The sequence below is a fragment of the Emydura macquarii genome, unplaced genomic scaffold (genome assembly GCF_026122565.2).
Source record: "Emydura macquarii macquarii isolate MOO-44397 ecotype Brisbane River unplaced genomic scaffold, CSIRO-AGI_Emac_v2 contig_2207, whole genome shotgun sequence".
Taxonomy (NCBI): Eukaryota; Metazoa; Chordata; order Testudines; family Chelidae; genus Emydura; species Emydura macquarii.
In genome coordinates, this window is record NW_027132344.1 from 2,625,710 (window position 1) to 2,842,004 (window position 216,295).

Consider the following 216,295-nt stretch of genomic DNA (forward strand, 5'->3'; position numbering starts at 1 on the left):
ACACACAGGGTCTCTGGGTTGGGGCCCAGAGTAGTGGGTGAGCCTGGGTCCTCTCCACACTCCTGATTGCCATAAGACTGGTGGTGGGACTGCAGTGGCCACCATGGGAAGTGGCCTAGTACAGACTGCAGAATCCCCCAGAAGGGGGGAGAGCACAGACTGTGATGTGAGTGGAAGGCCGAGTCACGAGAAGGAGGGTCAAGTGGAGACAGGACTGAGCACGAGACACTGCAGAAAGAAGCATTTGCCTGGCCTGAGAGCTGATTCCCAATAGCCAGCAGAAGGCGGTGAGGCAGACCCTGTGTAGACACTCACTACAGCAATGGGAGGGGGTTCTCCCATCACTGAAGTTAATCCACCTCCCCGAGAGGTGGTAGCTAGGTTGACAGAAGAATTCTTCTGTCAAGCTAGCTATCTACTCCAGAGGTAGGTTGGCATAGCTACATCTCTCAGGGGAGACACAATTCTTCTGTCTGCTATCTACTCCAGAGGTAGGTTGGCATAGCTACATCTCTCAGGGGAGACACAACTATGCCAATGTAAATCTTTAGTATCAACCAGCCCTCTGCCTTTTGTGGGATGTAAAAACTGCACTATTCAAAGCCCTGAGCTATAATTTTTTTTATCTTAAGTGTGACATCAGAGCCATAATGCACAGGAGACAAAATCCTATCAAGTTATATATTCACTCCACTATAATCTTAACAAATTGACATTGAGCTATATCATTCTGAAGATGAATTAGCACAATAAGGAGCAGTGGTTCAAACAATCCTAACTTCTGCTGATTTTTAAAATCACTTAAATTTGACACAGGTCACAGGAGAAGCAAAACTAGAATATCCACTAAGAGTCTATTTTACCAAGTACTATTCTTTACCTATCTAATGTCAATGCAATGGAACTCTTTATTCCACAAGAAAAGCTAAGATCTCACAAATTATAACATAAAAGTGAGAGTAGCTGTTGTATAGATAATCCCTGAAAGTTTTTTTTTCTGGTCTCAAAAATTAATTCCACAGTCTAGTAGCAAAAGTATACCTACAGTATTCTATTGAAGATTTGCAATCTTCTGTTGCTAGTGATAGTTGACTTAGGTGAGAGCTTAAGTGAGGCATTCAAAACGTTTAGCACCGCCCTAGATAAAAATCAAATACTTGTAAGAAAGTTTTAGTTGCTTAAAATGTTAAAGTTTGACAAACTCTTAAATAGCATTTTATGACTATGTAATAGTCCACTGTTTCATGGGGAGGGACATGGGGAGGAGTGTTTGTAGAATCTTATATAACAGAGGTAGTTATTTAATTGAAGTACTTTACCATACTTGATTTATCAGCAATATGTAAATTAATGCATAATAATAATACCTAGCTCTTATAAAGTGTTTTTCATCAGTAGATCTCAAACATGTTTTACAAAGGAGGTCAGTATCATTATCCACATTTTAAAGATGGGGAAACTGAGGCACAGAGAAGTGATATGACCAAGATCATACAAGTCAGTGGCAGAACAGAGAATAGAACCCAGGTCATTTGAGTCCCAATCCACTGGTTGGTCTACTAAATACCCATGTACATGAAAAATAATGTGCTCAATTACTAAGTTACAGTTCAGCTCACGTATAAGCAGCCTTTCCATTGTCTAATGTATCTAACAATTCAGATAATTGTGACTTCCATTCCTGAGAAAAATGCATTACCTTTGCTGTTGTAGATAGAATCACTCCCAATATATTAAATAATTGCCACAAAGTCTATTATGGCGGCAACAGTATACCACAAAGTGTATTTTCATATACACACGCACGTGCTCCCGCATGCGCACAGTTTGCACCTCTCCAATACCCATTGAATGAATTCGTTCAATGAATTCATTGAATTGAATGGGAGTCTTTCCATTAAATCCATTGGCTTTTGGACTGAGGATAACACTTAATTTCCTATCTATATGTAGCTGTGGATATCTTCAGTCATGTGTATTGTCAGATTTTGCCTAAGTGACTATCATTGTTCTCACTTACCAAGATAGGGAAATTGAGACACAGAAGTTAAGTGACTTGTCTGGGAGGCACTGTCATCAGTAGACTAGCTGGAAGTCTGAGTCAAAAAATTTAGATTCTCATGTTTTCCTCAATTGAAAAATGCACAAACCTCCTGCCCTTCACAGGAGTTTTGTGGCCCTCTCCCCAAAAAAAGTGCTTGACTTCATTGAACTTTTTTTTTTAATGAATAACTTTTGGTTAAAAAAAAAAAAAAAAAAAAAAACATGAATCCAGCTCTAGTATAGACTCTGTGACTAGTCCTCTGGGGGATCACTGTGCAGTGCAACAGTGGTATTACCTACAAGGTTTTATTTAGGGAATATACTTTGGGAAGCAAATCCAAGAGGATAACTGAGTTAATCTCATTACTGCTATACTGTAAGATTACTGTGTATTTTCTATATCATGACTGACTAGAGGCCAAGTTTCACTAAGATTAATTTAGCTTGACTTGCCGGAGCCAGATCTTGATGAAATAAATTGGGACGAATTTGGATTTATGCCCAAATCAAGTATTAAGTGCTACAGTCATTGAGAAAATGCATTGTGCATATGTAGAAGTGGTAACAAGATTTTGCTGCAGAGAGTTCTATTATATCATTCCTGATTTATAGTAGAATACAAACTGGGCAAAGATCTGATTTTTTTTTAACCCCCATCTTTTGCCCATACATAGAGCTGGACAAAGTTTTTTTAGATGAATAATTTATTTCCTGAAAAACGCAGCTTTGGGTCAACTGAAACTATTTGTACATTTGACATGAATTTGCTGAATAGTTTTAGCCAAAGTAGGGGTTAGATTCACAAGGTGACTGGTGCCAGCCCCAAAACTAGAGAAGGAGGTAGTGCCTGTGCCTACAGCATTCATGTGGGCTGTGGGAGACTGTGCTCAAATCTCCTCTGCCTGATTTGGAGCAGTGATTTGAATTTGACTTTCCCACATCACAGGGGTAGAGGAGTACCTACCCACCAGGCTTCTAGGTATTCTGGGGTGGGTCTCTCACTCTCCTGTTGAAGCTGCTCCATTTTGTATGAACACTTATTCATTGGGCCACAGAGCGTAAGACAGTCATTGGAGAAGGGATTCAAACCCAGATGTCCCACCTCCCAGGTGCTGTCCCTAAAATACTTTGACATTCTAGCCCAGTGTTTAACAGCTTCAACAGAACAGACTGAGAGAGACTTGCTCCAGAACATTTGCCCAGTGGTCATCACTATCTCCCTAAAACAGAACAGGGAACACTCCCTTACTCTTCTTTAGATGTTTGTTATATTATCAACTATTACCACAGAAACAGAGTCCTGAAGTCAGAAGTTGGCAGGTAAATAAAGGAGGAGCTGTTTCTTTCAACTGTGTTAAAATGTAAATGTATTTGTATTTTTTTTTTAATCTGAATTTTCTGCCAATGAGTTAGGGGTTTAAATAATTTTGAGAGAGTTTTTTTTCTCCCCTCAACTTTGCAATCTTTCTCTTCAGTAATTTACTGTCTCAAAGATACCACTATCTGTCCTCTTGTTCTCTAGTTTGTATCTCCATAGCCATAATGAAAGAAGTCCACAGATTAAAGATCAAATTTTTGTTTGTTTTTCTGTTCCCATACCTTCTGTTAGGGTGTGATTCACCAATCAGCCCCTATGATTCTGAGTTAGCCTCAGGTGATGTGTGATTAAATATTTGCCACACGCAGAGACTGAATAAGCCTAAATTTTGAAATCCTAGGAACCAGTCATTGTGATGGTCTGGGTTGGATTTAAAGTATAATACAATTGACATTGTCTGTTTAATAAGAACAAAGTTACTAATTGCTTAGAATGGAGAGAAATAAAATGGAGAAGCAAAACAATACTGGAGAGTGCTGCTAAGCAACTGTCAACAGATTTTGGCGGATAGAAATTGTTTGAAAAATAGGTAAGCAATGAGATGGCAAAATCTGTGGGTGACACAATCATTTAGGGTTTTCAGGGCAGGATAAAACTGAGGAGCTGCAATAATAAACTAACAAAGGTAAGTGAATGATCAATGCCATGGTAAACGAAATTCAGTGTTGTCAAATGGAAGGCAGTGCATGCTGGAAGGAAGAATATGAACTATTTATTCATTCTAAATTTAACTGAAAACTCAAGAAAAAGACTTGGATGTCATTGTGGAAATTTTAGTGAGGACTTCTGCTCAGTGTGAAGCAGTGAGTGGTTCAAAAAAAAGCACACAATGTTAAGATGGGTAAGAAATAGGATGGGAAAATAATACTTATCATACTATCATGCCATTATATAAATGTTACACACACCTCAGAATACCAGCATCATCCTCCATAACACGTGATAAAGCCAAAATTAAATGGGTTCAGCTATGGCAATGAAAATACTTAGAGGCATGAAAAAACTTCCATATGAAGAGAAAGTGGTAAGATAGGGACCATTTATTATAGAGGAGATGAGAAAGACAGGACATGATAAAGGTATACAATATAATGAATAGTGCAGAAAAGGTAGATCACTCTTTCACACAAGAGCAATGGGACATACAATGAAAATGAGAGACAACCAATTTAAAATGTGTGAAAGGTAGTATTTTCACACAATATACAATTACCCAGTGGAATTCATTGCCACAAGAGACAATTGAGGCCAAGAATTTACTGAATTAAAAAAGGAATGGAAATGCATATGGATAACCAGAATATGCAGTATTCCAATAGTAAGGATTTTTTTAAAATGGAAGTTACATAAACTTTCATGCTTAAAGCCATAAGCCAACCTCTTATTGATGGAAAACAAGAAGAAACCTAAAGGCAGGTTATCCCACACTTACCTATTGCTGGGTTTCACTCTCAGACAGAGGATCCTGGGCTAGATACATGACTGGTCTGATGTGGAACGGCAATTTCTATGTTGCTATATGGGTAAGGATGTGAATGAAACTTGAAGAGTGTGGCCAGAAAGAGGGGAGAGAGAAAATGGCAGTAGAATGTAAATGGGAGCCAGCTTCATAGCAAGTTTCAGCTCCTGAGTAGCGAAATTCCATCAGAAGGACAATAACCCATGAAGAAACTACTGAAGAAAGGCAGAGGGCAGCTTTGAGCACAGAGATTTTCAGGGAAGAGTTCAAGGTGATTCCCAGATTGCCACAAACTGTTGAAAGTATTCACAATGCATTTGAAAAAGAAGAGCCATGTGTCAGCTACCAAGCTGTGAAGACACCAAAGTGATAGGGGTTGTCTGAGTACAAAGTGGAGATGGAGTCATGGCCCGCATGCATGGGATGGAGAGACTCCTTATTCCATCTCAATCCTCTCCCCCTTCACACCTGTATAAAGGCTATATATATATATAAAGGCTGTATATAGCCCATGGTAGCTACTTAAAGCTGGTCTGTATTTTTTACCGTATTAATCGACATTTTTCCAAAAAATTTACAAATGTAATCAAAAGTTTAAAAATGGATTAGCCCATGCCACTTATTTGTATGATCTTACATTTCTGACATACACTATTTCTTTTGACTACTTCTATATTAAGATTTTCAGTGTGTCAGGAATAACATGAATGACCAAACGGACATTTTACCATTAACTGCACTAAATCCAACAAAGTCAGTATTAATTTTATGCATTTGCTAATTACTTTTCAAAAGGTTAGAGGTCTTCTGTCCTCTTCCATCTTGAAGAATAGCACAATTTCAGTTCCTTTGTTATCACAGAGTCCTATAAATATCCTTTATGTACCTGGAATGCAACTGCTATTCAAACTATTTCCATATTTCTCCTCCATATATTGTTCACACCAAGCATGTAGTGCTTTTCTCTGTCCTGAATTTATGATGCATTATACTTTTGTTAGCCATGAAGGTTACAGTTAGCCATGTGTTAACTTTGCTTAGTATTTTCCAGTAGTTGAGGGTGGTATTTTTGTAATAATCAATCAATTTTTCCTATATGGCCTTTTTTAAAGTTCTGGATGAAATGCTAGTTATCTTGATCAATCTAGCTATACACTCTTACTTGTCTTTCTGGTTTTGAGTAGCAAATAGAAATTGTCTTTGAATCAAATGCTCATCTTCAAGTAGATTTCCATTGTCTCGGAGATCTATTCCCTTGTTCATTATTTGTTACAATTTCTTTAGGCAGCCCTTCTTTTGCAAAGAACCAGATCGTGCCCCCTTGATCCATGCACAAAGTGGACCTTCTGTATATGTGTAGTCCCCCTTCCATAAAGAAGGTGGCTCAGCTGCTTCTGCGCATGGTCTCTCCTCCCTCCAGCCCCCATTTTCAGTGTGATACAGTGCCAGGGTTGAGGGAGGAAGTGGAGACAGGGTAGCATGGAGGAAGCCTGGGCAGGATACAGAGTGGTAAAGAAGGAATGTACATTACTCCCCTTTAGTCACTTGAAAATTATTCAGAATAATGAACCGAGTGGCCAACCATTAACCCGGCTCTCTTTAAGCAGAAAATAAAAAAGGGACGGCGAAGCCACGACACTGGAAACCAGAAGGCAAATATGAAGAAGACAAATCATAATGCACCAATTTGAGAAGAATGCTCATTGGTGATGGTGAAAGGAAGAATTTTAATTTTTTAATGACCATTACATTATTTAATGACAAAATATTTAAATTTAGTCCCTGCATTTCAAATAAATAAAAAGATCCTATTTCAAATAGGAAACTGAAAAATTGAGCCATCTTCTATACAACATCTCATTATCTTAATATCATATTATACTTTAGGGGTTTATCCTGGATCTGTTGAAGTTCATAGCAAACTCTTGTTGACTGCAATGGGATCATAAAGTGACTCTATTTTCAAAATCAAAAGCCAGGACAGTTTTGTGAGAACAATTTTTTTTGGAGTTGTGAAATAGTCATAGAAAAAACAAAAATGGGCTGCTTTTGTGTGTGTGTGTGCGTGCTTTCACTACTGCCACTTCTGACTCAGTCACATATGCAGATTCCTTATAATTAAGGCTCCCCCCTCTTCCCCCAGTAATTTAATGTTTTGAATGGTTATATTACAAAACACTAAAGTGTCACTGATTCATTCTAAGCAAAAGGAGATCTTTACATTGCCATTATTGTAAATGGGCCTTGTATAAATGAGAATCAGGCCCATAGTCCATTCATGGGAGTAGGACTGGGCCCTTGTATCAATCATCTATGAAAACTGCAAATACATATCAGTAATGCATACAGGGACTGAGCCACAAAAATACTTCAAAGTCAAAGGTGTCACTCAGCTCAACCCCCACACAACCGTTGGACAAATGCAAAGGAACAAGCTTTCTTACATGATCATTGCCTACTCAGATTTCTCTGCTGAACCAGGCAAGAAATAAGGCAAATTCAAAACTAAAAATGAAACAAGACAAGTTGGATATCTTTAGCTCAAGAGCTTTCTGTTGTTTGCCTGGCACCCTGCCTGCTCTTTGAGCTTGGCTGTGCTCTTTAGATTTGCCATGAAAAGTTTGAAGTGAAAGTTCAAACTCTTATCTCTCTGTACTGGTAAGAAACTGAAATCCCAGGATCCCAGAGAGCTGCTGAAACAAAATAAAATAGAGGATGAGAAATTGCAGAGTCAGGGAGTGGACAAATAAGGTCAGCCATGTGTTGGACTGGTCTATATTAGGGAGAGGGAGAGCACAAAAGGAAAAGCTAAAGGGAAGTGCTAGGTATTTACACTCAGCAACGATGCTGTTTTCAGAAGCATAAAAGGGCTGAACAGTCACTTAAGGAAATTAGAAGAACCCTCTTTACACAGAAAGTAATTAGTATGGAACCCATTAGAAAAAGCAACAGGCTGCAACCACTTTGGGAAATCCTAAAGAGTTGTAAACTGGCAAAGACAGTGGAACTATGCCGATCTGCTTTCCCTGAGGATGTGGCGCTCAGAGTCTGCTGGTGTGCTCTGATGATTGCTTATTACTCTAGTCAAGAATAGTCTCACTGCTACCTTGTGATGCTCCATCTGCTTGTTGTAGCCACCTATGTCTCTCATCATATGTGCACTGTTAGTTCTTTGGGGCAGGGATAGTCTTTTCATTATGTGTGCACAGTGCCTAGCATAATGGGAGCTTGATCCCTGATTACAGGGCCCTTAGGCATTACATACAAGTAATAATTGACACACAGCTAGCTTAGGCAATAACAGTGCTTTCGATGCAAGACCAAAAAGTTGTATAGATAAGCACCTTTTTTACAAGGTCCAGTCAGCTTTTAGAGAGAATTATACTGCAGAGTTCAATTCTAGAACCAGGATTTTATCTGCAGTTTATCTGGCTGCAACCTGCAAATATGTCTCAAACTTTCTCTTGCCATTTGCCACTGTCTGCAGGGCTGTGAATGTAAAGAATATATGAAAGTTGCTAAGGCGTGAGTCCAGAAAAATACAAAGAACCTTCTTGTGGTGTGTTGGGTGTTAAGATGATATTTAAAAACAGAATAAACTATCCATAATATTGTCTGAATAAACTATCCATAATATTGTAACAAGTTTATGGCCATATATATATATATCTGCTACTTGCCACTATTCTTCATATCATGGCCACTTGGAACATCTTGATGCTAACAGGGACAGAATTCAGATTTTCCTGTTCAAAAGCAAAGGCCCTCTATTACTTGAGCAGATGGAAAATTTCTTTTCACTGTTGGCAATATAGGACCTATGGCATGCAGCTCTTCTGGAGCTGTTCTTGTATGCAGTACAGGACAGTGGTGCATGAGCAAACACTAGCCAGTTCATTACAATTTTCTTAAAATAAGCAGACTTCGTTTTCCACTTCAAAAAAATTATCAACATTGGAAAATTAAAAGTATGAAAGATCAAAATATTAGCAAGGCCTCTCTCTACCCATCCTCCACTTCTGTGCATGTAAAATTGCATGATCATATACTTGTTCACACACTTTACAAATGCTAATAGCTGACATTCCCAGAATTTCTCCTGCAGTTTCTGGGCAGCACACACTGGCAGGATGGCTACAGAAGTACAGAATGGTTCCTCTGCTGTACCATCCAGCAGGGTGGAGAGTGGGTCCTCGGGAACCTCAACCTCCAATTCAGGGGACACCACATGGGGCAGGAGTCCCTGCCTCGTGAAGACAGGTGGGTTAAGTTCCTTCTGTTCAGAAGTCTCTTCCTCCTTCCCTCTGAGATAACAACCTTCGCCTGTTGCCATCTAATGTAGTTGGCCCTGGTCTAAATACAGTTTTTGTACCAGTATAAACAATTTCAGTTAAGTGAGGTGATTTTTTAAAAATATATTTATACCATCTAGTAATACTAGCACAACCTTTGATATGGATGGAGTTATACAAGTAGAAAGGTGCCTTTATACTGGTATAGCTTATTCCCCTTCCCATATAGGAAGAAGCTATGTGCTTGATATGAGCACCTTCATACCTCTGTACTGAGTCCACACTAGGGGAGTTGTGCCACTTTGACTATACCAGCATAGTCAAAGCAGCACAACTTTTCTTTGCAGAGAATGCATTAGTCCTAAAGGTCAGGTGGTAGCAATCTGTGCTGCAGTGCCAGAGATTCAGGTTTCAAACCTTGCTGATTATGTGTGATGGGGAAATTGTTACAGTTGCACATAGTAGAATTTTTTTTAACCTTCTGTCCTTTTAAAAAAAAATTAGGAAATTACATACAACCCCACCCCCCAACTCTTTGACCAGGGACCACCATTTTCTTCTGTGTTCGTGTAGCACCTAGCACAATGGGCTCTTAGTCCATGACTGGAGCTCCTCAATATGTGTTATCTCAGTATAAATAATTATATGTTAAAGTTGTTTTGTTTGTGAAAAGTCAGGAAATACAAGATTTATGGTTTCCATGAAACCTTAGATCTGCCCTTTGTGTGAATGCATTACGATGCAGGTTTTAATCTGCAGGATCCCTTCATCTTTCAGTGCCTCAATTGGATGCATAAGGGGGCCAAATTAAAGTTGCACAGGCAACCGTAAATCTGGTATTTCCTAATTTGTAAGCGCTTGACTGGATGTGCTGGATGGGGTTCTGTGGGGTTTCCAGTGGCCACTTGGTTAAACTTCTGTAAGCAAACTGAAGTGATGGCTGAGATGAAGTTTCTGCTGCTGATGGATTGTATCCGCTCTTGGGATAGAGCTAAATCAGGCGAGAGATTGTTTCTATCTCTGAAACTCAAATACTTAAGATGAGCAATTTTATTTTTTGCCCCTGGAATAATTGCACCGTGTGTCAGGTATTTTAAAACATTTTTCTCATGGAGGATACCTTTGTTCAAAGTCTTTAACTTCCTTCCCACATTTCAAATTACAGAAATTGGACACTGTATTGTACTATCAATAAACTATGTATAGTATTTAGAAACAAGGTGTAAACATTGCCAGCAATAAGTGCAGATTAATGTGTTTCTTTATCACATTGATGTCTCCTTCCAGTTATAAGATAGTGTCTTGTTTTTGTTTTTAATTAATTTTAATAGGAAAACAAATGAATGGTTTCCCCATTCCTTCCCCTCAACACACAGGCCTGAAATAAGGGTTTAAACTCCAGCTAAGGTGAAAGCATGTTGTGAGAGCACCTTGTTGAAATACTGGCAGTACATCAGTGCTTTCCTCTGATATAATGCTGTTATAATTACAGAATGACTTTCATCCAGCTGCATCCTAAAATGCTTCTATTAACTGATTTTTGTGAACTTAGGCTATATCATCCTGCCTTCCCATTTACACAAGTGCAAACAGATTCAGGCTGGTTTACATGGAAGGAAGGCAGTAGTGTCAAAATGTCATCAATCCTCCAGTCTTTCCACCAAGTCAGTACTTGACCCTTTATGCACACACCACCTGGTTGGAGCTCTTGCTTTGGCGTGAGAGGGATTGGCCAGCTGGAAGGTTGGTGAAGTCAGCTATCAGTGCTCAATGCAACATCATTCCCCAGACATTCCAAAGAACTTGAATTGGAAATTGCAACTGGAACTTAATAGTGAATTTTCTTGTATTAAGTTCTCCTCTTTTAGAGGAAAAGGGTAAGTGCAGTCTGGGAGTCAGTGATAGTGTGTTTGTTTAAAAAGCTTGGCTACCTCATGAGAGGGTGGCCTTGTCAGCATTTGACAGGGATTGATCCTTTTTCTACATAAAAGCCCTAAAATTCATGGGATTTCCCCACAAAGCCTGAGACAACTAAATATTTACCTAGACCTGCTTCCTCCCCCGTGAGGGGTTGATGTTTTGTGAACTCTATGCAGTTCACCCCACAGCGTTTCTTGAATAACTTCTTCCACTCCTTCATCCCTCTGTCTACTGCAAGATTTCCCATAGAAAGGGACAATTTAATCATATTATTCATGACTGAATTACAGGCAGCTTAGCTACACAAACTGGGGCCTAATATGTGAAGACAAGATCTTTGGCACGCTTCCAAAAATTTGCTAATTCTTTTCCTGAGAATTTCAGTCACTTAAGTTGACCCAGTCTTGCAATGTACTGTATGTGCTTTTGGCCTTGAGCCATATACCTAGGATCTATTTCTCATGCCACAGAAGATACTAATTAACTATATATTTTCATACACTAAATAACATGCTAGTAAATCTAAACCGAGGGGCCCAATGGTACAAACCTTATTCGTGGGAGTAGTCCCACTGACTTCAGTGGACCTACTAGTGTGAGTGAGTGCTTTCCAAAGTGAGTAAGGGTTGCACAATCAGACCACGAACTTATTACTATAAAAAATAGAATAGAGCAATTGCAACTCTGTACTGCTTCAGGCCAGGTAGGGATGGGCACCAGAAATAAAAGGAAGGAGATTCTTTCCTGTGTTTTCAATTACTCCCCTATGGGCCGCCAGGTAATGTGGAGACGGAAGGTGGCTGAGTCGAATGCAGAGGAGAAAAGAGCCAGACGTGGTGGGAGGAGCCAAGGGGCTGAGTTGACTAGATTGGGACAAGGATGCATGTGGGCGGAGGGGGGAGGGATGGGACGGGGACTGAAGACTGGGAGTGTAGCGAGAGAAATGGGAGTTGGGGGAGGGGAAGACGGAGAGGAAGGGGAACCAATGAAGAGGGGGGAATAATGTGGGGAGGGGAAGAGAAATAGATCAGTTGAGGAGCAGGGGTGGAATTAAGACTTATTAGGCAAGGAGAGTGGGGACAACCACCTGGGGGTGGAGAGACTTTGGAATGGTTGGGAAAAGGGGGAAGATAGGTTGGAGGGGATAGGGCAAAAGGGATCAATAATTGCAGGGAAGAAGCAGAAGAGTCTGTGCCCACTAGAGAACACTATCTTCTCTGAAATCTCTGCTCCACCCTTCTGCCACAATCTACTTTTTCACCTTACAAGACTTCCTTTTTTCAAGCCTTTTGCTTTACTCTATCTGTAATCAAAATACTAAACCACTCTATAATCACAACAGGGGTTGTTATATTTTGCTTGAGTGCTTAATAGTACTTGGATTTGTGCCTTGTAGCTAATAACATGCCTAAGCAAGCTGCTATTGGACAGTAACTTAATCCCTGTCATGCTTAATCACTACATTAAAAGATTTAAGGACTAATGTTAAAGGTCATTCTGCAAAGATATCATGGAACCTTAAATGATAAGGCTGGAAAAAAGCCAATAGGTCATCCAGTCTGGACCCCTTTCAAGTCCAGGAAAATGTAAGTTAGAAAGGTGTGGAGGAAATACCTCTCCTACATAATCATTCCCAGCTCAGGCTTCGCTACTGAAGCTCTCAGGACAAATTTAAATGTTTATATATGAGCTACATCATTTCCAGGATCTAAGATGGTATTTTCAAAAAAGCTCAGTATTGGCCAAATTATTTTCCCACTGACACCAATGGGAGTATTGTTAGACCAACACTAAATGCTTTTAAAAATCCCATCCTAATCTCTTCTTGACTATCTGCAGTGATGATGACTCCGCTACCTCTTTTAGTAGTCTGTTCCACTGCACAATTGCTCTGATTATGTGAATTTTTTTTCCTAATTCTTCAGCTAAATTATCCTTCCTTAACTTCATAGCATTGTCTACTCCATTACTCTTCTGAGAATCTGAATAATACCCTTCTTTGGTCACTTATATCACCTTTGAGAAAGTATAGACCAATCAGCCACTGTGATGTGTCATAAAAGGATGGGCAATCAAAGTTTCTCAAAGGAAGATAGCCTGTGCTTGACAAATAAAGGAGAAAAAATTAAGTGGCGTGTCATAGGTAAAATCCACTAAACTGACTCTTTTTATCCAAATAAAGTGTAGACGGCATGAAGAGCCCATCTTACATTCCATGATGAATTTGACTCAAAGGTGTATAATCAGCTGGAAAGGAAGGTAGAAAGCCACAGGGAAAGATCACAGCAGATGGAAGACCCAAGGCATCCATTGTATGGTCACACAGGAGTAACCAAACTCCTTAAATGGCCAAAGAGTTTTATAATCAGTGTTGTGCCTTTGGATACGACAGCTTGCAAGGCAAGACTGAGGTTATGGAATGAAAGACTATGTGCAGTTGGATGCCCTGAAATAGACCTGGAACCTCAGGAGGACCTTCCCAGAGGAGCCGATACAAACTGGTCAACATGGCGACGCCTGAACTGCCTGTGCACGCAAACTGGCTGATCAAAGACTAACGTGATCAAACAGGGATACTCTAATGACACAAATACATCTGAGTGCAGTGAAGTGCAGACCACAGAGCACCTGCTCATTTGCCGACTCTTTGGGGAGACGTTTTGAAGGAGGACCTCGCTGCAGTGACAGAAAGAGTCATCACTTGCACACAGTTCTGGAAAGACATCTAGTTTGTGATAAAGACACGAGACAAAAAATTGAATCCTTGGTTGTTTCTGGATGTTGAGACAGCAGAGGTAGCCAAGATTGTTTTTATCATGTACATTTGGTGAGAGGGTTGTGGGCTTTTCTTTGAGATGTAGACTTTGCTATAGTTATCCATGGTTTACTGCAGTGTACTTAACTTGGGGGCAAAGATCACAGCTAGTGCAGAATGCAGCTGCCCACTTACTTGGGATGTCTCTCACAGGGACCACATTATAATGATGCTCCACAGATTTCACTAGCTTCTAATTCATTTCCCAGGTGCAAATCAAAAGTGTGTTTTTGATCTGTCAAGCCCTGTAAGATTTGGATCCTATGTATCTTAGTGAACATCACTTTCTTCATGTTTTAACCTAGCAGTTCATCGTCTGAGGCATTCTAAATAATGGTTTTCAATTTAATATATATGATGTCTCAGGGGTGGGCCTTCAACTCAAACTCACTCCTTTGGCCTGATAAAGCAAAATTTGTTCAACTTCAGGATATGTTACAAGGCTTATCTAATTAGCTAGACTTTTTCCATGAGGCTGCCTAGGGAAATTGAGTTTTCTGTGTGGTGGTTCGTTCATTCATATGGTTGTTTTGTGGGACTTTTTGTTCATGTTTTTATTAGTTAATATTGGTTTGACTGCTGTTCAGTGTTGATATTTATGTTGTTCATTGTAAATGCACCTGGCAGCTGTTTGGTGCATCATCTAAAAGGACAAATAAACAAATACATATTGACATTAGACCCACTGACCTAATGTCCACGTGGAAGTCCAAATTTCAACTGAATTTGAGACTGCTCCCATTCAGTAGGGAAAAAATGTAACTTTATTAGACATTATGATGAAACACTGCCCTAGATACAAACTCTCCTTCATTATATTAAACCAATACAAGAAACCAATGGAATTCTTATTTAGCATGTGTTCATTTAATAGCAGATGTGTAATCAAAACTTTCTATTCCTCAGATATAAAATGAACAAATTTTGAATAATATGGAGGCTGGTTAAAGTAAAATCATATTGCTGCCCCTTCTTCTGGCAAGAGTGTCAGCCCTCTTTCAAGCAGTAGCAGGTTTCCAGGGCCTTACAGGTTGGTTTCCCAGTGGATGAGAAACCAGTAATGTGAAATCTGAATATAATGTATGTTTTAACTTGTTTTATTTACATGGATACACCAGTCCTGAAATGAGATGGTCAAACTGCCTGCAGGGCAATCCATTCTTCCAGGAATCTCAGCCCAATGCCTGGTCTTCAGTGAGCAACTTTTCTGCAAGAATTAACTTAACCAGAGTCCAAAACAGAGAGTAATTTCTCCCGCTACTTGAACAGCTCCCTCTTTCTTGATGCTGCATAACTCAACAGCTACCTTCCATGTCTTCCCAAGAGTCAAAATTTGCTCATACACTAAGTAAGAGAAACTGAAAGACTGAATATCTCTACATTTCAAATGGGGGTGTGATTCTCAGCTTGAGGAGACATACTTGCTCTAGCTCTCATCGAGTTAGTGTGCTAAAAATAGAAAGTAGCTGTGGCAGCATGAGCTGCAGGACTGACTACATACCCTGAGTACATACCCCTCTGAGACCCTAGACATGTATTTGGGGTGGCTAACTCATCCTGCTACTTGTGTCACTATGGCTATATTCTATTTTTAGCATGCTAGCTCAATGAGAACTAGTGTAAGTATGTTTCCTGGAGCTGGGAATCACACCCCCAGCTCGAAGCATAGATAGAAATATCTGAAGATGCCTGCCATAACAATATGTAGGTCACCTAAGGTGCTTACCTAGGTTACAGCATAGGATTAGACTACAAAGCCTTCCTTATTCATCAAACTTAAATTTGAAACAACTCTATGTAAATGACTAGTGAATTATTCTAGTGGCCCACTAAACCATAGTACATTAATAACCTGCTGGGTCACCTCCTAGACCATGACATGTTTTTAATTAAATATTAGCAGCCATTGTTGTATTAAATGTTTATTACTAGGGTAAAGATGGCCTCTGTCATGTACATGCACTCTTCTAGGGCACTTGGGCTTGAAAATATTAGCCTATCTTTTAAATGTTATGGTTCATCCTGTTTGTTTTTCATGTATCGAAATGCATACAGAATTTAAAAATAAAAAACAAGGTAAAGATTAAAAAAACTTCTTTGCAACTTACTCAGTGAAAGAAATGAAAATTTCAAAATGAGATAATACATAAATCAACTCAAGCTCTCCTTACTCAGTAGGACTGCTTTCCTAAGAAGGAAAATTTGGCTCAGGACGTTGCTTCATATACAGACTTATCACTTAAATTAACTCATTTCAAAAAATTCTAAAGTTCTTATGGCCTACGTATATAGTCTATTGTTAAATTGGCATGTTATGTAGCACTTGCCATGCTAACTACATTTTTTCACTGAACAGCACAATGAATGGCAATGTAGAACATACATGAATTGTCACTGGGCATCACTTACTGAAATGGTCTGTTCACTTTTCCCTCGGTATAAATAACACATGACTTCTGTGAAAAAGAAACAAAGGTTATTTGCTTTGTAGGGTTTTTTTTAATGACCAATGTTAATGATCTTTTGTTTCTTTTATGAAAATTCTAGATGAAGAATTGTTCTATTGTCCATTACTATCCACATAAACATGAGTATTGCCAAAGTGGGACTAAGGGTCAGATCAACAGCTGGGGTAAATCAGCATACTACAGAACTGGCCCTGAGTGTTTTAAAACAATATTAAAATTAATTTAAAATGACTTTCATTGCATTGAGACATTCAGTCCAGGATTTCACAAACTGACCATAAATTCTGCTAATGAGTAGTCTTTCTGAAGAATAATTTAGACATGGTAGATACAGTATTCTGGGTAAATATTTCCTATCTAATAATTAACCCATGTGGCTCACTTATAACCACTGTATCTATCAAAGTATTGTTGCCAACATTAAAAAGTAAATACTATTAAATATTACCCCAATACCTTGATTCCAGTTTTCACAAGTGAATACAGGCATTTGTTATGTCAAGCAAATCTTAACTGAGGATTCTACATAATTATAATTACAGTTTGGGGAAATTGCGAGCCTTGGTAGAGAAGTCAAACCACAGCGTTTTAATTCCATGGTAAAGATTTTTGTGTACACATCTCCTTCGAGTTCAGTAAGGAAAAAGCTACGTTTTGTTTGCTTGGGGGCAGGAGGCGAGGGAGAAGGAAGCAGATGATTGCTGCTTCCAAGAAGGAAGGGGGAAAGGTGTTTGTTTTTTTCCAATTTCATGTTGGAGTATATAACCTTATCAGTGTAAACTGAATTAATCAAAATATTGAGAATCAGGGAACATTTCATTGAGCAAAATAACATATTGAACTTAGAAACACTAATTTAGATATTTTTGTTAATGAATGAACTGTACAAAAGTAAATGTTGACCTGAAACAATGTATTGTCTCGTTCCTCACTTATGCCAGTAGAGAATCTTCAGCATCTTCCACTTGTTTTGTTTTACTTTCAAGTGAGACAAGGTAGTTTATACTACGGAGTAGCAAACATCATTCTAAAATAGACCTGCATGCTGTCAAGTGGATTGATTAATAAAAATACATTTTTCTTGACCTTGACCCTAACAAGAAGCTCAATCAATGTTTACTTTTCACCTCCCTTCTTGTCATTACAAGCAGCAGCTTTTGGGTTCATAAACATTCTTGTGTAGATTTACCAGTGCTTTGGCTGAGCTGTTTCATTTTTGCAGTATTTAACTGTCCTCTTGCAAAAAAAAAAAAAAATGCTAACTGAAAATTAAATCCAGCACTAAACTTCCATACAAAAATTGAAAATAAATGGCTGACCTCTGGCAATACAATATAGCTCAATAAGATGTTCCTCCAATGCTGGTAACGTATGCATTGATTTTCAACATCTGTTTTAAAACAGTGAAGCTTCCCCAGATGAGGTGCTTGTTAAACCCCCTGCCACTTGTGCAGAAGCACTAGACTATTTACCTGCTGTCTCTCTTAGCAGAAGCAAGATCAACTCAACCTTTCAGGGTTACGATATAATCCCAAGGGCACAGAATCACTTCTGGTCTGAGTTGTATCAGTGCAAACATGGCAATAAAGTGCTTCATATTTCTGTCTGCAATTGCTAGGCTCTTGGGGAACTGCACATTTACTGGTCAAAATTGACTATAAGTCCCAGTTAAGTTTTACCATATTTATTTGGGTCTGATTCTCATTTACACTCAGATCACTTTACACTGCTCTGACACCCATTTTACATCTACTTCAAAGCTCCTTTATACTTCTAAAGCCATGTAAAGTGGTCTTATTGTTCATGAGGTTCAGTCCCCATTTATTTCTAAATATCTGCAATGTAGGGTAGTAAAGAAGTTGGTCTGTAGGTTTGCTGGTCCTCTGGTCTTTAGCTACCAACAGCACATAAACAAAGCTAAATCAGTATTGATTTCACATTGATTTATAAAAGCAGGCAGGAATGCATGAGATCTCTGAGGAAACAGAGATTGATTCTACGCATCTTTTGTTTCTACAGAAAACGTGCATGAGTTCATTTCAGAACTGGACAACACGCTGAACCGAGGTGCATTTCCTAACTTTAGGAAAATGTGTGCCACAGCACACTAGGCAATGGAAGGACAGTGAAAAGGGGGTTAGAACTGTCTGCAGCACTGGCATTCTATGCTAATGCATATCCACATGGCACACAGCGTGAAAGAAGGCTGACTGATAGTGGAGCATTTAAAATTCATCTGTAAAGATGTCCAAAGAAAAACTTCTGGCTGGCCAGCCATGAGGCTTAAACCTTGTCTACAGGGAGGGATTTCTGAAGATGCCACCAATAAAAAGGAAGTACAGCAACATCTGTGCACTGCTTTCTCAAGGAGTCCTGCTGAGATGAGGTTACTGTTGACTGGCCGAGGCTTGATGTTAGAAAGTGGTGAGTGTTAGCTACTTTCTCATCCATTCCTCCCAAATGTGGTGGTATTATTTGAATTACAGTAGACCCTAGAGGCCATAGCCAAGATCAGGGCCCCTTTGTGCTGGGCATTGTACAGAAGCATAGTAAGGTAAAATCTCATCTCAAGAACCCACTTCAACAGGACAGACAAAGGAAATAATGTTGTGTCCATTTTACAAATGAGGAACTGAGGCACCGAGATGTGAAGCAACCTGCACAAGATCAAACAAAATCTGTAGTAAACCTGTGAATTGAATCCAAATCTCCTGAATCCCAGTGCAGTGCCTTAACCAAAAGACCACTTGGGTGCAGGAGGGCGGGGGAGAAGAATAGAGTTTCTTAGGATTTGTCTACACTACAAAATTAAGTCAACCTAAGTTAGGACAATGTACACCTACTGCAGTAATTACTGAGGTTTTTCACATCCACACTAGCTCTTTCTGCGGTGCTGTACATCCTCCAGGAGTGCTTCCACTGACTGAAGTGGGGCAGTGTAGGACACTGACAGCTGGAGTCCCCCCACTCTGGGGCTGACAGTCCAGAGCGCTGCTGTTGGGGCTGACAGCCTGGAGCTGTGGTGCCACCTCCTGGTAAGGGATTGAGGGCGGGGGAGAGAGCCCAAGTCTGGCCACAGTCCTGGTGAGGGATTGGGAAGGGGAGCAAGGAGCGGATGGTGGCCGGGAGGCAACAGCTCAGGCTCCAGGCTGTCAATCCCATTGGCTGTTAGCTCAGCCGACTGGATACAGTTCCAGGGCACTGACAACCAAAGCTTTCAGCCAGGCATGGGGCTCACAACTGACCCCTCTCTCAGTGCTGACAGCCCAAGTTGTCAGCCAGGTGCTAAGTTGTGAGCCCCATACCTGCCTGACAGCACCAGGGCAAGAGGGACCCCAGCTGTGAGCCCAGCGCTTGGGCTGTCAGTGCCCAGCAGGGAGATGGAGGGATTTCAGCTGTCAGCCCCACTCTGGGCTGACAGCCAACAGCCAATGTAAGTAATGCAGTGTCTATATGGAATCTACATGAGTCACCCTAGCTACATGGACATAAGCCCACACCTGTCGATGAAGTGGAGTTATTATGTCGTTATAGTGGGCCATTTACTTGGCAGAAGCAGCATTCTAGTGTAGACACTGACATAATTAGGTCAATTTTAAGCAGCCTTATGTTGACCTAACTCTGTAGTATAGATCAAGCCCCAGAGTTGAGACACCTGCAAGAAATGCATACACGAGACATTCCCTTCAGTGAGACCAATTCTCCAAGGTGGAACGAAAACACAATTAGCTCTGCTACTAGGGTAAAGTTAGTGACACTTTCTCTTGACAGCACTGTTCGCTGCTGTGTCATAAGTTTTCCCCTTTGCAGAAAGATGTTAAGCTAATTGGAGGTTTATGTGACAGAAGCAAATATGCACCTCAGTTATAGAGTCAGTACATTTTCTAGCAGATGCGTGTATCTGTCTTGTATGTTCCTAGGCTGTATGTTCCCCTGATTTACATTTTAGCAAGTTGGTGGAGCTCAGTCTTTCTATTTGGTATACTATCATACCATCTTAAAGGTAAAATACAAAATTGGTTCCCCATATTACAGCTTCATATTGTTATACTGATAAAATAAACAGCAGGATTTTATTCAGAGGGACAAGGCAGTACGACATGTTTATTGTGAATACAAAAATTGTAAAAAGCAATTGCCCACACACACACACACACACACACAAAGTTCTACAAAGATGGAATATAGTTACCAGCCTCAGTTGCTCGTGTTAGTCCACTGGCCAGGTGGGTAAGCACAAGGGAGAAAGCAGGGGTCTGTCGGCGCACACAGATGCTCCTGCAGGATGATTGCAGAACCAAACCCAAAGTTTTTAATTTTGGTTTTGTTTTTTTTTTATAGCAGTAAGGTCTTATGCCACTTGATGGGTTTTGTTTTGTTATGCTGCATTTGCATTTTGGCGTGATTAATTATCCATGTTTTGCAAGCATGACCATTGCTATTTTTTATAGTTTATTTTGTTTTTGTTTTTTAAGGTGGATTTTAGGGTTATGAGGGTGGGCAGTTTTTGGTCATTTGGGTAAAAGTTGTTATTTTTACTTTTTCAAATATTTGAAGCTGGCACCTTTTTTTGTTACTTTTTGGTTTTACATATATACATTATTTATTTATTTATTTACATTTTAATATTTTAATATTTACTTAAAAATTGTAACTGGAAGACATAAGTGTCTTTTAGAAACAACTTTTTTTTATTTAAAACATTTACTACTATTACAAAACATTCTTATTTAATATTGAATATTTTTGTTTTAGAACATTTGCTGATGTTACTTTAAGCAGTGATCTTAAAACATGTGCACTTCAACAATAACAACAGTTTCACAGAATGATCTTTGGTAACTTTACAAACAGAATAATCAATGACCAAATGTTAGTTTCGGACTAACAGGTGGTGGTTTTAAAAGAACCTTATCAATAGTGAACAGATTAGAGCTTCATATGAGCAGCACAATCAAAGGGATGTCTGATCTGATTGAACGTAGGAGTCAGTGCAAAGCTGAAATATTACAGATGCTACTCTGAAAAAACAAAGTTAGTTACAGCAGAAAATTGATAGGACGTTAATTGTTTCAATTGGCATTAACCAGCTATTGAAAAAAGCTGAACCTTGTGGCAAAATATGCTTCATTGGACATGAAAGCATATATGGACCATCTGCAAACAATGGGCTTCACCTCAGACTCTAAGCAGCTTTGAAAAGTTAGTTGCACATTTCCTTATATTATGGCTTCTTGCTTGGCCCAAATCAATACCTCTGAGGTGGAGGATCCACCTTTTCCAAATACCATTTAAGCATTTATCCAAAGTGGAACAGCTTCAGCAGAAGACATTGAGAAAGCCCCACAACAGAATATCCTATAACTTACTGGTAAACTCATGCTTGTGAGAGGTGGGGAGACTCCTATTCAAATCCTTTGTATCCATCAAGCAGAGGAGGGAGTTGAACCTGGAACTCCCACATTGCACATAACTGTGCTAATCACTAAGCTAAAAGTTATAAGTATCACCTCCTACATCGCTTTTGTGTGGAATGAGACAGACACATAACTTCTCACAAGAAATGTTTTAGGTGCCTAAACCTTCTGACTACAGGAGAAGGTTTCCTATCTGTGGATCACTAGCAGTTAGGTGCCTGCCTGGATTTAGGCCCCATTGCTGTGTATACTTCTGGGCTTAGATTGGAGCCCAAGCACTTGGACCCTCTCACCCTGCAGGGTCCGAGAGCCCAGGCTCCAGTTGGAGCCTGGTAGTCTACACAGCAATGAAACAGCCCCGCAGCCTGAGTTGGGTGGCATGGTCCAGCTGCAGATTTTTCTTTGCTGTGTAGACCAATGGTTCTCAAACTTTTTAAATGGAACCCTCTGTGGACTATTGTCTAACAATCGTGTCCCGCCTTCCCCTGAATCATGCCCGCCTTTCCCCCTTCTGAAACGGGGAGGCCTTTCAGAAAAAAACAGGGGGGCGCTTCCTGTGCTGTAAACCCTGTTTTTTTCCTGAGAGGGGAGGGTTCAGAGGAAGGGGGGAGGAGGGGGCGCAATTGTTAGGGGCACTGTAGACCCTAACAATCGCCCCCCCCCTTCTCCCGAACCCTCCCTTTCAGGAAAAAAACAGGGGGGAAGCGGGGAGCATGGCAGCAACACTGCAGGGAGCAGCAGCACAGGAAGTGGGGAGCAGCTGCAACAACAGCACAAGGGCAGCAGCAGCAGGGGAGCGTGCCCAGCAGCCGCTGCTGCAGAAGGTGGGCCAGGGCAGCTGCTTCTGTGGAGCTGGACCTGCTCTGTCCCCTGCTCCACGCCCCCCAATGATTCATCTCGTGCCCCTCCAGGGTGGCCCGCCCCCCACTTTGAGAACCACTAGTGTAGACATACCATTAGGTTCATCCAGAGCAGGGATTCTCAACCTTTTTCTTTCTGAGGCTCCCCAAACATGCTATAAAAACTCCAGGGCCCAGCATGGGGCTTGGGGGAGAGACTCAGGGCTCCTGACTTCACCCACTGGGTGGCGGGGGGGAGAGGGGCACCTTGGGGCTTTAGCTCTGTGGGCCGAGACTTGGGGCTTTAGTCACAGGGTGGGGAGACACAAGGTTCTGGACTTCAGCTACCAGGATGGGAGGGACTTGGGGCTTCAGCTAGAGGATGGGGGAGTTTGGAGCTTCAGTCCTCTGGCTCCAGCTTCAGCCCAGTGGGGGGGTGCAGAAACTCAGGGCTTCAGCCCCGTGGCTCTGCTTCCAACTTCAGCCCCAAAGAGGTGCTGGGGCTCAGGGTGCTGAGCTTAAGCCACGGGGTCCCACAGCACCCCTGAAATGGCCTCACGGCCCTCCAGGGGCATGCAGATGCCTGGTTGACAACCACTGACCCAGAGCATGGGATTGCATCTCTGAGCATCTTGGTTAGTAGTTATTTATGGACCTATTCTCCATTAATTTATCTAATTCTTTTTTTAACCCAGTTATGCTTTTGAGCTTCACAATATCCCCTGGCAATGACTTCCACAGGTTGACTGTGCATTGTGTGAAGTACTTCTTCTGTTTGTTTTAAATTTGCTTCCTATTAATTTAATTGGGTGACCCCTGGTTCTTGTGTTATGTGAAGGACTAAATAACACTCCCTATTCACTTTCTTCACACCATTCATGACTTTATAGACCTCTATCATATCCCCCCTTAAACATGTTTTCTAAATTGAATGAGCCCAGTCTTTTCAATCTCTTATCACGGGGTTGCTATTCACTACCCCTAGTCATTTTTGTTGCTCTTCTTTGTACCTTTTCCAATTCTAATATTTCTTTTTTGAGATGGGGCGACCAGAACTGCACGCAGAATTCAAAGTGTTAGTGTACTGTGGATTTATATAGTGGCATCATGATATTTTCTGGCTTATTATCTATCCCTTTCCTCATGGTTCTTAACACTGTTAGCTTTTTTAACTGCCAGTGCACATTGAGCAAATGTTTTCAGAGAACTACATATATTTCAATACATCTTAAAATAAGAGACAGGAGATCACCCTAATGGTCAAATCAATGAAATCACGAATGGTCACTTAAAATGAGGTGTGGGTCACCCTAGTCTGGTACTACAGGGTTTAGAGGATGTAACAGATGTGGCCCATTGCTCCCCCCCATGGTGGTTTGTTTCAGTGAACTGGCACTTTGTTCAAACTCCTGGGTCTCTGCTATTTCCCTAGCTTATCCACAATCCCCCCTGCACTCCTGTATTCAAGCCCACCACAGAACCTGGAATGCAGGGGACATAGAGGCCCCTTTGCATGAACTTTTCCACTCATTTTCGACTGCTGCAGAAGAAACTTGATATTTCTGCTGTGTTTGGTCCCTTACTTTTGCCGGATTTGACTTCACAAAGCAGGAGTCCTGCAGACAAGTCTCCTTCACTTGACTCATCCCTAAAGCACTCTTCTCCGGAGCACTAAATGATTCAGGGGGCTGGTGGAAAAAAATAGGTTGTGATCACCCCCCTGAAGGTAGACGTGTGGGGGGTGGGAATCAGGTAATTAACGCCCAATGACTAGGCAACCTTAATCCACCTGGTCTTAACTTTTGAGGGCCAGACCTTGCAACCCTATTACTGCTCCTGAATGGAGGGGCGTGTGACCACCACAGACGTTTCAAAAGCCCATGATTTTTTTTTTTTTACCCCACTCTTAATTGTGGGGGTCATGCCATGCCATGCAGTGCCATGCAGTGCAGTGCAGTGCAGCCCAGCCCCCGTCTCCCTTCCCCTCCCAAGGCTGTTGCTGGCTGGTGGGGCCGCCTATGGGTGGAGCTGCTCCTCCCATCCCCGCTCGCTAGGGGGCGACTGTGACTGTGGCGCCACACACAGGGCCGCAGCCGGGAACTTGCCCGACCCCAACATGGCCGCCGGCGCGCGCGCGCGCTCCCGTCCAACAACCGCTGCCGCCCGCGAGACTCTCGGCTTCCTCCTCCCCCGCCCGCCGGGGAAGGAACTCGCTCTCGCTCTATGGTGGTTCCGGGCGGAAGAAGGTAGCGCGCCCTGCTCTCGAGCGCGGTGCGTGCCGGGATACCCTGCTATGCCCGCGAGTCCTCCGAGGCTGCGCCGCGCCGATATCCGTGTTTCTCCCAAGATGGTGGCGCTGGGCTCGGGCTGAGAGAGAGGCGCAGAGCGGGCCCTGCCCATCTCCCCGACCGCACCGCACCGCCGGCCGCCCGCCCAGCCCGGACCGGACCTGAGCGCTCCGCCGGCCTCGCCCGCCTCCGCCGCCGCTCTTCGGACCCCGCCGAGGCCGCAGCCCCGTCTCCCCTCGCCCCGCCGCGCCGCGCAGACCGGCCCGGCACAGCCCAGCCCAGCCAACAGCGCCGCTTCGTGAGAGCCCCGCATGAGCCCGAGCGGCAGCCGCAGCAGCGGGAGCGTCAGGGCCGCGCCGCGCCGGGGAGCAGGCCGCAGCGCACAGGTCCGTACGCGGGGCTGGCGGGGAGGAGGGGCGGCCCGGGGACGGGCCCGGGCTGGGGCTCGGGCTCGGCTCCTTCGGGCGCGCACCGCCCGCGTGTCCCGGGACGGTTTCGGTTTCGCCGCTGGGGTTCGCGGGAAGGGCCCCAGTGTCGGGGCGGGGAGCGCGAGGACGGGGGGCTGCCCAGGTGCCGGGAGATGGGGGTCAGCGGTGACCTCGAGACGGGGGTCGGTGGTGGTGGGAGGCTCCTTTCTGTGGGGCGGGGGTGGGGAATATAGAGGGGCCGGGTACGTGGTGTGAGCGGTCTCCGCCTACACCTAGACCTACCGATCTCCTTAGCGTGGGGCTACCTCTGACAGCAGGCGTGGAGAGGAAGCATGACCCAGTGGTTTGGGCATTCGCTGTTGAGATATCAAGGCCCCGCTCTGTCACCAACTTCCTGTGCGATCCTAGGCATGTCAGTTAGCCTCTCTGGGTAGGTCTGTGCCGCATTTTGGAGTGCACAGGAGCAAGTCCAGAGCAGGGCACGCTCTGGTGGTGCTTTAAAAGTAGCTTGGGGGAGACAGCACTTTGAAGTTGTGGTGTTGGCCAGAGCTCAGCCTCTGAAAACCTGGCCTCCACCCCCAGCCATAATTTCAAAGCAGTGTCTACACAGCTACTTTCAAAGCACTAGCAAGAGCTGCGCTAACTCGAGTCTGTGGACCCAGGCCAGGAGGTTTGTTCCTGTGGGCTCCAAAACACTGTAGACATGCTTTTTGTACCTCAGCTCTTTATAGTGAGGATAATAGTATTTCCTTACCTCCCAGGGTGTTGTGAGGTTACAAATATTAAAGATTAGGCTGTGTTCACACACTACTTTGATGGGGGCCATATAAATGTGGCAGGCTATTCAAGGGAGTAAACTGACATGCTTGCATAATACGTCATCCTGGTTGAAGAGTTGGACTTCCTGAGCTGTAAGCAAGCCGCTTTTAAGTTCATTTTGTTTAGTTAATGTTGATTGCAGGATTTTATTGGTTTTTGCATAGGTGCTGGAACTAGGGGCTGCACGCCCCTGACTCAAAGTGATTTCCATTATATACAGGGTTTACGGTTTGGTTCAATAGCGTTCAGCACCCCCACTATAAAAATTGTTCCAGCATCCCTGGGTTTTTGTGCCACTGTTTAGCATCAAAAAACAAAACAAAAAATACATTGACTGGATAGCACTCTTTGGACTCTTTCTGATGATGTCCCAACTTATACCATGAGTAGTACTGAGTTGAAAAAGTATGAATGCTCTGGAGTCGTACCAGTGGTTGAGGTAAATTCTGGAGCTGTGGAATTTTTTTATTAAATTGGTTAGTTGTAAGAATATGTAAACTATAGACACTTACAAACTTGTCTTGTTAGGGTGATCACAGCCAAGGAAAGCTTTCCTACCCTTTCTGTGCAATATCCATACTGGCTCTGGGTTCTAAGTGTCTTTGGGCTGGAAATGTGTTCTAGGCACCACTCTTGTGATCTGATACTTGCAAGAAGTACTCCTGGGAGAATTCTGAACCAACAAATAAATTCTGTGCACAATATTTTTAAAATCTGCGTATTTTATTTGTCAAAATAACACAATGTAATCATGCCAGTTTAAATTATTTTTGTAACATTTTTTCAAAATATCTGTGACTAAGTATGTCTCCCAAAAGATTCAGGAAATGTTTTTGACAAATAGATTCTTACTCGGAAGATTGATACAGAACTTTGAGTAATTCATTTAAACTAAAATACAGAAACATATTTCCCACACCCTTCAGAAGCAGTGCAAAGGCTTGGGTTGGGGGAAGTGATTGGTAATGGAGGAGCTGAGGGAGAGAGAAGTAATTGCTGCGAAGCATCCTGGAAGTGAACCTGGAGGGTTGTTGGGTGTGGGTAGGAAAAGTATGGAACAGTTGATTTTTTGGGGTGTGGGGTGTGGTGGGGGGAGGAGGGATTGTTAGGAAGTTGTGGAGCCTTACCCATGCAGATCTTGGCTGATCCCTAGCCTCTCTCATTCAGTCAGGCACATCTACCCCTGTCCCCATGTGTTCCTGCACCCCTTCTCCACTCCTTTTCCTCTTGTCCCTATGTGGTCTTGCACCCCTACTCCATTCAGCTCCTGTCTCAGTCTGTCCCCCCACTAGCCTTTTTGAATCTGTCTGTGACCCCAGCAGCCGCATGTGCCCCGTGATATCTGTTCCCCCCATATCCCGTGCCTCCTCACCTGGCTCCATAGGCAGAGTGCTGTGAGGAAAACAGCCTCTTCTCTTCCCTGTCTGCAGAAGGTTGCTCTCACCCAAGAGCAGCTGCTGTCTCTTCTGGTGCCCCAGCAGCCCCTGGTGGGCAAAAGGTGTAACTGTAGTGCCTCTCCAGCAGAATGTATTTTCTGCGAGAAAATTCTGTGGAGGGGGACACGAATTCTGTGTGCACTCGGTGCACTCCACCAGGAGTAAAGAAGACCCTTCTGTGTGGAGCTCCATAAACTTCAGTGGTACTCCATACAGATGGAAGGACCTGCAAGGATCAGTTTGCCAGATCCTAGCCTTATTTGGTACAGGACATCAAACCTACTGAATCTATGCCAAAAAGTGAGTTTTTATGGCAGAGACTTTTGTTTTTTTATTTTATTTTAATGAGAAGAGCCTAGCACGTTTTGCGTACTACCAGAATAAATAATTTAATACCTCACATGCACAGAAAACAAAAAAGCTGGGAAACAGATTTAAAGATACAGATTCTATCACTTTATTAATATTATGAAAGTTAGCGTTTAGTAGTGTGTATGAACTATAACCATATTCAACTAGTACATTAAATCTCTAAAATGTATATTATAAAATTAATTTGAGTAACTTTCCTATATAACATCCATCATATTGACTTGTCTAAATATATAGATTTTGATTATTCTAAGTTCTGGTCATTTTTAGCTGCACATCTCGGTGAGAACAACTGTAATTTTGTGTCAACTATTCCAATACAAACCAGTCTTAGAACAAGAGTTATCACAGTGTTAGGTAATATATTACTCTATTTATCACACTGGAATTTAAAAGAAGATCTTTGTTCTGTCTACTTCTCTGTTTTCCATTACTTCAGTATACGTACCTCCCAAGGATTTAAAAATAAAACTAAAAACATCACTCTTTCTTCATTTCTAGACTGTAAGAGAGAGTTTGATTTGCTTATAATTTATTTTTGGTTTTGATTTCAGTGTGTGCATGCCTCTGCATGTGAGAGAAGAAGCTATTAAAGGAAAGTTGGTTGAAGGAAATTAATTTTGCATTTAGCTCTGAAAGTGGTGAGGTCCATGGTCATTATTACTTTTTTGTGAGAGTTCCATAGGATAGCTCCAGCTCCTGTGGAAATTCCAGCTTCATACTTCTCTTCCCTTTAAAAATGCACACAAGTTTATGTTTAGAACTCATTCTGCTTATTGCTGCAGTTGCTAAGAGGCAAATGTCAGGGATGTTCCTGATTGGCAGTTTTTTGTGTATTTTAGCTAACTAATTAAAGAAAAGCATAGGTAGGTAGCATTAAATTGGCCTTTCTAAAATCATATTTAAGGTTTGTCAAATATAAATTGACACAAATTGTCACATTACTTAACTTGTTCTATTATAACGACTATTTTCAGAAGGCTTAGGAGTTGTCTGTTTTATATTATGTTGGGCTGAAACTTATTATAGAACTTGCTGGCCAAGATAGATGTTTCTTAAGTTAATTAAAACTACACTATCAGCAGGCAAAGTTTAAAAAAAAAAAAAAAAAAAAGTAGCATTTTGGTTAATTTCAGAAGCTATTCTGTAGAATCCTTACTTTAAAAAACAATGTTCACTTTAAAAAATTAGAAAGCCTGATCATAGTGCTATTGTAAAACCACCATAACTACCACCAGTTCAGCTCCCCAGTAGTGGTACTAGCATAGATAAGCTGTTGGAGTTTTAACCACTATGTCAACTAAATCAATGCATCTTCATTGCTTTTTCAACTCATAGAGCCCCTGAAAAGTTGTGCGTCTTGCATATGGCTCAATTTTTCCAAGTTCAGATTTTGTTATAATAAAGGAGAGAGAGAGATCATTTCACCATAATGGCAAAAATTTATTACCTGTTATGTCCCACAGTGATACTTTTTATGTCTACAACAGGCTTTCTGGGATGTGTAAAGAATTTAATCACTTAATTTATATTTATTTATAACCTGAATGCCCCACTTCTCCAATATTCTACTTAGTTGAGATACTTGATATGCAGTTCTGTATAGTTTAAAGTCATTGATTTTATTTTAATAATTTAAATGTTGATTTGCAATGCATCATGACATTGTTGGTGGGATATTTTAATTCTGTATGCTTGTTTCAGCAGCTTCAATAATCCTTTGGACATGACACTTAATGCTTTTTGATCAACTTCAGTTCTGTATTAAACTTCTACACTAGTGAGATGTGATGTTTTGAATGCATAAAAATCAAGAAATCTAGTTGATGAGCAACTACATCTCTTCTGCGTTGCAAATATATTTTCTTCTCTGTTTACCTATTTGTAAAATAGGTGTAATATTAGAGTATTCGGAGATCTGATTAATTTATGTACTTTATTTTGACATTCTGCTATTTGGGGTAGTGTAAGTATATAAACAAACTATTCGTGTAAATGCATGCACAAACTGTAGCTGCATTTCTGTTCCTCCCAGTGAAAAATGAGGATGCTCAGCACCTCATGGGAATGGGTCTATAATAAATAAGTGAGGTTCATAACGAGTTAACATGTAAATTCTCATGTAGGAATAAGTCCTTCCTACCAGCTGGTGATGATAGAACTGGGTCCATTTATAGTTTCCTCCTAGTAGGTGATTCATGTAAGTAGACAGGCAACAATTTCTGCATAGGCCCCATGGAGCCCACAGAAAAAGTACTTGTGCTTTTTTGGTGCGCGATAATCCATGGACCGTATTTTCTGCTTTTGGCCTACATATAATGAATCTGACTGCCTATGCACTAAGGGCCTGATTTTCAGAGGTGCTGGGCACCTGCATTTCCCATTGATGTTAATTGGACTTGCTGATGCGCAACAGTTCTGAAATTTTCTCCTTTAGTCTCTTGATTTCCTTCCCACCACCTCTCTACAGGCCCTCTATACTCAAAGGTAAATGGAAAGAGGTTCCATTGATCCTCTTTTCTCTTCTAGTATTTCATAGAGTAGGGATTGGGGATCCTCCACAAACACTTAGGAACAGGAGAGTGAAGGAGACGATATGGTGATACTCAAACTGGTTACTTTCCTATGAATAGGTGCTCTAGAATTTTAAAAACAGAGGGCGCAAGTGAAGCATCTCTGTAGGGTGTTGAGTGTGGGGAAATTTAAATGTCTGATTTTCCTTAATAGGGTCATAGCTATGAAATAGGGCCACATTTCTTTGCAGGAATGCTCCTGCATATAGTAGCTTGATCTCCTGAGGTGTTTGGGGAGATCTGCCAATGCCTTACAGTATGTCTACACTGCCAGCTACAGGTATTTTACTGCGATTTGCACTTGCAGGGCTCAGGCTTCAAGGCTGTAAAATTGCATTATAGATGTTCAGGATTGGGCTGGAACCTGGAAACTGAAGCTTCAATCTGATTCTAAACTGCAATTTTATAGGCCCGCAGCCTAAGCCCTGCGATCTCCAGCAGCTGCCATGGACCAGCTGCAGGTGTTTTATTACAGTGTAGAGATACCCTTAATGTTTAATGTCTCTTCTTATGCAGCAAGGGCTACTTCCTTTTGCTGTCATGGATGAGATGTTTCCCAGAAATTGCAAGCAGAACTACCTCCTGATTATTCACAAGGAAAAAAAAAAGAAGCATTAGACAAGGCCAGTACAATCTAACCTTAATAGGAATTCTCTTAAAAGGAAAAAAAATTAAATAAATCAATGAGATCCTGGAGAGACAGGAATTTTGGGCTCACAAAGCTTGAGGAGGGCATCAAAGATAGTAAACAGGTGTCTGGTGTTATGTAGGTGAGGGACTAAATGAAGTAGAAATAACTGCACTTTTTTAGGAAGATGACAATACTGAACAAGGGGAGGACAGTTTTTAAATGGAGGAAGCTTGCTTGCATGTTCCTGAAACTCTGAGGGGCATGGAAGCAGGAGTGAAGGAAGCAAATGTGAGAAATGACCAGGGTTGACAGTTTAGCAGTGATCAGGATAGAGAGTACTTGGTTATTAAGAAGTCAGGGAGAGAGCAATATGTAGGTATGCTCATGTGTAAATTAATAGCTCCATAGATGCAAGTGTAGTAACTGATATTAGCAGGTAGGGAGAGGGAGACTTCCATATGAAGATGAGTAAGAACTATGTGGGGGACAGATTGTGGAGCAGGAAATAAAGGATAGAATGGCTTATTGATTAAACTATGATATAAATGAAATATTAGTGTAAGAGAATAGTTTCATTAGAAAGAAGAAAAAAAATTTCAAGGGATAGACTTACAGGAAGTAGTGATGTGCTTCTCTTTGAGGCTTCCCTAAGACTACTCCCAAACTAACTATAAAAAGCATTTCATGTCAACTGGAGGAAAGGACCAGTTGATTCAATATAAATGTCTCCTTTTTAACGATGAATATGTGGAAATGAGGAGGGAAATGGCTGCTGTTTAGCTTTTTGTTTTTGAGTTGAGACTGCTTCCCCTTATCACTTTTACAAATCCCCTGGTTGGAGTGCACTACGGTTGGTGTCGTCTGCTTTTTGGGCCTTGTCTACACTAGGCTGTTTTGTCGACCAAAGTCAGCTTTTTTCCAACAAAACAGTGCTGGTGTACACACTGCAATCAACTGTCCCCACCCTCCCTGTTCTGACAAAACTGCCTTGTTTTTTCAACAAAATAAAGCCACCTCAATGAGAGGCATAGAGCTTTTTTTGCACAACTTAAATCAACAAAGCATCAGTCTAGACACTGGGATTGGTTATGTTGTGGTAAATGGCCTCTGGAAATGTCCCACAATACCCAGCCTGACCACTCTGGCCATCAGTTTGACCTCCACTACTCTGCAGCCACTTACCACCTCTCTTTAAAGTCCTGGGAATTATTGAAATTCCACTTCCTGCTTGGTTGTTGTGGAGAGCTCGCATCTTCTTTCCAGCTGACCATGGCAGCACCACGCATCAAATGCTCTCCCACTTAGAGCACACCCGAGCTCCTGAATCTCATCAGCATTTGGGGAGAGTTGGCAATTCAGTCCCAGCTCCGCTCCAGCGAAGGAATTTTGATATCTACATCCACATTTCTTGTGTCATGGTGGAGAAGGGCTATGAATGGAACACGCTGCAGTGCCAAGTGAAAATCAGAGAGCTGCGGCAGGGCTACCAAAAGACCAGAGAGGCAAACAGTCGCTCTGGTACAGGGCCAAAAAGCTGCCTTTTCTATAAAGAGCTGGAAGCCATCCTCAGCGGTGACCTCACCTCCACCCCCAAGACACCCTTGGGTGTATCTGTGTGCCCCGGGACAGCGGACACGGGACTCGACCCCAGTGAAGAAGTTGTTGATGAGGAGGTGGAGTTGGATGAGGAACCGGAGCTGGGGACCGGGTCATTTGGTGACATTGGGAGTCAGGATCTCTTTGCGACTCCAGAGGATTCCAGCCCTGCTCCTTTGGTGTGCAGAATGCAAGAGAGGGGAGCTTTGGTAAGTGTTTTTTGGAGCTGATATTGCTTGTTTATAGGAGACACAGGTGTCCTTTGCTTTTTTAAATGATAGAGGTAGTTGAAGGGATAGAAATGCACAAGAATAGCTGTGTTTCCATGTGCTTTCCATTCCCTTGTACTGCTAGTCAGTGTGGCTGAGAAACTTGTTAATGTACTCTGAGATTTCACGGGTATCCTCTGGTGAGATCTCTAGAAACTTTTGGCGAGTACCTCCAGGATCCTCTACCTCAGATTTCTCGGCAGAGTGGCTTTGTTTCTTCCCCCTTTGTAGGACTCTTTCTCGTGCCAATTGGCAATCACTCATGCAGGGACCAAAGCAGCGCACAAGCGAGAAGCATAGGGACCTAGTTTGAAGCTGCTTGCATGGAGGAGATGCACCCTAGCATCCCTGTTTACTCTCAGGAGCAAGATACCGGCTTTTGTGATCCCTGCCTATGGAAAATAGTGGCACAATTTGAAATTTTGTCCCCATGTACCTGCATTTATGCCCCAAGCAACCATCCATCCAGAACCTCTTCCCCAGTGTGTTGGCCTCCTGGCAAAATTCACCATGCCTAGGCTGATCATGGAACTGTGCTCTTCCTATGGGACAGTAGGGCATCCACAGTAATGCTTCTGTTCATTGTTTATTGTGCTTCTACAGATGTGTCCTTCACAGCAAAACCTTCCACACCTGGGGAGTGACTCCAGCTGATAAGGAAGCAACGGGGAAATGTTCCAAGAACTCCTCCAGTCCTCTGAGGCAGCAAAAAGGGCATGGAGACAATCTGTGTCCAAAAGTCAGAAAATTGATAGCCAGGAAAGGAAGGAAAAGCCTCACCAAGTGCTAGCAGGTCATGAGCACATGATCAAGGCAATGGAGAAGCAGACAGAGCTGCTAAAGACATTCGTAACACTGCAAACAGATTTCATGCGTGCTCGCCCTTCCCTTGCAGCCACTGCAGAATTGCTTTCCATGCACTCCCCAAATTCCCCGCACGCATTCCTACCAAACCCCTGGCCCATCTCGTTACCCCTTTCACTCCACCCCTTCAGACAGCTACGAGAGCGACAGCTGGACTTACACCCCACTGTCATGGCTCACATTGCCCCTCACTGCTTCCTCCCCTCCAGCCTAGTCTTTTGTTTGTGTTGTCAGCTTTTTTCGTTTAATAAAGACAAGCTGTGAGAACAATAAGCACTCTTTATTTCTGAGTTGCATAGCTCATACACAGCTCAAGTTGGATAGCAGTCATGGCATGGCACAACGCTGCTCACAAAAACACCTTATTGGTTCTCATTCTCAAAATGGGCCCTCAGTGTCTCCCCGATCCAAATGCACCCTCCCCCCTCTGCCCCCTAATACTCCTAACATCTGGCTGTTCATATTCAGATGCAAGGCAATCCACCTCTGTGGTGCACCCATGGGCAAAGTTTTCACCCTTAGCTTCACATAAATTATGGAGCATACAGCAGGCAGTGATAACCACGGAAATATTGTCCTCATTTTGGTCTAGCCTGCCATAAAGGCATCTCCAGTGAGCCTTTAATCTGCCAAATGCACATTCAATGGCCATTCGGCACCTGCTTAGCCTGTTATTGAAGCGCTCCTTGTTGCTATCCAGGTTCCCTGTATAAGGCTTCATGAGCCATGGCATTAATGCATAGGCTGGGTCTCCCAAGATCACTGTGGGCATTTCAACATCCCCCACTGGAATCTTTTGGTGTGGAAAGCATGTAGCTTCCTGTACAGGCCAGTGTCCTTTCTATTGATATACTCTGTTGCAAGATGGTTTGGGGAAAAAATTGGGATATGCCTGCCATCTATTGCCCCACCATGGTTATGGAAGTCCATTGCTGCAAAGCCATGTGCTATTTCATGAACATTTGCCAGAGTCACAGTCCTTTGTAGCAGAATGTGGTTAATGGCCTTGTACACTTGCGAGAACACAAGTCCAACGGTGGACTTCTCGACTCTAAACTGATTAGTGACTGACCAGTAGCAGTCTGGAGTTACCAGCTTCCACACGGCGATCAATACGCACTTCTTCACTGAGAGGGCAGCTCTCATTTGTTTGTCCTTGTGCTTCAGGGTAGGAGCAAGTTTTGCATACAGTTTCATGAAGGTGACTTTGCACATTCAAAAGACCTGCGGTTGCTGCTTGTCATCCCAGACCTGCATATCGATGTGATTCCACCCCTCAGTGCTTGTTTCACGTGCCCAAAAGCGGCGGTGCACCATGTGCATATGCTCTGTGAATGCAAACAGTAATCCAGTGCTGGCTGTTTGCATGGCAGAAGGCAGGTCAGGTGCCTCAGATTCCTATTCCGTTTGGGAGCTCATGATATACTATGCGACCAGCCGCAATGCGTTCAGAACACTGACAGCAACAGTGGAGAGCAGTGCAGGATCCATCCTTTCAGATAGAACCATTGAAGAAAATGCCACAAAATGATGGGACAGAAATCAGTTCATCATGGGATGTTGAGCCCACACCCATGATGCACTGTGATCCTCTCCACTTTCTCACAATTCCTAGTGGCAGAAGGTGGTGAGTTGCACAGTGGGATAGCTGCCCACGGAGCACTGCTCTCACTGTTGATGCTAGAGCACCGAGTATGGACGCACTTTGGTGACACAATGTTGTGTGGATGGGTGCAAGGACTAATTACAGCACTTTTTGATTACTGACGTAACTTGCATCGACAATATTTTCTAGTGTAAGCAAGGCCTTTGTTTTTTGTGTCACCTCCTTCCACTTTTTTCCTCCCTTTTTGCAGAATGGTTGAGAATTCAAAGGAGGAGCTTTAACTGCTTAGCTGGGTGCAACTATATTGGTGACATCTTCAGATCCTCATTTCAGTGACTGAGGCAAGAGTGACCCACCCACTTCTTTGAAGCACTCTGCTCTTTTGTTGGTTGGGAGGGAGAATGTGTTTTAAGAAAAACTTCTGATACACATCTGAACAGAAGATTTGGATTTTCCTTTGTGGTGAAAAAGGCTTTATAGTCTTGATGTGTGCATTCGCTGTCTCATAACTACATGGATTGTAAGGCCTGGTTTGCACTTAAATTTTAAGTTGACCTACAGTGCTCAGGGATGTAAAAAATCCACATCCCGCATGCCATATCTGTGCCTGTCTTACTCTCAGTGAAGATCAGTGGTTCTCAAACTTTTTGTATTGATGACCTTTTCACACAGCAAGACTCTGAGTGCGACCTGCGCCCACTTGGGGAAACTGATCTGCATGCACAGAGGGGCTAGTATGGCTGCTCGCTCCCTCCTCAAACGCTGCTCTTCCACACACCAGTAAGAGGAATGTTGGTGGGGGGGTGAGCAGTATCTGTTTGTCACCGCTCACCCCACTCCCCCATATTCCTCCACCAGGAGGAAGCATGGAGATTCACAGCCCCGTGCCGGGTCAGGGCTCTCAGCTCTGCAGTTGGCGGTACTCCGAGCTCACAGCGGCACGCCTTGCTGGGGTTGGGGCTCACAGCTTGCGACCCCCACATAACCACATCACAACACCCAATTTGAGAACCAATAGTGTAGGTGCAGCTAGCTTGACAGAATGCTTTGATCAGCCTAGCTACTGTCACTTGAGGAGCTGGCGTTCTTATAATGATGGAAAAATCCGTTCCATTGCTGTAGGCACTTCAGTGTTATGCCAGCATAGCTATAGTGCTGTAGCTATGTCACTACAGACCCTGTAGTGTAGACATGGCCTTAGACTTTTCAGCCAAACGTATTGCAGCTTTCACTTGTCAATTTAAAAGTATTATGTTCATATACATTATCTAAAGGAGTTTTGCTTATTTTGTTTAGCAATCTGAGCCTTCTCTACATTATAGCTTCCATCATTGCTTCCAACGGTGGAACTGCACCAGAGTTGAATTACACCTGTGGACACAGGTTTGTACATATCTACTTCCTTGTTCCCCAGGAGAGAAATTACTACTTTTCCTTCATGTTATGGTTGTCAATATGCTAAAGGATATAAGTCAAGGCTTTTAGTACAAAATAACATCATAATCTATGTCCTAAGTACTTGCTAGATTTGATTGCCATCATTCCATATCTCCGCCTGAGAGTTAGTCGTCCAGGTGGGTCTACTCTTGATCCCTGTGGGAATGAATATGCCAGGGATAAGATTATTTTTCGGTCACAAATCTTCTGACTTGGAACTCTTTGCTAAAGGCTGAACTCAAATTTTAGGGCGTAAGATAGTTCTATTTCTTGGCCTATTCTTGAACATTTTGGGAAATCATTCCTTGACTTTTGTATCTGCTACCTCTTTTCCACCACCACTTCCTTGGTGCAGTAGCAGAAATCTTCTGCTAATGTGGTGGTTCACTTAAGAAGTTATAAAGTTTTGCCAGCCTCCTGAATTCTGTTTGGCAATATATTTGGACTGCTGTGGAAACTTGCAATGTCAATTTGCTACTGGCCAGATGGGAATCAGTTTGGAGTCTGGAAGTCAATCAAGGGGGTCAGTTTTGATGCAAGCATGCAGAGCCATTAATTGCCTCCTGCTACGCAGGACTGTGATTCTGGGCAATGTGCAGCACATAGTTTGGATGGATTTGCAACAATTGTGTTCCTGAACTGCAGTGGTGTGATAGATGGCGCACACATCCCTGTTTTGGCATCAGACCATCTTTCCACTGAGTACATCAACAAAAAGGGCTAATTTTCTATGGTTATGCAATCTGTGTTGGATCATTGGGGATGCTTCACCGACAGCAATGGTGGCTGGTCAGAGAAGATACATGACACTCACATATTTAAGAACATAGGACTGTTCAGAAAGCTACAGGCAGGGACTTTCTTTCCCAATCAGCATACTACCACTGGGAATGTTGAAATGGCAGTAGTGATCCTGCCCATACTCATGAAGCCCATACACCTGCAGAATAACAGTTGAATGTGTATTTGGTCATCTGAAGGGTCACTGGCATTGTTTACTCACAAGGCTGGACCTCAATGAGAAAAATATCCAAATTATAAGAGCTGCCGGCTGTGTCCTGCATAATAATGTGAATCGAAGGGGTGGAGGTGGAGTGGCGGTCTGCTGCATTTGAACAGACAGATACAAGGAATATTAGAAAAGCTCATCATGGAGCTATACAGCTCAGGGAGGTTTTGAAAGACCATTTTAACAGTGAGCCAGAGTAGTGTGTGGTGGTATGGTGTGCTCCACCAACCCTGCTCTTTTGTGGCCTCACAAGAATTGCGTGGTTACTGTTGTACACATAGGAATACAACATTCAATGCACCCATTAATTTCATTTTGCACGATCCTATGAGTTGTGTGTCACTGTTGTTACAAACTGCCTTTCGACCAGAGCAATTCAGTCAAGTTTGAGAGAGACCAGGTGGATTGTAACCATTTATTGAAAACTACAATAGAATCTAAATATGTGCTCCTGGGCTACAGTACAGCAAATAAGTAAACAATTTCACTCCCTGATGGGTGGTCCAGCAAGGCGTACCTGCTGCAGGCAGAAGAACCTTTTTCTCTGTTTAGACTCTGTCACCACTCCACCACACAGAGAAGCTCTTAATATTGCCCTGTATATCCTAAGTTACGCATGCACCTTATGATGGTTACATGCACATACACAGTATGTCCAGACATGCCCAACCATGGCTCTCCTTACGGCTGGAAAATGTGAAACACATGCTAAAAAGATAAACACTAAAACAAGAAGGGTAAAGTTGCATCATCCCAGGGACACAGGAGCATCTAAATGGGGGCTTTTCAGTTCCCTAACAATTCCCATCTCTTGGCTCACTGTCAGATTTCATCGGGGGAGGCCAAGCTAATATAAAGTCGTACCCACATTTTAGTGAGTATCCTGATACCCCTTCTTCCTTACTGCCCAATTAACTCCATTTCCATATTGAGTTGTAATTGCAAAGCAAATAACACACTCCCACCATCAAGATAACAGTAATGTTTTGAATTACAACCGTTACATCAACTGGATGCATCAGCATCATTACCTTGTGTATTTTGAAACATTCTGGTGAGTTCGTTGGCCTTCATTTGAATAGATCCTGCAGATTCAACAGGCACCTGTTGTTTTAATGGTTTAGGAGGGAAAAGAAGCAATTTTAGAAGCAAAAGTAGTATTAACCTTAAGGCTAGAGAGAGTCTCTAATGGATGAACTTCTAAAATAAGGGATATAACACATTTCCATGGACTTACCTTTCACTTAGAGATATAAATGTTAGTTATTATTCCAGCAAATATAAAATTAAATCAGCATTCCCCATAGTACATGCCTCCATAAGTACTCCAACCTCCATCATACCAGCTTTCAATTGTTACAGTAGATTCGACTGAATCGGCAGAATGGATTTTCCATGCACAAAAAGACCATCTGTTACTATATGGGATAGCTATTCTACATCATAAAACAAGTTTAGAACCATTTTCCAATAGTGTGCACTATAATAAGATATTTTATAAAATGCACTATTTTCTCCCAATATGATTTTGAAGGGTAAGGTAAGATTTCTGCCAGTCATAGCTCTGTATGGACCACGGTCACTCCACCACTAAGGGATCTCAATAACTCCCAATGGGTGTCCCATGTGAATCCACTGCTGCTGGACCCCGATAATGTCGGTGGTTTCAAATAGATCTCTTAGCCATTCCTTCATAATGCCACATAGTATAAACCAAGATTGCCGTCAAACATAGGGTGTTAGTGATAAGCATCAGTTCCCTGCATGAACAAAAACAAAGGGCTTCTCGCCCTGCTTAAATCAATGACAGTCTCTAATTTCTATGTTTTACCAAAGGGTTTTAATTGTTCCCGGTGGTAACACTTTAATAGTCTCCTTTTTGAGGTAAACATACCTGATAGACAGAGGAACTTAGGTTGTCCGTAATAACATAGGATCTCATCAAATGGGGAGAGAAGGCATGTTCCCTTTCCTTAGACATTTTACCATTATTTGACTCTACTTCAAGTTCTAGTCTTTTGTTATAGAGAAATCTTCTTAGCAGTTTGTCTACTTACTCCTAACTGCTGAGCTGCTCTTCTGCTTACTTTAGCAAGTCTAGTTTTCAATTGCTCCAGAAATTTATAGGCAGATACTTCTTGCTTGCCACTCTTCTGGAACAGGACTGTACCAGATCTCTGGCAACTGCATCTGTCTACATGTCAGTAATTCAAATGGGCTATATCCAGTAGAGGCATTAATTAGTAGCTGTTAGAAGAGCCATCAGAATTTGTGTTAATTTAATATCCCAATCCCTTCCACTTTCAGTGACAATTTTTCTGAATACCTCTTTAATTGTGTGGTTCGGCTGCTCCGCATTCACACTATCCTGAAGATGGTAGGGGATGTGGAATCTCTGCTTGATTCCATATAACTTTCATACTAATTGGGTTAGGTTTTCTTTGAGATAGGATCCCTGGTCAAATTTGAGAATAATAGAAATTCCCTACCTAGGCACTACATGTTCAGTGAGACATTTAGCAGCATTTAAAGCAGTGTTAGTTTTTACAGGGAAAGCTTCAGTCCATTTTGTAAAAGTATCCACTGTTACCAAGAGGTATTTATTTCCTCTAGGAACGGTAGATAAGGGCCCATTATAATCAATTTGAACCCTAAACCATGGACCATATATCCTCTGCCTTTGTAAGGGAATCTTGCTTCTCCCCTGATCTGCAGTGACAATAGCACACTGTAGGCCATTTCTGACATACTGATCAATGTCACATTTTACAGAGGGCCACCAAGCTGTTTACAATAGATGTTCAGCTGGATGAGAAATGTCCTGATGTCCCCCTGGATCGTGTGCAAGATACATGATCTCGTTTTGTAAGTGTTTGGACACTACCCACACCCACCGGCCTTGTGGCTTTCTTATGAGTAGGCCACCCCCTTCACGTAATACTCCCTCAATTTTTTTTAAAGAAAGGTTTCAAAGTTAGACCTTTGTTCTACATTTTGGTGAGACTGTCTGTTTTCTGACTTTTTTTGTTTTGAATTCTTGCTACAACATTTTGTTTTGGAGGTTGCCAGCAGGGTACTTTTAATGCTCCATGTTTAACTTCAGAATCAGCCCGATTGTTCCACTCTGTTGTGGGTCCTTTCTTTTGATGAGCTTTAAATTTGCCAGTTAATGTTTTACCTCTTCTCCTTTTTAAAAGGGTAATTATGTACAGATATAATTCAGCATGTGTTACAGGTTTATCATCTGAACTACACATAGCATTTTCCTTCCATTCTGGAAGCCGGTCAACTAGAGCTATGCAAACCCATTGAGAATCAGAATACAAGTACAAATCTTTTTCTAAGGAAACTTTTTCCAAGGCACAGCACACTGTATGTAGCCAGTTGAGCTTACTGAGCTGAATCTATATTAATTTTCTTGCAGTTACTTTTTGATCGACAGGATCTACAAGTGCAAAAGCCAGTGTAGGTTTTTCCATCTATGTCAGGAGTGGGGAACGTCCGGCCTGCGGCGGGCCGTATACAGTCCGCGAAATGATTTAGTCCGGCCCATGGCGGGTCGTATAAGGCCCGCGAAATCATTTGGTCTGGTCCTGGCGGCGGGGGGAGTTCGGCGGCGGTGCAGTTTCACGGCGGCGGCAGCTTCACGGCGGCGGCAGCGGGGCTCCGTGGGGAGGGGCAGTGCCCGCCGCCAAATTCCCCCCCGCCGCCGGGACCAGACCAAATGATTTCACTGCGCCGGATTCACGGGCACTGCGCCCCCCCACGGAACCCCGCTGCCGAAACCCGGCCACCGTTTACCCCTTTTCGGTGGCGGGGACCGCCTCCCTTCCACGGAACCCCGCCGCCACCGTGAAACCGCGCCGCCGCCGAATTCCCCCCCGCCGCCAGGGCCACCATCAGGCCCTTCACAGAAAAACGGTTCCCCACCCCTGATCTATGTGATACAATGAACCATCTATAAGCCAGACCTGAATAAATTTTTGTTCAGGAAAAGGTTTTCATCCTGTTTTGGAGCCTCAGAGGTATTTCTTTCAATTGGTCAGTTGAGGAATTGCCACTCCATAGGAGTTCCCACATACCAATAAACCTAAAACTGTTTTAGATGGTCCAGACAAGATCTTTGCAGATCTCAATTCATTAAAGGTAATGTCCTGCGAGCCAGCTGGGAATTTGATACCTACCCATCTTCAATTTTCCAAGAGAAAAAGATACGTTAGAGGGTCCGAGGTGTCCTAAGGACTATGGTGTTTAACCTTGTCAGAAATTCAGAATGCTGAATGGCCTAATACACTGCTAGAACTTGTTTTTTGCTTGCAGAAAATTTTTCTTCCACTCAGCTAGAAGGCAGGGAAGCATAGGTGATATGCTTACCCTTGCCTAACTGAAGTTGCATTAACACAGTAGAAAGAGCTGTAGTTGAAGCACCTACTTGTAAAATAAAAAGGGTTTTGTGGGTTAGGATGTACCAGTGAAGTATCTGGGCAATTTTTTATTTTAAGTCCTGCACTGCTTGATTGAGTTCAGACTTCCATTCCCAAATTTCTCCCTTGAGAAGTCTATACAGCAAATCCTGGAATAAATTCCCTATTGAATCCTGCTAATTTCAGAAAGGATCTCAACTCATGTTCAGATGTTGGTATTGGGAAGTCTAAGATACCTTGGATTCGCTTTATTCCTGGCTATCTGAGCCTTCTTCCTATTTAATTTTACTCCTGTCTCACTCAGAAGTTTAAACAACCAAGTTAGACTTTTCTATGTTCTTCCTTAGTTTCTGTGGCAACTAATATATCATCACTATACATATACCAATAACTGATTAGTTTCTAAAAGAGGATCCAGAACCTTTGTCATGGCTGCATGAAATAATATAGGAGAGTCATTAAGTCCCTGAGGAAGTCAGGTTCATGTAAACTGTTAACTTTTTATGCATGAAAGCAAACTTATATTGGTATTCTGGGGCCACAAGGAGAGACCAGAAACCATTAGATAAATCAAAAACAGAAAACCACTTCTTTCCATCAGTTACTTGTTCTAATAGATTCTGATAGGATGCCACCGCTCAGGCCACTGTAGGAGTATATTGATTCAGTGCTTAATAATCAATGATTAGTCTCCACGAACTGTCCGGTTTACAGACTAGCCAAACAGGAGAATTATTTTTAATTGTGAGAATTAGTATTCCCTGGTCCACTAAGGACTTAATAATTTGAGTAAGTGCATCTTCTGCCTCCTGAAGGTATTTATACTGCTTTTATGCTTTTTCCTCAAATACCACTTCTCCACTGAGCTTTCTAGGTCTTGTTTATAAGTAGCTCAACGATTTAAGGAATTGGCTTATTAATTGGTCCCATTGAGGATTCTGCTTGAGGCACCAGGATAGATTCAGTGATGGCTCTCACATAGTAAGTGCCTACCATTCGTTCCCTTGAATCAGGATTAGTTTCTACTCCCTTTCTAATCCACAAAGTTTGTTTCCCATAATCAGTAATAGGATGGGTTGTCTGGAGAGCGTCGCTCGAAAGAATCCCTACATCAGCTTCCAAATTTTGTTTGCCAAATTTTGCTTCAGTCTGCAACCCAGATATTTATTATTGGAGTTTTCCCTTTAAAAGATACTGAACAGGGTTGACCGGTGTATCCAGCCAATTCATGTGTCTCCTGGGTTTTAAGGATTCCACCTGCACTTGGTTCTACAGGTAAGATACTGTATGATGCCCTGGTATCCTCTAACATTTTGTATTGCCTATCCCCTATCATGATTTTAACATTGGGGTGCCCAGAGGGATCCATGATAAGGGAGCCTCCCTGGTTTGTGAGGCAGGCTGCCCTATTGTGAAAAGGGAACACTAGGCTCCAGTCCTGGCTGACCCCCAAGGTTATAACTGTGTTTGCAGGTACAGATTTAGAAAAAGGCTTTAAGGGGCTATATGCTCACATTTAGAAAATCTCATTATTAGTTTCCAGTATGGAACTCCTTCCTTGATGTCTCCATATTTTTATAACGGTTTCTTAACTCAGAATAAGAAGGTCCCTGTTGATCTTTTCCTTTGTCCCTTTTTATCTCTCTGTTGAGGCCCTTTTCCTCTCCTTCCTTTCTCTCTTCAATGGTCATAACAGAACCTGTTTTTTCTTTTATTTTTAAGTCCTGCCTACTGGAGCTATTGTACCATGCTCCGTATGCACACTTGTCAGCATTCAGGATTTCTCCATGGGAATTGTTTGCATACACCACTAAGGCAGGAGTTCTCAAACTTTTTTTTGATGGGACCCCCTTTGAAAATATTTCAGGCAGTGACGACCCGCGCATGTCACGCCACCCTTACTTCTGCACTGCTAATGGGGGTGGGACTGCTTGCTGTTCTCCGACCCCCCCAGCTCTGAAGGGCTCTGGCTGTCAGCCATACACAAGGTTGACAGCCACAGCCCCAGCATGTGTGTGGGGGCTGACAGCTTGTGAGCCCCCCCTTCCTCCCCAATAACCTCACGACCCCATGAGCAGTCCCGACCCCCAGTTTGAGAACCCCTGCACTAAGCCAATCCTATTCCTAAAACCAAGGTGGACATTAACATTAATATTTGTTTGTAGACTAATTATCACAGTTGGCACTCGGGAAGATTAAATCAGAACCTCCCGAAAGCAAGCTTCAAAAGCCTGAGGGGTCTCATTCTCTCTTTGTTTTGTATGCATGATGTTAGGGTATAATTTATTTTTCCCCTAAGAGTGTGACATTCTTTAGCTTCTCTTAATTGTGGTTCCTCATCTACACACTTACCTATAATCTCGGTGGGAATATCTGATTTGAGTTTGGGTGTCAATGAAGCAGCAACCACTGGACAAAAATCTTGATTTGTCCATTAATTTACTTGAGCTGCTCTTTCTCAGTTTGGAAGCCAGCTCCAGATGCTTTCTTCTGTTAAAGGTTCCATGGACTGAGCAATGGCTTGAATTCATTCAGGCAAAAGTGAAGTAGTCTCATTTATCACTTCTTCTCGGTCACCATTTTGAGCCCCACCTCAGTGGGTCTTCGCCTGACATGATGGCTTCTAGTGACAGACCATAGGATTAGGGTGGATTCTCTCTGATCTGGATCATCATACCATAAAGCATACTCATCATCATCACATGAGAGCAAGAAATCTCCCTTGTCACTCTCTTCCTTCTCCGAGGAGGGTGAGGACTAGGTTGCATGGGAACCTATAATGGCAGCCATCTTACCCCATCTTACTTACAACTGGACTTGTAATTTAGCAGTGGTTTGATTGCAGTGGCCATGGGAGGCTGCCCTTTTCCATCCTGGTTCTCATGCATTACAGCTCGAATGAAGGTCAGATTGTACATCTTCCAATTCTTTCTCTAATTCCCCTACTTTTTGCCCAGGTTGTTGGCATTTCTTGGACTGTGCCACATTTTCATTAGTGGCTGTCCCCAGTGTCACTGAGGAGCTCAAAATGCAGGCTTGAGCAGCTTGCAGATTGCTCTCAAGGAGCTGACTGGTATGCTTTTCAATTGGACTTGTGAGTTTTTCCAGGCTTTCTGGACCTGACTCAGCTTTTTGTGGGTTTCAGTGTTGGCCTTCTAGCATCCTTGAATTAGGGCCTTTTTCATAATGTCCTTTTTAGATTTTGTTGCCATCAACTTTCCACATCGCTCTTGGAGTACATCCCAAGTCTTTCATGAAAGCATTCTCAGGACCAGTAAGGTCCCTTGTGGGAGGTGATATAACTGAGTATCTCTTCCTTTCCCATCCTCTCTTCTGTAGAGGCTTTATCCCCACTCCAATCTATCTTCAAGACACAAAGGTAGCTGCTCATCTGGGGTGCAAGGGTGCAATCCCTGACCCCAAGTGTTGTTGTTTTCAAATCTGGCAAGATCCACTAGTCCTCATATGGGGCACCAATTGTTATGAACTACCCTTCCCCCAGAGTAATTCAGTCAAGTTCCAGAGAGACCAGATAGATTTTAACCATTTACTGAAAACGACAATAGAATCTAAATATGTGATCCTAGGCTACCATACAATAAGTAAGTAAACAATCTCATTCCCTGCTGGGTGACCCGGTACGGCATACCGGCTGTGGGCAGATGAACCTTTCTCTCTGTTTAGTCTGTCACTGCTCCACCACATGCCACGCAGAAAACTCTTGATATCCCCCTAAATATTGCTAAATTACTCGTGGCTTGTGGTGATTACATGTAGACACACAGCATACCCAGATATGTCCAACCATGGCTCCTCCTACTTCTGGAAAGTGTGAAACACATGCTAAAAAGATAAACATTAAAAAAGAAGGGTAAAGTGCCTCACCCCAGAGATACAGGAGTGTCTAAAGTAGAGCCCTGCGCAGGACTTTTTTAAAATTCTGCTCCTGCCCCGCCCTGCATTCTTGCATTGTTTCTTACGTTTTTATCCTGCCCCCACCCTCACAAACCTTAGATACCCCAAATCCCAAAAGAGACAGATTTCCCCATGCTAATAAAAAAAAACCAGTTAATGTATATGTAAACGGAATTCAGACAATTTTTACCACGAAAAGAATAAAACAAATCTTGCTTAAACCATGTTAAAAAATAACTTTAACTCCTGTTATAATAGACACAAAATCTTTCTATCCCTCATTTAAATTTAAGTATTAAAACCTTTATTTAAAAAAAAATTTTTGCTTTACATTGCTCAAATTCTGTTTGATAGACTGATGAGAGATTTAGTGCTTCTCAAGCTGTTCCCCACCCTCCCAACCCAGTCCTACCTGCAACAAAGAATATTTGTTCAGCTGCTATTATGGGAGGGGTCCTGCAGGATCCGCGGGATCCCAGTCCTGCTGTAGGGCTCTAGTCTAAGAGTGCAGTCTGTATGGGGGTTGTCCAGTGCCCAAACACTCTGCAGTAACAGGTGATTGGAACAAATAATTAAAAAACTTAAGAAAACAGAACTTATGAAGGGGAAAGAATGTTCATGTCCATTCCAACTGTGGCTTTCACAGGTCAGTGTATGTGAAGCTGTGATTGTCTTTAATGTCCCCGAGGGTAGAGTGTTAGCAGTAGTGCAGCGACCCCAGTGCCACGTGGAATGTTGAGGGAGGGGGCATAGGGAGGTCCCGATACTGAGTTCTCAATGTGCCAAAAAGGGAGGTGAGCCCAGGATTGTTAAACCTGCAGATCCACCAGTCTGCAGCATCTGTATTTTGCTGCCTAAGAAGTTCCATTATGTCCTAGTGCATCTCCCTCTCCTTTTCCTGCTGGGACTTCTGGGCCTTTCTCATCTCTGCTCTTTCCTTCTCCAGATTGTCTACAGTGTTTATCCTCCAAGTCTTGTGCTCACAGTCCAGTGCAGCATTGGCTTGCATGATCTCATGGAATGTGTCATCCTGAGTTCTTTCTCCTCCTTTCTCTGGCTTAGACGTTCTGTGGGTGTGGAGGGGGAGACCTCAAAGGCTGCAATGGCAGCAGCTGAAGATAAAACACACAGAGGTACCGTTATCAATGCATTCACTACAGAAAGTGAAACTTCAGATGCTGAGCTCACTCCCCTTGCTCCCTTAAAGTTTTAAGCACTGCCTTTTCACTTCTGCTTGGGGTTGCTTGTGCACAATGCTAATCACAGCACCAGCTATGGTGAGTATGGCCTGCCAGCGGTTGGAGAAATGAGGGAATTGCTTGGTTGTGAGATTCTAGTAGTGTAGGGCAATGGCACTGAATACTGGCAGTTTTCCACAGGTGGTGGTGATTTTAGCTGATATCTCTCTTTTGAGAGACACAAAGGCAGAGAGAGCGAAGCTGCCCGGGACTGTATGCTGATAGCCTGTGTTCTGCAATGGTGTCTGCTGAAGTTATCGCTGAGTGGCATGGAAAGTGTCCTACTGTGGAGGAAGAAATAAGGCAGCCCTCCATAGAAACCTCCAGCAGAGGATTTCAGAGTACCTCCAGGAAAGTTTCATCAAGATCTCTCAGGAGGATTCAAGGGACATCCCTGTGTGCAGAAACAAACTGCTCTACATGGTCCCCCCTACCAAACTCTAGGGGACAATGAAAAGCAGATATAACTCTCTCTCTTGATTGTTCCACTATCTTTTCTAGCTCAAGTAAATTAATGAAAAGTCAAAAGATATGTCCTGCTACTTTGGAGGGGAGGCATTTCTGTAATTAAAAAGTTATCTACACAGTTACCTGAGATTCCTTGCCCTGCGTTGGGCTCGCCTGTGCTCTACTGGCTGGACTGCGGTTGTGTCAAAAACAGGCCCTGGCTCGCTGCTCAGCTGGATTCCCTGGTTGCTTGTTCCCCATACTATTACTTCTCGCTTTTCACGGCAGGGAGGTATCTATGGTGCTTGGGGAGGGGTCATCTCCGCTGATATGGCATGCAGCTCTTTGTAAAAGTGGCAGGTCTGAGGCTTGACACCGGATCAATTGTTGACCTCCTTGGACTTCTGACATGCTTGCTGCAGCTCCTTGGCTTTCCTGCAGCACTGCTGCTGCTAACTGTTGCACCCCTTCTCCTGTATCCCATGAGCAGTCTGCACTTACATGTCGACATTTCTATGGCTGGTCTGGAGCTGTGTCCACACAGGCCCAGAAGATCCAATATCTCCTGTGTACTCCAGGCAGGACCACATCTGGAGCATGTGGCCAGCATGCTAACTGGTCAGCTGTACTCAATAATGGAGAGCTGCTAGGTGTGCTCGCCGAGCCAGGCAATCTGGAAAACGAATTTCAAAAATTTGTGGGGCTTTAAAGGAGAGGGGAGGGCTTCTGGTCTCCGTGATCAAAGGGCAGTAGAATTGACAATGGCAATCAGAGCGGTCAGTGTGGGATATTGCAGGACAGTTGTTGGAGGACAGTTAGAATCAACATAAGTAACGCAGTGTCTACAAACACTGCATTGATCTAAGTATGTTGACTTAAGTACACTGGTCATGGCTTGGGGAGGTGGTGTTATTGTGTTGGCATAACGGGGCACTTATAGTGGTGGGAGACCAATTTAAGTGTAGACACATGCACAACTAGGTTAACATAAGCTGTCTTGCATCGACCTAACTTGTATGAACTAGGCCTGAGTATACTTTCCAGACCTGAAGAAGAGATCTGAGTAAGTTTGAAAGCTTGTCTCTGTTTCCAACAGAAGTTGATCCAATAAAAAGATATTACTTCACCCACCTTGTCTCTAAGATTATTTCATAGCAGTTTCAGTGTCCAAAGTCCTGGTGCCTATATACACTATACATCTTCTTAAACTGAAGTTTATAACTAAACATTTGTTAGTCTATTGCAAATCAGATGTCATTTTACCAAAAAGTTGCTACATTTATGATGAGGCAAGGTTGAGAGCCCAATTTAAGATTGTAAACATGAAATATTCCACTTACGTAGTTCTGATGTCCTTGTCCTTTTTTTAGAAAAGAACAAAAGTGATTTTTTGTTGTTAGACTACAATGCTGCTTCTTCCAGGTATTTCTTTTTGGAAGTTGACCAGCATTAGGATCATTTTTATTTTAATGTTTGTATTTTTAAACTTTTTAGTGTTTTTATGCATGATTCTTATGTGAACGTCTGTAATACTGAGCAAAATGTCTACAATTTCCTTTGAAGTAACTGGAAGGCTTTTTTCTTTAACCTCTCAGTGCTGGTTGCAGTAGCACTCGATGGTGACACTAATGCATTACGCAGGAAATGTAGAAGGTGGATGAGTGTATGTCCTGTGTTAGGCCTTGTCTACACTAGAAAAATACATTGACATAAATATATGTCGACTTTCAGCCACCACTATAATTACAGCTGATGTAATTTGTAAAAATGTATGGTGGATGATGTACACACGGCTCTCCTTGGGTCAATGGAGTGCATCCTCACGAAGAACACTTCCACCAACCGAAGGGGCAATGTAGGAAGCTGAGAGACCCATCTCTCAGCTCCCTGCTGGGAGCCCACAGGCTTCAGGGCTCCCTGGAGGCTGCCCCCCACACTCTCTGGGGGCAGCTGCCCTGGTCCTGTCTCGCAGCCGGGAGCCGGACAGCAGCCGCATGTGTCCCAGCATGCAGCTGCGAGCTGGGCTCCAGCTAGGCTCGAGCCGCCTGGCCCTGGCATGCAGCCAGGAGCCAGGCTGCAGCCCACAAGGTCCTGGCTCACAGCTGGGAGTTGAGTGGCAGCCACCCGCATCATGGGAGGCGTCCAGCAGCCACCCACTTCCTGACATGAAGCTAGGAGCTGGGCGGCAGCCACTTGCATTCTGTCCGGTCCCGATTTGCAGCCAGGAGCCAGGCTCCAGCTGCCCTCGGCTTGCGGGGCTTCTCACCCTGCTCTGCTTTCTTGTCAATTTTACGTGCTCTAGCAGAGCGGTTAAATTGCTAAGTATGACAGCCCCTCCACCGCTCTAAGGGAACACGTGTTTACGTTGACACTGCGTTGCCCTAGCTCTGCTGACAAAAGCTCTACACCTCTCGTCAAGGTGGTTTTATTTTGTCGAAAAAACAGGCAGATTTGTCGGCACGGAGTTGACTGTAGTTTGCACACCAGCACTGTGACAAAACTCTCTAGTGTAGACCAGACCTTAGGTAGGCAGGAATGTGCCAGTCAGAATGAAGTGCTGATTTGATGCTTGGGCATCAGTTTCATTTTTTAAAAATACTTAATTGAAACTCCATGCTGTACAGCTGTTTTCTTCTCAATTAAATGGACAGACCAATTCTTTTGTCATTTTCCATTATGATAGTCTTTACAAAGTCATTTTGTTTCTTTTTATAGTAAGAGTGTGACACAGAAGTGCTGGTAAAAGACTAATCTTTGTTTTTTGGTTCCAGTCATGTGACATGGGTCAAGGTTACAGAAGTCTAGGCTTCTGTCACTTAGCAGGGGTGTCCATTGAATCCAGGGCTACACTTACCTCTTCTCCCTTCCCCCTTACTCTGATATTTTTAAAAATAAAATGGGGCAAGTAATCACAGTCTTAAATTGCCAGTTAATAAAACACAGATAGAGCTGTCTAAAGTGGAGGTCATGTGGATGTCATGAACCACTTTCTGCTTCTTGTTGGACAATAACTATGACCTGTACAGCTCAGTTGTTTCCTGATCATATGGCTTCTTCTTAAAGTTCTTCTACAGTGGCCTGTTCAGCTGTTGAGGGGGATCCCGTCTGCTACCCGGTGGTAGTGGGTGTTGAAAGACAGCAGCGTATACTGCAAGTCAGGAGAACTGGATTCTGTTCCAGACTCTGCCACTGTCTGTCTGAGTGACCTTAGGCAAATTGCCTTTGTCCCCATTTCCACCACTTGGTCTTGTCCTGTTAGATTGTAAATTCCTAGGGGCAGGAACTGTTTTGTGCAGTGCCTATCATGGTGGGGCCTCAGTCATAATTAGGCTCTGTAGGAGTTACCCTCCTACTTCTAATTATAATCATAAACATGACAGTGACTGAGTGAATTTATGGCGCTTCTCTTAGCACATGCTGCATTGTTAGCAGGTTTCTGGATGTTCTCAAACAGAGCAGTATAGCCTTCCTTAGTTTCATCATGTGTATTAAATTGGTATGCATGGTATGGCTTTGCAGAATGCTGTTTATCTTTTCAGGTTGCCAGCCATTTTGTTTGATACCTGATATTCCTCTGTTGGTCACAGAAAATCTTTAATAACTTATCTAGTAGCTTGTAATCCTCTTCATGCTACTACTGAAATATACTGTAGCTCTTCAATGCCTCTGGACCTGCCCCTTTTAGCGTGTGGAGAAGTTTGCTTTTTCACATTCTCTGCAACATCCCCTGCTTCCAGGAAAATGGTAAATGTTGCAACCATCTCCATTTGTTCCTTTTCAGATGGAGAGATTCATGTGGTTTCATATGATCCATTTTTTTAAAAAATCTGACATGAAATAATGTGACATATTGCTGCTAGTAAGAGACTAATCTTAATTTCCTAGTCACAGTCACATATCATGGATATTGGAGTGGTTGTCAGCGTTCAGTAAAGCAGTAGCTTTGTTTTATGTGCTACACACAAGCTACATGGTTGAATCAAGTTCAAAGACAAATTTTCATGTGGTTTGCATAGCTTAAAGAGATCACAGTTCCACTTGTGAGAACATAATCTCTTACTGGAATAGATGTAATGGCACCAAAGAATATAGAGTATATATATATATTACTAGAAAGAAGTCCTCTTTATTAAGTGAATCTGTGTGCTAACAATATTAAGAACTATTTAAAGTTATTGCAGTTGCTCATTGCTGCTTGTATGGAAAAAATGTGGTCTTGAAAAATCTGCCATATGGTGTGAGACTAAATAAAAGTAATCTATTTAGTGAGGGTAATTAGGGATGCTTTACCTAGGGAAGTGATGGATTTTCCATCTCTTGACATCTTTAAATGAAAATTAGATGTTTTTTTGAATGATGTGCTCTAGATCAATCTGAAGTTATGGATTTGAAGCAGGAATTGCATGGTGAAATTCTATAGCCTGTGTTGGAGATCAGACTAGATGATCATAATGGTTCCTTCTCGTCTTAAAATCTATGAAAAAACTATAATTTCATTTTTGAAGTACCCAATGGTGGTATTCCATGCTAAATTAGTGATCTTACCATTTTTATCTATTGAACCATAGTAACACAGCTTTAAGACTCAGCATTAACTCCTAAGTACATTTCTTTGTCACCTATTCCCCCAAACATAAATTTCTAAATGAGTGGTTTAATTGCCACAAAAATGAGAGAATAAAATAGTGTACTAAGGCAGATTTTTTTGTCAGTTTTATGCCTGAGTCCATTGTTAATTACAACTCCTTAAAATGAATTTATTATAGCAATGCCTTCAAACCTGAAATATTAAATCATAAAATCATAGAAGATTAGGGTTGGAAGGCACCTCAGGAGATCATCTAGTCTGACCCCCTGCTCAAAGCAGGACCAACCCCAACTAAATCATCCCAGCCAAGGATGTCAGCACTTTAAAAACTTCTAAGGATGGAGATTCCACCACCTCTCTAGGTAACCCGTTCCAGTGCTTCACCACCCTCTTAGTGAAAATGTTTTTCCTAATACCCAGCCTAGACCTCCCCCACTGCAACTTGAGACCATTGCTCCTTGTTCTGTTATCTTCCACTACTGAGAAAAGCCTAGCTCCATCCTCCGTGGAACCCCCCCTTCAGGTAGTTGAAGGCTGCTATCAAATCCCCCCAGCCCCTCTCTTCTCTTCTGCAGACTGAACAATCCTAGTTCCCTCAGCCTCTCCTCATAATTCTTGTGCCCCAGCCCCTAATCATTTTCATTGCACTCTACTGGACACTCTCCACTTTGTCTACATTCTTTCCGTAGTGAGGGGCACAAAACTGGATACAGTACTCCAGATGTGGCCTCACCAGTGCCAAATAGAGAGGAATGATCACTTCCCTCGATCTGCAGGCAGTACTCCTACTAATGCAGGCCAGTATGCAATTAGCCTTCTTGGCAACAAGGGCACACTGTTGCTTCATATCCATATTCTGTCCACTGTAACGCCCTGTCCTTTTTTGCAGAACTGCTGCTTAGCCAATCCATCCCCAGTCTGAAGCAGTGCATGGGATTCTTCCGTCCTAAGTGCAGGACTCTGCACTTGTCCTTGTTGAACCTCATCAGATTTCTTTTGGCCCAATCCTCCAATTTATCTCAGTCACTCTGTATCCTGTCCCTACCCTCTAACCTATCTATAACTCCCACCATCTTAGTGTCATCCACGAACTTGCTGAGGGTGCAGTCCACCCCCCATTATCCAGATTATTAATGAATGTACAGCAATAACAAAAAATGTGATTTTTCTTCTTTACTGCTGCTTTATGATGTGTAAAGGCAGCCTTAAATCTTTTTCAGTCTCAGTCTCTCCAAAGTCTTTGCCAAGATCCTCCATCAAAGAGTGGGAAATGGATATTTATTATATTAGATTATGTTGGTTTCTTAGGAAAGTCTTTTTACATCATTAAAGAGAGTAGAAAAAGGCATTGTTTTTGTTTTGGCTTTTCGCAGTTTCCCTTAACACTCCATATGTGTTTCTAAAAATTGTATTGTTAATTATACTGAAAGTGTATCTTTTTGTGCACAAAAATGTTTTGTGTTGGAGAATGTTCATCCATTAATTACTAGTTTTTCAAGGCTACTTTTTGTTCCAAGTTGGTATTTAACTTGTTCGTCAGTGCAAAATCTAAAATGTGATGTTTTGTATTATAGGTCCAAAAACAGTGGAAATCTGTTTTATAATTTGCAAGGACAAACTTCTGAAGCTGTGGAAAAATATGGTATGTCTGCTGTATTTTCATGTATTACTTATGCAACTTGTCGTCAAACTCTCTCTTGAGTTTAGTTGTTACCTTAACAAAACTTGTTTGTAAAAATGAGAAGTTATAACAAAAACTCCAATTAAGGGAAATACTGAGGTGTATTCCTTTATTTTCAAACATTTAAGTTGTAATATCTGTTCACTTATTTATGATACAGTTTTTTTGACCGTTGGAGTCACTTGACATTCATGGATTCAATAAATGAAACACAAAATAAAGGAGCATTGATGAGCACCCTTTAAAGTTGTTTCACAAACCTAACATCCAGTTGCTACTATATATCTGTATCTTTGTGGATTGAATTGGAATTGAGACAACTTTTGATTTTTATGTAACTGCTGAACACATTTGCAGTGCTGGTTGCAAAATTTCTAGAAGTTTGATATTTCAGTTGCAAATTTGAAAGTACAAAATAAAAGGAGATGTACAACAGCATTCAACGCAAAAGCTGATGATAACGTTCAGAGTACAAATTGAAACATCAGAAAATGCAGAAATTAAGGTTCCAATAGCACTGTTAATGTAGTCATATTGCACGCAGTGTCTATTTTGTTTATACTTTTAACAGGGTAACCTGTAATTGAAAATATTACATATGTGCAGTATAGCAAAATTAATGTTGCTATTAGAACCCTAATTTTTTTAAATATCTTTACTCTAATTTGCAACCTTTAAACTTAATGGGGGAAAGATATGGGTGAGAGAAGAAAAACTATAAAGTGTTCAAAGCAATTTCGCAACTAGCTAGGTTTTCAGTTGCACCACAGTGTAGATACAAAAAAAAGTACCTGCAGTACCATGAAGTTCTAAAATTTCCAAGTGCAGTAACCACTAATTGACTGAAAACCTTTTTGAACTGCACATGCCCAAAAGCAATTTTTTAATTCTTGTTACATTTTTTTCTAGTTTACTGAGTGACTGTCCATTAATAACGACTAACAGTATGGAATGGGAATGCTAAAGTTTTAATTTCAACCACTTTTGAATAGTGTACAAAATGATTTTTGAAACGGTTTAAATGTGAGGAAGAGGTGTTTCTAATTCAAGAACTGCTGAATGCATCTGCGGGGGGTGCAGGGTTTTTTTTAAAAGCAACCCCCAAAAAAACATTCGGTTGAGATCAAGTATTGAAAGGATCAGCCCACAAAGAAAGTTTTTTGAAGAGATATGAGCAATGTAAAACTATTGAGGGGGGTGAGATTTATAATGAAAGTTGAGTTGCAACTTTAATTATAGACTTTGCTTTCATGAAAGCTGTAACTCTTTGCAAGAGCTGTAATGTTTCCTTTCCATAATACAGCTGTTCCTGGGAAACTTTAGAAATTGGTCCTCTGCTCTGTCAAGCAGGTAACAGCTAGTGACTGCTCAGTCATTTTTGCACCCACAGCACCTCTGAGACCACCCACTTGCTTCTTGTTCTCCAAAAATTTGCTCTTCAATTGCAAAAAGTTTTGTGGATGGTGACAGCTCCTGTTGAAATCTAGGCCACTATTTTTATGCTGACTTTTCTCCTGATGGCCACTCTGTTCTAAATGATGTAACTATTTGTCATGGTTGAGTTTTTTTAAGTATGGTCCCTGAAAGTGTACTAGACAATTTAGGCACTTCATAAAATAAATTGGGCAAGGAACGTGCCCTTAAGAACTTGCAATCTAAATTTAAATGTGGGAAACAGCAAGAAGGATGGTGATTACAGTAACATAATCAAATGGTTATTCGATTTTAGAATCTGCACATCATAGTAGTTCCATTAAGTAAGGGGGGTGTGATTGAGTAAGAGAGAGTGCAATCACATCCTGTAAGTGACATGGAGGAAGTTTGTTTTTAGGAATGATCGGGATGGTGAGGGTTGGTGAATAGAAATTGGGACGGTAGACTGCATAAGAGCAGCATGGAAGAAGAGAGGAGTGGGAGAGGAAACTCCTGAGGGATCACGTATATAGAGAAGAGGTTTGAAAGAACAAAAGGTCAAATGTGGAGGCTGAAGTGAAACTGTATTATCTTCATTGCAAGGACAGGAACTTTAAATTTGATACATAGGGCAAGAGGCCATTGGAAGAAATTAAAAAGGAGTGATATGGTCTGAACAACTAATATGCAAGGTAATTTCAATAGCAGCTGTGGGTGTCAGGGACTCGAGGGAGTTTACAGTAATGGAGGTGATTAAGAGGTAGACAAGTTATTTTGCCATTGCAATAGACAAAAAGGAATGGATACTCTTATATGAAGAGGAGAAAGATGGAGCAAGATTTGTTTATGACCTAAGTGAGAGATGGAGGAGTTAAGAATGATTCCCAGATTTTGTCACTATATGATGGAGACCTATGATGAGTGGTCTTTTGTGAATTAACAATTAAACTCTAGTAGAATAATCTAATTCATTTCCCTCCTACTTGGGCCAGCCACTATTCCAATCAGCTTTACAAAAAAAGAAGATTTTTTTGACTCACGGCTCTCCAGAAGTTTGTTTTTTTGACAGTTCTCTGTTAAGGCAATTGGTTCATCTTGTCCGTGTTTTGAGCTTGATAACAAATATACAGCATTTCTTCCTCGTGGGCCTCTGTCATGTTTGGAGGAAATAGTAAAAAATACTCCAGAAAGGAAAGTCTTTCTAACAGACAGAATCGTCAGACTATCATTTCTCATCAGGGTTTTAAAGAAGCAGTTTTCATCAGCAAGTCTTATAAACTGTAGTTTGTCAGCCCTTATTCCTTAGGCCCTCTCCTAACTGAAACCACTTCAGATCATATTCTAGTAGATATTGCAGTATAGAGAAACTGGAAGCAAAACTCCAAGTCCCTTTTCTGGAGAAAGTCTTGGTGGCTGAACCGACAGTGCACAAAAGCAAGCACCATTTTCCAGAAACTAACAAGCTGCAAACAGAATCCTCAAAGCATGTATAGGGACCCTCTCCGAATAAACTCTTAACTATAGAAGGTGAAGAGTCTGTACAGAAAAGTATTAGGGCTCGTAGCTGTTCAGCTAGCTCTATGATTGGTAGCTCGTGTGTGTCCCTACAAACATATTCTATTCAGAATGGACCCCATGCCAAAAGTGGTCTATATGTACTACTATGGAGAAGCTTTTCAGGGAATCTGTTCTCTTCAGATGAGCAGAATGAAATGCACTGTGTAACACACATTGCCCTCTGTCAGGCACCAAAATACTTGGCCCAAATAGTTAAGTTGAAGGGAAAGGCATCTAAATCCATAAATCTTCATCAGGATAACTGAGGAATGGAGCTCACAGTGCATTCATCTTCAAGAATGTTTTTGTCATCTTGGCCTCCATGTCCCTTTAAAAGGAAGGAAAAAAGCCCAAATATTGTGAAGATGGTTAGTATTGCTAGACCATCTGAATGTTGCAGGGAGAAAAACCTCCCCTTTCCTTTCCTTTCCTTTAACCCCAATCAGTTTTTTTCAAATAAATCATTACTCCATTCCTGTTCCAGATACCTCAGACTTGTAGCATGGCACACAGTTTGTTATCCAAAATAAAGATATTTGATATAGCCAAATTAGGTTCCATTCTTCATCTAGAGGTATTCCAATTAGGCTAAGAAAAGGGGCTAGAATTCAGTTCATGGATTTATTTTTAATTTCTAAATGAATCCTTACAAACCTGCTTCACTACACCTATGCAAAATTGAATAAAAACCACACAATTCCTGTTGCTTTCCTGAGAGGCAAAAAGGAAAATAAGTTGCTCCCATTTAGAACTCCTCCTCTTCTCTAAAGCAAATTGAGAAGATAGTCGGATCTTGTGCCATTCTCTAAAGGTCATCATGCCCTAAATGAATACTGTAAGCTTTTCATCCTTGCATCACCACCTCTTGCTTGGTTCGCAGATATTTCATTCTATGGACCATTAATGATCCATGGACAATCGTTTTAGAACCATTACTGTAAGGATTCATGTCTCTGCCATTGTTGGTCTTAGGGAAATGTGGCAATGTATTCTATGGAGTTTTAAACCTAATGCTAACTTCCTGGAAATGGTTATTTGCATTTAGATCCCCCCATTTAGGTTAGATTCTACTGTTAGGTCCCCAGCTACTTTGAGCCTAAATTTGGTTTTGAAAAGGTTATTTTTTTACCATTCCTTCCTCACGTGGATCCCTTCAAAGCTATTGCATCTGTTATCTAGATTGTTTTAGATTTCTCTTCTTTTTGGCTATTAGATTTGCAAGATGAACAGGGATAATAACCCTTTCTATAGTTCCAGCCTAGACTTTTTTTTCCTCTTTCCACTCACCTTTCCCTTTTCCCTTTCATCCAACGCTAGATGAGGGAAGGAAGTGTCATTTTGCTATTTTGACGTTGGTACTAGTAATATTTGGTCTTCGCTCTTTTCATGTGTAGATCTCAAACTGCATTGTTATAAAGGTAGTAAGTATCATTATTGCATTTTACAGATGGAGAATTTGAAGCCCAGTAGTGAAATGACTTGTCCTAGTGAGTCAGTGGCAGAGCTGGGAAACTTCAGAAAGTTTGAAGCCTTTAAGGATCATCACAAGCTGTGATGTACTTCGGCAAAGAGAATTAGTGGGTGTTTCTAATGTGTGTCAAAGAAAGGTCCTTTCTACAAAGGTCCTTGTGACCTGTTCAACTGAAAAGGGGCAGGCTTCGCTGGGTGACATATCAAGCCTTCATGTGCACTCCCTGATTATTCACCAAATAATGGTGTGATTTGGCCATTAGCAGATGTGGTGGTCAGCTGCAGAATGTTCAGTCCTTTTCTCCATAAATAGGCTATTAATCTTTGTTCATTTGTGTGTATGAAGATAGTGCTAGTTGGAATCCTAAGGTCTGTACAGGTCAGAAAGAGAGCTTGTTGAAGTGAAAGAGAAACTTCCTAGCTATGGCACTGTGCTGGACTTGTGTGGCCGCTGGCTGTTAACTGATCACTATTTTTAAAAGAAACTAAAATCAAATTTAATTTTTTTCACTCAGTAAGTGCATCAGTAGCGTATACAAGTGTTTAAACAAAAGGCAGAGCTTGTCTTAAATGAATCCTTCTGCAATAGGAGATCAACTTTAGATAAATTTCTGATTTGTGATTGCTTTTTGTGAGCTGACTCCATCACAGGATAGAGGATCCACGTCTTTTTCTATTTTATACTCCTACCCAATCCGATCCTGCTAGAAGCGTGGGAGTGGGGTGGAAGAGGAGAGAATGGGGTGATTTTAAGTGTTGAGGATTATTTTTTTTACCCATTAATTTTAGTTTGGGGGTGGATAATAGAAATAGGTAAGAGACTAACTGGTTCCTTTTCAGACATGGAAGTAATCAGCTGGGGTGGTCCCAGGGCGCTTTGGGCACGAGTATTGCTGAGTTATCATTGGCTGCCACCTGCCTGACAGTGTAGAGGACCAACCCTACAATTTATGCCAGTGGAGCCAGATCACAGGAAACGATTGACAGGTAAAATATTTTTTTTTAAATGGAAAGAGAAGACTAAAAAAATTGTAATGTTAATGGGGCTGACACTCTAAAGAGATGTCCAAAGACTGTAAAGTTTATTGCTCCTGTCAAATATCTGACCATTTTCATGCATGGACTTTGTTCATTCTGCTTATTTTTGGAAGACAAACAGCAAAAAAATAAGCTACACGGAAGTTGCTTGAAACCTCACAATCTTTCTAGAATCAGATTAAAATTGAGTTACAGTAAAGAAACATATCAAATAGGTATTATAGCCCTGCACGGATACAAAAATTTGTATCAGCATCCAATCTCCATCTGCGATAATTAACTTGATCCAGCCTGCGAGCCACACTCCACCTTTTATATGTATCTGCACTCACATTAGCACCTCTCTCACTGTTACAGCCCTATGCGGATACAAAAATCCAGTCCGTGATCCGCAAAGATGGTAAACAAAACAACCGCAGATGCAGATATCTGCAGATATTCATGTATTTGCAGGGCTCTAATTATAGTGAGAACTGAACTGTAATTCATGTTTATATGATGTTTCCAAACGTTCGTGTGTTGCTTCATTTCAATATAATAATCTTCTATTGGTCAGGGAGGTTTATGTGTTTGTTTTTACTGCATTAACAAATTTCAGGGTTAGTATTAAAGTTAACTTATGTGGACCAGTTCCATCTGTTATAGTGAATTAAGGTAGAAATCATAGCTGGTCTTGAATGGCCCTATAATTCTTTTTGACATCATAGTCTTAAGTTTAAAAGCTAAAACTATTTATTTTACCATCTGTAATTATTTCACCTCTTCCTGTTATGTTTACTCAGTGTACTGGGTGAAAGTATTAACTTTTAAGGACTTTTAACTTTTTATTTATTTAGAGCTGTTAAGCCTTTGCTTAGTCCAACTTAACGACTGGTGTGACAACCTGTTTTTAATCAGTAACTCAAAACTGTGATCACCCCGATGTCACCGAATGGCCACAACTTGTAAAAGGTAAACATAAAAACATTTAATGTTATTTTTGTGAATTAATTAAATATTTTCATTAATGTAATACTTAATTTAAAGAATAGTTGATTCATATGACTTGAAGGTAATTGTATAAATGTAATACAAGTAGCCTTTGAAATGACAGTATGAAGATTAGTTGAGATCTAACATTTGATCTACACCTTTTGTTGTGTTGATAAGAAAGTACATGTAATTCTCCCCATGCTCCCTTAAATATCTGCATCCTAGCACTCATGTCCACCCTCCAGCAACAAACCATTGTATGCCAAAGATCTAAGAAAAGCATCGGTAAGAAGCAGATCACAATTTCAAGCCTCCAACTACTGTTATAACAGCATAAAAAAATTTTAATGATGAAAAGTAACTTTACAGCAGCTTATTAAAATATGCATTTAATTAGTGAATGTTTGCTAAAAACATTTGTCCAGGAAACTTGATGATACTGAAATTCAGTAGACTTGCATACCTTTACTTTTCTCTCCTAGGGAGTTACAGTGGAGGTAAAAGGAGTGGCTTGCAGAATGGAGAAGTTGCTCCCAGTGTTGTTGGAAGTGAGCCATCATTTGAATTTGCTAGCTCATGCTGCAGTATTCAGATTAGTTGGTGTCTTGTGATCACAGTTTCTGCAATCTAATTTAAGGTTGAAAGTTGTAAGAGCATTTGCTCTGAGGTCTTATTAAAACTGTTATTGTAAAGTAACTTAAAACTTATGTTCAGATTTTTAAACAAATGGTGTTGAAAGAAAATGTTTCAGCATGTTATATATAATGTATTCTTAGTAGTTTAAATATAATGTAATTGTCATCAGTATTTTACATATTTAGAAAAATAGCACTATATTTGTTTTTAAATTCTGTTTGATATTAAAGAATAAGTAGCTGCTCATCAAACTAATGAAACTTCCTGTTCTGTAATAAGATTGATTTCCCACACTGTTTTAATTAGTGTTATAAGTGTAACTTGAATTTTTTTTAACTTGACATGATTCTTACATCCTTTATTTTTTAAAAGTATGTCCTGTCCTTTTTAATCTCTGATATTTAATGAGAAAAATTAATAATTCACTAAATCATATTGTAAACAGGGCCACTGGAAACCTAGGAAAAATAATTACAGGGATTTTGCACTATTATCTACAGAAACATTTTTGTCGGTGATCACATACTTGTTCCAAAGTTGCTTGATTTTTCCTTAAACGTAAGGTCTCTATTACTTTAAGAAAAACAACAACAACAAGCAAACAAAAAAAATGATCAGCCTATAGGACAGGCTTGGAGTTGAGTTCCTGTTATCTAGTGATGTCACCTTTCTGGAAGACTAGATGGGATGAATATAGATTATAGGGATATATTGGATATACTCTGCAGCAATTTGGTGCCAAAGACTTGTACCTGCTACCTTTTATTTTATTTTATTTTATTTTTGTTGTTTGCCTGCTGTCTCCGCTTCCTTCTGTTTCCCTTCTTTTGAATATGTTGCTGCATTACGTTAAATGTTGGGAACTGCTGATATTCGTCAATTCCCTAATGCCAGCAGCTATTTTTTATTTCTGCTTTTAGGATGACATTCAGAAAAGATCTTCAGGCTCTTTTCCAGAAAGCCGCTGGAAGTTCAGTGTTACAAAGGCAGCCTGCTTGTTTGTTGGGAGTAGGAGACTGTATTCGTCTCATTGTTGAGCACCCCTGTTGGAAGCAGTCATTTTGCTATTACTCTTTTTAAATGAATAGAGGGAAATTGACCCCCCTACAGCAAGGAAAATTGAAGAATAGCAGACTTAAAATGTTAAAAATCATGTGATGACAAATGATTAAAGGGAGGAGATATTAAAAGATACAGGAAAGCAAAAGTGCACATTGTCCATTCTTTCCAGTGGCTCTGAATATTAAAATTCCTGCTTCAGCATAATTATACATTAATAGTATGATTACCTGGTCAGAGTATATTGAGGACTATGTTTTAATATTAGTTTAAAAAAAATCTGAAGTTTAAAAAAAAAAGGTTCAGGATATTTCAGTATTTCTGCACCATCTATCACTGGAACCACTCAAGTGATACAATGTTTTTTAAAAAATATACAAAATAATTAAGTTTCTTTTAAGTGTCTCCCATACAGTTTGGGCAGGGATCATCTTTTCATTGAGTGTCTAGCACAGTGGGCCCCTCATTCCTGAGTGGGGCCTCTTAGGCACAACTGGGATACAAATAATAAGTAATAGGTTGATGAAATAAATAGTGTCCAGAAATCCACCACGATCTACTGTAAAGTATAAATTAAACCTAGTAAGTAAATAAGACTGCCAGGGAGTGAGGGCCTTCAGCTGAGAACTGTCATTAACCTGAAAAGGTCTCCAGGACCAACACAGCAAGAGAGTATCTCAGTTGAAATGATGGAACGTAAGTGAAGAAGCCGCCTCGCAGGTAGGCAGGTTCTCAGAAATTCTGTGCTTCCAAGAGTTCGTTTTCAATTACATGTGGAAAGAATATAGGTAGCCATTCTATTAGAAAACTTTGGGGGGTGGGGATGTCAACAGGTATGTGGACAAGGGTGATCCAGAGGATATAGTGTACTTAGATTTTTCAGAAAGCCTTTGACTAAGTCCCTCGTCAAAGGCTCTTAAATAAAGTAACCTGTGATGGGATAAGAGGGAATGTCCTCTCCTGGATCAATGATAGGAAACAAAGGGTGGAATAAATGGTCAGTTTTCAGAATGGAGAGAAGTAAATAGTGGTGTCCCTAAGGGGTGTGGACTGGCACCAGTACTGTTCAACATATGCATAAATGATCTGGAAAAAGGGGTAAACAGTGAGGTGGCAAAATTTGCAGATGATACAAAACTACTCAAGATAGTTAAGTCCAAAGCAGACTGTGAAGAGTTACAAAGGGATCTCACAAAACTGGGTGACTGGGCAACAAAATGGGAGATGAAATTCAGTGTTGATAAATGCAAAGTAATGCACATTGGAAAATATAATCCCAACTATACATATAAAATGATGGGATCTAAGTTAACTGTTACCACTCAAGAAAGAGATCTTGGAGTTGTTTGGAAGAACTATCCACAACATCTACTCAATGTGCAGTGGCAGTCAAAAAAGCTAACAGAATGTTGGGAATCACTAGGAAAGGGATAGATTAATAAGACAAAATATCATATTGCCACTTTATAAATCAATGGTATGCCCACATCTTGAATACTGCATGCAGATCTGGTCACCTCATCTTAAAAAAGATATATTGGAATTGGAAAAGGTACAGAAAAGGGCATAAAAATGATTAGGGGTATGTATCAGCTTCTGTATGAGGTGAGATTAATAGGACTGGGACTTTTCGGCTTGGAAAGAGATGACTAAGGGGGGATATGATAGAGGTCTATAAAATCTTGACTGGTGTGAAGAAAGTAAATAAGGAAGTGTTAACCTAGGGGTTACAAAATGAAATTAATAGGCTGTAGGTTTAAAACAAAAAAAGGAAGTATTTCTTCACACAACACACAGTCAACCTGTGGAACTCCTTTACCAGAGGATGTTGTGAAGGCCAAGACTATAACAGGGTTCAGAACTAGATAAATTCCTGGAGGATAGGTCCCTTAATGGCTGTTAGCCAGGATGGGAAGGGGTGCAAAACCATGCTCTGTAGTGTCCCTAGCCTTTGTTTGCCAGAAGCTGGGACTGGGCAATGGGATGGATCACTTGTTGATTACCTGTTCTGTTCCTTCCCTCTGAAGCACCTGGCATTGACTGCTGTCGGAAGACAGGATACTGGACTAAATGGACCATTGGTCTGACCTGCTATGGCTGTTCTTATGTGGTGATAAAGTAATATCTGTGTACCTTACTATTACAGAACTTGCTATGAAGATTTGGTCCATAGTTGACATACTGTGAAATCTGGAAGGGGAAAATCAGCAACAAAAATCTATTAGACTTTCCTGTCATATGAACCTAGAGACTCATTCCTGTCTTAATCTTATTCTCAGCCTTTGGTCATTACGTATTTATTGGCTATAAGCCACGTTTCCCCAGCATTTAAACAACCTAATAAAAATGAATAAGCGAGTTGTATTTCAGTAGCTTGTTTGTACTGTTTTAACAGGAATATAAACATTATAGACCTAGCAATATAGATAACATTTCATTTTCTGATTTTCCTATCCAGCATGTTTTAATCACTTAGAATAAAAAATGATGCTTAACGTTTCATTTTTGCATCTTGCAGATCACCAGGAGAACCTCACTCTGAAAACATTGAAACTAGCCGAATGTAAGTATTAAATAAGTAGTAAATAGATGGGTTTTGTGTATTATGTTTAAAACTGTTCTGAGCTAAATACAACAGCATCTTTTTGAAAAAATAAATAAACCTTTAAGTGTTCTTTTAAAAACAAACAAATAAGAATATCATTTGGCTTTCTGCTTGCAAGACCTGTGCCGTATTGTTGTAGCTGTGTTGGTCCCAGGATATGAGAGAGACAAGGTGGGTGAGGTATTATCTTTTATTGGACCAACTTCTGTTTGTAAGAGAGACAAGTTTACGAGCTAAACAGAGCTCTTCTTCACACCTCTGTGTAGCTCAAAAGCTTGTCTCTCTCACCAACAGAAGTCGGTCCAATAAAAGATAAAGCCTCACCCACCTTATCTCCGCAAGACCTATGTCTAATTAGTATTTTGCTCTGAAAAGAGTAATATTTGGTCCTCAGTCAAGAAACGTATTTATCACTGAAATAAAAACAATTTTTTGTTTTTAGAAGTTTCAGTTAGTATTAACCAGCAGATGGTAGCATAATACAATATCTGAAATTTACTGCTCTTTATTTAGACCTAATAGCATGTCAGATTATACCTCTGAAAAAGAGCTCTGTGCAGCTCAAAAGTTTCTCCTTCACAAATAGAAATTGGTCCAATAAAAGATATTACCTCATCCACCTTGTCTTTTTAAATTATATTCCTAGTTTTTTTAACAATTCATTGCACACAACTGAAAACTAGTTGATTAGTCATATTCTTAGCCGAATAGAAAACATCAAGTTTTGCTTGTTGTGGGAAATGGGTTGTGAGAACTAGAGAGAACAATGCCTGACCTGCTATGGAAAATTATATCATGTAGTTTGTGCTAGCTTTCCATATTGATTATTACAACTTGAAAGTTAGCTAATTTCCAAAGCAGTGTTATAATAATTAGATGTGCTTCCTGTTTGTAAGAGCGGAGTAGAAATCAGGGCTGCTAACTCATCGGCCCAGAGTGTGATTATTCCAGGTTAAGAAGAAGCAAGCTCAAGTTAATCAGAAATGCTCATTCATAATTTAAAATGAGAAAGAAATTTTAAAAAAGTCTGTAAAACTATTGAAAGGGAAATAGTTAAATTCTTCTTCGAGTGCTTGTTTCCAAGTAGGTGTGCAAGCACCATGTTTACAGTTTGCCGGAAAGTTTTCCCTCAGAAGTACCCGCAGGGTCATCTCTGGTGCCCCCTATGGCCATCTATATAGGAGCCTGCCAACCCTCCACCTCCTCAGTTCCTTCTTACCACCTGTGATGGTTGCTGGAACTTTGCTGCTGTTGCCTAGCAAGTGCTTCCCTCATGTCTTGTTATTTAAGTACCTGTAAATAGTTCATCTAGGTAGTTGTAGTTAATTAATATAGTTAAGTATCCCGCTTATTGGGTTATTAGTCTCCCCTTCCCTCTGGGGACGGGGTATGCCTGGCTTTAAGCCCTGTGGGTCCTGCTTGAAGCCTATGCCAACAGACAACCCACACTTGGCCTGTCTGAGTTGCCTCGGGGAGTCTTATTTAAAAGAGAAGTGCAAGATCTGCAGAGGTTTCAAGCCCAGGACCCAAAAGGAACGCAGCCTATGCTTAAAGTTCTTTCTAATGGAGGCCACCCTTCGACCTGCAGAGTAGAGAGCAGGCTCATCGGCATCAGTGAGGAGTGCCCCAGTCTCCATGAAGGAGCCGGTGGCAAGAAAGGAAACAACACCGAAGGAGCCTTGGCACCAGCAGGCATCCCCTGGCACCAAGGGAGCCTCAGCACCCACAGCCTTCCCTAGCACCGAAGGGCTTGGCATGGTCTGAGAAGAGGCACTGCTCCCACTTCCCCAGGGCCGCAGAAGAGGAGCAAGGACAGAGGGCGCTCTCCGACGCGCAAGTCCAAGCCTGCGGAGGCTACCAGGGTGCGACCCATGCCGGGACACCTGAGCCCCCAGCCTTTGATTTCAGTACCGTTGACTCTGAGCCAGAGAAGAGCCTCGTCAAGCCCGATACTGGTGGACTCCCTGCACCACTTCCCTCCACTCCAGAGACATTTGAGGCAGCCAGAGAGCTTATCTAGGAGACTGCTCCTACACACCATCTAGCCGCCCTTGGGATCAGGATCTGGCACCAAAGAGACCTGTGGTGCTGTCCCAGGGCAAACCGGCCATGATGGCTTGGTTAAGGTCCCCCCAGCGCCGCCCTACACCACTCCCTCATGGTTGCTGAGAAACGAGTAGCTCTGATCTGAGTCCAAGGCAGAGTCATACGCCTCATGGAGGAGCCAGCTCCGCAGCAGACAGCGCAGGCGGGCGATGCAGTCGTTTGCAGTACCGTGGGTCCTGCAGAGATGCCATATCAGTGGCTCTTTTGGACACATTAGGCGTACCACCAGTCCCAAGGCTCCCTCTTGGTGAGATCCCACTTGATGGCTTTGAGGACAAGTGACCGGCCCTCCCACTCAGTGGCAAGTGCCTTGCGCGGTGCTGTGGAAAGCTCGGACCCCAGCACCGGTGCCGACATCGTTCACGATCCCAGCACCAAGGATGAAAAGCTAGTACAGAACCTATCAGGAGTACAGGATCCAGGGGTCAGAATATCATTGTCACCTTGTCATCGGATGAGGTGGTGGCCTGGGTCCTGCCTGTGCCAGTTCCAGATGACAGCAGGGCACACCAGGAACTGCTCTGCAGGGTCACGAAGAACATGGGCTTGCAGGTGGAGGAGATTGCTGAGAGAGCGGATCCTATGGTGGATATTCTAACACCTGAAGGTCTTTCTAGAGTAGCACTCTATGAAAACCATTAAAGACAATACCGTGGCTTTGTGGCAGAAACCCGCCTCTTTGGCCCCAACAGCCAAAAGAGTTGAGAGGAAATACTTTGTTCCCTCAAAGGGACATGAGTTTTTTCTATACATACCCACCCCTTGGGTCGCTTGTGGTGGCAGCGGCTAATGAAAGGGAACGTCTGGGACAGCAGGGTCCTACCCCTAAAGCAAAGGAGGCTAAGAAGTTGGACCTCTTCGGGAGGAAAGTATATTCTATCGGAGAGCTCCAGCTTTGGATAGCGAAGATCAGCGCTGCGGCCAGTAGGACAGTGTCATCCGGGGTGGCGATGAGATGGAGCTCTTGGTGTAAACCACCAAACAGGACCTCTCATTCGAGGGTCCAGCCCTGTTTTCCTCTGACTGATGATAAACTGCAGTCTGAAGGATTCACAAGTCACTCTGAAGTCCTTAGAGCTCCGCGCCAGTGCCGCAGAGGAGACCTTTTAGGCCACAACCCTTGCCCCATTTCTGCCAGAGCTCATCCAGACAGGACACAAACCGCCGAAGGGGTAGAAACAATAGCAGATGGAGGCCCCAAACCCTCCCCCGACAAGACCTCTGGCCATACAAGACAGTCCTCAGGGAACAAGCAGAACTTTTGAGGATGCGCCTGAGGACGGCGTAACATTCAGTTCCCTGGATCCACCCCTATTGTTTTCACACCATTTATCCCATTTTCACAGTGCATGGTCCCAAATCACCTTGGACCAGTGGGTCCTTCGCACTGTGAAACTGGGATACTTTCTCCAGTTTTTTTCACGCTGGCTCTCCCATCCTCCTTCCCCTTTCCTGTTCTTCTTCAGGGACCCTTCTCACGAGCAACTCCTTCAAAAGGAGGTGCAGGCGCTCCTAAAAGTCAGAGTACAGGAAGAAGTTCCTCGGGATCTCAGAGGAAAGGCGTTTTACTCCTGATATTTCCTAATCCCAAAATCCAAGGGAGGGCTCCACCTGTCCTTGACCTCTGAAACCTCAACAAGTACATGAAGAAGTTGAGATTTTGTATGGTTACCCTGGCCTCGATTATCCCGTCTCTGGATCCGGGCGATTGGTACGCCGCCCTCAACTTGAAGGATGCATATTTCCACATGGCCATCTTTCCGGGCCACAGGAAATTCCTTCATTTTATTGTACCTTCATTTTATTATACCTGGAGGCTTCATACCTGCCAGGGACCCAGAACTCGCTGGCAGACAACCTCAGCAGGTCTTTTCTCATGTACAAATGGTCCATCCGTCCAGAGGTGGGGAATTCCCCAGCTAGACTTGTTGTTTGCCACAAGGTCCAACAGGAAGTGCCTTCCATTTTGTTCCTTTCAGAAGCACAGCCCGGAGTCAATAGCGGATGCCTTTCTCATCCCGGGGACCGTCAGCTGTTCTACGCTTTCCCACCTACTCTGCTCATTCTCAGGGTTCTGCAAAAGATCAAACAGGACAGGGCATCAGTGATCCTGATAGCCTCAGCCTGGCCTCAGCAGCACTGGTACACCTTGCTGCTCAACCTCTCCATAGACAATCCAGTCACCCTTCCACTGCGACCAGACCTCATCACACAGGATCATGGGACACTTCTCCATCCCAACCTTAGATCCCTTCACCTCACAGCCTGGAAGCTCCATGGTTAAATCCTCTGGAGCTGGTGTGCTCGGAGCCAGCGAGGGAGGTGCTCTTAGGCAGCCCTTGTGGAGGGCTTCCTATTGCCTATCTGGCTAAATGGAAAAGGTTCTCAGCTTGGGTCGCCCAAAAGAGCATCCAAGCTCAGTCGGACCCAATCTGTACGATCCTTGATTACTTGTTGCATCTAAAACAGCTGGGCCTAGCGCAGACATCAAATAAGGTACACCTGGCGCTGATCTCAGCCTTCCATCCAGGGGTTTTTGCTAACGCAATGATATCGCGGTTTCTGAAGTGCCTAGATAGACTGCATCCTCCTACTCACCAACCGGTCCCTCCGTGGGATCTCAATCTTGTTCTCTCTCAATTGATGGGACCCCCATTCAAGCCTCTTGCATTATGCTCCTTGTTATATTTATCCTGGAAAATGCCGTTTCTATAGCCATCGCTTCGACCAGGAGGGTCTCCGAACTCAGGGTACTCACGTCGGAGCCACCGTAAACCATGTTCTTTAAGGATAAAGCTCATCTCCATCCCCACCCAGCGTTTCTGTCAAAGGTGGTGTCCCAGTTTCACGTAAACCAGGATATCTTCCTTCCAGTCTTCTACCCAAAGCCGCATGTCAGGAACGTGGACTACATTCCCTGGACATCAGAGGGGCATTGGCCTTCTATATAAAGAGATCCAGATTGTTCAGAAAGACCACTCAGCTCTTCGTGGCACTGGCGGAAAGGATGAAGGGTCTTCCAGTCTCTTCCCAGAGAATTTCTTCATGGATTACCTCGTGCATCAGAACCTGCTATGACTTGGTGAAAGTGCCGGCTCCTAAGCTTATGGCCCATTTGACGAGAGCCCAGGCCTTGTCGGCAGCCTATCTGGCCCAAGTTCCAATTCAGGACATCTGCAGAGCAGCCACGTGGTCCACCATCTATACTTTTGCTGCTCATTATGTGATCACTCGACAAGCCAGAGATGACACATTCGGCAGAGCAGTGCTCCAGTTTGTAGTTCTCTGAGCTCACCTCCTTGGTCTGGCTGAGGAATCACCTACTTGGAATCGACATGAGCAAGCACTCAAAGAAAGGCACTTACTTACTTTCAACTGTTGTTCTTCGAGATGTGGTGTTCATGTCTATGCCAAGACCTACCCCTACCACCTACCTCTCTGTTGGAGTCAACCGGCAAGAAGGAACTGAAGAGGCAGAGGGTCGGCAGACCCCTATGTAGAGCACCGAAGCAGTGTGACTCCAAGGGGCACCAGAGCCGATTTTGCAGGTACTTCTGAGGGAAAACTTTCTGGTGAACCATGCAAGCAGTGCGCTCACACCTACTTGGAATGGACATGAGCAACACATCTCAAAGAACACCAGTTCCAGGTAAGTAATCAACTTTTATTTTGGACTTCCCTTTTCTGCAGGTCAGCAAGGCACTTCTCAGCAGAGTCTATTTAAGTTCTCTTACAGTTGGGAAGAAAAACTCCAGAATTCAAAAAAAAAAACCCACAAATATTGTAGATATAAGGGCCTAGCTAACATATGAAGAAAGATGGTACAAAGTTATTTAGTAGAGGAAGGATGCTCAGGGATTAGGTTAATAGTCTGAGAGTTAAGTTTGAGTTCAATTCCTTCTTTGCCACAGATTTCCTGTATGACCTTAGACAGTCTCTCTGCCTCATATTCTCAGGATAAATGCATTAAAGACTGCAAGATGCTCAGCTGCTGTAAAATACCTAACATGCATAGGGAGGGAAATGAGTCAAAATTGTTTTCCTTTTAACAGTTTGACATCCCCATTTTCTTTGTTTTTCTGAAATTTTTCCTTGTAGAAGTTGGAGCTGAAAGGAATGAGTATCTCAGGCTGCCATGTTTGTTTTACACACAGACTGAAAATTTTTAGTTACATGTGCTAATAGACTGATCAGAATCACTCTGGTTATTCAGATCGCTACATTTTGGTTAAAAATGACTGTTAGCCAGTCAGGTTACAAGGATCTGGGTATTTTTGAGCAATAACTGTACAATGATTTATGAATTTACAATTGCAAAACTGAAGAACCTGGAACTGCATAACTAAGAAACTATATGGTTATGCATTCTGCAGCCTGCCATCCGCTGTTGCCCTTAACACACAAAATGATACATTTTGTTTTAGTTATGCAGTTCCCGGCTCTCTGATTCTGGATGTCTGATCTGCATAATCGTTGTACAGTTAGAACAATAACTAAAGTATTCAGTCCATGTATTCTAACTAGTAAATTCTGTCAGCCAATTAGAATGCAGGGCTTTTCATAATCACTTTACTGTTTTGCTAATTGCACTGTGAATATGGAGATTGATTTACTTTAGTTGACTATAATTTCTCTACTCAGCTTCTGAACTCTGTTAAAGCTGTGTACCAGCATCACAGATGGCCAAATGCTTTTAATTCACTTCAGCTAAACCAGGAAAACTTAGGTTTCCTTTAATTTATATTTTCCCCTCTTCATGTAACTGCCAATCAGCAAGAAGGGACTTTTTTTTAAGAAACATTTTTCAGTCTTCTCCTCCCTTGCATTTCCTCTTCCCCTCTCTACAGTGCAGCAAGGTTCTTGTCCCCATAATAACTTTCATTTCTCCAGACATTTCGGTTTCATTGGATTCCCACTTCTAGCTCCGTACTTCCAATGTGCAACCTAATTGGCTCATAGTTGTCAAGTTTTTAAGGCACTCAGATGTGCTTTTCACAGACCTCATTCAAGTGCCTAGTTGGTCCCTGCTATCTAAGATGAGTTGCTTCACCTTTTCTGTCCCACCCCATATACATGCAATATCCCTTTCTAATTTCCTTCTTGATTATTCTCACTTTTAAAGCCTATTCCAGCTTAATTTGTGGGTGGGGATTTCATTGATGCAACAAGCTCTAATTGTCTTCCTCAATACCTCCAGGCTTTTGTCCCAGTTTTCTCACTACATCGGATCTCCACTGATGTCTCTCTCAACCTTTCAAGGCAGGTGCCCTGGTGTGTTGATGAGACATTTGGTTTCTTTGTCCACCTCTGTCCCTTCTTATTCTTTCCAGTGTCAAGACTTTGAAACCTTAGGGATTTTGAGTCCTTCTGTTTCCATCACTACAGGTTTTCTTCTGGTTGTGTTTAGTGTATAGTCATCTCTTTGATGCAGCATTGGTTGCTTTTCTATCTTATTATCACTTTTGAAAGACTGGAGGAAGGAAGACCTCCAGCAGCTTCCAAAAATATGCCCAAATATATGTCCCGTACAGATAGACATGAGTGTAACTTGTCTGGTCAAGGACTGGACGGGCTTGCATCATGTCATCTGCTTTCAAATGTCACCCTGTGCCTGGAGAGAATGGCCAATAGCCAACCTAGTCTCTTCGAAAAATACAAGTAAATCCAACACATGGTTAACTCTCATGGCCTCTGAATCAAACACCCATATTTAGTGCAAAGAATCTGCACCAGTTCCTTCATTGGAGGTCTAAAGAGAGAGAATATCTACAGCAGTACTTCCACACCAGAGTCCTGCACAATCCTATATTTCACTGTCACCAGGCTTCACCAAAAATTTCACACAGCACCCAGGCAATACATGCATTCAGAGGAATGAGTGCATTAAGGCAGCCACTGATTCCTTTGAAATGTCATGCCCTCTCCATCAGGAAAGCACCATGCAGCTTCCCAACTGGAAGCCATTATAGCTCTTGATATCTGGTAGCAATTTCAGTAACCATCCACTCTCTGTGCTACAGTCTGAGACGCTTGACCATCATGTCAAGACTCTCTTCAGCACAAAGCTGTTGCAGCAGCCAGTGTAAAATGTGTTGCTGCACAGGTTATTTGCAAAGCCACCACCTTTATGAAACACTGTTGCCTAAAGTTGGCCTCTGAACAGGAATCTATTATTGGATAATCTATGTTACTGCTACCCCTTCCTCACATAGATATTTTTTATTTGGAAATAGTTCTTTACTCATCTTCTGGGACTGCCTCCGGCATTTAGCCTTCAGTTTTTCATTGTTGAAAGGTATATTATGTCCCTATTTTAAAACTTTTGTTTCTATTTTCACATTTCCACATTAGTCCTTGTTTTAGTTTGGAGACAGTCCTTGAGCCTTTGGGTTTCCAAGAGTGGGAATTTAGTGGGATGAATATGTTTTGGAGAAAACAAATTACTTATCAGCAGTTTTTGTTCTTTGAAGATTTTTTGCATAATTCAATATCTTGCTGTGAAGTTGCAAGAATAAATTTAAGTCGGAAAACTTCAAGTTTAAAATACAGATGTACAAATATAAACATGAATATACTTGGCACACTGCATGAAAAACACACATGAATATAAAAGCAAATTTACAGTATATCATTGGTTTACCACTCAGCAGTCCTGCTCTGTATGCTCTGAAGGGTTATGTCATTTATTATACATCCATTTTTTTCTGTGTGCGCTTCTAGTTGTCCTTTGTTTGGGAGTTTCTGCCTCCCACTTTCAAAAGGATCTGACTTTAGGACTTTTAAAACCTGACACATTATCCCTTCTGTATGTACACCAGTCTGTTGCAAGTGTACCCAACTGCTGGGTCCCACATGCATCTTAAGGCAAAGTCTAATCACTGTTTCTAGCTCCGGATCTGATGTGTATACTTCTGGGTCTTTTGTCAGAGTCCTTTCTTGGTGTGTAAGACTCTGCTGTGCAGCCACCCCAGACCTTGAGACCTGTGCTTAATACCTCCCTAGCACCCAGTTGCTTTCCCAGAGCTCTGTGTAGGCTGTGGACACCTGGGCTTCTACTTTAATTCCTTTGGAAACAATATAGCAGGAAAGCAAGGAACTTCGACTTAGCAAAGGTATTTCTTTACCACAGAAACTTAATTCTTAAAAGCACTCAAATTACAGATCTCTGAAAACATCAAAATGTATCAAGACAAGCCTCCCCAGGTCTGATCTTGCCCTTTTGTGAGACAGAGGTAGGTCACTGTTCAGGCTGAACAGAGTCCCTCCTGCCCTCACTTTAGTAAATCCTTCTTACAGGTGGTGATAGTTGCCTCCCCCTACTCTTAAATAATCTCTCTATTGCCATTTACTCCACTGGAACTCTCCAGCCCTCTGCCTCACTCATGTATGCACTGGGTGTGGACCCCTCTATAGAAACAACATTGTTCCATGGGAGTTGGCCAGCAGTTTAGAAACCATCAAATCCAGTAGCTTGATAGCTTTTTGGTGACAGTCCTTCAGTGAAGTGGCAAACAACTCTCCTGGGCAGGGCTGCTGTCTGGAATGCAATTTCATAGGCTTGCCTTGGGCAAGTATAGAATACAGGTTCAATGCATAAACAAAATAAACTTTATAATTTAATATGAACATATCCCACTTAGTCACAAGAACATTCAGGGGTAACTTAGGCAGTTGGCTGAGGTTTTCAAAAAGAGCACATGCAGGCATTTTGGAGGCATGCAACATCTATGTAGTTTCCCATGTGGCCCAGTGCTGTAAACTGATCAGGGCATGATAATTCAATACAATATATAGTTTTAGAAAATAAGATTTACAGATAAGTCAATCTTATATTTGTCTACATTATTTGTTTACATTTTGGAGAATTCTAACCCCCCACCAACCCAATTCAGTTTTGAAACACCACATGAAAAAAGTTTCTGCATTTATACGGGGGACAAGACTTTTTAACCTAGGAAAAAATCATGGAGGTTGAGGGATAGAGGGGATATAATACTTAATATTTTATATATTTGGTATCAAGGCAATATACAGACAAACTAATCCTCACACCCCTGTGACGTTAATGAGCAAATATCCCACTTTTCATGAGGAGGCAAAGTTGATGTGACTTGACCAAGGCCACACAGCTAGTGACAGAGTCAGAGTTAGAGTTCAGGACGTTCCCAGTTATCTGTCTTGTGCTCATTCCTGTGGTCTTCACTAACTGAAGAGGGTGAGGAGGAGGAAAATAGTATAGTAACTTGGGGGTGCTTCATTTTAACTGAGTAATGAACTGAATCTTAGACTAATAAAAACCTCAGCCTCAGAGGCGCCTATTCAACCCAGTATACAAGTTATTACTTCCTAAACAAGAAGCACCCTCAAGTTAGTTTATTAAAGCTACATTCTCCTTCATGGCCTTTTCAGAAGTGACTGATTTTTAAAAAGTCTGTGCTGTAGTATCACAAGGTGATACAGTATGTTTATATATCCTACAATCCATACCTCTTTACTCATGATCAATACAATCATTGTCTAGAAACTAAATTTATCCTATAATTTTTCACCTTATATGCCATTGTGTGTAAAATGCAAGAATTTGTAGGATTCAGTATTTCTGAAACTGCCGAGGAAAAGCTATGGATAACTGATGCACAAATGTACTTTGGGATAAATGGTGGCTTAGCTATATGGGAGTGTTTAAGTAATACAAATGTGGAATTTGCTTCTACTTCCATTCTAGTTCTCTCATCATTATGGCAGCCAGTTGGAGTAGGTAGACTGGAGACCAATGGACGAAGGACAGTTGCTGTGCTCCCAAATAGGCCTGCGCCCTTGAACCATGTTGTTTTGTTGCTTTCACAATATTTTCAGTGTCCTAGAATAAGGCCTGAGGGGGACCACCATGTCATGTAATCTCACCACCTGTATATCACAGGCTGCCAACACCACCCAAAACCCACACACTAACCCAACAACCAAAATTAGACAGAAGTATTACAGCCCGCAGGAAACTAAACTGCTGTGTGCCACAGTGAATAGGCTGGACCAAAGAGCATCAATACCCCTGTAGTGTCACAGCATTAAGAAAGATATACATAGAGGATCCAGGCAAGTGACATGCAACCCAAATAGCAGAGGGAAGTTGAAAATCCCCAGGGTCACTGCCAATCTGAGCTGGGGGGGCAATGCCTTCCCAACCTCATATTATGACAATCAGTTATTCTCTGAGCATGTAAGCAGAACTAGCTAGCTAAGCACCTGAGAGAATGCTCAGTGCCATCTCAGAAGACCAGCCCACCCATTGATTTTCCAACTCCAGCTGTGGCCATTCCTGATGCTTCAAAGGAAGGAGACCTCCCCAAAAAAAACATCGGGGGAGGGGAGGGATCTCTTTGTGACTGGTTGATGCCCTGAGACATAAGATTTAGTAACATATACATAAACCCAAAGGTACCCCTGTGCAGCCGAGCCCTTACCCCTATCGTCACAAGGAACCCTCTTATATAGTCCCATCCATAAATTTGTCCAACTCTCTTAAAACTAATTAAGTATTTGCTCCCACAACTCCTATTCAGAGGCTGTTCCAGAACCTCACTCCTATGATAGTTAGAAACCTCTGACATCCAGCCTGAATTTGTTCATGGCCAGTTTATATCCATTTATTCTTGTGCCAACATTGTCATTTGGCTTAAATAGCTTTTCACCCTCCCTTGTGTTTAGCCCTCTGATATATTTAAAGAGAACAACCATATCCCCCTCTTTGTTTTTGTTTTGCTAAACTAAACAAGCTATGCTCTTTGTCTCTTCTCATAAGATAGGCCCTTCCAACTTTGCATTATTAGAAAATTTTGTTAGCATACTCCTAGTCTTTGTGCCAAGGTCATTAATAAAATATTGAATAAAATTGGACCCAGGTAAACAAGTGGAGTCCATCAGTTGAGAAGTGTCTTTTTTTCTGTGAATTCCTTCCACTGGTCAATCGTTCTAAAACCTTCCTGAGAGCACCAGTCCTTGAGTCATCGATTCATCTTCATTCTCTTGTCACTTCTTCACCCTCCTTCTGTAGGGGACTGTAAATATTCCACTGAAGATCATCTGAGCTTCCATTTCTTTAAGCATTTTACCAAGCCTAGCGTAATTATTTTTCATCCAATCCACTGGGAATCTAGCAATGTCATTCATCCCAACATGCAGCTCAGTCAGTGGATTTTTTTCCACACTCCCATCAGAATCCTCTTCAATTTCATGTCCTTATCTTGTATCCTTGCTCCTGGCAGATAGTTAACACTTCTGTTCTCTATTAGGTCTAGTGACAGGTCTGTCAATTCTTCTTAGTATGGAGTCTCTGGCCACATATACCTGTCTCTTCCTGATGTTGGTATGAATCTCTTGTTCTTTCACAGTCCCCTGTACATCCTCCTTATTTTTCCTTGGGCTCCAATCCCTAGCTACCTCCATTCTCTACTGCAGGGTCTTGCTTCTTTTCTTCCTCACCATCCTATCTGCCTGTTTCTTCTCCTTGTTCAACTCTGTTTCACCTTCACTAGCTGGTCTTTTTTTCTGCCGTGTCCTCATGCTCACGTTCTTCAGTGGATCACCCTCCTCCTCTGGCAGTCCACCCTCCAAGTCCTTTCATGGACACTTGATGAACAAATCTTGAGTTGTTTGTGCCACCTCTTCTTCTGGATTAAATAATCAAATCCCCATCTGAATTCTGTCATCATCTGCAGCTGCATCTCCGATCCTTAAATATTCTCTTCCATGAGCTCGATCAGTTCATGCATGAGTTGCTTCCATCAAATGTACATACCTCATCTTCCACATATGACCAACTTCTATGTCTCCTCTCCTTCCTGGGGCACTTCTAGTGCTGACTCAGTAGCCATCATTGTCTTCACTTTGTAGTCCCTACTTCTAGAGAAAAAGAGGACAAAAATCCCCTTAAATGCCTGCCTTCAAACTCTCACAGAAATTTTGCTGTTAGCTGTTCATGTTTCAACTATAGTTGTTTCCAGAAGTGCATTATAAAAATACTGCAGCTGTATCAGTGATTTAAAGCTTTTGTCTTTCAAGATCTTCTATTTACCCTTTATTATAAGAAAAATTAATAAAACAGTAATTCATGAATTAAAATATCAACATTTTAAATAATTTTTCTTCTGTTTCTTGCATAGAAAATGGGCACTATTTTCCTTTTACTTCCATAATTTCCATGTGATGTCTGTTGACATAGTTTAATTATTTGGATTAAATTAATCCAGATTTTTTCATTATGGGCTTGTTAAAGAAAGGAACTAGATGATGATAATGCTGTCTTGGTACTAGTGAATTCTTTAGTATAGGAGATTGTAAATTTCAGTGAGCATTAGTGTATATGTTTTCCTAAAGGCTTTAATATTATGAAGCTGCTCCCTGTAGGAAGAGTTAAGCATGCACATGATGTGTAAACCTTTTTTTAAAAAGCAAACACCATACTTTATACTGCTATTGTACGAAGTTACAACAAAATCTTGTAATTTGCCTTATTAAAAAATGAGTGGTTATGTCAATTGAACACTTAAAGGTTGTTTTTTATGCACCAGTTTATAACCTAGACTAACACCAGATAACAGAACTTTGGAATTTTACTTGTGGATTTCTTATTTAAAACAAAGCAGTAGACAGAGATGTGGTTTTAAATTTCTTCTAAAGCTGGTAAAAAGTTTACACTTCTCTCATTTGGCTGTGAATGTTGTCTTGGTTATGTTTGTGTTGCACTTACATGTTTAGCTTATACACCATTTCTGTGCAAATGTTGAGTTATTTGAGAAATGCAGATTCAAGTGCTATCATGTATTTAAACTATATACTTTTTTATTATGTGGAAACTGTTCTTGAATTGTTCAATTAAACAAATAATCCCACATAATCAGTTCTACGGTTTGCATATGAGCCTTACATATGCTATATGCTATAATCTTGCAATCCAAATTATACTACTGAACGGACATTTAGAAATTTATGAGGCCAGTTCCTAGTAAAAATTGAAACTTCTCTGAAGTTCTCTGAACTGTTGGTTATTTGTAATTGAATTATGGTGTATTTATAAGGGGATGTCTGCAAACATTCTCCATTTTGCAAAAACAGTCAGTGTACGTTTCGTTTATTTAAAATAAAAACCAAGATTTCAAATGTTTGTGTAGTATCTAAAAGCCATATTGTGTGTGTGATTTTGGGGAAATTTACACACATTTCTGGAAGAAGCTAGACTTGTCAAGAGGACTACTGCTATGGAATATTCTGTTTCATTCAAACAGTGTATCGGTGTAGATATTAGTGTATAATACTTTTAAACTGAGGGAGAGTGTCTCTAGGATTTCTACTGTCCTGCTTGACTTGGGGCTTGTCTATAGGGGGAAATGTACTGACATTATTATACCACTATAATTGTACTGGTATAATTCCTCATGTGGATACTTATTCTGGAATAAGAGTGCCTCTTTTCCTGTTTAACTTATGTCACTTCCATAAAGTTATTGCACTAATTTAACTATACAGGTTTAAATACAGAAAAATCGTTAAAATAGAAATAGAAAAATAGAAGCATGTTTAAATTGGTACAAAAACAGTATAGATCAGTCCTTACTGTCAACATTAACAGTTTCATTGCTAGTCTATCTCCAGATAGGTATTTATGTTGTCTTTCCATCATTATCTGATTGTATATCATTAATGAATTTATACTTGCAATGACCTTGTGAGATATGCAAGTATTAAAGACTAAAATCCTGTGTATACTGCATGTTCTTCTTTGAATAATGGTCCCTATGTGTATTCCACATATGAGTGCACATGTGCGCACCATATGCCTAAATCCAGAAGTGTTTCTTAGCGGTGTCCATTGACCCACACATGCATGGTGCGTCCCCATATGCTCCCAGCCAATGGTATAATGTGTAGTACGGGTTAATGCCTCTCCAGTTCCCTCTTACCTCCGCATGGCCTGAGTCTGAACCCCTGTTCATTCACACTCTTAGTTTTGTTAAGATATTGACCACTCCTCATTTAGTGTATGTAGTTTTAGATAGTTGTGTATAGTTGTATTTTGTCATTTTACGATAGATAAGTTAATGTAGTTCTTCCTCTGTTTAGGGAGCGGCGTTGTCCTCCCTCCACCCTGCCTCACCCCCCATCCCCCGCATTCTCCCCCATAGCTATGCCCTGGGTTCTGAAATTTAAAAACTGTCTCCTACCCGTGCTTATTCTCTGTGAGTGATGAGCAGTCCAGAGGTGCCAAATCATGGCTTGCTGCTCAATCTGCAAGTCCTTCCTGCCCCGAACCCAGGAAACTCACGAACTTAGCCTCCGTAAGAACATGATGGAGGAAGCCATAAGACCAAGGGCGCACTCAGATCTGGTACCAGCAGAACTTCCAGTACAGCATCCATCACTGGCGATGAGAGCTCCTATGTGTATCTCTGATGCTTCGGATCCATCGGTACCAAAGAGAAAGGACAAGTTCTGATAAGAGAGTAAAAACATTCTCACTGGCATAAAAGCAGATCCTTGTTGCAGACTGCTCCTAAGTGCAGCATTTCCTCCCCAAGCAGGGTAGGGCCAGATGTCGCGTGTGGATCTGACCGGACTAGTGCCCAAGCTTTCTCATGTGGTGGGTAAGGCCAGGCACAAACCGGATCCAATGGTACCAATGACTGCCCCAATACCCAGGCATCCAGAATTCTCAATGGCGTGTGCGCTGCCCATCCTGTCAGTACCCCTGTGCCTCCCGGATAGACCGAGCCTGCAGATACCACCTGGGCCCTCTGGCATTTCCAGAGGCATGCCACAGACTCCTGGATGCTGTGAGCCTGTCAACGGAAAGCTGATCCTTCCGTATGCACAGACACCCACCCACCAACGTCATCCCCACTCCAGCAAATGAACCTCTGCTACTGCTGCTGGAGAAGCCCCTCCCATTGTTGCATCGCAGCCCTTTGGTACTGACAGTCCCTCCGTTACCAGAACAAACTTTGGAGTCTGAGGAGTTCTCGGAGCCTGAACCCTTGTTTTCTCCGATATCCCACCGAAGTCTGGGCTTGTGGCCCACACTGCCTTACCAGCAGAGGCCTGGTACTGTTACCCTGGGGGCCCACCACTCATTTTGGCCATACTGGGCACCCTAGAATCCCTATCGCGGATGCCAAGTACCATCACAGGCATCTTATCAACAGTCTCCCATTTGTCCAGCAGCACCACCAATCTACGAGGAAGAGGCAGATATCAACCAGTCCCCACTGCTGCTTCATCATCACCGGGCAAGGTGCTTATTCCTCTGCCACACTCAGCCAGATGACCATCGCCAGTTGCAAAACTTGCTCCAGAGGGTAGTGGCATACTTGGGGGTTCCATTGGAAGAGGTCCAGGACCTACAACGTCAGCTCCTGGACATTCTCCAACCCCAGGGCCCCTCTCGGGTGGCTCTTCCCATTAATGAAGGTGTGTATACCCGGGGACCCATACACAGACAACAGACAGCTATTCCGCCCATGACCAGACACTCCTTACCTGGCCTACTACCAATGCCAGCAGGAGGCACCACATAGGCAGCACCACTCACAATGCCACACTTCCCTGTCTCCACCAGAGCTACCTCTTCGACCCATTCCCAGCAGCAGCCAAAACCTCAGTTTTGAGATGCAGGTCAAGACCCATGAAACTTCCCCACCTGCCACCTGTGGCACCCCATATCATCTTTGGGGGCAATCTTGCCCTGTTCGCCCACAAATGGGGCAAGATCACCATGGACAGTTGGGTATTGGAGATTCTGTCATGGATACTCCATAGAATTCCTCCCCCCACCCTGGATTTCCTGCTGGGACCCATCCTATCCATGTGTTCTCCATCAAGAAGCACTACTCCTCAAGGGGACTATAGAGCCTGTCCCACCTCAATACAAAGACAGAAGCTTCTACTCCCCCTTCCTCAACAACTGCCTCCTCATGGTGCTGTCACGCCAGGAAGTAACCTCCCTGATCAAAACTCTGCACGCATTATTTCCATTGCTAGGTATTTGTGTCAACAAGGAAAAGTTGGTATTGATACCTACACATATGATGCACTTTATCGGAGTGCATCTCGACACCATAGCAGCGAGAACCTTCCTCCTAGCAGATTGCTTTGCAACATTGATGTCCATCCTCAGGACCTGCGTCACAGACCCCACACCATGGTTGTCCATGCTCCCTCTCTCTCTGTCTCTCCTTAGCCATATGGCTGCCTGCACCTGGGTGACTGCACACGTCTCCACATGCGTTGCCTCCAGGTGTATGTCCTCTCTGTCTACTGTCCCAGCACAGACCATATGAAGACCAGAGTTGTTATTCCCTGGACTATGCTAGCCTCCCTCACGTGGTGGGCCGATCCTTCCAAGGTCATGATTGGCACCCCTTCGCCCCTCCAACACCACAGGTCACCATCACAACAGATACCTTCCTCTGCTATGCCTCTTCCTCCCATTTTTCTCCTGCCACAAGTACTATGCAAGATTCGCCAGGGACAGAGATACTGGTAGCCCCATTCTCGTTCACAGACCTCCTCAGGCTCTCCACCTGCACACTGCTTCGCCTTCACACACTACCAGATCTACTTATACAAGATCAGGGGAGAATATGCCATCCCAATCTGGCCACTGTTCACCTCACAGCCTGGTATTGGATGGCGATTGAGGATAGTCTGGGCATGCTCAACCTTGGTGTGGCGTATCTTTTTCTCAGAGCAGGAGAGACTCCACTGGGCCATGGTACAAAGCAAAATGGAGATGCTTCACGACATGGGGTCACTGTCACTCACTGAACTTGGTATCTATACTAGTTGTCCTAAACTACCTTCTTGGCCTAGCTCTGAACTCTATATGGGTGCACCCCCAGCAGGAATCAGTGTCCTTCTCCCCCCCCACCGTGGACAACACCTTGGTGTTCACACAACCCACCACTGTCTGCTTCATGAAGGGTTTACTCAACACTTTTCCACCGGTATTTTCCGCCTTCATGAAGCCACCTCTGAACTGTTGGCAACATGCTTCCTCACCCACTTCTTGATGAAAGTGACATTTCTGGTAGCCAGGCGGATCAGTGAGCTAGCAGCCATGATGGCAGATCCTCCCTACACTGTATTTCACAGGGACAAGGTGTCCCTTTGGCTCCACCATAAATTCCTCCCAAAGGTAGTGCCGGAATTCTGCCTAAACCAGTGCATCCACATACCTGTTTTCTGTCCCTAACTGCATTCCTTCCCCCCGACAGGGTCCTGTACCCCCTCAGTGTCTGCCATGCACTGGCTTTCTATTTTGACAGGACTCGATCCTTTCAAACATTGCCGAACCTAGTTGTGGCCATTGCTGAAAGATCCAAGACTCAAGCCCTCTCATCCCAACGAATCTCCAAATGGGTGTCTGGGTGCATCCATGAATGCTACAAACAATCCGGCAGATCTCCGCCTGATAGAGTCACAGCTCACTCTATGCGAGCGCAAGCTGCCTTGTTGGCCTCACTGGTGGATGTGTCGGGGCAAGACAACTGTCGTGCAATCACCTGACGCTACGTCCACATGTTGACAACCCCCTATGCCATCACATAAGTGGCAGCTGCAGACACAGCAGTGTGCCAGGCTGTACTACAGACTGCACTTCCGTTGACATCCTCGCACCGATCTCCGCACTGATCACTGCTTGCGAGTTACCCATGTGTGGAATACACATAGGGACCATCACTCGAAGAAAAGGAGGAGGTTACTTACCTGTAACTGGAGATTCTTCATGGCTTTTCATGCGTCTCTGGACCCTGTTCAGTTGTTGAGCCCGGACGGTCGGAGGGGTTGAGTCCCCTCCCGAAGAACCTGAGGGTGAGGTGGGGTGAATAATTGGTGCCGGAGAGATGGCGACAGCCGTGCTGAAAGTATCTCTCCGTAGAGTCCGAGTTCTCTTCCACCCTCCCGTTAGGGCTCGGCATTAAGCTGGCAGGGACCCCTCATTTGAGGAAAGCCTCTGATTGGCAAGTCCAACCGCAACCTCCTCGTGGTGAGAGTCGGTAACTGGCGGAGTCCAGGCTGATCGCGGAGGACGAACCCCCCCTGCTGTGGGGGGGGGTGGGTGGGGAGGGCAGCCCCAACACCTAACTGCCCCCCTGGTAAGGGTTAGCCTCCCCCAGGTACGGGTTAGTCCCCCCTGGTAACGGGTTAGCTTCCCCCTGGAAAGGGTAGCCTCCCCCTGGTAAGGGTAAGCCTCCCCTGTGAAGGGTAGTATCTTTTAAATCTATGGAGAAAACAGAAATTTTATTTCATACCGGATTGGCGCTGGACCGGGTTAAAAACGCCCCCGCTACTAGTTTCGACGCCCCGGCTAGTAGTGTTAAATTGATTAGGGGTATTATTCATAGAGCCGGACTGATGCTATCTCCTTATGCTATAGATAGAGTAAAAGATGGAATAGCTGGTTTTATGGATGATTTTAATCTCCGAGTTGGAGAGAAGAGTGTTGTTCGGGAGGAACAAGAGGATTTTAGTGAGAGCCAAGTTTTAGATTTTAATCTTTTACCGATGGCTTTTATGAATGTTTTATATAGTGACCTTAAGATAATCGATTCTAAATCTAGCTTTTATGACAAATATTTAGATTCTTTTGATGATCCATATTTGATAGAATTTAATAATCTTAATAATAATAATACGGATATGTTGGCTCTTTTTAGCGATAAACAGTGAACCCGAACATTCATTTCGTGTATCCTGTGGATTTTAGATATATTTTAGATATAGATATATTTATTCTCCATATTTTAAATTTTATCAATGGGCTTTAGTTTTCATACTATTGACCTGTTGACTATGTTTAACTGTCCTTTCATGTAATTTAATTTAATTTTAAAATTAATTGAATAATAAATATTACTTATAGGTTAGATCTTGATTTTAGATTATCTTAGCTACTGAATACTAGATTGGATGGCGGACTGGCCGCATAGTAACCAGGAAAGGGCAGGTATTTACACCTGTACAAGTATGTGGCCCCATTTGTATTTCATTACCCACTTTCCATTCCCTCTGCTTCGGACTGGATTCTAAACAGCAAGAGGGAGACTGGAGAGGCAACGACCCGCACTGCCTATTATACTCTTGACTGGGAACCCGAGTGGACACACCATGCACATCTAGACTCAGGAGCATGTGTGCACGCATGTGTGGAATACAGATGGAGACCACAGGTCTTGAAGAACCTCCAGTTACAGATAACCTCCTCTTTAGTTGCACCAGTTTAGTTACCCTGGTGCACAGAATTGCAATTGTCAGACACAACCTGCATCTTTGCACTCTGTCTGTATTAGAAGTTTGCACTAATGTAACTATATTAGTGCAGTTATGCCTACTGAAGGCAGTTGAGTGAATTGAAGTCAATAACAGCTGCTGGGTGCCCAGAACTCTTGAAGATCTGGCTCACGTACCAGAGAGCATCACTTTAGGCACAAATTCATTAAAATCTTGGCCTAGCGGACTTGCCCAAGGTCACCCTGGAAGTGTGGTAGGAGAGCCAGTAGTTGAACCTAGGTCTCTTGAGTCCCAGCCCAGTGCCTTAACCACAAAGCTATCCTTCCTCCTTCATCATTTTAATCTTCTGATCTCACAGCTGCAAATTGCCTCTCATGCTCCACAGGTGCCAAAAGCCCCAATTGTCAAAATCTCCTGCTTCCCCATAACACATTCTATATATTGAGTTATGTATTTTAATACTAAATTTTGCAGCACATTGAAAATGATAAATTTGGGGGCAGCATAAAATATTAAATAACAGATTAAGTAAATATTTCTGGAGATACTGTAGTGATTATGTGATTCATCTCAATAGGGAGTTCAGTAAAAACTTCGCCTGTTAATTTAACCGAAACTGTTGGAGAATCTGCAGTCATTTGCGCCGTAGTGCCACAGAATTTAGGTCTAGCTTGCCATAGGGTGTACAAGGCTTTGGGTATGTGACAAACAAAACAAAAATATTTCTGAATGAGGAAAGTTAGCCTAGTAGACATTGAGCAAACCTCTGGGTGTTTATAAGCCTGTAAAGAGGAGCAATCAGCAGTTGGACAAGAGAACCTGGCATCTGGAGTGACTTTTGGACTCTGTTATAGTTGAGTTAGAAAGACACGGAATAATCTGTGGGTTTTCTTTAGTTGAGCATTTGTAACTAAAGTTCTTTTGTCCCTTTTTAAAAATAGCACATTTCACCCCAGTTGATCTTTATGCAGAAATGCATGCCTGTTTTGTTTTGATGGAATCAATTTTTACATTGATTCTGAAGTCTGACATTAAAATTGTCTAGATGATATTCTGCAGAAATATTTATATAGGACAGTTTGAAACTGCTAATATTAATGCATGAGGCATTATATTCTGTGTTTATGCTTGTCTCTTTTTCATCATGATGAATATAGAACCAAAGGATAGATGTCCCTTAGAGCAGTGGTTTTCAACCTTTTTTAATTTGCGGATCCCTAAAAAATTTCAAATAGAAGTGCAGACACCTTTGGCTGTCTGAATCATAGTCTGCGGACTCACAGGGATCCATGGACCACAGGTTGAAAACCTGGCCTTTATTTTGTCTACCAATATAGCAGTCATCTCAAATATGATGTGATAAAAATAGTATAATTTGCCATACTAAAATAGCTCCAAGTATTAGTGCATCTTGTGATCACTGAAAGGTGACTTACTGTATCTACGTTTCATAAGGATACAAGTGGAAGGGCTTACTTGTGGTTTTGAAGCAGTCCTAGTTTGCTTTATAAAGCATAGTGGCCTCTACAGCACATAAATGATCAACCTTGAATATGCCCACACCTTGAATACTGCGTGCAGTTCTGGTTACCCCATCTCAAAAAAGATATATTAGAATTAGAAAAGATACAGGAAAAGGCAAAAAAAATTATTAGGGGTACAAAACAGCTGCCATATGAAGAGTGGTACTGGACTGCTTCTTCTTTGAGTAGTGTCCCTATGCTGTAGGTGTATCTGCGCCCTTGCACCTCTTATCGGAGATTTTTGGTAGCAATGTCCCTTCAGCCCGCACATGCACTCTCTCTCCCTTGTGGTCTGACTTGGCACTATCTAGCACTTTACAGGCAACCCCCCGTCCCCAATTCCTTCTTGACCATCTTTGGCCTTAAACGGAGAGAGCAGTTGTCCCTTCCTTATCTGTGTCACTAGCATAAGTAGTGGTTATTTCTGTTTCTTTTGTTCTCCTTAATAGTTAGTGTTTCCTTTATACCCTGTTGGGATAAAAAGAAAGAAAGCAAAAGAACTTTAGTTTACATTTCCTGCCCTGTCTGAGGTTATTTACATCCAGGGACATTTAGAAGACTCTCTAGGTTCTTTACAGTTAGAAGGAAAGAAGAAGAGGTGAGAAGAACTTATTCCTGCATCCCTCACTGCTACAGGGTGATCGCCACCCCCGACATGCCCAGCTCCCTCTGTTTCAAGAAGTGCCTCTCCTGCAAGGTCCTGTGAGGGACAGACACTCTCACTGTGTCCGGTTGAGAAAGTCCCATACACCTCAGAAATGCTCCCTCTGCCAGCAGCTAAAGTTGTGGTCTGGCAGGAACTGGGAGCTGAAGTTACAACTCCTCCTTTATGGAGAGGGCACTTAAGCCTCCAGGTGACACCAGTGCCGACCCCAGATCATCCCCGGAGTTTATAACTTCAAAGAGGGTAGAGTCACGGGGAGGAACCAGCAGCCTCCTACTGTAAAGGATCAAAAAAAAAAAAAAGGGGGCTCCAAGCCCCCAACCGAGTCATAGGGGTTCCCCAGTGTGGCCATCTCACCGATGGCTCAAAACGCAATACCCAGAGCAGAGTCTCAGCTATGAGCTGTGCCGCACGACACCCCTTAGAGAAGCCAGGGCCTCAGGCAGGCTCTGCAGCAACAGTGCCACTCCCTAAGGAGAGAGACAATTACCATGTCATTTCTAAAAGAGTGGCACCAAGAAAATCGTTGGTAACGGGTCTGACAAAGCTCCTAGCTAGGGAGTGCTCTGCCTCTTCTCAACCATCAGTACCGACAACGTACCATGGACACTCCTCTGTGGTAGCAAGTGAGCCCATGGTACCACATGAGTTTCAGTATCCTGGAGACCTGATAGTTGGTAAAGAACTGCAGTCCCCATTAATCTGTACGGGACCCTGGTACCAAGCACTTCCCGGCACCCAGAATCACTCTCAGCACTGGGCCATGTACCACCAAGATCCTGGTCAGCGCCATTCTTAACCGATGATGAGTCTGACAGTGAACAGGAGCATATCATTTCCCTGGCCTCTCATCGTGGCCTGCTTCACAATACTAGGCCCTCCTCAATTCCATCGAGCTGACCCATGGTCATGGTAGGGGGCCCCCTTGGACTTCCCCACTACCCATTCCCCCCATGGGTGTATTGGGATCCTTGGGTGACATACACATCACAGCTATCCGGTGTCTCTCAGAGAAAGTCCACCAGACAGTCTTCTACAGCCTGGCTTTCCAGAGCCCCTGAGCCGAGAGAGGAGAATAGGCTTTTGTAGAATAGGAAGAAGGGCTCAAAGGGGAAAGCTGCTCCTCCAGCAAACTTCTCCTTGTCTCAGATCAGGCTGTAATGCACCTCTCCCCCTCCATGCAGGGATAGGTGCATCAGTGACTCTTAATCTAGATGGTCAGGGACCCAACTCCATGCTCTTGGGCTCCCTAAACATCTAGCTGCCAGAAGCTGGACCTGGATGATAGAAGGTGGATCACTCAATAGTTGCCCTGTTCTGTTCTTTCCTTCTGAAGCATTTGGTATTGACCACTGTCAGAAGACAGGATACTAGGCTACACGGACTATTGCTGTGACCCGTATGGCCGTTCTTATGTCCTTAACTAATCCTTTCCTTTACATTTAAATATATTGGATGCTAACCTACACTTTAGTCTGAATAGGCTGGATCTAGATGCTCAGAATAAGGAGGATTTATATTGGTGCATATAACACCCAAAGGAGTACTAGATACTTTACAAAAAACAAAAATTATGCCAGAAATCTTGCAGTCTAAATTTAGACCTGATTAAATAAGTGAGGATAATAGTGCAGAGGAATGGGTTAAGGAAGGCTAAGTGTTAAAGCAATAATATTGTGTGGCTGTTTGTGGACATCAGGTTTTATGTAAAAAAATTGTCATCTTGTATGTATTGTGGAAAAAATAGTCTTAAAGAGAGGTATGAGAGATGAAAGGAGTAGTGGTTTGGATTGAGTTGGGAAGATGTTCCGTGAGCGGAGGTGGTAAAAGTAATGCATTGCAGTGATTGCAAGAAAAACAAACAAATGAGGTATTGAGACAGGGCCCACACTTTCCTTAGTAAGATAAAAGTAGCTTGAATATTTGGTTTTTAAAAAACAACATACACTATGAAGAATAAAGATCGGTTCTAATTTCATGTATATATCCACTTCCAAGCACCAAAATCCCATATTTTTAACTTTCTAAGTCTCCCAAATAAAATTATCTAAATCAAAGAGCCATTTTTACAGTTTTATCTTTAAGCTTTGCAAAAGTGTGTGTGTTTGTTTTGTTTTTTATTTCATAATGAGATGCAAAAAAATGTAAACAAATAAGTGACAGGCTTTCCAGTGTTGTTGGGGTTTTTTGTTTTGTTTTGGGGTTTTTTTATTGGTATTAAATATTTTTTATTCTCTCCTTCTGGCTTATCTATCACCTTCAGTAGTTGATTTGATTTTGCTAGCACTCCCTATTTTTTCTTGCTCATTTAGACACTGTGTGATGTACGTAGGATGTCTTGTATATTCTTTGTTGTGAGTTCAAATTAAGTATTCAGAAAATCAAGTAGACAGATTGCAAATACACTTGTTATAAAATGAAATATTTGAAAATTCAGCCTTCCTTAATTTGTACAGTGCTTGTTAAGCCCTGAGTTCAGCTGTTATGTTTTCCCTGTGAAAGTTGAAGAAAACATCCTAAAGAATTTGAAATAAAATGTTTCTTATTCAGTTTTAAGAACTTGTCCTCAGATGTTGCATGGGGAAAGAGAATTCTGAATCCAGGACTTGATATATAAATTTAAAATGTTCAGGTATTTGTTTTAAAATAGCTTGTAACCTGAATCTAAACATAGTTTTTCATTTTCACATGGGTAATGTTTTATTCAAATCTTCATGTTATACAAGTGTAAAAACTGTAGGAAAGGATTGTAATGTCTTACAAAACTATTAGGAGTAAGTGAAATTAAATGGTACGGTATAAAATAAACCTGTTAATTCACACTTTGATGAAGTGCATGCACACCGTGGAGGCAGATACTCAAGTTTGTAGTTCAGCGTAGAGCAAGGAAGTTATCCTGCTGTCCTGGGAGTACAGTCAGTGCTGATGACAACATATTTCCTCTGTTAGCCTTGAATCTGGATGTATCTGTATCTTTCATTGCCCAGTTACAGATTTTTGTTACTGACAGTGATGGGCTCAGATGAGTTTCCTCTTTGCTGCTTGCCATTTTGAAAAGAAACCAGGGAGAAGGAGGCAGCTGTATCTTTGAAGCTGTACATGGCACTAGGTTAGTATCTAGTTTAGAAAGTACAGCACCAAATATAATTACCAAAAAAAAAAAAGAGAGAGAGAGAGAAGGGAAGATCTGGTAAAAGGCTATTCAGGAGTTCAAATGCCTTATTAGAGCAAGTGGAAATAGTTATTTAGGCTTCAGCTCTTCTTTTATGGTACTTTCAGCGGTGTAATTACCCTGAGTATTAAGTAAATAAACACAGGACAGAGTTCCATTTTTGCTCCTGGATTCCTGTAGAAATGGAAATGTCATTTTTAAACTATTTGTGTCTCACTGGTTTCAATGGGAGTAGAGGATGCTCAGCACTTAACAGGATTGGGTCCTAAATTAATGAAGGGGTGCTTCTCAGCTTGGACAAACTTAATGTCATTCAAATATTTTCATAAAATAAAACATAAATTTACAGGATATTCAGATTGTGTGACAGTGTCATGCAAGTGTTTATTTAAAGTGTTGATTATGTCAACCAAGTGAAATGTTGCCTGTAACATGACAGAACTAATTCTAGATTTGGAATGTTGAAATACTTAGATTCAGTTAATTTATACCTAGGTTTTAACTGAATGACCTAGTTTCCCCCAGCATAATTTTCATAGTAAACATAAATATTACATCTGAACGTAGAACTGAAAACTCTTAGTGCTGGAGAAACATTATAAAAGCCTGCTTCTCCTTCCGTTTACATATGACCCACAACAAAGGCCTGATCTATACTGCCAGCGGATTTCAGTGGCAGTCGACTTCTACTTACCGTGCCGTTCCCACTGCGCCAATGGGAAATGCCCTCCGGTCGATGCAGCATTACTCTTCTTGCAGGGGTGGGTTAATGGCGTTGACTTCCTGGATCGATTGAGCAGGGTCTCCACTGCCGCTCAGTCAATCCCGCGGAATCGATCCTGCATTACCAACAATGCCACCAGTAGTGTAGACATACCCTCAATTGTGCGTTAAATATACTTTCTTTTGTCAGAATGAGAATCCTGCATTTCCAAAATCTCCTAATGCGTATCCTTTGATTCAGAAGTGTTTTATTTCAGTGTTTTACTAATCTCTGCTTTGACGATAATTTGAATGAGCTTTGTTTATGAAAGCCATACTAATCCTTCTGCTTATTGTTTGAATGTTTGGTACAGGAAGCGAGCAGCTGCAAAGCATCTAATAGAACGCTACTACCACCAGTTAACTGAGGGCTGTGGAAATGAAGCCTGCACGAATGAATTTTGTGCTTCCTGTCCAACTTTTCACCGTATGGATAACAATGCAGCAGCCATTAAGGCCCTCGAGCTTTATAAGATTAATGCAAAACTCTGTGATCCTCATCCCTCCAAGAAAGGAACGAGCTCAGCTTACCTAGAGAACAATTCCAAAGGTGCTCATAACAACTCCTGTACTGACAGAAAAATGAACAAGAAGGAAATGCAAGGCCCAAGAGATGACTTTAAAGGTAAGGCATTCTAGAATCTTTAGAAAATAAAAATTCCTTACAACAGTGTTTGTGGAAGCTTGTAGATTTGTCTTTCTCATGTCCAGTATATAGATCTAAAATTACAACTCTAGGCAACATATGTAAACAGTCATACAAGACTCTAGGGTGGAGGTAGATACTGTAATAAAAACTAGTGATGGAATTGTTGGATAGCAAATAGTGGTTATGAACATCTGACTACTGTTATATTGGATACTGGTAGCCTGTGTGGAGGAAAGGAAAGAGAACTGTACTCAAGTATTGGGGGATGTGGTGGATGGAGTAGGCTAGATATTGCGGGAAATTGGATGGAGAGTTCTGGAGACAAAGATGGGGAAGCAGAAGAAGGAGAAAGCAAAGAATTCAAGCACTCTGAATAAAATGTTGGAAAGGGAACCTGAGGCTCTCGGTGGAAGGGAGTTGCAGGTTTGGTGTTGAGGGGAAAGAAGCTAGGTCATATTTTAAGTAACTGCTGCTACATAACCTCAGTATTCTGTATTTGGGCTGCATTTTAGAATAAGATTTGTACAAATACTACAAAAGGGCTGGATTCATGTCCAGAATTAATGCCAAACTGGGTATTTGTCACATCCCTGCTAAAATATATGTCTGGATTAGGTTATTATGGAAACATTTTTCCTTTTGTCTTTAAAATTTCAAAAGTTTGTATTGTCACATGTAATACTGTTAGGGTACTGCTCAGTCACGTGACTTCTCAATTTAATAGATTCTCAAGATTGCACCATTCTTTGCTGGCCCCTGAATTCTGTGTTTGGGAACAGACAGGTAAAGGTGGCAAGGATCAGGGAAAGGGTCAGCTGGGTTTTATGGGTTTCAGGCTTGGGTGAGGTAGAGCCAGTCAAAACTGAGTCTAGAATTTGGGTTTGGACTGTTACCTCCCTTTGGCACTAGGATGAGGAGGATTTATGGCCAGACTTCAGAAAAACAGCCAGTCCTTACAGTGTAGTGCTGTGCTAAGCCTCTTTATGTTCCACACACACATAAATCATTAATTTACAGATAAGGTTGCTACAATAAACACAGAAATTTGCTGGCTTACTGTCAGAAAGAAAAAGAAAAAAAACTAAGGATGTACAACAGGGGTGGGGAACCCTTTTTATGTCAAGGGCCTGATGGTGGCCCTGGCGGCGAGGGAGAATTCGGTGGCGGGGGAGAATTCGGCGGCGGCGCGGTTCCGTCAGGGGCGGGGGACAGTGCCCGCCGCCGAAGTACCCCCCGCTGCCGAAAAGGGACAAACGGCGGCAGGGTTTTCGGCGGCAGGGTTTCGGCTGCGGGCACTGCCCTCCCCCCACCTCGGAACCCCGCCGCCGCTGTGAAACCGCGCCGCCGCCGAATTCCCCCCCGCCGCCAGGTCCAGAACAAATGATTTCGCGGGCCTTATGCGGCCCGCCGCGGGCCGGACGTTCCCCACCCCTGATGTACAATGTTAATGGCTTGGTTGTTAACAGAAAAAAATACCTGTCCTGTGGAAAGATCTTGTTAAGACCTACATCTATAAAAGCTAAAACATGCTCAAACAAATTCATTTGTAAGTTAGAGTTCTGAAAAAAACATAACACCCCATAACTGTCACTTTATACTCTTTTGAACACTTAAACACAGTTGAACCTATTTACTTCTAGTTTTCCAGAAAATTGTATCTGTACTCCGAGTGACATGTAATTTTGGTTATGACTTTCATCTTTGGTTATGACTTTACTTTCATCTCTAGCAATGACTGAAATCCCACATTAACTGAAAAACCGAAAGCCTTTTAATTGTGGAGCTGCCCATTACATTTCCAAAATTAGAGTAACTAAGGTATTGTTGTAACTGGTTGTGCAGACATGCAAGTTGGAATTCACTAACAATTAACAAAAAGGAAGGTATAATCTTTTTAGCAAAGGCTAAAGAGATGTATAGAACCTATAGTGAACCATCCTGTTTGGTTGTTTGTGTTACAATAACACCTTGATTGGCGTGCTAGGCACCATGTACAAGAACATAGTAAGAGATGGACCTGGCCTTCAATTACTTAAAATCTATGCAAACAAGACCGGGTGGGGGGAAAGGATCCAACATCTAAACAGAGTGATTGTCACAAGTGCCATGTTCTGCATTTTGTGGGGATGGGGGCATTCTGTCTAATCTATTTCTTTAATCTTTAACAGGGTGTTTTTAGGTTTTCTCCTTTTTCACAGCTATGTGCATAGATTCTAGACAATGGTTTCCTTGGAACTCTGGAGGCAGACCAATCCTGTGAGTCACTGCTTCAGGCTAGACCCCATCCACAGCAGAACCCGCCAGTATTGACCTGTCTCCATAGCTGCTTGGACAGACTGGCCTTCCTCTGAAGAGCATTAAGTGCCTAGAGGAAAAAACTTCTGAAGTCCGTTTGAGGCTCCCAGCTAGCTTTGGAGCCAAAATTTACCTCTGAGGAATTTGAAATCCTGAAATACTGCAGTGGTCCTTCTGCAGCTGCAGTTGGTGGGGAAACCGCACTCAAACTTTAGAATGCCGAAGGAAAAGGGTAAGCGGCCTGCTATTGCATTCAATTCTGAACAGCACTTTTGAAGTGGCTAAATCCTAAAGCTCAACAGTTTCACCAAAACAAAGTTAAACAAGCACCTGGGTTTGCCTTAGCTGTCTGTGCTACTTAACTGTAAACCAAACAGTGAACTTTACCCTAACTCAGGCCAGTCTCAAAAAGGAGCAACATCAGTGCATAGAAGAAAGTGCAGGTCCTTTGTTTCATTTGCTCTTAAGGAGAGAGAGCATTTTCTTTGGTCAAATCACTTCAGGAAGGGAGTCATGTCAGCCTCTATCTCTTCAGTCAGCCCAAGAGAAAGGAGCAACCCCCCTAGGAGTTAGCAGTGTTCAGAGAGTAACAAAGGGAAGAGTTGTGGCAACAACTGCTAGAGCTTCTGCTGCCTTGTAGCCAAAAAGTCTCTGTGGAGATACTTCATGCTGCTGCTGCTGACCATGGCCTTAGCACCAGGCTTTTTCTACTCATGGACAACTCTTTGCAAGAACAGAACATCTAGCACAGACGGCAGAGTAGGAACAAACAGCTTTTAACCAGGCAAAAGATTGGCAATGAGGTAGCCCAAAGTTCCATGTTAGGGCTGTTGTTTTTTAATATATATCTTCAAGATCTGGAAAATAGGGTGAATGGTGAGGTGACGAGATTTGTAGATGGCTCTCAATTGTGGAGGTTAAAGGAGACAAATTTCAGAAGGATGTAACTAGGCTAGATGAATGGGTAACATGGTAGCAAATAAGTCACTGTTGAAAATGCAGTGTAATGTACTTTGGAAGCAATAACTTGAACTATTCCTATATTGCTGGGTCCTAAAAAGTGTGGCCACACAGGAAAAATATCTGGGTGGTGGTGGTAACAGTTCAGTGAAAATCTCAATGCAATGTTTAACGGCACTCCAAAAAGCAAAAAACATGAGGCTGTATGCACTAGAAAATATTTCTGAAACTAATATAATGCCACTATATAAATCAATGGTACGCTCACATCTGGAATGTTGTATTCAGTTCTGATCACTCTCTCAAAAAATATGGCAGAAATAGATGTCCAGAGATGGGTAACAAATAGTTAGAGGACTGAAAAAGCTTCCATATGAAGAGAGATTGAAACGATTGTTTTGTTTAAAGAGACTCCTAAGAAGAGGGGATATGATAGAGGCAAAATAACGAATGGTACAAAAGTGATGAATCTGGTGATCCTGTTTACCCTTTTCAGAAAACAAGAACATTTAGTGAAAACGAAAGACAACACACTTAATGATAGAAGGAAATATTATGCACAACACATAATTAATTTATGGAACTCATTGCTACAAGACATAGAGACCAAAAGATAAATACTTTTTTTAGAAGTGTTATCTGTTTTTATGGGTAACATAAATGATCCACAGTTGCATTAGAGAAGGCAAAGGTGAAAACATTTAGAAGGGATATACAACCTCATGCTTCTGGGCATAGGTCTGTCACTAACTGAAAGGAAGGAGGTAGAAAGAAACTTCCCTGCGGTCATTTTACTCTATAATTGTTCATTATGGGAATTCTTGTATCTGGTTCTGATAACTATCAGAGACAGGATATTGGACTGATCCAGTATGGTAATTCCTATGTTACTGGTATTGTTACCAGTATATAAACAGAAATCAATTGGACTGTGCTTATAATGTATGGAACTATATAAACTTGTGTTAAGTGTCTGGAATGCAAGCTGTTTTGGTCAAAAACATGATACATTAAATGTGTTTTATTATGTTTTTATGATGTTGACATAGAAGAATGATGCATATATTTTTTGGGGAGTGGGGGAGATTTGAAATGCAGTATATTTCAACAATAATCGGTGCCGTAAAATGGACAATTTATTATACAGCTAATAACCTCTTTACTCCAGTGCCAGTGAATTTATTGCTTCATAAATCTGGTTTTATGAGGCTTATTGTGGCATAGAACGGAAAATGTTTGAGATAGTTGACTATCACTTTCTTTTTATGTCACAATTTGATTCCTATACATATGCTACAACAAACCTAAACTATACTTGTTGTAGTTAATAGAATTACTTTCTCGTACATTCAGTACTACAGCTTAGTATTTTAACAATAAAACTTTTAGGGAGGGGAGAAATGTCTTGGCTTTTTTTCCAAATGGACAAGAAGTTAAAGATCTGAGTCCTTCCTCTGTTTTCAGGAACATAGTTTCTATAGGAACTTCCACAGATTTAGGAAAGTCGGAGTTTGGTTTTTCTGCACAGCCACACGCTGTATCCATCATATTTTGCCAGTTTTCTCAAGTCTCCAGGTCTGCAACATCTTTCTTAGAAATTTAATTTTCCATTTTTCATTCTCTATTTTACATAGCATAACATGAGCTTAATCTTTTGCTTTGTCACATGCACTGTAGAAGGAATTATTTTGTAAACTGAAGGATGTACAGGGTTTGTTGGTCTTTCACTTGCACCATTTCATCTGCAGTTTTAATGTAAGTGATTATTTTTGGCTTCCTGAGATGCATAGGTATGTTAAAAGATTGGTAACTATTATCTTATGAAGTAATTTAAAAATCAGTATAGTTTAAAAGACTGTAGATCAATAATTAAATGATGCATTTATTATAGTCCATAAAGTTAGCTGCAATAGTGTGTGTGTTTTCAGTGAATTACGGTTCCATTGTGTAGTGATAAATTTTAATGAAAGCAGTATGGATACTACTGTGAAGCATATTTTCAGTTTGTCCTGAACAAATCTTCTTTACAGAAGAATCCTAATAATTCAGCTAACTTATGAGGCTGTTAAACAGCAACTACTAAAGTTAGACATTTTTAAATCAGCAGGTCTGGCTAACTTGCATCCAAAAGTTTTAAAAGAGGTGGCTGAGGAACTTTCTGAACCGGTAATGTTGATTTTCAGTAAGTCTTGGAACACTGGGGAAGTTCCAGAAAACTGAGAGAAAGCTAATTGTTGTGTCAATATTGTAAAAGAGTAAACTGGATCACCCAGGTAATTATAGGCCCATCAGTCTGACACAGAACCATGGCAAGATAATGGAGTGGCTAATATGGGAATCAATTAATAAAGAATTAAAGGAGGGTAATGTAATTAATGCCAATTAACATGGGTTTATAGAAAATAGATCCTGTCAGAATAGTTTACCTCTTTTTGATGAGATTACAAGTTTGAATGATAAAGGTTGACGTAATGTACTTAGACTACTGTAAGGTGTTGACTTGTTACCGCATAACATTTTGATTTAAAAAAAAAAAAAAAGAATACGAAATTAACACGGCACACACAAAATGGATTAAAAACTTGCAAAGTGATAGGATGTTCTCAAAATGTAATTATAAATGGAATCATCATCAAGCAGATGGGTTTCTAATAGGGTCCCACAGGGCTTGGTTCTTGTCCCCATGCTATTTAATTTTTTATCAGTGATCTGGAAGAGACCATAAAATCATCACTGATAAGCCTTGCAGGTGATTTAAGGTTGTAGGAGTGGTAAATGATAAAAGGACAGGTCACTGATACAGGGCCATTTGGTAACCTGGGCATAAGCAGACAATGTGTTTTAATACTGCTAAATGTAAAGGTATTAGATCTAAGAACAAAAATGTAGGCTATACTTAGAAAAAGGGGCACTCCATCCTGGGAAGTTGTATGTCTACACTAGAAACAGAAGTTGACCTATGTTAGGTCGACTTACAGCCATTGCAGTGATGGGGCGGTGGTGCACATCCACACTAGGAGCGCTTCCACTGACCTAAGAGAGGCAAGGTGGGGAGCTGAGAGCCTGGTCTCTCAGCTCTGCTGGCAGCTCCCTGTCGGAAGCCCAGCTGCCCTGATGGGCTCCTTCCCATTCTCTGCTGGGAGCAGGTGGAAGCCACTCCCAGGGAGCAGGGTCCAGCTGTCCCAGCTTCTCCCACCCCTGCCAGGAACCAGGTAGCCTTGTCAATTTGTCTTGCCGCCCAGCTTACCAGAGGGCAGCTGGACTCTAGTTTCCTGGCTTTCTTCTATGAAATTGACAAGACAGCCAATAGCCGATGTAAGGGAGGCAGCGTCTTTGCGTCTCCCTAACTACACCTACATAAGCCCTACACCTCTTGTGGAGTTGGAGTTATAGGGCACTTACATTTGGCAGGAGGAAAGCTGTAGTGTAGACACTGACATAATTAAGTTGACGTAAGCTGCCTTATGTTGACCTAACTGTGTAGTGTAGACCAATGTTTCCCAACCCATGTCATGTGGGCCATAAGTGGCCTGCGAGGTCTTTCAGAGCGGCCTGCCACTCCGCTCCTGCTGTCTGCAGAAGGGAGCCACTGCCTAAAGACCTAGGCGGAGCATGTTGCTGTGGGGCTACAAGACCGGTGCAGGTTCCTTGTGCAGCCGAGGGGATGGGAGATCAGCGCTCCCCTCCCCTTGGCTGTAGCAGGGAACACGGCAAAGTGCATCACCTAGATCCCTAAGTGCTGGGTCTCATGTCCCCCTGGCTGCAGCAGGGAAACCGCACGCGTCCTTTAGCTTTCCATCTGACTGTAGCTGGGGAGGGGAGCTTCTGGCTGAACCTGGTGGCCCTTCAGGGTTGTAAAAATGATATCTGTGGCCCTCAAGCCAAAAATGTTGGGAACCACTGGCGTAGACCATTCCTGAAAAAGATTTGGGGGTCATGGTGGCTAATCAGCTGAACGTGAATTCCCAGTGCAGTACTGTGGCCAAAAGGCTAATGTAATCATTGCATAAACAGGAATCTTGAGAAGGAGTGGAGAGGTTATGCTACCTCTGTATTTGTCATTGGTGCAACTGCTGCTGGAATACAGTGTCCAGTTCTGGCATCCACAATTCAAGAATGATGTTAATAAATCGGAGATGGATCCTGTAAACATTTAGGCATGGTAGTAACTTTATGCACATAGGTAATTCCACTGAACTCATTGAGATTGGTGTATGTAAAGTAATTTATAAGTAACTTCCAAACAACTTAAAGTAACTGTTTGTAAGATCAGGGCCTCAGAAGGTTTTCTTAAGAAGTGGAGAGCAAAGCAGCAACAGTAAAGAGAAAAATGGATGAATTTAAAGAAATGTTTCACCAAAATAAGACTGACAGTTTGGTACCCATTGGAACTACCTTTCTAAAAACCAACTTGAGTTTTTAGAATTCTTAAGGATATTCTTAAGGATGCCTACTAGAATTTGTTCAAGTAAAAAAATGGTCCGGCACATACAGAAGCAACCCCTTTGATTCATGACCAGTTATATGTCATTCACATTGCAGCATGAATTTCTGAGATTGAAATTGATTTACATTGATTTTTTTTAATGCTTTTCACAAATATTACGTTTGGCATTCAAGAGATTTTTGGAAACTTCCAGAAACTAGTCCTATAAATGACTAAGTATATTAACTTTCATTTACTGCATAACAAAATGCACAATTTACTAGCTCTCTTGTGAAAAATCTCTATTTTTAAAAAAGTTAAGATTTCTCATGCCTTAAAGTAAATGGCTGCTACTGAGCAATGACTATAGTTTTCATAATTTTCAGCTTAGTTATTTTAATGTGCATTTGATCAACAAAGGTTTAAGGGTTGTGCAGAGATTCATTTAAAACAGTGGTATCCTGCCTATTATACCAAATGAAGGCAATTTTACCAAGTACATTGATGGGTTGGTCTTCATGCTTGAAAGCTTTTAATATTTAACTATTTAAACATTTTATTGACTTTGTTTCCAGGTTATTATACCATTATATATTACCAGATATAGTTCATTTTTCCTACAATTCTCTTGCAAACCTATCTGATTATTGCAACTGACTCCTAGGTCACAGAGCTCGAGAGAAGTAAGCAGTAAAACATTAGAGTATGATAAACACTGTAAATAAATGAGTTTGTGTTTCATCGTGTTAATGAAATTACAAAGTAAATTTGTAAACTCTTTCAACAATGTCACAGAATAGGAGGTATTATAGGTGAGGTGGTGGTAACAAATTGTGTATATCATAGCAACTTGATAAAAAGTAAATGTATTCTTGAATCAAGTAAATTTCAAATGTGGTCTCTTCTTTAACTTTATAGATGTGACTTACCTAACAGAAGAGAAAGTATATGAAATTCTTGAACTGTGTAGAGAGAAAGAGGATTATTCCCCTCTAATCCGTGTAATTGGAAGAGTGTTTTCTAGTGCTGAGGCATTGGTACAAAGTTTCCGAAAAGCTAAGCAGCATACCAAGGAAGAGCTGAAGTCTCTTCAAGGAAAGGATGAAGATAAGGATGAAGATGAAAAGGAAAAAGCTGCCTGTTCAGCTGCTGCGATGGAGGAAGATTCGGGAGCATCATCATCATCTTCATCAAGAGTAGGTGACAACACACAAGGAGATAACAACCTACAAAAATTAGGCCCTGATGAAGTGTCTGTAGATATTGAAGCAGTCAGACGAGTCTACAATAGATTACTTTCTAATGAAAAAATAGAATCTGCCTTTTTAAATGCACTTGTGTACTTGTCACCTAATGTGGAATGTGACTTGACTTACCATAATGTCTATTCTCGGGATCCTAACTATCTGAATTTGTTTGTAATTGTTATGGAGAATGGTAATCTTCATAGTCCTGAATATCTGGAAATGGCTCTGCCATTGTTTTGCAAAGCAATGAGCAAGCTACCCCTGGCAGCTCAAGCAAAACTGGTGAGACTATGGTCTAAGTACAGTGCAGAGCAGATTCGGAGAATGATGGAAACATTTCAACAGCTTATTACTTACAAAGTTATAAGCAATGAATTCAACAGTCGCAATCTAGTGAATGATGATGATGCCATTGTTGCTGCTTCAAAGTGCTTGAAAATGGTTTACTATGCAAATGTAGTTGGAGGGGATGTGGACACAGACCACAATGAAGAGGAAGATGAAGAGCCCCTCCCAGAATCCAGTGAATTAACTCTTCAAGAGCTTCTGGGTGAGGAAAGAAGAAATAAAAAAGGGCCTCGAGTGGACCCACTGGAAACTGAGCTTGGTGTAAAAACTATAGATTGCCGAAAACCACTTATCCCTTTTGAGGAATTTATTAATGAACCACTAAATGATGTTCTAGAAATGGACAAAGACTACACTTTCTTCAAAGTAGAAACAGAAAACAAATTCTCTTTTATGACATGTCCCTTTATATTGAATGCTGTTACCAAGAACCTGGGATTGTATTATGACAATAGAATCCGCATGTACAGTGAACGACGCATAACTGTGCTCTACAGTTTAGTTCAAGGACAGCAGTTGAACCCGTATTTGCGACTCAAAGTGAGACGTGATCACATCATAGATGATGCACTTGTCAGGGTAAGTCATGTAATAATGTAAAACTTAAATATGCTGTACTGTAATAGTAGCTGGAACCCTTTAGTATCTTAAAAGCAAAAATGTAGTATCTTAATGTATTAGCTATTGGGTTTCTTCAAGGTGAGATGCACCGTACAAACTTAAGATCCTGTTCTGCATGCACTGTTGAGGGTACAGCATCAACAGGACTATAGATGGTAAGCACAACCCTTCTGATGTTTGCAGACTTAGAACCTAAACTGCTAAACATCTTGTCAGTTAGTAGTAAGGTTTCCAGTATTGAATGCAGCTCTTGCTACAGGACATAGGCATGCCAATTTTTTTCATGTCTATTGCAGCTCATTTTTCCTTGAGCAAACATTCTTTAAATTATCCTTTTGGGCTAAAATGTTCCATACTTGATCTTAATCCAAAGGTGAATTTTATTTTTCAGAGGGGAGTTCGAACAAAAAGCCATTCGACTGTTTTGAATTCCATGAGAGTGAAGTTTCTCTTTTTTAAAGAAAATATTTTTGATTGCATGCACGATGAGTAAAATTTACATTTTAAACTACTCCTGTGGCTTTTAGCTAAGTATATTAGTAAAACCACAGCTTATTGTTAGCAGGTGATTGATGTCTGTCCAGAACATTGTAGGGCAGAAGGAAGAGAGGCTTCGAGCACCTGAAAAGTGTACCCAGTAACCTGCTAATAAGTACCCTGCCAAGGCTTATTACGCTAAGGATATGGCTTCTTAAATTAAAATTCAATATACAAACAAAAATTGCTAGAACCACTTTTGAGCACAAAAGGATTAATGGGTTATGGAAGTTATCTATGAAAAATAGTTCATAGTAGATAAATAAAATATAGTGGAAGTTATAAAACGTATTTTCTTTTATGAATATAACAAATTAAATGTTTAAGGTTCACTTGTCTCATCAGACCATTTCTCCCCTTCCTAGTCTTTCCAGGTGCTCAACTGCTGTTCCCCTATAATTTCTGTTACTAACAAACTACACTGGTGATAGTAAATTTTTAATTTAATTTATACTGCATAGTGGACAGTACGTTAATAGTGGTTAATTGACTACAGGCTGATGCTGAATGGGAAGCTGGTTCATAAGTGTGTGTGGGATGGGGGGAGGAGGAAATGTAAAAATTGCTACCTTTTTTCACCCTTCAGCCCAGCTCCTGTTTGTCAGTTTAACTTCAAGTTAACTGTTACTGAAGCAGTAGTGCCACCTTGAAGAGAGTTGGATCCCCAAAAATCATGAGATTAAAAAAAAGATTATATTGTGTTTTTAGGTCAGTCTCTTGATTTTTAAACTCCTCTTGCCCATCCCCAGGTTGTGTGCATTTGACAATTAGTGTTGCCCATTCTCCCATATGTACTGAATAAGGTGATTTTGGCCCCTGCTGCAGGAGCTCTCACTCCCACATCTGACCGTCTCCTGCCCAGCAATTAATCCTGTCCCCCATCAGTTCTCTCCCCACCACCCCCCTCAATTCAGTTCCAACCCCCATCATCTTCAGCCATTCTACCCCCACTGCCTTCAGTTCACCCTCCCAGCACTCACCCTATCTGCTCAAAACCCACCATCAATATAGCCTCCATCCCATCAGCCCCCACCCTCCTCAGTTCAGTCCCCCCTGCAACTCCCAGGCCATAGTTCAGCCGTCCCAACCTCACCTCTGCTCCTCGTAGGGTTCTTCACCCTCCCCAGATCTAGGGGGCTGAAGTGGGGTCTCCTTTCCCACTTACCAGCTGGAGCCCCTCCTTGTGGCAGCCAGGACGGCCAGCGAGAGCCTGCCCCACAAGGAGGGGTTCCTGCTGTCATCCCCAAGTTGCTGTGGCTCTCACTGTCAGCTCCAGGGCAGACTGACATGGGAGCCCCGGCTGCTTGGGGCAGATTAACAGCAGGAGCTCCGGCCGCCACAACAATTTCTAAGTAAAATTGATCCTGACTCATGATCTGGGGATGGAACTCTTCAAATGTCAGGATATTTTTTTCAGCCGCCTTGACATTTGAAAGTTCTATCCCCAGATCGAGTGAGGATTCATTTTACTTAGAAATCGCGGCTCTCATGATTAATTCACGAGAGTTGGCATGTCTGCTGGAGAAACAAAATTGAGAGCCCTAAACGAGCTCCCAGTTTCCATCTTATGAGTTCATTTTAACTTTCAAACAGCCTGGCTGTATCTTGGGTGGTGGTAAGTTTTATGACCAGACTGGGAAGAAGCCTCGTTCAAGTACTAGCAGTGGAACTTGTGGAGGGAAAATGGCCTTTTTCCCTGTGAACTCAGGTGAGACATTCATTCAGCACCTGAGAAATATCCACGTGGTTGTAAACCTTAACCTTCCTCTCTGTACCAGTCTTTTATCATTTGAGTAAGAATGTGCTTAGTGATTTTACTGCTTATTTGGTTTATAGCTATACCCAAATATTAGTTATGTTAGCCTCATGGAATTATTGCATAAACTCCAAGTGGCTTCTAGATGCATAAATTATGGAGGACAGAAGAAGGCAAAGTACACTTTTTCTGTGTATAGTACTCTGAAAGGATGGGCTGAAATTAGATAGCAGCCAATTTCAAAGGAGTATTAAATGTTCTACATTCATGCAGGGAGAAAATAGAGCTTCCTTTGAGGACTGATTAGGGAGGAAAAAAATATGCAAATATGTGAAAAAACACTCCAGGCTTGTCTACACTTACAGTGCCACAGCAGCACAGCTACACCAGTGCAGCGCTTAATGTAGATTAAGGGTATGTCTACGCTTCCAGGCCTGTGCCGGCGCTGCAGGATCGCTTCCGCAGGATTGATTGAGTGGGTAGTGGAGACCCCCTCAGTCAATCCTGGAAGTGCTCTCCAGACGATGCTGTAAATTCATCCCTGTGAAAAACGTGAGACTGTGTTGTCCGGAGGGCATTTCCCATTGGCACAGCACAGTGGAGACGCTGCGGTAAGTGAAAGTTAGCAAGTCAACGTGAGATACGCAAGCTACACTATGTAGCTTGCGTATCTCCCGTCGATGGCCACCAGCAGTGTGGACCAGGCCTAAGCCTTAGAAGGAGATTGCTTATTGTGGAAGGAGGTTGAAATCTTTCGACAAGAGCAAAAGCCTAGCAGTGTTTGTCTGAGGAACATACGCATTTTCAACTGGCTCCGTTTTGATTGCTTTCTAATAAACTTGGTCTCAGTCAAGACAAGCTGAATTGAATTGTGCTGTGTGTTAGTGGGGACAAGAACTGCTGGCCTTTCCTGGAAATAAAAACCTTATTTTCTACCATTACGGGAAATGGAAGTAAGTGAAGGATAGCTTTCTTTGTCAGGCAAGGGAACTGTAGATGCCAACAGATACAGTAAGGGGTCCTACATAGGCTGTTGTGAACATGGAGGAATCCATTAGACCTAATGAACACTGGGCAGGGATACAAAATACAAGACTTGAGCCTGTCTCTTGTATAACAGCAAAGTGAGGGAAACTAATTAGAACATTTATCTCCTGATATATGATGCAATTTGACATATGAATGGCACCAAAATGTATCTGACTTTGGTCCATAACTAGGTAAAAAGGCTGAAACAGCAAAGCACTGTTATCTAGTAGTTAGAGGACAAAACTGGGATTTGGGTCATCTGGGTTCTATAATATGCTTAGCCACCTCATTGTAAAGTATTTTGAGGCCTTTTGACAAAAAGCAATTACATAAATGCCAAGTATTAAATATTCCAGTATTTTATGCAAATATTTATAGAACCCTTCTTATTGTTTCTCTTTCCTCACTGGTATTCAAAACAATTTGTAGTTTAATGTTCTGTGCAAATTTCCCTGATCATAATGGATGTTAAGTAAGACAATGGGTAAAATTTTAAAAGCACATGAAAAGCCTGAGTATCATTCAAAGTATTAGTAAATGGATATTGTCAGGATCACTTACCCCATTTTAAAAGTAAAATTTTGAGATCTCACTAGATTAATAGTTAATGTGTTACATGCATATATAGAGTGTTTAGCTCGTAGGTGAGTTAATGCTGCTGTAAGAATCTTTTTTTAATACTTAGACTTTTATACATTTAAATTTGCAACTTTAATGTTAATTTATCCTGGATTTTTTGTATATTATGAAACTATTTTATTGTTGTGAACACTAATGATCAACAGTAAGTCATTACATAGAATCACAGAGTTGGAAGGGACCTCAGGAGGTCATCTAGTCCAACCCCCTGCTCAAAGCAGGACTAACTTCAGCTAAATAATCCCAGCGAGGGTTTTGTCAAGCCACAGTTTAAAAACCTCTAAATATGGAGATTCCACCACCTCCCTAGGTAACCCATTCCAGTGCTTCACCACCCTCGTAGTGAAAAACTTTTTCCTAATGTCCAACCTAGATCTCCCCCACTGCAATTTGAGACCGTTGCTCCTTGTTCTGTCATCTGCCACCACTGAGAACAGCCTAGCTCCATCCTCCCTGGAACCCCCTTTCAGGTAGCTAAAGGCTGCTATCAAATCTCCCCTCATTCTTCTCTTCTGCAGACTAAACAAGCCTAGTTCCCTCAGCCTCGCCTCATAAGTATTGTGCTCCAGCCCCCTAATCATTTTTGTTGGTCTCTGCTGGACTCTCTCCAACTTGTCCACATTCTTTTTGTAGTGGGGGGCCCAAAACTGGACACAATACTCCAAATGCGGCCTCACCAATGCTGGCAATGCTCCTACTAATGCAGCCCAATATGCTATTAGCCTTCTTGGCAACCAGGGCACACTGCTGACTCATCTCCAGCTTCTTATCCACTGTAAACCCCGGGTCCTTTTCTGCAGAACTGCTGGCCTAGCTCATCGGTCCCCAGTCTGTAGCTGTGTATGGGATTCTTCCGTCCAAAGTGCAGGACTGCACTTGTCCTTGATGAACCTCATCAGATTTCTTTTGGCCCAATCCTCCAGTTTGTTTAGGTCACTCTGTATCCTATCCCTACCTTCCAGGGTATCTACCACTCCCCCTAGTTTAGTGTCATCTGCAAACTTGCTGAGGGTGCAATCTACCCCATCTTCCAGATCATTAATGAAGATGTTGAACAAAACCAGCCCCAGCACCGACCCCTGAGGCACTCCGCTTGTGACTGGCTGCCAGCTAGACATGGAGCCATTGATCACTACTCGTTAAGCCCTATGCTGTAGCCAGTTCTCTATCCATTTTATAGTTCATTCATCCAACCCATACTACTTTAACTTGCTGATAAGAATACTGTGAGAAACCGTATCAAAAGCTTTGCTAAAGTCAAGGTATATCACATCCACTGCTTTCCCCACATCCACAGAGCCAGTCAACACTCTAAATATACAGGTCTAGCTAATTTCTTATTTCTTTGTTAATTCCATTTCATATGATGATTCACTTACATGGAGTAACTCCATTGTGAATAATTAGCTCCTTCAACCAGATGCCTCATAACATCATCTGACTCATGCATCAGTCATCCTCAAATTTATTGCTTATGGTTTTATTGATTAGTTTAAAATGGGGCTAGGAGGAGTATGTCCTCTTAAGTACATAGTTAGTTGCCTGAAAAATCTCCTGCATAATTTATTAATAAGTGGCATAAATAACTTTCAGTTGTACATCTGCTAACCATTCCATGATCATACTACTTGGGTATTGTCAAGTGGTATAAAAATAAAACTTTGCTGATCAAATATAGTATTTTAATGTAATATTAAACTAGTATTTGAAATAGTTCCTAGATAGCTGCTTTCATTTGCTTCTTGGTTGGAGGATGGAAGTGTGGTGGGGAGGGGGGTTGTTGATTAGACATAAACTTTTATGCAAAATTTTATTAAAGTCCCATATCTTTGCTTAGTCTACTTCCTTATACTTGTTCCACCTTTTTTATCTGGGCTCAAGCCTGGGATTATTTTGCAGTGCAAACATACCCACTGAGGCCTTCCAATCTATTTTATCCATTGCTGTCCAACCTGCTTCACTCTAACAGTTGGTTTTAATTACTACATCAGTCCGCAGTCTCCTTGCTCCATGCAGCATAGTAATCATACTTGTTGAAAAGGTCATTCTGAAATAACTTTTTAAACTTCCATATCAGCAGGTTTAATGACTCATTTAATACAAAATACATTAGTACAAGAAGAAAATCCCAGCAGCATGCCCATAAAAAGATTGTGTCTTGATGGAAATTACTTGGAAACTGTGCATTGTTCCTCATAACTTCTATGAATTTATAAAATTTACAATTCACTTTTGATTGCCAGCAACAGTTTAGTCCAAAGCCAACAATAAGTCATGGTTAGCTGTTAGTAAGAACATGAATTGGATAATAAAGAGGTGGGTAGTACTAAAGCCAACTGTAAACAGAAGGGGAGCAGGAGGACTCCCATCTACCCAATGTGGTAGATCTGTGACAAAACCTTCATTAACACAATTGTGACCTTTTCCAAGCAACGAAATAGCCTCTCTGTGATATTGAGATTCTCTCTAGTTCTGTGTTCTTTAACATAATTTTATTGAAATTGTTGCTGGATACACTTCATATTTGGTTCAAATATTTATTATTCCTGTGTATTACAGTATCATATTTGAGCCCTGATCAGGACCCCTTGTTCTGTGTAGTGTACAAACACACAAAAATTATTTCTTTTGTGAATAGTTTACAATCTTAAATTTAAACTGAGACACAACAGATGGATACAGTGTAGTAGGACTTTTTCCTGTGGTTGATCAGCAAACTGAATGACTGAGATAATTTGGAATATCTGGGATTATAGGCATGTACTACTGGCATACCTGTTTCTGTTGTATGGTAATGAATACAACAAGAAAAAATAAAATAAGAACTTGTCTATGCTGGGTTTTTCTTAGCAGCATAGAGAAAGTCAGTTACCTGCACTGATGCAAAATCCCCAGTTTAAACATACTCCACTAGCATAAAAAGTGATTTGTACAGGTGTGGACACTGCATTAAGGTGCACAACTGCAAACAGCTCCTCACTTTCATGCATCTGCATGATGGTGTACATCCCTTGGAGCAAAAAACTCCAGTATAGGCAATCCATAAGGCTAATTATTGGTTTTTCTCATGCCGAAAGAGTACTCCTGATTAAACAGAAAAATCATGCAATCCTATCAAAGATTCCTGTATAGAAATGACTGAATATTTCATAGTCAGTTATAGGATGAATTAATTCATATGTGTATGAAAGCAATGCATTAGTTTTCTTTTTTTTAAAAAAATAAAGAAATAAGTACAGGAGATTTCTGAGGGATCTTCTGTAGGTTGATGGGAGAAGTTGGTGAGCCTTTTTCTCTGTTCTTCCCTTTCTGGTCTTGCCTTTATTTTCCTTTTTCAGTTTTCATGCAGCTAGATACAGATATGCAGACTGTTGAATATAATGATTCCTTTCACTGAAAACTTAAAGTTAATAAGGACATTTGTTTAAATAATCCTTTTCACCAAACTTTTAGTGTGAAGAACAATGAGTTACTCACATTCAAACACTTAAATGGGATTCAGTTGATTCTAATGGAAATCGCAATTTATAATTATTCTGTTGATCAGTTTTGTATTTATTTGTCTTTTATTCTGTTTTCTATTTACACTCTCCTGTTTTGTCTATCTCGAAACCAAAAACTTTAATAAAAATAAGAGACGGCACTAATTCACTTTTGCTATTGATCAGATAATATAGTTCTCACTAGATACCTCTGCCACTTTGCCCCCAGATTCATGGCTTGCAGAATGCACCTCATCAGACTCTGGTTTTTCATTATCTTCCCATATTTACACTTGTGGTGACATCTATCTGCCTTTCAGTTTCTCAGTTTTTCCTGTATTTGTTCTATATTAATCAATTTTTCTAGTAAAATGGATATACTAATTACATGTTTGTATTGACCCAATAGCTAGAGATGATTGCCATGGAAAATCCTGCAGACTTGAAGAAGCAGTTGTACGTGGAATTTGAAGGAGAGCAAGGGGTAGACGAAGGAGGTGTTTCCAAAGAGTTTTTTCAACTGGTTGTGGAGGAAATCTTCAACCCTGATATTGGTATGCAAATTAATAACATCCTCATCTCTATGAAGTGCATGCACACTCAGTTTCTCCCCATATCTATTCCCTAATTATAGGTACTCTTTTTCTGAGAGTCGTCTTTGTACCTTGTTAAGCCACAAGGGGATCTGATTCAGTTTGGGATCCTGCATCTGACAAAGCCACTATTCCAAGGACAACCAGAATGATTGCAATACTTTTTACCACTAGTGAAAGTTACTACTTATATGTTTAGATCACTAACAAGTAATGCAATATTTTTCTTTCTACCCACATCTCAAAACTTCAATCTAAATCTCTCGGCGTCCCCTTTGGCATCCCCTTTGCTTCTAGGGCTAGTAATCAAACCTGAGAAATAAAAATAACTCTTATCAAGTGCCCAACGTAAATCTGTATAAAGAGGTGGATTTTTTTCAATTTTTCAAAATCTGACAATATAAAAATGGGTTAACTTTGTTCTCAAGTGGTGATGCTGATTTTAATTTTTCTTGAAAGTTTAGAAATAGTCTCAAATTCAAATCAACTAAAAAGAAAAGTTAGTAGTAATTTCTGGTATTACACCTGCCCTCAGTTCCGCTACTGGTTTTTGTGGTTTAAAAATCACATTTTCCTGGTGTGTTGTTTTTTAAAAAGCTTTTTTCCGTCCTGTTCTCCTTTCACCCTCCACTGCTGTGTGAAAGAGGGGGGATACAGTGAAACCAATGATACACAGTTCTATCCAAAAAGATAAAATAAACATTAAAAAAAAGTCTGTCTAGTTTCTTACAATTATAATTTTTTTAAATTCAGACAGGTCTGATTTCTCAAGTTCACTATTCCCCTTTAAAATCGTGTTGAAGATAACAGAAGGGACATTGTTATGTAGGGATGAGGAGGGAGAAGAATTGTTAAAGGGATACTTGGGCCCAAATTTAGGCTTTCAGAAAAAATGCTTTTACAAAACTTAAAAGATCACTAGAGATTTTCCCAAAAGCTTTTAAAAATTGTAATAAAAAAAGTTTGGTTACACAAATATCCCACTGTTATAGCACAACCATTGCATCACTGTGCTACAAGTATGAAAACTTGAAAGTGAAATGGAATAGTCTGTTTTCATTGTTCACTGTCAGAAAAATGAAGTGAGTAGACAACATCCATAGAAAATAATGGGCTTTTTTGAGAGCTTTCAGTTTCTCTATTATAATGCATAATACAGGAAAGGAATTAACCAGCTATTACATTAACATAACAGATTATAATTTGAACTGTTGGTATGTAACCAGTTTTTTACACCTATTGTTCACAAAGTTTTTAAAGCATTTCAGGAACTCTATTTCCTTACCTGATGCATTTCAGTGGATTTATTTCACAACCTTTAAGACCTATTTTCAGTACAGATATATATCTCATTGTTAAAATCTTCCTCTGAAAGGATGGATTATTTAATTAAATTCATACTTTAGAAAAGTAAATAGAGGGCTAGTTCTGGTCACTTTTTAATTAATTGTAATTTAGATTGTTTTGAAATCCAGCTCTTATTTTTTCTTCCTTTTTAAATGGAAGAAAAAGTCCCTGCCTTTAGTTAAGCAATTGTCTATACAATCAGCATTAATGGATCAGCAACTAAACTGCCTGAAAAACAGGCTTCCAATGCCAGCAGCAACCCTAAAGGGATATCTTAAGAGGGAAGGATTTATCTCTGAGGCCTTGTCTACACTAGAAAAGTTAAGTCAACATAAAATACATCAACTTTCAGCCACTGTTCTCTGTGGGTCAATGGAGTGCATCCTCACTAAGGGGGGTGAGGGGGAAGGGATTGTAACGTGTACATCAGCACTGTCCTGTCGACAAAACACTGTGGTGTAGACCAGGCCTAAGTCATTAGTAGCCAAGTTAGAACAGCAGAGAGCATATTGCTGTTGGGGGGCATTTGGCTTTGGCAGGCATCAGAACTGGTAGAGAGGTACCTAACTCTTGCTATCTGTCAGCCTTGCCCACACACCTCCAAGTGAAATGTATTTTCAATTAATATGCCATATTCCATGTTGTGCATATAACAAAACTACAGCAATCAAAAAGGATCACATTTGCATCACCATCACATATACATTAGATTGAAGATTTTCTCCTGTTTATCTCTTTTTATGAAACCCATGCAAGAAATCTGTAGGTGATTGGTTTTTATTTAGCAAACATTTAGGGAGAGATTTTCAAAAGCACAGAGGAGTAAATGGGGAAGTTAATGGGAATTAGGTGCTTTGTGCCTTTTAAAATGTTTAATATGCTAACAAAAAACTTTCATTTGTAACTGCTATCTAGAAATTTTCAGCTGGAATATTCCTTAATTTGATAGGAGAAATTTTTCCTGACTTTATCATTTCCCTTACAAAAGTGCATTATTAAGCTTTGAAGTCTTACAGAATTTTGTATTTTAATAAAGCACAAATTTCTGAAAGCTACCAAAAACAGTTACTCTTTAAAAATAAAAAAACTCAAAAGAATTATACCCTGGTCATTTTGTGCACTCTCCACCTAAATTGGATACATATATGAAAAAGTGTCACAGTTAGTTAATATAGCAAAACTCTGATACCTTCCTAGTTTGTCCAGGACTCCAGGCAGCAGGTGTATTTCAAACTCACACGCAAAAGGGCAAAAACACATGGACTCTGGATACCTTAAGTCTTGCCCACTGTGGTTTATGCCACAGGTATACATAGCTTAGAATCATAGCCACAGATGTATACCAGCGTTAAGATATCTGCAGCCACAGAAATTTAATCATTACAGATACAGTAGAACCTCAGAGTTACGAACACCTCGGGAGTGGAGGTTGTTCATAACTCCGAACTAAACTTTATGGTTCTTTCAAAAGTTTACAACTGAACATTGACTTAATACAGCTTTGAAACTTTACTGTGCAGAAGAAAAATGTTGCTTTCCTTTTATTTCTTTAGTAGTTTACATTTAACACAGTACTGTACTGTATTTGGCCCCCCCCCACCCTTTTTTTTAAATCTCTGCTACTGCCTGAATACATACTTCCAGTTCCAAATGAGGTGTGTGGTTGACTGGTCAAATCGTAGTTCTGGTGTTCATAACTCTGAGGTTCTACTGTAGTAAAAGGATTAAAATGGTTGAAATTATCCAAACGGCTTGCATAGGAGAAGTATATGATGAAGGTAGTACAGGAGTTGTATAGGTCTTTGATTTGAATGTGAAGCTTGATGATAATTCCTTGCACTTTTGCAGTGCCTTCCATTGAAGAAACTCATCACACTTTATAACCACAAGTTAATTTAGTTTTAGTGCACTCTGAGAGGTAGATACTCTCTTCAGTTTGTATGTGAGGAAACTGATGCAGTGGACACAGAAAATGATTTGACCAATGTCACAAAGGGAATCCATCTTAGCATTGGGAATGGAACTCAGGTCTTGGTCTTCTTTTGCTACACTCCTTGCAACTTCTGTAGTGAATGAGACAGGATGAGTCTCATTCATTCTCCAAGCTGTGCACTAACGGTTTGATTACAGTGGGATTTGGATCAGGCCCTGAATTAGGAGGGAGTCCTATGGGGAAAAAATACTGTTTATATAATTAAACACTACATACGCTCAACCTGACAGAAGTAAGGTTTGTTTCGTGATCTACCTTAATTTTGCCATTTCCTAGTTCGACTATTTCACTTTACATCCTTAAAGTTCTTACTGTAGTTTTTTAATATGGAATAAACATATAATTTAGATAGATAAATTAGAAATGCACATTTTTCCTCTCAGCATGGACATATAGTAGCACTTGAGATTTGAAATTGTGTTCAACAGCATAGATGAGAATTGGTAAGTATTTCCATGAACTCCCTTTATTCAGAGATTTATAATGGATAACTTTAGACTTGTCTCTGTTCAGTTTGCATTGGATTTAGCCTAGACATGATGCTTTTGTGTTCAGAATATATAAGAGAATTATTATGACATGAGATACAGTTTTTGTTTTCATAATGCAATTCTGTATATTTCCTTCAACGGGAAATACAACTAAATCATTTCAGATTCTTCTACTTGCTTTTGTTTTACATTTTTTTCGCAGGTAACATGCATTGTAGCATCACAGTTTAGACACTATATGCATAACATGTCATTTCTGTGAATTTGAAGATCATCTGGGTGTGTTTCAATGAGAGTGCAAGAAAATCCCAAAAATAGAATTGAGAGTGTTTGAGATCTTTGTATTCTAATGGGTGTCATAAAAATAAGTATTTATTAGGAAATTAGTGTAGATGAGTTCTGTTGCATTATAACATTATATCTGTTTAAAGTAAATTTAAAACAGCCATGTAAAATTGTACTCACCAAGAAAATGAAGGGTGAGTAAAAAATATTAGGTTGGTTATCAAAAATCATTATGAGAAAGGGAATAAGTAAATTTGTGTGCTGTGGTCTAAGTTAATTATGACAAGACTGTTTTAAAAAAAAATATTGCAATCTTCACCCTTTACTGTGGCTCTCATTGCTTCCATTATTTTGTCCCAATCTTAATTTTATTAATCAATCAAATCTTAATTTTTGACCAGTGAATAAAAATACGAATGTAACTTTTACTTTTTTGCATTATCAGTGATACTTTATGAAATATGGATTTTAATAAGCTTGTTTTCTAAATTATTCTCCTATCAATATAGCAAACAGTGCAAGAGGTGCTTATTATTGTATGTTTTAACTGTTCATTCAATTTACAGAAAGTATATGCCACCATTTTTGTTGCAGTGGTAATCTGGAAGACCAATTGGAAACTTCAATGAATTCAGAATGCAGCCTCCCACTTTGCTTAGTAGTGTGTCTCTCAGGGAACATATACTTGTGCTAAAAACTGCTTGCAGTTTCCAGTTCATTGCCGTGCTGTCTGAGAGCTCGTTTACACTTGAAAGTTAATTTGGATTAGGAGAATCCACATATGGAGTTATTCCTGAATAGCTGTTCTGGAATAACTCCGCATGTAGATAGACCCTTAAAGACTGCTTCTGTCTTTATGCATCATTCCTGTAGTTGAGATCTAGTAAGATACTTTTACAGCCCTAGATACCTGCAAGTAGGCCAACTTTTATGAATGGGCCACAACTCTGGATTTGGAATTCACTTACCGCGTTGGTTCAAGTGAGCTAGTATGTGTCAGTCTTCAGCTTTGGTCAGCTGGGGATTATTTGAGTCGGATAACCTTGTTTTGTGGTTTGGGGAGACTTTGGGAGATGTGTTATAAATGTGTGGTTTTATAATTGACGTACATATTCCTATAGGCTGTGATAATCACATTTTAGAACACTGGAAAAATACATTTATACTATGAATATGTAATTTTTTGGTAAATTAAATACAATATTAAATGTAAAATGTAATATTAGATGTGTATCTAGTGCAGATGGATTTATAAGGTGGATTTTTAAACTTCATATTTGCTATACATCTTTGTTTTTTTCCTAAATATAAAAGTAATCATTTAAAATCATCTCTTATAGGTATGTTCACATATGATGAGTCTACAAAACTGTTTTGGTTTAACCCATCCTCTTTTGAAACTGAGGGTCAGTTTACACTGATTGGCATAGTACTGGGTCTGGCTATTTACAATAACTGTATACTGGATGTACATTTTCCCATGGTTGTCTACAGGAAGCTAATGGGCAAAAAAGGAACTTTCCGTGATCTGGCAGATTCTCACCCTGTAAGTTCATTATGTTCCTTGAATTTATTACTACAGGTTGTGGGAAATATATGTTCATTTAATTGATATTTGATTTAAACGCAAGCTTACTGTCAGAATAGGTTAAAGTTAAATACCCTGTCAGGTTAGTGGTAACATTTTATGGTTATTTACTAAAACGTGTGGATTGGTAGGTAATGCTACCAGTACATTTAATTTGGAGATATATGCCTTGTCTAGCAATAGATAGGATAGCACATAGGTCTGGAGGTCAAGAGACGTGGATACTATTTCTGTCTCTGCCTCACCATATGAATGTGGGAAGTCACTTAATCTCTTTGTGCCTCAACAAACCAGTCTGTAAAATGAGAATATAATTTACCCATCTTTTCTAAAACACTTTTTAGAAATTTCCATGAAAGTACAACACTGTTGACTGTTTTTTAAAGTAAAAGGCAGTTGTGGCAGATGGAGATTATTCACAAATTCTTGAAGCAGTTATCAGTTTTCTGACATGCTTTTTACTGTCTCGCCTTCTTAAAATACCATAGAGATAAAAGGGGGATGAAGGGTGCTTTTTGCTGACCACTGTATAGGAGCAATAAGCGACAGTGAGTGTGAGTGGACGGTTAAAGCACATCACAGGTATTTTGTCCCTGTGCCTTCAACCATCCAAAGAACACCAGTAGCTTTCTAACATGCAACCTAGTGTGGTTTTTTGCTGTTAGAATGAATTATTTAAATAAATTTGAGGTAGTTTTTCCATTATTTTTGTAAGGGTTATGCAGTATATCCTTCCACTATGACAAATGGTTTAGAGAAAAAGAAAAGATAAAATGAAAGGTAAAGGTTGTTATAAATGCCTTTTAAAAACTATATTAGAAAAAATAGCTTAATTTTTTTTATAGGTTACCCAGTCTGTTTAAATTGCTTCACCTTCCAACAATATGCCAAGTCTGGCCACCCTTTCAGCTGTAGTTTGAGGGCTAATAGATACTTAAAACTTACTTTTTATTGTAAAAGCTAAAGTGAGCTATTTAAGACTCCCAGTTTAGTTTTATTTTTAATAACAAGTGAATTCAGAGTTGTCAAGAGGCCACAAACTGGGGCTATCAGTCTCATTTTTGTGGGAAGAGAGCCAGGTGGATTTTAAATTTTCAGTTTAGCTGTTACCTCTATTCCTCTTCCATAGTTGCCTGACTCTGCCATCACTACTTTAAAATCACCTTTCATAGACTCCATTAAAAAGGCCAAGATATTTAAATGCTCTTTGAGAGTTTTAAAACTATAAAATTCAAAGTAATCAGGCCACTTCAGGAATTGCTGAGTATCACAGCCAGAATTCAGAGGACAAGAGAGCCAGTTCTTGTTTAAAAAGCAGTGATTCTTAAATCAGCATTTACTAACATGGTATATTTTAAAGTGCTCATGGAGCATGGGAGGAACACAGCTGGTGAGAGGATGAGGGTTACAGCTAAAATTTATGTTAAGTATATGGGGAAAGTTCACTATTCTTTCTCCACTTAAAGAGCGCTCACACTTCAGTTTGCATCCTTGAGAGGCTCATACCTCTGTCCCCTAGTGGCAGTTCTTGAACTGCTTTTCCCTGCACCTAGGGAACTCCTCAGATGTCATACAAGGTGCAGGGCTTATTACTGCTTGAATACAGGGACTCAAAAGGCTCCTTAAACCCCTTCAAACAACTTAAATTTATTTTTTAAAATGCCACTTATCCTGGGCAATTACTGATCCTAACTTGTGCTTATTTTTCAAAGTCAGGGTCAAGGATTTAGCAACACTTGAACTTCCTCCTCTTCGTATCATGTACACAAATATTTTTTTGGTACTTCTGGTGATTATGTCCGATTCATGAACGATTGAGATTTGGTACAAAATTCTGACCTCACCCAAAAGGCATAGTTGACCAATCCATATCTAAAACTGTACTCTGGTTATCAGTGTTGATATATAGTGGAACTTGTATTTTACAGCTCTATAAAATGTTTTTATTTTATTAGGTTCTTTATCAGAGTTTAAGAGACTTGTTACAGTATGAGGGAAGTGTGGAAGATGATATGATGATAACTTTCCAAATATCTCATACGGATCTCTTCGGCAATCCAATGATGCATGATTTAAAGGAAAATGGAGATAAAATCCCTATTACAAATGAAAACAGAAAGGTAACTCACATGTTGTTCTAACGGTGGAATGGTCTTTGTCATTACTGTGTGTATCAGAATTTCAGTCAATATGTTCTAGGTATGTAACTAAAACACTAATTTCAGCTAGCTAGCGATTAAAAAAAAAAAAGTTAAATTTAAAATTCTAATAATCCAATTAGATTAAGCAGAAGAAAACACTTTTTTGTAAAATTCTCTTGCATGTATGACTTTGAGAACACCAGTTGAAGATACAGTGCATTTACTATGTTTGTGTATAACAAGTCAGAAATATTTAAGATTCCTTTTTAATGTTGTTTATAAACAACAAACTATTAACATAGATATCTACTCAGGATTCTGTTGTGGGTGTATATATAGATATCAACCCTTTGAAGATTGCTGTGTAAACTGGCTATAAAACTAGTAAATTGAAATGTGCATACTAGACTTTACATTGTATATCTCCCCGAACGCATTTTGGACTCAGCATCTGAGCATCGATCGTCTTGTAAGAAAATGTGCCAGGCCAAAAGACGATCTATTCTCTCCTCTAGTTGTAACTTGCTGCTGAATTTCATACAGATTTAGACAAAACAGAATTTTGATACATGTAGAAATAAGCTTTTGTCTGAGATTTTGAATCCTCCTATTTTGTGGTGGTTTAAACTTTTATTTTATTATGCTTGCTGTGTCCTACCAGAGTCCTTCAGATTGGCTTGGTTCCTATTATGAGAAAACAAATGTTTACAATGTCACGAAATAGGAACAAATTATTTAAAACATTAGACCAAAATGTCTTGGTGGCTGTATCTTGTTTTTTGAGGGGTAGGGTTTGGCTTTTAACTATTAAGTAAGTTTTGGGGTTGTTTTCTTACAGGAATTTGTCAATTTGTATGCCGACTACATTCTCAATAAATCAGTAGAAAAGCAGTTCAAGGCCTTTCGGAGAGGATTCCATATGGTGACCAATGAGTCTCCGCTGAAATATTTATTTAGACCAGAGGAAATTGAATTACTTATTTGTGGAAGTAGGGTAAGAAAGCTGGAATGTGCAACAAAACAAATTGCTGGTTTTCTTATCCCAAAGGTACAATTATGGGTGGTGATGAAATGTCTTACATTTACAGAATCTAGACTTTCAAGCACTAGAAGAAACTACAGAATACGACGGTGGCTATAGCAGAGACTCTCTTATTATTAGGTAAGTTCTTTAACTTTTCAGGGGCTATACAAGAAAACTATATTTTACTAAATTAATGATGAAGAGGCAGCATCTGTAATGTGAGGTTGGTATTTTTGAAGTACACACTAAACTCCAGCAAGAGCTAAGTATCATTTATTATTATTACTCAATTATCTGTAATTTCACTATGACAAGAGTATTTGAATAAAGTCAACAAATGATAAGATGTTTAACATGCTGTTATAGTATAAACTCTTTAAAAAAATACTTATCAAAAGCTGTGGAAGAAACTGAAGGGTAAAAAATGATTGTTACTTAGCTCTTGATCTTTTTTACTCATGTGCTTTCTAGTTAAGAGATGGAAGGACCCATTAGGTAATCCCCAGCCTCAGCAGGAATATTCCTTACAGTATGGTACCTGTTACTTGCCTACTGTCATAAAAAATGTCTCTGAAGAAGAGTTTCTGTGGGGTCAGAAGTGGATTAATGCTATACAGGGTTTTCCTATCCTCCTCTGAGAGAGGATGGTATAGTTCCTATAATCTTTGTCTCCATCCCCTCCAGCTCTTGGTTGTCTTTCTGTTCTAACCCTTCTCCAGTCTGTCTACATCATTATAGTATTGAAATTTCCAGGTCTGAATGAAATATTCTGTATGTAGTCTCCCTTATTTCACGGTCCTAAAGATCATTTGAATATGTTATATACTTATAAGAGAGGGATATTTTTGCTCAATGATGAATTATCCTAATAGGATTGTGTGATGGGTGGAAGTTTCATAATTTGTTCAGATGGGCCATTAGTGAGTACATTTGTTATCACATATCATCTCAACAAAAAGTCTCCAAACTATGCCATTTGTCAAAAATGGGGATATGTAAAATATTGTGTGTTTACCATAGTTATGTTTATGGAAAAATGTAAGGGCTCCAAAAACTCCTGCTCCGATTATTTTAACATAATCAGACGGACACTTTTCTGATCAATCACTGTTTTTGTTCCTCTAATACTGTAAAAAGCTTCTTCTCGGATCATTTTAACCTGTTTTGATCTTAATACACAGTTGGTAATTGACACGTGACCTGAGCTATTGTAGTCAAAATAAAATTGATGTATTTGGTAATATGATACGAGGCAGAAAGAAACAAGATTATCAGTGAATGCAATAAGGATAGCTGAAAAATAGAGCAAATAAGAACAGAATAGAAAACAAATGGGCAGCATCTGCAAAATATCTGCTAATTTTCGAATAGTCTGAAACAGTTTTGAAAGAGTTAACTAACCTTCAAAGATTTGGAAATACTTCAAATGTAGCTTCAAAGTTTCAGCGTTTAGCAAATGTTTGAATGCATTTTTGTCCAGCTCCTATATATTCAGTTTGTATGCTGATGTGTTAGAGTATCTGCAGCTGTTAATTGAAACATATTTAAGTGCATAATCCTAGTAATTGTGAAAGTTTATTTACAAGTAGGGGGAGGTCTTGTTTGTATCATATACTCCTAACAAAATTTTTCTTTTGCTTTCTCAACTTTCTTACGTTGTTAATTTCTTCCTAAATAGGGAATTCTGGGAAATAGTCCATTCATTTACAGATGAGCAGAAAAGATTATTTTTGCAGTTTACAACAGGCACGGACAGAGCACCTGTGGGAGGACTTGGAAAATTAAAGATGATTATAGCCAAAAATGGCCCAGACACAGAAAGGTAAAATATCGACCCTTTGTTTTGATAAAAAGTTTATTTTGACTTCCTAAAAATTAAGACAAATTCTGCAAAGTGAAAATACCGGTAGCTAACTCTTTAAGTATCTCTTAAATTAGCATTTTAATAATATTTTATGATGCTGTGACATCAAAGTTACATGAAAACAATGGGTATAAATTTTAAAGCAAAACTGGAGTATTGTTCTTGCCATATGTAAGCAGATGAAATAGCGGGGTATTTCTCAAAGATAATGCTTTTATGCGTGCATCCTGCATTTCAATGACTAAATTTTTCCTTTTCTGTTTTTCCTCAGATTACCTACGTCTCACACATGCTTTAATGTCCTTTTGCTTCCGGAATACTCAAGCAAAGAAAAGCTTAAAGAGAGATTGTTGAAGGCTATCACATATGCCAAAGGATTTGGCATGCTGTAATAAATAAATAAATATAACAAAAGGGATTAAAATTGGTGGTGATTATGTCCCTGTCCAAAAAAGGCCATAAGATAGTGAGCTACAGTAGTCACCTGTGTTTGTGCCTCCCTTCTTTACTGGGGACACTGGGCTGGAACAGCAGATTTCAGCTGCTTATATGAACAAATTCTTTATTTTTTCTTTTAGCGTGAAAGTATTACATATTCTTTCACTTGTATGTACAGAGAGGTTTTCCTGAATATTTATTTTAAGGGTTAAATCACTTTTGCTTGTGTTTATTACTGCTTGAAGTTGAGCCTTTTTGAGTATTTACAAGAAAACAAACTGTACTCTCCCAAGGAAAATATTGCCATCATTTGTAGACCATGTAACCTTCAAGTATGTGCTACATTTTTGTCCCTGTATCTAATCAAATCAGGAACTGTACTTTTTTGAAGAGTTTGCTTTTGACACTTGAAGTCTTGGAAAACAGTGTGATGCAATTACTGCTGTTCTAGCCCCCAAAGAGTTTCTGTTCAAAATCTTAAGAATCAATAAAGATGGAAGGGAGAACGTGGAATGTTAAACTGCAGCCTTGAGAACTTTACTTTAGTTACAGCACAACAAGTAAAACTCATTTCACGATGTGTTGTCTTCACATGTCTTGTAATATGTTGTGTGTTCATTAGCAAAGCATACTTCTTAGTATATGAAAGGGTAGGGTTTTGTTACATTGTTTTTAAAAAAAGAAAGTTTACTGGGGAAAGTGCATTTTCAGCCAAACAGCTTTAGAGTAGAGTGTGAAGTTTGTTGAAAAAAGGATAGGAAGTTGCTATATTATAAACAAGAAGCATGTGGAAGTGCACTTAAAATGAAGTTTTATTATTAATTGCCTATTACGTTGACATTTTAAATAGACAATCCAAAGTCTTCCCTACATGTTATGTCATCACCCTTATTTAATGAACTGTTGTTCCATTATCAAGGCACATGATCAGTGTTGCACCATAATCAAAAGGGATGGCGACCGTACCTTCAATTTTTCATCTAACAGTAGGCAAAATTGAAAATGATTAAAGCAAACTTGTAAGGCCTACTTTATAGTGTATATTCCCAACTACTAAATATACTGTTAGAAAGGAAATACTAAGGTTACTTTCATCTGCTACATAAAGTATACAATAGGTTTTGAATTTAAATCTAAAAATCCTACCTGAAATAAATCCTTTACCTTTCGTAGTGTGTGTGTGGAATGTTAACTTCTCTTGTTGCAAGATAAAATAAAGGGATTATGCATCTTTAGCTAAGAGGACATATATGGCATATCTCGTTTTACTGCAAGCAACAGCTGATGTGCAGAGCTGAGCTTGTGCCTTGACAATGGCTGTAACTACTACAGATCAAATCCATTTGATGATTTGTGTGACATTGGCATTAAAAGGTCTAGTTTTGAAATCATGGGAGGGAGAAAAGATGTCTTTCAGGATTATTTTAATAAATTCTTTCTAGTAATCGAAACAGACAACTGTTATGTAACTATAATGCTGAATAAAACAGTGACATTTTTCACCATGGTTCAGTGAAAAAGAAGACAGTGATTTACTTACTTGCATAAATTAACTTGGGATACCATTAAACTATTGATTTTGAAACCTTTATTTATGTGCTGAGGACTATACAAATGTGAAGCTCTCCAGAAATGACAATCAGTGTTGGCAACCCTAAGTATTCAAAATCATGAGTCAGGCCCAAAAAATCAAGATTACCTTAACAATTATGAAATGTTTTTAAATGAGATTTTTTTTAAAGGTTCTTTTCATCTGGTTTCTGGTTTTTGATCCTTTAGGGTGCACTTGGAATACATTTTCAAGATTTTCTCCACAGCCATGTGGGATGTGGGCTAGCAACTGTTTTGCATAAATGAAAGCTGAGATTCTTACTTAATCACATCTGCAGGAGCTAGGGCTTTAACAAAAAAAATCAAATATTGCAAGTCTCACTACAACAACGCTGCCTTACTGATTCATTTGGGCTCTTTGCCGTCTTCCCGTACTTTATTTAGTTGGTGAGAATAGATGTTGCTTCTGAGTGCCTTGAGGTAGTTGTAAGATTGTAAATATGGAAAGATCTTAATACCATATGTTTATTCTAGAACTGTTCAAACCATACCCCTTTAATGTGATTAAGCCTGGAAATGTTTTGAATGATATTTATGTCCAGTTCTCTTGGTGTAAGATTCATGGTGATGATTATTATTATATAGCTCCAAAAGTGTGCTAGACACTTGAGTCATGTAAAAAATACAAGGTTCTTGCTCTGAATCGATGACATTCTAAATGGATGAGAGCTTTATACTTTTTCTTCTGTAGCATAAAGTGACATTAAAATAATGTATAATTGTACTAGCTTTCAAAAAAGCATGAATTGCTTTTGAGGGAGCATTGTCAGATGCATCTGAACTTTCTAGAATTGCCAAACTTCTCATTTAAATATCTTCCTTAAAGATTCCACCTATACTGAATCCTTACTCTTGAGTTTTATCTCCTTAGCATAGCACTGATGGAATTGTCCTAGACATAAAGACTTTTTAACCACTGATGGGTAGATGGAGCAGTAGTAAGCCAGGACCCCTACTGGCAGATGAACACTACTCCTGCTCACCATAAATACTGCCCTAAAATGTTCCAGTCAGTTTCATTTACTGACCCTGTCAAGAAGAAAGGATTTCCCTCAAAAGGACTGACTTTTCTATCTCCAGCTCTCCAGGATTGCAGGAACACTGAGGGAATATCCTTCATCATCACTTAACTTCCAGCCAGGTCTGGTACAGTTAAAGTCCTACAACGTTTACTTTGGGAACTTAGGTGCACTTGTGCAGCACCTTACTTACCTCTTCTTAGGCGCTTTGGTGCATACCTTGTTTTTCAGTGGAGGAGGGGGATTTTGGAATCTTTCCAGCACCTTGGTGTTTTTATTAAGTTCACTGAGCACCTGAGCACCTTACTCTAAGACACCTATCCTAGTTCAATGCCTTGTTTGGCACTTATCAATTATTTGGTTTAACATCCAGCACTTCCTTCAGTGCCCAGGGATCTAGAGTCCCTTTATTCAGGCATGGCATTGAGGGAGGAAGGAAGGTTGCTCAAATGCTTCAAACACTTGCCAAAGGAGCACTCCTCAATAGCTGGGAACATACAGCTTGAAGTCAGTGGTACTGACCCACTACCTCATCACATATATATAAGGCAGAAGCCACCAAGAGGGCTAACAGCTCCCTGTTGTGCCCCTGACTCCAAGCAGTTTGTATTGAGGTTTCCTGACTTTGCATCGAAGCAATGAATACAAGGGAGGAGACATGATATTAGTTCCCACTATCACTCTATAGTAAGTGACATGCAGTCATTCCTGGTCCTCTGCAAGGATGCAAGGAAGCCTTTAGTGTCGTCTTTGAGTCATTCCTCCTGCCTGAGGTCAACAAGGGCCTGATCTCAGTGCAGCTGCATTGCTGGTTTACAGTAAGGCCAGTGCTCCTGTTCTAAGAATCAGTGCTTCCAACAGAAGAAGCTTTGCCTTCCCCACCGGTGCCTCTAGTACTCAGGCCTCTGACACAGCTAATGTCAGTGCTTCCTAGAGTATTTTGTGATTCCATAGTGTAGCCAGCTTGCCATTGCCAGAGCCCTGTTTGTTGGAGGCGGAACTGGGAGACCTTTTTAAAACCTCACTGGCAGCTAGTCACCTCAGACACAGGTCCTGCACATTCTGTAATGGGGGTACAAGATAATGTTTTCAGAAAATTGCCCCACCCACCAAAATGCTCCCAGGTTTCTCAGTAGCAGGAAGAGATGCTGCAGGAAATTCACTCCCTTCTGGCACAGAAAGCCTGTCTTACCAGAAAGAGGAAGCAGTCTCATTCCAGAAATGAATGAATATCTGAGCAAAGAAAAGCTCAAGACAGTCACCTTGAACCACCCACCATGCCTTATTTTTATTTAAGGCGGCAGCCATGTGTATCTTTGTGGCCACTTCCATGTACATGGGGATACTTCTCAAATAGTGGAAGTATTTCAGATTTGCAGTACTAGTTTCCTGTGTTACCTTTTGGGATACCATCAGTGCCAAATGTTTTCACAAACTGGCTGGAGGGGTAATTGTATCCCAGCTGCCCAGCTTAGAAGTTCATGTGTTCCCCTACCTGGATTAGTGGCTGACGGCACTACTTTGAAATGTGTCTAAAACTCAGTTCTTGTCATGGTGAAGTTGGAATATGGGAGTCACTAAGGGCCATGATAAATTAGACAGAGACCTGAGTTGTACCTAGCAGACAATTGGAATACATACAGGGTAATGTTTTCAGAAGTGCCTCAGGCTTGCTCTACGTTGCCAATCTGTCAGTATAACTACATTGCCTAGGGGTGTGGAAAATCCGCATCTTTGAGTGACATAGTTATACTGATATAACCCCTGGTGTGGACAGGAGTGTGTGTTCTGTTGACATAGCTACCACCTCTTGGGGTGGTGGAGTACCTTCGCCAAGGGGTGAAGCTTTCCCATCGGATTAGGTAGCGTTTCATCTTAATCTCACCAATATTCACTTTCCCCAGGGCCCATCCCAATGAACGCTTTTTCACAAATGTAACATGAGAAGGTTAGATTGAAGGTCTTAAAAAATCCACGCATGTTCTTGTTTTACTTAGCACAGTCTGTCATCTTCATAACGTGTCTGAATGGCTCACCAATATGGTTGGTAAGCCTGAAGTTTGAAGATAATTTTAGGAACAAAAGTGTGGGTGGGGCCCCCTGGCACTTTGAGTTCAGTCTTGTTATCATAAGCAATCCCATTATCAGCCTGTTCATATTTTTGTATGTATATGATATCATAAATGTACATGGGTACAGTCAATGTCTATTATGTGAAAGGCAAGTCTGTTAGCAGTTAACCTTCAGTGTGCAGCCCTACAGAGAATTAACAAAACAGACACATGATCCTCTCTGCACCAATGCAGTAGTTTAGATTTGATCTCCAGCAAGGAATCCAGCTTTGGCTTATCACTGTTAATATTTATTTCCAAGCCTAGGGCCACCCAAACTCATTTGATGCTGCAAGTTTTATTTCAAGATTTGTCCATTTTGAGGACAGATTCCTCCATATATATGTATTTTAATATTTTGTTGCTTCATACTGTTCTCTCACATATTACTGTTTTCTTTTTCTTTGCATGATGTCTCAGGAAATTTTAAATTCTTTACATGAGTATCCATTGAGAGGTAGTTTTAGACACACAGTTTACCTGACATTCGTAAATCTTAATGATTTTCTTGTCACTTTCACTTCTCCCTATCGAGTTATGAGAAATTCTGTACAGTTCAATTTACCCCCTGGATCATTAACGTTTCCCAACCAGCATATCCTTGTTTCTCTTGTCTTGGAAGACACTCTTCACTATCGAGACACGTGTTAACGTTGTTTCTCCTTATTGCTTTTGTCTCTTTCCTCTCCTATCCCTCTCTGCCTTCATTTCCTCTCCTCCAGTTTTTCCCTTGGGCCACTCAAATCTGGCTTCCACTTCTCAAATCCCTTGAAAGCACCTTTAACTAAGGCATTAATTCCTTGGGTGCACTTCCCCATCCAGCAACTGGTTCCATCCCATCTACCTGCCAGCCTGCCTTCTAGAGTGACAAAACTGACTTGATTAACTGGAGGGTAAAAAATTGATGAAGTGAGGAGTCTAAGAACAGATGCGTTGGAAGGAAGTTGAGAACTGAAGGAGGAAGGGAACAGACCTGAAACTGAAGGAATTAAGGCACAAATGATGACTTGAGGAGAAAATTGATAGACTTATGGGAGGGAGCAATTGAATTAGAGGATAATAGACTGGGGCAACACCAGAGAATGAAATTTTATTCGGGAAAAGGGGAAGGCAAACAAATGAAAGAATGGATTCTGCCAGACAAAAAAATTGGAGACAAAAAAGGAAAGGAAATTGATTGGGTTGAGATGATGAATAGAGAAGACAGCAGATTTGAGTTAAATAAATGGAATGTATGGTTAAAGAGAGAAGGGAAAGGTTGGGAGAAGGTAAAGAAAGGAGGGTGAAATTTTGAGTTAGGAAGGAGAAAAAGTGAGGAGAGCATTGGAAGATAAGACTACAAAGGAAGAGAAAACAATGGGGAAGAAGGGGTAGAGGGTTATAGCTAGATGTGTCTAGGAAATGAACAAGGGAAGTTGGAGCCCTTTCTTTAGTGTGCAATATTTGCTGGTAATTTACTAGGACGTAATTTGCCACTCACAGTAGTGCTAGTAAAAAAAAAAATTCAAGGCAGCTTGCTTTTATAGGTGTCCACTACTTATTGTGAAATACTTTAACATAGAATTTATGGTTTAAAGGACCAGGCTAACAGAGATGTGGGTGGAGGGCAAAATTATTGCTAAATTTCAAAAAGTTGAAAACTATAAAATGGCATTAGAAAATGCTGCATTGTAATTGATCAGGAGTCATTTGAGGAGGCACATGGATGGTTTTGTAAACCAGTTTATTAAACGCAAATAGAATCAACTTTGAATGCTGGCCCAATATATGACTAGAGATATTGGATCAGAATGCAGGATTTCCTGTTTGACAATATCTGTCATTGACTGAATATTTTGGTGGAGCATGGAGCCTAATAAAACTGTCTGGACACGTGTTGTGTATAGCAACATTTCTAGAAAACGTTTTTGATTTGTAACGTTGCACAATGTACCAGAGCTAATGAAGATATGAAGAACTCTGTGGATTAGAAGCTTGTAGTTAAGAACTCTTGTCTGATACATAGTCAGTGCTTTTATCAGAGGCCCTCTTGTGTGCCTCTGTATTGTGCCAATCAACATTTTTTTTATAGCCAAAATCTAGTAGTGCTACATTCTTCTTGAAAATTTAGTATTTTTCCCCAAGCTACTTTACATCCTTTCTGCTTCCAAACCAGATATCATTACAATGTAACAAATGCACAAAAATAACTGCTGTAAAAGGAAGTTATTACATAAACATTTGTGCTATAATCTTGGAGTAGGTGCAGTTCTTTGCATTACTTACTTCAGACCTCCTGGAAAGGCTCAGTGATTCAGTGTCATCAACACTCTCAACAAGAACAGATCTTTTAAATACCAAAGGAAGTGACCTAACATGATATAATTGCAGTATTTTCATAATTCCTAAAATAATTGATTAACTTTAGTATTTTACAATAAAATTTGGAAACAAAATTGAAATCAACTTTCTTACCCAAATTTTGGCTTTCCTTTAATGGATGTGAGTACTAGTTCATTACTGTAGGGTTACTTAGAGTCAGTGGGCTTCTAGTTTTGAAGCTTAATAAACACACACGAAGAATCACGTGAAATTTAAAAAATGGCTATATCACCAAAAAAGTAGATCATGTTTTGGATCTACTAGCTCAACAGGATCCTTTTGAAACAAAAGCCAAAGACTTCTGTATGATCATGTGATAAGGATTGTTGTTTAGCCAGTTTCTCTCAAACTGGTTCTCTTTGGTGAGTATCTCATTGTAGTATTCGCAAATCAAAAGCTCTGCAGGGATATCCTTTCTAATAAAATTCCTATCCAGCTTCTTAATAGTAATGCTGCGGTGGCTGGGCTCTGCACCTACCAGAGTCCATTTCTTTTGCTCCTGCTGCATGTCCAGGAGTAAGTCCTGGTTGGCCTGGTGCTTCCTGTCTAACTTGTCCAGCAGTCGTTCCGAATAATAATCTTTTAACAGAGAGCCCTGCTGCTGCTTCAGAACTTTGACTTTTTGGACAAAAAGTTTGACTTTGTCATTAAAACCAGCTTCTTCCTTGGCCATGAGCTGTGCATTGACAAAGGAGGGCCCCATTTGTGTTTCACGCAACCCTAAGAAAAGGCTCCTGGAACTAGGTCTGAGTATGTGGTTCCCTCTGCCGTTGCCCCCACTGTTATATGGATGTCTTGGAAACGCTCCTTTCGGTCTTCTGCTGCTTGCTCTTCCTTCGGGAGAAACTGGTGCCCTAAGCTCAGCATTGTTGGCTGCTGGGTCCTGATGCTGTGTGGTGATTAACACAGAAGACGCGCATGGTGTACAGTTACCTGCAAACTGCTCTCTGTTAGATTTCTTATCTGTAGTAGTGTGGCGTTGTGGGTGATCAAAATGGACTCGCTGGTCAGCTCTCCACAGTAGGCTAGAGGCAGAGAAGCTGTTAGTACCCAGATTACACTCTTTTCCACAGTCCTGCCTTACATCTCCCGTGCCGAGATGTACTTCATTCCCTGAGACTCTTGACCATTTGATAGATACATCTTTATTCTTTCCTTCCTCATCTTGATAGTTTCCACCACTTTGATTCCCAGCAGATAAGAGTGGAATCCCTTGAGACTGGAGTCTACCTGGAGCAGAAGTCACTCTGGTGTTCTGTAAAATGGCTCTCACGGCGCTCTCAGTGTTGTCAGTCACTGTGGTGTGGAAAGTGGGACACGCACTCTGGGTGAGCTGTTTGGCAAGATCCCAGATGCCCAACAGCTTGGCATGAGCCATTTCTGACCTCCTCAGCTTGGTGGTGAACCGCTTGTACAAGATTTTCTGCTCAAGTGTTAGGGAGTTTGCTGCCTGCCTTTCCATGGACTCCAGGATGCTGAGTTTCCTCTTTAAGAGGGTCTCTTCTTTGCGGTTGGAAGACAAAGCTAACTGGGATGTCTTGCCTTTGAACTGAATTTTCTCCCCCATTACGAAAGAGCAGTTTAAAACTGCTACTAACAAGCGCCTTGGTTTTCCTCTCTGCTGCCCTTTCTTTCCACACCTGCTCACTGTTTAATTTTCTGTACTGACTGCTGCTGGAGTTTAGTAGTAGCATAAAGGCTTTTGAATCAGTCAGCCCTGAAATTCTACACTCTGGACCCTGAGTTTGTTGACACGACCTGCTCCATTATGTGTTGTCAGGAAAAGAAAGAAGCCTTTTATTCAAAGGGTGTAGAGAGGAGGCGTGTGCTGTGCCTTTAAATGATAGGTTTAATTCTTTGGGTAGTCCCAGGAACAGGTCCACCTCCAGCTGAGTAAATGTACTTTTTAGCAGGGAGCTGCACAGTTTCTACAAACAGTGCGTTCATAAACATGCAGAAAGAAGAAGGTGAAAGGTAAACATACCTTGTTGTCAGCAACCATCTTAATGGAAATCGTAGGTCACCTTTCCACAGAAACAGAGTAGGTATCAGTTTGTTTTCAAACTATTTAATCCTCACACATGCACCTGTGAGGCAACTAAAATAGTAGCAAGAGTCAGGCTGTAGAGTAGCCTATGGGGGTTTTAAATAAAGCCAAGAGATCCTTTCAATCACTCGCTCTTTTCCATTATTTCACTTGTGGGAGTGCCAAAGGCCACTAACTGTAATTGAGGTCTCCATTGTGCTAGGCACTGTACAAATACCCAGCAAATGCATGGGCCTTGCTTTGTAAGAGCCCAAACCTGCAAATAATTTGCACCTGTGAGAGTCCTGGTGATGTTAATGAAATGACCATGCTGGTCCCTTCTGGTCATAAAGTCTATGAGCCTAAGAGAACACTCATCTGTGTCATGTGTCCATGTTTCCTGGGCCTGAAAAAAACACAGTATGAAAACCAATGGGAGACTGGCAATCAGTTTCCACATAACAAATGCATTTTGCAGCACCATCTCTCCCCTTATTCATCAGCCCAAAGTGTCTTTAAGCGGCAACTGCTGTTGTAACTCATTTAACACTGTTTAGAACAGCAATCATCCCTTGTTGAAGAGGCTGTTAATAACCAACTAGCTTACAGGCCTGTTAACTAGCTGAAGTAAACCACTCAAATATGGGGGAGTTTAGTTCTGTGGGATGATTGCTTTGCTGAAAAGAAAACTGTTTGTTTGTGGGTGGCATTACAAGGAACGTGAATTATGAAAGAGGGGGAGTTTTTGCTGTACAGGGAAATTTAATTATTAATACAAAGAGTTAAATACAATGTCATTAAAACAGCCAAGCATTGAGGCAGCTGATATATATGAGTGCTGTATTCTAAAGGTGTGTTCTGGGTTGACTCATACAATTTGCTATACCTCGATAAGCCAGTCTTTGACTAATTATGAGAGCCAAGGTCAGCACAGAACATGCTCCCCACCCCTTCTGAATAGAGCTCCCATGCTGAAGCATTCGTGTGCTGTTTTACTGAACAAGTAGTGGCCAATGTTACAGCTAGACTGGCACCAGCTGCTAAAAGTGTTGCAAAAGGAGGAGAGACTGCAGAAAAAATGCCTCTGCTTCAGCCCAATTTTCTAAAACTGGATTTTTTGATTGTGCATGGTGCTGGGTCTGATTTGAGGTGTAAAAATGGGTTTTGTATTGTGAGTTGCCAAAATGCAACCGTCTAACAGCACTCATAGGCCTAGCCACTCAAGTTTAGACATGTATTCCGAACGCTATTGAAAAGAAAACTGGTGCTCACACCTTTCTGATTATAATTTTGTCCCTTCAGCCCAAGCAGTTAGCCAATAGTCAAGGCCTTGCCAAGTTGTTTTCATTAGGAGTAGAAACTGATGATGGAGTCAGGTGTACTCTTTAGTGCAATACTGTTTATTTATAAAGAATGTACACAAAGTCCTGTTTCCTTGAACACAAACAATAGCAAGCAGTTTCCTTGCTCACAATTTCCAAGCCTGTCTTTCCAGCCAGTCCTGTGCCCCAAGGAGCTCTGTCTCTGCTCTTTTTGGGGACTACCCTCACAACTTGCACTCTCACAACCTGTTGGCTTTCTGCCTCTCCCACACACCATGCTCATCAAACCGTTCCATTGCTTCTGTGTTTGCAATCAGTGTCAGGGAGCCCCCTCTGAATCTCCTTGAGTGAATTTTTTCTTGGGCCTTTTCATGCAGCCTAGTGCCTTGAACGGTGGCTTCTATTGTTTCCACTTATCACTACAGAAAAGGAGCTTAATTGCTTCTTCCATTAGATTAATAGATTCTAAGGCCAGCAGGAACCACTCTGCTCATCTAATGTAGCCTGACCTGTATAATACAGGCCATGAAATAATGGGGCTAGCACACACATTAGCTTTAACAAGGTTTGTGATTGCCAGTAGATCAAAAATCTGTTTGGTGGTAGCTATTAACACATTCCAGCATAACAGTATTTATTTGAAATACTTTGTTCTACTACTCTGTTTCCTATACATCGCCAGTGAACTAGCTGCAGTGTAACCACAGCTCAATTGCTAAAACTGACTGGCATGATCCTAACTGCTATGCAAGAAAACCAGGCTTGGGCCTGATAAAAGAATTTATGACTTGACCCTGTATCCACTGGCAAAACTTTCCACAATCGTACTGCTTCTGAGAAATGACGGCTGGGCGCTAAATGCTTCCACTATCCTAGGTGTGGGTCCTTGGTCTTGTTAAAGGTTGGTAGTTTGTGCAGAATGAGCCACTTCAACTTGCCACCCCACGTGGATAGATTATTTGCACCCTAGGGCCTGCTGGCAGGGGCCTGTGTCATCACCCATCTCCAGGTGTGCACTGGCCATTTCTTTTGACTTCTTCCCAGCAGCTTTTCATTAAATGCTTGACTTGATCAATTAAGACATAGCCTTTTTAGCATCTTTCATTGTCAGAGAACTCTACCTTGCTTAAGTGCAAGTTATTATGTAACTGCCCATCCTTCCCCTCCGCCCCTGCTCCTACAGCCACTGTGCAGCTGTTACTGGAAGGAACCCATTTTCACTTCAGCCCACATCGGCATTATCTGTGGAAATTTTTAAAAAAAGTAAAAATCAAACTCTGCTAAGCTTAACAATATTGGAAGGAGGTAGACTCACAGATTTGAAGGTCAGAAGGGACCATTAGGATCATCTAGTCTGACTTCCGCCACAATGCAGGAAACAGAATCCTCACCCACCCACTTCTGTAATAGACCCTCAACCGATCACTGTGTTATTGGCGTCCTCAAGACAAGGTACAGCAAATCCACCAGCAAATGAGCCGTGCCCCATGCTGTGGAGGAAGGTGAAAAGCCCCCAGAGCCTTTGCCAATCTGCCCTGGGGGAAAATTCCTCCCTGACCCCAAATATGGTGATCAGTTAAACGCTGAGCATGTTGGCAAGACTCAACAGCCAGACACCCAAGAAAGAATTCTTTGTAGTAACGCAGAACTCACCCCATCTAACATCCCATCACAGGCCATATCCTCCATTACTTTATCCAGCTCAGTCTTGAAGCCAGCTAAGTTTCTTGCTCCCACTGCTCCCCTAGGAAGGCTGTTCCAGAACTTCACTCCGCTGATGGTTAGAAACATTCATCTAATTTTAAGTCTAAACTGCCTGATGGCCAGTTTAAATCCATTAGTTCTTGTGTCCACATTGGTGCTGAACTTAAATAATTCCTCTTCCTCCCTGCTATATCTATATCTATATCTATATATATATATATATATATATATACAGTGCAATCATATTGCCCATCAGCCTTCTTTTGGTTAGGTTAAACAAGCCAAGCTCTTTGAGCCTCCTCTCATAAGGCAGGTTTTTTCAATTCCTTGGATCATCCTAGTAGCACTTCCTATATGCGCCTGCTGGGCCAGTCCCAGAGCATGGCCTCCTATGACAAACTGAATTCAATGTGGCTGACACTGCCATGAAGTCACTCATGATACAATTTTCCAAAACCTGCAACAGTCAAACAAGGAGTTTTGCCTCCCAGAATAATGACTGGCTGGTGTCCACACAAACTTACTTAAAGCAGACATCCAAGGAAAGGAACTGGGCTGAGAGAATTCTGGATGTTGCCTTATTAAGTTTTGCGTTTGCTGCAACAGCTACATTAAAAAAAAAAAAACAGCAGCTAGCAAAAAGCTCACCTGCTTCATAACGTGATGGTGTGCCCTAACCTTTGTGAGCAACCCCGTTCGTCCATCTGTCCACACACTGCACTCTACTCGTGTGCTGTTCCCGCTTAATAGAGCTAATTTATTTTGTGAGCCTCTGGAAGGTGGGGGGGGTCATGTCTATCTGCAGCAGGTGCTGACAGAAGTTGTGATACTACCAGTGTGATGCATAGCAAAGTGAACTCACATTTCCGCCTTACACATGAGGCCAGCACCGGAAGCTATTTGGGTACGACCGAAGGGTGGAAAGCGAATGTTTTGTAGCTTTGTAGCAGCACCAACGGCTGAGGAGGGCGGAGTGTTCCTCTGACATATACAGCTCACACTGCTCTACTCAGTGAGGCATGTGTCACAAGCAAGCCTGGGCCTGGCAGGGCCCTTCTTTATGTTACTGAGGTAATGTAAAAACACAGCAACATGCCCCCCGGGGCTGGCTCATTGAACACAGCAGCAAGGGGGGGGGGGGGTTTGCAGTAAAGGTTTGTGATGCACGGCAGTACCACCCTGGGGTCTGGTCACTTAATCACAGTTGGCTTTCACATGGCTGGCTTACAAGCCAGAGCGATCGCTATTACACTCCTACTTTACAAGCAGAAATCCAAACTCCCTGCATCATTGGCCCCCTCTGGGGAAAAAAAAAGATTTTTCCTTATTTTAATAGCTTGGGCATGTAGAAACAAACTGCGGCTTTAACACAGCAACTGCATAGGCGTTATGATGTAACACATTGTGGCATGTACCCAGGTGCTGATTGCCCTGCCCCACTCCCACGCACTCACCCACCAAGACAGCGTGGGGGGAGAGTATCCCTTTTCAAGGATACTACCCTATACCATTGCAAGCAGCCGCCACGGCTGAGAGCCACCACTCCCCATCCACTGGGATGTTGCCAAGAGGTGCTGCCCCTTTAAAAATGTCCAGGCAACCCTACATCCTCATCACCCACACACCCCAGAGAAAGAGAGAGTGTCAGCACTGGCTAGTGCAGCAACGGATATACTGTAGTGCATTGAAAACTATGTTAAAAATTACAAGCTAGCACTTTAAGTGTAAGGGGTTTCCTGGTCCTGCTTGCAGGCTCAGAAGGGAAGTCTGCAATCTGGGTCTTCAGAAATCAATCTAGGAAGGAACAGGCTAGAGCAATGGTGGTTGAATTGTGCTTTGCTGCCTCAGAGAGCAGCCTGCTTTCTCTCACTCAGGTTTTGGTTGTAGTGGGTTAGGGTTCTGGTGTCTAAGAAATAAAGTAGGTTATGGTTTAACCTTCCAGAAAATTTTATTTTTAATCTACCTTCGCTGTGTGTATGCCATGAACACAGCTCTATATTGGGGAGGGAAAAGGGGGAAGCAATATGCAATTACCTGATAAATAAAGCTGGTCTGGTCTATCAAGTAAATAATATGCATTTTTTTCAATAGTATAAATTAATTATATAAATACTAAGAAATAAATACACTTTACAAAACTGGCTAAATCCATATTTATACATATTGGATAAATAATTTAATATTTTCAAACTTCTGTGACTGACTTAAAACACACAAAGACAGTAAGGCCCAGTTCCTCAAAGGTACTTAAATGCCTAACTTCCACCAATTTCAATGGGCCTTAGTGGTCCCAAGGGGTGTTAGACACCTGAATACCTCTGGGGGTCTAGACCTACGTATAAAATACCTTCCATATGAGATGTTTAAATAACAGTAAAGCTGTGAAACAAACTGTCAAAGACAGGGAAATACAGCATTCAGACTGTCATGCTTAAGCCACACTTTTGTTCATCTTTTTCCTTTTGGAACATAGCAGCAGCTATTAGGGACACAGTGTCTGCCGTCATTTTGGATTTATAAGTTTTGTTGTTGTTTGTGTTAAACAGCATCTGAACACAATAGCTATAGCTATAAATTGAACATCAAACTCAATGCCCTCCTGCCCTGCTACCCTCCAACCTCTCTCCCCCACACACAACTGACTGTACAGGTTTCTCTACGTAGGATTGCTGACGTCTGAGTCAAACCCACTGAAACCTATAACGCATGCTAGTGTGTTAACAGTTACATCACTATGAGCTATACCTTGTTTGTTTCAAGGCACACAGCTGTGGGAAAAGACTGACTGACTCTAGGAAATTTCACAGGCCCTCGCTTTTTCCCAGCTTTGCACCTAGTGTAGTTATTTACACTTGGACAATGTGGATGTAAAGCAGTGTGTAATCGGAGTTGTAGAATGTTACTTCCACTTTGTCCAAGTGTAAATGAGTACACTTTGTAGTCATTTACACAGTGCGCAAAGAGTTGAAGCATTTGTCCTAGAATGGGCCTCGTTTGGTCTGGGCAATATCACCCCTGTTCACGTTCAGCAGTTGTAGCGTTGGCACAGTTCTGCTGGGATCTTTGACACACCACATGGGCTCGGAGAACTCAGATCACTCATCCACACGGGTTATGAAGTTGCTTCTAATTTGTAAAAAGATGTAGAGTTATAAAATGTATTTCTTCACTTAGACCCCGAAATAAAGCAAGCCTCTTACTACTACATGAAATGGGCAGGGGAATTGAGGTTACGATTCAATGCTATTCCTCAAATATGTTGGGGGTTTTTCTTCTTTTCTTTTGTTGCCAGCTCTATGAATGAACCTCTCCACTGAAAAACTGAGTTGAGCCTGGAACGTCAAATATAGAGACACCTGTGAATTTTTTTTTTCAGTGAATTAAAGCTTATTTATAATATACTTTGCAGTGTATGTGCCACAGAAAGCAGAAAACTGTCCTAGAACAGTATTTAAACCTCAGAAGAATGTAAGGATCCTACAGCTTTAAAATGGAAAATTAAACTGAGGGTCTCATTTTCCCATTATTTACAGTTGTGTAAACTCAAAAAAATAACTCTATTGAAATCAATGGAGTTACCCAGGTGTAAAAGTAGTGTGAGAGGAGAATTGGACCCTTGGACTTCAAACCCATATTTTCCAACTCTGCTGTGGGTTGAATGTGAGAAACTTTCTATATATTGTACTTATGTTGGGACTGTGGAGCAGATCTAGGCCAAGAGATGAATTAGTGACTTTCACAGGGCGCTCGCTTGGTTCATTTACACTAAGCTGAGAAAGAGTGCTGAATGAGAGCATGGGTCCTTGGTGTGTTAATTAACTCTACCACCTTCTGACAGCTGAGTTCACCAACACATCCACTGGGAAAGGCAACCTGGGATTCACCTCCTCACAATATACAATCTTCAACACAAGTAAAGGTTCAGAGATGTTTAGCCAGAGTCTTTCACTAAGATGACACTGAACAAGTTTAGAAGAGGCAATGTGTGTGATGCTTCTCCTATCGACCCCATAAAATTAATGGGGAGAAAGACAGGAAAGAGTAACAATTTCTTAATATGATTTCATAATCCACATTTGTTCCAACATGAAGAAAAATGGATTTTATCGCCACAATGTATAAAAGAGTCAAACTTTTATGGTCCACAGCTGAGCATGTCGGGAGAGAGAAAAATGAATGGAACAGCAACACCACAAAGATGAACATGATTGAAGCTGAAAGCACTTCCATGCAAAGGCTATTAAAATAAACAGAGAATAATATTGGATACATATAATTTCTCAACTGAAGATCTGAGGAAGAGGAAGCCCTGAACCATTATCAGCCTCAGACAGTAGATTTCAGTTTCTGTGGCTGCAGAGGCAATGCTGAAGGTGCCGGCTGATCTGTCAGGGAATCTGTTTTGTCTGGCAGAAGGGAAAGTGTCCACCTCTCTGAATAGTGATTATTATAGGTTTCCTAGTCTCCCCCTAACTAATTTATGGAGAACAACAGCACAGGCAGGCGTCTCACTGAGCACAGAATCTAGCTTGTCAGCTGATTTTATTTGAAATTCAGTAGATGAGAGACCTAATGGAAAAACCATAATGGATTGTCTAATCCAGGGGATTTAGAGCTGAGAGGAAGCTGGGGAGTAAATAAATTGCAAGTTAATAAAACTGTAGATAACACTAAAGATGAAATCCTTCCTGACCTCAGTAAAAAAAACTTTTGCCATTAACTTCAGTGGGACCAAGTTTTCACACTAAATTTGGAGGTGCTGCAAATGCCAGTGAGAACAGAGAAAGAACATAAGGAAACTAGAGATATTCAGGACATGAGCAGAAAATTACAAAATGAGACTATAGGAAGAAATGCAAACTAATGCATTTCAGAGGAATAATCCAAACCACATCCAATGGGAGAGACAGGAATCTGAAAAGAAGTAATGCTAAAAGAGGCTCAAGGGGAGAAACACATTGTAGGGCACTAGCCATTAGCTTTTCAGCGTGATGATGTGGCAGTAAAAATCCTCAATATAATTTTGCCTGAATGTAGTGGTAGTGTGATTGCACCTGTGATGTTGCGTTCAGTTCAGGGCAGAAAATTACCAGAAAGTTAAGTGACAATCTGAAGCAAGTTCAGCGAAGAGGAACCAGAATAGGTAAGGGCCTGAAAGGGTTGTCTTGAGGAAAATTAAGAGTAAATTTTGTGTAGCTTAGCTCAGCAATGATTAAGTGGAGCCATAGTAACTGTCTAAGGATATCTGAAAGTTGTAAATGCCAAGAAGGGAGAGGAATTCTTTAGGCTGGCATGAGGGAATTATAACCAGGAGTAATAAGATAAAATTAAGGAAAATTTAGGCTGAATATCAGGAAAGGCCAGGATCTCCTTCCCCTGCAGAAATACATGCAGATAGAGATCTAGATGGAGGGAGGGAGCAGAAGAATCTGCTCCACCCCTCACAAAAGTTTCCTCAAATGATTCAATGGGGTTTCCCCCATGCAGTATAGGTAGCAGTTCTGCCCCAAAATCCAGATGAGATCCCAGGGGATGGAGAACAGGCCCTCTATATGGTGGCAGAAGGCTTTGGAAAACCTAGGTCTCTTCTCATCTTTAATGGAGCCATAGTACCAGGACTGCCAACCTCTTATGTATTCCCTTTATGCCAGGATTTTCCCAGCATGGAAGGGGCTAGGAAAGAGTTAATGCAGACCAACTAACATAACAGTTGCAGACTGGCGAAACCATAGTAGGACTGCACTGAGAGCAAATTAAGCTCCACTTTAAGGACTTTCCTCTGACCACAGCATAGCACAGTAGAAAAGAGTAATTTGGAGATCTGAAGCATCCAAGTGCCTGAGGATTTCATATATAATGTAACATTTTATATAGCCAAGACAGGCCTTTTATAAGCCAGGTTCCTTAATATGTACAAAGTGAATTGCTGTGAAAGAATATAGATTTTGGGTGGTCTGGATTTACTACATGTATTTAGTAGTCTACTAGGATACAAAGCAGAGGGTGTGGAAATAGGATAGTTAATTATTAATACAGATCTGTCTCCTCATTCTGGAAGAGTGCATTACTTCACACGATTCCCTCAACAGCAAGAGCATGGAAAGAGATAAACAGCAATTAAATCTGTCACGACCTATACATACCACATTACAGATAATCTGAGCTGAGCATGACTCGTAAGAAACATGTTCCCAGTACAAAAAAAGCACCCAAATGACAATCCAAAAATCTCCTTCTAAAAACAAGATAAAAGGTAACAATTTCCTATTTACAAGAAAATATTGCTTTAGTTAAAAACTCTAAAAATCATTCTCTTAGAGTCCATATAAAAATAATCGTGTGGGTGGGGTGCATGTGTTTTCACATATATAATATGTTTATATATATTTATGGCTTATACATGATGCAATATTCTAGATTAAATGAGGAAATATAAATGAGCTATTAATTCTTTTTCTCCTCTTCCTCAGTTTTTGCAACCTCTTCTTCACCATCAGATAAGAAACCACTTCCATATTTCTTCACTTTACTTTCCACTCTGGTGAGTCTCTGCTTTACTTTGAGTTGGGTTGAGTTGTATTCTGCCATGAGCCTAGCAAATTTAGTCTGTAGATTGTCCAGAGCACTTTCAAGTCTTTCCACTTTTTCTTCCAAATCTTTAGGGTCAGCTCCGGCTTTTGCTGCTTCCTCATCTATTAAATTGTCTTTCATCAGAATTTGCCGCCCTTTCTCTTCCAATGCCTTTTTGGCTTCAGGATACTCAGTGAGGGCTTCCATCAAATCATCTTTAGACAAACAGAACAGATCGGAATAACCAATGCTCCTGATGTTGGCTGTCCTCCTGTTACCAGATTTGCTGCCTTTGATGTTTAAGATGCTAATTTCACCGAAGTAGCTGCCATCACTTAGGACAACAAATTGTGTTATGCCATCATCTGCCACCACAGCCAGCTTCCCCTCCTTGATGATGTACATTTCTCTCCCAATATCCCCCTTTTTGCAGATGTAATCTCCAGGACTAAAAACTGTAGGTCTCAGTTTCAGCACCAGCTCAATAAGAAGTCCAGCTTCACAATCCTGGAAGATACGTACTTTCTTTAGCGTGTCCAGATGGACATTGATAGCAATTTCAGCCTTCAGTTTGTCAGGCAGGTTTTTAAGAACTTCCTGCTCATCTACTGTTTTCTTGTTAGTCCAGAGGTAATCAAACCACTTAATGACCCTGGCCTCCAAATCCTTGGTCACCTTTCGGAAATGCATATACTGTTTTATGGAATCAACTTTGGCCTGGAACTCTGCCCTAGAGGCATTCATGTTGGAAATCATAGAGCCTACGTTACCGACAATGGTAGCAAAGATCAGCACACCCACCAAGAAGTCAATGACCACAAAGAGATACTCTTCATCTTTCACCGGAGGCGGGGTTTCGCCAATTGTCGTCAGTGTCAGTGTTGACCAATACAAACAGTAAATATACTTTCTAGACAGACGTCCATGTTCTGGATGGGACACATTGGGATAGACCCAGGAATCAGTTCCAAACCCAATAAGCTTTGAAATTGCAAAATATATACATGCATTCCAGTGGATGATGATAAGAATGTACAAGACGAGATTTCCAATCCGAAACATATTTGGATAATTTGTCCTGGTTTCTGTGCGGTCAAAAAACTCAAATAGCCTGGCAAACCTCAGCAAGCGGTTAAACCGTAGTTCAGGGTAGTTCAACCCAAGTTTTAAATACGCCAAGTCTGTTGGTAAAAGAGAGAGCACATCCAATCTGAACTGTGAGGTGATGGTGTAATGTTGTCTTAATTTCTTTTCATCTTGGACTAGTAAGCCTTGTTCAAGGAAGCCTTAAAAGAATTAACAACAACAACAACAGGTTTTTGTTAGAATACATAACAAGATGGGCCACATAACTATACTTAGTTAGCACCAGAGTGCAGCTTATGCCTGAAGAATTCTTGTTTGCTTGCAAATACTGAAGACATTATTGCATTTGAAACGTATAGCACATATGGACGTAGGTTTCTGGTATGTTTCATAAAAGATATTGCATATACTTTACATTTATACTACTTACATTTAGTAGTAGAATTAAAATAGTATATAAAGGCCTCAACCAAGACTGGGGCTCCATTGTGCTAAGCATTCTATATTCACTAAGTAAGAGACAGTCTATGCCCCAAGGGCTTACAGTATAAAGGCCCCAAACTCACAAAGAGAATACTTTGGACCACTGAAGCATGGAGCCCGAATGAAATCAGTATAGCTTCTTGTGGGTGTTGGTTCCAACTTTGCAGCTCTTGTTGCAGTATCAGGGTCCAAATAGATAAGCCAGACCACGAGTGGAAGCATTATTAACCTCATGTTACAGATGAGCAACTGTGACAGAGAGATTAAGGGGCAGGTTCTGATACTCTTCCTCACGCTGAGTAGCGCTTTATTCCATGATCACTCCCACTGAAGTCAATGGATTAAGATGCTCTTCAGTGTAAGGATAGCAAAATCAGTCTCTACGGGTATGTCTACACTTCAATTAAACACCCACAGCTGACCTGTGCCAGCTGACTTGATCTCTCAGGGCTCAGGCTAGGGGGCTGTTTAACTGCAGTGTAGACATTAGGGCTCGGGCTGGAGCCAAAGTTCTGGGACCCTCACCCCCCGCAGGGCCCTATAGCCCAGGCTCCAGTCCAAGCCTGAATGTCTACACCACAATTAAACAGCTCCACGAGCCTGAGCCTCATGAGCCGGAGTCAGCTGGCATGAGCCAGCCATGGGTTTTTAATTGCAGTGCAGACACATCCTATGTGACCTGCCCCAGGCCACACAGCAAGTCTGTGGCAGAACTGGGAACTATTATTCATGTGACTAATTCCACTGACTTCAGTGGGACTACTCACGTGTAATTGTCTGCAGGATCAGGGCTTTAATGTTTTCAAATAAAATCTTAGAATAAACAGCATACAGTAGAATGCAACTAAACATTTGGTGAGGCCCTAACATAACAGGATAGATCTTAGTTAAAAAAAAAAAAAAAAAAAATCCATGATTTTTTTCTTGTTCCAAATGTTAAGGTGGGGTGGTATTTTTCCTTTTGGGGAGATAACTTTTTTGCTTGTTTTTCAGTGAGAGATTTACAATCTCTCAAAAAGTTATGAGTGAAAAAAAGTTAACCAGTCATAGAAACTACCAGGTTGACATTTGGTCCATTAAAGTATATGTGAGATAGTCTTGATGTTGACTGCTAAATTAAGGCAGAGAGATGAATGACTTGCCCAAGGCCAGACAGCAAGTCAGTGGCAGACCCAGGATTAGAATTCAGCATGTTCTGGCTTCCAGACTCACGTTGATTCCTGCAGCCACCTGATGTCCTCTCCTTTTCAGTTGTAGTTTGAATTAACCACTCCAGAGCTCTCTAAAGTAAGTTCCTCCTTCCATAGTCCTGTGCTCCTAGAATGGTCTTTTTGAATGGCAACACTTCAAAAGAACACTTCCACTGCTTCACAGAAACCAGTGCAGATGCCTGCACTGAAGTGGCTAAGTGACTCATAAGGGCATTTCTGCAGCCCCAATCCAGGATTGTTGAGTCAGCATTTTAGCTCTGCTTTCACAGCCTTACAGTCATAGTCAGAATAGTCTCATGGAAAGCCTAGGACTGCATTTGTATAGCTTATGCAGTACCAGTGAACTCCCATCTTCCCTCGATTGTTAGAAACTCCCTTTGTAGTTCAAGATTCCACTGGAGAAGGGAATCTTTTTGGGTATGGTTGGCCTCTTGTGGAAATAAGGTGAAGCCAAAATAAATCTAAGCCTTAAGGCCTCAAATATATATACACATGAGATAACTTATTTAACAAATCATTGTATTTGCTAAATTTAAATGATGAAGAGGCTAACAGATTACCTTCTACAGTGAAGTGTTTAAATATTTCCCAAGTCAAAAGCAGATTTTTTCCTTCCTGCAACTATGGTCACCATTTTTCTAATGTAATTTCCTTGGTTTAAAATAGATATCACACACACAACACAGTATTAAAGTTCTGGTTCCAATCCACGGCAAGAGGAAAGTTCTCAGGAAAGGCTGTCACAGCATTCTTGCAGGTAAACTGACCTATCTCCTGATGCCATACTATCTTTTACATAGTGAATAATTAGCCTGTAGAATTCATTGCCACAAGCTATCATTAATGCCAAGACATTAGCAGGATTAAAAAGCAGGACTCAACGTTTATATGGATACCAAAAAAAAATCCACCATTACAGCATATAGGGTTGTTTTGTTTTTGTTTTTAAGTTTGGAAGGGACATAAGAGAGGGAATAAACCAGTCTCTAACTGATGCTGCCCTTAAACACAGGTTATTCCATAATTGCCCATTTCAGAGTTTCTTCTGTTTTCTTCAAAAGCATCTAGTCTTGCGTGCTGTTGGAGACAGGATACTGAACTATATGGACCAGGGGCATACTGAACTAATAGGGCATAATCCATGTTATGTCTGAAAACAATGTAAAACCCCAAGAGGACTCACCTGTCCTGAATCTGACGAATGTGTCCAGTGTGTAGATGATATCTGAGCTATAGTCCAAGATCAGCCATAATATAATATGATTAGTTTGTAGCTCATCAAAACAGGCTCTAAACAAACAGAAAAACATGGAGATTTCATTCCTCTTGTAGAAGTAGGTGAAGGGAGCACTATGTGTGTTCTAACAGCATTTTAGCAACTGTTGCTGGCACTGCATAGGCTGTGGGCATCATGTCTGCACTGGAGTATTTGTTGTGAATTTAAATGTAATGATTTAACATAATGGGACACTGCGAAAGCCAAAGGTCTTACATAGCAGGGGCAAATTTCACATACACATACATCCCCCCATACATCTTACTCTGCATCAGTCCTTTCAGGACAGACCTCACATCACAGCGTCAGATCTGCAAGCAGAGGAGGGATGGACAGGAATTCATTCAGATCCCAACAAGTTAATTCCTGGATCAACCAAAAGAAGGTTTGCTTTTGTGCGACGCAGGGCACACCATCTCCCATGCCTCCCAGAGGCTAAGTGATCTGCCTCCATAGCACTGCCACATGACCCTGATACGCGGAATCTGATTGTCCATTTCACATAATGGGAAAAAAACAACCCTTCAGTAATAGCCTCCTGCCATTGGAGGAAAAACCATGTCAAAATTCTTCATACTAATTTTAAATGACTCTTCTCTGCCTACTACCCCATCTTGCTTGCCGTCCCCTGCCTATCTATCCCGGTTGTGACATTTGCACCTCCTACTGATGGTAAATGGTAACAATAACTAGGTCAATACACTGGCTTAGTGTCACTCTGCATTGCAGCCACTAGATGGCACACAGATGCCATTGCAGGCACAGATTAGGTAGGGGATGCGTGCTTCAAGTCAAAGGCTTGTTAGGCAGAGAGACAAAAATCCGCGGGCCACAAATCCTAACTCATAAAGAAGATGTATGAACTGTGTAAAGGGGTTCTATGCAAAGCCACCCATGAAATATTATAGGGAGATAGAATGATCTGATGGGGAATGAACTAAATTGTACACTTCTAAATGCTACCTTTAATGAGAAAATAAAACTGGAATAAAGTCCAATAACCGCCAACCAACCCCTCGTCTGTAAGAGTAAAAATGTCTCTTCTGCTATAACTGCCTCTGATGGCACCTAGCAAGTGGCCATCAAATTTCTATCCCAAGCACTCTGGGCTCCTGTGGAAATGCAGAAAGCAGGACATGCACATTCTCAGCTTTTGATTTACAAAAGCAGAGATTTAAAATTGGGAAAAAAAAAAAAAAAAAAAAAAAAAGAGAGAATGGAGGGATCTTCTCAGCATATCACAGAAATGTAGGGCTGGAAGGGTCTTTGTGAGGTCATCATGTCCAGTCCTGAGACCATCCCTCACCATTAAAGGCTCATTAATTTCCAGCTCACTCCTGTCTCCAGCCCCTACCTGGTCTCTTCTGAAGGAATTAAACTCCACATTAAACAATCTAATATAATATCAGAAATATTAGCTTTCTAAAGCAGCCTCAAAAAATGGAAACAAGGAGGGTGAGGTAATATCTTCTACTGGACCAACTTCTGTTAGTGACAGAGAAGAAGAGCTCTGTGTAAGCTCAAAAGCTTGTCTCTCTCACCAACAGAAGTTGGTCCAATAAAAGATAATACTTTATCCATCTTGTCTCTCTAATATCCTGGGACCAACCCAGCTACAACTACATTGCATCAAAAAAGGGAAATCCAGGACATAGCATATGAAGAAACAGCTTTTAACAAGAGTGCTATATATGTTTTTTGTACAAAATGAATGAGAAAGAGAGAGAATGCATGATGGTGTGGGGTGGTAGGAAGGTTTTAACAGCATGAGTTTAAAGTAATTTCTGCAATTAATTCCAAATGAATGCTGAGAAAACTTTGATAATGCCCCATTTGATTTGTGTGGAGAGGAACATATTTTACAGAAAAACTATTTTAAATGTTATTGCTAATATTTTTCAGCTCACTCTGCCTGCAACAATAGGCTTCATTAGTAGCATGAGTCTAAGTACAGACTCGGTGGGAGAAAAATACTCTTCAAAATCACCTGAAATAGCATTTCTATACATAATAGCAGGATTTTAAAGCCCAGGAAAATTTGGGCCTTCTAAGGCTAAAGGCACAGAAAGAAATTTCCATCTTTCTGGAATTTCCTCTCACCAATAGTATAAACCTCCTATTTATAGCCATGATTGGTGGCAAGATTCTCATCGCATAATCCTGTCTCTGACGCAGTACTATCACTTGTCCTACACCTCGAAAGCTAAGGGGTAGAACTTTCATCTGCCTTGTTGGGGCATTATAGGGGGTGGGAGGTATTGGCAGCTGTTTTAATCTCTTCAGGGGGAGATGGATTAGTGAGCAGAGTGCAGGCAGTCCAAGGTGCATGGTAAATGTAAGGGATTCTTAATTTTATCCGATAGATATAATTTCCACATATGTGGTATGCATATGTAGGTATGTATTTATGTATATTACACTATGTACACACTTTAGAAGATCAGAAACTGGAATAAAGGATTTGGAACAGATGTCCAGCACATAATCCTAAACCATTCAAGGGGAAAAACGAATGCCTTCAAGAAAACTGATTAGTGAATAAGCGATGCAGTACAGTAGTAGTAATGGGGAAGAAAAAGTCTGGTCACTATATTAAAATTAGGTGGGCTTTTCCACTTTCAAAAAGCCATTTACCCCTTCTGGAGCCTAAAATAACCATTAAATATAAATCCATACCTGCACACTAGTATACACCAGTTATAGAATACAGGGGTTGCAATTATGGTCAGCCACCTATAGTACAGGTTGCTTGAAGGATCAATCACAAAGATCTCCTTTTTCTTCCTGAAAAGTAAAACATGCACATGTATACTGGGAAAATTATTTCCATAAGGAGGTCAGGTTTTTTATCACCAAGGCTGAAACCCTTCTAAGTAGACTGTAATAGTTGAAGTCATTTAATGGCATGGCACCAAAGGGTGTGCCATCTCTGCCAATATCCCAGATATTACTCAGTACAGCAGATGAAGCTTTTATCATTTGACTCAATCTCTTCCTGTTTGCCCAAACTTCATGGAAGTCAAAAGGAACTAGAAAAATCTAAACAGATATCAAAATATCATAGCTGAAAGTGACCAGAGATGATCAACACTCTTCCTGCAAGTTGTCCCTCGTTTTTTAAATAAACCATCCCTCAGACCAGACTGAACAAGTCAAGTGCATCTTATCATCACCCTGGCTTGAACAGGGAGGAAAGTCATGGTCCCGTGCCCCAAAAGGATCTTCCCCAGGAGTTCTTTCGGTGTTTTGTGAAAACTTAGGTTAAGTATTTATATTTCCTATTTTCATTATGACAAAATGATTACGCTGCCCCTATTGGCTTTGACATATTTATGTGAATGAGAGTCCAACAGAACAAAGGTCTGTTAACTCCCTATGAAATCGGTGGAGAACTATCTGTTTTTCCCTCTGCCTGTCTGTTTGCCTCTCTCTCGGTCTGCCACCAATTTTGGCATCCTACTCCATTACCATTTTGCCTATAATTCATCTTGCCATCATCAACCATTTAGTTACAATACATTTGTTGCTCTGAAAGTCTCTTCTACCGTCCCTAATTTAAAAAAAAAAATTATTATTGTTAGAGACCAAAGGCTTGATTCTACATTAATTGACGTCAATAGAAAAGCTTCCACTGACTTTAATGGTGCAGGATAGGGCCCAAATTTTGTCTCTCTTATTCCTGGTGAGTAATATCTTAAGTTATGAGTAGCTCCAATGCAACTATGCCTAGAGCAAAGTAATACTCATTGTAAGTAAGGTTGTAATACACATGGGTGAGTGAGTATATGCTTGCGAGAGTGTGGAAAGGATTATCTATATGCATGTGAATGTATGCAATTGTGAACATATGTGTGTTTGTGTGTGAGGGGGGTACTATCCATACTAACACACATGATATCATTAAAACCCCCAATTCTGCACATTCATAGTATAAGCATCCTTCTTTTAAAACCAAAAAGAAATCTATTTACGTTTCCCACCAGCAATGGATTTTTACCCATAAGTTCTAAAAGTCTCAACAAAATTGTGACTAACTCTGTTCCTTGAGTCAAAGAGGTCATCACCCACCTTTCATCCTCAAAAGAATAACCCTCTCTCACATAAGTCAATCCCATTCTTTTCTCTGCTGGTTTGTTTCAAAGAACCTCAGACTTGTGTGAAAGGATCCCGCTGTGCAATGTGGAAGGCTGACAGAGTTTCCTCTAGAAACTATCACTCAAAGCTTTGGTTAAGAGAGAAGTATCCATGTCCTGGGAGCAGGCAGAATGTATCCAGAACTGGCATTCTTAACTAGGGATACTACAGCAATACAGAACTGCAGCACACTCTACACACATCTGTGATGTATTCATTGTAACACACCCCTCCAAACCAGAGTTCATTCTGTGCATATAACTCATTATCTTTCCATCTTTTCTTCTTTACATGGCATCGAACTATGCCACCTCTAATCAATAGGAGCAGAGTTTCTAAATCATGAATTAGGGAACAATTGCATGTTTACATAACACTAGGGGCCAAATGCACTGCTTGATGTAGGAAATCACAACCACATTGAAGTCAGTGAGTTGCCCCTGCTCACTGCAGGGTAAACACTGAAAAATGTAACTGAACATGTTGAATTGGTCTGTATTTGTCTAAATATAATGTTTTTGTTCTGTGCCCCACCTTGACTCTACAGATATTCTGAACCGTGACCAAGCCTGTACAGATTTGCAAAGGAGACTGCTGTTAACTAATAGGGCCTGGTAGGGAAGGCAAGAGCTTGAACAACCAACTCAAGTAATCAGAGATCATTTGAATTCCCTCCACTGCTGAGTTTGAAGTTAGCGCAACAAAGCATTGAGAAAGTGCCAAGGACAGGAGTGTATGCTTCAGAAGATGCAGCAGGTTTTCGTAGCAGTTGCACAGCTTCAAAGTTGAAAATTTATTGTAGCTTTGACACGAGAACACTGCTGTAGCCTGGGGAAACACTGATCATAGCAGGAGCCTTGCTCTGAACACTTAACTACTCCATGTAATGCTATGGTGCAGAAGGTGTGTCACAACCATACATTCACTAGTAATACTTACTCCTCTTTTTTTTTATCATCTTTTTTGTCGTCTTTTTTCTCTTCTTTTTTTTCCTCCTTTTTTTCTTCTTTTTTCTCCTCCTTAACCTCTTTCTTTTCTTTGTTCTTGCTGTATAATATAGTGTAACATTTAGCAATATTACCAATTTATCAGCAACTAGGCTCGGATAGAGGATGGAAGTTGAGGTGGGATAGAAGAGGCTATGGAGCTGGGTTTTGCCATTACAGGAGAGGAGAGGATTTCTGCTTCTCAAGTGGGCTATCCACCGATTTGGTATAAATGAGACCTGTATTACATGAGCTATGCTCCAGAATTAACAGTAGCATAGTGCTAAGTCATATAACCAGCTGGCTGATTTTGTGAGAGATTAAGTCATGCTTCATCAAGCTGTTAGCAAGTCCATATAACAGTGTTTGCTTTGTTTTTAATTGAAGTTTCCCATTTGCTTGACTCTTTAAAATTCAGGCAGTCAAAAAATATATTTCATAGCATTAGAACTTGAAATGGTTTGACAATTTCAAGATTTGCTTGGTCCTTTGACATGCTCTAATTCCAACAGCAGTGAGTGCCTGTTTAAAGCTGTGGTGGTGAGTAAATAAAAAGGGTCAGATTCTCCTCTCACGCTTGTTTTGCACCAGTGTAGTTCCAGTTAAAATTATCCCTGACTTACACCAGTGCAACAGGAGAACCATAGCCAATGTTTGAACAAGCTTGTCCTGTCCAGCACAGCAGAACATGAACATGAAAGCTGAACATGACAGGTGAAATTCTGATCCTTTAGAAGTCAATAGGAATTTTGTCATGGACTTCAATGGGCCAGGTTTTCACCTCACATTTATTAATTATTCTGTAGACAATAAACATAAATAAATAAGTGACATTCTACCATTGCTGTCTCTTCACACTGGTATTTCCTGACATTCAATGGTATAAGTGGTGGATCCAAGCTGCAAGGTTCTGGTCCAGATACAAACTTTTCTAGAGTTCAGATCTGGGATTCTGTTTCAGCCCAATATAGAGGAAGCAGCCAAACCTGATTTGAACTTCCCCAACATTTGTTCAAATCCAGGTTCTAGTGTGTCTTCATTTACCATATAGGCAGAGAAACTTTTTTCAGATTGGATGAAAATTATTTGCTAGAATTTTGCCGCTATTTGATTGATCTTTAGATTTAGGGCCAAATTCTTTTAGTGTAAATAGTGAAACTCCATTTAAATTAATGGAACTGTGTCAATTTATACCAACAAAGAATTTTCCTAAAATTTCCTCATGCATTTGCATTTAAAATTTCCCCCAAAGTAGACAGTGTCCCCACTCTTCAATTAGGAAAGAATCAATATCCCTGACACTTCAAAGTAAATGGGCCACTTGCAAGTCTAAAACTTTACATACAAGTTGTGGCTAGTGTGGCAGACATGGCATATTCCTTGCAGAGTGGCTGTCTATTCCATTCTGATCTGCACACACTGGGTCTGAATCTGCTCCCACACCAGTGTAAATCAGGAGTAAATTCATTCAAGTGAACTGAATCACTCCAGTGAGAAGCTGGAGTATACGAGAGCAGGACATTAGGAAAAAGTTTTTCACTAGGAGGGTGGTGAAGCACTGGAATGGGTTACCTAGGGAGGTGGTGGAATCTCCATCTTTAGAGGTTTTTAAGCTGCGGCTTGACAAAACCCTCGCTGGGATTATTTAGCTGAGGTTAGTCCTGCTTTGAGCAGGGGTTGGACTAGATGACCTCCTGAGGTCCCTTCTGATTCTATGATTCTATGTAGAAAAATCCTACTTGCAGGATCTGAGCCAATGGGCACAGCAGGGAAAAGTGCCAGGAGCTCACATAACGTGTTCACATTCCAATTTTAGTGGGGGCACAGTATTTTAAGGGACAGGATGACAGTGCAAAAAAATATATTCACCAATTTTAAGATAAGTGCAATTGGCTTGGAAATATCCATTACATGATAATAGTAAACATAGCAATAAACAGGAGCCCTGGCAGTGCTCCCACCACATTGCCATTGTGATGCAGCATGGCAGTAGAATTTGGAAGACCTCTGGCCTTTCTTTACTGGGAGGATCCAAAATTCTAAAAGCATCCCTATTTGCATTCTCCACATGGTTATTTAAATGTTCACCAAACCAGGCTTAAGCACAGTCAACACACGCAGTGAAACTTCACTGAGGCCCATGAAAATCCACACTGCCAGGGAGCACAACTGGAGGGCCAAACTAGTCTTTGTGTTGACTTCTGACTGATTAATTGAAAGAGCTCCTAAATTCCTATCTTACACAAAAGGTCAATCAAATAAGATTTTGCACATCAATCCCCTTAACAGGGCTAACTGCTGTACACCAGCAGAGGGTGCTAATCACTTTATTTTCTTCACCATTCGCTTCCTGATCTTGTGTGATTGCATTTTAAATTCAAATACTGCCATTCCCCCACACCTCTGGGCTGTTCAGAAACACATCTCGGGTTTCATACGATCCACTCTGACAGCAAGCTACTATGCTTCTGTGTAGGACATAAACCCCATTCACTATTCGTATTAATGCACTGGTCCATGCTACTCAAAATGTTGGGCTCCGAAGGGTGGTTGTATAACTAGGGAATAGTGTTTCTTTTTCAAAGAGCTATGCTGCAATACATTTATGAGCCTGATTATGCAGGGAAGATTCATTTGACATGGCTAAACAACCAAAATGTATCAGCGCCACTGAACCATGGAAGGGGTATTTTGACAACCCTAACTTCTCTAGTTCAAACAATTTTTCTTTTAAACTGGAGAGACAAAAATCAGTGGTTAAACCACTCATCAGTAGATGGCTGTTTTTATTGTACTTGAGAATGGAATTTCCCCCAGCCCTCTCCACAGGTATTCACTGGGGGCTGGATATACTCACCTCTTCTTCAGACACTGCTCTGTCCATCTCCCTGCTCTAAAACACAGTAGTTATTGCTACGGCAATGTTAGCACAATGCAAAAGCACTCTGAAGACTTCCACAGACGGAGTGACTCAAAGGAAAGGACAGGCCACTCCCTTCCTCAATCCTGAGAGCAAGCACAGCCCCTGCATGACACCTGCAGTCGAAGGTCTCATCTCCACTACCCCAAGGGTGGGCACTCTGCTGCCTCTTCCACCTTGATAAACATAGAACTTTAACCACACCTGCAGTTTATTTCCTCTGAAGTATTATTGAGTAAGCAGCCTTCAGGTAATCACTTGAAAGGGTATTCATGTCTATTCCCTTGCATTAAAGGGAATGTCTGGCTTCTCCTGAGTATAGGAGGAGAAGATGTCCCTTCAGGCTGAGAAAGACTTGCCTGCCTGTACCATTATAATAATATTACTATTGTATTTAATAAAGAGATAGATAAGTATTGTCGTCTCCATTTAGGGAAATTGTAGCCCCCATAGGTTGAGTGACAGGCCCAAGGCCACAGCATGAGTCATTGTCAGAAATGGGATTAGAATTCAGGCGTTTCTGTCTCTCAGTCTTGTGCCCTGACTACTAAACCATGCTTCGCTCTTTAGCTCTATTATTGCTGTTCTACAGTAATAGCCCAAAATCCTGAGTATTGTTGTAGCACATGTGGCATTTATTTTTAAATCAAGCACACAGAACCAAAAAGAGTCACTTAAAGAAAAGTAATAATTTCTACCCAAGTATAAGTAGGGGGTTTTGAAATGGAAAAGTTTTCAGAGAATTATCATTTTAAATTCACAGTGTATTGCTCACAATTAATCATTTGGGGGAATAGGAACAATTTCCTTTAGGTGTTTCCCATATGCTCTAAAATGACCAGAATTTCCTGTTGGTCCTGGGGATTTTTTATTTTTGTTTTTATCCAGGGGAGAAATGAAAAACTAGACCAGCGTCATGCCAGGAACAAAACTGCTGCTGGTCGCTGTGCCATTTCTGGAGCTAGAGGGTGAAGGACATTACCAACTGTAGTGTGGAGTGCTTTCTTTGAAGGAATTAAATAGCCTCAGAAATCTAAAATTCACTATCACTTCCATGGATTTCAAGGCCAGAAGGAAATGTTATGATCATTTCTGTAAGACCTCCTGTATGACACAGCCCATAGAATTTCACCAAGCAATTCCTGCACCTACCCCAACAAATTTTGGTTTAGCTAACGCATATCTTTTAGAAAGACATCCAATCCTGATTTACACTGAGTGCATCAAGAACTTCTGCATAATCTGCTCAACATCAACTTTTTACCACAGATGACAACCTGTAGGTATTTTAACATTTGATTTGGAAGCAAAGTCCTGTGTATTAATAAAAAGGAGGACATTGTCTGAAAAGTATATACAGATCTCTCATTCATAAGTTTAAATGTTAACAAACCCATTAGCAATGCTACAAAATCAGCCAGCCTGAATTTGAGAAGGTGAAGGCTAAGGGAGCTACTTACTCAGACTGACTGGTGGAAAAAAGGGAAGCTGCCATTCAAGTTAGGACACTAAGCAATCTCCTGGAAATACAGGGATATTTCTACGACAAACACAACTAGATCTTCCTTTACAATAAAGCCACAGATCAGGAAGGTGGTTGGAAAAAGATAAGTAGGAGTCTATAGCTACAATTGTCACTAACACGTTTTGAAGAGGGAAGACGATAAGGAGCTGATACATCAGAAGCAGGTAGGTGCTACGAAGCAAGCAGTGATGTACTTACTCTTCATTAGTGTTGTTGCTGTTGTTGACGTTAAATCTGGCCAGGGACCAGTGACTGTAGCAAGTTAAATAGAACACAGTAGAGGAAACATATAAAAGCCTGGGACATTTTGTGCACGTGCTTACCAACATGACAGACTAAACTGCTGCTGGTCCTACACATACTCTGAAAAGATTAAGAGGGTCAACTTTGACCGTGAATGTAAGCCCCTTTACATAACTATTCAGGGCATCAGTTGCCCTTGATCATGTACAGAACATACACGTTTGTGACCATGTCAGGTGTCTGAAGCACTTTAGCCTGCTCTCAGGCGTATTAATGCTTGACAGCATGAATCTTGCTATTTATAGCAGCGTTCCCATTTGGCTGCTCTTATAAGTGTTTCTCAAGTCTTTCAAGTCTTCTTCACAGAAGGAGTGCCAAGAATCCTGGACAGATAGCAGAAATACCTACTGTTGCTGCAAAATTAACTCTCCATAATATCACAACAATTCGGAGCTGTTATCACATGGCAACAGCAGTGTAATCTGAAATGGGGAGACTGGGTATCTCAGAATCTGGCTATCTAAAGTAATAACATTGTTGGCACATGATCAGTTTTGTCCACTCTAATGACTTCGAATCTGAAACACTGATGGGCTTCTGATGGAGAAAATCAGAAAATCTCTTGGCTGTTGATTTGAGTGACTAGAAGATAGTAGCATGACTAATCTGACAAAATATATTAGACATGCAAAGAAATATACTGCTTCCAAGCTTGAATGATTAAGAAGCAGTTTTGGTAAAGATGGAACTGTCTTGATTTGCTGCAAATCTGTGTGATCTTCACAATAAGATGAATTACCAGCTGCAAATTCAAGCCAAATCCACCAATAATTCATCTCCTTATCCATCTGAGACTGTGCCATAGACTACGTGAGCCTCAACTTCAAAGTAATGAGCCTGCCAAAAAATTAACAAACCCCAAGATTTTTTTTTAGCCAACTGTGTGGGGTTAATTTAGGCCACTAAGGCCTGGTCTACACTACAGAGGTAGGTCAATGCAAGGCAATTTACGTTGTTGTAAATGTCTACACTAAAATTTCACTCCTGCGGACGTAACTGCCCTGCTTCACCGACTTAACACCAACTCCACAAGAGGCTGAATCAGTGTTGATGTAGTTAGGTCAACGCAGTGTCAGTGCAGACACTACATTGCATACATCGACTGTCAGTGGCTTTCAGAAGCCATTCCACAATGCCCTTCACTGACAATACAATCGATGCAAGCACTCCTGGTGAGGACACGCACCACTGACACCAGGAGCAAAGTGTAGACACACACACAAACGATGTAATTACTGCGGCGGCTGTATGCGGACATAAATTAGGTCAACTTAATTTTGTAGTGTAGCCATGCCCTAAGTCATGTATTATGTTCATTTGCAAAATAGAAAGCCTGGAGACACATGAAGAGCTTACTCGAAGGCATTAGTTTATTTATTTAAAAAAAGATTTTAGACATGACTAAACCTGCTTGTGGCGGTGATGAGCAAACATTTTCTAATGACTCATCTCAGTAGTCAAAAAAATTTCCGATTTCTGGATCAGTGATGTTGATGGTTGATATTTGAATAGGTAGGATTAAGTGTTAATGCATTTTGCACAAATACTTCTAGTGGAGTTTCCAAGCACTAGAGGCTAACATATCCAGATTCAAAATGTCTTTGCACTGGTACTGTTTTTATTCCCAGTATAGAGTAGCAGAGTGAGAGCAGGTAAGCTGACCATATATCAACATGCTCTTTTGTGAATTGTTTTCTTCCCAAGTGGTAGAGAGTAAAGTCCAGGTGTAAGGGATTGTTATGTCATAAGCAACGCAAGCTAAATACTCCACTTCTGAAACCCCTGCCAACATGCTTTTGAAGAAGAAAACATTTAAAGGGAAACAGTGTGTTCATTACCATTATTCATGTGATGCTCACACCACTGGTTTGTTCAGTGTTTGAACAGGATTTGGTTGGTATTGATGTTTATGCTACAACCTGCTTCTCACTGGAGAGTGGGAAAAAGTGAGAAAATTGGGGCACACCAGTAGTTCAGGGGGACAAAGCATTTATTTTCTCCATTCAGGAAGTGAGTTTGTTACTCTTACAAACGGAGAAATAGCATGTCTAAGCTGCAGTTGGACATTGGCTAGCAAGCACAATGACTGCAGACAAAAGCAGCAGGAATGCATTAGTTGTAGCAGAAGTATCATCATCATCTACACATTGCATCCCTATATAAGAATTTCTTATGTCATATCAGCTGATGGGAAAATATATCATTCAGCTAAGTGCTTCTGCAAGCTACCTGCAACAGAGGGCTTGGGCCTCCATCGGTGAGGCCAAAGACCACAGAACTGCAATTTCAAATTGAACCATGCCCTGCTTCGCTACTTATCCAGGGGGATCTGCCAAAGCAATGGTAACCTTCAGCTGATTATGCATAAAAACCCTGGTATGATGATCCCTAGAGAAATTAAATTTATTAAACAGCTATATCTCATTTCTGTCCCATTGTTGGCCAAGCTCTACTCTATTGAAACTTATGTAATTGGATATGCTAACCTCTGGAGAATTAGGAAAACCACATATTGGACTATACCCAATATTGTTTTCTCCAGTTTTCTTGGAAGTTGGAGGACTTACATTACTTTCAGGAAAATTCCTGGAGAGTATTAGCTACCTGACTCATCTCCTATCCTCAAATAAAACCCAGCATGCTCACATCCCATACACAGAAAGAACCCACTTGATTACCCCAAAGACCACTTTTCTCCAACTAAAGCATAATCAAATCAACTTACCTTTTCACTTTGCCCGGCTGCTCATAGTTGCTCAAATTGGATTGAGTGTTACTTTCCCTGTTGAACACCTCCTTGAGTTCTGGCCCTCGGATACGCTCAAGGAAAGAATCTGGCCTTTGGTCTTCATGATGCAAATGTCTTGTCGCCCATGATCTCAGTAATAAGATGAAATGTGATAACCTGCAAGGAAGAAACATTGCTGAAACCCAACAGACAAAAATCCCAGATGGCTCAAGACTTCCAACAGGGCTTGAGCCACCACCATTAGCAGCTAGAACTTCTGCATCAATGGTGCTTGGGCAGAGAGCATCCCAGATGGGGTTTTCACAGCCTCTGGAACCCTGTCACATCACTGGAATCTGACATTTTGCTGTATAATCCTAGCCACCTGCAACAACTTCCACATAGGGATCTCCCCATCCTCTCACGTTAGAGGAACCAGGAAGATACCTTATTCACCAGGCCTCAGTGTTTCCCGTCAACACCACATGGGACAGGAGCCAGAGAAACATCACTAGGTATATGATCAGCAGGCAGCTTGCCAAGAGGGGAGGGACTGGAAACCACCTACAGTTCTGGAAGCTTCTGACATTAGGAGTAATGTAAAGAGGTGAGGGATCCTGTGCTGGGAGGAAGCAGGGAGATGTAGACTCCTCATGTGATGACATACCCAAAGGTTGCCATGCAAAGTAAGGACAAGGGGTGATTGGAAGGTGAAGCTGGATGGGTTGTGAAAAAATTGCCGGAAAGTGATGGAGGTTGGAGATTCAGATTAAGGGGACACTTTCCCTCTGAGGATATTTTAGTGGGTTGAGAATATGGATGAATTTTATAAGTAGCTGTGTAAACTTTATTTTATAAATCTCATCTATAACGCTGGCAGACCAGGTGCCAGTTCTTTCCAAGACTGCAGGCCTGAGCTAAGAACTGACAAACTCACAGCTGGAGACCAGACCAGTTCACCTGTATGTTAGGTTTGCTCAAAATAGGCATTAGTCTTATAAGACCATATTTAGTGTTTAGACTTTATGACATGCTTGTAAATTGCTATATGCATTAATCTCGCTTTGTAATGCCTGTATTTCATGCTATAAGGAAATATGTAAGTTTTGCTTTATTACTTGGAAAAACTTTGCTCTGAACTTTTGAACCCAGGCACGGGAATCCTCCCTTCCCTCCCCCCGCCCATCGAGGAGGACTATCAACATTTAAGTGGGCCATTATAAGACAAAAGCTTTGTTAATTGCCTCATCCATCCATGCAGAAGGCAAGGCCTTCTTCCATCGCTCTGATTGCTGGATGAGGGAAATAAAAATAGTTGATGTGAAGATTTTTCATCTCTTTGCTGTTTGAACCCTTGTCATGCTTGCTGGATTGGGGGAGGGGCACATTTATTATATCGTTTAACATCAATATGTCAAAATCATAACAATTCATATGAGATATGCCATGTCAGGTATTGTTAGAAAGGCTATAATGTGCTAAGTAAGATGATGATGTTTATGTTCATGTGTTATATGTGTAGTGGAAGTTATGGATATGTTTGATATATCTGTATTTCAATTATTCTGTGTCTGGGCAACACCCCAGACAGGATGGCTGCAGTATTAGCTTGCTTAATGACCCATTAAAGAAATTCACAGGTACAATGGGCCCAGGGGGAGAAGCCAGGGATATACCTGATGAGTCACCAGGACTTACTCATGTGACTCTGGACTCCATCTTATTCCTGTAAAATTCCACAAGCAGCATGGCAAAGGCAAAAGGACATAGAAGGCAGCTGCCTGAGATCCATTTTGTTTTCAGTCATCACCAGCCTTCAGCCACCTACCTACCTCTGGATCATCTCATCTACAACTGAACTGAAGCTGTGAAACAAAGGACTGAGACCCATCCAGGTACTGGATGTATACCAGAGGGACTATACAAGCCTGCAAACTCCACAGTTCTACTAGAAACCTGATATATATGAACTTTCAAATCAATTGTATGTATCTGATTGCTTTAATCCTTTAATATTTCTCTTATAGTTTGTTTCTTTCCTTTTATAATAAACCTTTAGTTTTATTTACTAAAGGATTGGCTGGCAGCGGGGTATTTTGGGTAAGATCCAAACTTATATTGATCTGGTAATGTGGCTGACCCTTTGGGGTCAGGAGAAACCTTTTTGGTAAAGAGCATAGAGTTTTAAATAACTGGTCTCTTTACTGGACCTAGTGGCTGATTGGGAGCCAGAGACTGAAATGCAGTAAAGGTGGCTGTGTATATTTTTATTTTGGCTTCTTGATAACCAGTGTGGGGAATCAGAAGCACTGTTTATGGCTGGCTGGGAAGTCTGACTTCAGCGTTGCCCACCAGTGCTGGGAGAAGCTGCTTTCCTTTTACAGCCTGCCCTGACCTTGGCATTTTCAGGTGGCTACCCTAGGCACGGACAGATCACAACCCTCACAGGGCCAGAGAAACCAAATTGAAACCAGAGATCCCCAGGGGTCACCTCCTGGGTCCACCCTGAAAGACACGTTGAGTTGACAGATCTCTACAACTCTGTCACTCTCAGGATTTAGATGGTAACTCATTTATGTGTATATGTTTGCTTGCTTTAACCTGTAAACAACTCTCATTTTCTCCCTAGTTAATAACCCTTTAGATAGTTTATTACAGGATTGGCTACAGACAGTGTCTTTGGTGTAAGATCTAGGGTACCAACTGATTCGGGATAAGTGACTGGTCTCTTATGGGTGGAAGTAACCTGAACATGTGATTTTTTATGTAAATGACCCTTTATCACTAAGTCCAGTTTGCCTGGCTGGCAAGAGAGCCTGGAGAGTCTAAAGGGACTAACTGTGACTCCATGGTAAGACTGTTATAGTGACCCAGGAGTTCACATTTGTAACTGGCTTAGTAAAATTTAATTATAGAACATGCCACAAGTTTAAGGTATCTGTCCTGTTTTTGACAGACTGCCCTGAGGTAGGCACTCATGGTCGTGAGCCACTCCAGACAGCATGACATCATCTAACTATCTTCCTATTTCACCTCCTACTGTTTGTAGCTTTTGCCTATTGTGTCATGACAATTATTGGATTGTAAACACGTCAAGGCAGACAATATATCTATCTGTATGTTCTCTAAGGTATCTACCATACTGTGTACATTATGAATAACTAATTATGATAATAGGATTGGCCCCTGATATGACAGCCACTAATTGCCTGTTGCATATAAACTAGCATTCCCTCATGCTAAAATCTTATTGGAGCATTAGAACAACATAAACGAACATTCATGACACCCATATAAGCTTTATCACTGCTGCAATGTTTCTCTTTATGTTCTTCCCATCCCAAGTTATATGTTCTTAAAGGATAATAGTTGTACTTTGTAAAAGGTGCAAAGTGAGTATTTTGCTTCTGAAATGTGTCCATATGACAACATTTGAGACTGAAATCCCCAGCAGTGATAAGAGTTTATCAATGCAATATTCCACAGAGAAGACTATTTCCCTCTAATGGCAGCCCAGTCTGGACAGGTGCAATGTATTTCTATGCTTCCCAGACCTGCCCTAAGCAAACATGGTGAAATACTGAACAGAACAGAACTTCTTTGATAGGCTTCGCAGTATTCAAGGAAAGTTGTTTAGACTTCTCCAGATAAGCTATCATTACATCTGTCCAGAATACACAAGGATGACACAGAGATGAAAAACACTAGTGTGTCCAGTATACATGCCACCTAATTGCCAATTTTCAAGGGCCTAAGACAATAGCTTCTAACAGACTTTCCTAAAATATCTTACCTTTGGGTTGCAAAGGATAAAAAAGGAGGGAACACAGAAATCAAAGGAAAGTTTTTCACATTCCTGTTTGTTTGTTTGTTTCCACATCAGGTCAGTGTCATGCATATCATTTTAAGACTATCATGAATTAAGGGATAGAATGTAATTCCAAGACTACAAAACAAAAACATCACCAAGCCCATGTAATAACTGAGATAGCCTTCACCTCATTGCCAAAAACCTTCAAATATTAAATTAATGTCCGGTATCTTTCTGCCTGTCTGGAAGACCACAGTTTGCAAAGATAATTAAAATGATTCATTAGGGTGGTCTTAACTACACTTGACTAGAAAGCAGAACATTTTAAAGGGACAGAATCACCTCTTTTAGGCATCAGTTTTACAAACCTAAGATCAGTCAAGATGTTCCTAATATATATTTTGATTCCACGGAAAACCATTCACCAATGGAATTTGCAACCCACACATTACAGCACTATATTATTGCATGAAAACCTGAAAGTAAAAGTAACTAGAAGCAAAAGGGGAACGGAGTAGTTTATTTTCCATTGTACAAGATGCGAGAAACAGTGAATAATAAAACTGCATTTGTAAAATGACTTCAGCTTTAATAATCATTGTTTGCTTTTTAAATATGTGACATTAAACTTGAAGGTGTCCCTCAACGTATTTAATGACTGTATCAGAAACAAACAGAGCTCTGAACTCAGCAGAAATTCTTTAGGTCAGGCAGAGGCCCCTCTTTAGGAATGCAATTAAATCCATGCTTACAGACTCACCGACAGGGGGGGCAAAAAGGGGAATTGCCCAGAGGCTGGATGATTTTAAAAGGGCCTGGGCCATTGGCGGCGGAGGGAAGCTTCCCCTCTAGGAGGCTAGCTTCCTGTCCCGCCTCTTCTGCCCAAGGTCCCACCCACAGTCCACCTCCACTCTGCCTCAGACCCCAGCTGCGCCCCTTCCCCACTCAGCCCACTGCATCCCTCCCCCCTTCCCTGTTCAGCCCCCCTCCTCTCTTCCACCCCACTTGGCCTCTCCACTCTCACATCCCTTCTCCCTGCTCAGCCCCCCTGCCATTGCTCGCTGCGTGCGTCCCTCCTCTCCCCCTTCCCGCTGTTGCTCACCGCCTGGAGGAAGTGGGGTTAGGAAGAGAGGAGGGGGACCAAGAGAGGGGGGAAAGGGACGTGGCAGCGAGCTGGGAGGGGATGGGGCCTGTGGTGACACCTGGGGTACAGCGGGGGTAGAGTGCGGGAGGGGCCGTGGGTGGAAGAGGTGGGATGGGAAACTAGCCAAGGAGAAGCATCACCCGCCACCCGTGGTCATAAACCTCAGCCCTCTCTTTCTAATGGGCCGTTGACTGTTTTGCCCTGAGGCCCAGAACTGCTGTCGGCAAGCCTGCATGCTCAACTTCAGATGTGCTTAATTCCCACTGAACTAAATGGAACTTAAGCACATTTGTGAAGATAAGCACATGCTTAAATGCTGTCCTGGACAGAGATGCTTTCCTGAATCTGGGCCAAAGTCAACACCTCCAAACTTGAGGCTCCAAATGCATCACAGACATAATTTAATCCTAAAAATACCCAGCAATCCCTGTATCCCATAGCCTACTGTCTGTTTTCTGGTCTGTGCCATCCACCATCAAGACTGGGAGGGAACAGTTATTACACTCTTATTACATAAGATTATATCCAGTTAACAGTCTGAGCAGAAACTTCTTATTTATCCCTTCACTTATTGTCTGACTTTACTATTTATTTTTCCTCCATATTCAATTTTCAGTGCTGATTTTCTAAAGATTAAACCTTTTTCCTATTTGGACTAGAATGTGCTTTTCTGCCTGAGTAGCTACTAGCCAACGCCAGCACTCTAAACATTCTATTGCAGTCTGATTGAACCATAAGGTACAAAAATTAAGATCAAAGCATCTTTTGTTCCATTTTATGTTCATTATAGGTTTTTCTATTTTCAGATGGACTGAACTCATTTTTCTAGTAAAATCTATGACCACCACCCCTTGCCTCCCATATTCAACAACCTCTTGCAGACATGCTATCCTTTAATATTGGAAATGAAGCTAGTTAGTCAGTTACCTAGCCATTGCTCCTGTGCCTGTGAATGAGCTCCTGCTGGATTCAGACAGGCCTCTTGCCTCCATGGAAATGACTCTCTGCAATTCTGAAGAAGTGTCCTCACATAGTGAATGGGTCCTGTAAAATCAATTAAAAAAAAAAAAAAAAAAAAGGATTTTATTCAGCCTGCAGTGCATTTGCCACTCATTCAATTATTTTACTCACATAATAATGGGGGGACAATACTCTGCTCTCCATCAGCAAAGCAACTTCAGCCAGATACAGAATGAACATATGATAAGCCTAGTTTACTAATTTTCTGGCATAGTCTTGCACTCACTGAAGTCAATAGAAGTTCTGCTATTGATGGAAGCAGACACAAGTGGACTTTTTATTGCTAAATACACAATTCAAATATCATACAGAAATTAGTGCAACAGAATGGTGTCGCATATCAGTGTTACCAATTACATGAGCTCAAAAATTATGAGTCAACGCCCCACCCTCAAAAAAATCATGAGACTGGCTTTAAGATCATGAGATTTTAAAAATAATGGGTGAAATCCTGTCTTTACTGAAGTCAATAGAGATTTTGAAATTGATTTCAATGGGCCAGGATTTCATTTCATCCAATACATTCTGCGTTCTTTTTAATTATCTCCTGGTTTTCCACTCCTTAGGATTCACATTATCAAGCTCTTCTCTGCAACCAAGAAGGCTAGAAACTTACTATTTTTAATGAAAGCTGAGAATCTCACATTATCACATGACTCTGTAAGATGAGGCTTTAAGGAGAACACCAAATATCATGCGACTTGCAGTAACATTGAAAGAGTTGGCAACGATTCTGTATACCCCAGTGGTGGAGTTTAGTTAACTAACCTGGGTGTATTTTCAGTGGAGAAAATGACTCGCACAAGCACTCATGCTTACAATTAATATAGTACCACTTCCTCATGCAATCTGAAAAAAAATTCTATTACCAAATGCTCCAGAAACTATTGGGATTCTCCCCATGTTGATGGTATTCTTCTTATTTTCTTCCTGATACAAAGATATAAGATATATACAGCTTGATGTTGGAAAGGCTGTATAAATCTGACTGAGACCTCCTGTTATTGGTTATAGTATTTTATATATGCATAGTGATTTTAGGTACCATTACGACTATAATATTATTATTGCAATTAATGTTCACATTATTTTTGTCTTCTAAGTTTTGGAAATACTTTTCTTTAAAAAGGAGAGAGTGGAATGGGAGTTCTTATAGAAAAAACTCAGATTCAGAAATGCAGAGTGAGAAAAGAATGTCTTCTAGAGAAATCCTACAGATGTCTAAGGAAGTCAGACCTGTATATACTGAAGGTAGAAGGACAAATGATTCCAGACAGAAGATTTATTCCAGAATCAAAGGGCATATTATTCATCTTGCACAACCACAGCAGACTTGTTTCTGAAAAGTTTGACTAAGGGTATATCTACATTGTAAACAAACCATCGCTAGCTCTGATCAAGCTAGCATGCTAAAAATAGAAATGTAGACATAGTGGTGTGAACAGTAAGAGGCACTAGCTGCCCTAATTATCATTCCATCAGAGACCCTAAGTATCTACTTGTATAGCTAGCTTGTCCTGCCACTTGTGCCACTGGGGCTACTTTTAGCTTGCTAACTAGTGCAAGTATGTCAACTCGAACTAGAAAATTACACCTTCCAGCTCTAGTGTAGACATACCCTCAAAATGACACATCATCTCAGGGATGGGCATGTGATCTCAGAATGAACATCTGTTTGGAAAGTCTGGATTAGGGACTGGGCCATTTATGTTGGATGCGCATCCACAGGACCTGATTCTGATCTTATTCTACAGAGAATCCCTTCTCTGTGACTGCCCATTCTTTCAGAAGCCAGGAGGTAGAAGTGGCTGCTGAGAGAGAGAGGAAAAGGATACTTGGGAGGAAGCAGGAAAAAGGCTATTGAACTGTTGCTAGGAAAAGAGCCTGCACTGGATACAGGTCAATCTTTGTGGGACAGGCAACCATGGGTGGAAAGAAGGTGGTGAAGGAGCCAGATATTACTTTTGGGGGAGAAAGGGAGGCATTCATGGGTGAAGAAATATTGAACAGAAGAGAGAGCAGGCAGCCATAGCGAGGAGAAAGAAGTGGTAGCAATTAGGGAAACAGAACAAATAAGGGAAACTTCAAAGGTGGCAGAGGAGAAATGGGGAAGTTGAGGGAGAAACTGGTATAGAGGCAGGGAACAGAAAAAGGGGAAATCAAGGGGAGCAGAAGGAGAACATCAACCAAGGGTGCAGGAGGGAAGATGGTGTCAATGAGAGAACAAGAGTAGGGGGAGAAGTGTAGGAGCAAAAAAAGAGGCAGAAAAAACCATTAGGACTGGGGTAAAAATAGGATGAGTCCTGGAAAGTATGAGGACAAGAGAAGTCATAGGTGGGACAAAGAACATTTTTAAAACGGGCAATTTTTCAAATAAAGTGTGGGCGGGCAGAGGTAGTGATTATTGAAGGGTTATATATGCATTCTGTTCAACTTCATAATTTCCTGTGCCCTTTTTCTTTTGCCCTTCTAAGAAGGACATAGCCTAAAATTCACAAGGATGTATGCACAAGCACTTCTGACTGTCTGATAGCCCCCAGGCCAATGACATATTTGAACATTTGCCTTTGGCTAAATTTGTATCATCCTGGTAACTATGACCATAGTCAACGGCAATGATAACCAACTAACCCACAAAGAAATTAGTCTATCAGAGCCAAGTTGTACAAATATGCCCCAGCTACTGGCAAGCAGATGAAACAATATAACCACACAAGTCAACAAATGTGTGTGACGCCCTTTCTCGTGGTGGGAGAAAAGGGCAAAAAAAAGGTTTTGCACATATTGGTTCTACCTGAGAAAGACAATTGATTGTAGAAAGAAAAGGAGATGAAAAAATGTAACTGAATGAAAGAGCACAAGGAGCGTTGTTTCCTAGTTACAGTCAAACCAAGAGTAGAGAGAGGTCAGTGGGTTTTAAGGCCTTGTCTATACACAAACTTGTAATGGTAAAGATAAATTGGAAAGAATTAACGTAAACTAAATCAATATAAGACATTTCTAAAACTATTTAAGTGTCCACACAGGGGTTTGCATCAGTTTAACTAAAACTATTTATTTAAACAAGATCAAATCTAAGTTTGGGTGTAGGCATTCCCTTAATGTACCTGGAGACTAAATAGGAGGAGTCCCAGAAGAAAAGTCAGCAACAATACAAAAGTCAAAGTGAACACAGATTAAAATATTTTGGCCATGCTTTCCTGAAGACAACTAGAAAAAAAACCCCTATGTTCTGTCTTTATAAGTCACTTACAAACTTTCTGGACAGAGATCTGAAACAGCAGATTTGGCAAATCAGATTTTGCTGCAGACAGGAACAAATATCAGAGAGATTTTAATTTCAATTGTATTAGACTCTACAAGCACACTGACACAAAATTAACACTGAAACTAACATAACTGTGCTGGTTTATTTGTAGGAACAAAAGCCAGGAAGGAGGTAAGACTCACTACCAGAGAAACCTTACTTTCTAATCTACTTGACTTGTTTTTTCTTAAAACCAGTCTAATTTCCTTCTTCGACGGGGTTACTGATTTAGTGGATGGGGAAAAGATGTAGACATGATTGTGACTCTGTTTGGATTCAGGGTGACCATTTATAATATTATTTAATATCAATATGACAAAACTGCAATGATTCCTACTAGATATGCCATGTCAGGTACCATTGGAAAGGTTATAATTTGTTAAGTATGATAATATTGTTTATGTGTTTGTATCATCTTTGTACTGTAGGTTATGGATCTGTGCGATATATATCTGTATCCAAACTCTTGTGCTGTGCTACTGGGTCACACACCCCCAGGTAAATTAGTGTCAGCATTGATGACTCATCAACAGCCATTACCTTTACAATGAGCCCAGGGAGAGAAGTCAGGAAGGCACCTATGAGTCATCAGGACATGTCTGTGGTCAAGGGGACTGCAAGTGCCTTTTCCTGCCTTATGTTGAGCGCGTGTGTTTGAAACAAGCCACACGGCAGACCAGAGACTATAAAATGCAGCTTCATGATCTCCATCTTGTCTTCATTCCTGCTTCCTATCTACCTCTGGATCAACTACCAGTGGCGTACTGAAAGAGAGGGTTGGGGGGGAAGGGGTGCTGGGCCAGCCTTTCACAATGCACAGGGGGTGGCTCAGCACCTCCTTGCCCCCAGGCTGGGGTTGAGGCCGCCCCATCCAAGCCAGTGCTGGACTGCGGGGCTGGAGCAGGAGAAGCGGGTGCTGCACAGCAGGTAGGGGAGCGGCGCAACCGCAATGAGCACCAGAAAGCCCCCCCAAGCAGGAGATGGTAAGCAGCGCGTTTCTCCCCCCAAGCAGGTACAGACCCTCCCTCTCTGGGGCATTTGGGGGGTGGTGCCGTCTGGTGGGAGCCAGGGACCCCTCCTGCCTTGCATGGGAGGGCGGGGGAGTGTACGTGAGGCCTGGGGGGGCACAAATACAGGCTTAGCCCCTGGGTGCTGGAGACCCACAGTACACCACTGTCAACCACTCTACATCTGAAGCTGTGAAACAAAGGGACTGATACCCATTCAGGTAATGGATGCACACCAGAGAAGCTGTACAAGCCTGCAAACTCCATAATTCTGCTGAGACTCTGATATATATTGGCTTTAAAATCATTTGTATGTACCTGATTGCTTTGACCATTTAACATCTCTCTTATTTGTTTCTTCCCTTTTATAATAAACTTTTAGTTTTAGTTACAAAAGGATTGGCTGGCAGCGGGGTATTTTGGATAAGATCCAAACTTATATTGATCTGGTAATGTGGCTAACACTTTGAACATTCTGATAAAGGGAATAGAGTTTAAATAACTTCTCTCTTTACTGGACCCAGTTACTGATTGGGAGCAGAGACTGAAATGCAATAAAGAGGGCTGTGTATTTCTTGTTGCAGCTTCTTCATAACCAGGGTGGGAAATCAGGAGCACTTTTTGCAACTGGTCAGAGAATCTAACTTCAGTGTTACCCACTGGTTCTGGGAGCATCTGCTCTCCTTTTGCACCTGCCTTGATCTTGGCATTTTCAGGTGGGCTACTCTAGGCACGGATGGGTCACAATGATATATCTTGATTTAATAAGGCTTTTGACACAGTCCCACATGACTTCTAATAAGCAAACTAGAGAAATGTGATTCAGATGAAATTACTATAAGGTGGCAGTAAAACTTGTTGAAATACCAAACTCAAAGATAGTTATCAATGGTTCGCTGTCAAACTGGGGGATGTATCTAGTGAGTCCTGTCCTGGGTCCATTACCATTCAATATTTTCATTAATGACTTGGATAATGGAATGGATGGCTAGCTTATCAAATTTGTGGATGGGAGTGGTAGCATGCGGGAGGCCAGGATTAGAATTCAAAACAACCTTGACAAATTGGAGAATTGGTCTGAAATCAACAAGATGAAATTCAGTAGACAAGTGCAAAATACTATACTTAGGAAGAAAAAAATCAAATGCACAACTACAAAATGGGGAATGTGATGCAGTTGTGAAAAAGGCTAATATCATTCTGGGGTATGTTAACAGGAATGTTGTATGTAAGACACGGGAGGTAATTGTCCTGCTCTACTCAGCACTGATGAGGCCTCAGCTGGAGTACGGAGTCCAGTTCTAGATACTTTAAGAAAGATGTGGACAAACTGGGGTGAGTCCAGAGAAGATCAATAAAAATGATAAAATGTTTAGAAAACCTGACCTATGTATGAGAAAAGGTTAAACAAAATGGGCATGGTTAGTTTTGAGAAAAGAAGACTGAGGGGAGACCTGATAACAGTATTCAGGTATGTTAAGGGCTGTTATAAAGAGGAAGGTGATCAGTTGTTCTCTATGTTCACAGAAGATAGAACAAGAAGTAATTGGCTTAATCTGCAGCAAAGGAGATGTAGGTTAGATATTAGGAAACAATTTCTAACTATCATGATTAAGTACTGGAATAGTCTTCCAAGGGAGGATGTGGAATCCCCATCATTGGAGCTTTTAAGAACAGGTTAGACAAACATCCGTCAGGGATGGTTTAGGTATACTTGGTCCTTCCTCATTGCAGAGGGCTGGACTAGATGACCTTTTGAGGTTTCTTCCAGTCCTATGTTTCTGTGATTTCCATGAAAACTCTCTAACCCTAACTTTCTGGGTTTTGATGCCAGCACAGTTGTATCTTAATACTTGCTGGTGTTAGGTAAGGAGTTAAGTAAGCAGCTGACAAAGTCCCACTCTGTAAGACATGTATCTACTGTGAGAGCCTTCTGGTCCATGGTTGCCTCTTCAGTACACTGTAGTCCTCTCAGAAATTGAAAATCTGGTGTCCATTGACCTCCCTCCCCCGCCACACCTGATTGAGACTCTGAAGATTCAGCAGGGGAGTATGCAACTACCCACCTAGTTGCTAGTGTTAGTTACAGGGAACATATTAAACCAGCTCTTCATCAGCTGCGTGAGTTTTGTAGTTGAGTCTGAGTGTTGAGTTTGATCCATAAAACTATATAGTTTGAGTCCTGGCTATTTGATAGATCAACTGTTAAGCTCATTGAGATCAGGTGGCACCCTAAAGTTTATAGTCACCAGATTTAATCACCCAGGATCCAACCCAGTGCTCGTTGAAATCAATGGAACGACTCCCATTGACTCAGTGGATATTGCGTTAGATCCCCCCATGACCAGGCATTCTTAGGAAAGGGTCCTTGACTCTAGAATTTACATCCTCTGCTGCTCCATCAGAGCCAGAATCTGCTTAACTTCAGGAAAAGGAACAAAGTCCATCTCTTTCTTCGGGCTTTGGCTAAGGAGCTGATGCCGTGGCGGAGTAGATGACTTTGTCCTTGTATTTTGGGAGGTCTTGTGTTTTGTTCTTGGTGCTTGACTTTTCTTTTTAAAAAAGGTTATTTACTGTATTAAGTTGTGTACATGCCCTGAGATTTTTGCAATTAGTCTTATGTTATCAATAAATATATGCTCTGTAGACATGTATAATGTGGATGTGTAACTTAGGGAAAACAGAACCCTTACGAGAAGGCTGTACTGAAGTGATCACATTCCACATTCAAAGTAATGGGTTCTATAAATTTGTGAGTGGATTAAAAAAATAACCTTACAAATTTATCAGATAACTTGTTTCTGAAAGTGTCATTCCAACATCACAGAGAAGAAATTGAAAAGAAATTAAACCTAATTGCACTCACTTATAAAAGTGTAAATCAAAAGTAAATTTAAAATGAACTCCATTGCATATAAAAATACACAGTTGGATACAAACTAGTATTTTTCAGATTTTCATTCCCAGACTCTTTGCATGCTGCTTGTCCTCTTAGTCCCAGATCCTGCAACTGGCTCTATCCAGGCACAAAGGTCAGTTTTCAGAAGCCAGTGGCAGGACTGGGGCTTTAGATTGTAACCTCTTTGGTGCAAGAACTGTCTCCTTTTTATTTTATACAGTGCCAGGCACAATCCTGATAAGGGCCTCCAGGTGCCACTGTAATACAAATATTAAAAATAATAATTATTATTATTATTATTGAACCCATGGGTTAGACTGATGTAACCCATCAATATAAAAGTAGACTGTGGAGCTTACTGAGTAAATGATAATAGGTTAAAAAACAAAAACTCATTAGTTCACTTGTGCCTTTTAGGCCCAAACCATGTTAGGCATGGTGAAGAGGCGTACTGCCATAGTGGGAACTTCAAGAGACGATGTGTCAGTGTAAGTATGCTGGCATAGCCCTATCGTGTCACAGCACTGACAGAAGGACTTTTTCTGTCAGTGTAGGAACACCATCTCCCCTAACAAAGTTAGCTTTGTTGATGGACACCCTCTTCCATCAATATAGCTTTGTGTCTGTGCTGAGGGTTATGGCAGCATAGCTATTTCAGTGAGGGATGAGAACTAACGATGCCCCTGGCCAGCAGAGATAGGTCCTTATAGCTTTTCAGCGTAGCAGTGGCATACCATGGGTCTCCAGCGCCTGGGGGCCAATACTTGCATTTATGCCCCCCTGTCGTCGTCAGCAGTGGCAGCGCCCTGCAAGGGGGATGTCTGTGGGCCCATTTCCTACTCTCCCCCACTCCCTCCTCTCCGCTTTGGGGGTGGCGGGGAGCAGGAGTGACAGGGGCTGATCCCCCTCTCCCCACTGCCAGGTGGCCTGGGGGTGGGTGACAGGCTCTGCCCCGGAGATTTTAGCAAGGCTTTTTGACACAGTCCCACATGACATTCTCATAAGTCAGCTGGAGAAATGAGGGCTTGGTAGAACTGCCATTAAGTGGATACATAATTGGTTAAAAAATGGCAAACAAAGAGTAACTATTTATGGGGAATGTCATATTGGAAGGTAGTCTCAAGTGGGGTTCCATGGGATCTGTTCTGGGTCTGGTGTTATTTAACATCTTTATTATTGACCTGGATGTAAGAATAGAGAGCATACTGATCAACTTTGCAGATGACACAAAACTAGGAGGAGAACAGAGCTAAAATTCAAAGGGATCTTGATAAATTGGAGAACAGGGCTATAGACAACAAAATGAAATTCAACAAAGACAAAGGTAAGGAGCTACACTTAGGGAAGAAAAAACAAATGCACAGATACAGAATAGGGAATAACTGGCTTGGCAGCGGCATTGCTGAGAAGGATCTGGGAGTTGTGGTGGATCATAATCTCAACATGAGTCAACAAAGAGATGCGGTTGCAAAGAAAACAAATGCAATTTTGGGGTTGCATTAACAGAGGCATAGTACAGTACAGGCAAGTCACAGGAGGTGACAGTATCATTCTATTAAGGGCTTGTTCACACATACCCGGAAATTCGGCAGCAGTCGATGGGAGTTATGCAAACTACGCAAAGTAGTTTGCATAATTCCCGTCGACTGCTTCTGCGTGCTGTTCACATTGTGCTGAGCCGACGGGAAAAGCGTTCCCGTCGGCTCAGTGCTACGCTAATTGAGGAGGTGGATTTATTAAGTCGACTCCCTCATCGATTAAGCAGGTCTCACTGACCACTCAATCGATCATGAAAGATCGATCTGGCGGCGGTGATTTTGCCGCCGCCAGTGTAAACATAGCCTCAGTGCTAGTTACGCCTCAACTGGAGTATTGAGTCCAATTTTGGTCACCACAGTATAGAAAAGATGTAGAGAAACTGGAAAGGATCCAGAGGCAAGTGACAAAGATGATCAAAGGGATGAAATGCAAGCCATATGAGCAAAGGCTGAAGGAGCTGGGTGTGTTTAGTTGGAAAAAGGAGATTAAGGGGAAACATGACAGAGGTCCTCAAATACTTGAACGTCTGCTATGAAAAAGATTGAGAAAAATTGTTCTCTCATGCCACAGGGGCAGGACAAAAGGCAATGGATTCAAACTACAGCATAACAGATTTAGATTAAATCTCAGGAAAATCTTCCTAACTGTAAAAACAGTAGAACAATGGAACAAACAAACAAAAAGCCGTGTAAGCTCCTTCACTGGAGGTTTTCAAAAAGAGGCTGGATGTCTGTCTGTCTTGGATGTTTAGATACAACAAATCCTGCATCTTGGCAAGGGGTTAGACTAGATGACCCTTGTCATATGGTTCTATAATTCTCTGACTCAGAAAAACACTTAAGCACACACTTGAATCCCGTTGACTTTAATGGGACCCAAGCATGTGGTTGGCATGAACTTTAGCATGTACTTAATTGTGGCCTAGATGAGAGTTGTGATAAAGTAAAGGGGAAGAACAAATGCTGCTGCTTTGGCTAACGTATGTTTTATCGTTCCTACCATATTGTGGTTTTAATGTATGTCAAGAATGCATAGAGCTCTGGATGGCCACCTTTTGGTGTGGAATTTATTTTAGATCAAAACTGAAGTAAACAAACAAACAAACAAACAAAAACAAACAAGAGTTCTGCCTGCAAAAGGAATGCAGTTTAGGTCCATGATCAGCAATTATGCTGCACTGTCACCATGCAGAAAGGGAGGGTAATGCCCTCTTCCTCCCTCCTCCCCCAGCCAAAAAAATCAACTCTCAACAGAACTATAAATACAGAAAAGCTAAGGAGACACACATTCTTTCAGAGCTTTCTGCTGAAGGCTTTGACATTTTAATTTAGGCAAATTGCTTCCCTTTTTTGTTGTGGTTAACAAATATCCAGGCTAAAAACAGTGAGGGAAAATGTTGATAAACAACTTAGGTCTGATCTACGCCTAAAATTTAGGCTGACATAGCTACATGCTCAGGGAAACCAGTGTGGCTGCACTGAAAAATGGAGTTAAACTGATCTAAGCCCTGGTGTAGACACCACTAGGTTAACAGAAGAATTCTTCTGTCAGCCTCGCCACCGCCTCTCAATAGGGTGGATTTACTAGAGAGAGAAAAACCCCTCCAGTCGCTCTTGCAAGTGTCTATACTACAGTGGCATAGCTGCAGCACCACAGCTATGCTCCTGAAGACCTTATAGTGTGGCTATACTCTTACTCTGAGTATAGGGGGTGGGAGGAATTAGCCTGGGAAATCCAATCCCTGTTTTCAGTGAAAATACCTCTCAGAGCAGGGAAGAGCCTTGGAAGACAAAATGAGAACTTGATAAACCATCCCCTACAATCTGGGCTGGGAATGAGGAGCAGGACACTCTTTGTAAGGCCTTCAGCAGCAAGGAGAGGATAGCAGAGGGACAGTTGGAAAGATGACCTGGATGGGAAGGTGCACTATTCAGATCTCTTCTTCTACTTCTTGTTCCAACCTCTCCATTTAGGCAGCCTAGCTGTTTTCCGTCTCCATCTCCTCGGTACACTGCCAGGAGTCTAGTCCTCCTACTATCGCCTCAAACTGGAGAATGAGAGATGTAAGGGAACTGGAGATGTGGATTTCTGCTTATCTCTGATAATGACTCATGGAAGGTTTATAACAAAAGCCTTAATGTGGGTTTGGGGTCAGAACCACCTTTTGAGATTTGTGAAAAACAACAGATGAAATAATGGTGCATTACTACACATGAGCTCCCGAAATTCCCCATTCACCCACTCTCTTTCCCACAATTCTAAACTTTCTGAAATTTTCTACAAACACATGGCCTGTAAGTTATATTTCCCATTTTCATTTAAATCACACTGGTAAAGTTTTTGCAAAAAAATTGCATGAGCTTCATGGAATGCTTCACTGTTACCAAAAAATTCACAAGTTTGTCTCATTGTTGCTTAGAATTAGATTCTTACACGCAGCTGGACTAAGCCAAACTACATTATCTCCTGATAAATATATCTCACTGAGAGTATATATCATTTTAGATGGCTGACCAATGTTACAAGGGTATTTTATATTTTCTAGCAAACATCTTACAACTTTTCTCTCTCTCTATCTTTCACACACACACAAGAATATCTTTAATGCATCATCTCTTTTAAAGGGAGATTACAACTTTTTTACTCATCTGTAAATTACTGTAATTAATGTTGGCCACAGCAAACAGAATGTTCAAAATAAAAGTCTTTCCAGGATTACCATCATCCTGATAGAGTGCAATTCATGTTGTAGTCATGTACATTTCAGCCCTGTTAGCTGTCATAATTAAGTCTTTACCTCAGATGGTGTCACTGAATGCAGTGCCTCAGTTATCATTTAAACCTTTTGAAAAAATGCACTCACAGCTGCATCAGTAATTTTGTTCCACAAATTGTCAATCAGTGCTACCCTTTACTAAAAGGACAGAGGAGAGAAGGCAAGAAAAACCCTTGCTTTCAGCCACATTTTCTTTGTTTTCCAGAGATGTCACTGTGCACAGATGCAAACCAGTGCTCAGATTTGCAGTCATGGCAGCTGCAGTTCTCCCCAAATGATGACATTGTGCAGTACCTCTAGGTCAAATAGGCCATTGTGAATGGAATAAAGGCAACTCCACTTTCACTGTGTAGCTGTGTACAGCCATAGCCTATGTGCAAGAAGAAGGCGCCCAGGCTATACAGAAGGAAAAGTCAGTGGACCCAGAAGGAGGAAGTGGGTGTGGCCAGGCTCCTTGCTGGTTACTCAACATCCCACACCCATTATTCACACAAGTCCAGTCAGGCTAATGTGTTTCTTCTGTCTTAGACTCAGAGCACAAATAATAAGCAACACACAGTGGTTGGCCCTAAGAGGAGGCAAACTTGGCTCACAAGCTTGGTGGCATCAAATCACAAACTATCAAATCAAGCACAAACCAAGCCGTATTTTGGCTACTGTAAACGCACTGCAGAACATTCAGGGTAAATCCTGCTTTCCCTCTCCTCCCTGCAGGCACGGGGCTTGTCGAGACTGGGAAAATGAATGCTATTTCATAACACATTAACTCATTTCCAAATACATTATACACACCATGCAGTCTCCAAGTCTACCCAAGCCCAGAGAGAGCCCTGAGAAAGGTGGCTGGTATAGTTCCACTGTACCGGGAGAAGATCTGAGGAGCCTGCAAAGCAACACATTCCTATGAGCATGCAGCCCTGTAAGGGACTCCTGTTGCCCCAGATTTCAGGGACGATTGAGAGATGACCAGTCATTGGAGCCAGTAAATTGGCAACTATGCAGATTCAACAGCTGTTCCCCCTGGGGAAGCAGTAGCATGACATGGAAAAGGACCCCTTCTCCTCCAACACCTCTAAGTCCTCCCAGTACAGAGCCCAAAAATTTGAGTAGTACTCTTGTGAATGGGATTTGGCTTTCCTTGAGCCCTTACAATTCCCACTGAAGTGAATAATATTGTTACCCAAGAAATGCAGGATTTAGCTCCAGAAGCAGAAGCAATAGTAACTTTCCTACTGTTGCACCTTTTGCTCATTACAGCTAACTGTTGAAACTCAGTTAACATCACTGGATCAAAGATTATGTGGGCAAGCACTCCCATAATGCATTGCTCTACAGGGTTGCCTCAAAATATGCAGCAATTTTGGTTCTCTTGACTGTGATTAAAGGAATATATTACCTGCTAAAGCCATTTTCAATTCTTTCAATGTCTTCATCAGTGGTCCTAACAGACAGCCTGTGAATACCAGGGTAGGAGTGCTGCGTGTTGATTTTAGCCATTTTGCTTTACATATCAGCATCCAAATGACAGCTAAAACACAAAAATAACATATTGTAAAGGCTACAAGAGAGATAAAAATGTGCTAAATATTTTAAAAGTGATTTATTAAAAAAGAAAAATCTATTAGTAAATTGGCCAGTGATACTTATAAATGTAGTGTGACCATTGCTTGGTACATTTAAACTAGACAAGGCAAAACATTAGTGAATGTCAACAGAGAAAATTCTGCATTGGCAGAAAAAAGAGCTAGATGATTTAATAGACCTTTTCAGCCTCTAGCTTCTACGAATACTCACTGACAGAAATATTTTATATAATAAAATTGCATTACAAAATCTTGTTAACGGAATATTCAGGTTGCAAAGTCAAGAAAAAAAAGTTAGGTAATGCCTGAATTAAGGTTACCGGTGCAACCTGAATTTGGCTCCCTTGTGCATTATGACAGTGTCTTTAATTACATGCTCGCATATTATTTTTTCCACAGGACCCCTGCCTCATTCAGTGCACAGGACGGACAGTGCTCACTGAATGGGTAGCTAGCCAATGCTTCTTTTTTATCCTCATCATTCAACATGTGGCTCTGTACATTATTTACAGTTCACAATCCAAACCCAGCACTGACTGAAAAATTATTAATTTCCTTTTGGGCCTTTCCATGGTCCTCACTGTAGTGTCTTAAGCCCTGATCCTCAGAGATATTTAGGCACCTAATTCCCATTGAAAAATCAATGGGAGTTAGGTGCCTAAATACATTTGGGGATGGAGGCACATACTTTGCTGCTGGGTTTCATAGATATTTCTTAGACAGCAAAGTAATATTGAGACTCTGGACTCCTGGGTTCATTTTCAGATTCTGGAAGGAAGTATACTATAATGGTTACAGACTCTTCTGCCCCATCCCTCCCCCCCTGCACAACCTCTCTGCGTGCCTTCCGGATCCTATTCCTCCTCCCCTCCACAACCCCTGCCCATCTCCTATTTCTATTCCCTCAACTAATGTCCCAGTCTACTGCCCCCCCAAAACCCACCCTCCCACCTACACACAGACACATACTCTTATCCTGGCTCCCCATAAATAACCCCATTCCTGGCTCCTGCCCCTAACTCCAATGCCCACTACAGTTTCCCTCCCTCTCTTCCAGACCCTGGCTCCTACTCCCCTCTTTCCAATGAGCTCCTGACCCTGTCCCCCAACCTTCCATCTCCTCCCCTGCCCCACTCAGCATCTCTCTGCATCCCGCTCAGATTGCTTCCTCCTTCACCACCACAATGTCTGGGAAGCAGCCGGGAGAGCATTGAGAGCCCAGAAGGAACAGTGTCCCTGCTCACAGTACCAGTGCCTAGCACTACAATAGCCTCTGGCAGCCAGGAGGAGCAATTGCAGGGAAAGGTCAGTTCAACTTCTGCAGCCTTCAGACAGAGCATCCTCAGTCATTCCGTAGATATAGCACATGCACTGTTGGGTTGGGCTGTAGGAGCTGTGAGGAGATGGAGCATGTTCAATGCAGACAGGATCTTTGGAGAATTTAGCTGCCAAACTCTAACATCTCTACTGAGTATGTGCAACTGAGATTTTTTGGAGGGCCTATAATTTGGCAAAATTATAATAGGAATGGCAAAAGGCATATCCCTGACACAATTGCCCCACTGTCCAGTTTCAAGTCCTTTTCAGAAGAGGTTGTGTTAAAATTATGAAATCTTCAGGATTCAAACAGTTTCATAAATTAACCAGCAAGCTGAATACCCAAAAAAAAAAAAAAAAAAAAAGACTCTATAAATAATTCAACATCATGAAAATATTCACAAATCACCTTTTGTATTATTTGACCATTTCAAGCATATACAAACACATGCACAGAATCCTGGATAGACATATGAAGACACAGTTGTGATAATTTTTTGTTGTTGTATTATTTAATTTGTCTCAATTGCAAGAGTTCTAGGAACTGTCATTTCTCAATACATTTGTGATTAATTTCAGCTGGTGAGAAAATGTCATCCTCCTTAGGAACACTCCTGTTGTCATCAGTGATTGCTTCACAGTTCAGTTTATTAAGGGTATGTCCATACTGACTGCAGCAAAGTCGCCGCCATCAGATCGATCTTTCTGGATCGATTGAGCGGTCAGTGTAGACCCGCTCAATCGATCAGCAAGTTGACACTGGTAATCCACCTCCTCAAGTAGCACAATGAAGACACCACGCAGAAGGGAAGCACAGCAGTCACCGGGAGTTATGCAAGCTACTCTGAATAGCTTGCGTAACTCCCGTCAACTGCCGCCAAATTTCCAGATAAGTGTAGACCAGGGCTAAGATCTGCAGACCGATTCTGTAATTTATGTTCTGCCACACTGTGATGGTTTTCAGCTGTGTGACCCCTAAGCAGGCTACAAGGAAGAGGCCCTGGTGTCAGAGTCAAAAATCTCTCCATTGAAAAACAAAACAACATGCCTATTTGCTGGCAAATTGTTGGATAAAGAGGGAGAGTAGAGGAGAGAAGGAAAAAATTGTTTCTTCCTGCTCATGATCTGCTCCTGCAGCCTCTCTAGCACCTGTTATTAATTCCCATCTCCTTGCACTGTACTAGGCTCCAGAAAAGGCATCTTTTAATGACAGTGGGATCAGCTGCCTGGATTCTGCTGCTGTCTATGGCCCCGCTGCTCTCAGGACTAAGCCACTTTCTTTAAGTAGCTTCTTACACAACAGCAGAGCACTTCAGCAGCGTGAAATAAGCTAAACTGACACCCTTTCATCCAGTAGCCCCTAGCACCCATGTTGTTTAATATATTTATTAATGGTCTAGAAAGGGTGGTGAGTAGTGAGACAGCAAAATCTGCAGATGACACTAAATTATTTAGGTAAGTTAGAACCAGAGAGGACTGTGAGAAACTTCAGGGAGGCCTAAGTACACTAGGTGAATGGGCAACACTATGATAAATGAAATTCAATGTTGATAAATGCAAAGTAACATACATTGGATGGGAAAGCTATTCATACGCCCTCCAGAGTTCAAAATTAACTGTTTCAACTCAGGGAAGGGATCTGTGCATCACTGTAGACAGCTCAAAGAAGACCTCTGCTCAATGCACATCTGTGGTCAAAAAAGCTAACAAGATATTAGGATTCCCAAGGAATAGGGTGGTAAATATTACAAAGAATATTATAAAATTTTTATATAAATCAGTTGTGCGACCTCATCTGGAAAACAGTGTGCTGTATTGGTCACAGCATCTCAAAAAGGACATTGCAGAACTAGACAGGGGTTCAGAGAACAGTGACAAAAATGATCAAGGGCATGGAAAAAATATGAAGAGAGATTGAAAAGATGAGTTCCAGAGGGGTAGCCATGTTAGTCTGTTTTCAGCAAAACAACGAGAGTTCTGTGGCACCTTAAAGACTAAGAAATTTGGGTTTCTGCCCACGAAAGCTTATGCCCAAATAAATTTGTTAGTCTTTAAGGTGCCACAGAACACTCATTATTTTATTGTAAAGATGGAGACTGCTCACCTCAGAAAGGAGATGATAAGAGGGGACATAATACAAATATAAAAGTAAAGTTGAAGCCCATTTCAGAACCCATTGACCGCAGATGCAAAACCCAATATTCGGTTATGACCCACTCCAAAATCTTATTTGTGCTAGGCACAGGGGACAGGATAGTAGGGAGGATCCTGTCCCATGAAGAGGAGATAAATAATGTGAAGTGATGTATGTATCTTTGGAGAGAGTTAGAAGAATAGTAGATGGAAGTTAATTGTTAAACAGTGTGATCCATCCCAGAGGGACATGACACTGGAATCTGAGTAACAAGTAACTCAATATGTTGGTAGGAGGCCAGGTCCCAGAGGCTCTGTAAAGCTACAGATTTGTCAGCATTGCATGGCATGAAGTCCTGAGAACACTCTCCTATGTTTGTATTGTGACAATACACTATGACATGAATTTCTGAGATACAACTTTATGATGCAAACATTTCAACACATCAGTATGCTGTGGTGTTATTCTTTTATGGCTTTTTCTGGTACCATTTCATGAAGAAGCAGCTCTCCAACTCACCAAGGTTTAATATTATTGCTAAACTTATTTAGTTGCTAAAATTATTAGGAGGTATAAATAAATGTTGATTGTGGGATTGATCCTATTTACACTGAAGACAATGGCAAATCTCACACTGACTTTATGGTTCAGGATCAGAGCCTAAATTTGCTATTTTTTCTTTACCAGAAAATAATGGTGTGTGTTAAATAATTTACAATTATATATTATATACATGTGTATATACAATAATGGCATGTGTTTAATAATATACAATAGATTTTCTAGTAATAGGATAGCTATTATGAAGGGATTTTAAAATAGAAAATATGTGGAAAGCTAATAGAAAGCTAATGTGGAAAAATCATAATACCTACTATCCTTGTCAAAAGCTAGAGCAAATAAATAAATAACAGAAAATAAAATTGTAATAGTGTATCATCAGATACCGAGTAACTTAATTATAGTGATTGATCCTGCAAACCCTTACTTCTGAGAAGCAATTATTCATGAAAATTCCAATGACAGTGTGAGTGAGGGCTACTTGGATGAGTAAAGGATGTAGGATTGTGCTACAAGATATTACAAAATGCATTTTGATAAAACAAATGTATATAATTATACTTATGTATTAGAAAATAAGAGACAACTTCCTGACATGCAGTCCTTACTCCTGTAAGTAATTCTTATTCCCATGAATAGGCTCATTTAAATCAATGGGACTACTCACATGGACACAACTGTAGAAGATTAGGCCCATGGCAATGACTGTACTTTGAGTATAACACAAAATATCGTATTGCCTCTTTATAAATCCATGGTACACCCACATCTTGAATACTGCGTGCAGATCTGGTCGCCCCATCTCAAAAAAAAAAAAAATATTGGAATTGGAAAAGGTACAGAAAAGGGCAACTAAAACGATTAAGGGTATAGAAAAGCTTCCATATGAGGAGAGATTAACAAGACTGGGACTTTTCAGCTTGGAAAAGAGATGACTAAGGGGGGATATGATAGAGGTCTATAAAATCATGACCAGTGTGGAGAAAGTAAATAAGGAAGTGTTATTTACTCCTTCTCATAACACAAGAATTAGGGGTTACCAAATGAAATGAATAGCCAGCAGGTTTAAAATGAACAAAAGGAAGTAATTCTTCACATAACGCACAGTCTACCTGTGGAACTCCTTGCCAGAGGATGTTGTGATGGCCAAGACTACAACAGGGTTCAAAAAAGAACTAGATAAATTCATGGAGGCTAGGTCCATCAATGGCTATTAGCCAGGATAGGCAGGGATTGTTGTTTGCCAGAAGCTAGGAATGGCTGACAGGATGGATAACTTGATTGACTGTTCTATTCATTCCGTCTGAAGCACCTGGCATTAGCCACTGTTGGAATAGACGGTACTGGGCTAGATGGACCATTGGTCTGACCCAGTAAGGCCATTTTTATGTTCAAGGACATTTTTTTGCTCTTAAACATGTAAGGTTCATGTGTTTAATGATAAACATACAATATTCTTATGTGACACTTAGGAGACTGTTCTCCATATTTCATTTTCTCTCTTGAGATCTGGTCAGTATTTTAGAGTTCTAAATCTTTAAAAGAATTGAAAATTTAAACATAATTTACTCTCAGCTGTATAGAATGAAAGTCCCTTGCAGGGAAAGAGGATAGAATATAACCCTCCTATAAACTAATTAGTGATGAACTAACTCATGCTGTTACCCTGTGCTAAGACTAAATACGTTCCTATCTTCCCACCTCCTTTCCCTGTATCCTCCACCTAACAACAAGAAGTAAAAGCTTGAGGCCAAATCCTGCTTCCACTGAAGTCATCGTAAGTTTTGCCACTGATTTCAATGGCGGGACCCTTGCCCTTATCTATCCCCGTAGGCTGACTGTCAACCCCCTTGTACCATGTGAAGTCATTTACAGCTGGGTAAATGTGAGTGCTAAGTGGATATAAATCACTTCCAGATCAGAATGGTAGCATAGTACACCTGCTTTGCTGAGATGTAAATGACTACATAAGATACAAAGTAGCAGTGAATCAGGCCTGCAATAGTCTCATACTTTACAAAGCAAACAGTTGTATACCTATATAGGGACAAACCTAGTCCTACTGAAATCAATGGGAAAACTGCAGCTGACTTCAATGGGACCAGATTTTGGCCTGTATCTAGATTCCTGTCTTAGATCTTTGTAAACATCCAACACCAGTATCTAAGTATTTTAAGCACCGTGAGCAGATTTAGTCACTGAAAAATCCTGTCTTTTCAGGGCCCTTTCCACTTTGAGTGCTGAAAGCTAGAAAAGTAGTGGCAAGTCATCAAACTTGGGTACCTAAACTTGGGCAACTATGATAAATCCATATTTAGACACTTAAAATAGGCATTTTGTTCATTTGGAAGAAAAGATTTTGCTCCTGTATCTGTATAAATGTAACCACTAAAGACTTGGGCTTCGTTCATGACTGTTTTACAGGAACATCTTTTTGTTTTGTATTTATATAATGCCTAGCAAAATGTAGCTTTGATCCATGAGGAGAACTCCTAAGCACTAACGCAATACAAATCAATAATAATAATTTTACACAAGTGTATTGCTATTGAAATCCAAGGATTAATGTGATGCTGAATCAGCTCAATACAGTTTTGATACGTCCCAACTTCACATATAATCAAAATTCAGACAGATGAAATTCAGACAAGACAAAAAAGCCTGCTAAATAACAAAAATTAACTTTTCACAGCATTTTATATTAAATACAAATATGTCTCCTTACTCACCTCTAGACCTAATTTTCATTTACACTAATGCCACTTTACACCGCTCTGGCAATGCAAACTTAAAACAGAAGAAAAATATATCCACTTTAAGGCCCTGAAGTGGCACAAGGTGGCCTTGGTGCAGATGAGAATCAGGCCCTCTAAAATTAAACAGTATTCCTCATTTTACTGACCTGATTTATACCAAAATAAATTAGATCAGAATTTGGCTCATAGTTTCACCACTAAAGTCCAATACTTTGGCTATTTTGGGTAAAATTCCTACTTACTCAAAGTGACAATGATATTGCTGTTGGGAATAAAATATATTACTGTACTTAGAAACAACTGCATATATCCTTCCATTACTATGGTTGAAAAAGGACAGGAATAATATGGCTTACATTTACCCAATGAATATTTAAAACAGTCTCCTTTTGTAACTGTGAAAAATACATCACCATGGGGAGGGCTTGTTTTGAACTCTGTTCTTCTAGAAATTTAATAACAAAAAATTGTTGTAGCACTATAGTTTCAATACATCCATCTGACGTCAACAGGAGTTTTACCAGAGTGAGGATGGAAGATCAGACTCATTACATAAGAATTTCATATTCCAAAAGCTGTTGTATTTAGATTATCAGAACTGTGTGCAGAAAAACTGCACAATTTATATTCAGCTTTCAAGGTGGAGTGTTTATCACTGTCATAAAAGAAGGCAGTTTTACCAACTACACAAATGCAAGCCTATTAATTCCTACCCCTTGTAAATATGATAAGTAACAAATAAGAGATTTTTTGTAAATATGTGACTTATTATCCTAGTAGCAGTTATGCTGTGCACAGGTTTACCTACATCATTTACAGAAGACAGGCTCCAATTCTTGAACAGCAAATCTCTCAGCTACCTCTCTGATAAGTCTTTTATACCTTGGCATTTGACCTCCGTGTAATTATCCTTGTTACAACATCACTTCATAATAGCAGGATTGGAATGGTTGACTGTCCAAAAATACAACTGAAGGCCTGATTTCCCAGGACTTATTGGGTCTGATTCAAGTAAACATAACCACCTTCCCCAAGATGCAAGACCAGGATCCACTAAGTGACCTGACCTAAATGCCTATGCCGTGCCCTTCATGAGGGAGAGAGTCAAGGAAGTTTGGTCCCTCGGAGGCTAAGGATGGATAATGGTCCTGAGTCTCCACTCTCTTACAGCGGGTTTATAACAGTATAATATGTCCATTGAAATAATGGATTTACACTGGCATAAAACCAGTGTAATGGAGTAGTGAATCAACCAAGCCTGATGTGTCTAAAACTGGTGTGTAAGGGGAAAAATGGATGGAAGTTCTTTGTTAAACCGGAGGGAGAAGGAACCTACGCTGGGTCCAAGTCATGGTTATGGAAACTAATGTCCGTGTGAATAAATGGAGAATTTTGATTTAATTATATGTTGCACAAGTGTAAACGACCACACAAGGTACAAGCCAGTGGGGACCAGGTCCATGTTTCTTCACAGGGGCTCAAGTTATTACCCAACAGAATTCTCAGTTAGCACAAAACAGCTGCTATTCCAAGCACTGAAGTGTGTGCTGAGCAAGATGGAGCATACAAGCTGGTATGGGCCTCTACGATCTGGAAGCCACCTGCAGCCTCAGATTTGTCAGCTTAGTCTGAACTAATCATGGCCCTTACTTTAACAAAATTTGCATTGGCTTGAGTGTGTAAAGTGTGTAGTTTGCCCCTCTCTCTCATATATTCCAACTTCAAAAAGAGTTTTATCTGCAAAAGAACTGTAAAAGTGGGCCCTCAGAGTGGCAATATGGGAAGGTGAACCTTTTCTGTCAAGCTCCATGATTGTGGAATTCTCTCTCCCTGACTCAAGATTTTTTTTTATTTTCACTTTAATTTTGGTTTGTTGTGGTCATGGCTTTGATTGTTATTTTAATGCACATATGATGGGAATTTCCTCATGGTTTTGTTCATCTTTGCTTTTAGTGGAATATTACAGAATTCAGCTTTGTTTTTCATAATCATTTTTTGTTTTAAATCTTTGTAGCCTTGTATAGGCCATTTGTGCAATGGGCTTCAAGAAATTTAAAATATAATATTCAGCATGCTATTACAGTATTCAAAATGCTTGGCTCCCAGGAGTGGAATTAGCATGAAGGAGATGAACTAGAAGAGAATGAAAATATCCTCTGTTGTGTTGCTTAGAAAACAATACATTTAGGCCCCAATCCTGAAGTGAAAACCATGAGGGCAGACCTCCGTGCCCATGGGGAGGTCGATTAAAGTCAGTAGGGATCTCACTGGAAGATCAGGGGTTTAACTATAGGAATAATGACTACATGAAACAATAAAAAAACAATGTTATTTCCAATCAATTTTCAGACATTATTTAATCCTACACTGTTACCTACTGAATTGGTATTATATCTGCTTGATTCTTCCATACTAAGTTAAATAATAAAAAAGAAAAAAAATACTTTAGCTTTTTAAAAAAATTGAGGGAATGTTAGTATTCAAGAGAAATTAGTCTGATTGCACAATCTAGCAGAAAAAATAACAAAGATGGGCTGGCTGCTTATTTTCTCAACCAGCTTTGACAATTTGCTTTAATCATGACATGCAATCTCTCTGCTATATCGGGGATCCTTGCCTGAGAAAACATTGATTTTTGTGGTGTTGAAGAACTCCTTAGATATGGGATGAGACTAAAACATCCATTGTAATTGTGACCTAAACTATATTTTAACCCCCCAACACTTTGTCCCTCCATCAAAAGCATGTGCCTAACTTTATATATTTAAAGTCACATTGGGCCAAATTCTCAAAGGTATTTAGGCACCTAAAGAGAGGTGCCAAATGAGATTTCCAAAAGCAAGTAGGCGCCTAGTTCCCAAACTCACTAGACATCTGTCTACATCTTTATGAACCTAAATACCTTTGAAAATCTGATCTTTTAACTTCAAGCAACTTTAAGCTCTGAAGTCAATGGGACTATTTATGTGTGTAAGAGAAATACTTTGCTGAATTTGGGCCTTGTGAAAAAACCTACAGTCTGCAAACTCTCATGGACTTCAGCTTTGTTTGTGTAAAGGCTACTGGATAAAGCCCAGCAAGATGAAAGGAGTGATAAATAAGGAGCTGCATCACTTAGGCCTCTGGTGCTTTCCTTTTGAATTATTAAGGTAATATATAGTTTAAAACTGTAATTTTAACTATTCCTCTGAGGGTTTTTTAATACACGTTTTATTTAAACTCTTGTGAATATTAATCAAGTTATATGGTACTTTCTGTAATCTCTGGGATCATTATCCCATTAATATGCAAAGAATTTATATGTGCATCTCTCCTTATCTTAGCAGCAATTATGCCTCTAAACAAAACCCATATATATATAATCTTCTCAACAAGTGCTTGAAAATATAGACATATATATACACTTGTGTATATGTACACGTTTGTATATATATTCACATACAGTTTTAATGTAAAGAAGAGTTACTGGAATGAACTTCACAGGACTGTCCTTGAACCATTAGCTTTGTCGGAGTTTTGCTAACTTTTAGCTAGAGCTGAGTGAATAGCTCTTAGCAAATAAGTTGAATGGGCTTTGTTCTGTTCCTGAATTGCCTCTGAGCAAATTTTAATTTTCTAAGATTTATTCACCATTTGACATTCTGCTAGATAATTTCTATGTATAAATTATTGGATAGTAGATTTTTCAGGAGCAGTCAGCTGTAAATATTCAACACAATATTATAAATTCATATTCCAAGCTGTGTTTAGTTTTGATTGGATACCCAGATCACATAGGATTGTTTTTGTTCCATGACTGGATTAGCATAACACTTAAAAGCAGATTTCTCGTGTTTACTTGTTCACAATTAACTTTCTGCAAATATTCTCTAACATTTGCCTAAAAATTGCTATTTCTTCAAACATTTTTGACAGTACATTTATTTGCTAGAATACTTATTAAAAGCGAACACAACAGAGGGATAAACACAGTTAAAACAAATGCATATTTTTATTTAAGTGAATATTTATGGGATTTTTTTTTTAATTATTCACTCAAATTTGCTTTTAGCATACTTAATGTAGACTACCACACAAGTGCAACTTGATTAGGAAGGAAAAACATAAGAGCTCATTTGTGTCATAATTTTGCATGTGGTAACAAGGTGTTCAGTAGAGGAGGATATAAAAAGACCTTAATGAAAAGGGATAGCAATATCAGAGAATGCTACAAGATAATGTGGTGACCTGAAATGACAGAATCAAGGTGCAATTTACTCAACTATACCCATGAACATTACAGAGCTCCAAATACAGAACCCCTATTACTATTTATTTTGAGTGTAATCTCTCTGAATATGGACAGGAAAGAATAAAAACCATTGTTAGTTACTACAAAATGTTGACATTTATTTTTAGTATTTTTATTTCTTTAGAGATTACAAAATTAATGTTCTAATAAACTGGACCCAAGTTTCCTTTGGCTTTTGCCTTTGAAAAATTAGTGTATTGTATATTAAATAAATGCACTGATCGTAATAATCATTGTATGGTGCCTATCATGAGATGCACCATAACCATCTCTACAGTAGGGAAGTTTTGCAAAAATGTCTCATCAGTTAATACACACATCATATTCATGAAACACTGGGAACCGTAGTGTAGAGGGGCAACTAGATGCCACCACTGTTTTAAGCACCATGTTGATAGAACTGTGGTAAGCGTGGTTTGATAAGGCATTGATTAAAACACTGGCAATTGCCAGCAGGCCACCTAGACTAAGGCTCCTAACATTGCTAACACTGGTGAAGCTGAATTGGAGTTGGCAGTAGTTGGGATAATTTTTCCAAAATTTGATACACAAGGTTTAATGTATAGTGAGTGTTCTCATACCATATTTGTGCCAGTTGTGGATGTCATGTACTGTCAATTCAGATAATGGGGTGAAGAATTCAAAGTCAGTTTTGTGTCCTTAAAAGAGAAACTTAGAGAGATTTGTTGTTGGTGTTTGTTTTTGTGTGGCGGGGGGTGGGGGGGAAGGAAGGGGGAGGTCAAAGGGGGTGTTTGTTTTACATTTACTATTACGTTAAGTTTTAAGGTGCTCCTGCTCCCCCTAAAGTCCCATAAAACTTCCAAAACCTCTTGCATGGTTTGTTTTTAGAGAGGGAAAGAGATAGAGTGAGTGAGTGAGTGAGTGAGTGAGTGAGTGAGTGAATGTTCATTTTGCAGGTTAAGGGCTTGAGTTTGGAGTCAGTTTCATTAGGTCTCATTTGCATTTGCTTTTACGACATTATTGGTGAGCATATTGAAAACCTGCATTGCATGGCAATGAAACTGCACTCCTTGGGAAAAATAATTAACCCCATTAAAAAAACAAAAAATAGAACCCTATCCTGTGAGATGCTCAGTGCCCTCACCTATGGAAGTCATGGGTCCTATTCTGCCCCTTCATTGCAATAGAGTAAGGTACTACTCATCCTGAGGAAGGGATGAAGAGACCAGAATCCAACCCAAAGAGAGCTGCAGGCCCTTTGCACCTTACAGGCTGCCATCCAAATCATGCATCCTGGTTTCCTTAAGGGCAGTTTTGGCTAGCACTCAATAGCTATTCAGAGATTGGAAAGCTAAAGGACCTGGAAACCACTTGGATCAAGTCTGATTCATTTACACATATGCATGGATTATACAGAAAAGTTTAAAAACTGTATTTTACATGTAGCCTAGAAGTCCCATGGAAAGTATGGAGCGCAGGGCCAAGCGCAAGGTGCTGTAAAATCCCGTGTGGACTATGCAAACCTTGGACAGGTGAGGGGCAGGTGTGGAGCTGGTAGCTGCTGGGGCAGGGAGTTTGCTGCTCTGAGAGGACCTGAGGAAGAGCCCTGCATAGCAGCACCAGTGCATGGCGTATTAAGATTACAGAGAAAGCCCAGAAGTAAAGCTGGCTAAAAGAACAAGGAGATCTAGGGTTTTGCTATCCTGTTAAGTTCTTTCCAAGGATCAAACTGTCAAGCAATTGGTTTGTGCAAGGCACGTTCCTGGCCACCCTGAGGAAAGTTTGAACCAGACCAACCTGTCAACACCTCACCAAGGCCAAACTGCCCTTCTGGAGAGAGCCTCCTGGCCCCAGCACCAGCCCTGCCCGTGGATTTCCACAGACAGCCATGGCAGAGGGACAGTGGTTACCGATTGCGCGGCAGTCTTGTCATTGCTGCTTAGTAAAAACAGGGGCAACTTGCACACACACACAGCTCTCTCACACACACATAGCTCACACTCAGCTCCCCCACACACAATCACACACACACACACACACTAACAATTCACACAAGCAGAGCTCTCTCACACACACTAACAGCTCCCACAGAGAGCTCACTCACGCGCACAGAGCTCTCTCTGACACACACACACAGCTAACAGCTTACAGTCAGCTCACACACACACACACACACACACAGCTCTCTCATTCACACACACTAACAGCTCACACCCACAAACACACACAGCGATAGCTGTTTCTCACACACACACACACTCACACTCCGCTCCCCCAGCCCCCTCCACGCAGCGCTGTCTCCGCGCGGGGCTCCCTCGCAGCGCCCTACCTGTGGGTGTCTGGCCGGCACCCCGGCGCTCCGCCTGTGACCATCTCCCCGTGCGGCGGGGCGGAGAGAGGCGCGGCCAGCCCGGCACTGCCTGGCCGACGGAGACAGGCTCCCACCGGCCGGCCGGCACTTCGCGGCGGGGCAGCCTCAGTCGCTCCCGCCCCGAGCGAGCCCCGCCGCCATCCCGCGCCGCTGCCGGCTCCAGGCTCCCATGGCAGCGCCGCCCCGGAGCCCGCGCGGCTGGCCCGGCGGGAGGTTCGCAGCCTCTCCGCAGCCCATGAGCCCCGCGCCGCGCCGCCCTCAAGCTCGGAGGCTGCAGAGCAACCCGAGGCGCCTGGCTCCGGAGCAGCACCCGGGGGTGGCTGCCAGCTCGGTCCGCGGGGAGAGAAACCCGGCCCCCAGCAGCACCCGCAGCCTCCCTCGGCTCTGCCCAGCGCCGCCCCCGCCAATCCCGGTTGGCCGCACACGCCCCTGCTCTTTAATCCTCCCCGGGACGGGAGCTGCTCAGAGCCGAGCCGAGCACCGAGCTGGCGACGCTGACAGCTGCTCTCCGCCAGCCGCGACTCCCCTGGGCCGGGAGTAGTGAGCGCTCCCCCTCCCAGGGGCCTGGGCGTGGCGGGCAGAGCTGGGGCGCGGGAGGCAGGGGAGCGGAGCGGCTGTCTGGGAAGTCTGAGAAATGAATTCAACCACGCTCAGGCTGAGCCCTCCCCCCACCTTGCTACGAACGACTGGGATGCCCTGGAGACTGGGGCTGGTTGGAGCGAGCACTTCACCCTGCTCTCACCCCCCAGCTCCAGGGGAAGCTGTGGCATTTAGCCCTGAACGGCTCTGGGGCGATATTCCCCCTTTGCAAAGTTTCTCATGCCCACTATTGTCTAACGGGACAGGAAAGTCCATACACTGAAGATGCTCCCACGGTCGATCTGCTAAGAGTTTATCCCCTTCTCTGAGTAAGGTTTTTCTTGAAGATTTGACATTCTTGCTGAATTCCTAAACGGAGCTGCCGCCGCTTCCCTCCACCCCTTTGATTTTTCGAGTTACAAGAAACAAACACGACTTCCCTCCATCCTATTTTGTTTTTCATACTTGAATTTCCAGCTGACTTTCATGCTTCTCTGAACTTGTATTTTATAAATTCTGATTCTGCAAGGCTTTTATCTCCTTTTCAGAGCCCTTCAAAACTGCTATGAAAGCTGGAAACAAGAGATCATAACATTAGATACAAGAACTCCATACAAATAACGTTCAGGTTGGAAATCCCATTGACAAAAGCCGTGCAATTCAAAATGAAAGAGGCTTCAGCACAGCTGCATGGGTCTCAGCTGCAATTTCCTATACAATCTTAATTCAAAGGGACTGAACATGTCAAATGCACTTGAGACCCCATTTGTTTATTTATTTTGATTTAAATACAAGGAGACAGCTATCCACTGGTCTAGGTACCCTGACAATTATTTCAAATAACAAAGGCTAACTGCCCAGAATCATAACAAAGCACCAAGGCACAAGTTAACCATCCATTACTTTAAGTAGCAAAAACAAAAATGTGACCCAGACGGTAAATGGTATCTCACTTAAACCCTTCAGCCCTCTGCAAAAGCTCTAGCACACAGAAGGTTATTGCAGCATGTCAAACCAAGGTCAACAGACTCAGGCTATTTTGCATTAAAGTAAAGGAAGTTCCAGGAGTCTGGGGCATAAAATATATGAAGAGCATCTTTCTTTCTTGCTATAGCGCTCCTCGTGGTGTGTTGGAAGCCATTGGTATCGTAATCAACATTACAGCAGTTAAGGCTAAAGCGGTAGCCCATAGTTTGCTCTCAGGGGGTTGGAGTGTTGGTTGACAAAAGATACTATTCAAAAATTCATGCTGGTGACTGCAAAGTGGGAGTAAAAATCATCCATGATTTAATAAAGGACAAGACCTGATCTTCTATGTATTGCTGATATTTCATGGGATAACACTGCTGCACTGATCTTGCCCAACTGGGAATTTGGTAAGGCATGAAGCTAAGAGGGATAGCTGAAGAAGTACCATGGCTGATCTGGTTCCATCGTACCTGAAATAAAGGAGATCACCCAATCTAAAACTGGATCCAGTTTGGTTATTTGAACTTGGATTAAAGGTGGGCAAGAGAAAATTCTGCCCATGTTGTAAAATGACCATTGCCTCCTGTGGTTCAGGTTCAATTGCAGCAATGCTTACTGGGGTAGGAGGTCCTGTTTGGATGGTCCATATCAAGAGAATAATGGATCCTAAGTATTTCTAGAGGGTTCTGAAGGAGATAATTTCTCTGACAGACAACTATTTATGGATGGGTAGGATTTTATAAAGATTTTTGGCCTTTCACCATCAACATTGAGACCCCAAAGCATCATGGTTCATGCAGGATCTGCAACAAGTGAAGTGGGCAGGCAGATGGCTAGAGTGCTAGCAGAAGTATCTTTTATAATTTGACCAGTTCCTCAAAGATTTTTGTTAAAAATTCTTATATAGTGTTCCTGTGTGGGAGGTGAACAGATTTCTTTGTCTCAACCAAAACATCCATAAAGTCTCAGCTAGCAGGTTTGTTTCAGGTAGTGAATCCTGGTTAATCTGGATGTTTTCTTCAGACTCAGTGGTTGATATGAGTCCCTCATTTTGAGGGAATTTTGTGTTATTTTGCTGATATAACGCTACAGATTAAGCATGAATTGTCTGTAGGAACAGGGCAGTATTTTGGGATGATAAATACTAAGTCTGCTCTGCTTGTGCTCTCTGGAGGAAAAAAGAACTAAATATGAAAGTCTTCTTAAAATGAAGTCATAAAAAAAAAAAAAGAAAAAGGGGAAAACTAAAGCATAGAAAAATATATTTTTTCAAAACTTCTTGTTTTCTGCTACACTTTGATCTTTTAATTATCTTGTCCTTCTATCTATACCCATTTGTTTGTTTCATCTACCTGTTGCATTCTGACACCGAGATTGTAAACTCTTTGGGACATGGACTGTCTTCTTTGTTATTTTTCTGTTCAGTAGTTAATACAATGAGGCTCTGATCCTAGACCATATAATAATAATGGTCAAGATTTTGAAAGGCGACTGTTCATTTTGGGTGCCTCCGTTTTTGAGTGTCCTGCTTAAGACACTTTAAAGGGGCAATATTTTCAGAGTTCTGAACAACCACCATTTGAAAATCAGGCCCCTTTAAAGGTGCCTCAAGTTGGGTACCCAAGAATGGGGAAACCCAAATTTACTAGTCCCTTGCAATTGTGAGCCAACAATAATAAGTCACTAGAAATACATCTACATGAAAAGTTATATTTCTACCCTAAATCTGTGACAGATTTTTCAGCCCTTACTCACACAAGGAACTAATCATGTGAGTAAGAGCTGTAAAACTGGGTCCTTTGTCTCAAGTATTCTCACTTTATAAAAGTTAGTAATGCTTCTTCTACTGTTAGCATAATTGGACTCTATTACACTTACATATACATAGAGTTTAAAATTGCTCGTTTCATGCACTGTACAACATTTGCTGTTAAATTACATAAATTCATATTTTTTCTTTCCAAAATTCACATTTTTTTAAATGGCTGAAACAATAAAAATGAAGATATTCATGTCTAGTATGACTTAACAATGTTTACCAATTTCCAAGGTTTTATGTCAGTAGTTTTCAATATTATGATTTACTTTTCAGAGGCGCTTAATAACCTCAGGTCCCAATGAAGTCAATGAAAAAAACAGGGATAAAGCAACTTTGAAAATCAGGCTAATAAAATATAAAGATCATCCTTATTTTCTGATAAAAGAAAAAGTTTTAACTCTGAAGAGATGCTTTCTGATACATGTTCTAACTATATGCTGGAAACTCTGACCTTAAAATCATTATCTGAAAGCAGATATTACACTTGTAATTCATGAAGGGCCCCATATTAGAAGGGAACAAAAAAACAGAGTGGAAGTGTTTTATAGTTATGATGTAACACACTGAATAGAATAATGATCAAATTAAGTCACAACATCTAATTAGATGATAATTTGAGGGGATTTGGATGGTAAAATACCAGGATGATGTATATGGCGTAAGTGCCTAGATCTATAGACAGCGATGCAGAGTGCATCCTTTTTATTTTGATAGTAGATGGTTCTTTAACGAGAATAGCAAGATCAAATGATTGGACGATGAAGCTAGATAAATTCAGGCTAGAAATTACTCATATTTTTCACAGTGAGGGTAATTAGTTATTGGCACAACATTCACATAAAAGTAGTGGATTCTCCATCACTTGAAATCTTTAAATCAAGATCCGATGTCTAAAAGATATGCTTGCTGTAGCTCCACCAAAAACATATGGGTTTGATGCAGAAATCACTGGGTGAAATTCTATGGCCTGTGTTAAACAGAAAGTCAAACAAGATCATCATAATGGTCCCTTCTGGTCTCAACAATCTATGAGTTAATATCTGTACCTGAGCTACATACATTTCAAAACAGAAGGATGAGGTGATTATGATCTCAGGATAAAGTTATTACAGAATTAAAAGAGAGCACACTCAGGTTAACATTGTACTGAAAATGTGTTTTTCCTCCTCCGATTCTTTTCCTTCACCTCCCTCCCACCTTCCATTCTTCATAGAAAATCCTATAAAACTGAACAGAGAATTATGACCGTTCCATAGACGTTACAAACCCACTCATCAAATTCTCCATAGGCATAGAATTCTCAATTAAATTCTATCATGGATATCATTCTTTCTTAAATTCTAGAGGCTGGTTTTAAAATAAAATCTATATAAAAGATTAGATATAGCTGTTCAAAGCATTTGCTAGGTAACCATATATAATTTAATAGGATAAAATAAATAACTTTTCTCTGTAAAGGCTCAGACCTCTATATTTCACAGGCCTCCTGCTGCATTGGAAAGATTAACCCCTAGTCCCAACATGGGTATATTTTGTATATAATTATTTTAAAAGTTCCAAGTCTTATTCTCACCTTCCTCTTCCACCTTGCCTAAAACAAATATTTTTCCCATTTGAAATTATTTAAAAGATGAACTGGAGTAAGGTACTGGATTCTTCTTTAATCAATGCTGCTGTTAAGGAAACAGAGGTAAAGTGAGAGCAGTTCTTGGAGAAGGGAGATGAAGAGACCATAATCATGTAAAAAGCTGGGGAAGCCATGTTTGTTATAGACACATGGCTGAGATGTTCTGAGATCAACAAAAGTCAGCACACCAGGCGGGGGCACCTATGCTATCCAATGGGCAATATGTTCTAAGCCCCATCCCACTCCTGGAGATGGGCACCTAAGTCTGGACTTAAGGGAGGCGCCTATGTCAGCTTGTGTTCCACAAATGGGAACCCACCACCTGGAGTCTGGCAGCTTAGGCACCTAAATCGTTTTTTGTGAAAATGAGTTGGACACCTGCCTCACTCTGTACACCTAAAGCACTTACCTGTAATGCGGGAGACTCAGGATCAAATTTCCCCCTCTGCCCAAGGGGGAAAAGGGATTTGAAACTGGTTCTGCCACCTTTCAGGAGGGTGCTCTAACCATTGAGAAATGGGCTATTCTGCTGCAGGACTCCTTCCATCTCTGCTTTTGAAGCTGTTGCACTCCAGATAAACAATGAAAGAGTCACTAGAGCAGGGAGATTGGATTCTAGTGGATGACCTAACCACCAGGCTACTCTCTCTCTCTGCCACTGATCTGCTGTGTGATATTGGGTATATCAGTTATCTGTGCTTCTGTTCTTCCTTTGTCTTGTCTATTTAGACTGTACGCTCTTGCAGCAGGGATTGTCTCTTATGCTGTGTTTTTACAGTGTCCAGGACAATGAGGCTCTGATCTCAGTTGGTGCCTCTAGGCAATAGTATACAACTGTTACTGCTGCCACCCCAAATATCCAGCTAACTCTTCCTTCTCTTTACCAAAGTGAAACAAAATACATTGCACCCCCATTATTGCACAATGCTTTAGCGCACAAATTTGTGGTAGAAATCTACTACCCTTGCTCACACAGAGCATGATTTCAATGGGGATACTCCAGGACTAAGGTGCCACTCTATATGAATAAGGATGGAAGAATCAGATCCTTTCTCAGATATTAGAAAGAGGCTGATTAATGGCAGTGAATTGAACTGAAAGGGAATGGGCTGGATCCTCAATCCCAGTACAGCTCCTTTCCACCATGGTTGAAAAGGGTGTGCTGAGTATGTGCAAAAGGTGGGAGAAGTTATAAATGGAGTAGTCTCTGCTCTGGCAATCCCTAGATAACCCCTTGAGAACCAGCACAAGTTAAATTCAGTGGCACAACTTCATGCCTCCTCGTAAAGCCCCTTACATGCTTACCTATGTGGATCTGGTACAGGGAGTCCCCTATAAAATATACAGGTGGTGCAGGGAACCTTTCTGAGCAGTGTAACCTATAGAAATGATGCTTGCTTATCTTTCTGTTGGAATGTAAGCAAGCCCAAAATCTATTCTTAAAAATAGGCTTGACAATAGTCAAGTAAGGTCTGGTAAAATAGGAGTAAAGTGAAGCGAGACAATTCAGAAGCAAGTTGGAGATCAGTTAGGGCATAACCCCAGGTAGTTACCATGTTTTGGTCCTAACTGGTTTTTACACGTGTTTTAGATAAAAGGTTAATGTTTTGGAAAATGTTATCTATATTGCCAGTTATCGATATGGCATTTACTCAGATGTTAAAGATGAGCTTAATGTTAAATAGCCAATGTGAAAGTAGAAAAATATGTAATTATGGTTAAAAATGATGGATTTAATGTTAATTAATTAAGGAGTGGTGTTATAATTGGTTATAAAAAGAGCAATATGCTGATTTTAGGTAGGTGTGCCCATCCACTGTGAAGGTACTGTTAGGGAAAGGATTATACCCACTCTCTTCATAAAGGGATTGATCACCACTAAATGCATCATTTCATCTTAGAAGGGGAGCACAGATGCAGTGTTTGGTTATAGTGTAATGCCTGTTTGCTTCACTAACTATTTTATATTAAAGTTTTTAATTTTATCACTCAATGTCATTCACAGTCCTCCACCAAATTAAATTTTCTGAAACCACTCTTAAAGAATTCAGTTAGTTTTTATTCCTTATTTTTAAATTACTAATTGGGAACACATCAATCTAAGGTTACAGCAGTCACTCCACCTACTTCTCCCAGAACAACTTCACTATGGAGTGAAGTGTTGCTGGGGCCTTGCACACCATGTGGGCACACCCTGGATTTATACAGGGCATTATGATATTTTCTGTTTTATTATCTATCCTTTCCTAATAGTTCCTAACATTCTGTTAGCCTTCCATTGCACAAATGGAATTAGATAGAAATAAACAAACTAAAATTTAAGGTAGGGGTGCATGCGTGCACACAATGAGGCCCTGATCTCACTTGAGGCCTCTAAGAAATAGCACACTACTACTACGACCACCCGAAACATCCAGACCCATAGGCCTTTGGTTTAACTACAAGATCATTCTTCTTCCTCTTAATCATATTAAAACAAAATACATTGCACCCTCATTGCATGCATGCACACAATATCTTAAATTATATTTTAAAATGAAAGCCAAAATTTAGAGAGGTGCTAAGCACCTATAACTTTCATTGCTCTCAGGATTTGGGCATAATTGACTATACTGGATCTTGTGGTGAGGTGGACACAGAATATTGTACAAAAATATTTATTTTAATCTAAATGAACCCAGTGCTGTGTTTGAACTGGAGTAATTGTTAACTCCAGTTAATGTGGCAAACTGCTGGGTATTGTCTCTTTAAAGGAGCAAACAAACCTTTCTATTTCTCTGAGTAGTCCAGGAGAGGGCTGAACACATCAGGACAGACAGTTTGGGGAAATTCAGAACTGGAAGTGTGTTGGGATCACCCAGCAAATATTTACCAAGGCTGATGAAAACCACGGTGGGGCTGTTGTGTTGTCTGGTGTCAGAGTACTGAACCAGGCTGCACAGCACACAGATACTCAGAGAACTGCATGAACTGCTGGAGTCTGAGCTGTGAGCCACAACAGCAGAGCATTTAAGGCACCCAGAGTTACTGGACAGGTGGTGACAACCCTTTACTGGTCTGGTTTGTATCCCAAAACATGACACTTACCAAAGACTGTTTTAGTGGTTTAGGAATAAGGACCGACAGAAAGGCAGTTGCTCCAGCAGCAAAGCACCTCCTAATTAAATGTCAGGACACTGGTTCTTCACTGACTTAAAAGGAAGAGTGCCACATACTGAATCCCACTCCTTGGAGGCTTCCAAAGCCTGGACTGGCACAATGAGACCCAATACAATCACAGGATAAGGAGGCATCGTTGCAGGTCAGAGACTTAAATTATGTGCTTATAATCACAAAGGAGAGGCCCAAATTTTACTATGTAACCCTGGTTCACAGAGGCATATTTGTATCAGTTCTGTTGCTAGTAGGGTGACCAGAGAGCAAATGTGAATAAATTGGGATACTTTTTTGGCAGGGGGAGGGGAAAGGGGTATGGTGGCATATATAAGACAAAGCCCCTAATATCAGGACATCTGGTCACCCTAGTTGCTAACTTGCTAATGTGAGGAGATGCTATTGGAACTTCATAATACCAGTGATGATAAAATGCACTTAGTAGTGACCATGATAGTTAAGTTTCCAGAACAGTTTTCATTATAGAACCTTTTATTTATATATGCTCACGTGTTTCAGTCACCCTTTAGGTTGAAATGTGCAAAGCTTGGTCTCTGTACCATGGTAATTTTATTTTTAATTAATCAAAATCAGTTTTTTATTTTTGGGTGAGAATGTGAAATCCTCTTGCCAATATACTGTGCATATAAAATCATAATTTCTTTACTGTGGCTACAGCCAAGCTAGCTGAGGTTTGTAAATTGCAATTTGGCATTGAGTACTCTTTCCACACAACCTCAATATGAGTCCAGGTCACTTTGTTATACACTATAAAATATATCTGAGCAGTAAGAAGTAATTACTGATCAGCTTCAGGGCTTTGTGGAAGAGTAGTAAAAGCATGCTTTCAAATTTGATTGAGTCAAGGAAACAATTGCAACTATAGCAACAACTTGCCTGAAAAGATTAATCTGAAACTAAAAGGAGTAACACCTTGAACAGTACACTTCCATATCTTGTTGAAAGGACAAAGAATGACTCCAACTCAAATACAGTCTCTCTCTATAAATATTTCACCAAAAGAAAAGACTATTTCAGTAATTATACAAGGATACCAAGAATTACATTTGAGTGTTCCTAAAACATGTGATGTGACTTATTCATATAGCTCTCTCTGAGAAGAAAATAGATAAGCTTCTTAGGGCCAAGTTCATCCCCAATAAAATCTTAAAAGAATTACACTGGGTATGAATGTTGTCCATTGATTCAGCATGAAGTTGGTTTGATTGTACAATGCCCATTGAAAGCAGTGTTACAAAATAGCATTTCCTCCGCGGGTTCACATTGGGTGCTGATGAGGCCCAGGGTGAGAACTGGACATCAAATCTAAACTGAGAAAGTGTCCTTTTACACCAGATGGTGTTTAGGATCAACTTCTAGTGTCAGACACAGAACTGATCCTTCTCCCACTGACAATGGTGTGAATCACAAGTAATGCCATGGGAGCTAGTAGTGTTACGCAATGTAAAATCAGATAGCAGAATCAGGCTCTGTAAGGAAGATTTTAAAAGACACAAATGGAAATTAAGGATTTAACTATGGGAGTTAGGTGCTTAACTGTAATTTTAGCCCTTGAAAGTCTCCCCCTATAACTTTTAGGTGATTAAAGAAATAATCTGTAATATGTCCAAGAAGTAATGGTTTACCATTTTAAGAAGGCCTTCTTGTTTATTACACTGAGTTCCAAATCCTCACATTATGTAGACTGATATAGCTCTAGAGAAAACAAGGCTATGCTTATTTACACCAGCTGAGTATTTGGCACACACATCTGCAGTAAAGGACATTTAAATCATGCAGGTTGCTCTAGCAGATTTGCTAAACAAACAGGATCTGATACAGGAAAATGAGGCTTTTTAACTTAAACAGTTTTAATTCTTTTCAATGTTTGCACTATAGCTTTGAGCTTTTTTCTTCTGATTGCCCCAGTTAGGTTGCTTCCCATAAGCATGCACAGGTCTCTAAAATAATTGCACTAAAACCCTAAACCAGGGAAGCTCATCTGGTTACATTATCAAGTAAAAAATCTGGCCAGATTTTCCTAAAGGGCCACCAATATTCATGCTCCTTTCAGTGAACCTGGACAGCAGCCTTATAGTTTGGAAGCCAAGTGTCACTTAGTGGGATCCACTGAATTTTGTGGTGAGATTTTGAGTTTGTTCAAACACAGAAATGCAAAACAAAAAGATTCCCAGGAACCTAAACTACAGAGTTTTGCACGGCTCCACTCCAGCCTGATCCTCTGAAGTGTTAAATGCCCTCAATTGCAGTGGGAGCTGAAATTACTTTTCTGTTCACCAGATATGGAGTGGGACAATGTGCCGTTTCCATTTACAAAAGGCCTATGGAAATAGTGTAATTTCAAAGGAAAATGTGAGTTTAGCACAGCTTTGCACAAAAAATAGCAAATGAAAGCAGATTACACAGGCAGCTCGATCCTGTTCTAATTGAAGTCAGTGGAAAATATTCTATTAATTTGGGTGGGAGCAGGATTGGGCCTATCATGTATAATTTAAAACCTTATAGTAACACCTGAAGTCATTAATTTTAAAAGTAAAATCATAATACAAGCCACTTTAGGCTACATTTTCAATGAATGTAATTTAAGCATCTAATGCTGTATGGTGCTATTGCTGACACATATTGCCAACACAAAAATATATTTTCATAAGAACAACCTTGTGCAGTTCATAGATAAGGAACTTTCATGTGAGCACTCAGATGCATTATTTCTATAGCACCACCAGTTTACAGAGCAACATACAGCAAAGCAAACAAGACCCTGCTTCAAGGAGTTTGCAAAACACAAGGATGCATAACAGAATACAATGGAATGGAGAACACACACCAAGTGCTGCATAGCTATTGTATAGACTAGAATAGTTCATGTAATATGGGAGGGAGAGGATGAGTTTTTGAAGGGAGGGGTGGAAAAGGAGCTTGGAGAATATTAATTAGGAGGACTTTGTAAGCATGAGCGTGGCAGAAAGAATTAAGTCTTTATTGGGTGAGGGAGAAAAAGGGAGCTGTTAAGAAAAAGCCAGGGGCTGAGCACAGAGGAGTGGGAAGGGATATGGCAGAGGCTCAGGGTGGAAAGGTGCAAAATATTAAAAAAACAAAAAGTATGCACATTTTTTTTCAAAAATTTACAAAAATGGTTATGCTCATAATTATGCACTGATCAATGCTCTCTGAGAACTGACACATATACCCCTCTTTCTCCTCTCCCCCCAACATTTGCATTATGTAAGTGGCTTATAAACAACCTTGCTTTCCCTTCATTCAAACAACAATCAGAATGACAGTTGCAGGAAATGATCTGGTTGTTACTGATGCAAGAACCAAAATGTGACTTTAATGCATTGACATATTTGTTTTTTCAGAGATGCAGATTTTTTTTTTTTTTTTTTTTTTTTTTTTTTTTTTTTTTTTTTGGTGGTAGTAGTATTTTTGGTACTGTCACACTATAATAGAGAGAGAGGGAAAGCTTGAGATACTGCACAGCAGAAAATTTAATTGTTCCTTTTTATTCAGGAAATAAAATACTACAAAAATACTCCTCAAAATATGTGGAGTTGAGTAAGACAAAGTTAAAAGATAGATTTTTCGAGGCGATTTCAAATGAAATGGAGGCCTGGTTGACTGGTGAAAGAAAATTCCATTTTTGCCTAAAGGCTGACAGAAATAGTAATATTTCATTTATTAATTTTATGCTACTCAGATGTTGGTATTTAAAACTGAAAAAAAACCATGTTTGTTTCTGCATGAGGAACACACCACACCTAGTTAGGGAATGGCTGGCTGGAGGTGTGAGAGGGAACGGGAAGGGGAAAAAATGGCTGCATAGTTTCTAAACTTTTCTCTTAAAAACGTTTGAAGGTGCTTTTTCTTTTTAATTATTATTTCTAAGTCTCCATTTTCAAATCACAATCAAGTCTTTTGGAATCTTTTCGAGGCAGTAAATAAGAAGCAGCAGCTATCACAGACTGGGGTATGGGTAGTGAGATCTAGTGGTCAGAGCCAAAAACTGAGCAGGGGAGGGCAGGAACACGCACAACTGCAGCTGTAGACAACAGTCTTGAGCAGCCATCAGCCTAACATTGCATTGCTGCTGTGCTTAAGAGCCCATCTGTTGGTTCCTCCAGCCTATGGGGTAGTCTGACCAATCAGGTGATTCAGCTGCAAGCCAACTTTGATTCAGCTGTGAGTCCTCTGCTGGTCACTAGGGAGGTAGAACTAGCTGCTCCCAGATCTGCTGCAAGCTCTAATTGCAGGCATAAGTTCCTATAACACTTCTCATCTGTACATCTCAAAGCACGTTACAACAGAAGGCAGGTTTTATTACCCCCTTTTACAGATGGGGAAATGGAGGTGAAGTACTTACCCAGGATCACACAGCAGGTCGGCGGCAGAGCTGGGTATAGGGCTCCCATGCTACGTCTTGTGTTCAGTTGGGCTTTTGTAAACCTGTCAGTGTGGTGTTCAGGTCAATGTGACAGCACAGTGAATTCCTCCTCCCCTACTCCACAGAGAGGTTTTACAGGTAGGTTCTGCTGAGATGCCTCCAGACACATTCCACAAAGGACAGAGAAAGGCATCTGCCAAGTGGCCTGAAATAATGGTCTGCACTGCCATGCTCTCTTCTTTGTCTCAGGTTTTCATCCTATGGCTTTTCAGGGATGCTCAGTGACTAGGGAGAGAGTGTCTCGTCTTGGAACCAGGCTTGGAACAGCTCCCCTAGTGCCCCTAGTGGCGGTGAGAGAAAAAGCGAGAGAGAAGTAAAGAGGAGTTTTCTTGTTTCTTTGTGACGCTATGCTTACTTCCGTTACTCAGCAACGAGGAAAGCAAAGTAGCCAGGAGAAGGGCACACAGGGACCTGAACCTGCAGACCAACATGACATGCACTCCCCACCCTCAAAGCCTGGGGGTGCCTCTCTACAGTGTGGCTCTGTGGATTTTGAAGGGAAGAATATTGGGAGTAGTGAGTGAATGCTGGGAGTATCCACTCTGCACAGCATGTTCCCCTCCCAGTTTGGCCCATTCCCAAGCAAAGATCTGTTAATACCGCTCATAGCAACTCCCAATCCACAGCTTTTGGCCCTCCCCATGAAGAGCAGACAGTGGTTAGCCTACAACTTCCAGTCTCCTGAGTGATTCATAGAGCAAGAGGGCGTGAGGCCCAGTGAACCATACTGAGGTGTTGTGAGTCCTTGCAGAGGCCCACAGAGCTGCAGAGATTTCCCTGTGGATCCTCAGACTTCACCATTTGAAGGCAATTTGACTGCCAATACTTCCCCACAGAGGAGGATGATACTTTAACTTGGGGAGTTTCCAGGAGGGGAAGGAGGAAAATGCAGTCTTTGGAGAGGTCAGCAAAGACAAACAAATATCACCCCCGGTGGATTAACCATGTGATTTCTAGCAACTATGCTTGACTATTGTACCTCTCTCCTATCAACACAAAAAGAGTCTCTGCTGTTACTTCAGTAATCCAGGAGCATGTTTATTTCATAACTTGTTGCTCATGACAAACCACTCTTTCTGCAAAGACCCATCCTGACATCCTGAGGAGGTTTTCAGCAACATGCCAGTTAGGTCTAAGGAGTGTTGGGAGAAACAGATTAGGACTGAATAAATCAGCAAGAAAGAAATAGAACAAGGATAAAAGCTTTTTCATCTTTTATGAAGACAATCACTGTCAGCACCAAGCCTCACTAATGAGTCTTGGAAAATCCAGTTGACAATCTGTGGTCAAATGTTGCTAATCACAGATTAAAGTCATCTCCTTCATGAACTCATAAATTCCTTTCTTTGGCTCTAACAGCAACAGACTGCTAGTTGGTTAGTGTTGACAGAAATGTCTGCAAATTTGAATGGCAGGTCCCTCGCTGCTTCCTATAAATACTGCACTAAATATGGGAGGAACTAAAATAAGAAGGTCTATTGGAAAGCTAAAGCAGGTTGTTAAATCCGAGTAATCACCTGCTGCATTCACCTCATTAGCAAACATTCAAATAACCCATCTCATCATTAAAACAGAAAGCTGTGATGTATACCAGTCACTGAGTAGTGAGGAAATGAGAGGATCCTGTCCACTTTCTGTTTTCCTTTTGTTTTATTTTGGCCAGTCCCATTTTATTTCAAGTTGTACATGTATGACGCTCAGATTGTCACTCATAAGAAATTGAACTGATTTAGATCATAGCCATCAGAAAGTTTAATTTAAATTTAAAAATAACTGAGATACAGAGCATTCAACACCTCAATAAATAGCACAATTAGAACTTAGTGCCTAAAAATCCCTAATAACTCTTTGATTACATGACAATACGTGCATTTATTTGACTTTCCACAAATTGAGCATGAAGTACGACAATGGTCCCTTCTAGCTTTATAATCTTTGACAGCAACAATCTGACTTTGGTGTGATACCATCAAATAAAACACGCAGAGAACCTGGAATATAACCACCATATGAAATGACCAACTGCCTCCCAAAAAGTTACAGAAATTGGATGATGTGAACTTAAAATACTAAAGGTGCTAGAATGCCTTTTAAAACTGTACTTCATGTACTGAAATTAAGAGGCTGCTTCAATGTACCACTGCATTATGTTATAGTAGGAATCAACCACTGTATAAAAAAAATTTGCTGCCTTTCAAAAAATTGCATCAGTTCCTTACTTCATACTTTTACCTATCTTTCTGTTAATTGGATTTTTTTCCCCCAGCAAATGTCCTCAGTTTGCTTATTCTCTCTCTATTCATGGTATTATCACATTTAGATGTGGGGGCAGAATAAGCCACTGTAGCATTGTGGTACGAAAACTCCAGATTAGCAGCCTGCAATGAGATTGCTACTAATCTTCGGATAACTTTGGTAAATCAAATGAGAAATGGCAGTGCAGCTACCTCTGGGAAGAGAGATTTCTCAGATGCAGTGCTGTGCTTTAAACAGGGAGTTAACAGTTAAAGATATGTTGGACAATAAACAAAACTAAGAAACATTTAAATCGAGTAAGTTTGAAAATAGCTTGTCAGGATGGTAGTGACACGAAAGAACACAAAGGGCTATTCCTGCCAAAAACATGTTTAGCTGATAAGGATTAACCCCAACTGCACCTGCCTATACTAGGGAGAAAAAAAAACAACACTTCCTCCTAGACGTGCTGGGCAGGTTAGCTGATCTTGGCTATGGCTTTAGTGTAGCAATGAGAATGGTTTCTAGGGAAAGGATCATTAATTTCCCCCATACATTGCCTAGAGCAGATCATGGAAAGCTGAGTTTTCATTTTCCTAGAAAGGCTCAGCAGGGGCATCTCTAAAACTTTCAGATCACTGTTCCAGGAGAGAGGGGGAAAGTGTCTCAAAACTGAAATCTTCAAGTCAGGAAGTCACTGTACTAATATTGTGCAGCTCCCTCTTCAGTAACACTTAGCATTTATATAGTGCTTTTCATACAATAATTAATGGATCCTCACAACACATTGACAGGTAGTACATAGTGTTCTACCAATTTTTCTCCCCAGATGGAGATGATGAGGCAAAGGTGTATGTACTTACACCAACAATTTACTGGTCATAGGCTACACGGTGAACAACTGTCAGAGGTGAGATTAGAACTCAGGGGGCTCTGTTACCTACCTTTCTCCTGAAGCTGATGCCTTAACCCTAAGTTAACTCTCCAGGGGAGATATGTATGTAAAGAACCTCACAAACTAATAATTCCATAGTTCTCAGTACCTCTTCCTCCATCCCAGCCCAGTTAAAAAACAAAGTTTTATTTTGAAGAAATTCCATTCGTCTCCACTCCCTCCACAACATCACTCTCAATGTTACTGGCGCACACAGACACATTTGGCTGTAGCACTATAAAGGCAGTTTGAGTCAGATTTGTATGCAGGCTTCTGCCACTCAAGGGTACCAAATCACTCAAAGCCCATAAGTCTATGCTAAATATTAATACAGATTCTTATCCATAACTCATTCATCTGGATCATTTCACTTCATTCAGTAGGAAAAATTCCCACAAAATCTTTTAAGGTGGGCTGGGATCACTGTAATTTAAACATACAACCATCATTCACAACTATCCAGCCAACTATCAACTGCTTCCATAAAAGGAAATTGCGGACCAAATCCTCAGCTTCGTAAATTGCTGATTGCTGCGCCAAAGTCAATAGAATTATGCAGCTCGTACCAACCCAGGATCCAGCCCTAGGGTTTCAGAGTGGGTGTGTCTAATCTTCAGCAGCCATAAGTTAAAGTGCTTGAATACATAATGCAGGAGGAATAATTATTTATGCATAACATACAGGAATGAACAGTAGAGGGTGTTAGCCTAAAGGAAAACTCCAGGCTACTAGAGAAAATAATCTAGTCATGACGACTAATTACAAAGAGTAAATCATTATAAAAAAATTGAAGTGCAAGTTTACTCTTAGAAGTAGCCAGTAAAAATGACACAGGAGTAATATGTCTCTTGTCTATCCATAAACTGAGATAAAATGTGCTCCAGTTTAAAAAAAAAAAGATTCCTAACTGCTAATCCTGCAAACTCACCAAAGACACAGAGAGTCAGACTGTTCTTTCTGTCTCATGCTTCAACAATAATAAAGCTTCTTCAGTACAAATTAGGTCTTCAGTTATACTTATGTTCTCAGTGACACCTTGCAGCCTCTTTGCCTTCAATGGGTTTACACAGATGGTTCTGAGTGGAACTTGATCCTGCAAATTACCGAGTTCTCCTAAAAACCTTCTTAGCACCCTCAACTCCCACTGTAAGGTCTGAGGCCTTGGTTTTTTGGCTAAGCTTAGGCCTTGTTCTTGGGCTAAGCAGTAGCAGCCATATTGAGTGTCTGCACCATAAGCTAAGTAGCATGTAGTCACATCTTCACGTTCCTGAAATTACATCAAGACAATATCACATCAGGCTGCTAAGAAGGTACTATTTTCCTAATAGTATCTACCACCACCAGATAAAAAACAGATCTTAAGATGCTTAAGGAAAACTTTGTTTGATTGATTCCTTGTCAGACAGAATGCTCTTAGCAATAGCTGTGGTTGTAAAATCTACACTTCTTATTGTTTTGTCTTTTTGGTACCTACTTCTCTATTGTTTATCTGAATGATTTCTGTCTGGTTCTTTGATTGTTTCTGTCTGTTGCATAACTAAGTATGCACTATTTAAATCATTTATGGTGGTGGGAAATGATTGGTTAAAGAACTGTTTCATAATGGGCTAGGATTGGTGTTTTGTAGGACTTCAGTTTAAAATGATTGGTTAAGATACAGCTAAACAGGACACAAGTTTTAACTGTATAAACTTAGGTCCAAAAGGAAATTCTTTGGAACCTAACTCCAGGACACACAGCCCAAGAAGAAGAGCTGCCAGACCTCAACACCCTGTATCAATTGTATTTACAGAAGCTGGAGTCCCCAGATGATCTAATCCAGCAGAAGTTTGTCTGCTTTATTGGGAGTGATAAGCACTGTATGTTTAGCGTGTATATTCTGTTTTGGTAACTAATAAATAGAGAATAAGGATATTACCGTGTAAGGCTCCTTCACTGGTAAAAGAACCTGCAAACCCACAGAGAATTACACTTGGAGCCCTACGAATTGGGAAAGGGTGGGTACTTCAATTAACCAAGTTATGCCCAGAGCTCTAGAGCCTGGGAATGGGGGACCTTAAGCCCTAGAGTGTGAATTGGGTAAGGGTAGGTGCCTTTCCCCTGAAACCTTTACTTGGGTTATGCCTTGAGCCCTATGGATTGGGGTAGAGGTGGGGTGCCTAGTGTGCGGGTAACACTAGGGGCTCCAATGGGAGCTTAGAGACAGATTTTTAAAATGTATCTAGGAACCTAAAGATGCAGCTAGTCGCCCAGTGGAATTTTCAAAAGCTCCTAGCACCTAACATCCATTGGGAGCTAGGCACCTAAATGCTTTTAAAAATTCCACCAGGCACCTCTCTGCATCTTTAAGTGCTTAAATACCATTACAAGTTTGTCCCTTGGAGCACAGAGCACATCACAGGAGCGCTCAAGAGCCTGATTCTCCATGCACTGCTGAAGTCAGCCTTAGGTGTAGGCAATGTAGATTTGAAGAGAATAAGTACTGTAAACAGCAAGAAGTAATCCACTGTCTTTATAATTCAGGAGCCTAACATAAATCTGAAAAAATTGGCTTTGCCATCAGAAAGTTTCAAAGTAGATATTTTATGATAAATTTTGTCATTTAAAACCATTTTTAGGCTTGAACTGGTAAGTTAACTATTAAATTATCCCTCAAAAATGTGTAAACAAATAACTTTCCCTACAGCAGCTCAGCAACTTTCTGGAGTGGGATTTTCAAAAGCACTTAAGTGACTTTGGGTCCAGAGTCTCAAACATATTTAGATGTCTAACTTCCATTTATTTTAGTGCTTGTATCTAAATACCTTTGAGGATCTGGGCCTTGGAGCAAGAAGTCTAGAGACTTTCAGTGAGATTTGTGCTCCTGAGGGTACATTGACACTGCAAAAACAAAACCACACACCCCACATAGCAGAGAGTCTCTGAGCCCAGGTCAGGTGACTCAGGCTCACGTTCTGGAGGTTAAAAATGACAGCGTAGAAGTTCCTGCTCTAAAATCTGGTGAAGGGGATGGGTCTCAGGGCCAAGGCTCCAGCCCAAGCGGCAACATCCACACTGCTATTGTTAGCTCTGTAGCATGAGCCCCGCAAGCCCAAGTCAGTTGACCCAGGTTCTGAGACTCACTGCCGTTGGGGGAGGAGGAAGATTGTTTTGCAGTATAGACATGCCCTAAGTCACTCACATACTTATGAAAATCCCACCCCTAATTTTCAAAGTCTTTTAAAGGCAAAGCTGATTCTTCCCAATTCTTGCATAGTCAAACAGGCCCTCTTCTCATAATTAATATTAATCATCTCCCAGTGAGATACACCTGCCTCTTTCAGTGGAGAGAGGTGGCTGTCTGTTTTAATTCTGTACCTCTGAAAAGAAAAGCTGTTTTAAAAATTCTGTAATTTATGTAGTTTTTTTCAGCAAACATTTCTAAGATAATTAGAGGCTAGACACAAAGGCATTCATCTACTACAAGTCTTGTATGTCTATGGATATAAAGACACACACACTTCCCAGAGTAGCTAATAATCACTGTTCCCATACATTTTAAATCACAGGTAGCAGTTAGATCACAAATAGGATACATTTTCAAATCAGTGGCAGGGCTAAAGATCAGGAGAAGATTACAAATGCTAATGGGAGTAATGAACATGGATAAATTCCTTTTCACGACTTTTCAAATGTGTCCCTAAATAATTATTTGTGGCCACTATGGCAATGAAGAGATCAAGATTGGAACCCCTTTGAGCTAGGTTCTGCACTAACACATAAAATGACAGTCCCTGTCCTAAAGAATTCACAATATAAATTGGCAAACGAAAAAAGACACAAACAAGCAGATAATGTATAATTGAAGTTAAGAATTAACTTCTATTCCTTTTGAACTACACACTTACTGCCTGCCCTGTATTAGCTGTTACCTAACTGTTCTCAGGGGTGCCTATGCCAGCTTCTGTAAATAAATGTGTCTGACCTCTTTTTGTTCCACTGAATTGTTATAAGCTACAGTGATGCAGCTTGCCTGAGCATATATAAAAACAAATACAGACAGGTTGGGAGCAGAGCAGCCTCAGGAAGGTGTAGTCTGTGGGTAAAAAAAAAAATTAGGAATTCTGTTCTGTTCAGTGTCTCTGCAAGTTACAGCGATGATCAAAAAGCGCTGTAACTACAACGCTTGTGCCTGTCCACACAGCACTCATTGTGTCAACCAAGTGCATCCACAGTTGGTGCTCTAGCATTGAGAGTGAGAGCAGTGCACTGTGGGCAGCTAGCCCACTGTGCAACTCGCCACCTTTTGCTGCTAGAGGTGGTCAGAAGGCAGAGAGGATCGCAGTGCAACATGGATGTGGGCTCAACGTCCCATGATGCAGTGATTTCTGTTCCGTCATTCCATGGGTTTCCGACAGCGTTTTGCAGCATTTTTCAACAGTCCCAGTTTCCTGATCACCCGCCATCTCTATCTGAAAGGATGGATCCTGCACTGTGCTCCACTGGTTTCAGTGTTCTGAACACATCATGGCTGGTCATGCAGTACATCATGAGCTCCCAATCAGAATTGGAATCCAAGGTGAAATCCAAGGTGCCTGATGCAAACGAACAACACCAGATTACTTTTGCATTCACGGATCATCTGCACATGGTGCACCACTGCTTTTGGGCACGTGAAACAAGCACTGAGTGTTGGGATCCCATCGTTATGCAGGTCTGGGATGACGAGCAGTGGCTGCAGAACTTTCGAATTCACAAAGCCACCTTCATGGAACTCTGTGCAGAGCTTGCTCCTGTCTTATGGCACAAGGACACCAGAATGAGAGCTGCCCTCTCAGTGGAGAGCTGCAGGCACTCGGCAGGTGTGGAGGCACACAAGGGCACATATGTAGAAGCACAATAAAACAGTGAACAGAAGCATGATTATGAGTGCAATAACAGCATTGATGCATTACTGTAAAATACACCTCTTTCTCACTGTCCCCTGGCAAGCACATAGGTCGACGATCAATCAGGGCGTGATGAGTTGTGCCCAAGGGGAGGGGACACGCAAACTGGGGAAAAGGTTCTGAGTGGTTGTTTGGAGTATTGATGCATGCAGCGTCTTCTTAGGACAAGGCAGCAGTGTTTTACCTGAAGTTTCTGCAAAAAGCACTTGTCCTTGAACTTCACTTCACAGAAGTAGGACGTGTGTATATTTTGCAAATAAATAAATTACGCTAAGAAAATACCCTGCACCATGACACCAATTTTTCAACCAAATCATAGCTGATCTGGGAGCCTTGCAGGTAAGTTTATGCTTAGCAAAGAAGCTGCAATACAGTAGTGCAGTGGTTCTAAACCTGTGGCCTGCGGGCCAAAAATGGCCTGCTGCTCCCGTCCTTCTGGCTACAGAAGGGAGCCGCTGCCTAAGGATCCAAGTGGAGCCTGTTGCCACGGGGCTACAAGATGGGTGCAGGCTCCTTGCTGCAGCCAAGGGGACAGGAGATCAGTGCTCCCCTCCTCCGGGCAGTAGCTGGGAACGTGGCAAAGCATTCCACCTAGGTCCTCGGCTCTGGGGTCCCTGCTGGAGCCAGAGGGAGGGGAACACTGAGCTCCCATCCCCCTGGCTGCAGAAGGGAGCTGCCTTGGGACCCAGGTGGAGCACACAGGGCTACAGGACACATGCGGTTTCCCTGCTGCAGCCAAGAGGACTGGAGATCAGCGAGGACGTCCTTGCGGAATTCCTTCCACCTGGCTGCAGTTGGGAGGCCCTTCGGGGTTGTAAAAATGATAGCTGTGGCCCAAAACGGTTGGGAACCACTGCTGTAGTGTGATGAAGACTGTACTGGAATCGCAAGTTATCACTTTAAGAGTTGCAGGAATTGCTGCCCGTGCTTGCAAGCTAGAGGGCTCTTTAGGGAAGCGTGTAATCAGAGTGAATGTGGAAAAAACCTGCATTGAACAAGGTGGATTGAGCTGTGCCTCTCTTCCTTGTAGGCCTGGCTTGACGTAAGTAACTTGAAATAAGTAATTTGATTCATTCCTTAGTGGGCATAACTGAGAAGGTGAATGGAAGGTTAAGTTGCCATAATAAGCCGTATGCTGGAGTCAGGATGGCTAGCTAAGATCAGTAGGGACGCTCTGGGATTACTAAACAAGCCTAAATGTAAAATAAAGTAGAGGCCAGATTATGCATGGACAGAGCATGCTGTACAGGGGTTGGTTCCTACAAAGTAACCAAACCAATCCGAAAATGTGTAATGCCATGTAAATGCAATATAAAGTGTAAATATATATATATATATATATATATAAAGGAAGAGATTTGCTGTAACTTTGGATGTGTGGTACGCCCTCTACCCACACCCCATAATTGAATCTGACCAACTCAGAGTAGCTTTGTTGTATGCCAAATAAAAGATACCTGAGTGACAAAATCTGGAGTTGAACTGAGTTTTTGGGAAGCCAAGTGGAAAGAGGTTTCAGAGAGAATCCCAACATGCCTTAAGGAGTAGTCTGCTTTGTCTCTCTCTGTTTTTGGATTCTTTTATGTTATTCTGAATTCTAAGAAATAAAGAAGTGATACTTTGCAACCCTTCAGCAAGGATCATTTGTTTTTAATTTTTCTGTGTTTATGCAGTGAATGAAACAAATACAAGCACTGAAATGTGTTACATACCCACCTAGGTGGCTGATCCATAACTGTATCACCAGTAGCAGCTAAAAGTTATTCCTGTATCTCAGGCAGAAACAGTCATGCTTTTAGGCTTGGAAGGCCTAGGTTCAGTGATATTCCACAATGGTGATTGTTACAAAAACCACACTAAGCTTTTCCACCTTTTATGTCTCTGTACACAGAAAGACAAACTCTTTCAATTGTTGCCCTAGGCATACCTGTATTCACACTACTACAATAATATTGTACAAAATGTGCTTTGTGAGGTGTCATTTGAAAATTAAACCACACTGGTCAATAATATCATTGTGAAATATATGTACCAATGTTACATGTGAAATTAATTTCTCTCTGTATCTCTGTATAATGTTAATGGTCTGAAGCTACAGACCAAGTCAAATAGTAAAATGTAGTGTATTTAACAATATACATAATATACCTCCCTCATTGTTCTTTGTATCCCATTTTGAATAGGACAGTATTTTATAGGATGTGTCTTAATCAGAGCACCTTTGAAATATACAGTGCAAATACCAGACTTTTTAATGCAAGATTGCACTGGAAGTTAAAGATGCTAACAGAGCGTGATTGTACTTCCAATGCTGTGGAATTCTTAGTTAAAAACTAGTGCTTTCTAAGGGGTTAGCTCAGAAGACATGAATGGAAATAAGTGTAATAAATCCACTTTTTACTTTGAAGCTGTGCTCTTTAACCAAACACATTGGAAGCACTATTTAAACATCTTTGGAGTGGACCAGAAGAAAAAATGGGCTATTTCTCCATTGCAAAGGTCAGAGAACAAAAATATTATTATTTAAAGTAAGTGCACAAAGGTATCTCATCACTTAGCCACCAAAGAGAATTAAAGAGGGGATGGGGAGCAGCTTTAAAAAATTGTGTGTATAGTGAGGAGAAACCAAGAGGTTTAAAAACAGACAGGAGATAAGTGAGAAATAGAGATGTAAGATAGAAACCTGCTCTACAGTAAAATATTGCAGCTAAATCTTTTATATTAACTGCACCAAAATTCTTACCATATAAAGTATTGAAAAATTATTAACAATCTTTGGCAATTCCTGGGAAACCACTCCAGACCATACAGCTACTTTATTTTTGCTCAGCTTGGCTGTATGAGAGGTCTTTGGTTATTATGTCTTACCACTGCCCTAACTGAACTGTGAAACACTCACAATCCTGTTTTCATCTCCCTGAGTAAAAGACTGATGTTTCAACATCCACATAATTTCGGGACGCTATAAAAGCCACTATTCCATCCAACATTTATTAAGTCAAATACATTTAATCCAAGTTGTCCCATTTAGGGCCTAACCACTTAAGATGCCCAGCAATCTCACTTCCACCCAACACAATGTGGGGTTCATGCACGCAGAGATAGCTAGTGCTGCTGTCAGAGGACAATGGGAGGGGGGGCAATATTACATCATCTCCAAGAGTGCTGCAGCTCCTGCTCTCCCTCTGCACTTCCCAGAGATCTATGGGCCTCCCACTTTTTCTAATGGAGTGATAAGTGATACAGTTCCTCACTGCCTACAGTATTGGGTGACACTTAAAAGGCAAAACTGAGCCCAGGATTTGTAGTTATGTGCAAATGTAGAAGCACAACTGAAACTCTGGCCCAAAAGGAACATGCTATTTTTAGCTTCCTTGGAATTAATACAAATAAACTTCTGTTCATCTGCCTCCTTTTTGGTTACACAGCAGAACTTTCTTTCTTTCTATACCTTCCATTTAAACACATCATTTTGATGTTACTGTTTTATTTGTTTCTTCAGTGAAAGTGGCTGTAAGAGCATGACAACTTCGCAGAGATACAAATTGGTCAGCCCATCTCCAAGAGCGCTCAAGAGCATAAGTAATAAAGGACAACTTACACACACAGCTAATGTCTTGTGAACTCCTTGTTTTTTGTCTTAGTCCCTATGACAATCAATTAAGTTAAATTATATCCCACAACCTATACAGGCAGGACTGAAAGTACACAACAACAAAATCTTTTTTGAACTTTTAACAAAAAAAAGTCAGGTTTTAAAAAAAAAAAAAAAAAAAAAAAACAACCCCACACATTCAGCAGCTTCAATGAAAACAAAACTTTTCTGTGAAATGCTGGTGTTGAAGCCCCATTTTTCACTAAAACACTTTTTCAGTGACAAACCTTTAACTATCTCTTGAAAGAATAGCGCTAAGTAGGGAGCAGATAATTGTACAAGTAACAAAATGAAGCAAATAAAATAAAGTGTTACTGAACATTTAAAACACCCCAAATCTTGTTTTCAGAGGAATCCTCTACTTCTTAGCACAGGCAAGCAGATGGGTGCATCCAAACTTGCCTCTAATCCCTCTTGCAACCTCCATGGATCTGAGGAAATGCAACACCAAAAAGTTTGGCATTTTCCTTTTTTTTAGTCAATGCTAAGTTGGAGGATGGGCCTGCTTACAGTGGCACTACCCATACAAATATTTCCTACCTCTTCCTATGATTGGGCAGGCCTGCTCTAAGGGCCACAATTGACAAACATGCTCTGAGGTACCTTTTTCACTGAAAGAGAGAGATGAATGATAACGTTTATCACAATAAGTTTGATTACCATTAACAGCAATGCAGGTTTTTACAGTGAGGGTAGTTAACCAGGGGAACAACTTACCTATGGATGTAATGGATTCTTTACCACTTGCCATCTTTAAATCTGTCAAGGTCTGTAACATGGGCTGTCTGACCTAATGGTTGGAGCCTGGAGTAGCATCAGGGTAGTAATCACGCCAAGGGTCAAAGCCGGAGTCAGCAACTGGGTTCAGGGCGAGTGTGACATTCCCCAGAGTACAATCCGGATGGTTCAACAGCTGTGTCCTCTCAACTCTGCAGTGTTTCTGCCCAGCCCACTTCAGCAACGAAGATTCCCCACGAAGAGCTGAAAACCACGAAGAGCTGGGAGAAACCTCAAAAGAGTGACCAGCAGAGGTCACTGTAGAGAAACAGGTGGCAGCAGAAGCTGATGGTGTGCATTGGTGATGGCTGGCAGGACAGACGGTGGAACCGCCAGACAGAGGTGCATCAAGGTGCCTTCTTCCCTCCTCCACAACCCCAACCAGGGTGGGAGGTGAACTCTGCAGCTGCACCTCTGAACTCTGGGTCTGCAGTGACTAAGGGCAACAAGTGTGAGTGGGGTGCTGTGAAGTGAGGGGCACATTAAAGGAACTTCTGGTTGCTGGACCTCATAACCTGAGGCACAAGGAAACTGCCCAAAGTACTCTGGAATGGGTGTTTTGCTCATGGTTTTATGCTTGTGAAGCCTGTTTGTGGCATTTCCCCAAATTAATGCCAGGTTACTTTCCCCCTTTTATTAAAAGTTTCTTTTCTACAATCAGTTTCTGTGCTTGCAAGTGGGCAGCATTGCCTCTAGAGGCACCCAAAGGGTGGTGTGTGATTGTCCCAGGTTACTGGGTGGGGGTTCGAGCTGGTTTTATGTTGTATTGTTGAAAGGAACCCCTAGATATTGAACCCGGCCCTTGTTGCTGCTGACTTCCTGGCAGAAGGGTTACACTATCATTTCCTATAAGTATATGGTGTATATAAGAACCATGAAGGCTTTAGTTTATAGTGAAGGTCAAATTTTCAAACCTAAATGCCTAATGTTAGGCTCCAAAATCCCTCCTTATGTCCCTGGATAACAGGGGACTGATTTTGAAGTTACTGAGCCTCTACTGCTCCTATTGGCTTCATTAGGATTATTCAGTGGGCACTGGATCAAGCTTTAAGTGCGTAAATGTGGATTCAGGGGTCTAATTTTAGGCACCCAGGTTTGAAAATTTTACCCACAAATTCTGAGTAACTTTTTATTCACTACCTATTGAGTTGAAAATAAAATATATCAGGTATAAATAAATTATTTGTAACAGTTTTCCTTTCTTTTCCGCATTCAGACTAGTATACACCCACTAGGTAGACAAGCATTGACTTCCTTAAGATAATGTTCACATTCCCACTTGTATACTGTACTCCATTTGCAGTGATGCAAAAATTGCCTGAAATGAAACACCAAGTTTTTTCATATAAAGTTCAGAGAAACAAAAATTAAAGAGTTGAAATTCTGGCCTCATAGAAGTCCATTGGTTTTACCATTGAAGTCTTTGGGGTTAGGTTTTCATGCATGATATTTATAGATCTCTAATTTTAACATGAATGACCGAAGTCTAGAAGCACTGCAGTTCTAAATATGCCACATTTATGAAGGAAAGTCAAAAATGGCTGTTATGAGAGAGAGAAAGAATCTGTTGGTTGTCTAACAGCATTTCATCATCTCTGTTTTACTTCTCAGTTTCTTACACTATGACCATGTGAGATGAAGATACATGACTGCCTACAAACAAAACAGTGCTGCAGTTTATACCTAAAATCACGTTTGTGTGAACTTTAAATACCAATCCACCTTTACATGCTGGAATAGTAAGAATCAGTCTTCAATGTTATTAATAGAAATCCTTAGCTAGACAGAGAATCACTGACAACCAATTCTGCAGCTTGGAGTGCTACAGCTTACTATCTTTAGAGCCCAAGACTACTTTCATGTACACTGGTGTAATGTTGGAGCAATTCCACTGACTTGGAAAGAGTGGCGCCAGCTTTATACCAAACAGCCAAGGAGAATGTAGCCTTCCTGTTTGTCAAGGTGTTCAAAAGAATTGTTAGTACTTAAAGGGAAAAGTATTTGATCACTCTACCAACGGCAGGTTTAAAAGCAGGT

At 41.1% G+C, this 216,295-nt stretch overlaps 3 protein-coding genes across 7 annotated transcripts; 2 read left to right on the forward strand and 1 right to left on the reverse strand.

Annotated features, from left to right (window-relative positions):
- The first annotated feature begins 24,918 nt into the window (after window positions 1–24,918).
- Window positions 24,919–123,713, forward strand: UBE3A (ubiquitin protein ligase E3A). 4 transcript variants are annotated; one of them, XM_067559987.1, is made up of 14 exons: window positions 24,919–25,305; window positions 54,146–54,213; window positions 59,533–59,679; window positions 60,567–60,681; window positions 64,916–64,960; window positions 91,826–92,136; window positions 100,760–102,015; window positions 109,910–110,054; window positions 115,550–115,755; window positions 117,753–117,917; window positions 118,777–118,932; window positions 119,027–119,100; window positions 120,641–120,784; window positions 121,098–123,713. In XM_067559987.1, exons 4-14 carry the CDS (start codon window positions 60,662–60,664, stop codon window positions 121,216–121,218), a joined length of 2,643 nt encoding a protein of 880 aa, XP_067416088.1. In that variant the 5' UTR covers window positions 24,919–25,305; window positions 54,146–54,213; window positions 59,533–59,679; window positions 60,567–60,661; the 3' UTR covers window positions 121,219–123,713. The 4 variants fall into 4 exon arrangements, with proteins under 4 accessions (XP_067416088.1, XP_067416090.1, XP_067416089.1 ...); XM_067559989.1 differs by lacking the exon at window positions 59,533–59,679; XM_067559988.1 differs by lacking the exons at window positions 24,919–25,305; window positions 54,146–54,213 and having other exon boundaries at window positions 55,780–59,679.
- Window positions 31,128–34,402, forward strand: LOC137160953 (zinc finger and SCAN domain-containing protein 29-like). Its single transcript, XM_067559932.1, has 2 exons — window positions 31,128–32,983; window positions 33,647–34,402. Exons 1-2 carry the CDS (start codon window positions 32,468–32,470, stop codon window positions 33,695–33,697), a joined length of 567 nt encoding a protein of 188 aa, XP_067416033.1. The 5' UTR covers window positions 31,128–32,467; the 3' UTR covers window positions 33,698–34,402.
- Window positions 123,714–139,335: 15,622 nt separating the features above from the next.
- On the reverse strand, window positions 139,336–189,203 carry CNGA3 (cyclic nucleotide gated channel subunit alpha 3). Of its 2 annotated transcripts, XM_067559934.1 has the most exons (9): window positions 189,076–189,203; window positions 175,540–175,671; window positions 162,523–162,639; window positions 156,638–156,817; window positions 153,808–153,861; window positions 149,118–149,225; window positions 146,721–146,828; window positions 143,952–144,058; window positions 139,336–141,274 (listed from the first exon to the last, which is right to left on the reverse strand). In XM_067559934.1, exons 2-9 carry the CDS (start codon window positions 175,638–175,640, stop codon window positions 139,863–139,865), a joined length of 2,187 nt encoding a protein of 728 aa, XP_067416035.1. In that variant the 5' UTR covers window positions 175,641–175,671; window positions 189,076–189,203; the 3' UTR covers window positions 139,336–139,862. The 2 variants fall into 2 exon arrangements, with proteins under 2 accessions (XP_067416035.1, XP_067416036.1); XM_067559935.1 differs by lacking the exons at window positions 149,118–149,225; window positions 153,808–153,861; window positions 156,638–156,817; ... (1 more) ...; window positions 175,540–175,671; window positions 189,076–189,203 and adding exons at window positions 147,677–147,723; window positions 150,023–150,038 and having other exon boundaries at window positions 146,721–146,824.
- Window positions 189,204–216,295: the final 27,092 nt, after the last annotated feature.

What these genes read in the sequence shown, in the direction of transcription:
- LOC137160953 (XM_067559932.1), top strand. Translation starts at nt 32,468, where the DNA reads ATGCTCTCCCACTTAGAGCACACCCGAGCTCCTGAATCTCATCAGCAT. An exon ending in TGCAAGAGAGGGGAGCTTTG is followed by an intron (nt 32,984 to 33,646) that starts GTAAGTGTTTTT and finishes GTGCTTCTACAG; the next exon opens with ATGTGTCCTTCACAGCAAAA.
- UBE3A (XM_067559987.1), top strand. Translation starts at nt 60,662, where the DNA reads ATGGCCACAACTTGTAAAAG. An exon ending in TAGATGATGCACTTGTCAGG is followed by an intron (nt 102,016 to 109,909) that starts GTAAGTCATGTA and finishes TTGACCCAATAG; the next exon opens with CTAGAGATGATTGCCATGGA. An exon ending in ATCTGGCAGATTCTCACCCT is followed by an intron (nt 115,756 to 117,752) that starts GTAAGTTCATTA and finishes TTATTTTATTAG; the next exon opens with GTTCTTTATCAGAGTTTAAG.
- CNGA3 (XM_067559934.1), bottom strand. Translation starts at nt 175,640, where the DNA reads ATGGCTAAAATCAACACGCAGCACTCCTACCCTGGTATTCACAGGCTG. An exon ending in GGCACAGGAGCAATGGCTAG is followed by an intron (nt 156,818 to 162,522) that starts GTAACTGACTAA and finishes TCTTCCTTGCAG; the next exon opens with GTTATCACATTTCATCTTAT. An exon ending in GATGATAAAAAAAAAGAGGA is followed by an intron (nt 146,829 to 149,117) that starts GTAAGTATTACT and finishes TTTACTTTTCAG; the next exon opens with GAAGAAAAAGGAGATCTTTG.